Source organism: Haliotis cracherodii, unplaced genomic scaffold (genome assembly GCF_022045235.1).
Source record: "Haliotis cracherodii isolate W230 unplaced genomic scaffold, xgHalCrac1.p SCAF_7, whole genome shotgun sequence".
NCBI lineage: Eukaryota > Metazoa > Mollusca > Gastropoda > Lepetellida > Haliotidae > Haliotis > Haliotis cracherodii.
This window is the reverse complement of record NW_027266330.1, coordinates 2,454,189-2,702,719: the sequence shown is the minus strand read 5'-3', so window position 1 is coordinate 2,702,719 and position 248,531 is coordinate 2,454,189. Positions and strand designations below refer to the sequence as shown.

At 41.1% G+C, this 248,531-nt stretch overlaps 3 protein-coding genes across 3 annotated transcripts; all 3 read left to right on the top strand.

Annotated features, from left to right (window-relative positions):
• The first annotated feature begins 30,156 nt into the window (after positions 1-30,156).
• LOC139447276 (inversin-B-like) lies at positions 30,157-33,664 on the top strand. Its single transcript, XM_071228571.1, has 4 exons — positions 30,157-30,224; positions 30,311-30,389; positions 31,333-31,686; positions 32,724-33,664. The coding sequence occupies exons 2-4, from the start codon at positions 30,332-30,334 to the stop codon at positions 33,338-33,340; spliced, it is 1,029 nt and encodes a 342-aa protein (XP_071084672.1). The 5' UTR covers positions 30,157-30,224; positions 30,311-30,331; the 3' UTR covers positions 33,341-33,664.
• A 21,685-nt stretch (positions 33,665-55,349) lies between these two features.
• LOC139447274 (uncharacterized) lies at positions 55,350-84,083 on the top strand. The gene is made up of 7 exons (XM_071228567.1): positions 55,350-55,600; positions 56,545-56,937; positions 61,264-61,629; positions 81,497-81,568; positions 82,156-82,206; positions 82,496-82,555; positions 83,109-84,083. The coding sequence occupies exons 1-7, from the start codon at positions 55,549-55,551 to the stop codon at positions 83,906-83,908; spliced, it is 1,794 nt and encodes a 597-aa protein (XP_071084668.1). The 5' UTR covers positions 55,350-55,548; the 3' UTR covers positions 83,909-84,083.
• Positions 84,084-112,454: 28,371 nt separating this feature from the next.
• LOC139448555 (glypican-5-like) lies at positions 112,455-244,255 on the top strand. The gene is made up of 7 exons (XM_071230121.1): positions 112,455-112,763; positions 113,735-113,911; positions 178,828-179,525; positions 184,017-184,279; positions 225,487-225,613; positions 236,868-237,039; positions 240,315-244,255. Exons 1-7 carry the CDS (start codon positions 112,580-112,582, stop codon positions 240,443-240,445), a joined length of 1,752 nt encoding a protein of 583 aa, XP_071086222.1. The 5' UTR covers positions 112,455-112,579; the 3' UTR covers positions 240,446-244,255.
• The last annotated feature ends 4,276 nt before the right edge of the window (positions 244,256-248,531 follow it).

The window sequence follows — 248,531 nt, the reverse complement described above, 5'->3', positions numbered from 1 at the left end:
ACCACACCCTTTGCATCCCAGAATACAGTGGCTATACCTTTCTCCACTGATCTTGAAGACTTGAATTTCTTTGGTTCCAGATTAGTGGAATGGTGCCATTATATGAATATGAATCCTCGGGATCATAGTTGTATACCGTTGTTTCATCACTCGTAACTAATCTCTTTTTGAATTTGACGAAATCATCCTCAATTAGCCCTAGATTTTCTCTGGCAATGTCAGTTCTTTTTCCCTTAAGATCAGAATTTAGAACTTTTAAGCTCCCAACGAGCAGATATCTTACTCATCTGTAAATGTTCATGAATAATAGATTCAATGGATCCAAGGCTTATACCTGTGTTCAGCACTGTTAATAAGTCTATCTGACAGTATGGGTTTTTCTGTCTTTACGAATCTTCTTTCATGGAAGTCGAGGACTAAGGGTCATCATCAATGCTTGTTCTCCCAGCTATTGTGCTGCCTTCCTTGCTGATCTGTTTCCACGGGCATAAATCGGAAATTCTGTTTTTGCTTAATCTCATTAATTTTTCAAATAGTTCATTCCCTAACACTGATTTACCCTCCTGAACTAATAATAAAGGAGACCAGTGAAACCACCCTTTCAGACTCATAGTTTTAACTAAATATCTGGTTTTGCAGGTGTAACTGTGAAAAATGTCTAATCTCCAGACACACACACACACACACGAAAACCTGGTGGAATCATTCATAACCACATGCTTATGGTATAGTTGGAATCATACAATGGACCTTTAGTAGAGTTTTTTTAACTATTATGTAAACGCACATGTCACGTTTGACGGCCTCCGTGGTCTTGTGGTAGAGCGTTCGCCCCGACAGCGGAAGGTCCGGGGTTCGATCCCCGGGCGCGACATACCAAAATACGCTAAGAGATTATAATGCTCGGCATTAAGGTGCTGAAACAAGGACTGGTCAGTATACTGTGTCTGAGTGGGGTATTCATGTTAAACTGTGGCATGGTATCTCAGTGAGTTAGCACTATAAAATCGGCATCAGTCCGTTCGAAAATGATGTTTGCTTTTTGCATAATGGCAAGGACGTGTGGCTTACGAATCTCATCCGTGTAACGCTGTGCCGTTAAATTCTCCAGGACTTTCACCAAGTCTGTTCTACCAGTACAGGAGATCACTACCATCACCAAATCTGTCCACTTCAAGTATGCAGTTTCGTGTAAAACATTCCCGCGACGCCTGTAAACACGACGTCTACCTTCCGCACGGCGAAGCTTAAAAAGTGACTCATCACTTAACCAAACTTGTTTCCATCGCAATTGTGGCCATGCTCTGTCACCTTGACACCACTGACTTCGCAACAGACGATGCAGGTCCGCCCAAATGACACGTCGAGCTGGTCGTCAAGCGTGAATACCTTCAGTTCCTCACTGTCTGGGCTGATATCCTACACAATCCTGGTATTGCCGTACTTGTAGAGGTGGCCGTGGTGGTTATTTCACGAAAGTGACGTAGCTGTATAAATCTGTCCTGAAGTCTAGAAGTGATACGTGGTCGAACAGATCTGGGAAAGTCCCGTATTGTCCCGTGTGTCCGATAACGGTTCCACAGTTTGAAGTTTGCCGATGGCGTTGTTGCGATGGGCTTCCGTCACTCGTGGCATATTTTTGATGTTTGCTCACCGTACGATTGTGATGGCATGCAAGTGAAAACCCAATGTGGTTTCTGTCATAGCCCAACAAGTGATGTTGCACGTTTATGTCATGTTGGTGTGTTTCGGTCCCACGGTCCCACGGTCTCACGTGGTTGTGTTTTTGCGATTTTTCAATCTTTTTACCCAATTTCTGTAGTACCTCATTCTTTTGATACTAACCAATCCCACTCCAAGCAGAAATAACTAATTCATTTTGGGTATAAATATTATATGGATGTCGGCAATACTCTGATTGATATTTACGGTTTTTATTACCTTAGCGTTTATTTATTAACAGTATATAAGTAATATATACTGAACAACAAAAGTTCCTGTGACATTGAATAAGATTTAATGTTAAGTTATGTTTTTTACCAAATCTGAAACAATTTCGGTTTGCAACAGATAAGGGATCCTGTAAGTGTTTAAATGGTTTAATTTGTCATACTGACTATAGAGAATATGTGATTTCATTAAAAAAACATGAACATGCCAAAATGTCAATTAACAAATCAAAAGCGTGTGTTCACCTCTGGTTGCGATGCAAGCAACACATCTTCGTCTCATGGAATGGACCAGGGGTCGCACAAAGTCCTTTGGGATATCTGTCCATATCTGCTGGAGCATGTTTCGAAGTTCCTGGAGTGTCTGTGGAACACATGGTTGATGTCGAAGGCGCCGATCCATCTCATCCCACATGTTCTCGATTGGTGAGAGATCAGGTGAGCGAGCCGACCAGGGCATAACATTCACGTTGTTTTGTTGATGAGATTCCTGAACAAGTCGAGCAATATGAGGCCTGGCGTTGTCATTTTGAAAGGTAATGCCTTGGCCATGACGACGCAAAAACGGTAGAACAACAGGGCCGATACGGTAGAACAACAGGGCCGATGTTCTCGTCGCGGTAGCGCTGTCCATTGAGATTTCCCTCTACCACTATCAAACAGGTCCTCTGTCTTGCTGTAATCCCACCCAATACCATAATGCTGCCGCCCCCGAACCGATCTTCTTCCATGACACAATGATTGACATAACGTTCACCTCGACGTCGGTACACTCGAATCCGTCCATCGCTGTGGCTGAGGTGAAAACGAGACTCGTCAGTGAATAGTACTTGTCCCCACTGCATGGCAGTCCAGCGAAGATGCTGTCTGCACCACTGTAGACGTGCTTGCCGGTGGTTTCCTGTCAAAATGGGACGTCTGTCGGGTCTTCTGGCGACAATCCCTGCACATCTGAGGCGGCGACGTACGGTTTGTGAAGATATTCGTCGAAAGCCAGGGATGCTTTTTGCAGTCACTGTTGCTGGCTGGAATCGATTTCGTAGGTATGTTGTTCGAATCCAGTTGTCTTGTCGATTATTGGTTACGCGTGGCCTGCCACTCCGAGGATGGTCTCTGACTGCATTCGTCTATTGCCAACGTTGTCATAAACACCAAATAGTGCTTCTGTGGACGTTAAATCGTCTTGCAACATCACGTTGACTCGATCCTACCAAGCATACCAATGGCTCGCAGACGTTCATTTTCGGACAGGCGTGGCATTTCGTAATGTTGAATAATTGCGTAATTTTGTTATTTTTCTGAGTGGTTGTTGTCACACGATGCTAAATAATGCATATGTAATCAAGTTAACGCACATGTTTTATACCCATTCCTGTGTAATAAAATGCATGGGGCTTGCATTAAAGTAAACTTTTGCATGGAATGCATGCTTTTCTGTAGCAGTTGCGTTTTTGTGACTTGATTCCATACCTGTACTACAATATTGAAAACCAAACTTTACTCGTTTGAAAAATACACTAAAGTATTGGTGTCACGGGAAATTTTATTGTTGAGTATATATAAACTAAAATACTACCCTGAGAATTGACATTGGGTTTAATACATTTATTTTTAAGAAAATGTAAATCTTCTTTCCGATATCGAACATTTGCCGGTGTTAAATGTAAACTTCTTTCCTAAAAAGGAACAAGTTATCAATATTTCCGGAACGAGAACTATGAATATGAAACCAAAAATAATGATAATCGAATAAATTATACAAATGTGAGAATCTGATCAGTCAAATAGTTGTGGTTATGAAAACGTATTCAACGGTATTCTTGATTGAGCTCGGGAAATAAGTTAGTGCTCGGCGTGTGTAAAGCATTAAGAATAATTTGATGTTACGTCTTGATCATGATACTGTACTGTCGGTTTGTAAATGTTGATAAACGGGATACGTACATTCATATCTTCTCAAAGTTCAATAGATAGGAAAGGTTTAATCATTATTATTTGGTTTGGGAAGTATTCACTGTATATCTGAACACCTGGTGTCACTACTAACTTTCAGTGATCCATTCATATACATTCCATCACTATTTTGCCCTTTATTACCCATTGCATCTGTTTCTGCAGATACTCTAGAATAATTATTCTCTAGCATTGTTGCTTGAGAAACAAATTGAGTAGCAGTCGACAGCGGCGCGTAGATCTTTACAGAATTGTTTTGAAATAGAATTAGAGTGTTCTGTCCTTATGGTGTAGATGAACATGACATAATTGATAGTTCAAAGTAGTTTTTGGATGGGACAGTTACTTAACAGCTGTCAACACCTACATAATAGCGACAAGTGGACAACTTAATGTGTATAATCTACTTGCCAAGTGCCTCCAACACTATTCTGAATTCAAGAACGGACTGCACCTCTTACCTATTGCTGGACCACTTATTTTATCAACCATATTGCCCTTGTGATAACTGAATATTCATTTGGAACGAGAGACTTCATGGTGACTATGACAGTCATACAACAACCATCTGTATCGCGGTAAAAGATAGCTTCTCAAAAGGAGAGGTCACGTGAGCGTATGTATGCTGAAACTGCTGTACAGTATCATCTTTTTTAGTTTGGTTTCATCAACTTTATTATTATAGCATCATCATATGAGACAGGGCTGTCACGATTTACCTCAGTAAGTCTCAGAATACATTTGCATCAAGTTGTTAATGAACACGTGGTGATTACAAGTGTTATCATCTTTGATCAATTGGCCGATCATTGAAAGGTTGTAACAAAAATATATGCAATAGATACTTATTTTGAGTCATATATTGCTGTAGACTGTCACTGTCCGTCTACGAACGGATCGAAATTTGAGCACTGGGTTCACAGGGTCGAAGATGGTGTTATTTGTGCACGGGCATTCAGTCAATCCCTCGGCCAAAGGGCTGATTTGTCAATATACTATCTGCGTAAATGATAAAAAACAACGGTTCTGTATCTTTCCGTGGTAGGGAATTCCTAGGGTGACCCCAGTAATGTGGAAGTAGTATGTCAGTGGTTGCGTAATTTCAAGAATGCAGTTTTGTGAAAAACGAACGAGCATCAGTTTCGCAGACATGTAGCAGGCCTCTCGTCAGATGGAAAAGCCCTACATTGTGGAAACTTTACATCACAAAATTATGTTTGGACGAACAGAAGGTATATCAGTTACACCAGACTGCAATCTTAGCAGATGATATAACTCTGTTTCTCATCAAAGTAATGACAGGTTATTCTCCAAAGAGTTGTCAGGGTAATTTCAGGGCAGGGCAGTCGGGTCAGTCAGACATGCTTGAAAACTAAAAACTCGGATAGACATCAGATACCCCGGATGGTTGAAAGGAAGCTTTAAGGTTTATGGTTTGTCGTCAGGTGTTACATATCGTCAGATATCACAAGTCAGGTCATTTGATTTCTGTTTGTTGCGAACCCAAGGTCACAAACTTTATCCCTTGCTTTTGTGAATATCAACTCTATTTCTGTTTGTTTGTGCTGTGCAGATAATGTTTTCCGATAATATTATATCTGCGTAAACGAAACAACGGTTCTGAATCTTTCCGTGCAGAGTTGCATCCCTTGGGCACGCCAGGAACATATAATTGTGGGTTCGAATCCCGGTTCGCCCCGATTATGTTTCTGGGGTTTGTCAGCACCATACCCGTGCTCATGGGTTTTACCGAAGTAGTAAACGTCTGAGACCTGCATCACTTCGGGCTTTCCTCCCACATCAAGCTGACACTCCATGATATAACTGGAATACTGTTAAAAGCGGCGTTAAACCCACACCACTCACTCATATAAAATAACAACAATCATTGTGCAATGCAGACATCTGTTGGTATAAAGACAAAAAATAATAACATTAATTTGAATTTGAAACATCTGTTTAGAATAAGAAAATATAAAAAGCCATGTAATTAAGAATGAGCTTTATCTGTATTACTATCATCTGAAGAATATCAAAGAAAACTGGATGTAGGCACTGTAATATTAAAACAATCATCATTATAAAGACTGAAAATTAATTTGCACATATTCTTTGAATTTATAAGATGCAAAATTGCAGTCGGTATAAGTACCCTTAAATATGTATTTATATTGATCCATATTGATTGATGTTCTGTATTTGCAAATTATATTTTTCTAAAAGTCTATAATAATGCATATCTTTTATTTATCATCTAAAAAAAATGATCATGGTAGTATTTGGCAACAAACAGCCACCATTCATCCATAAAACTTTTTATACAACATGCACAAATTAACCCTTAAGTATCAAAATAGATTTCAGTGATTTCCATATATTTTATATTGAACATTTTATTATGATATCTATATAGTTGATGACATAATTTGTCAGTGAGTGTTACTTTTACAATTTCTGGAAAAAACATCTCACTTCTCTCAGTTATATACCTGAGTAAATACTTGCTTGTGTTGTCAACATTCACAACATTTCGGCTACTGGCAAATTTTCGTAGCACAAGACCTTCACATTTCGCGTACCGCATAGCCTAGCCGCTGTCCTGAAATGCATGCATATGATGTAGCCTGCTCGGCGATACTACAACATAGATAAAATAACGTATACAATGAAAATGTACTTAGTTGTTACAAGTGTGATATTCAAACATCAAGAGCTTCACTTTCAGTACCATTTGCAAAACGTCAGCAAAGCCACATGGAATGAACGATCAGCTGATCTCAGCGCCTCGCTTCGAACGTCTATGAAATGATTAACTATACAATATAATCATTCGTTGTCATCCTTAATGTATCATTGAATCACGTAACATCTATTTCGGGACATGACAATAGATAGATCATTGTTCAGGAGAACAGATATTCTTTCCATACACCAACGTGACCGTTGCCGGTAGAGGTGAAGGCTTTTCTGGTTTACTGTCTATAGGCGTCTATACTGTCTATACATGTACTGCTCGTATCGCGCATACCACATGCGCCGCCAGTTTTAGGTTGGACCGTCCGGGTCAGCGAACCGAAGGGTTAGTGAAGGGAAGATAAATTGAAAAATATCGCCAATAAACAGTCAGTTATTCTGTATGAATCAATTTAAATAGTGTCCCAACTGAGCAGGATTAATTAAGATTGAGTTAAATTGCGCAAACAACAAACAAAATAGCTCGACTGTGAGTTGCACGTATCCTTTCTGTGAATAACATTTATTTATCACCCAAAACTGGCTCCCACAGGAGATATCGCTTGGGTAAGATCAAGTGATATCTACATTGTATCTACATTGTAGATATCTACATTGTAGATATCACTGCAATGAAATGGCATCCCTAATGGCTCTCCAAATGAAGCTGTTTGCAGTACTTTCTACACTTAAGACACTGCTTTTTACCGTCTACAAACTGAAAAAGTTGAATGAATGATGTTGGATGATAAATAAAAACTCATCCTCATGTCTTTTAATATCAAATATGTCAACACTCGTTGATAAAAGTGAAAAGAGTCCTCGGCAAGCCTCGGAGTTTTTCCACTTTTATCAGCTAGTGTTGATATATTGGATATCAAAAGACACTCGGGTGAGATTCTCTATCTACATCCTTGGATCGCCTATTGAGCGCCACGTTACAACCCGTTTCATATCACCTCACTTCGATATGCTGTGCCCGACCTCGCCAAGTGTAAGGGGTGTGGAAAAAGTATCATATCAATAAAATATATAATTATGATCTGTCCTTATTTTTCACTTCTAGTGCATTATCATTGAATTGATGTCAGCAAAGTTAATGAACGAATTCGGACAAAGAATGTATACAGAGAGGAATTTGTATTTGGCACGTGTGACCTTACAGGGAGAGTAAGCTACACGTTCTCCATTTCACAACAAATACACATCAAATCGTCACAGGTTATGATGGCTGACAGTTAAGATACTAACAATCCAAAGAGAAAGCTTGTCTTGCTGTCGAAGGCGACATGGTCTCACAACAGTACATAGAATTATCATAATATTGACAGTACAATTTCAGGTCATTCTAATTTGCTGTTATTGTTCAGCAACGAACATTTAATATTTTGCCTTTAAGGTCAAAATATCTGCACACTATTCGACGAATTATTTTATTGTAAAAGTTCTGAAATCACTGGTGTTAAATTGACATTGACCCCCATTTAGATTACTTTATTGAAAATTAATGCGTACATGCAATTGTGATTTGACATTTGAATTTGAACTAAAAGCGTTAATTTCAAAGCAAACATATATGCATTTTCGACTTAAATTGTATGTTGTCATTGCAGGAAAGGAAAACGAATATTAAACAAGGAAATAATAAAAATCCTACAAATGTATTTTGCTTTATAATTTAAGCAAATTATGTGTCACCAACACTGAGTTTTGGGTGAAAAATCACAATTTGACTTCCTATTACATTTTAAAACTACTGTATCTGACGACAAAGGTACAATTGATAAGCTTCAATTCATATTTATTACAGAGACATATGGCAGCAAACATCAGGACTCCGACTTATGACTGTTTTTGTCATATGTGCAGATGTTAGATATAATGTCTGATTTATTGGAGGTAGTCATGTATGCTGAAATGCTTTGAAAAATTACATTACGAACTAACAAAAGAAAAATATGATATTTTTTACAGTCTGCACACATGACAATTAATATGAAAGTAAGTTGACGTCAAACGTCTTTCTTTATAAAGTCACACCACACAGTTTTATCCTGGCACCCATAAGGTCCCTCTTCTGTTGGGTCACATCTATAGATGTAGTAGAAAGGAACTTATTGCAAGCATAGAATGCTTACAGCAAGAACTTATTCGTTATCATGATAAAACCAAATGTACTTATTTGTCAACTGGTACAGAAGAAAAGTTTTTAACGTTTGGTCAACTACGCTCTTGCTATGTAGATATCGTCATGTTTTAATCGTGATTGTCCTCTCAGTTAAGACCTGCAAATGTGAAGCTATGAATTAAGCATCAAATAGCAATTAGGACAAAGTATGTAGAATAATGATTACATGTGTTGCTGTAGAAAGTAAATACTTATACACTGAAAGCATGTTGTTTTATATGTACTATGTTGTAACACAGAAACGTGCCTTATAAGGCATCACATAATACTCCTGTTTGTACAATGCCTATGTTCGAAAATATTGAGACAAAACAAAATAAAACATAATAATAAACCAACTCACTTCAAAAGTAATATGTATTTATAGTGTGTTTCACATTTGGATAATTGTGTCATATAGACACATAGAGTCGTCGCACATTGATATTGATCCCGGGTGTCAAAGTTCAATCAATCCCCAAACAGAAACCATATAACACTGGTGTGAAATTGTACGTTGAACCCCCTTTGTTTAATTAATGTCAAATGAAATACCAAAAGGCGATTTAGCACAGCGTTTGAAATACTTGCATATGAACTTGTGATCAAATAATCATATGTACTGATCTAGTCAACGTATAAATTTTATCGGTAGTTCAGAAAAGTGAAAGTGAAAATATAACCAAATTAATGACAAGGAATAAATTACACACTTGTTAGTTATCTATTAGCCAAGAGGTCAACAGACGTATTAACTGTTTTCTCCCTTCTTGTAATGAGGTTTGTACCCAGTTACAATTTATAAACTAACGGGCAAAAGAAACGTCACCAAAGAATGTTATGGCCAAAGACAAAGCAGACGGAAATTTCAGTAACAGTTGATGTTTCATTATAAAAAAAAAAATTATTCAAAAACGGTACTTCAAGTTCTGCAGACACGCTTATCATACTGGGTGCACTGTCACGTATTCAATCACACCCGCAGAATCGACGTCGATCTACGTCGGTCCCTCCATACATATGGCCCCAGTATCGGATGTGACTCCCTCCAGCAACGATGCAGGCCCTAACACGACGTTGGACTGAGTACATGAGTCTCCTGACATCCTGACTAGGAATACTACGCCTTTCTTCCTGCAGGGCAATTGCCAAGGCATCTCTCGTCAATGACGGCTGTTGACGTTTCCGAATCCTGCGTCCAAGTTGGTCCCAGAGGTGCTCAATGGGCGACAGGTCCGGTTATCTGGTTTGCCACTGTAAAACGGTCACGTTGTTGGCGTTCAGAAAGTCGCTAGTGACTGGAGCTGTATGAGGGCCGGTGTTGTCCTGCTGAAACAGCGTCCGAAGGTGTCGTTGCAGGAACGGCAGTACAACAGTCGGCAAAACCTCATCAATGTAACGAAATTTGCAGTGAAATTTCCGTCAATGGTGACCAGATCTGTCTTCTGGTCCCCGCAGATGCCAACCAAGACCATGACACTACAACTCCCATAAGGCTCCACTTATTGGGCGCAAAAACGTGCCGTCCGTTTACCACGTCGTCGGTAGATTCGAAACCGCCCATCAGACTTGAAGAGATGATACCTACATGTACTCTCGTCGCTGAAGAGCACTGTTTGCTAATTTCTCTGCTGCCACTGCTGTGTAGCCCTGGCCCATCTCACTCTGTGACGTCGGTGTAGGAACGTTAACGTCATACTCTTGAAAGGTCGATAGGCACGTCTAGCAACGGACCTTCTGCTGACTGGATGTCTAAGGCTGTTTGCGGATGATGACGTCACAGTTAGGAATCTGGACATTAGGTGAAGAACCCGTACATGTCTTCCTGGGGGGTCGTGACCTTAAGTCTTCAACCCCTCGGCCTGTCTGCAGTACTGCCAGTTTGCCTTTGACGGGTGACAAGTCTGGCGATGTTGCACTTGAAGCAGCCCCTGATCCTGGCAACGTGCTCCTCCATCGCTCCCATTTGCAAAATACCGATGGCTCTCTCCTTCTGCTCTGTGGTTAGCCGAGGCATATTCGTTGTTTTAAGTGGTTAAATATGATGAGAGTACAATCCTGCTCATGTTTTATACCAGAATTTCATACTGGTAACTTTGTGCACATTTTGCATTTTTAGTGATAAAATTCACTTTTCTCGCAAATCACGTGAAGCACGTGCACATGAACATGGAATAGGTATGTTGCATTCCAGCTGCTATGTGTTCCCAACTGTTTTCGTGCTATTTTGCAAACTGGATGGAAACTGACTACCATTATTTATTTGGTGGCGTTTCTTTTGCTCGCTAGTTTATCTTGGATACCCTTGCAGTATTAAACAAAAGATAACATAACATAACCTTACATAGAGTAACATTGTTCCTAAGAGCTGATATCATATTATATCTGTAACTGTAACAGACTCTGAAATATTAAATCATCAATATTAGGATACAGTCAATGCCATTACTCGTAACAGTAAAGACAATTTAAAAGCACTATCTAGAATCAAGCCAGCCTATGTATCGCCAGTTCAAGAGATATTTCCGGTCATAAATGGCAACTAACGATAAATGTAAGCTCGAGATGTGAACTCTATTAATCTTATCAAATATATTTAAAATCTGAGCATTACTTGCTTGCACTTACAACACTTCCTTGTACATTAGAAGATATAAAGCTCAATTGACAACTGGTGGGCCGGGGTAATAGATAGGGGTCGTTACCAAAATCTGAACATTAAATTACCAGTAAATAAAATAACACTCTTTGTACTGAATGTATCAGGTAATTTCATTTCTTTTCAGCAAGGTGATAATAACATAGGAACTTAAATTGAAAAGATCCTTTGTGCATGCATCTGTGAAATTGTTATCTCTTGTGATACAAAATCGCACACATTCAAGCATAAATGCTTTGGTGTCATTCTGTCATCACAAGGGGTACAGAGCGAGCAGAGGATCCTTATCTTTCAATCAATATTCAGATATATATTGCGAATGGCCAATACGACATCGTCGCATAATGACCTCTTCAAATCTGGATTGATAACCCAAGCAGGTGCAATGAATAGTTTGTTTCAATGCATGAATTAATTTTTACTTTCTTGGGTGGCCCTTTCTGTTGCATTAGATCTCTGACGTAACATCTAATCACAGGTTTCATATCACTGTGTGGGATCAGAAGTGTCACAGATTTGTTCAATGCTGCTTTAGCAGCAGCAGCCATTGTGTTACCAGCGATTGTAACATGGCTGAGTAACGTAAGAAACCGCGTGTGAATGTAGCGTTTGAGGAACAGTTTCATATATTATAGTGTGCGGAATAAATGGCAGCCATGTAAGTCACAGAATCAGACACATTGGGGAACTGGTATCAAAACATACTGAGAAACTTCGTCAGACTTTCATTGAGCAAGCAGATACTTTATAGGTGCATTAAGCTAAAAAATGGTTTCTGCCCGAAGACCTTAATTATCAGATCGATGACACTATCTATTATGTGACTATATCATACGCCAGATCTCTGGCAACGGTGATATGATGTGTGACACAACTGGCAGTACCTCCACGGTTTATTGTAGAATGAATGTCAATGATATTGCCTTAGGCATTACACAACCTTTTGCAGTATCATTTATGTGTCACACATTAGGTGCACTTTTCGACCTTGCCTATGGAAAGTTGAAATATTATTGAAACTGTATTTATGAACTGTGGCCTTTGTTTAATGTGAGAGCTTAATACTGCAACAAACATCAGAAAATGTCCCTTATTACAATCAATTCGCTCAGTGAAGAACACCCATCAACAACCCATTTCTGTTATTCATTTAACAGTGAATATTTTATCATGAAAATGATGATAATGTCTTTTTCATATTCATTTCAGAACAGTGATGGCCATTCAGGTGATACTAAATGTAGCTCTTATGCTTTTGTCAGCACAAGGTAACTTTTGAATTTGTAGTTACATTTTACTTAATTAAACTACAATATTGAACTTTGCTAGTATATACTGATGTATGGAATACTACAAAGGACATTGTCGCGTTGTCGCATTGTCGCCCTTCCAAAAACAACCAAAAAGTGTCAAAATTAGCCAAAGCGTGACATTGCAAAAATGCGACAACGCGACATTTTGCCCATTTGTCGCATTGTCGCGTCGTTCATCGTTGCTTTAGAAATTATTTCATATATCGTTATTGTCTGTCGGTTTTCATAAACCCAACGGGTTTTTTTCACAGCAAAAAAAACACTTGCATTTCTGTTTAATTTAATTCAGGTCTCTGACATTTTTCTTAAATGACACTGTCGTTGATTCTGTCGTTTAAGGCGGCGCAGTTCGCTGTGCGTCCCCTAGAGGTACCAGAGAACTATGATCGCGTGTTCGAATCCCAGCACCATACACATAAATCATTTCCTTCCACAATAAGCTGACAGGCTGTGAAATAACTGAATTTTTGTTTAAAGCAGCGTTAAACCACAGGTCAGGTTAGTCACCGGGAGGCCTTGGATGGATGAACCCGTTCGGCTGCTTGGCTCCTGAGAGTTTCAATGGCCTCGATCCTGCCCCACACTCAAGCACACGTAACGCATGTGGTGTCTGTTTGGGCAAGTGACTTTGTTGGAAAAATGCCACTGTTCAGCCAGCAGTGAAGATGATATGACAATGTCGCTGTTAACCTTCTTGCACATCAGAGTACTTACTTACTTAAATTAGGAATTTAACGTGCGCTTTCTGACATATGCGTATTTCGCGCACATCACATGCAGCTTAGGTCTTATATATACTCCCACTGGAGATAAGAATGACCGGGGTAATAATCTGCTGTGAGCCTGCTATTCAGCATGTAAAAAGTGCCATACATATGGATTATTATTATTATTATTATTATTATTATTATTATTGTTATTAATAATCACTCTCTCTCTCTCTCTCTCTCTCTCTCTCTCTCTCTCTCTCTCTCTCTCTCTCTCTCTCTCTCTATCTCTCTCGTTCATTGGGCGCATTCATCTATTACCATGGATCATGTTTTGTTAACATTTTCAAAATAAGCAGTAACTAGTGAAAGTGCGACAATGTGACAATGCGACATTTTGATGAAATCCTGTGTTATTTCAAACATTCAGTAAATTCACAGCGTCTGCTTGTTAAGGGATGTGTTAATGGTGCTGGGATTCGAACGCACAATCTTAGTTTTCTGGTTCATCTAGAACGACAGAGCCCAAATTTAATAGAAATGCAAAGTGTTTGTTTTTTGCTGTGAAAAAAAACGTTTGGTTGATGAAAACCGACAAAGACAATTACGATATATGACTTAATTTCTAAAGCAACAATGAACGATTTGTTTCCATTTTGAGAACACAAACCACATTGCCTTTCCTACTTTGGTTTTAGAACCATTGGAACTAACAACAACCAGTTGAGTTTGAAAAGGAATATAACCATTTCGGCGCATGCGTACATTAATTCACAAACTAGGCATGCGCAACATTAATCAAAAAGGGCGTCAATGCGACAAGGCAACATTATAAAATGTCGCGTTGTCGCACACTTTTAATGCCTTTTTTACACATTTTTGATGGGCCGACCATGCGACAACGTGCCAAATTTTGACATTGAAAAATGTCACGTTGTCGCATAGTCGCGTTTTGGTAAAATAAAAAAGATTACTCAACACACGACAATGCGACTACGCGGCAATGTGACAAATGGCCAAAATACCGCGTTGTCGCATTGTCGCACTTTGGCTAATTTTGACATTTTGGGGGGTTGTTTTTGGAAGGGCGACAATGCAACAATGCGACAATGCGACAACGTCCCTCGTTGTATTCCATACTGTGGCGACAACGTCCTTTGTAGTATTCCACACTGAGGACTTACTGTCTTCGCATGGCATTGTGTGTTTTCGTTGAACAATGTTACTTATTGCCACCAATGCGATAAACTATTCGTTTGTGACTGGTATAGAAGATATGGAAATGTTCACTGAGACCCATGTCCTGGTTTTCCGACGTTCGTTTCAATTTAGATCATTGATAATCCATGTGTGAGAAGAAAACTGTTGTCACGTTTCCTGACACCTGTCTTTACAACCGACGTCATATTTTGCACAACTCACTTGTTTTCAGTATATATGATATTATTATATGAATATCTTCTTATGTATTTTATGTGTCTACAGACATGTTTTTGTTTTCCGTGTTTACTGATTGGCGACCAATGTCCTGGTTCTATCGGGGCTAGTGTACTGAGCACTCTTCGCCCGTTGAAGTGTCCCTTCAACATCGGTCGATATATCAGCCGATATATCAGCATGTTGTAACCTGTTGCTGACATTACTATTTCGTTTCGACTTACTGTTTCACTATAAATTATCACTTACTCTTGTTCGTCCATTAAAATAATTTTTAAACATATAACATGTCATTTTATTAATATACTTTTTATATTTTACAGCAGAAAACTGCCTGGAGGAGCAACAATGTTCAAATTGTTCAAGCAGAACGGGATACTGCATCACTGATTGCGTTCCTGGGTATTTCGACCTCAAATGCAAGTCGCAGTGCAGCAAGAATTGCAAAAACAGTGAATGTTATCAGACAGACAAAGGCGTTCCTAAGTGTTCTGAGGGCTGTGTACCTGGTTTCCACGGTACTCAATGCAATCACGCGTGCACAAGTCCGAAGGGAAGCTGTACAAAATGTCCTCAAGAATGTGATGGGAAATTCTGCAATCTTACATCTTCTTGTGTTTCTGGATGCCATGACTCATACTATGGGTCCAACTGCAAGACGTGTTCAAGCAGATGTCGACATTGTAACAGGATAACAGGCACATGTGATGTTTGCCATGATCCATATTCCGGCCGTGAATGTCAGTTTTCATGTGAGAAATGTTCAGCAACTGATTGTGTACAAGCATGCGCACCTGGATTGTTTGGACGTACATGCTCCAAGAGATGCAGCAAGGACTGTTTCGCTGACCCTCCCGCTGATACCAATAACACCGTGACAAGTAACAGTTCCAACTCCTGCACATCTGAATGTCACAGATCTAGTGGAGAGTGTATCCATGGTCGTGTAGATGGTTGGTCTGGTTCCAAATTAATACGATATATTAAAATACAACATGTTTTTTAACACATTGAGCCAAGAATCATGACTGTGGGCTTGAAAATCTATTTTTTTCCAATTTTGTTATTCTATAAATGTAGTGACAATTTATTCCTCTCTCTCCGTGTCTCTCTACTGTGAATCAAATGTAAATAAAATTACAATTGGTTAGGTATTTGGGGACCATGTCTATAGATGTAAGTGTCATAGTTGGGGCATACAAACCCAAGGGAGACAGTATTTACCAACCTGCTATCACAATGATATTGTGATTCATGTTTTTCAGAGACCAAAGGTAGCAAAGTGTATGCTCTGGGCATAGGACTCTCGACGGCATGTGTACTTCTTATAGTTGGTATGGCTGGTATCTTCGTGTGCCGCAGCCGCAAAACGTCCTCCACAGAAAGGTTGGTATTTGATGTGTTTATGTTGATCAAACAATCTTAAGTTTACCAAACACTTTCTTGTCACATGACTACTTAGTTGCATACGCTTAATAATTGAGTTCTCAGAAGACATTAGCATGAGTCAAAAGGCTTCAAGCCCATGTTGAATTAAATCCAGTCTTTGGCATAATGTACTAACGCGTTAAACCACCGCATTACACCAAAGCAACTACATGTTGTTTTAATATTGTGCATAAATTTACTTAATGTGAGAAGAAAAATGTAACTTTTGAAATAATAATATAATTTTAAATTGATCATATCTATTTTCACACCCAATTTATATATATAATACTAAATATGCTTACACTGCCAACAAATTAGATATACACTATGTAAGCAAGTATTACACGATTGCAGTGCAGGTCACACGACAATTTTCAGCATGCATACGATTGTAGTAAGTAAGCACAAAGCACAAACTTGCAAGGTAGATTGAGAGGAGAAGCATCATGTGAAGAGTGCAGTCAACTGGGAAGGTCATTGTTTATCAATCACTAATAACATGAACACAAAAGTATCAGTGTAAATTGAGACATTTTTGAGTGAATGTTACATTACACGGTTACCTTTCTTTTCAAACAGATAATATTGTGTGAAATCTTAAATTAGTTGAGCTCTACCAAGTCCAGTCACGTATCGCTCCACGTCTGTCACCATCCATCGTGTATGTGGGGTAGTTTTAGGCTTTAAACGTTAGCCTCAAGACTGAGGCTACCCTGTTTCACTGTTTGCACATATTTTGGATTTATATTCTTTCATGGGGTGACGGGGTACGTTGGTTGGCATCGTTGGTGGTTGTGGGGTAACCCTGATCCTGACGAAAACAATATGTGAAACGCTGGACTGATAATAGCTCTGTAATAAGCTTGTCAACAAAATGGTTGTTGCATTGGGGGTAAGACATTTAGGCAAGAAGCGGGCATCACAATAGGCACCAGTCGTGCTCCGGTTCTTCCTGATCTATTTCTTTACGTATTTGAATGGGAATGTCTGCTCGGATTGGCAAAGTCAAAACAATGACATTTGGCCAAGCAGTTTAACTTAGACCCCCTGTTCTAACTCATAATGTACCAAACGATGAAAACATTCAATGTGGTGCTATTTTACTTGAATTGAATTTTCAGAGAGGAGTCGATACATACAGAGAGATCAAGGCAAGTGGAAACATTTGAGTACAACGAACTACATCGATACTGGGATATAGAGGATTACGATGAAGTATTTCAGCCAAAAGAGCAGCAACAAGGACCCGCTGAGGAAGACAGCAACAGTGATCCTGCACATCCTGTGTTGGCTGATTTCATTGGTGACGCACTGGACACTGAAGACAACATCAATGATCTTGTACTTCCTGTGTTGGCTGATTACTCATCTGAGTCACTGGAGACTGAGGACAACAACAGCAATCCTGCACTTCCTGTGTTGACTGAGTACTTAACTGGGACACCGGACACTGAAGACAACAACAGCAATCCTGCACTTCCTGTGTTGACTGAGTACTTAACTGGGACACCGGACACTGAAGACAACAACAGGAATCCTGCACTTCCGGTGTTGACTGACTACTTAACTGGGACACCGGACACTGAAGGCAATAGCGGGGAAACATCATGCAGTTCATCGAGTGGTTGAAGATCTGAGAACTGTTGTCACATATACATGTATCGCACCAACTGTGACGCTGTGCTAATTAGCGTCATTTCTCTTCAAATTTTCTAAGTCAATATTATATGTATTTGTACAGTTTGAAAGAGAATTGTCTTCTCCACCTTCATATGTATTTGCTTTTATTGTCACATTTCAACTCTTTATGTAATTCATGATTTTGTGTCACTGAACACATACTTTGCCCATGTGTATTCGCTGTTTATTGTCTCTACCAATTTCATTTGAATATTTATTGTTGTATATTTTATATCAGTGTATAGAACTTTTTTATGACCTATACGCTCATGGTTCATATGTGTATATACTCACAATATAATTTTAGTTATATTGCAAAAGACCGTGTTCTAGAAACACACTCTCATTAACAAGACAGGGTGTTTAGCTTTAGCCAACGTGAATAGGCTTATCTCCCATTGGTTAATTAATTAATTAATTAAATGGCCAATCAGTGATGGTCAATAAGGGGCTCTTTCCTTTAAATGCCGACTCAAATCTTGAGTAAAAATTCTATTCCAAATTTAAAAATTCCAAAACTTCAATATAAGCAACCCCTAAAAGCCCCCTCTTGGGTTGCACACACCACTTTCACCCTTTTCGGAATACACTAAATGGTCCGGACATGCCTGTGTGCGAAATAAGCTGCAGTCGGAAAGCGCACGTTAAATCTTCTATAACAGTCAGTTGAGTAAATCACACCATCTCGGCTTGGACACTCGCCCTGTGCAGACGTGTCCTCCCAAGCTCGCTACCCACGCTCTACCATGAGAGACATCTCAAAGTCGCTACCGAGGGAGCTAGTCGCCATCCTGGAGCCCCTGCTGGCTTACAGGGTTGGGGACTACTCCCTCAGGACTTCCTACAAGTCCAACTCCTCTACACTCTCCTTCTCCTTTGACCTAGGTCAAAGGAAGATGCCTCTGGTCAAAGCTCCGGCCAAGACCAAGTCTAAGGATAAACCCATCCCGGCCCCTACCCCTGCTACACCACGCCCGGTACAGAAGGCCAGGCCGCCCCAGGTGAAGAAAACTCCACCAGTCGCCGCCATGGAGATCGAGGAGAGTCTTCCCACCACCCCTCAGCCCCCAGCAGCAGCATCGGAACTCGCTCCGCTCGAATCCAGAGGGGAGGAGCCCTTTCGCTCGCCTGAGGGAACAGGACACGGGATGAAGAAGAAAAAGAGGAGAAGCATCTTCTCCCCGGACGCTTCCCCCCTCCCAGATCCAACAGCCAGGAAGTCCATCGAGTGTCAGACCGCCGACCCACAAGGCCCTACACTCAACGACAGCCACACCCAGACCGCCACTCCACCAGTCCCTCCTCTCCGGGACAGCCACATCCAGACCAACCTGGTCAAGGTGCCATAAGGGGAAGCCAGAGGACGCGCGTCTCCTGCACACCCGGACATCGGCGGGAATCATGGCCCGCTTCAAGGACTTGCCCTTGTCTAGCGTCCGGTGAGATTGGTTCGCACAGCCTATTTAGTTGTGAGTTTGTCAATTAGCTCCATACTCAGGTGTTTATCTACCAGGTCCTACATACCTGTTGTTGTAACCTCTACTTGAGTCAGCATCTTTGTTGTTATTGTTATCTCATGTTTAATTATACTACTCAAAATTTGATAAGGATCGTAGATATTTTTCTTAATAAAAAAACAAAATAACTGCATAACTGGCAATATTGTGTTCAAGTGAAATCAAAAACGTCTCCAACACACTTGCACGTGCATTTCATGCCATGGGAAATGCGTTTCACATCACAGTTCATGCTTTTGCTACCATTGCACGATTTCCAATCAGGCAACGGTGTCTGGTTCATTCTGAAACTGTAAACTCAATTGAGTGTTTACACTACGTTTATCTACGCAATGCCCCCTCAACGTGTAAGGCGTCGCCTGACGACAGAACAACTGGGCAGATGTATTGGAATGCTTGATGCTGGCTATTCACAACGTGACGTTGCCAATGCACTAAACGTCAGCCAGAGCGTTGTAAGCAGGGCCTGGTCCCGACAGCAAAATTTTGGTACAGCAGCACACCGACAAGGGGGTGGTCGTCAGAGGTCGACAACCCAACGCCAAGATCATTTCGTGGCTCTTCAGGCACGACGTCATCCCTTCTGGACAGCAACCAGCCTACGTAACGACCTCCTGAACGCCTCGGGGGTGAATGTGTCCACTCAGACGATACGGAATCGTCTTCACAATGCAGGTCTCTATTCGAGAAGGGCATGTGTCCGAATCCCCCTGACTGTTCGACACCGGCGGGAGCGATTGTTAATGGGCTGAAGATCATGTCACTTGGACACGGAACGATTGGGTTCCAGTTCTGTTCACCGATGAGTCCAGGTATTGTTTGGACTTTACAGACAGGAGGCAGCGGGTGTGGCGACGACAACGTGAACGTTTCCATGATGCCAACATCAGTGAACATGACCGTTATGGTGGTGGTTCCATCATGGTCTGGGGTGGAATCAACAGAGATGGAAGGACAGATCTTCATGTCCTGGAGAGAGGAACAATGACGGGGGTGAGGTACCGGGATGAGATCCTCGATGTGTACGTCAGACCCTACGCTGGTGCTGTTGGCCCTGAGTTCATCCTGATGGATGATAACGCCCGTCCTCATCGCGCCAGGGTGGTTGAGCAGTACCTTGAGCAGGAGACAATTGTCCGCATGGATTGGCCAGCGCGCTCGCCGGACTTGAACCCGATTGAGCATGTCTGGAACATGCTGCAGGTTGCCCTTTCACGCCGTAGAGGACAACCCACGACTTTGGCAGAGCTCGGACATGCCCTCGTGGAAGAGTGGAACAACCTTCCCATTGGGAACATCCGGGTGCTTATTGACAGCATATTTCGACGTTGTCAGGCCGTCATTGATGCAAGGGGAGGTCATACTCGATATTGACACTTCATCGACTAAGTGTAATGATGGACTATCCCTCATAACTGTGTAATTCTTTCTCTTGTTTGCTGTTAACATTTTTTAATGAAATGCCTTTTGGTGTTTGTAGATTTCAAACATTCCATATTGATACAAGTTCATGCCGTTCATGAATTTTCATTCATAACATGATTAAACACGTTTCTGAGTCAGAGTCATGTCTTTTGTTATGTTTGTGGTAACTTACACACATATCACCTAGTGATCCTTATCAAATTTTGAGTAGTATAGTTTGATTGCCTATGTAAATAAACTGTGAGTTTTAGATTACAAGCCACTTGTATGTATTATTTTTCTATCCTGACAACTGCTATTCACTGCCTGACATGCGGGTCTAAGTCGATTCCCCATTGCAGACTAGTGAGGCGATTTTGGTCACTGTGATACCACCTGAAGACAAAACATAAGCTTGGACGTTACAAACGGCCCTATTCGTGCTGAATGTCTTCACGAAAGGAACATATTGTCAGTTAAATAACTAGCTTGTTAACCAAATGTACGAAGGTACATATTCATTAATGATAATCTCTGCACTAGATGTATCTGTGGTCTGCTATCCGATCCTCCATAATGTGTTTGATATGTGACTTTTGTCTATTCCACGAGTCTCCTTTCTATGTATATCAGTAAGGCACTCATTCATGGGTTTCTGAAATGAATTTCAATCCTTCTCTATCAATCATGTCGAATAATGCCTCCAACAAAGGTAGATTTTTTTTAACTAAATGCGACAAGAACAATTTCAATAATTATTATATATTTCTACTAAAAGCAGTAGGATAAGGCAACTAGCATTGTTGATTTGGTTTCGCGAACTTCTGCTGTCTTCGCTGATTTTAAGTGATCAATTCCATGCAAATTATGTGATGTTCACCGCTATTTTACCTTTTACGCCTAATTAAATATGTTTCTGCGGATAATCAAAATTGATTATTTTCTTGTGTTGACATTTAATAGTCAATAGCAATGGATTTTTTAGTGAAGCGCTAGATAATTCTTTCTACAAAGTTTTATGTTGGATTCGGTGTGCTTCTGCTGTTTCATGTTTTACCTTGTTGTGTTCGTTCCCTAATGCTACCATAAGCTCATTCAAAGTTAAATCTTTACAGGAATAATTCCACCAAAATGCTTTTATTTTTTAAACCCGTTTGCGGTTTATGACTGTCATATGCATTTTGGCTATTGGTGGGTATGTAACGTTTATACCCTACATGTGTCGGTATTTTTTTGTTGATAACCTTAGTTCTGCTTATGTTTAAATGAATGCTCTACATGCTTTGTGTAATAGAACATTGCCTGAATTTGAATATGTACTTGTAAAATAAATACATACACATCGTACGAGAGTATGTATGTTAATAGCATGGGAGAATATTTGTTCAAAGAATAGTACACCCGTAAACTTCGTTTTCCATGAAACGCGAGACTAACATATGTCAATGTTCACATAGTTGTGATATTGTTACTTATTCTTGATAGAACAAGATGAAATTAGATTATCCCACAATAGCCTACTTTTCCCTTAAAATGCATACCTGAACATACTCTCTATTCAGTTACTCTCTGATAATAAAATTTGTCCCTTCACTTTATTAAATTTTGTTCCATGAGAAAGAAGAGTGACCATTCGCTTCTAACATCTACCTGTTGAAGCGTGTATGTTTGAAAATAATCATCAAAATCTACGTGGAAGTTTAAGTGAAGTGTGTTCAGGCTCATATACGTGTTTGACTTGGGGGAGGGGAGGGGCGGCATTGGGTGTGGTCCCGTTTGCTACGTGACAATGCCGTGACAGCTGTACAGACCAAAAAATAAACTAATATATAGTTTCTTGTACTCTCAACACTCAAGATACCTGGACGTCAGCTGACTTTGCAAAATGCTCAATGCCGCACTGTGATGACGTCTCGGTTTCGAATACGTCTCAAATACTCGGAGAGCCAAGCATTAGAAAACCCTGTCTTGTAACCCAGTTTAACTTCCCATTTGTATAGAACTGACCGACATGAAATACTCTACAGGCCGTATGCCTAATGTTCTTTTTCGCTATTTTCAATCAACAATGGTCTTACTACAGATTATGCTAAACTGCTATAGAAAAGGTATAGACTTCATATCCGAAAAAAATAAACTTTCAGTGGCTATAATTGACTCGGCACGGTATTTGGGAAACCTGCGGTTTTTTTTTAACAAAACGGTGCTGCCGTCAAGGTCAAAGGTTATGCAAAAGCATATCTTACATTGCAAGGAATACAGAAGATTAAACCAACAAACTGTCCGACATAGGCTTTGTTTCTTTTGTATCTGAACATGACATTGTTGCTTTATATGCAACATAGCCAATAGAAAATTACTCTGGTGACATTTTTCCAGAATATAAACTTTTTGGTTTACCAGCCACAAAAAGGTCCAAGTTCGGGAGGAATATTTTTGATAAAATATTCACTGGTAAGATATGTTATTGATGTTCGATACACATAATATGCTATTACTATTCTGTTAGATAAAAGTATGTTTGGTTTCAGTAAAGCTTTGTGTGTTTACATATATCCAGCCGGAGAGATCCACCTGGTATGATAACAAAGAAAAACAAAATGGGATAGATATTTTGCTGTTTTTACACTGGAAGAGTACCCAGCTGTTTTGACCATTGTACTTGGATTTGTTTGTTTGATTGTTTGTTGTTTAACGCCGCTCTCAGCAATATTAAAGCTATATGACGGCAGTCTGTACATAATCGAGTCCAGTGGTCGACATCATGAACATCGACCCACGCTTTTGAGATATGATGACATGCATCAACCAAGTCAGCAAGTCTGACCACCCGATCTCGTTAGTTGCCTCTCACGACAAGCACTGTCGCCTTTTATGGCAAGGATGGGTTGCTATTCTACCCCGGATCTGCACGGGTTCATCGTACATGAACAGTACAGAACACGAACAGTGTGACGCGGGACTATGTGGAGAATGATGTTATTCACCGTGATGATAGTAATAATTACTCAGTTGATTTTTTTACACAATTTGAGGTGGAAAGGTATTCACGGATAAATTACTAAACACGTTTGGAATAACTCTTTTGGAAATGTGTTCAATTCTGAACATACACATTGTGAATGGAAGATTTAGAACTGACTATCAAATCGGTGATTGCACATTTATTGGGCTTTCAGTGAGTGAGTAAGTGAGTGAGTTGGGTTTCACGGCGTCTAAGCTAAATGTGGGAGGAAAGCCCGCAGTGATGCAGGCCTCAGAAGTTTACCACATGGGTGAAACCAACGACCACGGGTATGGTGCTGACAAACCTAGAAACATAATCGTGGAGAACCGGGAGATCTAAGGCAAAGTTTCCAAATATTCTAAAGTTTAATACACTCTTATCATCGCAAGACCCTATTATCCAGTACTTGTTTTACGCCAATGCTGTAAGAACACAAATACTACAACTTTGATAATATGCACTTATGTAAAAACATGCAAAGGAATGTGTGGTATTTCATACTATTTCCGCTTAAATTGTTTTTCGTTTGTACTAAAAGGCCCGTGGCCTATAAGTACTGAATAAAGTGAGGACTAATTATTCGTAATAGAATATATTCTTCCTACAACTGTACGCGTTTTCTCAGGAACAAAAAACGTAGAGCCATGAAACTTGTGTAAGTGCACGGCACCATTCATATTCCTACAAACTCTCAACAACGACAACCTGGTCCTTATTTACAGGGTTTTTTGTATGAGTCATAACTTACGATTTTGTTTAATCTTGGTACAAAGGTGTATCTAGGGACACTATACAATATGACTTTATTTACGTTATAAGGGATATTTAGATATTTTATTACAGTATCCAACGGAATGGAGTCCTCTGGTTGGTCAAAATTGAGATAGTCAACCCTATTTAAGACTATTTTACCATACTAATAAGTGCTCTTTATGAAACTAGGTGTGGATGATAAGCACAACATACAGTAATATTTTTGGGGATATATGTTGTATTCATGTCTTATGTTTGCAATGGAGGTTTGGGGGTTTTTTTCAACAAAAGGTAAGTTTTTTCAATATGCTTCAACATGGGGAAAGGGTTAGACATTGCACGCTTGTGACAGTTGTCCTTGTGTCTGGGGGGTGGGGGTTAAAGTTTATGGCAGTATTGCCCCCAGACCTGGCGGGTAGCTAGGTGCGCGGAAGCTATGCTCGGTTTTTAAAAGTACTGATTTAACTTCGAAATTTTACTGCATCTGCCACCTTGTTTATTTGACTTATTGACTTTGGTGTGAATGTTGTCCAAACTGCACGAAATTGCTTAAAATGCAATCAGATGTTTAACAAATATAGGGGGGGGGGGACTTTTCCTCTTTTTTCGTGAAAACCTGCTCACATCCCTGATATTACCCTGTTGAAAAAATAACGAACGGACTCCCGTATCCCAGTTTACCTTTCCATTTCTATAGCAATATATTTAACATTTCATTACACGATTTTTGATAACGCCCTGAATTCATACATGCTTGAGTTCCCTGTTACAAAGACTCCTCTTAAACCACTATTTCTAAACTCCAAAACTAAGTCACTGATGAAGAGAGTAAAAGAACAGGACATAACATATGGCCTTGACGGACATGTTGACGGAGATGTTGTCAGTGTTTCTGTTTTACATTTATTCATATGCATAACTTTAACTTACTACTCTTCTGTTACAGAAGATTATTTATTTTTTCCAACTACCCCCTTATGGTACAATATATACAATGACGTCTGACTGTCGATGAAATCGAGGCTTTTCGGAAGTCTAAAAAAACCTTTAGTGTCTGTGATCTGCGGTGTGACCTTTCTTAAAAAGAGGTAGAATCATACAGATATTCCGCGAATCACGTGTCACAATAGCAAAGCTATCTGGGAAACGCACTCCTTGATCTAGTGGTGAAGCGTCCGCCCGGAAAGCGGAAGGTCCGGGTTTCAATCCCAGGACGCTTCATACCAAAGACGTTTAAAGATGGTACTTGTTATTACCCTGTCTGGGGCTCGGCATAAAGGAGGATAAAACAAGGACTGGTCGGCTCGGAGTCAGTATACTGTGTCTGAGTGGGGTATTCATGTTAAACTGCGGCATGGTATCTCAGTGAGCTAGCACTATAAATCGGCATCAGTCCGGACTAGTACAAGCAGCCACACACACACACACACACACACACACACACACACACACACACACACACGTGCATGCACGTCGCTATATTAAAGATATAATCTTGGATGTGACGTTAAACCCAGTTTCATCTCACCTATACCACATGTACCAGACGCCTTGCCTAATTTTAGAGAAATTATTGCTTATCCTATCTCTTCTTGAGTGATTGGATCTGATAAACTAGATGAATTATTACAATCAAAGCATTCAGTCTTGATTAGTGGTGAAATCAGAAACAGATTTAAATGTTACGATGTTACATCCCCCAATTCCTGATGTAACAAGTACATGTATTTAGAGTAGATATAACAAGTTTCAACAGCTTGAATACCATTGCTGCAGGAACATAATACAGATTTAACTTTTTTCTCTGGTGCACATTTAATTCCATGTACTATTTTATTGTCATGCAACTGTTGTGTTTTACATAAACTTTGTTAAAGCTTTTGGGCTTTTGTGTGTATTACTAATACATGTTAAAGCTTGCTTTCATTGGCAATTTGTATACCAACCAATTTACATAGTTCTATCAACAAAACAACAAAATGATTTGTCACTTGAGTCTTCTGAGATAACACAACTAAAATGTACGTACCTACAATGTTGCCGAATGCCTCTACTCCAACTGGGAACTTTATAAACCTTCCTGATCGATCGATATTTCCAACGAAACTGACCGTATGCATCTGCCGGCTGTAGATCGGGACATGTTTAGGCTGTCCCCTACCTGCAGCTGTAACAGTGGTGGAACCGCACAGTTACGAGCTGTCTCTCTGGATACATCGAGTTGACCAAGTAAATAAATAATAGTACTTGGCCTAAATCGATACCGTTCAAAAACTTCGTCAACATCTAAATCTTCCGGCGGGTTGGAATGATCGCGAAACGCTCTCGGAACACAGGTTTTCCGCCTCGCTTGTCGAGTCTGACTCAGGTTAGCTGCCATTGTTGATATCGAACTCTGCCAACATTATTTTTTTTCTACGTGCTGGTAAAGTATTTTCATTATTAATATATTTTGCCAAACTATCTTTGTCTCGCATCGCTAGCACTGCGTTTTGGTAATTTCGGGAGGTATTTCTGGGGCAGTTTATATATGCTAGTGTTATATAAAAATATGTTGAGAGGGTTTACTCTTATTTAGAATAATTGTGTGACGTCTCTTCATTCTCCTAATAGTACTGTTGCAAATGTACCATTAATGTTCTGTTCTGTTTATGTCCTTTTATTATTATTCCGATGACTATGATATTGACGATTTGAACTCAACAATAATCCGTATTTAATCTGGTTATGATTTGCGAACAGATGGTTTTAATGCCAGAGTTGGTATGAATAGTTACGTTTCTGTCGATCAATGTATGGTGTTTTATTCTATTTAACAGATGTGTATACGTTGGGTAACTTTTCAGCCACGTAAGTCACAGCGAGTTCATAAGACTGATTTACCTTTGCCAGAAGTGTGTAAAATCATACATTGTGAATGATCGTACATCACAGACACAGAAGTGTGTAAAATCATACATTGTGAATGATCGTACCTCACAGACACAGAAGTGTGTAAAATCATACATTGTGAATGATCGTACCTCACAGACACAGAAGTGTGTGAAATCCTACATTGTGAATGATCATACATCACAGACACAGATGGATGTAAAATCATACATTGTGAATGATCGTACCTCACAGACACAGAAGTGTGTAAAATCCTACATTGTGAATGATCGTACCTCACAGACACAGAAGTGTGTAAAATCATACATTGTGAATGATCGTACCTCACAGACACAGAAGTGTGTAAAATCCTACATTGTGAATGATCATACATCACAGACACAGATGGATGTAAAATCCTACATTGTGAATGATCGTACCTCACAGACACAGAAGTGTGTAAAATCATACATTGTGAATGATCGTACCTCACAGACACAGAAGTGTGTAAAATCATACATTGTGAATGATCGTACATCACAGACACAGAAGTGTGTAAAATCATACATTGTGAATGATCGTACCTCACAGACACAGAAGTGTGTAAAATCATACATTGTGAATGATCGTACATCACAGACACAGAAGTGTGTAAAATCATACATTGTGAATGATCGTACATCACAGACACAGAAGTGTGTAAAATCCTACATTGTGAATGATCATACATTACAGACACAGATGGATGTAAAGCCATTATCTGTTTTAAAACATCTGATGTCAGTGATATTATGCAGTTATTTCTCCTTTGTGCTGACGATGATATAAATCATGGTCAGTTCCTGGATATGTTATTATGCTGGATCCCATCACAAAACGTTTTTCTCAAATCGGTTTTGGAAATCGGCCAAGAAGCAGCCTAAATCATAAAGTTCAGTAATGACTGTATAAAATCCACGCACAAGAAATATCAGCTATTGAACTTATGAAAAAGAGCTGACCGAAAGACAATGTTGGTAATTATTTGAAGGCGAAAATGCATTTTTGACAAATATGTTGTGATTAAACTGAGTCTATATAAGAACGATGTGGTTCATTCTGTAAAGGGGAATATTCTTGATAGAGACTAAAAAGTTCTTGAAAAATCATTGCTTTATACTGGAAACTATAACTTTAACTGTTGGAACATGCTATGGGGGCAGTCGGGTAGCCTAGTGGTTACAGCGTTCGCTCGTTACGCCGAACACCCGGGTTCGATTCCCGACATGGGTACAAGGTGTGAGGTCCATTTCTGGTGTCCCCTGCCGTGATATTGCTGAAACATTGCTAAAAGCGGCGTAAAACCATACTCACTCACTTACTCACATGCTATGATAATTGAAACAAACTGAATTGATAAGTTATAAATTGTGCCTAAATGGCGGTTAAGTAACTGTTTACAAAACAAGCTGCAGTTGGAACTATATTACTTGTTGTCACTGGTTGACTGACTTATCTCTGAGCTTGTGATGTAATATATTGATGCGTACATTCTAGGAAAACGTCCAATGTTTAGGTACCTTTTGTGAGAGAGATGTTTTTGATGATAGAATTATTAATGGCAATTTATACATGATAAAATGGTTGTTGCGCTTGTATGTTTGAGGATTGTTAATATCATGTATCAGGAAATTAACATAGCATTGAGCGCAATGCTCGCTAAATACAATGTGTATATTTATCATTTAAAAACCCACACGTATAATAACCACTTTTTCTTGAGTTGGAAATCAAGGAAACAGCTGAGAAATCATATTCACTGTCCTATCTAGATCTGGGCAAAGAAATTCAAAATGATCACAACCTATGTACCAATGCAAGTTGAAATGCCGAAATTGGGAATCTGAAGTTTTGTGTAAAGATAATACATCAAACGTAAACGTAAGTAGCTACAGACAAACACTTTCTTCTATATTCAAATTGTGTTAATGACAGGTACATGCTAGGGCAGGACATACTTACACCTGGTGTCACGACTAATTTTCAGCGATCTTTTCATATAATCTTCACGTTCAATGGAATCTATTTCGGCAGATAATCGAGACTTGTCATTGTCTTGCGTTGACGTTTTGTACGAGCAGGATATGAATACATGAACTATGATATGACGCGTCTATGTACATATGATCCTGCGTGATGTTATATAATTATTATAACATAAAATCATCTACATTATGATCCCGAAGTAATAGATAATGTGTTTGTCAATGGCTACAAGATGGTCCCTCTAATAAGATCATCCTGCAAGACTTGCAGTCGTGCAATGAATGAAATACTTTACACATACTGCTTAATGAAGATTGAGGCATGTTTGCCATATGCCTGATGCCCCTACATAAGCTCCTGTTTAAATTAATGAAAGTATGACCACATATCAAATAATGTAAACGGTAAGCTATTATTGCGCTGATCAATACAAGACATACTTGCTTAAACTCGCAGGGCAATACGCAGGTCCCGTTGAGAGCACAAACACCAGACCGTACAAGGAGCTGTTGTCAACAAGACACAAACCTCAACCTAGGCTCAGTTACAATACAAGAGTCGCAGTTGTGTTGCAGAATTGCTTGGGAGTGGTTGTGCTTTGAATATATCGACACACAGGTATGTCAGTCAACCGTCTTCATAGTGCTTATTCTCACTCAAGGATATGCTTTAGCATTATAAAGACGTGATGTATTTAATTACAGAGGGAAGCAATAGACAAAAAGATGGTGGAAGAAGCAAGTTCCTCATATGAAGAATCTAAATCTAAATTCAAACTTAAGGGTAAGTTAGTTTGTTTTGTTTTTTATGCCCCCCTGACTTATATGATGTTACCTGTAGGTAAGCGAGTGTGTGTGAACAGATGTGTAGTCATCATGGTGGGAGAGGTAAAATTAAATATGACCTACACCAACATGAGCATATGAACCTGTTAACCAACGTGGTCCTGAAAAAACACAGCGATCACAATCACTTCGAATCTGGCAATACAACTCACCGAATCTTGGCACGCCATACACACACACCCTCAGACAGCAAATTACCGCAATAGGAAAGAGGAGGCCAGTTCCTAAGATACCATTTACAGGACATATTTATAAACATGACCTCATTTGAATGTACACGAACACACACAATCCTAGCTGATTTTGTGATTTTATAACTGCTTCGTTAGAGAGATCGTGAACACTGTCTCTGGTAATGAGATCGACTGGCAATGGTAACAGGTGTAAGTATTACATTTATATAAGATGAGTATACATCGTGATCCTTTGTGCACTGGCCCGTGTGTTTAATGTATCAACACGCATCGATAAAGGTGTATATATATCAGCCTATTGAGTTTTCTACTTTTTCACACATAAGTGCCTTGAACCAATAGACCCGTGAATATCCGGGGTAGAATAGGTCTTTAGCAACCCATGTTTGCAGTAATAGGCGACTATGCTAGTCGTATGAGGCGAAAAACGGGATCGTGTGGTCAGACTCGCTGACTTGGTTGTTGCATTTCATCGATCGAAATTGCGTGGATTGATGCTCATGATATTAATCACTGAACGGTCTGGTCCAGATTCGATTATTTACGGACCTTCGTCATATAGCTCGAATATTTCTGAGTGCGGCATTAAACAACAAGCCAACCAACCAACTTGAACCAATCCAATGTGATAATGATGATTTAACCAAACCGTGATTCATTCATACAATATTTACCCTTGTCCCACAGTTACCTTGGATACAGATGAGTTGGAATTCGAAATCAAATATAAAGACAACCCCACGTGGACTCACACCACAACATGGAACTGTGAGGTAGTACCTGCAACACTTGACCTCCCAATTCACAAAGAGCTGTACACGATTAAGAAGCTACAGAAGACATTTGATGACTCCCTTCATGTCACTCTCACCAGCATACGGACTAGGAAGAGGTGTATGACATTTGTCTTCGGACATAACACTCCAGACGATGCTGTTCAGATGTGCAATAAGTTCGCAGAGGTCAAACAACGAATTTTGAACTTCACTCAGGAGATTGACGCAAGAATGACAAGCATCAACTTGAGGTGTTCTAACACAGGTACTATAACTTATGTTGTCAGATAACTGCAGTGAGTGAGTGAGTGAGTATGGTTTTACGCCGCTTTAACCAATATTCCAGCAATATCACGGCGGGGGACACCAGAAATAGGCTTCACACATTGTACCCATGTCGGGAATCGAACCAGGGTCTTCGGCGTGACGAGCTAACGCTTTAACCACTAGGCTACCCGACCGCCCCCAGATAACTGCAGACATCTAGTGATGCCTATCATTGTTACAGAGATAATGAAATCCATTTTATCTACATGGTTACCAACTACTAGGACAATAATATGTTATAGGTGAAAGTATTCAACTTCTTCATGTTGTCCTTCGCACAAGGGTACATTTAAGCAAAGCACGCAGTTTCCCAAAATCACATAATAGAATATAGTTTTGAATGATATTGTACGGATGTAACCTATTTCAAAACAGATTTTACCCAGCAGTAGGAAGTTGAATGCTCTCATCCCTGGAAAAAAGACGACTATGATTTCTTGATTCTTCTAAAAAGTTTATTTAATTAGCGATGCTTTTAAAATATTTTTAGAATTGACCACCGTCGACACTGTTTTATTTTGTTTGTTTTGTTGTTTAACGCCGCACTCAGCAGTATTCCAGCTATAGGTTGGTGGTGTTTTTCACCAATAACTATTCTCGGACTACCCACCAAACGTTTAATGAATGCGAAATAAAAATGTAATGGCGCAGTTTCTGAAATAATTGTAAGTTTACCAGCACTAACAACTTACTCTTGGTTATGTCATTTCTTCAAAGAAAGTTATTTTCTTTCCATACGAAAGAATCAAAGTATTCTGATAGGAAAGGAGATTTAGCCCTTTAAGTTGTCAATCTTTCAGGTGATTTGCTATATATCTACAACATCACAATACCTTTAAAGAATCACATGTAATAGAAACAACATTTTCGTTTTCCAATTAACATTTGAATTCTGGGAGCCAAATTATTACAAAATAAATAGTCATTACTAATTAATGATAAGATGGCGTGTACCGACTTAGCTTTGTGTTACAGCGACACCGACTCCAGCACGTACTGATCCTCAGACAATCTTAAAACTCCGTGATGCCAGCCGGTGGGGGTACCTGGCGGATGTGAAACGAATCCTGGAAGCAGGTCAGGTTGACGTCAACTGTCTGGACAGGTGCGGGTGGACACCTGTGATGTGGGCAGCAAAGTGTGGACATAGAGAAGTGGTGGAGCTCCTGGTTAATGAAGGAGCTGATGTCTCACTGGTGAATGATGACGGTGACAACACCCTCCATTTCGCCTGTATGGGGGGAGATGTGGAGACGGTGAAGTTTGTTCTCTCACAGAATGTGAGGAACGTCAACAGTAGAGGACGGTGGAGCAGGACACCGGTGGTGGCGGCAGCAGAGAATGGGCGTAAAGAAGTGATAGAGGTCCTTGTTAGTGATGGAGCTGATGTGTCACTGGTGGACGATAACGGTAACAACATCCTTCACTGGGCCTGTGCGGGAGGAGATGTGGAGACGGTGAAGTTTGTCCTCTCACAGAATATAGTGGACATCAACGCCAGGAACGAAAAGGGACAGACAGCATCCGACACTGCGAGACTCGAGGGACGTCAGGAAGTGGAGACTCTCCTGGTGTCTCATGGCGCTCGCTGAAGTGAATGCAGTGATTGTGCAGACAATGAAGGAGGATATAGTGATACGTATGCACATACTCATGATATATTGTAATCGTACAACTGCCGTGCTTTTGGCAGAGATTACTTGAGAATATTGAATGGATTTTGTCACTTTTATTAAATATTCCAGACTTGTTTGAGACTTGTTTGAGACTTGTTTGAGACTTGTTTGAGTAGAAATACAACTTGTCGAAAACATTTTGATACATTTGGATTTTTGTAGCATTAGGAGCTTTTCATAATCAGGTAAAAAAAGAGTTAATTAAGAGTAAGTAGAGATGATGTATGACTGGCATATAAACATCGCATTTGAAATATCATGTTATGTTAATTGTCATAATACTTTTTATTGCTTATATCTGGGACCAAATTCAGAGTGTTGCAGTTCATCCAGTTGAAATGGCACCAAATATACAATGGTAGTCACAGTGCTAATGACGTCATTGGTGATCGTCATTGTGGTAATGGGCCTACAGCAAAGTTGTTAGCTGTCTTTTTTGTTTTGGTCGCTATATGACTGAAATATTGCCTATCCGACGTAAAAACCGAACTCGGACCGTCTCCGTAATACACAATGTTGGTTCAATAGTAAAAAACAAGTGCAACACAAATATTATGTCCCAGTCTCCTCGCAACATTGTAGTGTTGTTTATGGAAATTTGTTTGTCGCAGGACTTCAATTTTACCATTATATCGAGCAATATTCGAGCATCACCAACCTTTGACGTCAACATTTCACAACTGTTGACGTACAATCGGCCTTACTCTTTCTGTCAAGATTTCACAGAGCGTCATACCACTCTTAATTAGAAGTTATTAATCAAACTTACAACATTAAATGCCTCAGTAAAGCTTTTAAAACATTATGGCAGACATGAGGGGAGACATTTCCGAATTTGGCGTATCAGTGACAAGAATGATGTCCGATGCCATTCCTTCTTTTCACTTGTACAAAATGTTCCCGTTTTGTTTTGTTTTCAGGTGGACAATTAAGTTGCTTTTGCATGTGTTTGAAACGGGTGCCACCGATACAGCAGAATACGATCATCTTTTCGCGAACCCCTGGTATCGTCACTATATGTTTTTGATATAGTCAGAACCGCACCATTAACTCATATTGCGTTTTGTAACCTTTATTTACCATAGATGAAGCGTGGTGGGAGTAACAGGGATGATTGAAGCGCTGAATAAAACACATTATTGCTCTAATCAGCCACTTGAAGACTCAAGGAGTCTGAAAGAGAGAAGACTTGAGTGAATTACTGCTCTCCTCCTCACATCAATCCTCTAATAGTTCCTTGTACCATTCAAGCAGTGTGAATACGTCACGGTCACTAGCGAGGGGCCAGGCGTCGGCTAACTGTATATGCCTTGACTATCTTATTTCGTCACTGGCAATTGTATCCTACAGTCATGTGCCGGCACACTCACTGTCTGCCTCTGATTTAAAATTGTTCTAAGACCCTCGGACACAGTTAGTGAATGAGTGAGTGAGTATGGTTTTACGCCGCTTTTAGCAATATACCAGCAATATCACTGCGGGGGACACCAGAAATGGGCTTCACACATTGTATCCATGTCGGAAATCGAACCCAGGTTTTCGGCGTGACGTGCGAACACTCTAGACACTAGGCTACCCGACCGCCCATCCTCCCACACAGATAGCCCATGGAAGCATGAGGTCGTGTGAAAAAAACTTTATTCAAGATCATCACCACGTCTTTTTAATCTCCCTTGCCAGTTGCATTGAAGCAATAACCTCGAACGATAAAGATCATGAATGTCTGAGGGGAAAATCCTCTATTGAACTGAAAAGTGACGCAACATTTGTTCACAGTGAGCACTATTACACCTCCCACATTAGGACAGTGTTGATGTTACTGAATGTCCGTTATCTTAGACGAAATATTTGACGAGTCAACTTCGAATAGTTCTCTGACACTGCTATTTCTATACATTTATAATTACGAATGGGTTCCTTTACCACGCGACCAGTGAGCGTGGATAATATAGACTCAATATATAAAAAATAAACCCTTTGGCGCATTTGTTCCAATGAATCATTATTCCCTGTCTGGCTGCTTTCATACCAAGACCTTGATTAGGTCTCACAACATGTTACTATGCCTATTTAGGCGGATAACTTTGATAACTCATTTATTCATATCTACACGCCAGAATGGTAAACGGTAATCCGTAGTACGAGACGATTGATGCATTTTTTTATCTGTCACTGCAAATTTGAGAGTCGGTGTGTTTATTCTCGTTTGCGTCACATAAGCAACGGCCCCGTTTGATAATGACAAAGCATTGGAGGCAATGTGTCAAAGGTGATCGCCATACAATATCTGGTTAACGCCACCGAACACAAGTACACAAACTAACTAATCGATAATGTAAATGGATAATATTACAAACATAAACTCCTTATTCCATGCGTTATGACTTCTCTTAACTAATTTCCCACCTTGAGTTCAGGACATGTGAAGCATCAAAGATTTTTAATACAGAAATAGTTAAGGGAGTAAGACATATGGAAGAGGCATCCGCTGACTTATTCTTATAACAACCATCAGTTTACAGTCCTTCACCGGGTGAAAAGGTTTTGTTTGTGGTAAAGTATGTGAATGCATTTCCATTTACGTTCATGTCTGAGCCACAGATTTGCCACCTTTGCCACGTTTTCAGTGAAGTAGTGTGCCAGCTATTTCACTTTCCGGCCTGTAAACTGAGTGCATTAATAAGGTCACGGGAGGCTGGATTATGAACAAACCTTTCCCTTTGTGCACGATAAACATTGCTCTTTCTGTCAAGATTTCATACAAGAATTTTGACTTGTATATGTTCCAGTGTTTTGGGTTTTTTCTGGTGAACAATTAAATTTCCTTTGTTTGTGACATTTTGTTGTATAGTAGTATTGAGTCAGATGAAGGATTTCATGATTATAATAACATTCAGTTACAAATGGGCGTTAACTCACATCAGCCTAACGTTGGATGGCATGAGGTCATAGAGATGACAAATGAAAAACCAAGAGTCTGAAATATATTACAACATATCGTTAGTAATGTAAACATAAACATTATATAAAATAAGAAGTAAATAAACATATTTTGAAAAGCTCCTAATATTGTTGCACCCCTTTAGAATGGAACATTGGGGCACTTTATTATTTAATTCAATAGGTAATGCTCTTTTTATTTTGAAGTTTTGTTCAACTACATTCTATAAATATCTATGTATAGCTTCAGCATGATTCTGATTTTGGCAAGTGGGTTTTAAAAGAGGCCGTGGTGAATTAACCATAGCATTACATTGCAATTTTCTATCTTCATTAAAATATTGGGTGAAGAAGCAAACACATTTGGTGAACTGTGACTTGCACATATATTTCATAGTTGAAAGGTTTAAGATAGTTCAATGGAGAAAATTATTGCTATCTCACGAAGTCACCTCGTGTGAGTATTGTATTTTCATCCACCTGTGTTAAATCAATGAGTCTAAATTCTTTATTCTGAGAAATATAGAATAAATCTGTGTAGAATGACTAAAGCACGACTGATGTAATCATACCGTAAGCCAAGTGTCATTTTTTTTTCCTATACCACCATACAGAGGTTTAATGAACGTCATTATACTCTTGTCGGTCGAGCCACGTGCATGTGTTTCTCACGGCCTCGTAGTACTAATGTTTCCTCACCTTTAGCTTTATTGCCAATGGCTGCATAAATGATAATGAATAAAATGTCCTACACAGTGGAATGTTGGGTTTGCAAATCAATGGTTATCAATATTCCCGCATTTGTTACAAACACGACGTTAACAGAGACAGTAAGCTGTTGTATCAAATCTCGGTGTTTTCAAAAGCTCGCCTGTGACTTGTTTGTCTATTTTGTGTTACAAATGTACAGAATACATTATGTATATTAAAAACATTCTTTATAGCACAACATATACACTCCTAGCTAGCCATACCATATTGATATGTTGAGGGACATTGTATATCGGTCGAGCCACATTCAGGTGTTTGTCATGATTTAATGCCAATGTACCCACACCTTTAGCGGAATACCCAATGCCTGGATATACGAGAATGGAAAAACCGTTCCATATACGTGAGTTGTATATGTGTAACTTAGTTCGTACAGTTTGTTCTATCACAATAACTGACATATCGATATTAAGCAACAGTCAAGAATCGTGTATTGAATCAGTTTCAATAGAGTGAACTACACGAGTCTCTTTGTTGCATTTAATATTGGTGAAAATAACATAATAGCTCAACTGGGCCGTGCACATCTCCTTTATATTTGAATGTGGAATGTTTTTGAATAGCTGAACAACTGCCCCGTCATCAGCGTTTCAAGACTGTGGTGAAACGATCATATCGCAAAAGACTTGTGATCACCAAACGCCAGTTCGTCTTGTACACGTCCAGTAAATCATAATTAAATTCCTATCAGCAATGAATACATATATTGTAAAAGGATTATCCAGAGAGCAGTTTGTATGAGTCATGTTTGTCGCTGTAGGACATGACATGCAAAATACAAAAGCTATACCTAACAGGTGCCTGCCGGTTAAGATATAGAAGGGCGATTTCCCTTGCTACCACTAGCGATATGAGCTGACGACTGTACACTGCAGTATGTCTGCTGTGTGACATGTGATACTGTCAGTGCGTGCACATCACTATCGAGACTGTCCACAACATATTGCGGCTGAGTTCTGCCAACCAGCAATGGTGTCATATTCTGAATAGGGTCACAATTCAATCACATAATATTTTTTGCACACTAGTCACTGCTGCGTAATTTACATTTAATCCCTTTTTAGATTAATTAAAATAAAATCATAAATGTATAATTTAAAACTCGACAAAGTTATAAATTGTCACTACTCGAATGTCAAATATGTGCCATTATTCAAGGAAACAGAAAATGAATATGAAATTATTTAAAACCCACACATGTAAAACTGAAAAGTGTTCACGTGAAATGTACATGCTATTACTGAACTTGTTTAATATCTACACAAAAGCGCCCTTGGTTTGATTTGAGGGGTCGGGTGAAAAACATGTGGTGGAAGGTCGTAATCAGCATGCGTTAATCAAATGTGTTCATTCATCATTCTGATCATGATCATAACTACTCATAAAACGCACGAAACTGTGCACGAGTGTGCCGATGTCAGGTAAAAACCATACCATCAGAGATATGGAGGGGCATTGTTCAACACTTGGCAGTCGAGTTGCGTAAGTATTAGAAGTGTTACGTAACTACATGTAGTTGTAAATACAGGTTCATATATTGTGAGCCAGAGACAATCATGTGTATATTATATCAGTTCCCAAACACATCTTTGATGTTTTCACCCTTTAACGTCATGAGGCGATATCATGAAATGTTATCACACGACATGTTATATCCTCCGAAAACATGTACTCTTAACGCACTCATAACGCACGGGAATGGGAGGCGTGAGGAGTATATACTATTCAAAGTTTGCTAAGGATCACCACTTTAAAAGGTGATACTTGAACTTGTGTGCATTTGGTGAAATATCCAAGGACAATATTGCGTGAAGACATGTTTACAGAAACGAAAGACCGTTGTAACGGGCAACACAATACCAAAAAATAATATATGACTAATAATTAATCAGATCACCAATCAAATCTGAAACTCTACGTTGGAGTCGTTGTCTACGCCACACTTGGCAACGACGATCTGTCTGGACAGTTTCTCGATTCGTCAATAAAAAGTACTGGGGTCCACTCTTGGTCTGTACCACTGACATGATTTTCATCCCAATCCAAACGTGTCAGCTGCGATGTTGGGTCAGTGGGATGCTATTGCATATATCAAATTTGACCCTTAACAAAGTAGTGGTATATTTCTTGATATCGCTTTAGAGCTGTGACTTCTCTATCGTTGATGGATTACAACCTTCGTCAGTTAGTCAAATATGTACCAAAATATCTTAAGCAGCCTCCTACATATTGGGATCATAAATGTAAAATCATTACTGATGCTGTTGAGGCACATGTCAATATATAGTTCAAAAGAGAAGAGGAACCTGACGAATTTATTTCAGCGGTTAAGTCAGTGCGTGGTGTTGTCATTGGTAGAATGAACAAACCTTGGAGTGAGTGAGCAATATTTCAGCCATATCTTGACGAGACCAATTTCTATATCAAGAGTAAATACATTTAGAGCGTATTAAGAAACTGACGACAATGGACAATGGACAACTGGATTTTCACAGATTTGTATTTATAACAAGCTCTTATTTTATAACTATCTCTTATTCATAACAACACATAATAAAACATAAAATACATACTTTTATCCAAATTTATCAAATTTCTTTCTAAAAACATAATTAATGCGAACAGATAATTAAAAGATCATTGATGGCTGAAACCTTGAAAAACTGATCACTTGTGTCGACAAAATTAATGGCATTAATATGTCGTGATGTCCAAATTATACTATGTAGGTTGTTTGGTGCTTCCCAACACGTCTGACGGTAGTTGCATATTGGTATAACAACAGTGAGTTTGTGAGTATGAAAAAAAATAGTTGTGTACAAATATTGCCATTGAGTTCAACATACAAGATTGATTTTCTATGTTGCATCAATATTCGTTTTGAATAGCTATCATGACAACTTGACAAAGCCAAGTAAACATCTTTTATGATTATTGAATATGTCGGTAAACACCATTTTGTCCCATTTGATAACAAACAAACACTGAAGAGATCACCCGCATACGAGATTTGTCATAGGACTTGTTTACGATCGACCAATATGTCATCATTAAAACCACATTAGCTCTGAAAGAGCTTATCACTTCAACAAAGGGTAAATAAAAACATCAGTTTATACCTGCCATGTATTTTCTACTGAGCTGAATGTTCAACATGTCAGAACACGTATTCCCTGCCCTGGGGTGTTTCTCCCACGAAAGCGTATTTGTCACATGGAGGTACCCTTTACACAACTGTGAATGCCTCCTCGATGAGTAGCACACGTGTCAATTCCCTCAACAAGATTTAACACCATGTCAGATGTATAACAGTTCAGATATTAAGGAAGGTAACTGGGTTTATTCTAACTACTGCACATTGCTCTCCTACATTCCAACTGTGTAGGGACTGCCCTGGGACTGTCGCGCTGTTAAACCTGACAAGGTCATTACACATACCAGACACACTAAGTATTTATTGAAGCTCTACTGATCACAATGGTGTCATAGTTTAGCGTTAGGTTAAAATACCCAAAATAATGCTTAAACAAAGAAAACATCATTTATCACTGACTTGAACATGTATTTTGACCTGAACACCCAATCCTTGCGTTATCTGTCTTTTGTTTACATGTCCCCTTCCATCAAACAGTAAAAACAAATTACTCATTACAACATTAGCATTGAGTTTCCCAAATTAGTATCTCCTCTTTTAAATGATAACATTATTAAACTGTTCAATGATGTACCAGACAGAGGCCACTTTCCACACAGTTGACAATGACAATTTAATATTGCATTTAGTCAAACAGTCCCATATAACACATACATTTACTTATATACTATAATGTACACAAATGCGCTGGTTATAAATTATTGTTCTATATTTACATTGAACATAGTATACACAATTTAACAAGTATTAGTAATGTTTCGCTTTTTTTTGGATAAACAAATGAATCTTATAATATAACAATTAATACTATTTGAGGACAAATATGAAGAGTGTAGATAATTATATTGGGGACAGTGCAAGAGTGCATGTTCTTATTCTTCTAAGACAAAGCATTTAATACAAGGAATATCCTTATCGTGTACAGTACTTAAACCTCTCCTACATTTCTTATGCATTATCAGAGCAACTTCGAACAAGCAGCCTTCTTATAATTAATTACTTGTCATATGTCATATTTAAAGTCTTCTCTTTTTAAAGTAGTATATATTGTTACATATGGACTATTAATGAGCTTGTAGGCCAGTTTTGTTAACAACAATCAATCAATCTTTGTTTGAAGACAAGAAATAGTAATATGTAACCCAGATCTAGAGCAATCCATACCTCATCAAAATCATTCAAGAAAAGCGGATTTCGAATACGTGTAGCTCTTAATTATTCAATATGGCCCCACTTCATAAGAAAGGGGATAGACCAGACCAAAACAATCACAGAGGTATCTCACTCAGCAGCTGTGTTGGTTAGCTACTTTGCAAGGACATCGATGACAGATTAGTAGATCATAATCTACAGTCTACATAACACTGACCTCTGTCTCACCCTTGTGGCAGATTGAGTCTACATAACACTCACCTCTGTCTTACCCTTGTGGGAGATTGAGTCTGCATAACACTGATCTGTATCTCACCCTTGTGGGAGATTGAGTCTACATAACACTGACCTCAGTCTCCCCCTTGTGGGAGATTGAGTCTACATAACACTGACATCTGTCTCCCCCTTGTGGGAGATTGAGTCTACATAATATTGATCTCTGTCTTGCCCTTGTGGGAGACTGAGTCTACATAACACTGACCTCTGTCTCCCCCTCGTGGGAGACTGAGTCTACATAACACTGATCTCTGTCTAACCCTTGTGGGAGATTGAGTCTACATAACACTGATCTCTGTCTTGCCCTTGTGGGAGACTGAGTCTACATAACACTGACCTCTGTCTCCCCCTCGTGGGAGATTGAATCTACATAACACTGACCTCTGTCTCCCCCTTGTGGGAGATTGAGTCTACATAACACTGACCTCTGTCTCACCCCTGTGGGAGACTGAGTCTACATAACACTGACCTCTGTCTAACCCTTGTGGGAGATTGAGTCTATATAACACTGACCTCTGTCTCACCCTTGTGGAAGATTGAGTCTACATAACACTGACCTCTGTCTCACCCCTGTGGGAGACTGAGTCTACATAACACTGACCTCTGTCTAACCCTTGTGGGAGATTGAGTCTATATAACACTGACCTCTGTCTCACCCTTGTGGTAGATTGAGTCTACATAATACTGACCTCTGTCTTACCCTTGTGGGAGACTGAGTCTACATAACACTCATCTCTGTCTTACCCTTGTGGGAGATTGAGTTTACATAACACTGACCTCTGTCTAAACCGTTGCTAGCAGAGCTCTTGTATTTACGTTTGTGGTCTTTACTTATCTTCTCCAATATAGTTTACAAAGAAGTCCTATCCATTGGGACGAAATATCATTTCATCAGTTCAAAAAGATAAATGGAGGGAACATTATGTCGAACATTTTCGGGATATTAGGCTAAACAGGATCAAGGTTTAGGTTCAGACACTTATAAACATCATAAAACAAACATATGATTCATGATCAAACAGTGGTGACATAATACGTGAATCTATGATCTAGAAATAATTACATTTGATCGCCGATCAATCGGTGGGTGGTGTACTTGTAAATTTGCAGCACACCCTTGTCGTGAACACAAAGCTAACAGTAAGAAGGCAGACTGAAAGGAGACGCACGAATCAAGTGACGGGTATGAATGCAGTCAACCGGGAAAGTTCCTGAATACACAAAATAAGTTCTGTGAGGATTTTGAAATTTTCGAGGGAAACGTTGGTAAGCAAACATACACGGTTTCATTTGATAGACATTTTTAAAAGAGAAAATAATTTGCCTAATGTCAACTAAGCTGATCATCCTCTGGGGTGGTTGTAGGAAAGCCTAGGGCTTCAAACGTTCACTTTAACTACGCCCTGCATATAATGCTGGTGTCACCAACTTTGTGTGACATTGCGAGGATATTGCTGTCAGAATGCCTACTCTTTCTTTTACTACACTGTGATGCATGTGTGTGGACACTGTTTTTAACACATTTAGATTTTAGTTGTCATTAATCATGTGTTTCGTAACCATGGGGTGAAAGAATTTTTGGGGTAGAAAGGTATAAATGTGAGGTGTATTCAGTTTTCATGTCACACAAGAGGGCATTATCTGTTCAGAACCTGAAATCCCAGCAATATCAATCTATTGTGTCTTGATCAATGCTTTTCCAGTGTGACTCAAGCTTACTTATCAAGTCTTTTCATATGTTTTGAATGAGTATAAATACGACGTTCATGATCATTAATGTTATGTTATGCGGTGCTAAGATTTATTCAAATACATATGAATGTATGTATTTGATTGTGCATAGAAATAACCATTTGAAATTTATTCGATGTTGATACATTGGTCTGCAAAGCTGATAAGATAAGGCAGACGCACAAATTATTTGTATGCTGTAATTTGTATATTTATATGCGCACAGATAACTTGTTCCTGATTTTGAACACCATATGAAATTTGCTTAATTTAACTCGCATGTCGAACACAAGAGGTGATGCCGTTCACAATTGGAAAAGGGGTACATTACAATGATACAAATATTCATGAAAGTAAATATTTTCTATCGTTAACTGGTAATACATCTTTTAAAGATAAAACAATTATCCTTCAAGAGGCAAAAACCCACCGGCGTAACCTCTCAATGCGTTAGATACGCTACAGAAAGCTTATGATTCTGTACCCCACAAAATGATTCAACTTGGATGCACTTCGGGCCTAAGAAGTGAAATATTTCAGAGGGATTCTGTTAGTCCTTTGTTTTCTACTGTTTTCCACTCCACCCTTTTTTGGCTGAACAAAGAGGTAGGTTATAATCTTTGACCTCCTCAGCACAGATCTCCAGCGCCTCTCCCCCAATTGTTCTCGGTGCCTTAGTTTTGGTACCTCATCTGTTGACTGACATTGGTACTTTACCCGGGTTTGCTGCCAGGAACAAATCCCTTCCGAAAATGTGGGTAATGGAGAAGGGTGCAATGTTGGGAAGTACTCACATTCTCCGGAAAGTGAAGTCCCATTCGCTGTCCAGACTGCGTGTAGAAGGGACAGGGACCTGAGCTGATGATGACCCTTACCAGCTTGATCACTCTAACCTTTTTGCTGCATCTGTTTTAATTTTAGTCTGTAAAATAAACGCGGAAGGAGACGAAGTTGAAAAACTCACATCCAGGAATGAAAATGATTCATTTATTTGCAGGTTAACAGCAATAGCATATATCACTACTGAGACATGTGGATGATTGGTACAGTTGTGTTTGTGTACAGTAAGTACCCTTATGACACGTGTATTTGCATACAATAAGTTGCTTTGTGACAATTGTGTTTGTATACAGTAAGTACCTCTGTGACAGTTATGCTCTCACTGGAATACATATTTATGTTTCAACATATGCGACAACCCATAGCTGTTAGTGTAACCACAATGGAAATGAAAACGAAAAACCAAACCAAAACCATAACAAAGAAATACACAAATGAAATGTGTTGGTAAATAAATTTGATAGAGAGCAGTTAGCGTGTGTGCAACGTATCAAATCGTCAACTCATTGATAGCTATTCACAGGGTTGTGGTTAGATTACTTGTTGCATATGTTCCCGTTGTTTTCATGTGGATTTTACCTTTGCATGTGTTTGTGACGGGTGCCACCGGTAGGACAGGATGCGCTCGGCTTTTCGCGAACACCTGGTATCATCTTTGCTTGATTGTGATTCATAACACATGCTCATGATATAGTCTCTGCTTTTGGCAGAGATTTCTTATGAATATGGAAAGGGTTCTGTCGCTTATATAGGCCTCAGGCAGAACATTTCAAATACACGTTACTTATCAATATATTTCAGGCGTGACTGTACATGGTGAAGAGGGATGTGCTTCAGGAAAATATGGCGATGGGTGCAATTTAGATTGTCCTGAAAAATGTCTTGTTGATTCAAATAAGGTCTTTCACTGTAATCAAGATAACGGAAAATGCCTTGAAGGATGCAATGGTGGTTTCTATGGAGATCAGTGTAATCACCCCTGTAGCAAGACTTGCAAAGAGCACATCTGTAATCAGCACAACGGGCACTGCACTCTGGGGTGTAGTGGAAATAACATCGGAGACTTTTGTGAGATTACCGAAGGTGACACATCAAAGAATAAAGGTTTGGAACATCATCACATGATCAATAGTCTGTCATACATACCCTGAAACTAATACATTCAATACAGCCTATGCAACTCTGTAATAGTTGGCAAGTCTACATTATTTCTAGTTTCAAGGAAGAGAGTCCCTTGGTTCCTCTCCATTATGCTTTTAAGTACAATCATGCTATTCCAGAGCCTAAATGTTAGTTTAAATGATCAACTAAGGCTTAACATACAATGCAAAGGGTCTCAAGGGTATATATTTCATTTCAGTATCATCATTGTATTGAAATGTTGTTTCGTATTTTGACAGATACAACTACTAGTCCAACAGGTAATGGTAATTAGTTACAAAATAGATCGCACGTGTGTGTGTGTGTGTGTGTGTGTGTGTCTGTGTGTGTGTCTGTGTGTGTGTGTGTGTGTGTGTGTGTGCGTGTGTGTGTGCGTGTGTGTGTGTGAGAGAGAGAGAGAGAAAGAGAGAGAGTAAGAGAGAGTGCGTGTTTGTGCGTGTGTGTGCGTCTGTCTGTCTGTCTGTTGGGGGGACGGGAGGGCGGGGGTTATTACGGTTGGGTGGTGTTGATCCCTGTGCGCGTGTGAATACTTTTACTAATCCATATTAACGTCAGTTTTATAGTGCTAGCCCACTGAGCTACTATTACGCTGTTTTAACATGGACACCCCACACAGACACAGTATACTGACTACGAACCGACCAGTAATTGTGTGAGCCCCTTAATAACGAGCGCCAGACAGGGTAACAACAAGTACCATCTGTTAATGTATTTTTTTATGACGCGGCCAGGGATCGAACCCCGGATCTTCCGTTCTCTGGGCAGACGCCCTACCTGTAGACCACCAGGCGATCCCTTTGTGGTCAAGAAACAATGGATTACTAATTCAATTTAGTATGTGCAATACTAAATATTACAGCATGGCTTAAAAAAAACGCACATGCCTCTAAAATTAGGATGGTAGAATACATTTCACGTTTTGAAGACGCTTTAATACGAATGCCAGTTAGGCCTTGTAAAAGGTTCTAAACCTTTAGAATATATTCCATTTCAAATGACATGCATGGTGGTCAGTACAATACCATATTTGCTTACAATTTTATGTCTCGAACAATATGAAAACCTCAAATAATATCCTAAAATAAACACAGTATTGCTGTAGAGAGAAACCTTGACCAAATATGGGCAGTGATGTACCACTTTGACGAAGCTGATAGCGGAGGTTTAATGTTCATAATAATCCTTGCTTGCAAAACCTAAAGGGCACTCGATATTTTATGGAACAAATTATAATAAAACGCCAAGCCCGTAATTCACTTAGCTTCATACATATTTGTAATCGTAGGTTGATTTGCAGAATAACAGAACCATAAATGAAAAAAAGACATCACATATTTCAGGCGTGACTGTACATGGTGAAGAGGAATGTGGGCCAGGAAACTATGGCGATGGTTGCAAACTGGATTGTCCTGAAAACTGTCGTGTTCCTTCAAATACCTCATTGCACTGCAAAAAGGATAGTGGAGAATGCTTTGAAGGATGCAATGATGGATTCTTTGGAGATCAGTGTAATCACCTGTGTAGCAAGACTTGCAAACAACACATCTGTAATCAGCACAACGGGCATTGCAGCTCGGGCTGTATAGGAAATCACATCGGGGACCTCTGTGAGAGTATCCAAGGTATTATGATAGCATAACAAAGAATACATTACACATCCTTATTAAGCGACCATTTAAATTTTACCATATAATGCGAACGATGTCACAGGCATCTATGAAAAATTCATTTTCATCTTGTTCGATTGTATTGAAATGTTGCTGTTTTATATTTTAAGTTATCCAACTCAAGGCCCAACAGGGAACCACAATTGATTAAAAAGGAATGTACTCTGTTCTGGGTATCATATATACACTGTTAGTAACACATTTAAAGTAGGAGTCTAGATAACCTCTCTTGTGTACCCTCCTGAGAAGTTAAATTGGCACCGCTCCCCTTTACGTAACTAAGACAGTGCAGTCCCAAATATGCATATGCTAAGTTTGACAACTTTAAAGGGGCTTTATCGATTAATCGTAACACCAGTGACTGGATAACTGCCATTGTCTCTTTCTTTATCACAACCTTTATGTTTTTGTCATGTACATGTTCTCTCATTAATGCAGGTACGACCAATGATAGTCACACAACCGTAACCACAAGAGTAGCGCTGACAAACAGATCAAACCAAAAGAATGGTGATATACAAGTGATCATTCCAGTTGTTGTCGTCGCGGGACTTGTTCTTGTGGTGTCTGTCTCTACAGTGATTATCTGTATGAAGTAAGTTCTACCATCAATCAATTGTTGTCTGATGGAGACAAACTGAAATAGTAAAGCTCTAAGGATAATTGTTGTCACATGAAAGAAACAAAACACTTCCACTTTATGGAAACCCATACTCCAAAAGACCTTTAGATTTTAATGGCAGGTTTGTTGTGACCTGCCACTCGTGAGTGAAATATGATAAGGTTATCTTGATAGGTCTATCCTTTGATTGTGACAAGAAGTTACTGCTGTTGAGTTCAGGAGAAATGTCGAGAGCAGAAGTTTGTCATTTAACATGAAGGAAATTCAAAGGATTCCATGTTCTAATACATAGAAAGTCAAATGTGTGTTATTTATGATACAATATGTCATATACCAGGACGATATAACATTTGGCAGCCACAGGTTTGTGATTTCCTCTACCTGTATAACACTTGGAACTCACAGGCTTATATCTGTAGCTTCAATCATACACAAATACTATCTGAGAGTATTTTAAGCACAAGTAACCAATATTACTTATCATTTTTTATTTGGTTTAAGATTATAAGGCTTATCTAACTCAACTGTATTTAATATACATCTATTCATGAGTGCTAAATAAAGTTATCCAATTTGAACAGGGGGAACACGGACGGACCAGTCGTCTGAGGCGCCGCAATTCGCTTTGCAGAGTTGCGTACCTTGGGTACGCCAGAAACCTATGATTGTGGGTTCGAATACCGGTTCGCCCCGATTATGTTTCTAGGTTAACTTTGTCAGCACAATACCCGTGCTCGTGGGTTTCACTGAAGTGGTAAACGCCAGAGACCTGCATCACTTCGAGCTTTCCTCACATATTAAGCTTACACGCCGTGATATAACTAGAATAATGTTAAAAGTGGCGTTAAACCCAACTCACTCACTCACCCACTCACTCACTCTTTAGAAGTTAATAACCACTTGAACACTCATTTTTTCAATCAATTTGCTATTACCCCAGAGCAAACATATGCACTGGAAATCATTGATTGAACGTGAAGTTTCGTCTTTTCAGATGGAGATTGAAGCGTAAGTATTGTACTTACAGGCTGAAAAATGATGTATCAGATATCCACGAGAAGAGGCAGAGTGGAAATAAATCAGGTTCAATTTCTCAGACGCTGAGCTATAAATTATGTAGATTTCGTTTCACGTTTTCCCGCTCTTATTCTTAAATGGAGCGTGGGCTATACATCGAACATAGAAGTCATCAGTTATTTAGGATATAGACTGGAACAAGAATAAACATATTATTGAGATAATTGTATGACTTTACAAATAGGAACCACATACTTAAGAAATAAGGTATCTGAATCATTATCCGAATGTGTTTCCTTATTCTAATATAATATTTTAGGAATAAAAATTGTATAATGCGAGGCTTTGGCGAGCATCATACCTATAGCATATCTAGTAACCATAGCCCGCCAGTGAAAGGTAAAATGAAATGTTCACTCGTGTGACTCTGATTCTGATCTCTTGTATTTAATTACTTTTGTGTGCTGTGCAACTATTCGGGGACTACAAGAGATAATATCTAATTGCTACAGACAACCCCAACAGTGATGAAGTTGAAGGAGAAGACATAAATCTGATGGTTGACGTCTCTGGTAACAACATCCTCCACGGAGCCTGTTTTGGTGGAGACCTGAAGTCAGTAAAGTCAATTTTATCCAAAGGAACTGTTGGGATAAACAGTAGAGGTCATTGTGGGAGGACGCCAATAATGGCTGCAGCGCGGTCGGGACATACACATGTTTTGAAGACGCTTTGGAGAAGGGGATGTGATGGATCACTAGTAGATGATGATGGTAACAACATACTTCATTGTGCGTGTATTGGGGGACACCTGGCGGTAGTGCAGTGTATCCTGGACAAGAATATTATAGACATTAACAGTAAAGGGAAACATGGCATGACACCACTGATGATCACAGTTGAGGTTGGACACAAGCATGTGTTTGATTTTCTGTTGTACAGAGGAGCTGATCTGGCACACTCAGATGGTAAAGGGAACAATATTCTTCATCTAGCATGTCTCTTGGGGCGTGTGGTTATGGTAAAGTGTATCCTCTCTCGGAACAGTGTTGACATCGACAGCAAAGGACAATTCAGGAGGACACCGGTAATGATGGCAGCAGAGAATGGACATGACGAAGTGTTCAACAAGCTTGTAAATTCAGGGGCTAATCTGTCAAGCATTGATGCCAGTGGTAACAACATCCTCCACTTGGGGTGTTTAGGAGGAAGTGAAAGAATAGTGCAGTACATCCTGTCACACAAAGTTGTTGACATTAATGCCATGAACAATGATGGATCAAAAGCTGTCACCATAGCCAAAGGACAGGACCATAGTTCAATATGTGAACTCCTTCTGTCGCAGCCAACAAAGTGAAACAAATGTGTAAGAGAGATTTAGTTAAGATTTATAGTCACGTAATATGTAAGGATAGCAACAACTACATGTATATGCAAAGTATGTTCTAATTGTTAAAGTGAAGATATGTAAATAAAATACTGGACTGAACAACACAGAAAAATAAAAATTGTACATTTAATACTGCCTCGTCGTCCATATCCCTTGCACCTGTTAAGAACGCACGTAACACGCACATGACACAGGTTTTCAGCAGGGTGCAAACGGTTTGACCACATGTTGGACATGTGCTACACTTTGTGCACGGTTTGAGTTTAATTTCAGCAATCCACTAAATAAACAATGAGACATAAAAATGCAATAAGAGTGATGATTGGTCATGGGCTTGTGTTGAACAGACCATACACACAAGATAGTTTCATCTTAGATAGTGTACGATTTCTCGGGTATATGCATGGATGACTCCATTTGGCTCCAGCATAACCATTGTGACCAGGCGATTGCAGTGAATTTGGAAACTCTTGTTTATTCAGGCCACAACATATGATACAACTGTCAACAAAAAGTGCACACGCTGTAACTGACTGATACATATATATTTTGAGAACTTAATGTATATTGAAATCCACGATATCGTCGCCTGAATATATAGTATTGAAGACCGATAATATTCGTGCATGATATTCGTGCTCTAATTCGTTAACATAAAAAGGGCAAACCCTTCAATTCAACTTTTCAGTATTGGTCTGATCCATCTGCCATTTTCTATCATTCGAGTCAGAGAAAACGTGTTAATGCCACTGCATACTTAATAAAATGGTTTCCTTTCAAACATATCTCAAACTCAAAAGAGTCCTTGATTCTTAAATATAAACGTGTATAACTTTAAGATACTTGGTTCTTCTACATTTGTGAAACCATATCATTTATTATCTATCTCAATTAGCTAGGAAACAGTTTTTACATCATGTTGTCACATCCATATGTATCCAAAACAATATTCAAATATCTGATCTCGAACAAATAAACGGAAACATTTTTAGCAGTTACCATCAACTGCTTTGACACAGAGCTTGACATATCTGTACATGTTAAGAAATATAGTGAGAAACTTGGAACTAAAACCCAATAAATATAACTTGGGCCACAATATGCTTGTCTATTAACCAACTCAAACGCTTTACGGACAGTGAAGATCCGGGTTAGAATTGGTTTTCAGCAACCCACGCGACTATACTACACGGGAACATAAGTCAAAATAGGGAATTGCATCGGACATCATTTTTGTCACTGATACGTTAAATTTGGGAAATGTCCTCCACATGTCTACAGTACACCTTTTTGAAAGCTTTACTGAGGCCTTGAATGTTGTAACCTTGATCAAACAACTTCTGAGCAATAGTCGTAAGCCGCTCTTTGAAATCTTGGTAGAAAGAGCATGCTCGGTTGTATCTCAAAGGTTGTGAAATGTAAACACCGAAGGCGGAGCTGCTGAAATATTGCTCGCAACGGAGGGAAAACAAAACAAACACTTTACGAATATCTATAAACAGCAGAATATTATTGTAGCAGGATCACGATGGGTACATGGGGTTTTAGGTGTCCCGTGTTGGGTTTTATGACAAGGCAAGCATAAAATCCCATATTCCCCTCGTGATGCTGACACAACGAATTTATCTAACCGACACGTTTTAATGTGACATTGTAAAAGAATTTAAACAATTTCTTCAAACTTGATAGAAAACCGCTGTTTGTCTCAACTGTGGTTAACTAGTGCAATATCACATGACTTACACTGACATGCAGCTTTTTGCCTCCAAGCGGGGTAAAAGGGAATTATTGTCCTGCTGAGAAATACATGTGCAGCCTGTATTCTCCGGGATGGGGTATAAATGAGTTATTCTTACGCTGAGAAATGTGTTTCCCTCCAAGGCGGGATACATAGTATAGTATCAAGATCAAGTGAACTAATCAGATCTCATTATTCAGGCCTCTAGTGTATGATGCTATATTTATTTCTCTAAAGGATGCTTATATTTCTTACACCACTCTACAACAATATCATTAAGGATGCTACAAAATAATTTACGTCAATAAACGTGACGATTCCCAAATTGAAACAATATATTAACCCAGTAATCAGTAGCTAAAAGAATTTAGTGTCAAACAAACAAACAACCAACAAATGGTATACAATCAAAATATGTATTACAAAATTCACTAAGTTTACAAATCAATACAACTGCACCGCATTTACAATGGCAGTAAATAAAAGAGGGGTAGAACAATATTTAATCGCAATATATATTATGATGGCAGTGGTCAGTATCAGACTAAAAATACAGTGGTGATAATATATTCGCCTAGCAGCAATACAGGTCAAGCTTCCGGGATGGGCTAAGGCTAGGAATCCAGGTTGAAAAGGGATATTAACAGAAAAGCTGGCCTTGATGTTGTGAATTGTGAGAGATGGCCTCGTCACGACTATGTTCTCCTACATGGCCTAAAAACCTTCCAGAACTTTCAACACTGTGCCATCAAATCACAGAATAGTCCACACGTTTCTGTTCGTCCACACTGGTCCGGGAGTTTACACTTTACACCAACATCTACATATGGTCACTTCCTTGCTACTGCTTACAATAAACAGTACTACATTCGTGACAATTAATCATTTTCAAAATACAATGCACTGAGCTTCTACGGATACATATAGTTACAATCATTGCCTCATAATAAAATACACTGCTATATAACAACATTTACAATGCACATTTGACCGTTAATGCCGGTTATATTCTGGCTATTCAATGTGACATTGTAAACGCATATGGCAAACACATATAACTGTGTTATTTGTTAGCCATGTATCAATCCAATTTTAAGCGTGTTCTTCATTCATATTGTTCAGTTGAAAAAGAAATTCATGTTTCGTGTTAAAGTGTTGCTCTCTCATGCTCTTTGTGAGCATTGTTTAATGGGATGTTCATTCTTCCTATCACATTTCGTTCTATTTCGTTTTAAAGCCCGTGGCTTAAAGTTGTATAAAATGTTACTCAACTCAGATAGGCAAAATCCGTAGTAAAGCCCAGGGCAGTCATGGTACTCTGAGGTGTATGGTAGTAAGGCCTATGGGTCACCCTTATCATAAAAGTAGACTGAAAGCACACAACTCCGCGTTTTACATGTCCTGTACATACATTATCAAAATACGTTAAGGACGGTTCCCCACTATACGTTACACACACCGGGTTTGTCAGTTGGCACACAGAGGATATGGTGATTAATTAACAAAATACCTGTTGTAATTCGGTTTATTCGCAGGACAGTGACAAAATAATTTTTCATTGATCCCCAACTTGGACGTCCTGCGACTTTTTCAGCAAAATCGGTCATTTAGGTGTCTTGATTAATTGGATTAAAATGTGGTCGTATCCAAAGCAAAGAGTAAATAATTCGGGCTTCAAAAAATTTAGACGCGTTATTACATAGCAAACATGAATGTATGCGTTTATGAACATCACAGCTTAATTTCTTTATATCTTATTACAATATCCATATAAAAATACATGCTCAAACTGGCAAGATGTATATAAATAGCTAGTCCCCCATGGTTTTCATTACTTTTCGGCCTTCGGTCTCAAAGGGTAGTTTGTACAATGAAAATGCATGTATTTCGCAATACGTCCTGTGCTTGACAATACACGTGAGAAGAAAGGGACTTTTGAGTCGAATAACACTCTTTGAAATCGTCGTGAAAAGAGACCCAGACAGCTGAAGTTGTTGGGAAATTGCTCGACATAAAAGGAAAGTTGACTACATGAAAGTTGAAGTCGTGTGGAGAGTTTGTTTGGGCATGAAATAAAATTGACGGGCTATTTGAATATAACGATGCATTTCAAATGTATTTGAAAAGACATCATTGTCATATAGAAATCGTATTTCAATACTTAAATTGCTGCCTTTCGAAAGGCAGAAGTTATTCTGAGCGGATATGTTGTTCAGACAATGCGATGACACCAGCATTATTTGTGTTGACAAAGGATCTCATAAAACAGGTCTTTTGAATGTTCCCTCTTTGAAATGTAGCGTGTTTATGAATTTCCACATACTTATACCATTCAAAAGGTATGTAATAGCGGATAAAAGTAAAACCCTGACTACTTGTATTTGATTTCGCACGTTGATTTCTGTTGGTATATAATTGAAAATGACAGGAAACCTTCTGATTATAACGAATGCTGACTGTGTACGATATTGCATAAACCATTCTGCAGCAGTGGTATTGGTAGCTACAGTAGTTGAGGCAGGTGTAGTCGTTGTTCCAGATATTAAATAGTAACAGTTTTATGCTGTAGTGGTATTAGTAGTTGTTGTGGGTGCCATGGTTGTTGATTACTACTTTCTTTTGTAGTGCATGCCGTGGTTGTTGTTTGTAGTAATAGTAGTATGCTGTTTAAGCTGCAGTAGTAGTAGTAATAGTAGTAGTAGTAGTAGTAGTTTGTAGTTGGAGTGGTATGTTCTCTCACCAGATGGCCCCACTAAATTTAATCCGTACAACAAAAATAGTTAAGCGGATTTAGCATCAAAAGATACAGCATTGGGACGTTGACGTTTGGTCAACAGGCTGATGTCCTGCGAAAATACCCCGAATAATTGAACTTGAGTCACAGTCCATATTGATAGAGTCATTGCACACAATAACAGTGATCGGAGGCGGTTGATATCATGGCGTTGAGCCACGACGACGTGGTAGGTTACTCGTTGTTCTTCAGCTTCATTCTTTGTGTTATTCCTTAAAGTAGCGTTTGTGTTTGTAACCTACACCATGAACACATCTGGCAAGGTGCCTATAAACCTGAAAAAAACAGCATGCTCACTATGAATGTACCATTGTTTTGCTTTTGAACTGAAGATTGGATAGGTCTCATATCTCATAACATATCATAATCATATATTCATGATACAGTTTCTACTATTTTGATATATACTCTAATGTTTCGGGATCTTGCTTAAATTTTAAAAGTATGAGAACATATGAACTACGATAAGCTCTTATTTATCTCATTCTTATTTCAATACAAGAGACATTCATGAACAAGTTTGGCAATGTACCAGTCCCGTTGTTGCATACAAACTACAGACCACACCAGGCTATCTTTGCTGTCGGTACATAGCAGTAGTTGTCAACGACAAACACGCCACCACCTGGCCTCAGTTCCTACACAAAAGGACCAGTTGTGTTGCAGACTCACTTGGGTGCGGTTGCAATTTGACTATATCGACACAGTGATCACATGAAGTAATCTTGTGCTGGCTTCATTTGTACCCTATTTGAAGGGCGTTAAATTCCCCGTTCTTATTTGTGACAATTTCGGCGTGGACATCAGCGGCGTTTTGTGTAATTCTATGATCTGAGGTACTTGCGTCCAGAAGGAAGCAACAGAGAAAGGGATGGCTGAATCAGCAAGTTGCTCACAACCCAATTCCAAAATCATATTTGAGGGTAAGTTTGGTGATGTTTGAATTTGCCCTGGCGTGTAGTAGCAAGAAATGCATATAGATAGGTGAGTGTGTGAGACATACAACAGCTAAATGCTGCTTTGAACAACTATTCAATGATTTTAAAGTGACAGTGAACATAGTGAAATCAAAAGTGATGCAGGTCATCGACTTGTACCTCTAGAAGTTCGAACGAAACTAACGATCGGCGAATGTTTGCACGTCTAAAGGACACAGTATAGGATAAGAAAGAATATGCCAGTTTATCATGCGTCAGATTTCGTGTTTTCCTATCAATACCATGTACAGGAAATACTTATTTACATCGACTGGCGTGAATTCATGAACACACATAGTCCTACCTGTTTTGTGATTTTATGCTAATCACAGACTGTGAAACAGTGAACGTAATGACCACTGCATCCTGCCTTCTGCCAGTTTCAAGCATTCCAATAGCCTTGAATGCTCCGCGTGTTGCCGACGCAGCATCACGAGTTCATTGACATACAAACAAACAATGAATAAATCACAACTGTATGAAAAGCAGAATCATTAAGAAAGCTAACATAACGTAGCGCTTCGAATGGGCTTTGTTGTTCTGTTTACAGACATTAACGTTCATGCACAGGATGTCTGTCATCCACTCATATCTTTGTTCTATTTTTTGGTATTAACATTTATATTTCATGATCCCCTACTTTTAAGAGTTTATAAGATGAGTATACTTAGAGCTATTAAGTGAAAATGTATCTTTGTTATAACACGAATATGGAATGTATGAACTCACTTCGACAAAAATGTATACTTATATATAAGATCAGCATTTAGTTAGTTATGGTTAGTTATTCGTTCATGTTCTACTTATTCACACGTTACTACCATCAACCAAAACGACAGGCGTCATGTAGATTGTTATTCATTCATACAACATTTACTCTTGTCCCACAGTTACCCTGGATACAGATGAAGTGGAATTTGAAATAAAAAATGAAGACAACCCCACGTGGACTCACACCACAAAATGGTACTGTGACGTAGTACCTCCAACACTTGACCTCCAAATTCACAAAGAAATGTACAGGATAAGAAAGTTACATCAGTCATTTTATGACTGCCTTGATGTCACTCTTACAAGTACGCTAAACAGAAATCGGCGCCTGATGTTTGCATTTCGACATGACACCCTTGACCATGCGATTCAGATGGCCGCTAGGTTCACAGACGTTCAGGCAACATTTTTACAATTCACTCAAGACATTGATGCAAAGGTGGAAAACATTAAGTTGAGGGTCACGGGTGGAGATCAGAATGGATCAACAGAGCAGGACAACACGAGAACAGGTACTATATGTAACATTGCGATATAACAGGTGCAAAGATCAATTCTATCATTGTTTCAAAAATAATCAAATGTATTTTATCTACATGGCTACAAACTATTAAAACAATAACATGTAATAAGTGATAGTATAGAAACACCTAATCCACTTGTCTTCAATTGGTCCGCTAACGCATTATAACAAAGCACACAGCTTACACAGGAACACATCACAGAATACAATTCTAAATTAAATTGTAAGGATGAATACTTATTCAAAAACAGATTTTTATCCAGCAAGAGGAAGTTGAATACCCTCATCCAAACAGCAAACAACTATATGTTTTGATACTTCTTAAAAGTACTTTTGACACATGATCAAGTCATGTCAGAAGTAAAGTCAAGAAGTATTTACTGTATGTCAGTAAGACATGGTACATGTAATCTTTGAAGCAGGGTGGCGATTTGCTTAAATTATAATTTTATTTTTTTTGGTTTGGTTTGTTGCTTAACGCCGCACTCAGCAATATTCCAGCTATGTGACGGCCGTCCCTAAATAATCGAGTCAGCACCAGACAATCCAGTGATTGATATCCTTAGCATCGATCCACGCATTTGGGATCGATGACATGTATCAACCAAGTCAGCGAGCCTGACCACCCGATCCCTTTAGTCACCTTTTACGACCAGCATATTCACCTTTTATAGCAAGCATGGGTTGCTGAAGACCTATTCTACCCCGGAATCTTCACGGGTCAAATCATAATATTAAGCTTCATATTCCGTATATATAATAGCGATGCATATGGTTTTTTTACCGTTCTAACAATGATCCACTGAAGATTACGACGATTTTGACGTTGGACATTACTTATCCGGTTAGAATGTTCTGATTGGTCAATGAGAGTCGCGGTGTGGTTAACGTCGCTGTACAAATATTAATATTACGAGGCATGGTGCTATAATTGGGAAATTCTAATATTGTTCTGAACGGGACTATTGCTGCCCCTAAGATATAGTTGGGAGAATCCAGTTTTTGTTACATTACCATAATCTCTACTCCATAGACCTAAATATTTTCTAGATTACCAATGGCTGGAGGGGAGAAAGGTTCCTGTCAGTCATCTGTGTGAACAGTTGTGTCTGTTTATATTTGGCAAGTGATACTCGACGTGTGTTAATTTAGGTTTTCACAGACAAATAATAATCACAGGTATGCTATAGCGTAGTGGACCCTGAATAAAACATGTTTGATAAAGTGTTATCAGTACTGTTATGCTACCAGCATGCCAGCTGGCGGGTTGGAACACTGATTACTTAAATTGTAAACACCCTTTCCTGATCCTACAACACAATATCCCAGTGTCAAAAAGGAGTTACTTCACTCCAGGAAGTGGCTGCTTCACAAGATGGCACTTCGCGTCAAAAGCATTTCGGGTATAAGTTTTAGTGGAACAAAGACGAGGCTGCATGCTGAATTGCGCGTCGGGATGTGGATTTGGCAGACGTAACAAATATTGTTTTTGGACAAAGACTGTGTCAAGAACCTCCGTGCAGCTATCAATGTATTCACCATGAAGTATAACATGGAGTGGTTGTCAAGGTACTGATACTGATACTTGCCAAAACTGATACTGCCAAAGGCAGAACATTTGATAATGAGATCTTGAAATCACATTTATGAAGTAAGGGTATCACTTATCATGTGTCAAAGAATAAAACCAAAGCTTCTCATGCTGAGAGGGTGATTCGTACCCTGCAAACCAATATGGACAGATGGTTCACATACAAGCACATACATATCATTATCTAGTTGTGTTAAGATCTGGCATGGTGCCGTGATGGTCTAGCTGTCTATCAGCTGATCAAAATTTGTCTGCCCAACCTGTGCAAGACTAATTCAGTGGAAATCAAATGAGTAGAGCTTATAAAGACAAGGATATCATGTGGCTTGAATTGAAAATATTGAAGAGCAGACAAGCTGGCATTAATGAACTTTTGGCAAGTGGATGGGTTGTCCAGCAAAATTTGATAGTCGGATTCTAGAGTCAAATCTACAAAATGTAGTTCAGTTTATATTCAACCGATGTGTCAACATGTACATTTGATCCCAAATTTTCCGAGCAGTATGTCTTGCCTTACGACCTGGTACGACATGTTCATGCAGAACGTTCATCAGCAGCAATTAACAAATAGGTGTGTGTCACTAGCGCAGCACCACCATCACAAGTACTAGTACTGCCAGCACAAACGGATTCTGAGACAATTCAGTGTGCACTTCTGTTAAATGCTGTCTTCGTAGGATCAAGTGGATCTGGCAATCTTATAAGCATGACATTATATTAGTAATTTAAATATTTATAAGGAATTATTTTTATTATTTAACGTACTAATATGGTTTTCTGAGGGAACTGGTCTGGGAAACATAGCAAAATGTGAGTAAAAAGTAATGCTGCCAACATGAGTATCACCTTGCAAAGTGAGAGTACTATTAGTGGGGCGGTTAAGGCTGGATTTTAGTCATAATTGTGCACTTTGGGTTAAAAGCACCAAACTTGGCACACTTATACATTGAAACATTCCAAACATTTCTGGATATGGATCCACCTCAGCAGCGCCACCTGGTGGTAGAAAATCCAAGATGGCCGCCAAAATGGTTAAAATCTCTTATGACGTCAAGTTATATTCAATACATCATCATTATTTTGTCAATTTTAGTCATTAATATAAAATTAATTGAGTCAATGTTGTATATAATTCAAATCTAATATGCAGCGCCCACTGGTGGCGAAGAAAATCCAAGATGGCCGCCAAAATGACTTAATGTTCAAAAAATGTCAAATGTTTGTCCACAATATCAGTATCATTTGCTCATTGCAATCATTTCAATCAAATATGGCTTCAAAAAAAATTCCAAGTAATGCTTTACTGAATGTATAAGCTTTTGGTACTAAAATTCATTCATTTGAAGCAAGATCTGTTTTCCTTTAGGCAGATCTGGGGAATATATTGGACTGTATGAACTTGGTAAAATTCGGTAACTGAACTTGGAATGTGATAAAAGTATTGGACCAGAACTGAAACATGCCTTTTTATTCTGAATCATTAAGGCTAACTTAACGAGCAACACTTATCCACAGACGTGATTTAAGGTTGAAACAAGCTTTCAGAAGAACATTTCCTTCTGACTGCCATAAACAGTATGTACCTGCCTCTTTGAAAGCTCTAGTCAGCATGAAATTTGTAGGACCAGGTATGAAAAAAACTACGGTAAACTACAGTTATAACGAACTCAAAAGGACCACTAATACGTACGTTATAGTACGTTATAAGCGTGTTTATTTAAACATAGTTTACTGTATCTCAAAGTGTCTGTCTTCAAAGTGTGAAATCTTGGTGCTCCAGTTCATCAACACAAAGACACCACTTACTTGGTATTAAACAAGAACATTTGATCTTGTTGACACATTTCAAAATGTGGTGTATTTGAACAGATATAGCACAGTTTGTGGTGTTTATGAAGACGAAGGTGTGGTATACCAACCAACATTCTCAAAAGATAACATCTATCATAATCCCTGCTCTACAACAGCAACATATCCACTTCATGGTACCAACATTTCACTATTGCTGCTGCGTTCTAGAATAGCATCAAAACTATCAGAAGAAGGTAATTACCAGTCAGGTAATTGAGCTTCTGAACTTCTGAAATCACGGAATTCACCAAACGGAAGGCCAAATAAGAAATTGTAGTTGAGAGTAATTGGAGAAGTTTATTAGGAGGGGAGCGGTTTTGGTTATGTGATTGCAGGTCGTGACGCAACAACACGTGTTTTAATGAATTGCTGGTCAGTCTGGTGGGTGAGCCAGCTCTCGTCTTCGTTGCTATTATCATCCAAACCAGAAACTAATCTTAAGCACCAGTTTTAAGAAACCTAGCGGTCAAAGTCTTATATTAACTTGCAAATAGAGTGGGTTGGACCAAGGCCCTATTCTTCAAAGCAACCTTATGAAAATCGTAAGCCTATGTTAGAGTATGAGAATTACAATCATCTTAGCGCTTAGATCGTTTTGTGAAACGGAGCGCTGCAAAAAAAAGCTGTAAAACAAAGAATATTATCTTCAACAAACTATACTTCCCAAAATGATTCTGATGTGATATGTTTTGACGATTTACAAACAAAATATCATCATCGAAATGAAATATAATAATTAAGAGTAAATACCGGAAAAAAAACTCCTCAGCTTTGGGATAGAAAATGTCGATGTCGATGTCAATGTCAATGTCCTTTTAAGTTGCAGTGAATGCTTTAGGAACTGAATGATATTTTTTATGTTTCTCTTTGTAGATGAAGGGAGCATCAAAGCTGGGTCGGTACTGTATTCGGCGCCTGATAAATGTGACGGATACGTAGCAGAAACAGATTGGACTTGCACATTTGATCATGATGCAACTGACATCGACCTGACATCATCATTGTTTACCAGGTTAAAGATTTTGTTCCAAGATAAATACCGTTGTATACTGAAACGTGTGCGACGAGGAAGCCTCATATTTGAATATAGGCATGAGTCCCAGGAGGCTGCTCTGGAGATGATGAGGGATCACGTCAAGGTCAAGGACACCATCCTAAAATGTATTCAAGAAACGGATCCCCGTGTCCACGCCATCAAGGTCGCGTTCGGTTATAAAGAAATCAAAGAAAAGAAAAGAGGTAACTTCTAATTTTGCTTTTAACATATTTATAGCGAAAAAACAAATGGATTAGGTACAAGTGACACAGTGACAAGGCTTTCTCCTACATAAATGTCTTTACATTGTAATATGTAAATAACAGGACAAAATGTGATCTATCAAATACCCCCGACTTTGACTCAAACATACTTCTAAATTCAAAACTTGAAATGGGCAATATTTTCTCAGAAAATCCACTTATCGCATTCAAACTTTGCACTGCACCCCTCCGATCGGTATAGCAACTGCACAACCAATAAGAAAAGAATCCATGAAGAAGCTTAAATTATAGGATGCACAAATGTTGAAGTAAAACAAAAATAATAAATAATGCATTTCTCGTTATTGTATACATTTTGAATGTAAGTAAAGGGCGGAACAGTAGAATTTTACACAACTGTGATAATTCTATTGAATATTATTCTTTACATCAAAACAATAGTCATAACGAATACCATAACTTTTATCAAAACCCTATTACTGAGACGTTGACTTGGTTGATGCTTGTCATTGTATCCCAATTGCCTGGATCGATTCTCATGATGTCAATCACTGGACTGTCTGGTCCAGACTCGATAATTTACAGACCACCGTCATATAGCCGGAATATTGCTGAGTGCGGCGCTAAACAAACAAACAAACTAACTAACGCTACAGATCGCAATATGCATGTGAACCAATCAATCCCTAACTAGTTTACGGGGCACGGGTGGCCCAGTCGTCTAAGGCGTCGCGATTCGCTGTGCAGAGTTGCGTCCCTTGGGCACGCCAAAAACCTATGATTGTGGGTTCGAATCCCGGTTCGCCCCGATTATATTTCTAGGTTTGTCAGCCCCATACCCGTGCTCGTGGGTTTCACCGAAGTGTTAAACGTCTTAGACCTGCATCAGTTCGGGCTTTCCTCCGACATTAAGCTGACACGCCGTGATGTAACTGGAATATTGTTAAAAGTGGTGTTAATTCCAACTCACTCACTCACCTAACTAGTTAACATGCACAATATTTCCCGAAAGAAAGAAATGGAAAATGATGACCAATCAAATCACAGGGTGTACTCTCGAGGCTTAAAACAGAAAGCTAAATATTGTGGGGTTTCCAAGGGCTACAAATCAAAGTGGCGATCAGTAGGTGATGACAGTTGATGTCCTGACAGAATGTTATCAAAGTGTAGATGATTTTAAGACGTCTGGAAGGGGAGCAGTTCTTGAATGAACTCCTGATTATTATACGCACACGTCATCCTTGGGTTCAAGGTTCGTAAACAATGCTATTCCATGTATTGTGAGCAGTCAAACGCAACATCGTACCGCTTCAGGTGAACTAGCAGGAGATAACACACTTGGTCTATGAAAATATGGACGTTGCTATAACACATCACTAGACATGATGATTTACCTTTTCAATTGTATTTACTGTTATTCTATGCCAAGTTTTAGGTCTTACCCTATTTGTCAGATACTTTAATATCACAAATGACTCGGTGGTATTCTCCAACTATCCAATGCTTTTTACCCTAGCAGTAAAATTGATTAGCCCCGGTCCTACGCCATTTGTAAGAGTGAGTGAGTGAGTATGGTTTTACGCCGCTTTTAGCAATATTCCAGCAATATCACGGCGGGGGACACCAGAAATGGGCTTCACACATTGTACCCATGTCGGGATTTGAACCCGGGTCTTCGGCGTGACGAGCGAACGCTTTAACCACTAGGCTACCCCACCGCCCCCCATTTGTAAGACACTTCAAGAGAATTTTAAGATCTATAATACACGAAAAGGTTTGCATCGTGTTTAAAAGGCTTTAATAGCCAAATAAACATTCAACAAGCTATAATGTATTATTACAACAATCAATTTGCACTTTGGAACCTATTACCGGTCAAATCTGTTTCTGTGCATGTATTGATGAGGCATCTCCAGTGACCACATAATCTCACATTGGGGTCGTTCTACAGAAAATGGCAAAATGTTGCCACTGACGAAAACATGCTATTCTCTTGAGTTTTTTTATGAACTAAAAACATTTCACTTCACTTCAGTCTTCCAACACTACACCAACACCATTAGGGTATATTTTTTAACTCATTTCTTTCATGGTGATTCTGCTTCTCTTTATGAATGTTATTAGTTCATTGTTCATTGTTGTAAAACACATTCTTATTTTATTTTATAAGACAATGCACTTTCGAAAGGTGTACAGTATAAAATTTGTTAGGTATCAACCTTGGAGTGTCGTTGGTAGTGAGTATAAAATCAATCTATATTAGCAAACTTTAAAATAACAAGCCTACAGCAGAACACATTCTAAGACTATTTCTAACTGATTAAGATGACATTAGATGGGTTTTTTACACAATTTATTTATAAATTTATATCATGCAAACTTTGCCGCTGAGTATTTTTTTTATGCTGCTGAGTATTACTTGTGATAACAGCATGTGTCAATATTGCCACTTATGGTAGAATCACCTTACCCTGTTCTTGCTGTGGAGGTGATGTTGAATGTGTACCTTGGGCGCACATCTCTGCGATGTTAACTGCCATGTTTATGACAAATTCAGATATATCTGTCAATATATGCACAATTTAATGAAAACATGTACTTTGAGAAAAATATAAAATTTCGTAAAATAAAAAAGTAAAATTAAACAACATATGATCAGATCCTATTATAACCGAGTCGATCAATTATTTAACCCATTAACTTCAAACGTCTTTTTGTATTTGGTCTAAATTATGCAGGGTATTAAGTTTATTAGGACTAGTACATTACCACATCAGTGGAATCTCATTTGTTTTGACAAGCCTTTTCGAGTCCACTGTCTAACAGCTGGGGTATCTGGCAAATTAGGTATGATCTAGTTTTATATGCAGAGATTATCGTATGCAGTGTTCTTGTATACTTAGCAGGAAATAGCAATCAGCTGTACGCACATTTTCTCCCAGTAGTCTCACTGTCACTACTGATTAAAATCACGCATGCAGTTTAGTGCCTTTTAACTGTGGATGCACCCGATTGTGTAAAGCAATGGCTTTTTCCTAGTTCCTAATTTGAAACGAGTCTCTTATGCACTCTTTAGGTCGTAGTTTCTGATGGATGCATGTTTAAAGCAGTATAAGAGGTACAATATGCGCACAATAACGTAGATATCCATAACATTTGTTTGTTTGTTTGTTTGTTTAACGCCACACTCCGCAATATTCCAGCTATATGACGGCGGTCTGTAAATTATCAAGTCTGAACCAGACAATCCAGTGATTGACATCATTGGCATCGATCCACGCAAATCAATACAATGACATGCATCAACCAAGTCAGCGAGCCTGAACACCCGATCCCGTTAGTCGCCTCTTACGACAAGCATAGTCGCCCTTTACGGGAAGTAAGGGTTGTTAAAGACCTAGTCTTCCCCAGATCTTCACGGGTCAGATATCCATAACAGACGAATAAAGAGTATTACTGTTTAGGGTTGGAAACACATTTTCTATGTATAAATAGGTTACACATATCAAGCATATTATTTGTAGCATCTGAATCTCAACAATGTACGTAACCCATTGACAGTCTTTCACATAAAAGGCCAAGTCCTAGAGGAGCTCTATTCTCAATGCATTTTACCTGGAAATATCTTACTAATGTTATAGAAGGCATCAATTATTAAACAATTATGTTTTAAAGTGACCTAAAACTATTCTGTTTGTTAATACTTTGTATGTTTAAACCGTGTTGTAACCATATGCCCCATTTGGAAGTACTAAACATTCTGTCATTATTTCACAAATATATAAGTTTCAAATCTTTTATATTTTGCATAGCCTACTCCTCATGGACTATGCCCTAATGGGCCACTGACAGGACCGTTTGCTCAAATACATTGGTTAAAGGTTTACTGGCAAACTTGTTGATCTATCTTGATTAATTTTAATGAATATGCTCATCGTATGTGCATTTTTGGTTTAGTATACAACCATCAACAACCAGTTGAACTCCGTTGTTTTGAGAACGTTCTAAACTGATATCAGCAGAGAAATATATTTTGCAGAAGTTGTGTTTGGGGTTGGGGGTGCTTGGTGCACCCCTCCCACCCCCACCCCTTCCAAAATACTTGGATCCGTCCCTGAACAGGCTTATATAATAGGCTGCTAACAATTTGACATTATTATTTTGCTAAATAAGTCATTAACGACATTTTAAGAAACACCTTCACTAAAAATAGAAATGTCATAACCCGCCGAGATGATCGGGTAGGCTGGGCTGCTGTCATGTTGCTGATGATCGATTCGGCTACTATAGCAAATGATAGGATTGGCTGCTGTCATGTTGCTGATGATCGATTCGGCTACTATAGCAAATGATAGGATAGGCTGCTGTCATGTTGCTGATGATCGGGTAGGCTGGCCTGCTGTCATGTTGCTGATGATCGGGTAGGCTGCAGCCATGATGCAAATGAAAGGGAAGGCTGCCGTCATGTTGTTGATGATCGGGTCAGCCGCTGTCATGTTGCTGATGATCGATTCGGCTACAGTCATGTTGCTGATGATCGGGTCGGATGCTGTCATGTTGCTGATGATCGGGTCAGCTGCTGTCATGGTGCTGATGATCGGGTCAGCTCTTATCAGGTTACTGATGATCCGGTCCGATGCTGTCATGTTGCTGATGATCGGGTCAGCTGCTGTCATGTTGCTGATGATCGCATCGGCTACTGTATTGTTGCTGATGATCGGTTCAGCCGCTGACATGTTGCTGATTATCTGGTCGGCTACTGTCATGTTGCTGATCATTGGGTCAGCTGATGTCATGTTGCTGATTATCGTGTCGGCTATTTTCATGTTGCTGATAATTGGGTCAGCTGCTGTCATGTTGCTGATTATCGGGTCGGGTAATGTCATGTTGGTGATGATCGGGTCGGCTGTTGTCATGTTGCTGATGATAGGGTCAGCTGTTGTCAGGTTGATGATGATCGGGTCAGCTCTTACGAGGTTACTGATGATCCGGTCTGATGCTGTCATGTTGATGATGATCGGGTCAGCTGCTGTTATGTTGCTCATGATCGGATCGGCTACTGTCATATTGCTGATGATCGGGTAGGCTGCTATCAGATTACCGATGATCGGGTCAGCTGCTGTCATGTTGCTGATGATCGGGTCACCTGCTATCATGTTGCTCGTGATTGGGTCAGCTGCGTTTCATGTTGCTGATCATCGGGTCAGCTGCTGTCATGTTGCTGATGATCGGGTAGACTGCTCTCATGTTGCTAATGATCGGGTCAGCTGCTTTCAGTTGCTGAAGATCGATTCGGCTGCTCTCATGTTCCTGATGATCGGGAAGGCTGCTGTCATGTTGCTGATGATTGGGTCAGCTCTTATCAGGTTACTGATGATCCGGTCCGATGCTGTCATGTTGCTGATGATCGGGTCAGCTGCTGTCATGTTGCTGATGATCGGGCCAGCTGCTGTCATGTTCCTGATCATCGATTCGGCTGCTGTCATGTTGCTGAGGATCGGGTCGGAAGCTGTCATGTTGCTGATGATCGGGTAGGCTGCTGTCATGTTGCTGATGATCGGGTCAGCTGCTGCCATGTTCCTGATAATCAGGTAGGCTGCTGTCATGTTGCTAATAATCGGGTCAGCCTATCATGTTGCTGATGATCAATTCGGCAACTGTCATGTTGCTGATGATCGGGTCGGATGCTGGCATAATGCTGATGACCGGGTCAGCTGTTGTTATGTTGCTGATGATCTGGTCGGCTACTGTCATGTTACTGCTGATTGGGTCGGATGCTGTCATGTTGCTGATGATCGGGTCAGCCGCTGTCATGTTGCTGATGATCAATTCGACTACAGTCATGTTGCTGATGATCGGGTCGGATGCTGTCATGTTGCTGATGATCGGGTCAGCTACTGTCATGTTGCTGATGATCGGGTCAGCTACTGTCTTGTTGCTGATTATTTGATCAGCTGTTGTCATGTTGTTGATGATCCGGTCTGATGCTGTCATGTTGCTGATCATCGGGTCATCTGCTGTTATGTTGCTCATGATCGGATCGGCTGCTGTCATGTTGCTGATGATCGGGTAGGCTGCTATCAGGTTACTGATGATCCGGTCCGATGCTATCATGTGGCTGATGATTGGGTCAGCTTCTGCCATGTTGCTGATGATCGGGTCGGCTGCTGTCCTGCTGCTGATGATCGGGTCGACTGTTGTCATGTTCCTGATGATATTGTCAGCTGTTGTCCGGTTGCTGATGATCGGGTCAGCTGCTGTCATGTTGCTGATGATCGGGTCGGCTCTTATCAGGTTACTGATGATCCGGTCCGATGTTGTCATGTTGCTGATGATGGGGTCAGCCGCTGTCATGTTGCTTATGATCGGATCGGCTTCTGTCATGTTGCTGATGATTGGGTCAGCTGCTGTCATGTTGCTGATGATTGGGTAGGCTGCTGGCATAATGCTGATGATCGGGTCAGCTGTTGTTATGTTGCTCATGATCGGGTCGGCTACTGTCATGTTACTGCTGATTGGGTCGGATGCTGTCATGTTGCTCATGATCGGATCGGCTGCTGTCATGTTGCTGATGATCGGGTAGGCTGCTATCAGATAACCGATGATCGGGTCAGCCGCTGTCATGTTGCTGATGATCAATTCGACTACAGTCATGTTGCTGATGATCGGGTCGGATGCTGTCATGTTGCTGATGATTGGGTCAGCTACTGTCATGTTGCTGATGATCGGGTCAGCTACTGTCTTGTTGCTGATGATTTGATCAGCTGTTGTCATGTTGTTGATGATCCGGTCTGATGCTGTCATGTTGCTGATCATCGGGTCATCTGCTGTTATGTTGCTCATGATCGGATCGGCTGCTGTCATGTTGCTGATGATCGGGTAGGCTGCTATCAGATAACCGATGATCGGGTCAGCTGTTGTGATGTTGCTGATGATCGGGTCAGCTCTTATCAGGTTACTGATGATCCGGTCCGATGCTATCATGTGGCTGATGATTGGGTCAGCTTCTGTCATGTTGCTGATTATCGGGTCGGCTGCTGTCCTGCTGCTGATGATCGGGTCGACTGTTGTCACGTTCCTGATGATATTGTCAGCTGTTGTCCGGTTGCTGATGATCGGGTCAGCTGCTGTCATGTTGCTGATGATGGGGTCAGCCGCTGTCATGTTGCTTATGATCGGATCGGCTTCTGTCATGTTGCTGATGATTGGGTCAGCTGATGTCATGTTGCTGATGATTGGGTAGGCTGCAGTCAGGTTGCTAATGATCAGGTCAGCTGCTCTCAACCACGTGACCACGTCTCAGCGCTAATTTACGACCAAAATTGAGACAGGTCGGGACCCTTGGATGACAAACAGTCGATGTAAAACCCTGGGTGTCAATATCTATAGTTGTGTTGGAACAGTTTGGTAACACCTGAACAAAGAAATAATGGATTGTATTGCGTGATCTCTTTAAATATCAAGTGTCGTCATTCTATTATCATTAGAGGTTCTTGTTTTCTCAGGAGAACCTAGTCCCCAGGCTACGGAAGTAGATTGTACAGAATACGCCAGGTACTTTCCATCATTCGTCCCTCAATCCAGGAACATTATACAAAAGGCCGCTCTCTCCACGTGGTATTCAATGGAGAGCATATCTGTCCTAGATATGTAGTTTGCATTTTAATCCAATCCATATAGCAGACATTACAGTTGTGCGGTCACAGTCACAGGGATCGGACCTGCAACCTTCGTCTCTGTAACCAAGGGAGTGAACCACGCGGCGACAGAGTCGCTGATAATCCACAGAATCTCTTCCTCAAGTATGCCAGCAAGATATATTTTACGGTCGTTTCCTAAGGTTCATGGAATGTGTGTTGGATACATAAAATTGTTGACAAATGTTCTGGCAGATTTTCGTTTCGACATTTAAGACAGATGAACCACTGTCCCTCGCCTTTGGTTAGAAATGTAAACTCGGGGTCGGTGATGAAAGGGTGTTCAGTTGTCAACATGCTGCTCGTGTTCTTTTTTTCTCTCGCTGTCCTCGAATTCGTTTTTTACCGCTACGCTATTGTTTCCCTGTCAGGTCTCCCTACGTTTGTTTTTACTTCGTATTTCTTGTATTTAGACGGCTGATATGACGGTTAAAACACTCCCCGTCGGTTTTGGTTGAAAATAAAAAATCCGAAGCTCGGGTTTTTTCTCACTAGCACTTTTATATATTCAACTATAAATGTTAAGCTTGGCGGAGTTATGCCCCTTTTTCTGTGTGCATGTGTGTTGACCTCTTCGCCGTGGTTTGGGTGAGTGAGTGAGTGAGTTAATCGCCGCTTTTAACAGTATTCCATTTATATCACGGTGTGTCAGCTTAATGTGGGAGGAAAGTCCGAAGTATTGCAGGTCTCAGACGTTTACCACTTCGGTGAAACCCACGAGCACGAGTATGGTGCTGACAAACCTAGAAATATAATCGGGGCGAACCGGGATCCCAACCCACAATCATAGGTTTCTGGCGTGCCCAAGGGACGCAACTCTGCACAGCGAATCGCGGCGCCTTAGACGACTGGGCCACCCGTGCCCCCATCGCCGTGTTTTGACGTCATAGTGGAAAATATGTTACTGCTACATTCAACAGGTAAGTTTTGGTATTGAATGTGTCACGTTCTACGTAACCACACAGTTGTAATGTACGTGTTGTAATGTTGTTCAGATATAAGGCAGTATATTGTTCGCTCTCAGTGTGCATAAAGCAGTCCAATCAAACCTGTCGTTGCACGGTACTTTATCTATGTACGATAAAAATGGCTACATTTTAGAGTTTTCTTCGTTTGCAAAACAGACAACATTTACTGGTCATTTAGAACTTCCTGATTTTCAAAACAGTCTTCATTTTTACACCACCGGGTAGACAATTCAACACTGTACAACTCCGTTAAATTGCAAAGTCAACCAGAGTCTGAGACGTACACCATTCATTCATCAGTACTCATACAAATGAGGGTTCGATTCCCGACATGGGTACAATGTGTGAAGCCCATTTCTGGTGTCCCCCGCCGTGATATTGCTGGAATTTTGCTAAAAGCGGCGTAAAACCATACTCACTCACTCACTCACTCACTCATACAAATGTGTGTCTGACAATTAACTCGGTAACCAGGGTTCTAGCGGTAATGTAATGAATGACGCTTCCAAGCCTTGAGTCAGAGACCTCGAGGGATTCGAGCTCCGAGCTTATGCAACTCGCCCCATGTGAATGCCGAATAGTATACAACTTCAGTTCGTGTAACTAATCGCATACTCCCAGGTGTACCAACTAGTTGTGCCGTGTGAATGACCCTTTAGGGGTTTACGACAGGTAAGATGGCAGACAACCGACGGCATGTTGAAGAAAACGATTCGGCAGTATGGGTTCTGGCAACAAACCCGAGTCTCGAACCTTAAGGGATGTCTTCACGAGTATTTAAACTACTTCGTACATGAGTTGAGAAACTTAATACTTTTTACTTCAACGGGCTGTTTGTTTTCGAAAATTTGTGTTGTAATATATTTCCATATTTCAGTCTGTTTCCTTGAATAATAATATTCTGCTACTGTTTACCAGTGAGAGGCAACTAAGTGCATTGGTCAATAGCCTATCAACCTGTACCGGTCGTGAGAGGCGACTAAGTGCATTGGTCAACAGCCTATCTGTGCCGGTCGTGAGAGGCGACTTCATGCATTGGTCAACAGCCTATCAACCTGTGCCGGTCGCGAGAGGCGACTAAGTGCATTAGTCAACAGCCTATCATCCTGTAGCGGTCGTGAGAGGCGACTAAGTGCATTGGTCAACAGCCTATCAACCTGTACCGGTCGTGAGAGGCGACTAAGTGCACTGGTCAACAGCCTATCAACCTGTGCCGGTCGCGAGAGGCGACTAAGTGCACTGGTCAACAGCCTATCAACCTGTACCGGTCGTGAGAGGCGACTAAGCGCATTAGTCAATAGCCTATCAACCTGTACCGGTCGTGAGAGGCGACTAAGTGCATTGGTCAATAGCCTATCAACCTGTGCCGGTCGTGAGAGGCGACTAAGTGCATTGGTCAATAGCCTATCAACCTGTGCCGGTCGTGAGAGGCGACTAAGTGCATTGGTCAATAGCCTATCAACCTGTGCCGGTCGCGAGAGGCGACTAAGTGCATTGGTCAACAGCCTACCAACCTGTGCCGGTCGTGAGAGGCGACTAAGTGCATCGGTCAATAGCCTATCAACCTGTACCGGTCGTGAGAGGCGACTAAGTGCATCGGTCAATAGCCTATCAACCTGTACCGGTCGTGAGAGGCGACTAAGTGCATTGGTCAATAGCCTATCAACCTGTGCCGGTCGCGAGAGGCGACTAAGGCGAATTTTATTTTATTTCTTGGTTTACGGATTTCAAACTCATTTCAAAAGTGAGGTACGCCAATTTGGAAAAAAAGCCTCTCACATTTTTGTACTTGAATTTTGTACTAAAATGTTAGGTAGGTATGAAAAAAAATATCCTGGAGTAACGAAAGTAAAATAACTCAATTTTTCAAAAACATTTTATTATATGCCTGGCACTCAGCTTGTGCACAAATGGCAATATAACAAAATTCCTGTCATGGGTGGAAATGCATGAAAGACGCTGCTATTTTGGCAGCAGTGGGCGACGTTTAACTCTTTCAACACCAGCCAATCAGAAGATTACTGCTGTGACACCAAGTTCCCAGACAGTTTTGTGTGATAGATGAAGCCAACATTTATCAAGGAAATTATCTGCTTGTGAAACATCTTTGCTACTACATGTTTGACCATACACTATTTGAAAGGTCTAATTAATCATATTGTTCATAAATATGAACGTTATTTGTATTACATAATAAAGTTTGTTTTCAATAAAAATAATGTGAGCTAAAACATTCATAACGTCCAGATTAAGGACTAATGAAACGAAAATTTAACGATTTTCGGCAAATATAAGATTTACGTAGTCGGAAACATTATTTTAAAAAGAATTACAAATAATATCTGTCATCACCCATTTCCCGATGATAGTGGCTGTCCGCTCACTAACATGAGGAAACACCTCCGTTTTCAAAGCTTCGTATGAACAACACATACGTCGAAGGCTGCCAGTATACATAAAAAAAAAACTTATATTGTTTCACCGACACAATCTGCTACAAGGTTCGTGATTGGTCAAATTTGAGCACGTGACCTAAGGCAGCCAAGCAAATTACAGCAACGGTAATTTTCAGACTTTGGCGAAAGGTTTGGGTTAAATCTTGTTATTCTAAAAGTTTCAGCAAGAAACCGCGATCCATATTTAAATATGGAACTTTATGGATGCAAAGTTCTAGGTTACGAGCTGTGACAAAGATTTCATATGCATATATTTTGGCATTAAAGACTTCCTGTCCGAGCCGAGAATTCGAGGCGACGAAAGCCGAGATGTCATTTGACTTACGATTACATGCGATCGCACGAAAAGATGGAAATAATAACTTAGATGTCAATTTGGCAACTTTTAGATATATGTTTGTTGATTTTATTACTTCGTATAATATATTCAAAGATTTGCTTGAAACGTCTTTATTTTGCTGTTTGACATGTTCGATGAGGACCCGTTGTCGAATTGCGGGAAATATAGTGTCTAGTGAATATATTTTTAATCTGTAGATAAACAATGATAAAATCAAATGGAATGCGTATTTCAGACATTGTGAAATGCGACAGATTTAAAAATGAATGATATGACAAGTAGGTTAATAAAGTTATAAACTATTTTGACGTGACTTGGTCGGTCAACCCTGAGGTGTGTGAGTCGGGGCTTCTTGACTGGCCAACAGTGTTGAAAGAGTTAAACTGGTCACCACTGCGCCTTGCGTTGACAAGCTTTGATGGTATTAGAGAAGGATCCCAGTGAGAAATATCAGAGTGACTTCCCTTTGCTTTACGCTCGACGAGGAAATGAAATCTTTTTTTGTTTGAACTTTTTGACGAAAAGATCGGCGGACATAAAAAAAAGGGTAATTTCATTTATTTATTTTTAACATTTGGACTTTGAAAGAGCGGCGCATCCGTAAACCAAGAAACAAAAAACGTGTCGCCTTACGTTTAATACAAAACTGACGGTCTTAGGTATAAACAACCCTCTTCGACCATAACGCATTGTTTGTCACAGTCGTTACAGAATGACGATTGTAGTTCTTCTCGCTTCTTGCCTTGATTGACAGGTCCTATGAACATTGTTTTGTTCCTACTCCACGTTGATTGGCTACTGACCTTGTAGGCGTGTCAAGTTGTGTGCATAAATTAAACAATCCTGATTCATGTCACGCCACAGTATGTATTCCTACACATGGAATGTTTATTAATCTCGTCATTTTTGTCTGCTTCGATATATACAACTGTTCTTGTTGAACTATTGTAGACAAAACATGTCTTCGTTGTCGAATTTAATTATATGCATTGACTGTGTATTTCGTTCGGTTCATACAAAAGTTTGCACATTGGTTTTAAGATTCATACCTCAATGAAACATACTTAGTCAATCCTCAAGTACAGCATTGAATCTGCTTATGTTATCTTGTTCTGGTAGATCACCATTTCCTTTAACTATCAGATTGAGATCAGTTGGTGTATTTGCGAGTATAAGTTGGTGTATTTGCTGAGTGTAAGTTGGTGTATTTGCGAGTATAAGTTGGTGTATTTGCAAGTATAAGTTGGTGTATTTACAAGTATAAGTTGGTGTATTTGCGAGTATAAGTTGGTGTATTTACGAGTATAAGTTGGTGTATTTGCAAGTATAAGTTGGTGTATTTGCGAGTATAAGTTGGTGTATTTGCGAGTATAAGTTGGTGTATTTACGAGTATAAGTTGGTGTATTTGCAAGTATAAGTTGGTGTATTTGCGAGTATAAGTTGGTGTATTTGCGAGTATAAGTTGGTGTATTTACGAGTATAAGTTGGTGTATTTGCGAGTATAAGTTGGTGTATTTGCAAGTATAAGTTGGTGTATTTGCGAGTATAAGTTGGTGTATTTGCGAGTATAAGTTGGTGTATTTGCGAGTATAAGTTGGTGTATTTGCAAGTATAAGTTGGTGTATTTACGAGTATAAGTTGGTGTATTTACGAGTATAAGTTGGTGTATTTGCGAGTATAAGTTGGTGTATTTGCGAGTATAAGTTGGTGTATTGGCAAGTATAAGTTGGTGTATTTGCGAGTATAAGTTGGTGTATTTACGAGTATAAGTTGGTGTATTTGCGAGTATAAGTTGGTGTATTTGCGAGTATAAGTTGGTGTATTTGCAAGTATAAGTTGGTGTATTTACGAGTATAAGTTGGTGTATTTACGAGTATAAGTTGGTGTATTTGCGAGTATAAGTTGGTGTATTTACGAGTATAAGTTGGTGTATTTGCGAGTATAAGTTGATGTATTTACGAGTATAAGTTGGTGTATTTGCGAGTATAAGTTCGTGTATTTACGAGTATAAGTTAGTGTATTTGCGAGTATAAGTTGGTGTATTTGCGAGTATAAGTTGGTGTATTTGCGAGTACAAGTTGGTGTATTTACGAGTATAAGTTGGTGTATTTGCAACTATACTAATTATATTTCTTCATTTAATAAGCCATAATCAAAGAAAACATTGAACGCATTTTCACATTTACTACCACGCAGACATTCTGCTGTGTCTTTAATTCGTAGCCCACATCAATCCTAATTAAACTGACCAACGGTAAACATTATGGCTTGGCTTAGTACGTACAATATTATGTTTTGTGTCCAAAAGAGAAGTACGACTGGGCCTTGGGAAGATTATTCTGATTTATAAGTGTTTTATATGTTGTGTTGAATTACAAGTTCTTTCAGTAAAAGGTACATCGTTCCACAGCTCGATGACAGATGGTGAAAAGACTCATGTGAAGGTTTTAGTCTCGTGAGGAGAATTGGGGCATTTTCAGAATTTCTAAGTGTGTGTGTATTGCGCATGTTTTAAGCTCCTGAATTTTGTAAACTATTAAGTAAGATCAGGCTATGTTGTGAAATATTTTATATTCTACCATGACATTGATGAATGCTTGATTCTGATTGGTTAAAAAGGGGTTTCCTTTTTGCTACGGAAACCCCTTTCAAATATATTAAGCCTTTTCACAAAAAACGTGCGTATGAATACATAGATAGCCTACATATCGATTCACAGAAAATGGCTGCCGATCGATCACCCCCATATGAACTGTAAAACATATCTATATTTCCTCTAATACACGCTGGGTCTCTAATACCAGCCAGGTTTCTAATACTGGCCGAGTCAAGGGCTCTCGCGAAATTAATAGACGGCGTAGTGTCAACTAGAGGAAATACGGTAGTTTGATATCGGATGTTTGGGGCGTTCTAGGCCGCAACCCTGACTGCTGCGATGATGACATTAAAAGATTTAACGAAGGCATATCTTTTGCACACAAATGAAATGTTTATGAAACTGTTAGAGAAATGTTCTATGGTGACCAGAATCGGAACAATTTCAGCTATTTCCTCATTGAAACAACCGACAATGAAAGTAAAATATAACATTATAAAAATTGTTTGAAAAAACATCACACCAGCAGGGATAGTTAGTCAACATGTTAATGTTGAACAGCATCACACGCACAGTACTGGGTTGTCTTCTGGTTTCCTGCAATTCTTTAACAGCACTGTTACTGTTAACAATTTCTTTGGCAGCCATAACTGAGAGCGCAGTGCAGGTACAGTGACAACCGGGACACGTTAGGACGGTTCTCAATTCAGGGTGGGGAGGTATAATAAATTAAAGATTCACACATTCAAAATAAGTGAAAGAGTGATATCTAATAAATTTTGTTGAGAAAATAATAATTGTTCATTTTTTTGGTAACTTTTTCTGAAACCTACGAACAGATAATTTTATTATTATTGAAACAACCGACAATGAAAGTGACATATACATAATAAAATGTGTTTGAAGACATTTTATTCATGACAACATGATGTTTACAAACCTTTTTCTGATCGATATCCATTGCCATCTCCGTCAACCACCACCGTTAGAATTTGGCAGGAGGGGATTTGAAAGTGCATCGGAAAACACTCCCTTCGAAAGTCCACGAAAACAATGTCCCAACTGAAGTGACAGCCTATCAAACTTGAAGAAATTCATTTCAGAACACGCACAATTATGAAAATCATACACGACCTACTATTTCTGGACCAGAAATGTCTAAGTTCCGTCACTATTTGGCTTTGGATCCGTGAAATCTTGAAATTGACACGTCATACCATGCAGATTCCTCGTTTCAAAATATCCGGCTCGTCTGCAGCCTAAACAGCGGCTGTTCAGTCATACTCATGAGTGAGTGAGTGAGTTAAAGTTTAACGTCTCATCGGCAATAATTCAGCCATATCGTGACGAAACAAAATTTGATATGAACAATATATATTAAACTGTATCAAATTCTGCCGACAAAGAGCAGTATAATGACTAGAACATCACAGACTTTCGTAAAACTAGTTTGAGAATAAGTAAAATTGATAACTAACTAATATAATCATTTAACAACACATTATAAAAACAGGCTATAGATCGCCACCAACTGAAGGTTGATCACCGCGCTGGGGACCCTGGGGTCTTTCAGTACTTATGCTACCTGTATGGACCCCAGTCGGATTTACATCATCCCTTCAGTTGTTGGCGATGGCTGACAAATTTAGCCAAACATTAAAATAACACATATACTTCTATTAAAAACGTGGAAGAAATAGATATACTTTGAAAGACGTGGTCTTACTCAGTCATACTCAGTTCCATTAGTGATCATATGGATGTACCAGTAGGCTCGATCAATCCCAGTAAATCTACAGGTAAATGTTGATCCACATCATAGATCGGGGTTGTCATCTTGCTTCTTTTAACTAGATCTAGTTAATGTAAAACACATGATTGTCAGCCATTGACAGCTGTGAGGTGTGAGTGACCGTGATTTAGGTCAAGTTCTGCCACATCCAAGTTCGGGGTAGAGAGGCATTTACTTTGATGTTATTATTGTTTACTGGGGGTAATTGCTATCTAACTAATAACTCTTAGACATGTTAAATGTATATTAGAATGTTAATTCATAAAGTTTGCTGTAGAAATATATTCGTTTAGCATTTTAAAACCTTTTTCTATTAACCGTCACCCCTACAATAGAAATGATGGCATGTTCGATTTCCAAGAAATGACCTCTCGCACAAATTTCCGAGAAACGACGACCAGTCAACAGTGTTCAACAGTGTGCAACAGTTTGATAGAAATTAAAACATCTCTCTTTGGATTAAGTTAGGAGTTATATTTGTCAACTTCTTTTGAAAAACTAGATCTATGTGTTTTGAACACTTATTATGAACTACTCACAACTATGGTGTTTTTTAATCTTCAACTTTTGTAATAATTGCTACATATATAACTACCTGTGACCACTTTTCAGAATATTCTAAGATTGCGGATTGTGTTATCACGCGTTGCAAAAGAGCGCCGTTTTCAAGCGTTGTTGAACCTCTTTAAAGCGCTCACGCTAAAGCGCTCGATTCAAAATTATGATATCGAGGTATCTATTCTACAGTGGGACCACATCAAATTTCAAAACACAGTAGGTTTTCTCCGCCGTCATATAGCTAGAATATTGCTGAGTGCGGCGTTAAACAACAAACCAACAACAAACTTAATTAAAGACAAGAGCTTTCGTTTTCTTTTAAGTTGTTGTAAACCTTCCCAACCAGTTTTGAAATATAGTGATGCTCGCGATGCATGTGTATTTTGGTAGCCCAGTAATTAATGTTTCTAGCTGCTTCCAACTGAAGTCTTTCTAGTCAATCACTCTGATCTATTGTACACCCTAAAACTCACATGCGTATACAAATTGGGGCCAAATCAAAATCTTATAAATTGTATTGAGATTGTCTCGGTTTACTATAAAGTAAAGTAATCTTTATGAGTATATGATTTGTGAGTTTGTTGTAACAATCGTGTCTGCATGACAAGACAACTTGTTTGGTGATTCGAACGTATCGCCTACATGTCACCTGTATTAATTTCTCTCACATCAAACTGTAGTTTTATCATAATGTATATCTTCTTTTAGTAAGACTAAAAACAAACTTTAGTTCCTTTTCAGATTATTTTGGAATCATTGCATGACATCTCGTAGACATAAAATTATGTGTTTTCAGGCATCATCATCATCATCATAACGTTGACGTGGTCGTCATCATCATCATAAAAAACATCATACCCTGGCATTGTTATGTTAATAATGATTATTGTAAATCGTGTTGTACCACATTAATGAAGGAGGCGTGGCTGGGTGGATATTTAATACCTGGGGACTGATTCATTTGTCTAGCAGTTGTACTGTTGACCAGTAAGTCGAGCGCCAAACTCTGTCGTGCTCCTGACAAGACACGTCACAGTGACGTCATACATATAGCGCGCACCTTACCGGCTGTAGTGTCGCCAGTCAAGGCGTTTCATGGCTGGTAATGAGATGTGTCGCTTGTCTTAGGACGTAATTGTTGGGTAAGTGTTTTTACCACCGTATTTTGTACTTTTAGAATCGTTAGGAACATAGATAGTGTTGTAAACAAAACATGATTGATGGACTACGATATGAATATTGTAGGTGTCAGGCAGCAGGTGCTTGCTTCACACTGAACTGTGACTGATCTAGGCTATTTCTACAAGACAAACTCTTCATCAGTTTGAACTGACACCGGTGCTACACACATGTAAAGATGTCCACAAGCCACACACAACCCATTAGTTTGAACTGACACCGGGGCTACACACATGTAAAGATGTCCACAAGCCACACACAACCCATTAGTTTGAACTGACACCGGGGCTACACACACTTAAAGATTTCCACAAGCCACACACAACCCATTAGTTGGAACTGACACCGGGGCTACACACACGTAAAGATTTCCACAAGCCACACACAACCCATTAGTTTGAACTGACACCGGGGCTACACACACGTAAAGATTTCCACAAGCCATACACAACCCATTAGTTTTCAGGCGTATTATGTTTAATCTAGATCTAGTAATAATTGTTTTCGAAATTTCCATTCAACTGATTTTTTTACAACTAAGACCTAATGTTTTGTTGATTCTGTTTTCGTGAATCAAAGAGTTATTGAAATTCATATAGATCTATAGATACTGTACACAGATGTATTTGTACATGTCGCTACGCACTGCACAGCTATTTAATTCAGTTGTAAGTAGGACTAGAGCGCTCCGTGTTTACTTTATGAAGACATATAGATCTAGAGGATAATCTGTCCCGACACATGTATTATTAAATTCAGTTGTAAGTAGGCCTAGGGCGCTCCATGTTTACTAGATTCACCATTCAATCGGCCAATGTCATTTAATCATGAAAGCCCACATAGTAGGGCCTAACGTTCTTTTTTATCTTCGTATAGGAAATATAACAGTTACTGTATTATTGTACCAGAAGTAGACAGGTTTGGCAAGGAGAACCGGCACTGCTGGTCATGTTAGCCTGTCTATCCAGATTATATTCGTATCTCACTATGTCCAAGTTTTGACATCGTTATCTGCCTAGATGTATGTTTCCTCGCACAAGACAAGACAGTAATCAATAGAATTCATGGTTTAAGAAACTGTTGACACTAAACCAGGCCAGCCGTGGCCATTTCCTTCTATTTGGGATTTCCCATCGCTCACTTCATTAAACTTAACCATACATTCAGTCATGTATAGTAGGCGACATTTAGAATCTTTGATGTAAGGCTTAGATTATTTGTATATGCATGTTTTACAACGAACATGACGCACGGCCACTATGGTAGGCCTTGTAGCCTAGACGTGTATGAATTCCGTAAAAATACAAGTAACGATATTTGATTGACGAGGAAATAACAGCTTGTAGGCCTAAATGTATAGTATATCTTGTCTAGATATTATATCCAATGATGTTTTGAGATTTTCATTTTCCAAACTGGAATTCTTAAATGCCCCTGTCGAGGTTTACACTTTTACAACTCAATGGAGAAAACACTGACCCATATATGATGAAAGCAAATTGTCGACCAGGTCTGAATATCAACTAACATGGCAATAAATCATGACAATTCTATATGAACTATTGTGATTAATATTGAAACCAAATGCGTAAGTAAATCGTATTATAGTGAGACTTCACATAAAACATACTAGATGTGGCCCCGAGCAATATCACGGCATGTTATTATAGAATGTTTCCATGTTGATGTCCACATTTCATTGTACAAAAATTGCTTTGATATTCACTTTGGCTCTAGTCACGTTGAGCTTCATCCACCTATTTTGCAAATAGTTACGCTGTCGCCAACTAGGTCCAGTGCCTAGAAGCCAATCACACAAGCCGAGAGTTGTCCGGTAACATGCGTGTGTGCCATTCTCACATTTATTAATACGACATTAATGTGACAAGGGCGTTAACGCCAGACGACCGAGCAGTGATAGATTATACAAGGATATTGCAATTTCAGTTAGTAATAAATTCCAATAAAAATCCTAAAATGGTTTTTATCTCCACTTAATTATTCGTACTTGGGGAAAGGTGAGATCTAGTTTGGCTGAACTATATATTGAAAAACAACAATTAAACTTACCCTAACTGATTATTATAACCTTTCGTTGTCAGCAGATATAATTATAAGATTGCTGCAGTGGGATATAGGTTACTTGAAAGGCTATTGTAAACATCACTCCAAGATCTATGGGTGCAAAGAAACGCCAGGTAAAATAATCAACATATTACAGTTAACATGTTTAAGTGGATGTTTGTTTGGGTTTTTCAGCCCCTGGCCCAGATACAGGGAGGGAGCCTGGGAGCCGAGACACCCCCCAGGGATCAGACCAGCCCGGTGGAGGTAGCTACAACATGCATGTGTCTTGTTACAGAACATAGATATACTTATTTATATGATGTAATGTTAGACCACAGGGATCAGACCAGCCCGGTGGAGGTAGCTACAACATGCATGTGTCTTGTTACAGAACATAGATATAGATCTAATTATGTATATGATGTAATGTTAGACTACAGGGATCAGACCAGCCCGGTGGAGGTACCGCACAACATGCATATATCTTGTAACAAAACATATGATGTAATAGTGGGTGAATTTGTTTGATACAAATGGCATGGGGACATTTTCCTGATATTACCCACTTTTGATAGGATTTCTTTCTGAATACATAAGTGTCACTGATTCTGCTACATCAGCAGTGTAGCAGCCTTGGTAAACACAGAAAGAATAGGATATCTCTTGACCACCGAATAACATCACAGACAATAATAACACTCACTACTCCAACATATGTTTATGCTTCTAGTAACAGAGGTGGTGCTTCCATCACTACATGTACTTGTTGTTGTTTCCATGTCAAGTCATGTTCGTCTCTGACGATGACCACACAGTGCTGTAGTGTCTACGTTACATATTCTGTGTTCCAGCCTCCAGTCACCCGAGCAAGATGGAAGCACTGAGACCTGGGGCGACACACGGTAGGTGGGAGAATACTGTGGACCAGTGGTGATAGTGTCAGTGTGTACATAGGATATTGTGCCAAGTCATTAGATGTGTCTGAGAGCTCTGTCCTTATATGAAAATATCCCTTCATGTAAAACTTATTCTTTTCAATGAGCAAGTTGATATACATCTTTCTGTAAATACATCTTAAAGATACAATAATGCTTTATTTAATTACAACACCACTGACTAGTTGTATATATCTTTGTATACAGCAATGTGCCCTGTTTCAGTCTATTCTAACCACCCTGTTTGTCTCCACAGCCACCAGCAGGGAGGAGGAAACACGGAAGTCTGGGACCCCCCTAGGACCTGGCACACGAGGTGGGTGGAGACTGTGTCATATGTCTGGTAGTGGGCAAACCACCCTCTAGACATACACACAGCTGTGTTAGAACTGTAAGACCTGGCACACGAGGTGGGTGGAGACAATGTCAGATGTATGGTAGTGGACAAACCACCCCCCAGACATACACACAGCTGTGTTAGAACTGTAAGACCTGATATACCAGGTGTGTCTGACACATTGTAGTAGGCAAACAACTCCCCAGACATACACACAGCTGTGTTAGAACTGTAAGACCTGATATACCAGGTGTGTCTGACACATTGTAGTAGGCAAACAACTCCCCAGACATACACACAACTGTGTTAGAACTGTGAGATGTTACAGAAACATTCTAACCATGTAAATACCTAAAGCGTATAAACACAAACCAGCTGTTGCCACTCCCTCTACAGTCGCCATGATGTTGTCAGCCATGTTGCATGTCTAGATAATACATCAAGTGTTTTATATCCTCACTGTAAGATGTGAACACTGTAGCTGTGAGATAAAGATGTCGGACATGTGTACAGAGTTTACTTTGTGTTACAGCGACACCGACTCCCGCACGTAGAGACCGCCGGGCAGACCGCGACCTCCTTGAAGCCAGCAGGAAGGGGAACATGGCGGCCGTGAAGCAGATCCTGGCAGCAGGTCGTGCTGACGTCAACTGTAGAGACGAGGTCGGGTGGACACCGGTGATGAGGGCAGCATACAAGGGACACAGAGACGTGGTGGAGCTCCTGGTGAGTGAAGGGGCTGATGTGTCACTGGTGGACGAGGACGGTGACAACACCCTTCACTTCGCCTGTTGGAGAGGAGATGTGGAGACGGTGAAGTTTGTGCTGTCTCTGCACGTGGCGGACATCAACAGTAGAGGAGGGAGGAGCAGGACACCGGTGATGGAGGCAGCACTGGGGGGACACAGAGACGTGGTGGAGCTCCTGGTTAGTGAAGGGGCTGATGTGTCACTGGTGGACGAGGACGGTGACAACACCCTTCACTTCGCCTGTTGGAGAGGAGATGTGGAGACGGTGAAGTTTGTGCTGTCTCTGCACGTGGCGGACATCAACAGTAGAGGAGGGAGGAGCAGGACACCGGTGATGTGGGCAGCATGGAGGGGACACAGAGACGTGGTGGAGCTCCTGGTGAGTGAAGGGGCTGATGTGTCACTGGTGGACGAGTACGGTGACAACATCCTTCACTGGGCCTGTTGGGGAGGAGATGTAGAGACGGTGAAGTGTGTGCTGTCTCTGAACGTGGTGGACATCGACGCCAGGAACAACGACGGTCAGACAGCGGCCGACGTGGCGAGACGCAGGGGACATCAGGAAGTTGTGAAACTTTTGTAGCCGCCATGCTGTCACGTGATGTAAATAGGAGAAAATGTTGGATCGTGGCGTCACCTGACGTGAGTGTCGTGTTTGTGTGGACGGTGAAGGAGGACATGTTGTTACACACAGTGACGTGGTGTGCCGTTCACGTCGTCGTGTTTTATATTTCAGGATTAGGTGAGAATGTTTGTAGTGTTTGATGATTAATAAAACTTGCTGAAAACATTTTCAGACATTTTGTCATTTGTTGTGTTTGGAACTTCGCATGATCAGGTAAGAAAATTGTTAACAGAGTGTAAATATAGATGCTGTGTGATTAGTATGTAAACTCTTCATCTCGTGATATTAATCTGTGTTAATTGTGAGTAAATAGTTTGTAATTAATCATGAAACAAAGACAACAAACTGTTTGTTTACATCTCGCTGCAGGTTGTGACCTCAGACTTAGCCGATGTTCGCCCAGCTGACGTGGCGCCAAATGTACAATAACAGTGACGTCACACTGATGATGACGTCACGGCCTTGTGGCACTGCTTTCGCCTCACCTCGCCCGTTTCTAATATCTCTCTCCGGCGCAGTGGTGACTCAGCATAACACTATGCTGGTCGCGTGGAACTATGGATAGGAGAGTGTTCTAATATGTGTTAGAATGGGCGAATATGAACTGAATATGTTTAACTAGCACATTTTTTGTAGTGATTATTATTTTATAATAACATTTGTTGAGTCTTCTACTAAAAGACGAATTGTCACGATGGAAGATAGCGGGAAAAACGTCATGAAAAACAGTATATTGCCATGGTATTTTCTACGTCAGAAAACAGCGAGGCATTCTGTCAGTCTGGGCTAACATATTGCATCGATGAAATAATCCAAACTCATTGTATTTATCAGGCTTTGTGTTATTTTCCCACCACAATTCCGATTCAAATCTCAACAAATACTACCATGGACTTCAATGTAATAAAATTGGAGATACGCCTAAATGTGCAGCACACAGACATCTGTGACAGGCCTTTACCACTGATCTATATAGTTAGTATACATCCGTGCCTTTACAAATAGTTTAAGAAGAAATAACGTTCAAAATAATAAAACAACTTATTTTAAATCATGTTACTTTTTATATGAAAATTAAAGTTGCATCTGAATATCTAAATTTATATTCTGACATGACTTTTTAGAAATATGCCCAATGAATATCTACATGCATCTAACAAGCAATCAGTTACTCAGCGGCAATTATTAGACATACTTTGAAATAAGAGGTTTACCCATGTTATTCTGCCCCTTGTAACATGTGTCCCACCATTAAGTGATTTGAGTCATCACAGGGGTTCATTCATTTATCCATCATTTCTTACAGAATTCTGATCCTCATCAGGGTTAGAATCTAACAGTTTTTGTCCACTAGTCCTTATAATGATAACATATAGCAAAACCCTAAAAATGGGCCAATTTCTACTTGTCTTTAGGATACCTTTACTATTGGGCAGTTTGATAAGGACTATAGGACTAGTGCCAATTTCTAACGCTGCTCATACTCTTAAAATAGTAGTAAATTACAGAGATTTGTCCAAAAAAACATCCAATCATACTGACTACCCAACAAAAGGTGTATGATACATAAATTGATGGAAATCATAGTTTTATCTTATTTGGGAATCATAGTTTTATTTTAGTAACTTTATAGATCTATTTATTTATATGTTGACAAGTTATTTCCAATACATCCTACACACTAACCTGCTGCAGCTATGTATCCTGAGTTTCATTCAACAGTACTTCAAGACACATCTAGTATAAAGTCCATATATAAGATATTATTATCATATAGCAAATATGAATTTAGGAAGTTTATCATAAAATCTTCTGATGGTGACATAAATGCAAATTGAACCTCACAATCACCCCATGTAGATAAATGGATTTATTAACATTATTTGTATTTGCATATAACAGATTATACTTGCATATGTTACTGTCAGTGTATACTATAAGGCAATATATATATTGACTGATTCACTCAGGCAAGGTATTTTTTTTCTTTTCTTATACTTTCATTCATTATACATTTTGCCTGAAAAATAGGAATGGATTTTAGACGGACTGACTGAAATGAATTAGTAATGTGTAATCTAATACTAATACTAATGCACAGGTATGCCAAGATATCAAATAAAATAATAACAGATATCTGTTGGTGTGAAGAGAGAAAAAGACTAACATTAATAATTATTTTTGTGGGAATGTGAAACATCAGATTAGAATAAGGAAACATTAAAAGCAGGGCCTAGTGAAATTAAGAATGAGCTTTTTCTGACAATCATCTGATTATTGTCATTGCAAACTGGATGTAGACACTGCAATGTTAATACAATCAACATTCTAGAGAATGAAAAGTAGTATGAATATATTGTTTTAATTTATCAAAATTGTAGTTGGTATAAGTACTCTTGATTATGTATTTTAACCAATATAAACCGATAGGGTCCTCTGTGTCTGAAAGAAATATAATTTTCTACTTCGTAAAATTTTAAAAAGGCCAAAATGATATATGTCTTTCATTTATCATATTGAAATATAATCATACTAGTATTATGCAACAAACAGCCACCATTCATCCATAAAATCCTTTTATTCAACACGCACCAATATCCATTTCTTATATTTTGAACATTGTATTATGATATCTAGTTGATGACATAATTTTACAGTGCCTGTTTCTCTTACAATTTCTTGAAAACATTTCTCACAGCTCTCAGTTATATATCTGATAAATACTTACATGTGTTGCTGTCAATATTCAAAAAATGAGGCTACTAGCAACTTTACGTTGCAAAAGACCTTTACATTTTGCATACCACATCGCCTAACCGCTGTACATGCTGAAAATGTATGCATATGATGTAAACCTGCTCCGCGATACTACAACATAGATATAGGAACGTATACAAAATCTACTTCATTTTTAAAAGTGTGATATTCAAACATCAAGGGCAACACTTTCAGTACCGTTTGCAAAACGTCAACAAAGCGACATGGAATGAACTATCAGCTCATCTTACCGCCTGCTTCGACCGGCTATCTAGCGGTTAAGGCGACACTTTTTTTATTTCTTGGTTTACAGATTTCAAACTCATTTCAAAAGTGAGGCAGGCCAATTAAAAAAAAAAAAAAAAAAGCCTCTCACATTTTTTTTACCTGAATTTTGTCCTAAAAAGTTAGGTAGGTATGAAAAGAAATATCCTGGCGTAATAAAAGTAAAATAACTCAATTTTAATTTCAAGAACATTTTATTATATCCTTTGCACTCAGCTTGTGCAGGGATGACAACATAACAATATTCATGTCATGGGTGGAAATGCATGAAAGACGCTGCTATTTTGGCAGCATGGGCAACGTTTAACTCTTTCAACACCAGCCAACCAGAAGATTACTGCTGTGACACCAAGTTCCCAGAGACTGTTGTGTGATAAATGAAACCAACATTTATCAATGAATTATCTGCTGAAATTAACATCTTTGCTACTACATGTTTGGCCATACACTATTTGAAAGGTCTAATTAATCCTATTGTTTATAAATATGAAAGTTATGTGTATTTCATTATTTAAATAATTCATGAACAACTAAATAAAGTTCGTTTTAAATAAATAATAATGTAAGCTAAAACATTCCTAACGTCCAAATTTAGCGGAAATCCAACGATTTTTTCGGCAAATATAAGAATTCATAAAATTCACTTACCTATTTCTTTTTAATTTTCATTTGTTTACGTTGAACATTATTTTAAAAAGAATTACAAATAATATCTGTCATCACCCATTTCCCGATGATAGTGGCTGTCCGCTCACTAACATGAGGAAATACCTCGGTTTTCAAAGCTTCGTATGAATAACACATACGTCCTGCCATGTCAGTATACATTAAAAAAACTTATATTGTTTCACCGACAAAATCTGCTACAAGGTTCGTGATTAGTCAAATTTAAGCACGTGACCTAAGGCAGCTAATCAAATTACAGCAAAGATAATTTTCAGACTTTGGCGAAAGGTTTGTGTTAAATCTTGTTATTCTGAACGTTTTAGCATGAAATCGCGATCTATATTAAAAATATGGAACTTTATGGATGCATAGAGCTAGGTTACGAGCTGTGACAAAGATTTCTAATGCATATATTTTTGGCCGAGAAATCCAGGCGACGAAAGCCGAGATGTCATTTGACTTACGATATGCGATCGCACGAAAAGTTGGAAATAATAACTAAGATGTCAGTTTGGCAACTTTTATAGATATATTTTTGATGATTTTATTACTTTGTAAATAAAGACGTTTCAGCCCGTGAGGACCCGTTGTCGAAGTGTGTCCGAGAATTTTTTTTCAATAACATTGCGGGAAATAGTGTCAAGTGAATATATTTTTAATCTATAGATAAAAAAATGATAAAATCAAATGGAATAGGTATTTCAGACATTGTGAAATGTGATAGATTTAATAAATGAATGATATGACAAGTAGGTTAATATAATTATAAACTATTTTGATGTGGCTTGGACGGTTTACCGTGAGGTGTGACTTGTGGCTTTGAACGGCCAACAGTGTTGAAATAGTTAAACTGGTCACCACTGCGCTTTGCGTTGACAAGCTTTGATGGTATAAAGATGGATCCCAGCAAGAAATATCAGAGTGACTTCCCTTTGCTTTACGCTCGACGAGGAAAAGAAATCTTTTTTTTGTTTGAACTTTTTGTCGAAAAGATCGGCGGTAATATAAAAAAGGGTAATTTTCATTTTTATTTTTTTTTTAACATTTGGACTTTAAAAGAGCGGCGCATCCGTAAACCAACAAATAAGAAAAATGTCGCCTAACTATACAATGAAACCAGTCGTTGTCATCCCTGATGTATCATTGAATCACGGAACATCTATTTCCGGACATGACAATAGATAGATCATTCTTAAGCGAAAAGATATACTGTCCATACACCAGCGTGACCGTTGCCGACAGAGGTGAAGGCTCTACTGCTTGACTGTCTAGAGGTGTGATAGTAACATGTACGGCTCGTATCGCGCATACCACATGCGCCGTTAGTTTAAGGTAGGACCGCCCGGGTCAGCGCCACTAGCGGGTTAGTGAAGGGAAGATAAACAGAAAAAGATCGCCCATTATTACATAGCTAAATGACAGATAGAAAATCGATGGTCGGCCAAAACATAAATTTTCTCATTCCTTCAGACCGATTTGGTTGTCATGCGATTGTGTCATTTGTAGAAAATCACACAGGTAACTTGTGTATTAAAACAATGCCTAACAGGGGTAATAATTATGTTTCTAGTTCTTTCCCTTGATCAAAGTTAAGAAATTGCGATTTGTATCAGGATCACGTGATACATGCTGAGGGACACTGTTTTGGAAACTGCTTAAAACTTCTAGTCTCATGCACAACTATTTCAAAATCGTAGCCACTTCTTCATTTTAATAATAGAGACATCCATAAATTATGTAGTATTTCTCCCATAACATTACGTTTTATAACAAAATTCAAACTAATTGGGGATATATTTTTGATGAACGGATTGTCATAGTATATACCTTTCAAAATATAACTGATGCCGATATACTTGAATAATAAATATGTGCTATAATGTATCATAATTATACTCTCCAGGCACACTGCCAACTGACATCAAGGCGAGTGGTCTGTTAGTTAATGCTGGTACTTACAGCCGAGTAGGTACACCAATGTTAGCAACTACAGTCCTTCAAGCCATTCCGCCGATAAGGACTATTACTTACATTAATGACAAACATTGCAAAGTGCGCTTTTCAAGAAATATATATTTTCTTCAGTGATAAACATCCTGATTGAGTTTTGATCATGTTGTTACAATCCGGGTAAGAATCGCCAGAACGGTTATATTTAACAGTGGTCACTAGCGCATGAAATACCACCTCTGCAAGGTTTATTGTCTTCAGCTTGTACTGGTAGTGCACGTGCGCTTCATACGCTGCTAAATATAGCCTATATATAGTCACCTGACCAGTGTCTGTAGGTAAACTGTGAGTAAACTGAGAGCCGTAAGAGCCAGCACATTTCAAAAACCTGTAGGCCCAGTGGGAAAACTGTAGGCCATTCAGAAAACTGTAGGCCCGTTTGAACACCTGTAGGCCCAGTGGAACACATGTAGGCCCAGTGGGAAAGCTGCAGGCCCAGTGGAACACATGTAGGCCCAGTGGGAAAGCTGCAGGCCCAGTGGAACACCTGTAGGCCCAGTGGAACACATGTAGGCCCAGTGGAACACCTGTAGGCCCAGTGGAACACCTGTAGGCCCAGTGGAACACATGTAGGCCCAGTGGAACACATGTAGGCCCAGTGGAACACATGTAGGCCCAGTGGAACACATGTAGGCCCCGTGGAACACCTGTAGGCCCAGTGGAACACATGTAGGCCCAGTGGAACACCTGTAGGCCCAGTGGAACGCCTGTAGGCCCAGTGAAACGCCTGTAGGCCCAGTGGAACACATGTAGGCCCAGTGGAACACATGTAGGCCCAGTGGAACACCTGTAGGCCCCGTGGAACACATGTAGGCCCAGTGGAACACATGTAGGCCCAGTGTAACACATGTAGGCCCAGTGGAACACATGTAGGCCCAGTGGAACACATGTAGGCCCAGTGGAACACATGTAGGCCCAGTGGAACACCTGTAGGCCCCGTGGAACACATGTAGGCCCAGTGGAACACATGTAGGCCCAGTGGAACACCTGTAGGCCCAGTGGAACACATGTAGGCCCCGTGGAACACCTGTAGGCCCAGTGGAAAACTGTTGGCCCAAACATTTTAGCTGAAGCAGGGACACATACTCTTGCAATGTTATTTCCAAAACACAGCCAGTCAATCAGAAACTTTAACTGCTATCCCACCGAGATCCCAGAGACTTGGTGTTGATAGATGAAGCCTACATTTATCAAGGAAATTATAACCTTTTATAACATCTTTGCGACTACATGTCATACACCATTTGAAATGTCTAATTCCACTGTTAATGAATATGAAAGTTATATTTATCACATTTCTTAAATAATGTTAAAATACAATAGATTAAATGAACTGCAGGCCGTAAGGGTCTGGTGAAACTTCAAACTATCAGCCCGAGAGCAAATCTGTCGGCCTCGGACCTACGGGCCGATGTCAATTTCGAACACTGCACTGACTGCCGAAGCTCACCAGGATTGTGAAGGTCTTTTGCACTTATAGACTTCAACCTATAATCAAATATCAAAATAATTTAGGTGTTCGATTTTTTTTTATGAGGACACAGGATACATATTCAAAATAAAATTTAATCAAATAAAAACTCAAGAAACGAAAAATAATATTTTATTAATTATATAAAATCCACACATACTGCATGTACATTTGCTGACAATGCTCTCTGTGCTGACTGGCATGTCGGTTTTGCAGGGATTTCTAATGGTCCTGGAAAGGGTTTTGTGCCTTATATACTGAACCGCAAGAGAAACGTCACCATGGATAGATATATGAGAAACTTATTTGTCCAAACACTGTAAACATACTTTAAGACACATTAAAAAGGTGAAACTTGGCAAAACTGATCATTAAGGTTGAAATTATAGTGTCAAATGTTCTTAGAGTGAAACACAACAGTAGTCTCTGCGAAAATGGCATCACAAGTCAGTATCTCGTGTGTCCGCCATGAGCACTGATGACTGCCGTGCAGCGTCGATACATGGAATGGATGAGGCGATTGATTAAGGCTTTAGGCACTTGAGCCCACACTCTGAGGAACACCTGACGCAGTTCAGCTGCAGTTGTCGACCTTGTTTGGACGTCATTCAGCCGTCTTTGAATCTCGTCCCACATGTGCTCAATGAGATTTAAATCGGGACAGCGGACAGGCCACTGCATGGTTCTGATGCCATTCTGCTGGGGGAAATCTCTTGTTGCTCTCGCAGTGTGGGCACGGGCGTTATGCTGAAACTCATGGTTGCGACGACGTGCCAAATGAGGTATGGCGTGTGGTCTCAAGACTTGATCAATGTACCGAGCTGCTGTGACACCATTGCCTCTCCCTGGACCGATGTTCTGGAAGACCTCAGGGCCGACCCTCCTTGCAAGACCAATTCCACCCCACACCATGATGCTCGGACCACTTCACGGGTCTCTCTCAACAACACAAGCATCCGAATAACTTTCCCCACGGCGTCTCTTTGCCATCTGCTGTCGAGTTACAGTAACGGCTCTCGTCTGAAAAGAGGGCTCTTCTCCACTGCTGGTGGCGCCAATGCTGGTGCTGCGTCGCCCACTGAAGACGGTCCCGGCGATGACGTGGTGTCACAATGGGTCCTCGGTGTGGCCTGTGACAGTGGAGGTGTCTGTTCGTCAATCGTCGAAGCGATCTTGAAGATGCTGTCGCACAATCTGACGATCGTGACGTCGGGTGGTGAGCCTTGGTCTTCCACTACGTGGTCGGTCATCTGTACTGTTGGTGGTCTGGTACCGTTGCTGGAGCCTGTATGTGGTCCTTACGTGGACTTGAAATACATTGGCTACTTGCCGGGCGGTTTGTCCAGCTGGCAATTGTCCAAGGGCTTGGTGTCGCTGATTTTTTGTCAGTCTTGGCATGTGGTAGCAATTCAAAAACGAATGAATGTTATCCGATCTGGGTGGATTTTTATAGGGCAAGAAATGGGGGCACGCATGTGCATTTCAATTTGCACGGAACTCACGTGCATCGGGTTGCCATGGCCAGTGACGTGATGCGTTTGGGCGATCGGTTTTATTGTCATCTGCTTTGGGGTTTTTCATCAAATTTCATTTTTCCGGAAAGGTAGTGTTAATTTTAGAAACTTTGACAAAAATTACCCAGATATTTAAATGACCACTTTTCATGCAATGTTACTTGGGTTGACGTTTCTTTTGAAGTTCAGTATATTACAGTGAAAAGTCTGAAATAGACAATTTCGTTCCGCTCGAGGATCCTTGTTTTTATATACACAATCAAAAAGATGAAACCCAAAACGGAAATAATGTATCGTCAAACCATTTTCTTTGGCTTGAACATTACTTAGAGATTGGACATTTAAAGGGGGGAGGTGGTGGGTGGTGTCGCGATTTCTGTTTACAGGATTGTGTGTTGAAGTGGGAGGTGGGCGGTGTCGCGATTTCTGTTGACAGGATTGTGTGTTGAAGTGGGAGGTGGGCGGTGTCGCGAGTTCTGTTGACATGATTGTGTGTTGAAGTGGGAGGGGGGCAATATATGATACAGGCCCAAGACCAATCACTTTTTCATGCCAGGTGACAAGTCAACGGATGTAATTCGTACATGGATATCTGCTTCGGACTGACGAGGAGTCGTAAAGACTCAGTTGTGTTCTGCCAGACAATGGAATGCCAATGGCCTCGCCGGCCATGGTTCTGAACTCAAAGCTAAATTCAAAATAGATAAAGGTCCCCATGTAGCTTGTATTCAAGAAACCAAATTCTCACATAAAACTAAATTCAACCTACCAAATTATAACGCAGTGAGAACCGACAGGTCCAAAACCATGCCAGGCAGAACAGGAGGAGGTCTAATCATCTACGTTAGAGAGGATATTAACTACGAGGAAGTTAAAGTAAACACTCCTAATCTAGAAGCTAATGGAATCCAAGTCACCATCAATAACCAAAAAATAAAAATCATTAACATCTATCACTCAACACTAAAACCAATTAAAGATACAGACCTAGATGTCCTTTACCAATTAGGAAATAAATCAACCATCTTCCTAGGAGACTTCAATGCCCATCATCCTACCTGGGGCATTGCAGATAAACTAGACAACCATGGACAACTAATATCAGAGTGGATCGAAAAAAATGACCTAATACTATTAAACAATAACCAACCAACTAGATACGACAAAACCCACCACACCATGTCGGCTATCGACTTAACAATATGTACGCCAGACTTAGCACAAAGTCTGATGTGGGACGTCCACCCAGTACCTCTAGGCAGCGACCACTTTCCCATAAATATAACCCTAGGAAATATAAAAATACCAAATCAAACCCCTAAACAGGAACCTAAATTTCAGTACAAAAACGCCAACTGGGACCAATTCCAAGAATTATGCAACGAAGCTAATCTAAACGATTTAGAAACAACAGACCCCGAAACATTCTGTCAAAACCTAACTAACTTCATAATCAACGCAGCCAAATCCGCAATCCCCTTCAAATCATCCAACCCAGGAAAACCCACTGTCCCTTGGTGGAATGAGGAAATAGAGCTAACTAGACTAAAACGCAAATCAGCTTTCAACAGAGCTAAACGAGACCCCTCTCATCTCAAAACAGCTCATGAACTTAACCACCAAGTGCAAAACCTAGTTAAAACTGCTAAAACCAAAAACTGGAAAAAATTCTGTGAGGAGCCAAATTCACGCCATCCGAGGCATCAAACGGCACAAAAAAAGCCCCAATATAAACAACTCAACTAACCCCACCCAAAAGGCCAACAACCTAGCCAAACACTTCTCTAAAGTTAGCACCAACAGTAACTTCAGTAAGAAATTCCAAGATAAACTAAATAAAGAAACCAAATTCTCCAAAGAAAACAGACAAGACAACCTAGAAATAAATCAACCTTACACCATAGAAGAACTAAATCACGTACTAAACAATAGAAAAAAAGGAACAGCCCCTGGCCTAGACCTCACCTCTTACCAAATAATCAAACACTTACCTACCAAACTACTCCAAACTTTACTTAAACTATACAACCTAGTCTACCTAAACGGACAGGTCCCATCCTCATGGAAGGAAGCTCTAGTAATCCCAATACTTAAACCAAATAAACCAGCAGATCAGGCAAACTCCTATAGGCCCATCTCCTTAACCTCAAATCTCTGCAAAATAATGGAACTTATGACTAAAAATAGGCTACAGCACTACCTAGACCAAAACAACATCATAAATCCTGACCAAAGCGGCTTCACTCCTGGCCGATCAACTCTCGATAACCTTGCCCGACTAGAACAGGATATAAAAACAGGACAGCTAAACAAGCAATACACCATAGGCATATTCCTCGACTTCTCTAAAGCTTTCGATATGGTATGGCACCACGGGCTAATACAAAAACTAAAAAAAATAGGACTAAAAGGTCAAATAATAAACTTCATCCAAGATTTCCTAAACAATCGCAAAATTACCTTGGGTATAGACCATACACTATCGGACCAGTGTCCCCTAGAAAATGGCACTCCCCAGGGAAGCATCCTCAGCCCAACCCTCTTCAATATAATGATAAATGATCTATTCGAGGGATTATCCCCTAAACTAAACACTTCAAAATTCGCGGATGACGGAGCCCTATGGATCCGCACCAAAAGCATTAAAATGGCAGAAAACTTAATCCAAAAATCTCTAAATAAAATACAACAATGGGCAGACAAATGGGGCTTCTCCCTTAACTCAGATAAAACAACAGGAGTAGTATTCAAACATAAAAACATGAAACCTGCCTACCCAATCCTCCAGCTAAACAACCAAACAATCAAATTCCAAAAACAAACAAAATTCTTAGGACTTATTTTCGATCAACACCTCACCTGGGAGGCTCACGTCAAAAACCTAAAAACTAGATGCAGCAAAGACCTTAACACATTAAGATGTCTCACCGGCTCTAACTGGGGAGCCTCCAAAGATACCCTCCTCTCACTATATACAACACTAATTAGATCAAAACTAGACTACGGCTGTGCCATATACAATACCCTAAACAACTCTCTTTCTAAAAAACTTGACTCAATACAATATCAGGCTCTCAAACTAATTACACGCACCCAACATGGCACCTCCTACACCTCACTTCAGGCCCTTACAGGAGAAATGCCACTAAATCTACGCAGGGAACATCTAAGCCTTAATTTCTGGGCCGCGTCCCAAACAAACCCTCTCATCCAAAACCTAATTAACCAAAACATTAGCCCAAGAAACCAAGCTCTAGCTCGCAAACACCCCTTACTCACCCCAATATCCCAAAGAATAACTAACTACCTCAATGAACACCAAACTCAAAATCTTAAACAAAACTGCAAAAAATCAAATATCTTCACCCCTAAACTCAAAATACCCCAAATAGACACAACGCTAGCTAACCAAATAAATAAACAAACCGACCCAAACATAGCTAAAACCACCACACTTGCATACATACACGAAAATTGGCCAAATTGGTGTCACATATACACTGACGGATCTTCAGACCCGATCTCCAACCACACAGGCTTCGGAGTCCATACCACACAACCAGTTATATCCACACAATCTTACCGACTCCCTAACAACCAATCTATATTCACGGCCGAACTTATGGGCATGGCCTCAGCCCTGCATAACCAACAATCTAAAAACAACAAAAAAATCCTAATTCTCACTGACTCCCTTAGTGGACTACAAGCCCTCCAAAACAAAAATACCAAAAAACGACCTAAATTAATAAACCAAATACTTAAAAGCTCCAACGACCTAACAAAAGCAGGCAAACAAATAACCTTCTTGTGGATCCCCGCCCACGTAGGAATTTACGGCAATGAAAGCGCCGATAAAGCAGCTAAATTATCTCTCAAAATACCAGAAATAAGCCTAAACCTACCCATCTCAAAATCAGAAATTAAAAGTGTAAACAAACAAAAAATAACCAAAAAATGGCATAATCAATATCAAAACTCAAATAGCCAAATCAAAAAAGTGCTCAGAAAACCACTAGCCAAACCTAAAATCCTACACCCCTCTAAAAAAATTGACAGATTAATTACAAAACTCCAAACAGGACACACCAACCTAAATAACCACCTAAAACAACTTAAAAAACACACCACAGGCAACTGCCCCCACTGCAAACAACCCGAAACCACAGAACACGCACTCATTCACTGCACCCACTATCAAACACACAGAACCACACTACAAAGCGCCCTCAATCTAAATAAGGTTCCTACTCTAGATGAAATACTATACCCTCAAAATAAACTAGAAAACTTCAAGGCCCTAGGCGTATTCCTAATCAAAACAGACCTAATTAAGCGCATCTAAAAATTAATTAATCTACCAATCCAAAATCCAATAAACATACAAACACCCACCTCACCCGGCTCCCTTAGTTCCCTCCTCCACCCACCTCGGCATTTATTCCAAATTTAAAAATTTCAAAAAATCAATATAAGCAACCCCTAAAAGCCCCCTCTTGGGTTGCACACACCACTTTCACCCTTCTCGGAATACACTAAATGGTCCGACCAGGCCCGTGTGCGAAATACGCTGTAGTCGGAAAGCGCACGTTAAATCTTTTATATCAGTCAGTCTGCCAGACTGCGCCACATCAGGTCTTCAGTGTCAGTCACTCGGTCACAGTTACTTCTCCTCGCTTTGACCAGTAGTTCTGAAGGAAACTTAATTCATATTGACAATCACTGGCCCGACACACCGAACATCGTGCGACAGAAGACCGTACAATTTCAGAAAAAACAGGTGTTGAAAATACTAAAGTTATCATCAGAACACAGAAAGATGGATCTTGGAATGGCCACGGTCAGCGATATTCATGCTATATGACGACGGTCTGTAAATAATCGAGTCTTGACCAGACGACCCAGTCATTGACATCATGAGCATCGGTCACCGAGCCTGACCACCGGATCCCAAACGCAAAGTTTGTATCCCGAAAATAAAAGTTATTCTGTTCAACGCTTAGTCAGGCAGAAATAAAACCGTAGTCGCAAAGACTATTTGCTTGACAACGACTCAGATGTGTTTGCTACCACAGAGACATGCTGCCTGATAATGATGCATCGGTCATCGCAGAATTGGTACCAGCCAAGTACGACATCCTCCATATCAAAAGATCGAAGAGAAGAGGTGGCGCCGTTGCACTCATCTACAATCAGTCGAGTGTGGTCAAATACCAGCCAAGTACGACATCCTCCATATTAACAGATCTAGGAGAAGAGGTGGTGGCGTTGTACTCATCTACAAACAGTCGAGTGCTGTCAAATACCAGCCAAGTACGACATCCTCCATATTAATAGATCGAAGAGAGGAGGTGGTTGCGTTGCACTCATCTACAAACAGTCGAGTGTGGTCAAATACCAGCCAAGTACGACATCCTCCATATTAATAGATCTAGGGGAAAGGTGGTGGCGTTGCACTCATCTACAAACAGTCGAGTTTGGTCAAATACCAGCCAAGTACGACATCCTCCATATTAATAGATCTAGGGGAAAGGTGGTGGCGTTGCACTCATCTACAAACAGTCGAGTTTGGTCAAATACCAGCCAAGTACGACATCCTCCATATTAATAGATCTAGGGGAAAGGTGGTGGCGTTGCACTCATCTACAAACAGTCGAGTTTGGTCAAATACCAGCCAAGTACGACATCCTCCATATTAATAGATCGAAGAGAGAAGGTGGTGGCGTTGCACTCATCTACAAACAGCCGAGTGTAGTCAAATACCAGCCAAGTACGACATCCTCCATATTAATAGATCGAAGAGAGGAGGTGGTTGCGTTGCACTCATCTAGTGGTCACACTAGGCTAGCACTACGATACACAAAAACAGAACTACGATACACACTAGGATAGAACTACGATACACACAAGGATAGAGTTACGATACACAAAAGGATAGAACTCTGATACACACAAGGATAGCACTACGATACACACAAGGATAGCACTACGATACACAAAAGGATAGAACTACGATACACACTAGGATAGCACTACGATACACAAAAAGCTAGAACTACGATACACACAAGGGTAGCACTACGATACACAAAAGGCTAGAACTACAATACACATTAGGATAGCACTACGATACACACAAGGATACCTTTACGATACACACCAGGCTAGAACTACAATACTTACTAAGACAGAACTACAATGCACACTAGGATACAACTATGATTCACACTAGGCTGGCACTACGATACACAAAAGGGTAGAACTACGATACTTACTAAGATAGAACTACGATGCACACTAGGATACAACTATGATTCACACTAGGCTAGCACTACGATTAACACTAGGCTAGAACGTCGACACACACAAGAACAGCACTACGATACACACTAGGATAACTCTACACACACTAGGATAGAACTACGATCTTATAGATCTCACCCATATTTGACTTATTGCCCACACATATACCACCAACGAACATGGTACAATATAAACATAGAAATGTCCAAACGATCCAAGCCCTGTTAATGTGACCAGGACAATTGCCACTTGTGACGACAACAGTCTCCACGTCACGGGTGGCAGCGTAAAGGAACGACAGATCCAGATGGTGCAGCTTTGTTTAGGATATAAACACATGTGCAACGTGAAGGATAAAACACGTCACAGGTGGCAGCGTAAAGGACTACAGATCCAGATGTTGCAGGTTCGTTTAGGATATAAACACATTTTTAACGTGTAGGATAAAACACGTCAGAGGGTACGAGTTTTATCTAACTTATAAACCGAAACAAGAAACTTAACAGACCATTTATCAACACGTTTATGTTTTAAACCTACTTGCCATGAACCTTAAGAAACGGGCGTAAAATATATGTGGCTGGCGTACGGGTCCTTTCTCAAAAGCATTGTGATTTGTCAGCGCCTCTGTAGCTGCGGCTACAGGTACAAAGGTTGCATGTTCGATCTGCTGGAAAATAAATAAAACATTTGTCATTCAATTTTACATTTCATAACATTGTCGCAAAATAAATTTCCAGCGAGAAACATTCATATCTTACAATATCAACGGAAGTTCTATACATAAAATCCCAGGGATATTATAACATCCCAGTGTATGAGATGTGACCCCACTGGAGAACAATAGGATGACATCAGTGGAGGTTGATTAAGTGTAGGGGAGCACTACAATACACATTAGAATACACACACTAGGATAGACATTTTGATGCAAGATACGACACACTCCAGGTTAACACTACAATACACATTAGAATACACACACTAGGATAGACATTTTGATGCAAGATACGACACTCTCCAGGTTAACACTACAACACACATTAGAATACACACACTAGGATAGACATTTTGATGCAAGATACGACACACTCCAGGTTAACACTACAATACACATTAGAATACACACACTAGGATAGACATTTGGATGCAAGATACGACACACCCCAGGTTAACACTACAACACACATTAGAATACACACACTAGGATAGACATTTGGATGCAAGGTACGACACACTCTTGGTTAACACTACAGCACAGACAAAGAGCCACACTACGATACAGACTGTGCACGTGGTGACGCTTTTATAAAACATACACTTTAATAAAAGTAGGGGATTCTCGAAAAGAACTTCAAGTTTCCCAAATTGTAACAGATATTAGTTTATAGTAAGAGCTGTGTGATACCAATGAACGCACTGGGAACACGTCACAGCCAGTAGTGAAGTATGACAGTAGATGTTATGACCGACAACAATCTTGAAAGACGATAGGGGTAAGACAGGAAATTTCAAAGATGTCTTTTGGAATCCGCCATACGTTATACCGCCACGATTTGTCAAACATACATTTATTCGCCGAGGCATACTGCGCATGAATCTCCCAATGGAGGTTTCAGGGAGTCTGTTCCACTCCGCTTGCAGCGCCTAGCTGAGTTCAGCCAACGTGTTTGGCGTCCTATGACGTTGTTCTGCCCAGTGACCCTTCCCTGCGTAATATGGAGTCTGTTTCTCTCTGTCCATAACCGATCTGACTTTGGCATACAAATTCCTTTCAACCGAGTGATATTATGAAACATATTCCATACTGTATATAATTATACAGTATATTCCACACAAAGAAAGGTGCTGTTATGTGTTGTATGTATTTCTGTCAAACAGACAGTTTCATATAAATGGTCACCCATTGTCTTAACTTGTCAATGGCGCCACGACAGTACTATGTATGGACACCCATTCGGGACAAAATCGAGCCATTTGACGTCCGCGCCAGTGCGCGACGTGTGCTCAGTGCAACAAGGTGACAGTTTATATTGGATTTATTCCTGTACTCCAGCTAAACAATATAATTGCAACTTTGTCCTTTGTCCTCGTTAATTTACAATAAAATAAATGAAGACATAACGCCATTCTGGCCGACACATAACATACAATTGCATGCGAATACAGGCGCATTACGGGAATGTGTGACGTCACCTTTCCTCGGGAAATCCGAGCACATTATAGAAATCACGACCATCCTCCTCCTCTATTTATAAACTGGCAAGAATTGAATGACAACGATACATGTGGGAGCGACTTTAAAATTTCGGACGGGAGCTTACACACGTCTCCATACAGACACAGTACTCTCTGAAGAATGTGTGATGGCAGTTAAATTCAAATGTTTAAACATTAGATTGAAATGTGGATACAGGCCGCTGAAAGTTAATGTTTGACTCACTGGCATTTCTGTTTCAGATAAAAGGGTTGCACAGTTCATGTAGCAATTTCAGCGACACACTCATATCCGACCGCATGTACAGTTTTCCTATGAAAACGCCAACTGATTATGTGAGATGTGTCAACAATCTATGATTGGTTGGTTGCAATATTCCAGCTATATGACGCGGTCTGTAAATAATCGAGTCTGGACCAGACAATCTAGTGATTAATACCATGAGCATCGATCCACACAATTGGGATCTATGAAAAAGAATATTGTTCGTGCTGCAATGAACACCCTGTCGCGCATGCTGAATATCGGATATCTTTGCGTAGCGATACGTTTGTGATATGTAGCTGGGAAGCCATACAAAGATACAGCCCCATGTAGTGTTTGTTGGGTTGGTTTTTGTTGTTGGTTTTTTGTTTTGTTTTTTTTTGTTTTTTTTGTTTGTTTTTTTTTGGGGGGGGGCGTTTAACGCCGCACTCAGCAATACCTCAGCTGTATGACGTCGGTCTGTAAATAATCGAGTCTGGATCAGAAAATCCAGTGATTGACATCGCGAGCAAGGGATACGATGACCTGCATCAAGTCAGCGAGCCTGACCACCCGATCCCGTTAGTCGCCTCTTACCACAAGCGTAGTCGCCTTTTACGGCAAGCGTGGGTTGCTGAAGACCTTTTCTACGCTGGATCTTCACGTGTCGGAGCTATTAGTGATGGATTCCTTTGTTATTTATCGCTGTCGATCCGTCTTTAACTAATGCTGGAGAATTCAGCTGTCTTTGATACTCGATAAGTAAAGTACAATACGATAGATAGGTTGTTTTGATTTTCTTATATCAACTAAAAATAAGCAAATATTTTAATTGAAACGAGAAACGCTTCCAAGGGAAATTAATCACGACTGTTTGGGTAAACTTCAAATGTCCAGGCATAATTACTGCCTTGTGTGACACTGTCTGTATGTAATTACTGCCATGTAGGACACTGTCTGTTTGTAACTACTGACATGAATGAATCTGTCCGTATATGCAATTAGTGCCACGTGTGACACTGTCTGCATGTAATTACTGCCACGTGTGACACTGTCTGCATGTAATTACTGCCACGTATGACACTGTCTGTATGTAATTACTGTCATGTGAATCACTGCCTGTTTGTAACTACTGCCATTTGTGACTTTGTCTCTTTGTAAATACCCCCATGTGTGACACTGTCTGTTTGTTATTACTGCCATGTTAGACTCTGTCTGTTTGTAATTACTGCCATGTGTGACACTGTCTGTTTGTAATTACTGCCATGTGTGACACTGTCTGCATGTAATTACTGCCATGTGTGACACTACCTGTTTGTAATTACTGCCATTTGTGACATTGTCTCTTTGTAATTACTGCCATGTGTGACACTGTCTGTTTGTAATTACTGCCTTGTGTGACACTGTCTGTTTGTAATCACTGCCATGTGTGACATTGTCTGTTTGTAATTACTGCCATGTGTGACACTGTCTGTTTGTAATTACTGTCATATTTGACACTGCCTGTTTTTAATTACTGCCATTTGTGACACTGTCTGGTTGTAATTTCTGCCATGTATGACACTGCCTATTTGTAACTACTGCCATGTGGGACATTGTCTCTTAGTAATTACTGCCATGTATGACACTGCCTGATTGTAATTACTGCAATGTGTGACACTGTCTGTTTGTAATTACTGCCATGTATGACACTGTCTGTTTGTAATTACTGCAATGTGTGACACTGTCTGATTGTAATTACTGCCATGTATAACACTATCGGTTTGTAATTACTGCAATGTGTGACACTGTCTCTTTGTAATTACTGCCTTGTGTGACACTGTCTGTTTGTAATTACTGTCATGTGTGACACTGTTTGTGTGTAATTATTGCCATGTGTGACACTGTCTGTGTGTAATTACTGCCATGTATGACACTGTCTGTTTGTAATTACTGCCATGTATGACACTGCCTGATTGTAATAACTGCAATGTGTGACACTGTCTGATTGTAATTACTGCCATGTATGACGCTATCGGTTTGTAATTACTGCCTTGCGTGACACTGTCTGTTTGTAATTACTGCAATGTGTGACACTGTCTGATTGTAATTACTGCCATGTATGACACTATCGGTTTGTAATAACTGCCTTGTGTGACACTGTCTGTTTGTAATTACTGCCATGTGTGACACTGTTTGTGTGTAATTACTGCCATGTGTGACAATGCCTTTTTGTAATTACTGTCATGTGTGACAATGCCTGTTTGTAATTACTGCCATGTATGACACTGCATGTTTGTAATTACTGCCATGTGTGACACTGCCTGTTTGTAATTACTGCCATGTGTGACACTGTCTGTTTGTTATTACTGCCATGTATGACACTGCCTGATTGTAATTACTGCCATGTGTGACACTGTCTGTTTGTTATTACTGCCATGTATGACACTGCCTGTTTGTTATTATTGTCATGTATGACACTGCCTGTTTGTAATTACTGCCATGTATGACACTGCCTGATTGTAATTACTGCAATGTGTGACACTGTCTGTTTGTAATTACTGCCATGTGTGACACTGTTTGTGTGTAATTACTGCCATGTGTGACAATGCCTGTTTGTAGTTACTGCCATTTGTGACACTGTCTGATTGTAATTACTGCCATGTATGACACTATCTGTTTGTAATCACTATCATGTTTGACAATGCCTGTTTGTAATTACTGCCATGTATGACACTGCCTGATTGTAATTACTGCAATGTGTGACACTGTCTGTTAGTAATTACTGCCATGTGTGACACTGTTTGTGTGCAATTACTGCCATGTGTGACACTGTCTGTTTGTTATTACTGCCATGTGTGATACTGCCTGTTTGTAGTTACTGCCATGTGTGACACTGTCTGTTTGTAATTACTGCCATGTATGACACTGCCTGATTGTAATTACTGCAATGTGTGACACTGTCTGTTTGTAATTACTGCCATGTATGACACTGCCTGATTGTAATTACTGCCATGTGTGACACTGTCTGTTAGTAATTACTGCCATGTATGATACTGCCTGTTTGTAGTTACTGCCATGTATGACACTGCCTGATTGTAATTACTGCAATGTGTGACACTGTCTGTTTGTAATTACTGCCATGTATGACACTGTCTGATTGTATTTACTGCAATGTGTGACACTGTCTGATTGTAATTATTGCCATGTATGACACTATCGGTTTGTAATTACTGCCATGTGTGACACTGCCTGTCTGTAATTAGTGCCTTGTGTGACACTGTTTGTTTGTAATTACTGCCATGTGTGACACTGTCTGTGTGTAGTAACTGCCATGTGTGACACTGTCTGTTTGTAATTACTGCCATGTGTGACACTGTTTGTGTGCAATTACTGCCATGTGTGACACTGTCTGTTTGCAGTTACTGCCATGTTTGACACTATCTGTTTGTTATTACTGCCATGTGTGACACTGTCTGTTTGTAATCACTGTCATGTTTGACAATGCCTGTTTGTAATTACTTCCATGTATGACACTGCCTGTTTGTAATTACTGCCATGTAGGACACTGTCTGTTTGTTATTACTGCCATGTGTGACACTGCCTGTATGTAATTACTGCCATGTGTGACACTGTTTGTTTGTAGTTACTGACATGTGTGACACTGTCTGTTTGTTACTACTGCCATGTGTGACACTGCCTATTTGTAACTACTGCCATGTGTAACACTGCCTGTTTGTAACTACTGCCATGTGTGACATTGTCTCTTTTTAATTACTGCCATGTATGACACTGCCTGATTGTAATTACTGCAATGTGTGACACTGTCTGTTAGTAATTACTGCCATGTATGATACTGCCTGTTTGTAGTTACTGCCATGTATGACATTGCCTGATTGTAATTACTGCAATGTGTGACACTGTCTGTTTGTAATTACTGCCATGTATGACACTGTCTGATTGTATTTACTGCAATGTGTGACACTGTCTGATTGTAATTATTGCCATGTATGACACTATCGGTTTGTAATTACTGCCATGTGTGACACTGCCTGTCTGTAATTAGTGCCTTGTGTGACACTGTCTGTTTGTAATTACTGCCATGTGTGACACTGTTTGTGTGTAATTACTGCCATGTGTGACACTGTCTGTGTGTAGTAACTGCCATGTGTGACACTGTCTGTTTGTAATTACTGCCATGTGTGACACTGTTTGTGTGCAATTACTGCCATGTGTGACACTGTCTGTTTGCAGTTACTGCCATGTTTGACACTATCTGTTTGTAATTACTGCCATGTGTGACACTGTCTGATTGTAATTACTGCCATGTATGACACTATCGGTTTGTAATTACTGCCATGTGTGACACTGTCTGTTTGTAATTACTGCCTTGTGTGACACTGTCTGTTTGTAATCACTGCCATGTGTCACACTGTTTGTGTGTAATTACTGCCATGTGTGACATTGTCTGTTTGTAGTAACTGCCATGTGTGACACTGCCTGTTTGTAATTACTGCCATGTGTGACACTGTTTGTGTGCAATTACTGCCATGTGTGACACTGTCTGTTTGTTATTACTGCCATGTGTGATACTGCCTGTTTGTAGTTACTGCCATGTGTGACACTGTCTGTTTGTAATTACTGCCATGTATGACAATGCCTGTTTGTAATTACTGCCATGTATGACACTGCCTGATTGTAATTACTGCAATGTATGACACTGTCTGTTAGTAATTACTGCCATGTATGATACTGCCTGTTTGTAGTTACTGCCATGTATGACACTGCCTGATTGTAATTACTGCAATGTGTGACACTGTCTGTTTGTAATTACTGCCATGTATGACACTGTCTGATTGTATTTACTGCAATGTGTGACACTGTCTGATTGTAATTATTGCCATGTATGACACTATCGGTTTGTAATTACTGCCATGTGTGACACTGCCTGTTTGTAATTAGTGCCTTGTGTGACACTGTTTGTGTGCAATTACTGCCATGTGTGACACTGTCTGTTTGCAGTTACTGCCATGTTTGACACTATCTGTTTGTTATTACTGCCATGTGTGACACTGTCTGTTTGTAATCACTGTCATGTTTGACAATGCCTGTTTGTAATTACTTCCATGTATGACACTGCCTGTTTGTAATTACTGCCATGTAGGACACTGTCTGTTTGTTATTACTGCCATGTGTGACACTGCCTGTATGTAATTACTGCCATGTGTGACACTGTTTGTTTGTAGTTACTGACATGTGTGACACTGTCTGTTTGTTACTACTGCCATGTGTGACACTGTCTGTTTGTAGTTACTGCCATGTAGGACACTGTCTGTTTGTAGTTATTGCCATGTAGGACACTGCCTGTATGTAATTACTGCCATGTGTGACACTGTTTGTTTGTAGTTACTGACATGTGTGACACTGTTTGTTTGTAGTTACTGCAATGTGTGACACTGCCTGTTTGTAACTACTGCCATGTGTAACACTGCCTGTTTGTAACTACTGCCATGTGTGACATTGTCTCTTTTTAATTACTGCAATGTGTGACACTGTCTGTTTGTAATTACTGCCGTGTGTGCCACTGTCTGCTTGTAGTTACTGACATGTGTGACACTGTCTGTTTGTTATTACTGCCATGTGTGACACTGCCTGTTTGTAATTACTGCCATAAAATACTTTAATTTGTACTTTACTGAAAACGTTTTCTCCCAAATATAACAACTTGTGTTACTTTCACCACTTTGTGAAGAAAAAGGTGTAAGTCAGTTGGTTTAACACCGCCTCATCATCATTCCCAGCATATCACGGCGTGTCAGCTTACTGTGGGAGGAACCCACGAACTAGAGACATAATCGGGATGAACTAGGATTCGAACGCACAATCATAGGCTTCTGGCGTGACCAAGGGACGCAACTCTGCACAGCGAATTGCGGCGCATTAGACGAGTGCACCATCCGTGCCCCTGTACAGTAAGGACATGGTCGTACATAACACATTCCTACATCTGCCAATTCAAGTTTGAATCGGCCACATCCTAATCTAGATGACCAGAGCCCAATATGGGGTGATAGCAACACAAAGACAAGTTTCAACATGTGCAGGTGGTTAGTAAAGTAGATAATTGTGTGAGCTGATTAATGAAAAATAACAAGTTTGTTGATGATTATCTCACAATCTTTGCTTTAAAACACTGATACCGTGAAGTAAATATAGAAGTACTGTCATATCACATGTGTATTAAAATGCTAACATTAACGTGAGCAAAGTGCGACCTGAATTCGGGAGACGTTAGGAACAACACCTTCTATAAATGCCACGCGTCTCTACTTTACAAGGGAGGTAACTGTGTAACTATACCTTATCGTTTCATTAGTACGACTGTTACAAAGTGTGAAGTTTTTTGGTTCCAATTATAAATGATTATTTCGAGATTAACATATCACAGTCGATTAAGTGTCACGCTAGTGACTTCATTGCGACTATGTGTTTCTAAACATGGCGTGATATTTGTCCTGCCACGGTTCTAATTGTTGCCAATCAATTGTTGCTAATTGTTTACATACTCGCATTCCTCTGTAATACAACAATTACCCCAATTACCCCGGACAAGCAGCGCCTGTGGGTGTGGATAGGGAAATAGCACTGCGTGTGATGTGGTACTCCCTACAGCGACGGGAAGGTGGCGCTTTAACTGGTAACCTGCAGGGCTGGTTGTGTGGTACTCCCTACAGCGACGGGAAGGTGGCGCTTAAACTGGTAACCTGCAGGGCTGGAGATGTGGTACTCCCTACAGCGACAGGAAGGTGGCGCTTTAACTGGTAACCTGCAGGGCTGGAGATGTGGTACTCCCTACAGCGACGGGAAGGTGGTGCTTTAACTGGTAACCTGCAGGGCTGGTGATGTGGTACTCCCTACAGCGACGGGAAGGTGGCGCTTTAACTGGTAACATGCAGGGCTGGTTGTGTGATCAGCCGGGTGAAGGGATTGGCGTTGCCACTTCGGAATAATTTCTAACCGGAGAAAGTTACATTAAAACTTTATGGAATTTGTAAACAATAAAACACTTGTTATTATGGTTTATTTTTAGCAGATAAACAAACTTTTCACTATTACCTGTAGATTTAACCGTTTATATTGAATGTGGAAACAGACACAAATGAACTTAATCGCCCTTCATGACCAATATTCCAAGTATGTGTGACAATACATGGAAATCGACTGAGAATGTGTATTTAAAAGTATTGGGAACCCCAGAGCTTGAAATTTCGCGCTTTTCTACGGCCTGCTGTGACGTCATTTTATTTAGTTTTTAATATATATTTCTCATGATTGTGAACACGATTTTGAAGCTTCGAGTTAACCACAATGAGCTAACACCAAATAATACGCGTGTAATTTTATCATGGTAGAATGGAGATGAATCCTAACTACAAGGAAAATGATTTTGTTTATGGCTTTTCGCGGGTCTGTATGAAGAGTACACAATGCAACGTGTTCTCAAACAGTGTATTACTAAAACTAATGTGATATATCTAGTTGCTGTATTTCCACTCTAGATAGCGTGGTGTACACATATACATTCTACTCCGTGTGTGCATCGATGGTACCAGTATTGATACGTGTCTCTAAAATGTTTACATGCTGTTCCTGTTTTACACATACCTCTCTGATTATGAACATGACACATGGTTTTTTTTGGTTTAGTTTGTTGTTTAACGACGTACTCAGCAATATTCCAGGTATATGACGGCGGTCTGTAAATAATCGAGTCTGAACCAGATAATCCAGTGATTAATACCATGAACATCGGTCCAAGCAATTTGGATTGATGACATGCATCAACCAAGTCGGCGAGCCTGACCACCCGATATCGTTAGTCCACCTCTTACGTCAAGCATAGTCGCCTTTCACGGCAAGCATGGGTTGCTGAAGACCCATTCTATCCCGGTTCTTCACGGGCCGACTCAGGTGCAACAATTTTGAAATTATGTAGTAAGTATGTGCACAGGAGAGTAATGAAAATGTCCGCCCTATATATAATTACACGTGGTATACAGAGCCACCCCTCAAATGTGCACGCATGAAACCCCTTTATGAGCTTATATATGTGATATAGTTTGAATATTCAAATGGGTCTAATCCCGATTGTTTGAGTAAATGAGTGAGTGAGTTGGGTTTAACACCGCTTTTAACATTATTCCAGTTATATCACGGCGTGTCAGCTTAATGTAGGATGACAGCCCGAAGTGATGCAGGTCTCAGACGTTTACCACTTTGGTGAACCCACGAGCACGGGTATGGTGCTGACAAACCTAGAAACATAATAGGGGCGAACCGGGATTTGAACCCACAATCATAGGTTTCTGGCGTGCCCAAGGGACGCAACTCTGCACAGCGAATCGCGGCGCCTTATACGACAGGGCTACCCATGCCCCCTTCAATAAATGAGAAAGATTTATACAAGTATTGTGTAGAACATCAAGAAATTATCCTATACATAATATCTGTATCTTTTTATTATCGTTGTACAAGATACGAGAGAAGATGAAAAACAGAAGAGGTGTACTCTTTGGGAGCAGTGTGTGATATTCAATCGTCAAATATACGTCTGTGTGCACCATCTATGACTTGTTTAAGGCTGCTATTGTTTGCCCTGACGGGCCTAATGAACCTGAGGATTCAGAGTGTATATCAATGAGCTATGCACACTTGTCGCCTACTGCTTCAATCTTACACTTTACTGTTGTGCTATATCGGGAAATCATTCACCGTGTTAAAGGTTTTAGAACAAAGCATAACTGACAGTATTTATCTCGTTTGTTTTTAATATTTTAACTTCATTCCTTTATATGTATACAAAAGGGTCGTATTATCTCCAGGGACCCGTGAAGCTCCGGAGTAGAACAAATCTTCAGCAACCCGTGCTTGTCTCCACCCGTGAAGGTCCGGAGTAGAACAGCTCTTCAGCAACCCGTGCTTGTCTCCACCCGTGAAGCTCCGGAGTAGAACAGCTCTTCAGCAACCCGTGCTTGTCTCCACCCGTGAAGGTCCGGAGTAGAACAGCTCTTCAGCAACCCGTGCTTGTCTCCACCCGTGAAGGTCCGGAGTAGAACAGCTCTTCAGCAACCCGTGCTTGTCTCCACCCGTGAAGCTCCGGGGTAGAACAGATCTTCAGCAACCCATCTGCCGTAAAAAGCGACTATGCATGTCGTAAGAGGTGACGAACGGGACCGGGTGGTCAGACTCGCTGACTTTGTTGATACATGTCGATGTTCATGATGTCAATCACTCGATTGTCTGTTCCAGACTCGATTATTTACAGGCCGCCGTCATATAGCTGGAATATTGCTGAGTGCGGCGTTATACAAATAAAAAAGAAACAAACAAATAATATTATTAACTCTAGGATAGTGTGCCTCTTTCTCAAATAGGTACAAACATGCGTACTTTCGTGGAAGACGTCCATAAATTGTCATGATCCATTTGTGGCCAACTCATGTCATTCCGGGGTATGCTGAATAAGGTTACACAAGTTTCGAGTGGTGCCGAATGCCTTCTTGGAGGTTACGGAAGCGGATGTGGGCGGTGACAAATATCGCATGTAAGTACGGACAGAGGCGCGTCTTAACGAATGTAAGCGCAGACGAATGTACAAAATTATACATGAAATATTGCACCTTTGTGACGACACATTCAAGTGAGTGAGTTATCTGTCTGGTGTCAGCTTAATGTAGGAGTGAGTGAGATGTGAACAGCTAGTGTTCCAGTTATATCACGACGTGTCAGCTCAATGTGGGAGTGAGTGAGATGTGAACAGCTAGTGTTCCAGTTATATCACGACGTGTCAGCTCAATGTGGGAGTGAGTGAGATGTGAACAGCTAGTGTTCCAGTTATATCACGACGTGTCAGCTTAATGTGTGAGTGAGTGAGATGTGAACAGCTAGTGTTCCAGTTATATCACGACGTGTCAGCTTAATGTGGGAGTGAGTGAGATGTGAACAGGTAGTGTTCCAGTTATATCACGACGTGTCAGCTTAATGTGGGAGTGAGTGAGATGTGAACAGGTAGTGTTCCAGTTATATCACGGCGTGTCAGCTTAATGTGGGAGTGAGAGAGATGTGAACAGCTAGTGTTCCAGTTATATCATGACGTGTCAGCTTAATGTGGGAGGGAACCCCAGAATGAAGCAGACGTGGAAGTTTACCGCTTTGGTGCTGACAAACCGAGACACGTAGTCAGGGCGAATCTGGTATCCCCCTCCCCCCCTACGATTGTCGATGTCTGGTACGCTAAAAGGGGACGCAACTCTGACCAGCAAATAGCGTGCCGCAGACGACTGCAGTCAAATCACGGGACACCAGTCAAGTCAAATCACAGGTCACCAGTCAAGTCAAATCACGGCACACCAGTCAAGTCAAATCACAGGTCACCAGTCAAGTAAAATCACCAGTTGTTCAGTTAAAGCGACCAATAAGCTGATGTTGATGGCTGCTGATGCAGTTATATAACAGCGGTTAAATAATCCGGGAATGACAAACCGGTGGTTGATGGAATGACGAACGATACACGCCGTCGGAGTACGATGTCACAGATTGCTATAACCTAATCCTCAATTGTCGACTCCTACTAAAAGCATTATATACCAGCAGCGTTATGCCATGCAGTGGACGGTTAAGCCTTTGAAGACGTTTACAGGTCCGATCAGTCAGGCTTCGTTGGCAAATGTGTCTTATGGATCATAGGATTGATTAATCTTGTATAATGTCGGTAGGGCTGTCGTTTTCATATAATCCTGTAAATGTATTAATAAAGGTGCTTGAGTGTTCGTTTTCGGATGCAATATGATATGATGTTTATCTAGCAAAATGACGCGACTGGATAGCTAATCGGATTACATTTCTTTAAAATCTACGCGTTTTACTAAGAAAACGACTCAGGTGTCAGATTATGTCTGAAGCGGAGCTCCGTATGGCAGGTCCCGCTAACTGAATCTATCAGCCAATCAGATTGGAGAGGTGTTGACCCCGTGACCTCAAGTATTACTCATGCAAATGGCGACTTCATGTAGGCATTCATCTATGGACGGTTCGTGAAGACGACAGCGTGTTGTTTCTCTTAGTTCGCCTGGTCTATTTTCATACCACATTTTCTTGGATTGTACATTTGTGTGTCTCATGTGATGAACATGGTTTCTCTCTGCCGGATTATATCGTTGTTGTGTGTCAGCGTGTGTGTGATAGCCGTTGCGCTTGCTTCGGCACCTTCTCATAGACATCAGGGAAAAGAATGTGGACGGGTTCAACGCGAGTTTTCACACAAAAAGATAGGCTCACATAATCTAGTACCCGATAACAAAGTACATGGTAAGTATACTGACCCCACAACGAAATCCATGTTTTTCATTTTGAACCGCGAGACGTGCGTTCTGTTTGAGTTTCATTGCTTTTGTGAATGTTGCGATACCGAAGCCCCTTTTCTTTTTTGTGTCTCACACAACATGCCGCAATACAAACGTGGAAAGGCTTGTGTTTCCTACGCACTAGATGGCCTAGATATTGCGTGATTTCCGATCATGTACGGTATTTGACTCTATCCAGTAAGCTTTATTGTTAGAACATATTTTGGGTTTCAAAATATGAAAGAAATATCAGTCGAAATAGTAATTTTGACAGCTGAATTACCGACATATGCTCAGAGATATGACTATGTTACCTTTTTACTATGTGGATAATGATGTTATAACTAGACTTACCCAATTTTATTTGGTTACTTTCTAGTCTTTTGTGTAACACATCAAATAAAGAATTATCATTTGTGGTTAATGTGTTTCATAGAACATTGTTTAAAGTCATCGGCAGTTGAAAACAGTGTTATCCAAGCTTTGTGAAGGCATGGTGAAAATAAACAATGTCCAAATATGTGGAATAATACTAAACAATGTTCATTTTGATAAGATGGATAATAACTTATAAAATGGTTATTGAAATAAATGGTGATGTGTGACATTGTGAGCCTGGTGAATAAATATGTCCAGATACACCATGTTTACAACATACTTAATACAACATAATTTTACAATTAATATCTTGTAAGGACTTAGGTTATCCTCTGTCAGACAAACACTTCAACACACGGTTAGTCAGAGAAACATATGGCTAAGTTTACCCATAGAAAGTTCCTCATCACAAATACTGCCTTCTTGATTCTGAATTTTTTTTTGTCCAAATATTGTTCCAATATTTCTTCAATCTTCCTCGTACCTAGTTCTTTGAGGTTGGGAGTAGCTTCCCCAAACAGCCAAAGTCCTTAAATTTTAACCAAAATTTGATTTCAGATTCAGGTGTGTCAGTGTGTTTCAATGGTAAAGAACTTAAGCACCACAAATCGTGCTGCACGAAAGATACAGAGGAGAAATATGTGAAGGCTGCAGAGAGATATTTAAAAGACAGTCTACGATCAACCAATGCATATTTGAAGAAGCTTGTGATGGAGAGTTTGGCTCGGTTTCAAGGTAAGACGGTGTAAACACCTACTTTCACCTTTAGCACCCACATCTGGATTTTTTTTAATAGAATTTAGAAAATGACACCTGAATGTATTTAAAAAATTAGTCAGACTGGAAAGACATTTGAAAATAGTACCTACATCTGTTAGTGTTGTTAACCTCATCAGATTCGGCGCTTGCTGTCTCAGCATTTATCACAAGCTTCAGGCAGTGACATTTTATTATTTTTTTACATTCTGGAATCATTGCTTCTGTTCTTGTGAAGGATATGGACGTCATTAAAACCACACTGGCCAAAGTTTTTGTCATATTTCAAGATAATAAAATTTAAATGGAAACATAAAGATATTTTGGCCTATGTCATCTGCTTTTGACAATGATGTGGACTGGCTGTAGTAGAGCTCCTAAGCTAGAACTAGTCTTCGGTATCAAGATACAACAGGAGATGACCAAATATTGAATAGAGACAGATTTGCGTCTGTAAACAAGCAATGTTTGTGCTTAGAAGGCCTCATACACTTGGGGCTATCAATGGCCTTGTTGAAAGTTGCAACTGTGCTAACCAAATTACGCCCTGCCTTTTCCCACTCTTTGGTTTATATTTACCAATCCTGTTTTGATGAATGCTCACTGTTGATTTTAGTGATTTTTTTGTAAAATGATTTGTGTAGTCATTTTGTTTAAAGGGCACTGGATTGCTTTTGAAATGAATTTCAATTTGCTTTGTCAAAATGTACAAACACGGCCATCAATTTCAGGTCGTATCTATGGTGAGACTACACGACATCATGCGTTTACTTTGCCAGTTGCGGTGTCTATATGGTAGAAAGTGTTGTCAGCGCAATATTCTTTCAACCAATTTGGGGCAATTTAAAACAAATGTCAATAATTCTTAAAAGTATTGAATGGAAAGTGTTACGGGTTAAAAAGAGATTTACTGGATTCACATAAAGTAGTGTGACTTAAGTAATTAATCTGATTTTTGAATGTGACATTGACAATCCAACACACGTGCTCGATATGTACGACAGTCCATAAAGTGTTGATTTCAATTGTCCATCGTCAATAGCCTCTGCCACAGCTTTGTACCATTGTGGGATAAGTTATTGATTTCATGGCAGCTGTTGTCAAAAGTCTATATGAATGTTTATGCTGCATTTACACGGTAATTCTCCCTTGACACGGTGCTCTCGTACCACCATCTCGGATATGTGACATCAGGTTTTGTCTTTGTATCTCAAGTGTATGACATTTGAAACTAATTGACACTTAATGGTCCAATGACTTATTCAAAGATGTCTCCAAGAGAGCATGGTATATTTCTCTACTTACATTAATATTGTACACAGAGATTGAGGATGTGAGGGTTTATGTTTCAAACTCACATTGAGCATTAAGAGTGATGAATTATTTATCCAACCATCAAGTCTGACAAGGGTGTTGGTGTACACATGTAGTTAGCGTATTCTATTTTGATAAATGGACGCAGTAGATTTTGAGCTGCAGAATATACTCCAGGGATATTTTTGAGGAACAGCCTATGGATAGCAAGTTGAAAAGGTCATTGTGTAGAAATTGAAAGTAGAATGAAGTGCCCACATGTAAAGTGAAACTAGACTGCTAATATTTTTAAACACTGATTACTATTGACGGAGACAGGTGACAGGGTTTATCAATACTTGACAGCTCAGAATATGGTAGTGACATTTGTGAATTGTTGGTGCTCGTCATCACCCATCCAACCTGTTCACTCGTCACTCCGAAGACCCGGATTCGATTCCTGACATGGTGTCCCCCGCTGTGATATTGCTGGAATATTGCTAAAAGCGGCGTAAAATCATACTCACTCACTACACACACAGACAGACACACACACACCTCCCCGAGCCCCGACGACAGACTGATCTTCAGTGTATGACTATTGATTGTAAGGACAACACTGATGATGCAGGTTGCACCCAATGCATCCTCGGGACCAGCATCCTCCTCAGTTTGTACTGAGTCCACCCAGACACAACTCAGCCTCATCAATTCCTTTTCTGTTTCTTTTGAGTGACCTTCTCCGGAGAAGAGAGGGCGTGTATTTCACGTACATTTCATGTAGGTTTCATGTATTGATTGACGGGATGGGTCCAGGAAGATAGATTGGTGATGGAATGTTGTGTGTTGGTCGACATGTTCTTTATCCAGTACTTCTGTACATACTTAACAACTAGCACTGAGCTCGCGGGGAATGTTCCGTATGTAACAGAGCATGTGTTTTCCTATCATCCAACTGTTACGGTGGCACAAGTCCAACCAGGACGAGTCTAGCAGTGAGAGGACTGACTTGTATCTCTCTAACAGCATTTACAAAGGCAACCCTGCCTTTGTCGATTACATTCATGTGTGGTATTTTTAGATCTGTGAACTTCTGAAATTTACACTGATATGAATGCGTCACGTTTTTGCCGAGGTGTGTTTGCACAAGTGTACTTTGATGTGCTGCAACACTGACCAATTATGTCCAATTTGCCCCTGCTAACTTCTCATGAGGGTGTTTACTTACATGGCAGCTTCATGCCCATGGGTTGTTGGCCCTCTGTTGGCCGTGTGTGTAGAACAACGGCTACGTGCTCTATGCTTGTTTGCATCCATCTCTCACGCTCCCAGCACGGAAACACACAAGTGATAATACACACTCTGTGACCAGTGGTCAAGCTCTCAAGCCACAGTGGTCAGCACTGATACAGGTGTCCTTTCACAGACTGTAGTGGTCAGCACTATTACAGGTGACCATTCACAGACTGTAGTGGTCAGCACTGTTACAGGTGTCCATTGACAGACTGTGGTGGTCAGCACTGTTACAGGTGACCATTCACAGACTGTGGTTGGTCAGTACTGTTAGAGGTGTCCATTCACAGACTGTAGTGGTCAGCACTGTTACAGGTGTCCATTCACAGACTAGTGGTCAGTACTGTTAGAGGTGTCCATCCACAGACTGTAGTGGTCAGCACTGTTACAGGTGACCATTCACAGACTGTAGTGGTCAGTACTGTTACAGGTGACCATTCACAGACTGTAGTGGTCAGCACTGTTACAGGTGACCATTCACAGACTGTAGTGGTCAGCACTGTTACAGGTGTCCATTCACAGACTAGTGGTCAGTACTGTTAGAGGTGACCATTCACAGACTGTAGTGGTCAGTACTGTTAGAGGTGTCCATTCACAGACTGTAGTGGTCAGCACTGTTACAGTTGACCATCCACATACTAGTGGTCAGCACTGTTAGAGGTGACCATTCACATACTAGTGGTCAGCACTGTTAGAGGTGACCATTCACAGACTGCAGTGGTCAATGGTGTTAGAGGTGTCCATCCACAGACTGTAGTGGTCAGCACTGTTACAGGTGACCATCCACATACTAGTGGTCAGCACTGTTAGAGGTGACCATTCACATACTAGTGGTCAGCACTGTTAGAGGTGACCATTCACAGACTGCAGTGGTCAATGGTGTTAGAGGTGTCCATTCACAGACTGTAGTGGTCAGCACTGTTACAGGTGACCATTCACATACTAGTGGTCAGCACTGTTAGAGGTGACCATTCACAGACTGCAGTGGTCAATGGTGTTAGAAGAGTCCATCCACAGACTGTAGTGGTCAGTATTGTTAGAGGTGTCCATTCACAGACTGTAGTGGTCAGTACTGTTAGAGGTGTCCATTCACAGACTGTAGTGGTCAGCACTGTTAGAGGTGTCCATTTACAGACTGTAGTGGTCAGTACTGTTAGAGGTGACCATTCACAGACTGCAGTGGTCAGCACCGTTAGAGGTGTCCATTCACAGACTGTAGTGGTCAGCACTGTTACAGGTGACCATTCACAGACTGCAGTGGTCAATGGTGTTAGAGGTGTCCATCCACAGACTGTAGTGGTCAGTATTGTTAGAGGTGTCCATTCACAGACTGTGGTGGTCAGTACTGTTAGAGGTGCCCATTCACAGACTGTGGTAGTCAGTACTGTTACAGGTGTCCATTCACAGACTGTAATGGTCAGTAGTGTTACAGGTGTCCATTCACAGACTGTGGTGGTCAGTACTGTTAAAGGGGTCCATTCACAGACTGTAATGGTCAGTACTGTTACAGGTGACCATCCACAGACTGGTGGTCAGTACTGTTAGAGGTGTCCATTCACAGACTGTAGTGGTCAGTACTGTTACAGCCGACCATTGACAGACGAGTGGTCAGTACTGTTAGAGGTGTCCATTCACAGACTGTAGTGGTCAGTACTGTTAGAGGTGTCCATTCACAGACTGAAGTGGTCAGCACTGTTAGAGGTGTCCATTCACAGACTGTAGTGGTCAGCACTGTTAGAGGTGTCCATTCACAGACTGTAGTGGTCAGCACTGTTAGAGGTGTCCATTCACAGACTGTAGTGGTCAGTACTGTTAGAGGTGACCATTCACAGACTGTGGTGGTCAGTATTGTTAGAGGTGTCCATTCACAGACTGTAGTGGTCAGTACTGTTAGAGGTGTCCATTCACAGTCTGTGGTGGTCAGTACTGTTAGAGGTGACCATTCACAGACTGTGGTGGTCAGTACTGTTAGAGGTGTCCATCCACAGACTGTAGTGGACATCACTGTTAGAGGTACAAAAGTTTGCATTACCATGAAAACCATGTTGCATCATGAACATGTTTAGAGACATGAACCTTAAACTTGATGCTTTGATATCATGCAGCGTAATGTGGAGCACAACTGGTATCGAGATGCATTTGTTGGACATTGTTAATATTCTGAGCTCTGTAAGAAACAGTCGACACCAACGACTTTCTCTCTGGTTGAATGATGAGCATGAGATGGTGAATGGTTTAAAAAATAAACTCATTCATCAGCTGGAGTTTTTCCTTGAATTCCTTTATAGGTTTCTATTCTTGTGGTGCACAGGAACATTTCTCAAGTGTAATGAAATCAAGTGCAGTTTCTTTACCAAAGTTTGGCCAAGGATTTGGAAGACTCTCTGAGTTGTGTTGGCCTTAGTCCAACACCCTGCACACAGCCATTGATTGCCCAGGCAATTGGCTTTCAGATTGTATCAGGCATGCCACTTTTTCAGTCTTTTCACATACATTTCACAACACAGTGTCTCAGCAAATGTGAATTTTGAAAGTAGGGTTTAATCAGCTGATGGGATTACATTGGACATCTCTGCCAAGGAGGCAGTCCTGTTTTGTCCGATAGCGGGGGATCATTTGTCATCCAAGTTGGGCTAAGACAGACTCTGTTAAAATACTGGGGGCACCATACGCACCATTTACTTAACTCACCCTCATGGAAATAATTCCTGCAAGATTGCCAATTTGGCGCCAAGTTTGTAGAATTTGAAAAACTGACCAAGTGTTTCTACTTCGCAGGTTTTACATCTTTTACCCCCGAAGAAAATTAAAGTTGAGTTTGTACATTTTTTTTGTCATTGTGGTTATTGAAATTGACTGGATTGATTTAAGTCCTGATCTGCACCAACAACCTGCAATAAATTGGAAGTTTAATCTTTCAAATTTGGTTCACATTCTGCCATGTCAATCTGAAAGGGCCGAGTGTGATTGTGATTAATTACTGGCCGTGTTTGTGGAGACAGGTTTACTGCCTACAGAGTGCTGCCTGCCTTGTACCTCCACTAATCTCCCCCTGCTCCTGTTCAGGGATTACAACTGAAAACCCAAGAAATAAAACCCTTGTCTTTTGTGGGAAAGCTGTGAAAATGAAGGGTTTCAGATTTGGTGACAATAAGCAAGGGGGGAGATCCGAGTTCATTGCTGTCAGATTGGTGTGGTCATCTTAACCCTTGGGTGTTTTAGTACACCTTGGAGGGGTACCCTAATCCCTGCAGCCTTCAACAGTAATAAACTGTGAAGGGGGGAATTAGGCTGTGTGTCCCTGTGTGTGGCTGTGCAGACACAATGTCTAAACTTCCACTTCAGATCAGTTCTGTCTTTTCATATTTGGATATTGACATCATAATTGTAGGATGTCAAGAATATAGTCAATGATGAATATTTCAAAAACATTTATGGTAAATGTTTCTGTACAGATAAGAATCACGACCCCTGTTTTACCATTGGGTCTCCCTACAATATTTTTCGAACACTACTATGTTTCTATTTGACTTTTTGTTCATTTATAAATACATTATCAGACAGACAGACATCTTATTCATGTACGTCACATGGTCCATTGTACAGTTGACATTTTCATTTTCATGTGTTTACTCACGTGATGTACATATCTGACAGAGAATATGTTTCAACAATATGGCTAATGACATTATTTTGATGACTCGTTAACCCAATAAGATGTTTCTGTCTTGTGTCTGTTTGCTGTCTTCACACCTGTTAAGATGGGTATTTAACCTCATGATCAAATCTTGTAAATAGCTCATCAACATACAAGCAAACAACCCTGTTCACAGTTGTAAACTCACACCTGTAGAAATGAACAAAGCATATAGACTGTGCAAGTGGCCAGTTGAAAGTGACCATTGACCATCAGAGGTGAAGTAAGCCTCAAGTCGATGTAAAGAACGTCTCAGGGGGGCGTTGATTACAGTTTGCTGGGTGGGTGAAGGGTTTGCATTTCGCCTCTTCACTTAATCATTGTCGGTAGGTGTACATGAAATTCACACCAGCCTGTCAACAAGCTTTCACAGGGGTTGTTTAAAGACCTCTGATGTAGCCAGTCTGTGCTGGCCAGGTTAGACCCACAGCCAGCGACCTGCTGACACTCCAGTTTTAGGTATTGCATCAACGCTATAGTTAGAACATTTGTCAGGTGGGAATGGACGTCTCCGTGGCTTGACATGATCTGATTGACTGCTGTTATGGAAGATCAGTATGGTTCATTATGCTAATTGTCGAGGAATGCTTGCCAATATTGAGTTCACTTGCGTATTATATTATTAAATATGCTGCTGTTTAATCAGAGTCATGGATCTTTGACGTCACATGTGATTCGTTCATGAGCATCGGTTCACACATCATACCGGTATGTTCGTATGTGCATGTGTTCCTGGCGTGTGAGCTTAATCACATGTAATATGGGACATCTAGTTTAAGACGGCTACAGAGTGGACAGTTCTTCACATGTAATATGGGACATCTAGTTTAAGACGGCTACAGAGTGGATGGTTCTTCACATGTAATATGGGACATCTAGTTTAAGACGGCTACAGAGTGGACAGTTCTTCACATGTAATATGGGACATCTAGTTTAAGACGGCTACAAAGTGGACAGTTCTTCACATGTAATATGGGACATCTAGTTTAAGACGGCTACAGAGTGGACAGTTCTTCACATGTAATATGGGACATCTAGTTTAAGACGGCTACAAAGTGGACAGTTCTTCACATGTAATATGGGACATCTAGTTTAAGACGGCTACAGAGTGGACAGTTCTTCACATGTAATGTGGGACATCTAGTTTAAGACGGCTACAAAGTGGACAGTTCTTCACATGTAATGTGGGACATCTAGTTTAAGACGGCTACAAAGTGGACAGTTCTTCACATGTAATATGGGACATCTAGTTTAAGACGGCTACAAAGTGGACAGTTCTTCACATGTAATGTGGGACATCTAGTTTAAGACGGCTACAAAGTGGACAGTTCTTCACATGTAATATGGGACATCTAGTTTAAGACGGCTACAAAGTGGACAGTTCTTCACATGTAATATGGGACATCTAGTTTAAGACGGCTACAAAGTGGATGGTTCTTCACATGTAATATGGGACATCTAGTTTAAGATGGCTACAAAGTGGATGGTTCTTCACATGTAATATGGGACATCTAGTTTAAGATGGCTACAAAGTGGATGGTTCTTCACATGTAATATGGGACATCTAGTTTAAGACGGCTACAAAGTGGACAGTTCTTCACATGTAATATGGGGCATCTAGTTTAAGTGTTCAGGTCATGTGATGGCTACATGTGTGACAGGGACTTACAGTTGGTCTGGTCACCTGTACAGGTAGGAGGTCACCTGTACAGGTAGGACCACAGGATTAAGGGTTTAGTAGTCAGCTGATAATTGACCCATCCCTCCTCCTAATGCACTTGGAGAGCTTAATGTTAGATAACCTTAATCCCGGAGCATGGCGTACCAGGTAGAAGGTTAATGGTTTTATCCAAATTGTATGACAGAAAATAAATTGCTTTCTTTGAGGAAGGTAGATTTAATTGTGAAAGGGTCTGTTACATCTGAATCTTGAAAACCATTTTTGTGTAGTGCTAAATACCTCTTTAAGATCTTGTGAAGATCACAGGAATTATTTCTCCTGACTGGCTTCAACACAGTTGCTTTAATGTGACTAACTATGTTTTAATCAAAGGATTTGAGGGTTGTCATAGGGATTTGAGCACGGGTGTTAGTCGGACACAATGACTGAATGGTTGAAGATTGGGGACGTTTTCAGCAGTGATGAATAACCCTCTACACTTAATCACACTGACCATTGGCTTCCTCTTAAATCAGCGGTCAAGTGTGATAATGTCAAGCTTGCACAATACACACGAGTAGCTGGGGGGTGTGGGACATCGCCTGGTGGGAATCAGGAATTCGGGCCTTTCTCTCGTTGTTGTTCCGCCTTTGGGTTCAGATTGTACCTTTTTGCGTGTTTAAAGGATCGTTATCGCTAGGGGGTGGACGATAGGCTGATTTCCGGACACTCTTTTATTCAGAACATCGCTGTCTTTGTGTGAACGGGGTAACGTTGGTATGTCTGGCATCCATTGGCCATTCATGCTGGCCCACACCAATGTTGGTGAGTGGACCCCGAGCTTGTGTGTCTAGGCCCGGTGACAGTGTTCCACACTTACCTGCTAACTCTCCAGACCCATATCACGGGGTTAGGTCTGCCCTTGGTGGACAAGAGGCGTGTTTGGCTGCAGATTAAAGTGTTGAGTCATTGCTATGTGCTGATGAGACTCCCAACGTCAGCGTCGATCTCCTCCTCAAGGCCTTCCACCGTTTTTAGCTGCATTTTTCTTGAACTGCAAACTGCTGATTTCTTTTTACTTTTTAATTAAGTAAGGATTGTGTTTTAGTTTACAAGAAACTTGAGTTGAGTTTGTCATATTGTTCAGTTCATATTGTGTTGTTAGTTTCAGAAATATTTGATCATTATTAATATTATTGATTTTTCACAGAATTGTTGGTATTTTATGTCAGTGTTATCTTTTTGGAATATACAAATAAAGATCTTACTTCCTGACATTGAGTCAATTACTGGATTGTCTGGTCCAGGCTTGATTATTCAGAGACTTCTGTCATATAGCTGGAATATTGCTGAGTGCGCCGTTAAACAACAAACACAACAAAATCATGACATTGAATATGTATTGCACCTGCAGTCTATGAGTGGGACAACAATGTCACAGACACCACGCCACCACGCCACCACGCCACCACGCCACCACACCACTCCACGCCACGCCACGCCACGCCACACCACACCACACCACTACACGCCACCACACCACTACACTACACACCACGCCACGCCACGCCACGCCACGCCACGCCACACCACACCACACCACACCACACCACACCACACCACGCCACTACACACCACTACACACCACACCACGTCAGGAATGCACACTAGGGGCAATGGATATTATTATACCTTTGAAGTTGAAATTCTCCAGGTAATGTTAGTAAAGTCACACAATCCACCTCGTCCCCTCCACACTGTCCTAGACACAAATATTCAATGTAAATAATGAAAAAATCCCTGTCATTGAAGCAGCCATCATGGCCGATATAGGTTTCTAGTTTCCAGCCGCAACACAGTGCCGCAGTCATGTGCCGGTGTTGTAAACTTGTCTAATGGAAACCTTCAAGCGGGTCGAAAGGGGCACGGAGAATAAAGTCGACTATCGCTACCGACTCGTTTGGGTAAATAGATTACTGGTTGGCTAACACACTTGAATAGATTCCCCATACAGGGCTGTGTTTGGTGTGTGCTGGGTTTTAAACTTGCAAGCCGTGAACAATGCTCTTCACCTACACACAGAGTTCACCGTCTCACAGCGTAGTGTGGCTGGGGAATGTAGTGTCGTGATACTTACATCCTATGCGCCTGTATCTGATGTAAGCGTGTCATCAATGAATATAAACTATGCTAGTGCCTCTAGTGTTCACAAGAGCCCCTGTACAAGCGCTCACATTGTCAAATGTTGAATATATGTTTGAGGGTTTTGAAACGGAATTAATTTTATGTCATCGGGAAAAGTCCTTTCTGTTGAAATCAGCTTTTTATTTAACAGGGAAATAGGTTGTGTGTTGTTCAAGTATTAGTTGGGCTGATATTTGTCATTTGACAGGGAAATAGGTTGTGTGTTGTTCAAGTATTAGTTGGGCTGATATTTGTCATTTGACAGGGAAATAGGTTGTGTGTTGTTCAAGTATTAGTTGGGCTGATATTTGTCATTTGACAGGGAAATAGGTTGTGTGTTGTTCAAGTATTAGTTGGGCTGATATTTGTCATTTGACAGGGAAATAGGTTGTGTGTTGTTCAAGTATTAGTTGGGCTGATATTTGTCATTTGGAGATTCTCTTTTTGCTTCATCTGCTCCGAATATTGGGTCACAAAATGTGAAGATGTTCACTGGTGTGAGGTTGTTAACTGGTGTGTGTGAGGATGTTAACTGGTGTGAGGATGTTAACTGGTGTGAGGTTGTTAACTGGTGTGAGGATGTTAACTGGTGTGAGGTTGTTAACTGGTGTGAGGTTGTTAACTGGTGTGAGGATGTTAACTGGTGTGAGGTTGTTAACTGGTGTGTTGAACATCAAGTAGTGTTCCCATCTGTCTGTCCTCAAGGTGATGTTAGATGAGTAAGGCACGGCATGTCGTGGGGAGTGTCGCAGCCCAGATGTGTTAGAATCCTATGATGATGGGTTTGACTCCCACATGCGTCTGATTGTAGGTTTGTCTGCGCCATGCCTGTGGTACACACGACTCTTCTGCTTTCCTCCCTCATCAAGCTGACAGGCTGTGACAGAACGGAAACATTGCTCAAACCGGCGTTAATCTAAGTTCAGTAACTCACTCACTGAACATTACTTGTATGCACTATGCGAGTGTTGTATGAAGTCAATGTCACAGTGTCAAGTAGACGGATGTCACTCACACGTAGCCAGTCTTTGTTGTAGACTATGGACTAATCTAAGCAGTAAGCTCACTAAGATCATTAAGTCCACGGATATACCTCCCTTGCAGAGTGGCTTACATAAACAGTTTGATAACGGATTAACTAAAGTGGCTGCTTAATCCTTTGTTGGTTACACAACCCTCTAATTACAAAGTCTTTGATATTGACAAGAAAGGGCTGTCACGCTTGTTCAAACAGTTTTATCAATTAACCCACATTGCTGAAAACACGTCTGTGATATCCTGATGTTGCAGTGTGTTTATTTAAGGGTTTAATCAATTAAAATAAATCTCAGGAGTTGTTACAATCTAGCTCCTCTGTCCTTGTTGCCTTTTTTGGGCATCATTTTGGAAGATATGATTCTAAATGTGTGTATTGGGATTAGCATTTAGGGAAGTAGCACCCACTGGTGGCGAGACATATTAGTGCTTGTTTGAAGTTGATATTTGTCACTGTCAAACTTTAAGAGCTCTTACATACTAAATGTCTGAATTTTGTGAAATATTGTTCTAATTTGGGATACTGTTTGACATCATGAAAGAGTGCTTTTGTAAAAATTGCAGATTGAAGTTTCATCTCACAAAGTTTAATATTACACGTGTGGATATGACAAAGTGAATGTCTTGATCTTGATTTCTACCTTAACTCAAATGTAGTTTACAAATGTGGGTATTTATTTCATCTTAACCGATCCAGTTACCAATATTATTACTTTTATTTTGTCATAACCATTATTGACCACTGTTTCAGCTCAGACAAGTAGTTTTATCAGAGTAACTTGTACACAAAATCCATGAGATGGCGTCATTAGGGCGTCCATTTCAGGAGTAACAACGCCTATTTCAGCAGGCTACAGATCCATACATTGATCAGCTGATCAGCCAGTTTCTAATGGTGCTGATTAAGGATGCCTTGACCTGTGTGGAGTGAGCCCCTCATCAGCAGCACCTGCAGGAGGCTGGCCATGCAGTGAGCACCTTGTCAGCATTCCTGCACCATGTCTGTCGAATTTATATTTTTTAGGTATTTTTTTTTTTTTAAAAACTAGGCAAGTCTAGATAAAACTAACCAAGTCTAGTTTGCTTGATTCCACAGAAGAGGAAAGGTTCTTTTGAAGAAAGTTTTAAAATTATTTTAAAGACATGTTTTCATTGAAGTGTTGATCTAGAGCAACACCTGCAGGGGCTGGCCACGTAGACCTGTTGGCCCAGCGGTACAAACTGACGTGTTAAGTCCACTTCTCCTTATGGTGATAACATCGAACAAAACCCTTAAAAATAAATTCTATTTAGGCCAGGCTTAGGTGTTTATAGATAATAATAATCTAAAATCTGACGATGGCATTTCATTGTTATTTTTGTTGTCAAAGCCACCCTTATCGCTGGTAGTATTATAACACCTTGTTTTTCTTATTTTAGCCTTTTCTGAATTTCCTATTTTTGAGGCAGATCTATAGAACAAGCGAAAGATTGTTCAAGGACTTGATAGGATTGTGATGTATGATGCAGATTGATTTAAATCGTGAATTTATTCACTCAGATATTTGTGGTTGTCCTAAGTTCATCAAATTGTTGTGGAAAGGAGTAGTGCAGGTGAAAGGTATTAAGTTTCAATCCTTGTTATCTCCTCAAGAGAGGCAATTAAACAATGTTGCTACGGCATCCGATTTCTGTATTTGACCACCACTGAAGCAAACACCAGCAACGGCACTCAAGGGCAGGTAACTCTCATTCCCACACCTCAAACTGTGATAGTATCTCTCTATTTCAGCCCCTCCAGCATGCCATCTGTCAGGCATATCCACACAATACCAAGATGGAACATTTAGTCATGTTGGAGATTCCCAAACCATGGATGATAGAAGGGGGTTTGAGGGGGAGAGGGGGGTCACGTAGGTCTTTGTACTTGATTGCTGGAAGGAAACACTACCAAACTGTTACTAAAGCTGGGCAAACATTTGCTGATAGATTCCAAAGTTTGGGCTCCTTGATAAGTCAAGATGGCCCCAACTCAGGCTATGAATACAGTTGTATTTGATGGATTTGTGTGGGGAGAATTGATTGAAGAGCCTAGACATAGTGGTCTGCACTAACAAGGAAATTCTTTCAATTGTCTCTGAGAAGTATATTGTATGTGGACAGATTGTTGATTTAAGTGGTGTCTGAGAAATATAGAGTATCCAGCATTTAGCATTGGTCAGATTGTTGATTTAAGTGGTGTCTGAGAAATATAGCATATCTATCATTTAGAATCGCACAATTTGGTGATTTCAGCCATCTATGAAATTGAAAGAATCTGGCAAGAATCTAAAACTGCAGACCAACATTAGAGTTTAGAGTGTTAAATTAAATATTCATCAAACAGACTGTTTCAGGGTACATTTCTGCTTTTTCTGTGGTTTTCCGATAATCATGAATTATTTAGATAAAATTACAGGAAGTAAACAGTATACTTGTGAATGATGAGTATTTGTAACATGGAGTCAGGCATTGAGCAGAGTCACTGTATCCTGGAAGGTTATCAATCTTACTAATATCTCTTGTTCAAGCGGATTGTTGTGTGATCAGTGGCACTGACAGCGTATGATATACAACACTAGAAGAAATATTATACCTCTTGATATCTCAGTAATTTGTGGACAAAATCTTTGTGTCAAAATAATAAAATGATCAATGAAACTATTTTGTAAACTCCAGCAAGTATGTTTGGATGTTACGTTTGAACAAGCCCATAAAAGTGTATTGTTTCAGTCTGATCCCCAAGCTTTCAAAACTATGTCAACAAATATGAATCTGTAACGAATACCATGTGGCAGTGTTGCAGGAACGGTCTTTCAGTGTTCAAAATTAAGATGAGTCCATGAACCTTATCATTTGTGTTACAACAAACCCTTTGATTTTCTTTATGAATTAATCATATTCATGGCCACACAAGGGTTAACAGTGAAGTGTTTTCTCAAAACAAATTGTCAGGATAAACTACTGGATGGCAAATTTTCTGATGGCCATTGCTGATAGAGGTTTTCCATTGTTTTGTTGGGCTAGTGTTACCGCGGCAACTGATCCGGTTCCAGTCCAGGCTCGACAGGGCATGCTTGAACCTGGGACATGTTGTGGGGAGCCGGGCATTGCTGTGATAACATCGCCCTGCTCTACTGACATTTTCTGGGTATAAGTGTTGCTTGAAAATTGCAATGTGTATCTGATAGGAAGGTTGTTTATGTGGAGGTGGGAAAAGAATTCAACTCTTTTTCAGGCGTCAGATACCAAATTGTTGGGTTGTCAATTATACGAAGATAAGGATGTTAATGTGTCATATCCGATATTAGATATTCTGAAAATAAACATAATTGAGGTTGTTATGAAATAAAATTAGAGTGATGTGTGTTAGTGTAGAATACTTAATACAGTAAACTATGGTCATAACAAACACGCCTCTAACAAACTGACCAATATAGCCATCTTATTTTTTGTCCCGGCCATTTGTTGTATATATGCTGTATATATGCTTATAACGAACTATGGTTATTACGAACTAAAATTAGTGGTACCTTTGAGTTCGTTATAACCATAGTGTACTGTAGTTAGCTTGGATGATGATGGCAAAACAGGCCACCATACTTTCTGAAGTGGCTGCCCACTTGAACAGAAGTGAATTGCATATGAACTATTTCCTGCCCACTCCTGTGTCAGAAGAGACAGTGCTACCAAGCCTGTTATGAATGACAGTGAAGTCATAGTAGGTTGTCTATTTCACTGGTTATGAACCAGATTTCATTGTTGTTGCCCACACGTTCCAGCTTCATCTACAAGCCATGTGTCACCTGGCCTGGGGCGAGGAAGTGTGTGTGAAAGTCCTGTACATTTCATACGTGAACACAACCCCCCTCTGACACGAGCAGGAAACACTCACCACTCCAAACATACATTCCATCATACACTGTGTATTGTTTATCCTATTAAACAGGGGCACGGGTGGCCCAGTCGTCTAAGGTGCCGTGATTCGCTGTGCAGAGTTGCGTCCCTTGGGCATGCCAGAAACCTATTAATTGTGGGTTCAAATCCCGGCTCGCCCCAATTATGTTTCTAGGTTTGTCAGCACCATACTCGTGCTTGTTGGTTTCACCAAAGTGGTAAATGTCTGAGACCTGCATCACTTCGGGCTTTCCTCCCACATTAAGCTGACACGCCGTGATATAACTAGAATACTGTTAAAAGAAGCTCTAACCCCAACTCACTCACTCACTCACTTATCCTATTAAGCAATTTGGGGATTTGAACTGGGTCATTTTCGAAAAGAATATGTTTGTGGTTTTCTATGTGATATGACATTCATTTATCACACACTGCCATTTGACATGATAGTTCATATTGAAATGAATTTTCTGTGTCATAAAAGTGATCCTTGAGCGTGCAACATCAGACAGTTTCAGCTTATTTATGACTCACTTCAGTGTTAAGAAGGACCTGGAAGAGTTTAGTTGAACATGTGCCCAGATCAATTCTTTCATGTTGGGCTTTGAAGTGGCTTCAAAACACCAGCATTATTTTGTGTTGATGGTAATTGGTTATGAACAAGAGATATGTTGTTGGCTGCGGAGGCTGACATGATGCTGGCTGGAAGTTGACCTTTCCTCAACGCAAAAAAAGGATCTGCTGATTTCTGGATTTCAGTGTTTTTTGCGATAATGGTTAATAAAGTTACATATTTAGCTGTATTGTTCAGATGTGTCAGGTGGGGCTGTGTATTACATGGCTGGATGGGGCAGATTGTGTGTGGTGTGTGGTGCGGGCTGGGTTATATATACCATTCTACTGTATGAGAACCCTCTAACGAAACATTGCTCTGCTACCTGAGGCTTCTTTCTGTAGTGGGTGGGGCAGCCTGGTGGATAAAGCGTTCGCTCGTCACGCTGAAGACCCGGGTTTCAATTTCCCACATGGGTACAATGTATGATACCAATTTCTGGTGTCCCCCGTGATATTGCTGGAATATTGCTAAAAGCACGTAAAACCATACCCACTCATACACTCCTGTTGTGGATGACTGTGTTATCAGACATTACATCAAGAAGCATCCTAGTCTTTGAGCTGTGAAAATTGTGTGATAAAACACACAAGAAATGTTAAAGAGCGTTTTCCTTGCTGTCATTGTCAGACAGTAAGGGACCACAAACTCCATAACGTATGTAGATTATACACACTGTACACAAGTCTCTGGCTATAATAGATGTTGATTTCCGGATGTTATGACAGATATCAACCTGCCTGGTAGCTATATCTGGTGGCCTCCATCTGCACACTGCTACACATTTCATAACGCTGGTCCTGACTGTGAATGAGCTGTGCTCCAAGCCACGGGGTCAGGTGTTTAAGACAGGCTGATAGTGACAAACTGCATATGCTGTGCCTGGCTTGGCAGTACAGCTCAAATGTAGGTTTCACTGAAATAGACGGGATCCAAGTAGATGTATATTTCACTGAAATTTACGAGTGTCTTTTTCAAGACATTAGTGTCTTTGTTTTTGCTGCATTGGTTTTTTGTAGTCTGGAGGTGGATGCGGTCGTTCTGTAGACTCTGTCTTGTGTTTCAAACATTCCCATTACCTTGTGCTTGGTGTTAAAGTAGGCATGTAATATTCTAATTTAGGCAGAAAATTATGACTTTTTTCTTTTCTTATTCACATCATCTGTTTACAGTGCAAAATATAGTCAACGTGGCATATTATTAACAAAATCTGTTTACAGTGCAAAATATTGTCAATGTGGTGTCTTATTAATATCATGTGTGTCTCAAGTCGAAGCAAACCATTACAATACCGGTCCCAATTGACTTACATCTCATCTCTGAAATCTTACAGAAAAAAATCAGTTGTTAAATTATCTTAAGAAAAATATAATAAAAAAGAACCCACAGATTGTCTTCATTTTCAGATGATACTGCCGTTATCTAGACTTGCCAAACATTATAAACTTGCTTGGGCTGTATTGGATATATTTGTTTCAGGGTCTGTGTGACAGACCACAGTCTCAAGACCAAGGCGTTCTGTCATGATCCCTGCTCTAAACAAAGGGATTAATTTGTAGGAAATTGTTGTATTGAAACAGCGGTCAATAGAGGTAGTATCAGATTGTTGTCGATGGAGCAACCCAGGCCCAGCCCTCCATGGGAGAAACCCATAACTTGGCTAATTGCCAGCCACTCATTGTGTCTTTGGCCAACAGTGTTTACAGATGTGGGGATTTCCATGAGGTTTTTCAAAGCGCCCTACGTTCCAGCCATCTGGAGTGGGGGGTGACGGGGAAGGGGAATGGGGGGTGACGGGGAGGGGAACTGAGGGTGCTGCTGCAGATAAGACCTGTCATCTCCTGTTTATCGTTTGTTTACATTGGGAATCAGAGGTTCTTTGGTCCAGGAGGGGTACAGTGATTGAGCTAATTTTCCACACTGAAATCACAAATTTACAGGACCACTAGGTTTGTTTTCAGTTTGTCATGATTTGGGAAAGAAATAGATGAAAGGATTTTTAGAATATCCATTTTTGTGAGAAGAACCATGGTAGATGTGGAAGTAAGTGAATCTCTGTTTCTCTGTTTTTGTGAAAAATATTTCAAGAGCTTACTTATAAAAGCCATCCAGACTTCCCTATTTAATCTATCTAGACTTTTTGAGTGAACTTTGACAAACAAATGATAGTCTTGATACAGAAATATCTATTGGGTAGTGTCATGAAGTGTTATCACAAACTTTTCAGAGACCGGTATTGGAGTTGACAGGATTGTAGAGAGTGTAGATATGTTCCCTAATCATGTGATGTTTCACAGGAAGTTTGTCAAGTGGTGGCTGGATGTATTGACAAAGCATGACAGGCCATGAAACAGGCCTTTGAAAAGTCAATATTTTCATTGCACCCCACTTCCTTGTGGTCGTGTCCTAGTTTATGTTCAACTTGATATAGGTTGGTGATGGTGACTCTCAAGCCATCACTGCTGTCACACCTCATTCTCACGTAGACCAAGGTAAACCCTGTGTCCTAGTCAGGGAGGAAGACAGGGATGGATTGACTGAGACAAGGAAGATGGGGTGGATTGACTGATACAAGGAAGATGGGGGTGGATTGACTGAGACAAGGAAGATGGGGGTGGATTGACTGAGACAAGGAAGATGGGGGTGGATTGACTGAGACAAGGAAGATGGGGGTGGATTGACTGAGACAGGGAAGATGGGGGAGGATTGACTGAGACAAGGAAGATGGGGGTGGATTGACTGAGACAAGGAAGATGGGGGTGGATTGACTGAGACAGGGAAGATGAGGGAGGATTGACTGAGACAAGGAAGATGGGGGTGGATTGACTGAGACAAGGAAGATGGGGGTGGATTGACTGAGACAAGGAAGATGGGGGTGGATTGACTGAGACAGGGAAGATGGGGGTGGATTGACTGAGACAAGGAAGATGGGGGTGGATTGACCGAGACAGGGAAGATGGGGGTGGATTGACTGAGACAAGGAAGATGGGGGTGGATTGACTGAGACAAGGAAGATGGGGGTGGATTGACTGAGACGAGGAAGATGGGGGTGGATTGACTGAGACAAGGAAGATGGGGGTGGATTGACTGAGACAAGGAAGATGGGGGTGGATTGACTGAGACGAGGGAGATAGGGGTGGATTGACTGGATACTGACTGAGTTAGATGGGGGTGGATTGACTGAGTTAGATGGGGTAGATTGTAAAATAGTTAAGGTTGGTGTAGAGGGACTGCTACTGCCGAGGGGGAGGAAACAGAACTGGTGGGAGGCAGGTAAAAGGAGGCGGAAAGTGTCCCTCCCCAGACCATCTGGTCCCAAGTCACAGGTGCAGGAGGCAAATGGTGGAGAGAGGGATGTGTGGAGCTAGGGGGGATGGGTAATGTGGACAATAGAGGCTAGGTCGGGCTGATGTTTATTATATTATTAGAGTGAACGGTTGACTTAGTTTTATGAATTGTTGTCAGCTCATACGTTTCTGACATGTTTGTTGGAGTCTTTGCAATCACTTGAAATATTCAACACTTATTTTCATGAATGAGCTGGGCCCTGACTTAGATGATATATTAATGTAGTTAAGCTTTCTCTTTATGTCCCTGAGTTTAAGATTGAGATAAGTTATTTGGTAACACGGCCACTTTGCATATAAATATTTTGATACAGAATAGGTTGTTTGTTCAGGAGGTGATTTTTAACAAGAATATGGTAAAATGTGGTAAAATGTGATAAAATGTGACAGCCGGAAGCCTTTCAGGATAGGGACATAGTCGGGAAAGCAGGGGACTTTCCTTTGACATACACAAGTTCTGAAGTCATACATCACCCACACCAGCCCAGTGTACTCAAGCTAAGCAAGAGTCTCCTTGTGACTGACAGATATTAACATAAGAGTATGTTTACTGAAATAGACATGCTATTTATGTGGTAAGACAGCTGTAGACGGACAGCTGTATGCACTGTGCTGTTGTTTGACCATCGAATCCCGGCAACAATCTGTCTAAGGTCAATTCAATCCCTGCCCGCCTCACCCATAAAGTACATTGTCAGACATTGTGTGCTGAGTAAGTCGGCAGTGCTTCTCAATGAGCCCCATACAAAACATCACCGATTTATGAGGAGGGTATCGCTGGCATGTCCATGGCGCTATTGACGCCGCTATTGATGACAGGTCTGTAGCGAATGCTGGTGGGTAACTAATGGACAGTTTATGCTGGGTATGAATACTTGATAGCCTGACGGAGAAGATGTGGTGATGGTGCAGGTTTAGACACCTCAAGTGTGCCTCTTGTCAAGTGAGAAATTAAGAGCACATGGGACACTGGACAGGCTTTGGGATCTTGAGGGGTGAGGCATGGGGTGGGGGGCGATGCTAGGGGGTGAGGCATGGTGGTGATGCCAGGGTTGAGGCGTGGGGGTGAGGCGCGGGGGCGAGGCGCGGAGGCGATGCCAGGGGGTGAGGCGTGGGGATGATGCCAGGGTTGAGGCGTGGGGTGTGTGCCAGGGGGTGAGGCGTGGGGGTGAGGCGCGGGGGCGATGCCAGGGGGTGAGACATGGTGGCGATGCCAGGGGGTGAGACGTGGGGTTGAGCATGGGGGCGATGCCAGGGGGTGAGTCTTTGGGGCGATGCCAGGGGGTGAGGCGCGGGGCGATGCCAGGGGGTGAGACATGGGGGTGATGCCAGGGTTGAGGTGTGGGGGTGATGCCAGGGCGTGAGGGCACACGATGTTGGAAGGAGAGGGGCTCAGTGATGAGTAACAACTGATTCTATGGATCAAGGGGGGCTGGGGTGGGACACCAGTGATGTAGACGACTCAAGATTATGATCTTTATCAGTAGTGATCCAGAAATGTCCTGGGATGGGGCGGCAGCCGATGTGGGAAGGAGAGGAGACCGGTGATGGTGTATGGAGGACACAGGATCCGGTACTGTGACTTTACGGGTGTCTGATCCCGATCACAGCTGTCTCCCACGGCAGGGGGTGGGGTGGGTGCAGTTGTTGATGGGGCAGTCGCTCCTCTCACTGCCGCCAGGAGGTCCTGACCTCTAGCTCATGTCGTTTTGGTGGAGGTCATTAAGCATGTATACAGCGTCCACAGGAGCAATTAGATCCATTACCCAGTGGTGTTTGCAGGCAACTGAGCAGTAGGGCGGAATTCAGGTGTGGGTGGTAAACTCTCTGGACACAGTGACCTGGAACAATCTCAGTGGTCAAGGCTTGGTGACTCTGGTAGGGCAGCGATTAGGGATGAGTGGCCATAAAGATGGATCAGTGAACACAGTGACCCCTACCTGGAGTGGACACTGGTCAAGGCTTGGTCCCCCAGGGTCGGGAGTGATGAGGACAGGAATGTGAGATATTGTTCTTCCACATGGCAGACCATCTGTTGTTCTTGACTTGGCGGACATATTGGCTGTCACCTGCTTCCTGTCTCGACATGTCCAAATCAAACACCTCACTTCCCGCCAATTGATCTTATTTTCATCTTAATTCATGAGCTGTGAGGGCGGCTTTACGATCGTCATATTTGTTCTTGGACCGATGTGCTAATTCTGTAGTGTCACAGTTACTGTATTGGCAGACGTCAGCTGCTGGTACATCTCATTGTTAATGTGGTCGTTATTATTAATTACGCGTGTCTCCTGTTTCAGCCCATCAAAAAGTGAAATATTGGGCTTGTTTTGTCTATTTGAAAAGTTGTAGTTTACAGTTAGTCAGTAAAAGCCTACTTTCAATTGACAATTTTGAAGTTAATGACTGGTTTGTCAATAGTGACATGGAACTAATTGATTGTACATGAAGCATGATGAGTAGCTCCAGATGAGTCGGCTGGGAACGGGGGAACATCTTGTCCCTTATACATCAATGTTATACATACAAACTGTAAATCGTGAAATTAATGCGTCTCCAAAAGAATGCGAACGCTGGCCCCTTGCCTAAAATGCGACTCAATATGAATGTGACACCCCTCCTATCAAGCATCAGTGGATATGTTATCTAAAGAAAACGTCCTCTGTCAGGTTTACTGGAGAATCCTCAGCTTAATCCAACCTTACATTAATACAATCACACACCAAATAGAACTGCTTATTAGCGCTGAGTAGTGTACATCCGCTAAAACAATGCATGCACGCTGGCTCGTGTCGGCCTTTGGCGCAGTCGCAAAGAACAAAGACACTGTGTTGCGTGGGTGGCGTCTGTCTGGACTTGCAGGTGTGATCAGTGGTGACATAAGTGAGTAGAACTCTTGTCATGACGCCAGCAGTGACAATTCACAGGATGTAATTAGTGTTTGAATGACATTGTTTATATACTTGTTACAAGTGCTGCTCAATAAACAGTGATGTGGAAAACATAGTTGTTTGTTTTCAGCGTATGTCTAAGTTGGTATTTCTGCTAAACAAAATGTCTTATTGATGATATAAATGGGATGTTTAATAATGTGAGCCAAGACCACTCACATTTTTCGCATTTAATTCACACTCGCGTTAATTTCAAGATTTACAGTATATGTCGGCATAAAGGCAATTTGCAGTAATAATCGTGAATCTTGAATCAATACATTTTCTATGGGGATGTAGGTGGATGTAGGTTAGACATCAAACATGTACCACGAAATACACACATACAGCCTGGGTAGGTGGGCTGGGTAGATGGGCTGGTTTGATGGGCTGGGTAGATGGGCTGGGTAGGTGGGCTGGTTTGATGGGCTGGTTAGATGGGCTGGGTAGGTGGGCTGGGTAGGTGGGCTGGGTAGATGGGCTGGGTAGGTGGGCTGGTTTGATGGGCTGGGTAGATGGGCTGGGTAGGTGGGCTGGTTTGATGGGCTGGGTAGATGGGCTGGGTAGGTGGGCTGGGTAGATGGGCTGGGTAGATGGGCTGGTTTGATGGGCTGGTTTGATGGGCTGGGTAGGTGGGCTGGGTAGGTGGGCTGGGTAAATGGGCTGGTTTGATGGGCTGGTTTGATGGGCTGGGTAGATGGGCTGGGTAGATGGGCTGGGTAGGTGGGCTGGGTAGGTGGGCTGGGTAGATGGGCTGGTTTGATGGGCTGGGTAGATGGGCTGGGTAGGTGGGCTGGTTAGATGGGCTTTGTAGGTGGGCTTGGTATGTCGGCATGGTACATCAGCTTGGTAGATGGGCTGCAGATGTCTACTCCTGGGGAAGTGAACTCCTTTGTTTAAGATTCAGTACTTGACAATAAATCAGCAGAACTGAAGTCAAGGATCTCCTGGATAATGCACCTAGTTTGAGAATGTTTAAATCAGTCTTTCGTACATTATCCCACCAGTAAATTATGCACTGGAGCTTAGAATGTTATCACACTGAAATGTGAAGGTAATGTGAATGTAACGGGAATTCCATTTGGATTCAACGAGTTTAAGATGTGCACCAAATTGGGGTTGTTTGATAATGGGTGAGAGTCTGCCACCACCTGTTTAATGGGCTGTTGTCACACACTGAAATATACCACACTCATCAACACTGGCCCGCCCTCAACATTGTGGAAATATTGCAATTAACAACAGTGAAACCCAGACCTTGTACTTAGCATGTAACCCTTGAAATGAATGTGACAAGTAGATTGTAATGGTCTGCCTAATCTATTCACCGGCTCCCTAGGCATTCATTCGTCCTTTCTCCCATCACTCTCTCCAAGTCACAGGTGGTGTAATTACTGTGATAACAGCCGACAAATGACGGACATGAGGTCCAGGGTGGCGGCAGCAGCATCCGTCATCTTCCTCCTCACCTCCATCTGATGCTGACCACATGGCGTTCTGTCGCCAAGGTAACCTGTATCAGGAGGCGGTAATTGGCTGTTGTCAATGTCAATTATAGGTAATTCGGTGTCAATCATAAACATGTTGTTTCCTCAAACATAAGTACTTCTGTGACAAATGTATTGTGAGTGAAAAAAACTTGTCCTTTGTGTATAGATAGCATTTAGTGTCAGATCTCTTGTCTGTCACACAGACTCTGAAACAAATATATCCAATACAGCCCATGCTAGTCTATAATGTTTGGCGAGTCTAGATTACTGCAGTATCGACTCCTTTTTATAATATTTTACTATTATAAGGCTAAAAAAATTAATAATTGGTTCTCAGGCAATGGCTTTTGAAAATATAGTGTGCCTGAGAACCAAGACTTATTTTTTTTAGCCTAATATAACAACTTTTTTTTTTGTACGATATGTCCATTTCAGAGACTCGATGTTGATCAGATGTTGTCAACGGATGCCAACTGATAGCAATGAAAGTCCTCCATTACATAGACAATCTCACAAGGAATGGATTTAAAGTTAATAGTTTTCATTAGAAACATACATTTGTGCTGTGTCAGTATTTCTTGAATTTTTGTTTTCAGAATATTTTTGCCCTTTGTCCTTGATATAGAAATAACTGTGGATTATATGGTGTGAGATGTTTTTTAGACCTGTTACACAGGGAGTGTTTGTTTGACAGAGGTATTCCTCCCCGTGGTATCACTTCTAATTTAAGAATGTTAGACATTTTGTTAGTGTTGGTGTGAAATCCGGATGATATAATAATTGGCGTGAAATAAGCTCTTAGCCAACACAGACGGAATGACACAACTCTCTCTCGTTTCACACCCTCCCATGCCAAAACTGAGAGCAAAAAATCCCTTGTTTGCATACATTTGGCCTCAAAGGAAACGTTTACGATGTGATCCTTTAAAATCGGCAGTCAAACAAGTCTCATAGAGTAGGTGGCGAAAAGGCCCCTCACTCGCTGAACCGACTTGATGGATTTGTTGTTGGCTGAGCAGAGTTCAAATATTGACCAAGGACTTTAGAATATCGGCAAGGTTTCGCTCCCTGACGCTGTCCAAGTCTCTCCATGTTCAAGTCAGTTTAGTCTCCTTGTGATGGGGGAATCTTAAAGTGAATTTGTGAAATCAACAAAAAAAACTGTGTTGAGAATAGTTTGGCTGTCCAGGTGCTGTCTGGCCCATGACATGCACTAGGTCGGGGGAGGCAGGCAGCAACATTGACTCCTACATGTCTGGCCCATGACATGCACTAGGTCGGGGGAGGCAGGTAGCAACATTGACTCCTACATGTCTGGCCCATGACATGCACTAGGTTGGGGAGGCAGGCAGCAACATTGACTCCTACATATCTGGCCCATGACATGCACTAGGTCGGGGGAGGCAGGCAGCAACATTGACTCCTACATGTCTGGGCCATGACATGCGCTAGGTCGGGGGAGGCAGGGAGCAACATTGACTCCTACATGTCTGGGCCATGACATGCACTAGGTCGGGGGAGGCAGGCAGCAACATTGACTCCTACATGTCTGGGCCATGACATGCACTTGGTCGGGGGAGGCAGGCAGCAACATTGACTCCTACATGTCTGGCCCATGACATGCACTAGGTCGGGGGAGGCAGCAGCAACATTGACTCCTACATGTCTGGGCCATGACATGCACTAGGTCGGGGGAGGCAGGCAGCAACATTGACTCCTACATATCTGGCCCATGACATGCACTAGGTCGGGGGAGGCAGGCAGCAACATTGACTCCTACATGTCTGGCCCATGACATGCACTAGGTCGGGGGAGGCAGGCAGCAACATTGACTCCTACATGTCTGGCCCATGACATGCGCTAGGTCGGGGGAGGCAGGCAGCAACATTGACTCCTACATGTCTGGCCCATGACATGCGCTAGGTTGGGGGAGGCAGGCAGCAACATTGACTCCTACATGTCTGGCCCATGACATGCACTAGGTCGGGGGAGGCAGGCAGCAACATTGACTCCTACATGTCTGGCCCATGACATGCACTAGGTCGGGGGAGGCAGGTAGCAACATTGACTCCTACATATCTGGCCCATGACATGCACTAGGTCGGGGGAGGCAGGCAGCAACATGTATCCTGTCTTCAGAGCTGTGTCCACATAGATAGCAGTGTCCAGATGTCCCCAGCAAGCCTCCATACATTCTCCTCCTGTCGTCAGAGCCGTGTCCACATAGCAGTGTCCAGATGTCCCCCGCAGGCCTCCATACATTCTCCTCCTGTCGTCAGAGCCTAGATAGCAGTGTCCATGCAGCAGCACCACATACACGAACTCCGGACATGTTCCACTGGGCCTCCCACAAGGAGATATGTGGGCAGTGATATCTGATTAGCCCAAGCACCCTGTTTGCTAGTGTTCACATTGTACACAACCTCACGCTGTCATGGGTATTCACGGCCTTGCATTAGTTGATACCACACGCTGACATATGATCTCGTTGATTTCAGTTTTGTTTGATATAGACAAGTGGGCTGCCATGTAGATTTCATTGTGATAAATATTCACCATTGTCTGGGGCTAATATTCAGGTTTATGGTTTCAAATATTCGGGATGGATCTAACAGACTCCAATGTTGAAATATTGTAGATGGATCTCAAACAGACTCGGATGTTGAAATAATGTCCGCACCACAGAAGAGGCAGCCATGATTCTCCATTATGCCATTTCAGTCGCTACATCAAATTGACTGAAAACCAATTTAAAAAAATGGAATTATGTCTAGCTTTGAAGGGGATATTGTTTGATACATTATCCTGTATTTGCCTGAACATCATATCGGGTGTAGAAGAAAAAGTCCTGAAATCAAACTATTTCTTGCTTTCTGATTAGCAAAACAATATTTTGAAATTTGATTTACTGCTGATGTAGATCTTCTTTGAAACGATTTTTCCAATTGGCTTTGATTTTCAAGATCATCAGTTTTGTGATTTGAAAACTCTGGTATCCATGGTAACCATGCCTGCAGTTATTGTGGTTTTATGTCTGTTGTTCAGCGCCAACTTTTTCTGCAAGAGCCATCTGCTGTTCCAGTCTTGAGGAGGATGTTTTTTGCATTTTTTAGCCAGCAGTGTACACCGGTATCATTTGATATTTCCTCACATGAAGCCGTGCAACAGAATAAAGTAGGACCCATGTCAAACTCACGCCTCAAATCTGGGCTCATGAACAGAGACACATTCCAGTAGGTGTCTTGATCATTTAGAAAATGTTGTTCAATTAACTGACTTGATTGTTAGCTGTCCCGTGGAACGGAATGAGACAGTGAAGGACTCTGGGAATTTGTTCATTACCAGAGTTGCGAGATGGGTTGTAGATATAGTGTGTACGTTTGGGTAACAGAGTTGCTGACTCAGGGTCTACCAGTGCGAGCTAGTCTGTGGGAACGAAACAGTTGGATTAGCAAGATTATCTGTACCGAGGACTATAGATTACGTGTACCGACAACAATGGGTCGCTCAGTTGACAGAACATCACACCTTATCATGCATTGCTCAGCTGTTGAGATTGTGCCGGCCTGTGTGCTGCTCTACACATGCAGGCCAGGGACAGTCATACGCCTTGTAGGCTGTAGGCTGTGCTGTATGTGTGACCCATTTCTCCAGTCATGTAGGCTGTAGGCTGTGCTGTGTGTGTGACCCATTTCTCCAGTCATGTAGGCTGTAGGCTGTGCTGTATGTGTGACCCAATTCTCCAGTCATGTAGGCTGTAGGCTGTGCTGTATGTGTGACCCATTTTTCCAGTCATGTAGGCTGTAGGCTGTAGGCTGTGCTGTATGTGTGACCCAATTCTCCAGTCATGTAGGCTGTAGGCTGTGCTGTATGTGTGACCCATTTCTCCAGTCATGTAGGCTGTAGGCTGTGCTGTATGTGTGACCCATTTCTCCAGTCATGTAGGCTGTAGGCTGTGCTGTGTGTGTGACCCATTTCTCCAGTCATGTAGGCTGTAGGCTGTGCTGTATGTGCTGTATGTGTCACCTATTTCTCCAGTCATGTAGGCTGTAGGCTGTAGGCTGTGCTGTATGTGGAACCAGTTACTTCAGAGATGACGTCATTGTATTGCACATTTTGTTGAAGGAATCAAAACCTGGTAATTTTCAAACGTTTTTTTGTGCACCTCCATCTTTCACCCTCGTCACTTCCATCCTGTACCCTGTCATGCAACCTCATCATACACCTCGTCACTTGCTTCCATCCTGTACCCTGTCATGCAACCTCATCATACACCTCGTCACTTGCTTCCATCCTGTACCCTGTCATGCAACCTCATCATACACCTCGTCACTTGCTTCCATCCTGTACCCTGTCATGCAACCTCATCATACACCTCGTCACTTGCTTCCATCCTGTACCCTGTCATGCAACCTTATCATACACCTCGTCACTTGCTTCCATCCTGTACCCTGTCATGCAACCTCATCATACACCTCGTCACTTCCATCCTGTACCCTGTCATGCAACCTCATCATACACCTCGTCACTTGCTTCCATCCTGTACCCTGTCATGCAACCTCATCATACACCTCGTTTCTGCATCCCAGTCTTCCACTTCTCTACTCTCACTGAATAGCTGCAGCTCATGTAGAAATACGGCTAAAAACGTTGCCGTGTCTCTTGTTGATACTGACAGCGTAGATTGATGGTCGGAAGTCAGGATCACATACAAAGGGCAGCTACATGAAGATAGGGGAGGCCGGCGAGGTCATGGTGCACTGTTTGGGTTTTTACCACCATGTATCAGCATTGATTTTTATAGGACGGCTGACCAGGATTGTATTGCCGAGGATCATTAGGTTGAGGGAATTTGTTGATTTCTGATTGAAGTTGGATTTTTGCCAATGCTTCATATAAAATTTTATTGCATATCATTTGAAGGATGAGATATGAGTAAGTAAATGAGACGTCCTTTGATGTTGTGAAATGATGTAAATAAGATGCAGAGGTTTTAGAACATGGTTGAAAATGCTGATTGCCTTCGTGACTAATGGTATAATGCAGAATTGACGGAATCTGTTTTCTTAATGATGAAAATCAATTCAGAACCATGTTGGGAGGAAATTTGCTAATAAGATTTTTCGGGAGAAAAATGATTAAGAAATAAAAAGCAAAATTTGGATATTGAAAGGTGATTGGTCTGAGTGGTATCTCAGCCTGATGTGATTGTGGACGAGTGAGATGTCAGTTTCGCGCAGATCATCATCTGCCTGGCTTCATGTATATTCATGGTGTGGAGTGTTATATGGATGTCTAGAGTGTCGGGAGGGAGGGCATCCATCGTGTGACGTCCACTTCTGTCTGCTACAAGTGTAGGGTGTCAAGTCATGAATGTCTAACATGGCCAGGACACTGTGGTCAGTTGCTGGACACACACACGCTTCATCATGTCCCCGAGGTCAGATGACAAGGCTGGACCTGCATGTATATTTTATGCTAGACATTGTTGTTGTTTGAATGCTGACAGCTATTTGGCTGTATGAGGCAGATTATCTCCAGGAGATTGATCTGTCTGTCCCTGTTTTTCACAAGCCAGTCAGCACTGACAGAGCTCATCTGTTTCACTGCCTTGAGGTGTTGATGACATGTTCACAGTGAATAGCTCATGTATATTTCAGGGTACTGGCCAATCAACAGTCACATTACTGCTATATGAACAATGTGATTCTGTGACAGATGAAGTTGTCTGGGGAATGTCAGTGCAGTAGATGTCTTGTTTGTTTGATCTTGCCCCCCCCCCCCCCCCCCCCCCCCCCAACACACACGTACCACCAATACCAGGGCTGTTCAGTACCGACACACGTACCACCAATACCAGGGGTATTCAGTACCGACACACGTATCATCAAAGCCAGGGCTGTTCAGTAATATGAAAGAATGTGGGTGTTCTTTAGCTTCTTTGGTAATATTTGAAGATTGTGACATGTTTTTTTCCCATCACAACTGTGTTTTTGTCTGCCTGTGGTCCAGGGGCTGGGAATTGGCCCACTCTGGGCTCTGGTTTCAGTACCACATGGGCAGCTCATCTGGAGGCCCAGCCATGCTGATGACATTGTGGCTGTGTTGCTACAAGTAGTGTACCCTTGTACATCACCCAGGTGTCAGCACCAGCGCATATACAGTCAACAACATGGCAACTGTTGGCCAATATATCAGACAATACGAAAAGGTGGGATATAATTGGACAGTGTGCTGGGCGAGTGGATACCCAGCACATCGCTCTTACACTTGACCCGATCAAGGCAGAGTTGGTAAACAATGATCAAAGGTGTTGAGTGACTTGTCAACACTGACACTGCATGTATATTTCATGGACGTTAATATCAACCATCAATTTCTGGGCCCTGCGAGTCCTGTTGGAGTCTATTGACATGGATCTTGTTAATTGCTGGTACTTCTCACTGTGTGGGAGGAGGTGCGGTCGAGGAGCCTAGTGGTTAAAGCGTTCGCTCATCATGCAGAAGACCAGGTTCGATTCCTGACATGGGTACAATATGTGAAGCCCATTTCTAGGTAGTAACAGGAGCAGCAGCATCAGTAGTAGTTGCAGCAGTAGCAGCAGGAAGTAGCAGCAGTAGTAGTAATAGTAGCAGCAGGAAGCAGTAGTAGCAGCAGCAGTAGTAGTTGCAGCAGTAGCAGCAGGAAGTTGTAGTAGTTGTAGTAGTAGTAGTTGTAGCAGCAGCAGTTGTAGCAGTAGCAGCAGTAGTTGTAGCAGCAGAGTAGTTGTAGCAGTACTAGTTGTAGCAGCAGAGTAGTTGTAGCAGCAGTAGTTGTAGCAGCAGTAGTTGTAGCAGTACTAGTTGTAGCAGCAGAGTAGTTGTAGCAGCAGAGTAGTTGTAGCAGCAGTAGTTGTAGCAGCAGTAGTTGTAGCAGCAGTAGTTGTAGCAGTACTAGTTGTAGCAGCAGAGTAGTTGTAGCAGCAGTAGTTGTAGCAGCAGAGTAGTTGTAGCAGTAGTAGTTGTAGCAGTAGTAGTTGTAGCAGTAGTAGTTGTAGCAGCAGAGTAGTTGTAGCAGCAGTAGTTGTAGCAGCAGAGTAGTTGTAGCAGCAGTAGTTGTAGCAGCAGAGTAGTTGTAGCAGCAGTAGTTGTAGCAGCAGTAGTTGTAGCAGTACTAGTTGTAGCAGCAGAGTAGTTGTAGCAGTACTAGTTGTAGCAGCAGAGTAGTTGTAGCAGTAGTAGTTGTAGCAGCAGAGTAGTTGTAGCAGCAGAGTAGTTGTAGCAGCAGTAGTTGTAGCAGCAGAGTAGTTGTAGCAGTAGTAGTTGTAGCAGTAGTAGTTGTAGCAGTAGTAGTTGTAGCAGCAGTAGTTGTAGCAGCAGAGTAGTTGTAGCAGCAGAGTAGTTGTAGCAGTAGTAGTTGTAGCAGCAGTAGTTGTAGCAGTAGCAGCAGTAGTTTTAGCAGCAGAGTAGTTGTAGCAGTACTAGTTGTAGCAGTACTAGTTGTAGCAGCAGAGTAGTTGTAGCAGTACTAGTTGTAGCAGCAGTAGTTGTAGTAGCAGTAGTTGTAGCAGCAGTAGTTGTAGCAGCAGTACTAGTTGTAGCAGCAGTACTAGTTGTAGCAGCAGAGTAGTTGTAGCAGCAGTAGTTGTAGCAGCAGAGTAGTTGTAGCAGCAGAGTAGTTGTAGCAGTAGTAGTTGTAGCAGCAGTAGTTGTAGCAGCAGTAGTTGTAGCAGCAGCAGTTGTAGCAGTAGCAGCAGTAGTTTTAGCAGCAGAGTAGTTGTAGCAGTATTAGTTGTAGCAGTAGCAGTAGTTGTAGCAGTAGTAGTTGTAGCAGCAGTAGTTGTAGCAGCAGTAGTTGTAGCAGCAGTAGTAGTTGTAGCAGCAGAGTAGTTGTAGCAGTACTAGCTGTAGCAGTACTAGTTGTAGCAGTAGTAGTTGTAGCAGTAGTAGTTGTAGCAGCAGCAGCAGCTCTACTACAGGGTTGGAGTCCTGCATCAGGACTGTCTGTGACTGTAGAAGTGGAGGAGGAACACTGATTGTGATGTGTCGTGTGTTAGGTGGACATGTGCACCAATAAAACATCCGTAGCTTTATAATGCCCTGGGAGGGGACTTGGTGGTACGTTTGTGTTGAGCCCTGAAGGTCTGATCACCAAGGATGGCAGTCGCTCAATGAGGCTTCAATCTGTTTGTCCGGGCAGAGGTTATTGCTGTGTATGTAATGGTATTTATATTGTCCGACAGTGTAACGTCACTCAGCTGAACACGCACACACTCTATGTTCAGAGAGCATTGACAGTACGCTGGGGCTGCCTTAGTTGAATGTAGAAAGATAGCAATTGGATAGTTTGTGTCTTGATTTTATGGACACCCCTTTGGAGGCCCCTGAAGTTCTGCTTTGATAAGATATAGTTGAGGGACCTTATCTTTATGTTTCCTAGTTATGAGGAATGAGGACAACAGTATGTGGAAAGTGATGCAGTACAGTGGTAAATCTGTTCTTGTAAATTTGAACTTGACGTCATCTTGTCGTCCTCACCACATCTCCGAGAATCAAGAATCAAGAATCAAGAATCAAGAATTGTATTGCACAGAACCCCCTTGTAGAGCAGGGTACAAACCAGCTACATTTGGGAATAAATATAATTATAGACATGAGAGGTAGATATACATAATGTACATTGTATATACAGATATTTCATATTATTTTCATTCATGGTTAAGATTTATAGATATCATAAGGTGGCTGGCAGGCATGTGACCTGTGCAGGTGTGTTGTCCTGGCCAACTATGTCATATCAACACTGTTACACTCAACTGGACCGCCTCCGTGGTCTAGTAGTAAAGCGCCTGCCCGGAGAGCGGAAGGTCCGGAGTTCGATCCCAAGCCGCATCATACGGAGACTGAGTGAGGGTCTGGAGGGTGTCTGGGTCTGATGATGGAGACTGAGTGAGTGTCTGGTGGGTGTCTGGGTCTGATGGAGACTGAGTGAGTGTCTGGAGGGTGTCTGGGTCTGATGACGGAGACTGAGTGAGTGTCTGGAGTGTGTCAGTGCCTCACGGAGACAGAGTGAGTGTCTGGAGGGTGTCAGTGCCTGACGGAGACTGAGTGAGTGTCTGGAGGGTGTCAGTGCCTCACGGAGACAGAGTGAGTGTCTGGAGGGTGTCAGTGCCTGACGGAGACTGAGTGAGTGTCTGGAGGGTGTCTGGGTCTGATGGAGACTAAGTGAGTGTCTGGGTCTGACAGAGACTGAGTGAGTGTCTGGAGGGTGTCAGTGATTGACGGAGACTGAGTGAGTGTCTGGAGGGTGTCAGTGTCTGATGACGGAGACTGAGTGAGTGTCTGGAGGGTGTCTGGGTCTGACAGAGACTGAGTAAGTGTCTGGGTCTGACGGAGACTGAGTGAGTGTCTGGAGGGTGTCTGGGTCTGACGGAGACTGAGTGAGTGTCTGGAGGGTGTCAGTGTCTGATGACGGAGACTGAGTGAGTGTCTGGAGGGTGTCTGGGTCTGACGGAGACTGAGTGAGTGTCTGGAGGGTGTCAGTGTCTGAGTGTCTGGAGAGTGATGCAGGAGCCCGTACATGTGCAGACTAAGATATGCAGCATTCATGCAGTGATGAATATTTGATGTACGATTTGCATGGATATACACTGACTCATGGTGTGACAAGAACAGCCTCCCAGGCCATGAAACACTTGCTGTTCTGTGGATGTTTATGGTGCATTAATAATTCTCTGTGTTTGTTCTTGCGTGCCATGAGAAAAGAACGAAAATAAGCCAAGAGTTAAGACTAACAGCAGTTAACTGGATAATCACAGCTCTTAACATATATTACCAAACTGATATATTTCCTGGAACAGAACGTTTTTTTGTGGACAATACGTTGGAATTAGAGTGAGTGCTATTGGGAGACTGGAAAACCCTCCCCAGAAACCCTACATTAAAACATACAGCGGTTGGAGTGTCAATGGGCACTAATAAAACTGTTCACAGGGTGTCGTAAAATTCAAAGTTAATTGTCAAAATTTGCAGAGGAGAGGTTTGCCATTACAAATAGCAAGGATACCTTGAAGTGTTGTGTTTTTGTGTGTGCCATATTTGAATGTTGGAGTACAAGTTGTCAGAAACCCGGTTTCCTGGACTCAGTTTCCGAGGATAAATAGCACACACTCTATGTTCAGAGAGCATTGACAGTACGCTGGGGCTGCCTTAGTTGAATGTAGAAAGATAGCAATTGGATAGTTTGTGTCTTGATTTTATGGACACCCCTTTGGAGGCCCCTGAAGTTCTGCTTTGATAAGATATAGTTGAGGGACCTTATCTTTATGTTTCCTAGTTATGAGGAATGAGGACAACAGTATGTGGAAAGTGATGCAGTACAGTGGTAAATCTGTTCTTGTAAATTTGAACTTGACGTCATCTTGTCGTCCTCACCACATCTCTGAGAATCAAGAATCAAGAATCAAGAATCAAGAATTGTATTGCACAGAACCCCCTTGTAGAGCAGGGTACAAACCAGCTACATTTGGGAATAAATATAATTATAGACATGAGAGGTAGATATACATAATGTACATTGTATATACAGATATTTAGGGCTCCAAGCCGAAAGGCTGTAGAGCCCTATTGTAATCGTTCGATTTATTATTAGGGCTCCCTGCCTACAAGGCAAGAGCCCTCTTGTTATTGTTAGATTTATTATTATTATTTATTATTATTATTATTCCGGCGTATTTTGTACCAATCATAACTCCAAAACTACTGCTCAGAATCTCTTGAAACTTTGCAGCAAGATAGCTTAGCTACTGAAGTGATGCCCACAAAAATCTCAAGACTCTAGACTCAAGGACTAAGGGCAGATAACTCAAAACAACTTTAAAAATCGCAATTTCAACAGCTAATAACTCCACCACGAAAGCTCCAAAGACTTCCAAAATTCTTGAACAGGTGCGGAATCAGATGGCCAACAAATTCTCTACTCATCTAATGTAGCGAAATTGCTTCGTTTGGCCTCCAGATTGGATTAAGTGTTTTTGCACTGTTTTTTACCCAATTTCTCAGTACATGACTCCCAAAATCTCCTCAGCTCAAACTACCAGCTCAAAAGCTTCCAAACTCTCCATACTTTGGCTCCAAGTACCATACTAACAACTTCAAAGAAAAAATCCTCAGATATGTCTTCAATGACCGCCATATTGACTCCAACTTCCGGCTTAAAGTTATTTTGAAACTTTTGATAGGACATCTTTAGCAAGCTCTAGCATTGGAAACTTATCAGGTAAGGCACTTGAACAACTTCTGTTGAATCTTGCTTTGGTTGCTGAACAAGATCTCTTCTTGCTCTTATGTGAAAAGTCACGTGATGTGGCGGCCATATTGGATTTAGCTAGCCTCTAATATAATTACTTTGCAAACGACGTAGCTGCTAAAGTTCTTCATAGAAAGTGCTACAAATTACCACAATGCACCAGCATCAGATGCTGAACATTTCATGTTCTTAGCTGTTTGTCAAAAGTTGCGTCATTTAGCGTCCATATTGGATTAAAGACCGTGAAAATGCCAAAAGTGATAAAAACGGCACAAAACAGCATATATCTCCGCCAATATTGCTCCAGTAGCTACCATATTTTGCATGTGACACCGTCATAAGATACTGATCATTTTCGATCGGGCCGTCAAAATCGATATTTCCAGCCGTTTGGCCGCCATCTTGCATTTAAGTTTTTTTTCGTCAGGTTGCCATGGAAACCAGACGTGACAACGGAATGCATTGATATTCACAGCATTATTAGATACAGACCATTGGAAGATGTCTGCAAAGTTTCAGCTTTGTAAGTTAGATAGTTCATGAGCAAATGACAAAACAAGATTTTGGTGGACAGACGCGCGGACGGACGGCGGACATGCATATCATCAAAATTTATCTATACATATGCTAGAACTGGTCGGGGTAATGCATAATTACCAACCACTTCCACCATACATGCAAAAACAGTCGCGTGACAGCTCGCCAAAAAAAGTACATTTTCGTTTAACGGACCACCTAAATGACCTTGACCCCGTGACCTTGGTGACCTTGAATTTTTTAAAATGGTTTTAGTCCAGCTACCCGATCCCGGGGTCAAAAAAGCCAAAATCGCAAAAATAACGATTTCTTATTAGGGCTCCCTGCCTACAAGGCAAGAGCCCTCTTGTTATTGTTAGATTTATTATTATTATTTATTATTATTATTATTCCGGCGTATTTTGTACCAATCATAACTCCAAAACTACTGCTCAGAATCTCTTGAAACTTTGCAGCAAGATAGCTTAGCTACTGAAGTGATGCCCACAAAAATCTCAAGACTCTAGACTCAAGGACTAAGGGCAGATAACTCAAAACAACTTTAAAAATCGCAATTTCAACAGCTAATAACTCCACCACGAAAGCTCCAAAGACTTCCAAAATTCTTGAACAGGTGCGGAATCAGATGGCCAACAAATTCTCTACTCATCTAATGTAGCGAAATTGCTTCGTTTGGCCTCCAGATTGGATTAAGTGTTTTTGCACTGTTTTTTACCCAATTTCTCAGTACATGACTCCCAAAATCTCCTCAGCTCAAACTACCAGCTCAAAAGCTTCCAAACTCTCCATACTTTGGCTCCAAGTACCATACTAACAACTTCAAAGAAAAAATCCTCAGATATGTCTTCAATGACCGCCATATTGACTCCAACTTCCGGCTTAAAGTTATTTTGAAACTTTTGATAGGACATCTTTAGCAAGCTCTAGCATTGGAAACTTATCAGGTAAGGCACTTGAACAACTTCTGTTGAATCTTGCTTTGGTTGCTGAACAAGATCTCTTCTTGCTCTTATGTGAAAAGTCACGTGATGTGGCGGCCATATTGGATTTAGCTAGCCTCTAATATAATTACTTTGCAAACGACGTAGCTGCTAAAGTTCTTCATAGAAAGTGCTACAAATTACCACAATGCACCAGCATCAGATGCTGAACATTTCATGTTCTTAGCTGTTTGTCAAAAGTTGCGTCATTTAGCGTCCATATTGGATTAAAGACCGTGAAAATGCCAAAAGTGATAAAAACGGCACAAAACAGCATATATCTCCGCCAATATTGCTCCAGTAGCTACCATATTTTGCATGTGACACCGTCATAAGATACTGATCATTTTCGATCGGGCCGTCAAAATCGATATTTCCAGCCGTTTGGCCGCCATCTTGCATTTAAGTTTTTTTTCGTCAGGTTGCCATGGAAACCAGACGTGACAACGGAATGCATTGATATTCACAGCATTATTAGATACAGACCATTGGAAGATGTCTGCAAAGTTTCAGCTTTGTAAGTTAGATAGTTCATGAGCAAATGACAAAACAAGATTTTGGTGGACAGACGCGCGGACGGACGGCGGACATGCATATCATCAAAATTTATCTATACATATGCTAGAACTGGTCGGGGTAATGCATAATTACCAACCACTTCCACCATACATGCAAAAACAGTCGCGTGACAGCTCGCCAAAAAAAGTACATTTTCGTTTAACGGACCACCTAAATGACCTTGACCCCGTGACCTTGGTGACCTTGAATTTTTTAAAATGGTTTTAGTCCAGCTACCCGATCCCGGGGTCAAAAAAGCCAAAATCGCAAAAATAACGATTTCTTATTAGGGCTCCCTGCCTACAAGGCAAGAGCCCTCTTGTTATTGTTAGATTTATTATTATTATTAGGGCTCCCTGCCTACAAGGCAAGAGCCCTCTTGTTATTGTTCGATTTATTATTATTATTATTATTTATTATTATTATTATTCCGGCGTATTTTGTACCAATCATAACTCCAAAACTACTGCTCAGAATCTCTTGAAACTTTGCAGCAAGATAGCTTAGCTACTGAAGTGATGCCCACAAAAATCTCAAGACTCTAGACTCAAGGACTAAGGGCAGATAACTCAAAACAACTTTAAAAATCGCAATTTCAACAGCTAATAACTCCGCCACGAAAGCTCCAAAGACTTCCAAAATTCTTGAACAGGTGCGGAATCAGATGGCCAACAAATTCTCTACACATCTAATGTAGCGAAATTGCTTCGTTTGTCCTCCAGATCGGATTAAGTGTTTTTGCACTGTTTTTTACCCAATTTCTCAGTACATGACTCCCAAAATCTCCTCAGCTCAAACTACCAGCTCAAAAGCTTCCAAACTCTCCATACTTTGGCTCCAAGTACCATACTAACAACTTCAAAGAAAACATGCTGAGATATGTCTTCAATGGCCGCCATATTGACTCCAACTTCCGGCTCAAAGTTATTTTGAAACTTTTGAGAGGACATCTTTAGCAAGCTCTAGCATTGGAAAGTTATCAGGTAAGGCACTTGAACAACTTCTGTTGAGTCTTGCTTTGGTTGCTGAACAAGATCTCTTCTTGCTCTTATGTGAAAAGTCACGTGATGTGGCGGCCATATTGGATTTAGCTAGCCTCTAATATAATTACTTTGCAAACGACGTAGCTGCTAAAGTTCTTGATAGAAAGTGCTACAAATTACCACAATGCACCAGTATCACATGCTGAACATTTCATGTTCTTAGCTGTTTGTCAAAAGTTGCGTCATTTAGCGTCCATATTGGATTAAAGACCGTGAAAATGCCAAAAGTGATAAAAACGGCACAAAATAGCATATATCTCCGCCAATATTGCTCCAATAGCTACCATATTTTGCATGTGACACCGTCATAAGATACTGATCATTTTCGATCGGGCCGTCAAAATCGATATTTCCAGCCGTTTGGCCGCCATCTTGGATTTAAGTTTTTTTTCGTCAGGTTGACATGGAAACCAGACGTGACAACGGAATGCATGGATATTCACAGCATTATTAGATACAGACCATTGGAAGATGTCTGCAAAGTTTCAGCTTTGTAAGTTAGATAGTTCATGAGCAAATGACAAAACAAGATTTTGGTGGACAGACGCGCGGACGGACGGCGGACATGCATATCATCAAAATTTATCTATACATATGCTAGAACTGGTCGGGGTAATCCATAATTACCAACCACTTCCACCATACATGCAAAAACAGTCGCGTGACAGCTCGCCATAAAAAGTACATTTTCGTTTAACGGACCACCTAAATGACCTTGACCCCATGACCTTGGTGACCTTGAATTTTTTAAAATGGTTTTAGTCCAGCTACCCGATCCCGGGGTCAAAAGTGCCAAAATCGCAAAAATAACGATTTCTTATTAGGGCTCCCTGCCTACAAGGCAAGAGCCCTCTTGTTATTGTTCGATTTATTATTATTATTATTATTTATTATTATTATTATTCCGGCGTATTTTGTACCAATCATAACTCCAAAACTACTGCTCAGAATCTCTTGAAACTTTGCAGCAAGATAGCTTAGCTACTGAAGTGATGCCCACAAAAATCTCAAGACTCTAGACTCAAGGACTAAGGGCAGATAACTCAAAACAACTTTAAAAATCGCAATTTCAACAGCTAATAACTCCGCCACGAAAGCTCCAAAGACTTCCAAAATTCTTGAACAGGTGCGGAATCAGATGGCCAACAAATTCTCTACACATCTAATGTAGCGAAATTGCTTCGTTTGTCCTCCAGATCGGATTAAGTGTTTTTGCACTGTTTTTTACCCAATTTCTCAGTACATGACTCCCAAAATCTCCTCAGCTCAAACTACCAGCTCAAAAGCTTCCAAACTCTCCATACTTTGGCTCCAAGTACCATACTAACAACTTCAAAGAAAACATGCTGAGATATGTCTTCAATGGCCGCCATATTGACTCCAACTTCCGGCTCAAAGTTATTTTGAAACTTTTGAGAGGACATCTTTAGCAAGCTCTAGCATTGGAAAGTTATCAGGTAAGGCACTTGAACAACTTCTGTTGAGTCTTGCTTTGGTTGCTGAACAAGATCTCTTCTTGCTCTTATGTGAAAAGTCACGTGATGTGGCGGCCATATTGGATTTAGCTAGCCTCTAATATAATTACTTTGCAAACGACGTAGCTGCTAAAGTTCTTGATAGAAAGTGCTACAAATTACCACAATGCACCAGTATCACATGCTGAACATTTCATGTTCTTAGCTGTTTGTCAAAAGTTGCGTCATTTAGCGTCCATATTGGATTAAAGACCGTGAAAATGCCAAAAGTGATAAAAACGGCACAAAATAGCATATATCTCCGCCAATATTGCTCCAATAGCTACCATATTTTGCATGTGACACCGTCATAAGATACTGATCATTTTCGATCGGGCCGTCAAAATCGATATTTCCAGCCGTTTGGCCGCCATCTTGGATTTAAGTTTTTTTTCGTCAGGTTGACATGGAAACCAGACGTGACAACGGAATGCATGGATATTCACAGCATTATTAGATACAGACCATTGGAAGATGTCTGCAAAGTTTCAGCTTTGTAAGTTAGATAGTTCATGAGCAAATGACAAAACAAGATTTTGGTGGACAGACGCGCGGACGGACGGCGGACATGCATATCATCAAAATTTATCTATACATATGCTAGAACTGGTCGGGGTAATCCATAATTACCAACCACTTCCACCATACATGCAAAAACAGTCGCGTGACAGCTCGCCATAAAAAGTACATTTTCGTTTAACGGACCACCTAAATGACCTTGACCCCATGACCTTGGTGACCTTGAATTTTTTAAAATGGTTTTAGTCCAGCTACCCGATCCCGGGGTCAAAAGTGCCAAAATCGCAAAAATAATGATTTCTTATTAGGGCTCCCTGCCTACAAGGCAAGAGCCCTCTTGTTATTGTTCGATTTATTATTATTATTATTATTTATTATTATTATTATTCCGGCGTATTTTGTACCAATCATAACTCCAAAACTACTGCTCAGAATCTCTTGAAACTTTGCAGCAAGATAGCTTAGCTACTGAAGTGATGCCCACAAAAATCTCAAGACTCTAGACTCAAGGACTAAGGGCAGATAACTCAAAACAACTTTAAAAATCGCAATTTCAACAGCTAATAACTCCGCCACGAAAGCTCCAAAGACTTCCAAAATTCTTGAACAGGTGCGGAATCAGATGGCCAACAAATTCTCTACACATCTAATGTAGCGAAATTGCTTCGTTTGTCCTCCAGATCGGATTAAGTGTTTTTGCACTGTTTTTTACCCAATTTCTCAGTACATGACTCCCAAAATCTCCTCAGCTCAAACTACCAGCTCAAAAGCTTCCAAACTCTCCATACTTTGGCTCCAAGTACCATACTAACAACTTCAAAGAAAACATGCTGAGATATGTCTTCAATGGCCGCCATATTGACTCCAACTTCCGGCTCAAAGTTATTTTGAAACTTTTGAGAGGACATCTTTAGCAAGCTCTAGCATTGGAAAGTTATCAGGTAAGGCACTTGAACAACTTCTGTTGAGTCTTGCTTTGGTTGCTGAACAAGATCTCTTCTTGCTCTTATGTGAAAAGTCACGTGATGTGGCGGCCATATTGGATTTAGCTAGCCTCTAATATAATTACTTTGCAAACGACGTAGCTGCTAAAGTTCTTGATAGAAAGTGCTACAAATTACCACAATGCACCAGTATCACATGCTGAACATTTCATGTTCTTAGCTGTTTGTCAAAAGTTGCGTCATTTAGCGTCCATATTGGATTAAAGACCGTGAAAATGCCAAAAGTGATAAAAACGGCACAAAATAGCATATATCTCCGCCAATATTGCTCCAATAGCTACCATATTTTGCATGTGACACCGTCATAAGATACTGATCATTTTCGATCGGGCCGTCAAAATCGATATTTCCAGCCGTTTGGCCGCCATCTTGGATTTAAGTTTTTTTTCGTCAGGTTGACATGGAAACCAGACGTGACAACGGAATGCATGGATATTCACAGCATTATTAGATACAGACCATTGGAAGATGTCTGCAAAGTTTCAGCTTTGTAAGTTAGATAGTTCATGAGCAAATGACAAAACAAGATTTTGGTGGACAGACGCGCGGACGGACGGCGGACATGCATATCATCAAAATTTATCTATACATATGCTAGAACTGGTCGGGGTAATCCATAATTACCAACCACTTCCACCATACATGCAAAAACAGTCGCGTGACAGCTCGCCATAAAAAGTACATTTTCGTTTAACGGACCACCTAAATGACCTTGACCCCATGACCTTGGTGACCTTGAATTTTTTAAAATGGTTTTAGTCCAGCTACCCGATCCCGGGGTCAAAAGTGCCAAAATCGCAAAAATAACGATTTCTTATTAGGGCTCCCTGCCTACAAGGCAAGAGCCCTCTTGTTATTGTTCGATTTATTATTATTATTATTATTTATTATTATTATTATTCCGGCGTATTTTGTACCAATCATAACTCCAAAACTACTGCTCAGAATCTCTTGAAACTTTGCAGCAAGATAGCTTAGCTACTGAAGTGATGCCCACAAAAATCTCAAGACTCTAGACTCAAGGACTAAGGGCAGATAACTCAAAACAACTTTAAAAATCGCAATTTCAACAGCTAATAACTCCGCCACGAAAGCTCCAAAGACTTCCAAAATTCTTGAACAGGTGCGGAATCAGATGGCCAACAAATTCTCTACACATCTAATGTAGCGAAATTGCTTCGTTTGTCCTCCAGATCGGATTAAGTGTTTTTGCACTGTTTTTTACCCAATTTCTCAGTACATGACTCCCAAAATCTCCTCAGCTCAAACTACCAGCTCAAAAGCTTCCAAACTCTCCATACTTTGGCTCCAAGTACCATACTAACAACTTCAAAGAAAACATGTATTTATGTCAAATGTGATATATTTTCCTGATAGCACTTGACCTGGCGATTCCAGAACACCAAACCGTTTGTCTGTAGCTCAATGGACAACGGAGCTACAGCGTTTCAAAGATGGCACTCTTTGGCCCCAGTCCATCAACTTGCCAAATAGCACAACTCTAGACAACTGTTACTCGGGAACTACTGGTCCGATTTCGGCTAAATTTCGTGTGTATTGGTAGAGTATTGTAGTCACGCAGCATATAAGAGAGAAATGATACATAATTTATGTATAACAACATTTGTTGCCTATTGCTCCTAGCCAGATCATTGACAGCGCAGGTAGAAACGGACTATAATGTTAAAGCGTACTGCAGACTGCTAGTGGGTAAGATCTACCGAAACTGACTATAATAATGAGCCGTTGTCAACCAGTGGTACACACGGGGTTTTCTTTGCTGATTGGATGAGTTGTTTTAACAAGAAGATGACAAGAAGGGACTGATATGTGTTGTTACTGTTAGATAATGTCCCAAGCCATCTCATCCCTGAGCACGGATCAAATTACAAGATCCATTTCCTGCATATTACAATATCAAGTCACCAACACCTCTGCATGCTGGTATCTTCCAACCTGAACAGACCCAGAGCCAAAATGGGAATTTTTTTCTTGGTCAAAACGGACCGGTGAAATATCCTATTGATAATCCAGGTCATATTATAGTCGTACACAGTAGTGCACATATCCTTCCGCATATCGGAATGCACTTATATAACCACAGTAGATAATGCTAATAGATTAGGGTCATCAAGAACTCAGTTTCAATGGTTTTTAGTACTCTGTATAACCAAAGTGCAATTTTTCAAAATTACTTCTATGAATGGAGAACAGGATCCGCAGCTAAACAATTCCGATAGGGAGCCCGCCATCGCTGCTCGCAGCTATATTTTATTATTATTATTATTCCGGCGTATTTTGTACCAATCATAACTCCAAAACTACTGCTCAGAATCTCTTGAAACTTTGCAGCAAGATAGCTTAGCTACTGAAGTGATGCCCACAAAAATCTCAAGACTCTAGACTCAAGGACTAAGGGCAGATAACTCAAAACAACTTTAAAAATCGCAATTTCAACAGCTAATAACTCCACCACGAAAGCTCCAAAGACTTCCAAAATTCTTGAACAGGTGCGGAATCAGATGGCCAACAAATTCTCTACTCATCTAATGTAGCGAAATTGCTTCGTTTGGCCTCCAGATCGGATTAAGTGTTTTTGCACTGTTTTTTACCCAATTTCTCAGTACATGACTCCCAAAATCTCCTCAGCTCAAACTACCAGCTCAAAAGCTTCCAAACTCTCCATACTTTGGCTCCAAGTACCATACTAACAACTTCAAAGAAAACATGCTGAGATATGTCTTCAATGGCCGCCATATTGACTCCAACTTCCGGCTCAAAGTTATTTTGAAACTTTTGAGAGGACATCTTTAGCAAGCTCTAGCATTGGAAAGTTATCAGGTAAGGCACTTGAACAACTTCTGTTGAGTCTTGCTTTGGTTGCTGAACAAGATCTCTTCTTGCTCTTATGTGAAAAGTCACGTGATGTGGCGGCCATATTGGATTTAGCTAGCCTCTAATATAATTACTTTGCAAACGACGTAGCTGCTAAAGTTCTTGATAGAAAGTGCTACAAATTACCACAATGCACCAGTATCACATGCTGAACATTTCATGTTCTTAGCTGTTTGTCAAAAGTTGCGTCATTTAGCGTCCATATTGGATTAAAGACCGTGAAAATGCCAAAAGTGATAAAAACGGCACAAAATAGCATATATCTCCGCCAATATTGCTCCAATAGCTACCATATTTTGCATGTGACACCGTCATAAGATACTGATCATTTTCGATCGGGCCGTCAAAATCGATATTTCCAGCCGTTTGGCCGCCATCTTGGATTTAAGTTTTTTTTCGTCAGGTTGACATGGAAACCAGACGTGACAACGGAATGCATGGATATTCACAGCATTATTAGATACAGACCATTGGAAGATGTCTGCAAAGTTTCAGCTTTGTAAGTTAGATAGTTCATGAGCAAATGACAAAACAAGATTTTGGTGGACAGACGCGCGGACGGACGGCGGACATGCATATCATCAAAATTTATCTATACATATGCTAGAACTGGTCGGGGTAATCCATAATTACCAACCACTTCCACCATACATGCAAAAACAGTCGCGTGACAGCTCGCCATAAAAAGTACATTTTCGTTTAACGGACCACCTAAATGACCTTGACCCCATGACCTTGGTGACCTTGAATTTTTTAAAATGGTTTTAGTCCAGCTACCCGATCCCGGGGTCAAAAGTGCCAAAATCGCAAAAATAACGATTTCTTATTAGGGCTCCCTGCCTACAAGGCAAGAGCCCTCTTGTTATTGTTCGATTTATTATTATTATTATTATTTATTATTATTATTATTCCGGCGTATTTTGTACCAATCATAACTCCAAAACTACTGCTCAGAATCTCTTGAAACTTTGCAGCAAGATAGCTTAGCTACTGAAGTGATGCCCACAAAAATCTCAAGACTCTAGACTCAAGGACTAAGGGCAGATAACTCAAAACAACTTTAAAAATCGCAATTTCAACAGCTAATAACTCCGCCACGAAAGCTCCAAAGACTTCCAAAATTCTTGAACAGGTGCGGAATCAGATGGCCAACAAATTCTCTACACATCTAATGTAGCGAAATTGCTTCGTTTGTCCTCCAGATCGGATTAAGTGTTTTTGCACTGTTTTTTACCCAATTTCTCAGTACATGACTCCCAAAATCTCCTCAGCTCAAACTACCAGCTCAAAAGCTTCCAAACTCTCCATACTTTGGCTCCAAGTACCATACTAACAACTTCAAAGAAAACATGTATTTATGTCAAATGTGATATATTTTCCTGATAGCACTTGACCTGGCGATTCCAGAACACCAAACCGTTTGTCTGTAGCTCAATGGACAACGGAGCTACAGCGTTTCAAAGATGGCACTCTTTGGCCCCAGTCCATCAACTTGCCAAATAGCACAACTCTAGACAACTGTTACTCGGGAACTACTGGTCCGATTTCGGCTAAATTTCGTGTGTATTGGTAGAGTATTGTAGTCACGCAGCATATAAGAGAGAAATGATACATAATTTATGTATAACAACATTTGTTGCCTATTGCTCCTAGCCAGATCATTGACAGCGCAGGTAGAAACGGACTATAATGTTAAAGCGTACTGCAGACTGCTAGTGGGTAAGATCTACCGAAACTGACTATAATAATGAGCCGTTGTCAACCAGTGGTACACACGGGGTTTTCTTTGCTGATTGGATGAGTTGTTTTAACAAGAAGATGACAAGAAGGGACTGATATGTGTTGTTACTGTTAGATAATGTCCCAAGCCATCTCATCCCTGAGCACGGATCAAATTACAAGATCCATTTCCTGCATATTACAATATCAAGTCACCAACACCTCTGCATGCTGGTATCTTCCAACCTGAACAGACCCAGAGCCAAAATGGGAATTTTTTTCTTGGTCAAAACGGACCGGTGAAATATCCTATTGATAATCCAGGTCATATTATAGTCGTACACAGTAGTGCACATATCCTTCCGCATATCGGAATGCACTTATATAACCACAGTAGATAATGCTAATAGATTAGGGTCATCAAGAACTCAGTTTCAATGGTTTTTAGTACTCTGTATAACCAAAGTGCAATTTTTCAAAATTACTTCTATGAATGGAGAACAGGATCCGCAGCTAAACAATTCCGATAGGGAGCCCGCCATCGCTGCTCGCAGCTATATTTTATTATTATTATTATTCCGGCGTATTTTGTACCAATCATAACTCCAAAACTACTGCTCAGAATCTCTTGAAACTTTGCAGCAAGATAGCTTAGCTACTGAAGTGATGCCCACAAAAATCTCAAGACTCTAGACTCAAGGACTAAGGGCAGATAACTCAAAACAACTTTAAAAATCGCAATTTCAACAGCTAATAACTCCACCACGAAAGCTCCAAAGACTTCCAAAATTCTTGAACAGGTGCGGAATCAGATGGCCAACAAATTCTCTACTCATCTAATGTAGCGAAATTGCTTCGTTTGGCCTCCAGATTGGATTAAGTGTTTTTGCACTGTTTTTTACCCAATTTCTCAGTACATGACTCCCAAAATCTCCTCAGCTCAAACTACCAGCTCAAAAGCTTCCAAACTCTCCATACTTTGGCTCCAAGTACCATACTAACAACTTCAAAGAAAAAATCCTCAGATATGTCTTCAATGACCGCCATATTGACTCCAACTTCCGGCTTAAAGTTATTTTGAAACTTTTGATAGGACATCTTTAGCAAGCTCTAGCATTGGAAACTTATCAGGTAAGGCACTTGAACAACTTCTGTTGAATCTTGCTTTGGTTGCTGAACAAGATCTCTTCTTGCTCTTATGTGAAAAGTCACGTGATGTGGCGGCCATATTGGATTTAGCTAGCCTCTAATATAATTACTTTGCAAACGACGTAGCTGCTAAAGTTCTTCATAGAAAGTGCTACAAATTACCACAATGCACCAGCATCAGATGCTGAACATTTCATGTTCTTAGCTGTTTGTCAAAAGTTGCGTCATTTAGCGTCCATATTGGATTAAAGACCGTGAAAATGCCAAAAGTGATAAAAACGGCACAAAACAGCATATATCTCCGCCAATATTGCTCCAGTAGCTACCATATTTTGCATGTGACACCGTCATAAGATACTGATCATTTTCGATCGGGCCGTCAAAATCGATATTTCCAGCCGTTTGGCCGCCATCTTGCATTTAAGTTTTTTTTCGTCAGGTTGCCATGGAAACCAGACGTGACAACGGAATGCATTGATATTCACAGCATTATTAGATACAGACCATTGGAAGATGTCTGCAAAGTTTCAGCTTTGTAAGTTAGATAGTTCATGAGCAAATGACAAAACAAGATTTTGGTGGACAGACGCGCGGACGGACGGCGGACATGCATATCATCAAAATTTATCTATACATATGCTAGAACTGGTCGGGGTAATGCATAATTACCAACCACTTCCACCATACATGCAAAAACAGTCGCGTGACAGCTCGCCAAAAAAAGTACATTTTCGTTTAACGGACCACCTAAATGACCTTGACCCCGTGACCTTGGTGACCTTGAATTTTTTAAAATGGTTTTAGTCCAGCTACCCGATCCCGGGGTCAAAAAAGCCAAAATCGCAAAAATAACGATTTCTTATTAGGGCTCCCTGCCTACAAGGCAAGAGCCCTCTTGTTATTGTTAGATTTATTATTATTATTTATTATTATTATTATTCCGGCGTATTTTGTACCAATCATAACTCCAAAACTACTGCTCAGAATCTCTTGAAACTTTGCAGCAAGATAGCTTAGCTACTGAAGTGATGCCCACAAAAATCTCAAGACTCTAGACTCAAGGACTAAGGGCAGATAACTCAAAACAACTTTAAAAATCGCAATTTCAACAGCTAATAACTCCACCACGAAAGCTCCAAAGACTTCCAAAATTCTTGAACAGGTGCGGAATCAGATGGCCAACAAATTCTCTACTCATCTAATGTAGCGAAATTGCTTCGTTTGGCCTCCAGATTGGATTAAGTGTTTTTGCACTGTTTTTTACCCAATTTCTCAGTACATGACTCCCAAAATCTCCTCAGCTCAAACTACCAGCTCAAAAGCTTCCAAACTCTCCATACTTTGGCTCCAAGTACCATACTAACAACTTCAAAGAAAACATGTATTTATGTCAAATGTGATATATTTTCCTGATAGCAGTTGACCTGGCGATTCCAGAACACCAAACCGTTTGTCTGTAGCTCAATGGAGAACGGAGCTACAGCGTTTCAAAGATGGCACTCTTTGGCCCCAGTCCATCAACTTGCCAAATAGCACAACTCTAGACACCTGTTACTCGGGAACTACTGGTCCGATTTCGGCTAAATTTCCTGTGTATTGGTAGAGTATTGTAGTCACGCAGCATATAAGAGAGAAATGATACATAATTTATGTATAACAACATTTGTTGCCTATTGCTCCTAGCCAGATAGAAACGGACTATAATGTTAAAGCGTACTGCAGACTGCTAGTGGGTAAGATCTACCGAAACTGACTATAATAATGAGCCGTTGTCAACCAGTGGTACACACGGGGTTTTCTTTGCTGATTGGATGAGTTGTTTTGACAAGAAGATGACAAGAAGGGACTGATATGTGTTGTTACTGTTAGATAATGTCCCAAGCCATCTCATCCCTGAGCACAGATCAAATTACAAGATCCATTTCCTGCATATTACAATATCAAGTCACTAACACCTCTGCATGCTGGTATCTTCCAACCTGAACAGACCCAGAGCCAAAATGGGAATTATTTTCTTGGTCAAAACGGACCGGTGAAATATCCTATTGATAATCCAGGTCATATTATAGTCGTACACAGTAGTGCACATATCCTTCCGCATATCGGAATGCACTTATATAACCACAGTAGATAATGCTAATAGATTAGGGTCATTAAGAACTCAGTTTCAATGGTTTTTAGTACTCTGTATAACCAAAGTGCAATTTATCAAAATTACTTCTATGAATGGAGAACAGGATCCGCAGCTAAACAATTCCGATAGGGAGCCCGCCATCGCTGCTCGCAGCTATATTTATTATTATTATTATTATTATTTATTATTATTATTATTTATTATTCCGCCGATTTTTGTACCTGCCCTAGCAAAATAACCACTAGCTCGATTTTGTTCAAATTTTGTGTGTGTTTGTAGACCATTGGGTACTAGTGCCCGCCAGAAAGCCAAGGCCGTAGGCCCAAAGGCCAAGGGCAGATAACTGAAAAACAAGTATTTTTTGACGATATATTTTGCACTGTTGCTCCACAACCGTTTGTCCGTTTACTTTCAAACCTTGCATGTATCTACTGCTTCAGTTGCTTGATAATTTTTGTTCTTTGACTTTGGTCATTGATCACGTGGTTTGGCAGCCATATTGGATTCAAGGTTTTGCCAGGGTTTTTTGGGCACCTGTCTTCAAATACTATCTCCTCTGAATCCACTGCATGAAATGATTTCAAACTTTCTGAGAATTGTCTCCATACAGAACACAACAAATTAGCATAGCCATTTTTCGATATCTTTTGTAGTTGCGGCCATATTTGATTTTGATTTTGATCATTTTTTTCACCGAAATTTTACTTTTAAGATCATAGCTTGTAAGGTTCTTGACAGAAACTATTGAAAGTTTGCATGAAACTTTGAGACTATATGCAGCTCATTTGGTCCTGGGTTGCATACTGAAAGCACCACTGCTTGGTGTGGTATTATTCGATTTAAGTAAAAAAATCAGACTTGAGTACAAATACTGAAGGAAGCGCCTCATAAATCTACTATAAACCCCCATTCACTGGCTTTGCAGATACCCTCGCGTTCTCCACAGCCTTGTTCAATATTATGTGTACTACCCTTGACGACCAGAGTTAGAATTGGCCTTTTTCAACCTATGCTTGTCTCAAGAGGCAACTATGCTTGTCACAGGAGGCGACTAATCGAATCGGGTGGTCCGACTCGCTTCAGACTTGATTCTTCATTTCTCAATTGCCAATTGCTACGGTACCTTATTTTTGACAGCGTTGTTTAAAGCAAACCATTTGCGGATTAGGATATGGTCGAGGTCGGAAATTGGTTTAGTACACTCTGGGAAACTGTGGCACTCGTAAATTTGGTAGCGGCAATGTCCTGCAAACCGTGACTATCTTTTGACGGAGTTGGTACAAGCAAACTATATGCGGATTCGAACATGGTCGAAGTTAAACATGGGTTAAGAACACACTGGGACACATGTGGTGATGTCTCACAAGCGGTTCATTACATTTGATGGCGTTGGTACAACCAAACCATTTGGGGATTCGAACATGGTCGAGGTCAAACATGGGTTAAGAACACACTGGGACACGTGTGGTGATGTCTCACAAGCGGTTCATTACATTTGATGGCATTGGTACAACCAAACCATTTGGGGATTCGAACATGGTCGAGGTCAAACATGGGTTAAGAACACACTAGGACACGTGTGGTGATGTCTCACAAGCGGTTCATTACATTTGATGGCATTGGTACAACCAAACCATATGCGGATTCGAACATGGTCGAAGTCAAACATGGGTTAAGAACACACTGGGACACGTGTGGTGATGTCTCACAAGCGGTTTATTACATTTGATGGCGTTGGTACAACCAAACCATTTTGGGATTCGAACATGGTCGAAGTCAAACATGGGTTAAGAACACACTGGGACACATGTGGATGTCATGCAAGTGGTTCATTACATTTGATGGCATTGGTACAAACAAACCATTTGAGGATTCGAACATGGTCGAAGTTGGAAATTGGTTTAAACATCCTGGGACACCCAGGTCAATGTAGTAGTGGTGATGTCTCACAAGAGGTTCTTTACATTTGACGGCGCTGGTACAGGTAAACCCTTTGAGGATTCGAATATATGAACGAGGTGGGAAACAGGTTTTAGCACTTTATCTCAACAATGCGACAGGAACCCGGGGCCCTGAGGAACGCAGAACGATAATCCATTTGACTTGAGCCCAACTGACAAAGAAGTTACGGCCTGTTAAAGAGTCACCAAGCCGAAAGGCTGAAGAGTCCCAGTGTTAGCGTTTGATTTAATATTATTATTATTCCGCCGATTTTTGTACCAGAGCTAGAAAAATAACCACTGACTCGATTATGTTTACATTTTGTGTGTGTATGTGGACCGGTGGGTACTGGTGCCCGCCCAAATCCCCAGGCCGTAGGCCCAAAGGCCAAGGGCAGATAACTAAAAGAAGAGAATATTTTGAAGATGTATTTCGCCCTATTGCTCCACAACCGCTTATCCGATTACGTTGAAACCTAGCATGTATCTGCTGCTTAAGCTGCTTGACATTTTTTGTTCTTTGACTTTGGTCATTGGTCACATGGTTTGGCAGCCATATTGGATTCAAGGTTTTTACAGTGTTTTTAGGGTACCTGTCTTCAAATGCAAACAACTTTGAGTCCACTGCATGAAATGCTTTCAAACTTTCTGATAATTGTCTCCATACATAACGCATCAAACTTTAATAGCCGATTTTGGATATCTTTTTTAGTTACGGTCGTATCGAATTTTGATTTTGATCATATTTTTCAACGAAATTGTGCTTTGAAGATCATATCTTGTAAGGTTCTCCACAGAAACTATTGCAAGTTTACATGAAGTTAGTGTGCCATATGCATCTCATTTATTGTTATTGGTTGTATGCTAAAAGTAACACCGCTTGGTGGTAATATTTGATCAATACTTTGGACACCCCTGGAACACAGCAATTTCGTAGCGGCGATTTCCGGTGACATCTTTTGACAGAGTTGGTACATGCAAACCCTTTATGGATTCGAACATGTTCGAGATCGGGAATGGTTATAGAACAGACCTGGACGCTCTGGCACACACCAATTTCCTTGCGACAATACCCTGCAAGTGGTGCCTACATTTGACGGAGTTGGTTCAAGGAAACCCTTTGAGGATTCGAACATGGACGTTTGGGCACAGTGTTACTTGGAGCCCGCCATTGCTGCTTGCAGCTTTAATTCATATTATTTTCATTCATGGTTAAGATTTATAGATATCATAAGGTGGCTGGCAGGCATGTGACCTGTGCAGGTGTGTTGTCCTGGCCAACTATGTCATATCAACACTGTTACACTCAACTGGACCGCCTCCGTGGTCTAGTAGTAAAGCGCCTGCCCGGAGAGCGGAAGGTCCGGAGTTCGATCCCAAGCCGCATCATACGGAGACTGAGTGAGGGTCTGGAGGGTGTCTGGGTCTGATGATGGAGACTGAGTGAGTGTCTGGTGGGTGTCTGGGTCTGATGGAGACTGAGTGAGTGTCTGGAGGGTGTCTGGGTCTGATGACGGAGACTGAGTGAGTGTCTGGAGTGTGTCAGTGCCTCACGGAGACAGAGTGAGTGTCTGGAGGGTGTCAGTGCCTGACGGAGACTGAGTGAGTGTCTGGAGGGTGTCAGTGCCTCACGGAGACAGAGTGAGTGTCTGGAGGGTGTCAGTGCCTGACGGAGACTGAGTGAGTGTCTGGAGGGTGTCTGGGTCTGATGGAGACTAAGTGAGTGTCTGGGTCTGACAGAGACTGAGTGAGTGTCTGGAGGGTGTCAGTGATTGACGGAGACTGAGTGAGTGTCTGGAGGGTGTCAGTGTCTGATGACGGAGACTGAGTGAGTGTCTGGAGGGTGTCTGGGTCTGACAGAGACTGAGTAAGTGTCTGGGTCTGACGGAGACTGAGTGAGTGTCTGGAGGGTGTCTGGGTCTGACGGAGACTGAGTGAGTGTCTGGAGGGTGTCAGTGTCTGATGACGGAGACTGAGTGAGTGTCTGGAGGGTGTCTGGGTCTGACGGAGACTGAGTGAGTGTCTGGAGGGTGTCAGTGTCTGAGTGTCTGGAGAGTGATGCAGGAGCCCGTACATGTGCAGACTAAGATATGCAGCATTCATGCAGTGATGAATATTTGATGTACGATTTGCATGGATATACACTGACTCATGGTGTGACAAGAACAGCCTCCCAGGCCATGAAACACTTGCTGTTCTGTGGATGTTTATGGTGCATTAATAATTCTCTGTGTTTGTTCTTGCGTGCCATGAGAAAAGAACGAAAATAAGCCAAGAGTTAAGACTAACAGCAGTTAACTGGATAATCACAGCTCTTAACATATATTACCAAACTGATATATTTCCTGGAACAGAACGTTTTTTTGTGGACAATACGTTGGAATTAGAGTGAGTGCTATTGGGAGACTGGAAAACCCTCCCCAGAAACCCTACATTAAAACATACAGCGGTTGGAGTGTCAATGGGCACTAATAAAACTGTTCACAGGGTGTCGTAAAATTCAAAGTTAATTGTCAAAATTTGCAGAGGAGAGGTTTGCCATTACAAATAGCAAGGATACCTTGAAGTGTTGTGTTTTTGTGTGTGCCATATTTGAATGTTGGAGTACAAGTTGTCAGAAACCCGGTTTCCTGGACTCAGTTTCCGAGGATAAATAGTTTTAGGTCATAAAAATGACTCGGTTGTGGGCAGAAAAGAATTGTAAAGAATCCACAACGCTCCCCACAGGTTCTTGAATAATTCATGTCTGTTCTCTGTGAAGACAGCCAGCCTACGTGGACTGGCCTGAATGAAAACGGCCCTTAATTGAAGGCAAGCCAACATAAAAGACTGGCGCATAAAAATCTGAATATTTTATTTATTGAATTGGAATTTGGTTTATGACAAAGTGTCTATTGTAGAAGACTTCTCTGCTGTTGAACACAAGTCATTGGAAATGAGTCTCAGGTACTCCGCTGTCTCCCGTATGATAAAGTCGGCCACATCCATCACGGTTCATGTTTCCCTGGTCGTACACAAGGGGGGCATTTGAGCCGAGGCTTTGTGTCTTGAAAACAGACAGCAGTGATGGATATTGTGCAAATGTTGTTAAGTAGAGTCAATACGGAAAAGTGGATGTAGACTCTGGCGAATGATATATCTTTTAGGTAGCTGAAGACTGATTAGTCAGATGGTGTCCTGTATAAGATGTTTCCTGATAACTGAGTGTCCACAATGTTCAGGTTATGACTGTTGGTTATCCAAGAGTATGTTATAATGAGTATGTTATAATGGACAATAAGTTGTAGGCATTAAAACTATTTCATGTCAAAACTGAACAATGTTTTTTTGCCCTCACAGAATGTACATCCATAAATTCAGAATATATCAAAAAGATCCTAAAGTGTATTTTAAAAGCTTTTGCTTGTTGTGAATACTTGACTGCTGTGAATTTCTTGTCTGCCGGTTGTGGTGCTGTGGGGCTGGAGGTATCCGTTGAGTGGCGCTGGGTCCGTGGCCAGGTGTGTACACACATGTACATATACAAGCTTGTGGCTTGTCACCAGCGAAATAGGAGATGCTTGATTTCAAAAGAATGTTGCTGCTGCTTGTAAATATTCTTACGCTAAACTTGTTTTAAATGACTTTAGAATATGACTGCTTTCTCCGACATATGGGTTTGTGAAATGTCCACGCAGTGTCAGACTTTTGAAGGAGGTTGTCTTGAGACAAATATTTAAATATTAAAAATGTCCTTCCATTCATGTGAATGATGAAACCAATTCAATTGCAATCATTAGAATTTGAACTATTCTTAGGCCTCCTTAGTGAGTGTTTTGGTGATTCGGCAAATTTCTACAAATACAAATTTAATTTTCATAGCTGTTTCCTGGCTAAATTGCAAAATAAATTCACAGACCTTCTTGATGTGCTTCAGTTGTTGAAAGTTGCTCCTTGGGGATAGCTGGAATCAGTTAAACTTTTTTTCCATATGGATGCTATGGCAAGTATATTTCTTACCATTAACCCATTGTGTTGTAAGACTTCATGTTGACGTGTGCTGGCAGCAAGTTGCCTGGCTCACTCCTATGTACCCTGCTTGTGCACTCCACACACCATGGCTGGAGGTTGTTGGTGGGTCTCTATGCTGGAGGTTGTTGGTGGGTCTATAGGCTGGAGGTTGTCGAAGTGAGGGGTTGTAGAAGTTGTGGAAGAAGGGGACTGTGGAAGTTAGGGGTCGTGGAAGGTAAGGGGTTAAAACCGGCAAAGGGTCCTGGTGTATCAGCTGGGAAATGCAGTGTATGCGAGTAAATCATGAGCGGCCGTCTCCACAAGCTGGTTGAACTATTATGAGGGTTTAGTGGGAAGCCTGGTAGTTTGGGGATATGGTAGAAGCATTCCTAGCTTGTACAGTACGTATCACATGCCAGTCCCCCTCACAGCGTTGTCAGTCCCTTGTACAGTACGTATCACATGCCAGTCCCCCTCACAGCTTTGTCAGTCCCTTGTACAGTACGTATCACATGCCAGTCCCTGTCACACCGTTGTCAGCCCCTTGTACAATACGTATCACATGCCAGTCCCTAGTACAGTACGTATCACATGCCAGTCCCCGTCAGCCCCTCGTACAGTACCTCTCACGTGGACCTCCTTGGTAACGCATTTCTCTATCTGCTCAGTTACAGGTATCCATTGGGAAAATATTATGCTCCTACTTTGAGTAGTTGTCTTGCGAGATTTCAACAACAAAAAAGTGTGATGTAGAAAGGGAAGTAACTTTTGATGTAGACTGTATTTCCTGATGCACTGTAAGCTGTCCTACATGCAATCTGTGTTAATGAGAGGAATTGTTTGTTTGTCTACACTTACAGTACGTTACAGCTTATTCCAAGAATAGGATGTTATTTCTGCTGCGTACTGTACTTGACACTACTCGGCGTCAACCCCAGAATACAGTGTGCTCAGACAGAGATGTTTTATGTCCTTCTTCCTGCAAGGGCTGTGTTGTGACTGGTGGGAAGAGCAGCCCCCTGGTAGAAGCATTAGCCCGTCCCCTGTCGCACAAGGCTCGCGTTGGGTTTGATATGTGCCGCGGAATATATTTATTTTGTTTCTTTTTGTTCATTTGCCCTCAAAGCTGTATTTCTTAGACTGGGGGAATGTTTTGTAAAAAAATAACACAATTTATAGTTGTGAACATCGCTTGAAATATGCAATAACCATATGTTGGATTTGAAATGTTTGAGATAGCACAGTAGGTATGTTGCTTCAGTGTATTCTGATATGTGTTTCAAGGAAACTCTATCGTTACAAATTGGTTATGTGTGTAAGTGCTGGTCTATGAAGGCAATCCTACCTTATAAATGGGATAATTAAGAACTAAAATCAGTTTGTTATTCAAATTTAGTTTTTGTAGCATTTTAGTTGGTGACCTTTCTGGTGTTCACATAGTCTTTAATACAGGCCCTGAAAATTCTTTTATCCAATACAGCCAGTGCAAGTCTATACTATTTAGCAAGTCTAGATCACTGCAGTATCCAAAAATGAAGTCTCTGGGATCCTTTCTATTTTATTTTTCTAACCATAATTTAACAAAGGTTTTATACGTAAAATATGTTCATGTCAGAGACTAGATGTTGGTGTTCATACTCCAGACAAGATGTCAAAGGAGGTATAGGGAATGACTTCCAACCTGGCTTGTTGTACCAGCTCCTGATGCAGCTTAGCTTGCAACCAAATTGCTAAATTGACCTATTACAGCAAAGATCTCAATCATAGAAAGTGTTGTTGCAAAGGGCAGCTGTATGGTGGGTCTAGACGCTGTAATGGTTGGGTACAGCTGCTGGTGTTGGCTGGGGTCACCTACCTGGTGATGGAGCTCCCCCCAGGGATGCAGGGCTGATCACGCTGCTTCTTACACCGACACTAATCATGTAACAACATTTATGTGCGTTTGTCTGTCCTGCCCTCCCCTCACTGCTGGTACTGGGGTTTAAATGTGAAGCTGTTTTATACTGATGCTAATGTACCTCGGGGAATGAAGGAGCACTGTTAGAGGGAGGATAAGTCTTGTGTTCGGTGTTTGCAGCAGCATGCTGGAGACAGGGATTCTGATTGACGTGGTGTGGTGTGGTGTGGTGTGGTGTGGTGTGGTGTGTGGTGTGGTGTGGTGTGTGGTGTGGTGTGGTGTGGTGTGGTGTGGTGTGGTGTGGTGTGGTGTGGTGTGGTGTGGTGTGGTGTGGTGTGGTGTGGTGTGGGTGTCAGATGAGAAAAATATGTATTCCATCACTTCAGAGAAGATATACACTGTCTCACCTCAGAGGAGATATAAGATACTCACTCACTTCAGTGTTTAACAGAACTGATCGCTGCTTTTTATTTTCCATGTCTACTTCACATCAGGGCTGGGGCGAGTAACTCGGGTACCCAGGTCGGGTGGGTACTGAGTAGGACCCGGGTACCCACAGGACTACCCAGACCCGTGATCATGTGATATATTGTTTATTGACAAACATTATCTAGAACTCTATGGTTACACTACAAGTAACTAATGTTCATATTTCTTTCTGACTATGCACCCATTCCTTCTGATTTATCATATGGTTGAATAAGATATAACTTAATTCAACTTCAGTGTATGAATGACCAGGTTGTTTAATACGTGTATCTAAATACGTGTTGCCAGGGCTATTCTAAAAATGTTCCCAATCAGATATTTTGGGACATCTCCTGAGATCTACAGTGGGTACCCGGGTAGGGTAGGGTTATAGGGGGTGGGTACCCGGGTAGTAAATTTGGACTCATCCCAGCCCTACTGTTTTACATGTCTACTTCACAACTGTTTGATATTGTCTGTGCACTGTTTTTTAAACTGGCCTACTCCAAGAGACACACCAGCATGGTGGAACGTGTAGTTTGGCCTGACAGTGGTATATATACACACAGTATTGTCCTATAGGATGAGGTGGAACATGTAGTTTGGCCTGACAGTGGTACATATACACACAGTATTGTCCTAAAGGATGAGGTGGAACGTGTAGTTTGGCCTGACAGTGGTACCTATACACACAGTATTGTCCTATAGGATGAGGTGGAACGTGTAGTTTGGCCTGACAGTGGTACATATACACACAGTATTGTCCTATAGGATGAGGTGGAACGTGTAGTTTGGCCTGACAGTGGTACATGTATACACAGTATTGTCCTATAGGATGAGGTGGAACGTGTAGTTTGGCCTGACAATGGTACATATACACAGTATTGTCCTATAGGATGAGGTGGAACGTGTAGTTTGGCCTGACAGTGGTACATATATACACAGTATTGTCCTATAGGATGAGGTGGAACGTGTAGTTTGGCCTGACAGTGGTACATATATACACAGTATTGTCCTATAGGATGAGGTGGAACGTGTAGTTTGGCCTGACAGTGGTACATATACACACAGTATTGTCCGATAGGATGAGGTGGAACGTGTAGTTTGGCCTGACAGTGGTACATATATACACAGTATTGTCCTATAGGATGAGGTGGAACGTGTAGTTTGGCCTGACAGTGGTACATATACACACAGTATTGTCCGATAGGATGAGGTGGAACGTGTAGTTTGGCCTGACAGTGGTACATATAAACACAGTATTGTCCTATAGGATGAGGTGGAACGTGTAGTTTGGCCTGACAGTGGTACATATACACACAGTATTGTCCGATAGGATGAGGTGGAACGTGTAGTTTGGCCTGACAGTGGTACATATATACACAGTATTGTCCTATAGGATGGGGGTAATATAATGTGTACCTCCGTACTGTCCGCTCGGATGAGTGGAGGGATGTGGGCCATGCAGCGGACATCACTTGTTGCTCCCGGCTGGAGTGCTCGTCTGTAGTACGGTACCTGTAAATTATTCATACACATGAAGTGAGTTACTACATAGCCAACTGAAGCTAAATACAAGACTGACAAGTCTCTTGGTCTGAGATGTAAATCCCCCATTGTCAAGCCCGGATGCCATTGATTGCAGTCCGTCACCAGACATCTAACAAGGCTCAAGTCCTCTTTGATTGTAATGAAATCTACAACTTGAACTGGCGATATTCATATTTCATCACTAGTAGATCGCTCCCGGAGGACCGGTCTCCTAAGCAAGGAGTGGCAAGTGATTGCCATTGTTAATTCATTACTGCTGTTTTTTCAGGTACACTTTTGTTCTGTGTCTGTGTGCGTTTCACACTTGCAAGCATGTGCATGTTTGCGTCTGCGTGCCGCATGTCATCAGTGTACATTGCAAGACGGTGCGTTACGTGTTGTATGTTTCGTGCAAGCAACACATCATTTTCAAAGGGATGTGGCTCACATTTCCCCTGGTTCCTATGTTTGTGGGTGTGGGGCGGTGTAGGATGTTGTGCATGGCTGGACCGTGACTTGCTGAACTTGAAATAGGAGCACATCTCGCTGCAATATTGTGCTGGACAGTTTACAGAAATAGCCATGCTTGATGCATGTGGCCTTGGATGCTGGAAATATAACCTCATAAACATACTTTAATTGCATAAATGATTGATAATTTGATAGTATTTCATCCCCGTGAATGATGTTGATCATTTGTCCTTGTCTGGGTCAGTTACATATTTCTGCATTATGTAACATAGGACTTATAGTTTGTTTATCTTATATTATTTTATCTCAGTGTTTTATGTGGATCTGACCCAGGAAGACCTGGGTTAAAATAAGTTTTCAAATATGCTTGTCTAAAGGGGCAACTCATGGGATCAGGTGGTCAGGCTTGCTGACTTGGTCGATGCATGTCATTGTATCCCAAATGTGTGGATCGATGCTCATGATGTCAATCACTGGATTGTTTGGTCTGACTCGATTATTTACAGACCGCCGTCATATAGCTGTAATATTGCTCTGTGTGACGTTCAACAACAAACAAAGAATCAAACACTTTGTGGATCTTTTGTCGTGCTGCTAGGTCAGCATTAATTTCCTTGAAAGAATAATGGAGGTTAAATATTCATTAAGTTTTCTTGACTTACTTGTGAAGCCAGGGCTTTACTAATACACTGAAAATTGTCTACTTATTGTAGTCCGTTAACGTGTCATGTGGATTCTGGGTTCAATCCAATATTGCATCATGGAATAATCGGTAACTGGTAACTCACGATCTACCAATTCTCTAATCCCCTTTTTGTTCTCCATAGGTAAGTAGCTGGGATAGGTCCATGTGATGCTTAACGAGTGACTTCATTGTCAGTCACAGGGGGATTGTTCCTGTCCTGTGTCTTCATCAGTCCTCTTTGCACGGTGAAATCAGTGCCATACAGTACATTAACTGTTTGTCTGAATGCTTGGGATCTCGGTGCTCGTGTGCGATGCCGATGATCGTTTTCGCCAGTCAGGCGTAAATAGCCAAAGTCCCCCCATCAATGATTCATGCCCAGTGCTGTAAGTATCCCAGATGAAACTGACAATGATCTATAGACGGAAATCAATTTTGCAATTGACGATCCTCATGCCCCCAGTGGCTAATTGGATTGTGGGTGACTTCATCGGTGACCTCTCCAGGCAAAAGCTATGTACAGGATTTGACAAGGAGTAGATCATGTGACATCATACGGGGGTCAGACAGACACATTTCTGTCTGATTCCCCATCGGCAATTAGTGTAATTTGGTGCAGATTGGCGAGATGGTGTAATACACCACATAGTTGTGTTAGTGACCCAGACAGGTCAGTGCAGTCACAGCATCATGGGAGCTATGACGATCGAGGTTAGAATAGGTCTTCAGCAACCCATGCTTGTCTCCTCCCATGAAGATCGAGGTTAGAATAGGTCTTCAGCAACCCATGCTTGTCTCCTCCCATGAAGATCTGGGTTAGAGTAGGTCTTCAGCAACCCATGCTTGTCTCTTTCCATGAAGATCTGGGTTAGAATTGGTCTTAAGCAACCCATGCTTGTCTACTCCCATGAAGATCTGGGTTAGAATAGGTCTTCAGCAACCCATGCTTGTCTCCTCCCATGAAGATCGAGGTTAGAATAGGTCTTCAGCAACCCATGCTTGTCTCTTTCCATGAAGATCTGGGTTAGAATTGGTCTTCAGCAACCCATGCTTGTCTCCTCCCTTGAAGATCTGGGTTAGAATTGGTCTTCAGCAACCCATGCTTGTCTCCTCCCTTGAAGATCTGGGTTAGAATAGGTCTTCAGCAACCCATGCTTGTCTCCTCAGGTGAAGTTTGAGGTTAGAATAGGTCTTCAGCAACCTATGATTGTTGGAAGACGTGACTATGCTTGTCGTAAGATGCGACTATGCTTGTAGTAAGAAGCGACTATGCTTGTCGTAAGACGCGACTATGCTTGTCGTAAGACGTGACTATGCTTGTCGTAAGACGTGACTATGCTTGTCGTAAGACGTGACTATGCTTGTCGTAAGACGCGAATAAAAGGATCTGGTGCTGATACTCAGTGACCTGGTTGATGTGTGTCATCATAGCCCAGTTGCATAGATCAATGCTCATGATGTCAATCACTGGATTGTCTGGCCCAGACAGACTGCTGTGTATCTGCAATATTGCTGAGTGTGGCTTTAAAACAACAAACAAACAATCAAATAAACAACATCATTGGACATTTATGCGTGGTCTGACAACACGCTGTAGCACAGGCCATCACACAATGGTGTTCTCCTGAAGCTCAAGTGGCTGCATTGTTGAAGTTCAGAACTTGCCAGAGTTTCATGTTGAGAGGGAGGATATCAATATTATATTTAAGATTCCAATTTTGTCATTGATGAAGTGATTGAAAGTTGGAATTATTTTTGAACATATGAATTGATAATGACTACTGTGATATTAACATTTCTGAAGTGATCGTACTGGTCCTCAAAGCTTTCAACTCCAGTTCTAATGCCATTATGGTTAATATTATATTTAATGCCTTTTGTCATATTCTCATTTCATGATTTGGTCCATGGCACTGGGTCTTTTGATTGGATACATTGTGTAGCATACATATCCCGTTGTGTTCTTTGGACACCAGGGTGACGTTGTACAAAACAACCTTAGTGCTATGACTTAGCGTAAGTCTATGTTAAGGTATGGGAGTTACGATCACCTTAGTGCTAAGATCGCTTTGTACAACAGCACCCAGGTGAACATGTATATGAAATGGTGCTATTAAAGGCATAGCAAGGCCTCCAATATATATATGTCAAACTTAGCATAATAATGTGCATATTAATAATGCACCAAATCCACACCCAAAAGCATGTTCAAAGCATTACATTATTACCTGGCTCAATGGATCCGGGCACTTGAGTTTAGTGTAGGGCAGGACTACTGACCTGGACACTTTCAGGATAGCATCTCCCACTCCTTGCCATGACCAGTGGTCCTTGCTTGTCTTTGTATGTCTGCACTGTACACAGGACCACATGCCACCATCATAAACTCTACCATATCCATTCCGGCCATGCTGCACTGTACACAGGACCACGTGCCACCATCACGAACTCTACCACATCCATTCCGGCCATGCTGTTTCTCTGGTCTCAATCTCTTTGTTGTTTAAAGCAGCATTCAGCAATATTCCAGCTATATGACGGCAGTCTGTAAATAATCAAGCCTGGACCAGGCAATCCTGTGATTGACATCATGACCATTGGTCCACGCATTTAGGATACCATGACCTGCATCAACCATGTCAGCGAGCCTGACCCCCGATCCTGTTAGTCGCCTCTTACGACAAGCACAGTCGCTTTTTACGACAAGCATGGTTTGCTGGAGACCTATTCTCGCTGGATCTTCATGGGTCTATTTCTCTGGTATTGTAGTTAGCTGACAATAAGTTGGTGATTAGAGATAAGACTCAGTCTTGGTCTCCAGTATGGATGTATTTGGGCGACTTCTTTTGTTATTTGTTAAATATTCATTTGAAGGATTCGGGTTGCACTGATAACCTTTCTGTGTTTGTCAGAGGCAGCAGTTACTAGCTTCTGATATCTCAGCCATTAGTGATAGGATGAACAGGGAAGCACTTGTTAGAAATAGCATAGCATATTTAATATGGGGAGTGGAGGAATATTTCTAGATAAGGATGGTACGAAAATACTAGAGAATTCCTAAAATTTAATTTAGATAATTGAGTTTTTAAATGAGTTTGTAGCTATCTATATTTATGACCATGATAGATATGGATGTGATTAAGTACAACTACATACATTTAATGTCAGGTTTGTGTTATCTGAAATTACCTTTTTAACGATACATTAAAGGCAGGTCTGGTAGCATTGAGTACGGGTTGATCGCCATGCACCACCCGGGAAGGTTGGCTGAGTGCTGTCTGGGAGAGATCTCAGTGTTGACTGGGTGCTGTCTAGGAGAGGTCTCAGTGTTGAGGTTGTAGTGTTGACTGGGCGCTGACCGGGGGAGGTCTCAGTGTTGAGGTTGTAGTGTTGATTGGGTGCTGTCTGAGAGAGGTCTCAGTGTTGAGGTTGTAGTGTTGACTGGGCGCTGACCGGGGGAGGTCTCAGTGTTGACTGGGGGAGGTCTCCATGTTGAGGTTGTAGTGTTGATTGGGTGATGTCTGGGGGAGGTCTCCATGTTGAGGTTGTAGTGTTGACTGGGTGCTGTCTGGGGGAGGTCTCTGTGTTGAGGTTGTAGTGTTGAGGTCTCCATGTTGAGGTTGTAGTGTTGACTGGCCGCTGACTGGGGGAGGTCTCAGTGTTGACTTGGGGAGGTCTCCATGTTGAGGTTGTAGTGTTGACTGGGTGCTGTCTGGGGGAGGTTTCAGTGTTGAGGTTGTAGTGTTGACTGGGTGCTGTCTGGGGGAGGTTTCAGTGTTGACTGGGTGCTGTCTGGGGGAGGTCTCAGTGTTGACTGGGTGCTGTCTGGGGGAGGTCTCAGTGTTGACTGGGTGCTGTCTGGGGGAGGTCTCAGTGTTGACTGGGTGCTGTTTGGGGGAGGTCTCTATGTTGAGGTTGTAGTGTTGACATGGTGCTGTCTGAGGGAGGTTGTAGTGTTGAGGTTGTAGTGTTGAGGTTGTAGTGTTGACATTGTGCATGTAGACCCCTGTTGGGCTGTTACAGATCATGTAACACATTGTTTGGAGTCTTGATGCTCATGTACAGGTTTCAGGTGGACTGTGTCAGTCTGTGAATGAGGAGGATGTTTTATTCCTGATGCTGAGTGCAACTGATCAGTGTGTGTTAACAACCAAGATAACAGATACGTACCTGGAACATCCACTGGTTATTGACAGTGATAGCCCTGGTAGAGAAGTAGCACTGTTCCCCCACCCTGGTGTCATGTGCTCGCGCCATCCTTCACTACAACACTTTGTAGAGAGGCAGCACATATTTCCCCACCCACAGGATCTTGCCCTCTCCCCTGCACCCAGTATTTCCCGATCCCCGCCCCCTTCGCCAGAAGGTCAACAGTGCGGACTGTTTGGACAGACATTTAGGGCAAAGGAAGAGGCTGTCAAACTGTCATTTTAAACTTCCACTTTTTCAGCCACTTAGTCCCCCTGTGGAGTTCCAACAGAACAATTGTCTCTAACCACAATGCCCGTTATGTGATGTATGTCAAAACATGATGTGTGTGCAGTGAATGACTTTTAATCCCTGGTAATATTTCACATTTTGAATTTGGGAGGCAGGGTCATGTGGAGTACATGGGAAGCCTTGGGGGCAGGAACTCTGATGCATCTGCACGCAGTGACGTGCACCCTAAAACAACAATCCGTTTCAGATTCCTGTTTCAAATAAATGTCAGGCTACTTAACTTTGCATGAGGATGTACTTAACCATTTTTTGAAATTATTTATTTCATTTTTCACTCGCGCTCTTAAAGGCCCTCTGCAGGCTGGGGAAAAAAGTGGTATTGAAACACTACTCTGAGAATTGCAGCAGTTGCCATGGTTACGTCATGGTACATGTAGTTGTTGATAGATATGGTGTATTTTGTACTTGGGACTTTTTCTGTAACATTGTCGATAGAGTACTCTTGATAGATAAGAAATGGCAGTTATGGTGGGAACATTGCCTTCCCTTGGGTCTACTGGACACTGTCTTGGATGGTCCAATACTGGAGAGAGTAACATCAGTCACTATGTCCCACTGTTTCTGTCATGTCAACTGTGTTTCTGTTTCTGTCATGTAAACTGTGTTTCCCTTTTTGCAGAGAGGGTGTTGGATTTACTAGAGGAGGCCCAGAACCGGACAGCTGTGATGCTGACCCGCGTCCACAACATCCCCTGGGACGAGCACCATGGTACGGTCAGCGACTACTTCCTGGACATGGAACAGTACGCCCGCCGCCAGCACGTCAACCTCCAGGACTCGGTCCAGACCTTCTTCACCGAACTCTTCCCATCCGTATTCTACTTCATCCTGAGCGACCCCACCGTCATCCGCTACGACGACCACTACCGCAGCTGTCTGCTGCAAGCTGAGGAGGACATCCAGCCTTTCGGCAACGTCCCCAAACATCTTGCCCACAAAATTGTCCAAGCTTTCCAAAGAGCACGGGCATTTGTGAATGCCTTGTCTGTGATCACAGAAGCCATTAATTCCACGGATCATATCAAGTTTGATACCAATTGTCTTGAAGCTGCAACAAAGTTGCAATACTGCTCTCATTGTCAAGGATATGTTGATGCCAAGCCTTGCCACGGCTTCTGCTTGAATGTTATTGGGGGCTGTCTGGCAACTGAGTCGGAAATAAGCCCGGCCTGGGATGATCTTATTTCTGCAGTCAGAACTCTCACCAACGGCATGAAGGAAAAATTCAGTTTGGAAGTAGTTTTAAGTGGTATTCATGAACAGATTTCAGAAGGAATACTTCAAGCAATGGACGATGGACCAAGGATTTACAATAAGGTAATAAGCTATTGCTTTTATTTTGTAGAAATATAATGTATTTGATCTAGCTCAGGTTGAATTGGTCTGTAAGAGCCTTATTTCCCTGTGGATTCAAGGAAGCCATCACAATGTATACCTGGCTGGATGTATGTCAAAGTCCAATGATTGCAAGATTGTTGCTCATGCTATCACCCACTGGTTTGTCTGGACAACATTTGTTATTTTCAGGCCATCATGATGTAGCTGGGATATTGCTGACTGGTGTAAAATAATGATCATGCATTACAGCTACTTCTGTGGTATCTCATATGCTTTAAGTCAGACTTGCGACACGAGAGTTAAGATCGCTTAGTGGAAAGAAGCCAGGGCTGCTAACTGGCTATAGCTGATCTCTCCACGGAATGTAGGAAGTCTTCTATTACCTAAACATTGTCGTCCAATTTAATCTTGACATTCTCCTTACTTGAATCAATAATGGCCCGATTGCATTCTCAACACCAGGATGATATGCTAGACCCTGACGGTTCAGCCTCGTCTGGTGCAACACTTGACAAGAATAAATTTATATCTTATGAAAAGATAGTCACTATATCATAGCCAAAGATTGCTAGCAACAAGAAGTGTTGACGTGTTACCCAGCTGTTGGAGAATGTGAAGTGAAGAGAGCTGTGTCCAATATATGCCGGGGCAGCGCTCCAGTGCGGGAGCATGGTGCCAGGGTGAACAATAACTTTGTAAAGGCAAATAGTTTGAACCATGTTTTCAGTTTGACTTGTGTATTAGATCTCAAACAAGAAAGAAAAATATGTCTTTGGAGGAAGCACTACTAAAAAAATCTAAATACTGGTCTGTGTGGTGAGTGATTAGCTTGATGTTAGATCCGGATGTTCTAGTCTTGTTCTTTTGTTGTTATTGTAAGATCCGTTTGTAACAATCATCATATTTCTTGCCATCAAAGGCTGGTGGTTAATTGAATCGTGTTTCATGTAAAGTCCCATGGAACAAAAACCTCCATCTTTAACATTGGAAAAGAAACTTGAAGACCCGTTTGAACCTTACATCTGTGAAGTATCTAGTCCTGCATCTCTCTATGTTAAAGAACAGCCGATCTGGAGTACAATTCTTTGTCAAGGGAGTAATAGGCTATTTAGAGGACCACCACAACAAAATAACGGACCTCCATTAATTATTATTGTCTGGATAAAAAAGTAAATTTCCCGAATTGATCAATCTTCAAAGGCCACAGTTCAATTGAGCCACTGTTTGGGAAATGTATTCCGCCTACCTTTGAATTATTGATCAGTGATGGGGGTAATCAGTGATCATGTCAAGTCTACCGTCGCCGCGGTGCTGCCGACATCCCCGCGCCTGGGCTCGGCTCACGGGACCGATTCCGTCAGAGTTAACTTCACGTTTGTAATTGCATGTCGGGTCTCTCTCATCACACTGTTAGCAATACATGGTTATGGGAGTAACTGAGTTGGGGCATCAATGATTGCAAAATATATCCGTAGATAAGGGTGAAATTGGCTCTGAAAATTTTGACGTATTTGATGAGTGTAAGTGCTTGTTGAGTCAACAATTGTATGGGTGTTTTGATGGATGCTAGTTGCACCTATGTCATTTGGGAGAAAATGAAGATGTCTTCATTGTGAAAAAGTATGATCACTATTTATGGTACAAAATTAGTTTTGAAAACTATGTCTATCAGAATCTATCAAATTTGAATGTTGGAAATATTTCACTTTTAAAGAGTCTTGACTATCTCTGCCTTCATAATGTCAAGAATAACTACACCTACACAATAGATAGATAGTGCTGCACATGGAAAGACTTCTATGGATGTTGCAGTCATCAGCCCACCCAAGATGTACAATACAGTATGTCCCTGCTTCAGAGCAGCATTCACAAGCATTGTCCCCCAGTAATTAACCCGAAGGCATTGATTGACTTCAGTTGCGACATTCACCATCTTGTTGATCATGTTCTCAGTGCAGATGTAGTAGTTCCCGCCTACCTGTGCCTTCGTCACCTGGCTGCACCGACAGACAGAAATAGACATCATCAATATCCCTGCTATCAGAAAGTCCATGCTAGCAACAGGAGGCTGTACCTGGTCGTCCAGCTTATAAATAACACATGTTATTGGTGATTTGGCCATCGACTGTAACATGAGACATTCATCGGGTTTCCATGAAAACTACGAGTGCCTGACTTGGCCTGGGATATGATTGCCTGACTTGTCATGATCACAATGACTGGAAGTCACAGAGGATGGTTGTCTTGTCATCTCATTGAGTGACCTGTGAAGTTGTGTCAGCTCTGTCTGAAACATGTGACAGTGTTTGAAACATGTGTCTGTGTCTGCAGTGTTTGAAACATGTGGCTGTGTCAGCTCTGTCTGAAACATGTGACAGTGTTTGAAACATGTCTGTGTCTGCTCTGTCTGAAACATGTGACAGTGTTTGAAACATGTGTCTGTGTCTGCAGTGTTTGAAACATGTTGCTGTGTCTGCTCTGTCTGAAACGTGTGACAGTGTTTGAAACATGTGGCTGTGTCTGCTCTGTCTGAAACATGTGACAGTGTTTGAAACATGTGTCTGTGTCTGCAGTGTTTGAAACATGTGGCTGTGTCTACCACACTCTCACATCATCTCTAACAGTCTACCATCTGAGTTGTCACCAGTTGGGCCAGAGAGTAGATTTTAAGACATGTCCTTACTTACAAGGTCAGTGTCTGAAACATGTGTCTGTGTCTGAAACGTGTCTGTGTCAGTAGTGTCTTAAAAATGTGTCTGTGTTTGAAACATATTGCTGTGTCAGCAGTGTCTGAAATATGTGGCTGTGTCTGCTGTGTCTGAATAACGTGGCTGTGTCAGCAGTATCTGGAACATGTGGCCGTGAAACTAACATTCATAACGTATGAACAACAAAATTTGATGCTGATACATTTTCCCCAAGACCGTTTTCTTGAACTGACGTAAACACTGACAGACTACTGCCACATTCCTGGGGAAACCCCTGGGAATTACAAAACATGAATACATACAAAAATCATTGTTTCTGATCATTTGGACCGTTTAATCTTGAACTCAGCATTTGTATTCTACTTTGGCGACAGGATAGAATTCTCGTGGCAATAATCAAGCACAAATTGCTATCTAAATCCCAGCTGGAATAAAACATTTAAAAAAAACCTCGTAATTATTTCATATTTTTGCATAACTTCCAACAGATATAAGATGATGTGGAGCCAGGGGAAAACAAGATAGAATGGCATCTGCCCACACACCCCATCATACACGCCATTGATGAAAGGACTTAAATAGCAATTACAGTTCCATTTAACAGTTTTCTCGTCATTAGTGCCAAAAATACAACATTTCTCATAAGACAGACTCCGTTGGCACTGGGCCTTGTCTATCATACATACTGTTGGATGGATGGACCTGGTCTGTACATATTTATGGAAATAGTTTTGCAGAAACTCAATTATGGAACTATCTCTTAAACTTGCTGACAGCCAGTGCTGTGTTGTGTGCGGTGTTGTGTGCGGTGTTGTGTGCCAGCAGTTACTTCAGTGGAACGGAGCCACTGGGAAGGCCACGGAGCCACTGGGAAGGCCACGTGTTAGGTTGGGGTACGCCAGGGTTATCACTCACTGCAGTAAATATTTTCATTAAGTACACACTTACATAAAACATGTGACTTTTTTTACCGAGTTCCTATGTAAATAGTATCTGATAGAAATAGAGGGCACGACCCTGTCGTATGTCTATTGCTTGTCGTCCTGATTGAAACCTTCTACGCGGCCACGCGGCCAGCATGGTGCTCCATGTTCATACACATCTCGATGTTAATTGAAAGTGACTCAATTCTTGCCGTTCTGAACTGTCTCAATCAGGGAACAAATTGTTGGGCTTTCCTGTAAATTACGAATTAAATAAATCATGGATTTGAATATACTACTCTGTCCTGTCTGAATCTAATAAAGTGTGTGGTATCTAAATTGTAATTTGAAAGTTGGTAGGAATGTGGGGGAACTTATGGTCGATATCCCAGATGTCTGTAATGTACGTGCATGGAAGATGTCAGCAGTTGGTGGATTGCAGTCACAGGACTTCCTGTAGTATGTGCAATAAAACACATGACGACAGTCACACCACTTATAGTATATATGCTCTGTGTTCTAAAGTAAAGATGATGATGGTGATGATGATGATGGTGATGTTGATGTTGATGATGATGGTGGTAATGATGATGGTGATGTTGATGATGATGATGATGGTGGTAATGATGATGTTGATGATGATGATGATGGTGATGTTGATGATGATGATGATGGTGATGATGATGATGACTTGTGTTATGATACAAGCTTTCAGTGATGATCCTGCCCAGTTTTATTCTGATGACAGCAAAGGTTGTCATGATGATGAAGCGGCCATCACGAGATGCTGATGTTGACAAAGTGCTGCTGCTGAATAACTGCCTGTTGTCATGTTTCAGGTGATGGTAAGCTGTCAGAACCTGACCACAAGATCAGTTCCAAAGGATAATGTAAAGAGGAGCTACGTCATGTCGAAGCCCAAGTCCCGCCGGAGACCCGCCCCCACATCCAGCCTCATGGAGCAGCTGGAGGCTGTCCTCAAGAAACTCATGGACTCCCGCGGAATCTACAACCGTCTGTCCAACGAAATCTGTGGTCAGGGAATCATCTATGAACAGGATATGTCTAGCAGCAAGTGCTGGAATGGATCCCACATTGCACAGTAAGTGTGGCCTTCCTCATTACTGTCCCCCTGGCTTCATGTCATTCTGGCTCCCTACAGAGAGCAGTCAGGACCTAGTAGCCGTCATTGTTCGGTCAATATCAAGGCTTCTTATGTTTGGCAGGACATTCCTAAAGGTTCATCATAATCTGATATGTCACAACTGCTTCTCAAGTGAGAAACTGTTGCCCCCAAAATGAGGAAATGTCTGCTGGCATCCATGTTTATTGCTTTGGGACTGACATCAGGTGGAGGAGACCAGGAAGTGACCTACTTTACCATGGACACAAAGATATACAGCTTATTGGCCCAACATGCCTGAACACATCGACTACTGACATCGGTGATTACTTGACTGAAAGACGTTTCACTAGACTTTGATGTTGACCTATCCCTTGGTAATTTATGTAAACAGATCCTACATATCGACCTTGTCACATGTTAACATATACTACATATCAACCTAGTCCCATGTAAACATATACTACATATCGACCTAGTCCCATGTTAACATGTCCTACATATAGACCTAGTCCCATGTTAACATATCCTACATATCAACCTAGTCCCATGTTAATGTATACTACATATCAACCTAGTCCCATGTAAACATATACTACATATCGACCTAGTCCCATGTTAACATATACTACATATCAACCTAGTCCCATGTTAACATATCCTACATATCAACCTAGTCCCATGTAAACATATACTACATATCAACCTAGTCCCATGTTAACATATCCTACATATCAACCTAGTCCCATGTTAACATATCCTACATATCAACCTAGTCCCATGTTAACATATCCTACATATCAACCTAGTCCCATGTTAACATGTCCTACATATAGACCTAGTCCCATGTTAACATATCCTACATATCAACCTAGTCCCATGTTAACATATCCTACATATCAACCTAGTCCCATGTAAACATATACTACATATCGACCTAGTCCCATGTTAACATATCCTACATATCAACCTAGTCCCATGTAAACATATACTACATATCGACCTAGTCCCATGTTAACATGTCCTACATATCAACCTAGTCCCATGTTAACATGTCCTACATATCAACCTAGTCCCATGTTAACATATACTACATATCAACCTAGTCCCATGTTAACATATACTACATATCAACCTAGTCCCATGTTAATGTATACTACATATCAACCTAGTCCCATGTTAACATATCCTACATATCAACCTAGTCCCATGTTAACATATCCTACATATCAACCTAGTCCCATGTTAACATATACTACATATCAACCTAGTCCCATGTTAACATATACTACATATCAACCTAGTCCCATGTTAACATATACTACATATCAACCTAGTCCCATGTTAACATATACTACATATCAACCTAGTCCCATGTTAACATATACTACATATCAACCTAGTCCCATGTTAACGAATGCTACATATCGACCTAATCCCTTGTTAACGTATCCTACATATCGACCTAGTCCCATGTTAACGTATACTACATATTGACCTAGTCCCATGTTAACGTATCCTACATATTGACCTAGTCCCATGTTAACATATGCTACATATCGACCTAGTCCCATGTTAACGTATCCTACATATCGACCTAGTCCCATGTTAACATGTCCTACATATAGACCTAGTCCCATGTTATCATGTCCTACATATCAACCTAGTCCCATGTAAACGTATCCTACATATTGACCTAGTCCCATGCTAACATATCCTAAATGTCCACCTAGTCCCATGTAAACATATCCTACATATCAACCTAGTCCCATGTTAACGTATACTACATATCAAACTAGTCCCATGTTAACATGTCCTACATTTCAACCTAGTCCCATGTTAACGTATCCTACATATCAATCTAGTCCCATGTAAACATATACTACATATCAACCTAGTCCCATGTAAACATATACTACATATCAACCTAGTCCCATGTTAACATGTCCTACATTTCAACCTAGTCCCATGTTAACGTATCCTACATATCAAACTAGTCCCATGTTAACGTATCCTACATATCAAACTAGTCCCATGTTAACATGTCCTACATATCGACCTAGTCCCATGTTAACGTATCCTACATATCGACCTAGTCACATGTTAACGTATCCTACATATTGACCTAGTCCCATGTTAACGTATCCTACATATTGACCTAGTCCCATGTTAATGTATACTACATATCAAACTAGTCCCATGTTAATGTATCCTATATATCGACCTAGTCCCATGTTAACGTATACTACATATTGACCTAGTCCCATGTTAACGTATACTACATATTGACCTAGTCCCATGTTAATGTATACTACATATAGACCTAGTCCCATGTTAACATGTCTTACATATCGACCTAGTCCCATGTTAACGTATGCTACATATTGACCTAGTCCCATGTTAACGTATGCTACATATTGACCTAGTCCCATGTTAATGTATACTACATGTCCACCTAATCCCATGTTAATGTATGCTACATATCGACCTAGTCCCATGTTAATGTATGCTACATATCGACCTAGTCCCATGTTAACATGTCTTACATATCGACCTAGTCCCATGTTAATGTATGCTACATATCGACCTAGTCCCATGTTAACATGTCCTACATATCAACCTAGTCCCATGTTAATGTATGCTACATATCGATCTAGTCCCATGTTAACATGTCCTACATATCGACCTAGTCCCATGTTAATGTATGCTACATATCGACCTAGTCCCATGTTAATGTATACTACATATCGACCTAGTCCCATGTTAATGTATACTACATATAGACCTAGTCCCATGTTAACATGTCTTACATATCGACCTAGTCCCATGTTAACGTATGCTACATATTGACCTAGTCCCATGTTAACGTATGCTACATATTGACCTAGTCCCATGTTAATGTATACTACATGTCCACCTAGTCCCATGTTAACGTATACTACATATAGACCTAGTCCCATGTTAATGTATACTACATATCGACCTAGTCCCATGTTAACGTATGCTACATATAAACCTAGTCCCATGTTAATGTATACTACATATCGACCTAGTCCCATGTTAACGTATGCTACATATAGACCTAGTCCCATGTTAACATGTCTTACATATCGACTTAGTCCCATGTTAACGTATGCTACATATCGACCTAGTCCCATGTTAACGTATGCTACATATCGACCTAGTCCCATGTTAACATATACTACATATCAACCTAGTCCCATGTTAACATGTCCTACATATCGACCTAGTCCCATGTTAATGTATACTACATATCGACCTAGTCCCATGTTAATGTATACTACATATCGACCTAGTCCCATGTTAACGTATGCTACATATTGACCTAGTCCCATGTTAATGTATACTACATGTCCACCTAGTCCCATGTTAACGTGTCCTTATTTTGATGTCAGCTGATGTCCGAGAATATGAAAAACTGGAGGTAAAAGCCAAACAGATATGGTCCTGTGCAAATCTGTGAACATGGCGGAGATCAACTTGTCTGCCAGATATATTGTATAGTGACGGGAGGGGGTTAGTCTGAAGGTGAATCACTGCACGTGAATGGAGAGTTGGACTAGATGACTACCTGTAGTGGGTCTGTGAAGGTGACATACAGCACATAGTGACAATGTAGACCTCACAAACTTGCCCTGCAGCAGGTTTGGGCAGCCATCTTGTTTCCAGGGCAACAGGTCATTGAGTGGAGACGGTTGTGTCAGAAGGCAACGGAATGTGTGCTGTGGTGAATATGATTAATGCTGACACGTCATCTTTTGTGATTTGTGTATCGGATTAAAGTTTGGATATTTGGCACATAAGTGTTTGAACGTGATACATTGAGGTCCCATTTGTCAGAGGTGAAAACAGAAACTATTTTCATTATGTGTGGATTATGGGTCTCAGCGATATACAGTGGAGGCTGTCTTTTGACTGTCATTCTGTAGGTGATGTATGTAATTGAGAGTGTCACATCGTCAGTTGATGGGAGATCCTGGAATTAGGCTCCAGAGTGGAAGCTGACAGGACTGTCACCAGCCTCACAGTCACTGCTGATCGTGTTGGACTCACGGTCCCTGTCAGAGATCTAGTTTCTTGCAACATGGCTGGAGCTGTTGTCAACTCAATACAATCTTAATCCTACCATTAGCCCGCAATAGAAGCATCTTTGTCATAGTGGTCGCTTATATGGAAGGGGTGTGTACATTGCGCCAGTGTTTGTGGGCAGTGACCCTCGTCAGTGTTCATCCTTCATGTCTGCCTCATCCGTCTACACCGTCTCACAGTCACGTGATGACCTGCAGTGGTCTACCACACTCTCACATCATCTCTAACAGTCTACCTACCATCTGAGTTGTCACCAGTTGGCTTACCACTACCACACTCTCACATCATCTCTAACAGTCTACCATCGGAGTTGTCACCAGTTGGCTTACCACTACCACACTCTCACATCATCTCTAACAGTCTACCTACCATCTGAGTTGTCACCAGTTGGCTTACCACTACCACACTCACACATCATCTCTAACAGTCTACCATCGGAGTTGTCACCAGTTGGCTTACCACTACCACACTCTCACATCATCTCTAACAGTCTACCTACCATCTGAGTTGTCACCAGTTGGCTTACCACTACCACACTCTCTCATCATCTCTAACAGTCTACCATCTGAGTTGTCACCAGTTGGCTTACCACTACCACACTCACACATCATCTCTAACAGTCTACCATCGGAGTTGTCACCAGTTGGCTTACCACTACCACACTCTCACATCATCTCTAACAGTCTACCATCTGAGTTGTCACCAGTTGGGCCAGAGAGTAGATTTTAAGACATGTCCTTACTTACAAGGTCAACACTGAGCTTCACTTTAGCCCGTACACCCCATGAAAGTGCTGTTGTTTTATGACGTTTGCTTTTTATGGTCTTCAGTGTTTTGTGAAAAACAAGTCCAGGTCCTGCTCTTGTTGGCTCTGATGACAATCTGCTGCATCTGCTATGCTCTGACGTTTGAGTTCAGTTCAACACTAGATCTGTACTAAGGCTTGTCTAGACTCTCCCATCTCGCCTTTGATTAAGGATGTAAGGTTATATTTTGTGCTCTGTGCGCTGGAGTTTAATGAAGGAGTTGCTGCTTGTGTTGTGGTCTCCTGATACCTGGTGCGGCAGCCAGCATCCTCCTCACGCATGGCTCGGTCACCTCGCTCCGTACCTCACGATTTATTCATTTAGATTTCACCGTGAACCCAGTGTAGAAACTCATCGGGGAATCCTGGCTTGTCATGCATCACCTGTGCTTCAGGTAGAATAATCTTTTGACATCTTTGCAGTACAATATTACATGTCCCTTAGGGATAGCATAGATTTCTTCATGGTACACTTTGCTTAACTTCTCCGTGTTTCACCTTGGCTGACCATAAATGGTATTATTAGCCGTGACAGTGACGGTAACATGGTCGGTAACATTCATGCTAAGATACTTGGTAGCAGACAGTCACTAGTTCTAATATTGATGAAATCTCTTTCGTCCGGCAGATAGAGCATCATCTTAGAGAGGTAAAGGTCATTAGTTTGATCCCCAGACGCATCATGCCAAAAAGTGCTCGACATTCAGGGGCTAAACAAGAACTGGTTCGCTTGGAGTCGGTATGCTGTGTCTGAGTGGGCTATCCATGTTAAAACTGTGGCATGGTATGTCAGTGGGATTGCACTATATAACCGAACTGAGAATAGTCCATACTAGTACAAGCAGACATGCGTGAGCACAATACAAACACACACACACACACAATCATGCCACTATATGAATCTTAATGCTATGTCATGATAAATGTAATGTTAAAACCCATTTCACCTCACCTCACCTCACCTCACCTCAAATACTGACCTCTAATAATGAAAACATTCAGAATTGCGTTGTTAGCTCTGGCCCTATGGCTACAGTGTAACTACTGTCTATTGGTGTTGTTCAAGCTTCAGCGGCTGCCATACTTGGTTCATGATGTCTCCGTAATACACCCCGTGACAATGCCCTTCCATATAAGGATCTGTCTCATGAGAGATGTTTTGGACAGTGGGACAGTGGTCTTCGTTTACTTTAACACCATGCAAACTGTTCCGTTCATACATGGATTACGTGGGAAATATTGCCGATCTCGTCCGTTTCTCAGGTCGCATCTGGATTCATCTGTTCTCCCGCCTATTTCATCTTTTAAGACCACCCCCCCCCCCCCTCCTGTCTTACTCCTTCCCCTCCCCCCCCTCCCCCCCCTCCTCTCGACATACGGACACTCCCTCCTGTCCCTCTTCTCTCTCTCTCTCTTTCCCCCAACCCCACGTCTCCCCCCTCCCTGGTGACTAACCTACACTTGAGGCTAAGGGCTCCTCGCAGTGGTGATTTGCTTCAATAGTTTTGCGTGCTCGGATTGTTTTATGGTGGCTGTGAATACTGCTGCTGGGTGCAGCAGGGTTGGTTTATGCTGCTGCTGTGAGGGCCGCATGACACATTGTGAACCGCTGCATAATGGAGTCGAGTTCTAAAATACCGGCCTTCCATTGGCGAGAACATTTTCTGTCACTGACTTACAATTAAGTGTCAGATTACAAAGCGAAGAAGATAATTGAAGTTTTGCTGTTCTTTGTTAAACTTAAATTCATGAACTAAAAATTGGGAAAAATGTTTTGAATAGTAAAACTGCTTTTGGAGGATGTGCTTAACCTATAAAAATTTGAAGTTTTCAAATAAGATGCAAATTCAAAAACGCTTCTGGTCGGGCTGTTTGGATGTGGTCTACTTTCCCCGATAATTTCTAAAACTTGCACTGAGTTTCGTAGCCTTGATGTTTTGTGGACAGATTCTCTCTGTAGCCGGTCTCATCACCTTGGCCCAGTACGAACAGAGAACATTGTTTCCTAAAGGGGGCAGGGTAAACACCCAACCATTTATCTACTCTCACAATTATTGTGCAAAAATATTGCCATTTCTCGAAGGAATCTCTGTCAGAATGAGAGGTAGATATGCTCAATGGGCACGACTATTCCTAGCGGATATCAAGGCAGTGCTCCATTTCTTGAAGGGGTCCGGGGCTTGCCTTCACAGGGGCGGAGGATGGTTTCCGTGCTAGATCAATGTTACTTGGCTTCGCTAGCATTTATGTCAATTCTTTAGCTTTCCAAAGAAAATAAGCCACTTGGTAAGAGTTTGTTGTGATTAGCATAATAAAACATGGCTGTGTGCGGAGGTATGTTGATCTTGTTTCTTCATGTTAAATGGATAAACGACTTTTCACGTAGAAATGACCGCAGATATTGTTTTCATATTTTGAGATTTACTGTGATATTAGGAGACAGTGTTGATCTTGCTTCAGGCAAAGTTACTCCAGAAATTATAATCCTTACAACTTCCACACCACACCTGCTTTGCTGTTGGCAATTTCACAAGTCAGGAAGAAACTAGGGTATATCACTAGGAAGGAAGATCAAGCCTACTTGATCCACACACCAGCCTCAGTCTCAGCATGATGAGTAGTCTGCAGGTATACACAACTTGGCCTTTGAAGCAAAAATTTGTTGAATAGCTAACATTCTGCTCGATCTTTTGTTTACAAGTTATATTCTGTTCTGATCAAGTCAGATATTTTTTCGTTCAACTTCTCTTGTAAAAACAAGATGTCATGTTATGTACGTTATTTGTTTTCAACAATCAGTTTCCTTTTCATGTACGCCATATACAATATCTCATGAAAATGTACATTTAAATGTCAACTTGTAATGTTCTCATTTTTTTAATGAATTTGAAGTATTGATGAGCTTGCACATTTGTGTATAAATTCTGAAAAAATGTGCAACCATCAAACGTTTGACTTAAGTGACCACTTATGGTGGCATTTCATCCTGACCACAGAATGTGTGAGATAGTTATGGATTTCTGAAGCACGTATGAGTGAATATTTATTGTTGGGAAAAGCCTGGCCATTGCGTGGTGGTAGTAGCCAAGGTTTGCAAATCTGTCGCTAAATCTCAGTGTCTCTTGGATCAGTCGGCCTTGGGGAAAATTGTGTTGATTGTTGAAATGCCTGTCTTGTAGCGGGGATCTGCAGATCTCGGGGTAGGGGGCCTGCATGTCCCACTGTTCTACTCTGCTACATGCCGGGCCATTGGGTGCCCCTTGTGTCTGTCCGGTGATTAGTCCCAGCTCTCCTCTCCCAATACGGAAGTTTAGACAGGATTTACACCGGCATCGTTCAAACACATCATCTTTGCCTGTCACACCTCCCAACACCTCTCACAAATTGTTGCTCATTTTATTTTGGTACCGATCTTGAGAAAAACAAAATTGCAGGTTGGCTCATGGTCTGGTGCCAAGTTTGTGAATGGATTTTGACCAGTTATTGTCAGAAATGTTAACATTTTTGGTGAGAAACATGAGATAAATGCTTGAAAAATGTTGTGAATGTCGTTCTATGGGTTGCTGTTTTTAGGAGTAGGATGTATGCAAGGATGAATATTTTTCGTACCTGGCAATTTCACTGGAATGTTTTCTAACTTGAACCTTTTGAATTGTGCATAATGACTCTCTTTACCTTCTTCAAAGAGGCGGAGGAGGAGAGATAACTGCTTCACTGTGGGAAGGGAAATTAGAAGGGGTGGATTGTGTAACTTCAGGGCCCACAATGAGGGGTCAAAGGTTATCTGCCTGCTGATGACCCAAGTTGGGGGGGGGGGGGGGGGGGGATTGGTTGTCAGGGGAAATAGATACAGGTCATAAAGGTGCAGTTGTTGAACTTTCAAAATTTATACTGTTACAAAATCTTTCCATTAATCTATATGCAAGGATTATGGGTTTTAGGGAAGAGAGCCCAAACTGTAGTGTCTTTAGTCAAAAATAAGTTTTGAAAGATTTCATTTTATCCTGTTTTCGTTTTCATGGGCATTATGGAATTTGTCACTCATAATGCCAGGCATTGTCGTGTGTCATCACTGTATTAGTGATGCAAATGAAATATTCCGCATTTTCAGACAGAGGAAGACAACTTTTCAGAAATGTTTCCAAAGGTTAATTGTAAAATGAATATTTTAAACAGATCAAACAAATCTGCCTGTGAAACAATTCCATTAAGAAGGATACAATCTACACTGAGGTTAACTATGTCTGAGGAGAATAAGACTACTTGTCTTCGGTCCTTACGCTTCCTAACAGAACAATTATTATGCCCCCTTTGTTGCTCTACCCTATGAAAGCTGGCGACACATCTTGTCAACTGGGGGCGAGAGACCTGATACCACCATCCCCAGAAGATGAACCCTATCTTAGTTTGAGGTGTAAGTGAAGCCCTCCGGAGTGGGATTTGACTACAGTCTACACAGGAGCCCTAATTCAGTCTCACATGGGAGGTAATTAGCCTCGTGATGAGGCCAGCTGGCCACTAGTGAATTTGATAGGATTACAAACACAGCCATCTGGTGGGCTATTGTGGATCTGAAGGTGCTATGATTTCATTTGTGATGTTTTAGGAGGATTTGTGGAAGGGATTCCTGATGACCATTTGAACTGCAAATCTGAAACCAGAGAGGCTGTAGCTGAAAGTCACATTTTGTCATTGGGATTGCTCTTTTGTGTATTGTTTTGTGGTGGATAATGCAATAAATTATCACAGGACAATGTACTGGTTGTATGAGCTTCAGCTGCTTTCAATTGGTTGTAGAATTCATCTCATTACCATGCTTAATTTTAGCTTGGTAGGTGAGAGTTGATTCAGATTTAAAGATAATTTGTTTTAAATATTTTGATTGGAAGTATTTTCATTTTTCTTCATTGCCTAATGTGATCAGTTTGTACTGTAGACTGGTTTGTTTCCGTGGCTGTAAACTTACTCTGTGTGCTACTTTCTTAATCATTACAAATGTTCAAATTTCAACCATGTATCATTGAAAAGATTAAAGAGAGTAATTGGATTCAAAAAAGAAATATTTGATTTTGCAATATAAATTTGCAGTTAAAACTATTAAATGTGATGTATTGCATTTTAAAAATAGTCAAACTTGATCAGACCTGATCTAGCAGGAACAGCTGATTTTCTGAAGTATATTTTAGAGAGTAAATTCATGAAAACATCCTACTTTCCCTTCCCTACTTAGTCAGTCCTGGCGGAGTTGGCCATCAGCCCACGTACAATAATACACTTGTACTACGACTAACCTTCACTGTTTAATACAGTGCAGTAAATGTAGTGGAATTGATTGTCAGACAATGGTTGTCCGTGGAGAACTGGATACAACACTGGAGTGACCAGATTATGTTGACATTCAGCCCCACAGGCAGGAGAAACATTGTTTACTGTGTCACATGTGTATGCTGTGAACCAGAACTGAGAGGAGCGCCGGCACATGGAACACTGACTGTACCTGCCCCCCACATTGAACACTGACTGTACCTGCCCCGCCCCCCACATGGAACACTGACTGTATCTGCCCCGCCCCCCACATTGAACACTGACTGTATCTGCCCCGCCCCCCCCACATTGAACACTGACTGTACCTGCCCCCCACATTGAACACTGACTGTACCTGCCCCGCCCCCCACATTGAACACTGACTGTACCTGCCCTGCCCCCCACATTGAACACTGACTGTACCTGCCCCGCCCCCCACATTGAACACTGACTGTACCTGCCCCCCACATTGAACACTGACTGTATCTGCCCCCCACATTGAACATTGACTGTACCTGCCCCGCCCCCCACATTGAACACTGACTGTACCTGCCCCCCACATTGAACACTGACTGTACCTGCCCCGCCCCCCACATTGAACACTGACTGTACCTGCCCTGCCCCCCACATTGAACACTGACTGTACCTGCCCTGGCCCCCATATTGAACACTGACTGTATCTGCCCCCCACCAACCCCACCAACACATTGAACACTGACTGTACCTGCCCCACCTCCCACATTGTACACTGACTGTACATGCCACGCCACGCCCCGCTCATCAAAGTGGAAGATCTCTCAGTAGAAGGTGATTCATGGCACAGGTACTCCCTCCCTCCACAACAATAGGTACATGCACGTTTCTACACACTGATTACTTGGCACGCTGTGCACATAGTGTGGTGAAGGGTCATCAGACCATGGATAACAAGACTGTGGCCCTGTTATTCCCTCTCATTGCAAAGGTTAGGTAACCAACACTGGGATTTACAAGCCTTTAGATCGGACACAAGCAGAGAGAAACTATTAACACATTATTGATAGGACGATGTCAATTTCAGCCACTGGTGTCCATTTCAGAACGTGATCAGCTGATCAGGTGGGAACTTGACAGACTGTTTAAGTGAGGGGGTGGCAGAGGTTCCAAGGTGCTTTCCTTGAATGAATTTTCTATTTCCATTGCTCCTTATAGATTTTATACACTCCCTGACAACTATTTGGTGTTGTATATTGTTTCACATTGTGCTGCTTGAAATGTTGATTCCTGGGGTTGATATAGTCGATTAAACACATGATAATGCGTTGTATTGTTCAATAACACACTGCTGTCATGTTTGGTTCAAGCGGTACACATTTATTTTGAACTTAGCAATTGAAGTTCATACATGCATGTGAACGTTTTAGAAGCTTAGTCATCAGATATGAGTTGATAAATACCGAGCCCTTGAGGTCTTAAGAACTTCTTTTTTAAACTTTGAAATGTTTGAATCAAGGGAATGAGGAACAGTGTGTTGGGTTGAGGATGAAAGGTCACCGTCCTGACCTCAACCATGTATATAATCATTGCACAAATGGGAAACATTTTACCCCCTGTTAAACTGTGTTGGTCTTCGCCCAGCCTGTGATGTGGCAACAGTTAGCCCCAACTTGTCAGGGAGGTGTGATGACTAGCTTACACAGCAGAATTAACTGCACGGGATGTAGTATCGCTCTGTTTGTATCCTCCACACCAGTGTTTGAAATAATTGTAAAACCAAACAAGACAGTCGGTGACCAATAAGTGTTGCCAAGCCATCTTCTAAGTTACAGGCGGCCCAGTCGTCTAAGGCGCCGCGATTCGTTGTGCAGAGTTGCGTCCCTTGCGCATGCCAGAAACCTATAATTTTGGGTTCGAATCCCAGTTCGCCCCGATTATGTTTCTAGGTTTATCAGCACCATAACCGTGCTTGTGGGTTTCACCGAAGTGGTAAACGTCTCAGACCTGCATCACTACGGCTTTCCTCCCACATTCAGCTGACACGCCGCGATATAACTGGCATGCTGTTAAAACCGACGTTAAACTCAACTCACTCACTCACTGTTATGATACCTACATGGCGATTCATATCAGACGCAATCCATTTCCACGGCCTGCATGGCAAGCCAGCTTGGTATTGTATTGATACAAGGCTTTGTGATATTATGCAAGTAACGTAGTAGTATGGTGCAGCATTGATCCATCACTGAACCGGCACAGGCCGAGATGTGATTCATGCACATCAACCATGGCTTCTCTCCTCACAATGATGTGGCCAGAGCTGCAGATAAGCAGCGTATTTGCGTAAAATAACCCCCCCCCCCCCCAAAAAAAAAAATATTCAAAACCCAATTACTTTCAATTAACATGCATACATAAACGCATGCATTAAATGAAAAACTCAAATGTATAAAAACAGCATGCCTAAATACCCAATGAAGCTTTTTCAGCATGCGTACAAAGGAGCTTATTTCCGAAACACAATTACGAGATAATTTACTTTCCGAGTCAAGCCTAGGTATTTAGAACAGTTATATACATCTAAAACATTATTTCATTTTCTTAAAATCTTAAAATGTTCACTCTTTTTGGAAAATAACCAATAGAGGGATGAAAAGATGAGCGTAAAATATTGGTTACCCAATGAAAAACGTAACAACCCAATTAAAATAGAAACCCTAAAGTAAAAACTCACTTGCTCAAAAAGTTATCTTGAGCTCTGTGTGGTGTAACGTTGTATAGTCTTCATTGGTGTAACGTTGTATAGTCTTCATCATCACATCCATGGACGGCCTCAGTGGTCTAGTGGATAGAGATCTGACCAGGCAGCAGAAGGTCAGTGGTTTCATCCATGGACGGCCTCCGTGGTCTAGTGGATAGAGATCTCACCAGGCAGCAGAAGGTCAGTGGTTTCATCCCTGGATGCATCATAACAAACGCTAAAAGATGGTACTTGTTGTTACCCTGCCTGGTATCTGGCATCATGGGGATAAAACAAGGACAAACGTCTTTGGAGTTGGTATTCAGTGTCTGAAAGTGCGTGCGTGCGTATGTGTGTGCGTGTGTGTGTGCGTGTGTGTGTGTGTGCGTGTGTGTGTGCGTGTGTGTGTGTGCGTGTGTGTGTGTGTGCGTGTGTGTGTGTGTGTGTGTGTGTGTGTGTGTGGTTGTGTCTGTTTGTGTCTGTGTGTTTGTGTCTGTGCGTGTTTGTGTGTGTGTCTCTGTGTGTGTGTGTGTGTGTGTGTGTGTGTGTGTGTGTGTGTGCAGTAAGGAGCTGTGACACCTCGGGGTGTTGTGCTGATTAATGTGCTTTGGATCTGAGCTAACTAGCCATCTAGGACACTGCCCTTGAGAGACTGACATAATTACATACGTTTCACAGCAGAAGAAATGTAGGATTATCACGAACCCAAAACACTCGCTGTAAGAACCTTCTTTTCAGTTTCTCAAATATGTTCATTTTTTCCGACTGGTGTTATCGGAGAGGCCTGTTTCCGTTTATGCATGCTCATTTTGCTTCCTACTTTTTGTAATCCTGATAGGATTCCAGTGCTCATTGACCAGAGCGATTCAAGTTTCGTGTGCTTTCTTCAATCAGCCATGTTTCGAGTGAGTGTGGCAGGAGATTCTTGAAGGGAAGAAGTGAACAGGATCTGAACTGTGGAAGGATTTGTATTTGTTTATGATGTTTGAGAAAATTGATCTCGGAGCTTTCCCACTTTTTTATCCTTCATTCATGCTTGAAGCTTCCATGTGTGAAATAACTTGACACAAACATCCTGAACTAGCTGTGAATAATTTGCTGGGAGTCCCCCCGCTGCCCCCGGATACACAGAATCCCTGTAGATGAGGGATATTCAAGCTTTAGTCTATAAAAATGATTTCAAATGGTAGTTGTGGTTAATAGACAATATCACAATGTGCAGATAAATTCTAACTTAAATACCCTGGTTGTTCAATTTAGAATATGGGCTAAGGTTTTGTGAAAGGATTTTGTGTTTTGTATGGAATGCTATTACAGAATTCCTGGGAAATATTTACAGTGATATTTGGTGCGTCTTTTGTCATGTCTAAATGGCTATTAGTCACGGCCCTCCTAGCCCCGGCTTAGTCTATACATTTAGGTAAATGTAATGCATGGTGCTCGGGTAAGCCGCCGAGTTTATATCCTCCTTCACAGAGGCTGGTCTTTGAAGCCGCATTTTTAGCTTCATAAAGCCCAGTCAAGCCTCGACTTGGTGCAACGAATTTCATTTTGGCTTGCAGATGCATGAAAACGTTAGATTCCTTTTATCCTGATCCTTTAAGTCTCTCGCGAGCAATAAAATCCAATGTGGTGAAAGTGTACGATTCACGGCACATGCGCATGACAGTCGTTGGAGGCCATTCCCGTCCGATCGGCCATGAAGACTGGAGCAGGATTGGTCAATGAGAAGAACATGTGGGCTTTGATTGGTTGAACAGTCTTGGGAGAGTTGTAACTCTCTGAGTTAATTTCGGTAGGCTTTATTCGTGATGGGATATCGTGTTGGTGTTTAGCAGGCCTTGAGTGTATATCCCACTATCCTTCAGCTCTGTCTGCCAGCACTGTCACAGTGCCCCCTAGGGGTAGAATCTAATGCCATTGATTTATTGTGTTACTGAGCTAACACCATTGCCGCCATGGAGGGTTGTTTCTGCCAGGAATATAATGTGCTAACTTGAGTTACATACGTCCCAGTTGTTTTGCTGATTCAATTTTCATTAATATATGGCAATCATTTAATTGGTAACACTGCGGCTTTCATCACAATATTATGAATGATTTATCAAGCTAACATTTGACGTGGATTGATAATCAGGATATCTTTCTTTTTTTTGTTTAACTTTTTGGTTCAGTTAATAAACTTGCATGACGAGAATAGGACTTCAATCTTATAAAGCAATGAACACATGCTATAGCCAAAGAGATTGTACTGCTGTAGTGGACTTGCATCCTAGGATTGTACTGCTGTAGTGGATTTGCATCCTAGGATTGTACTGCCGGGGTGGTCTTGCATCCTAGGATTGTACTGCCGGGGTGGTCTTGCATCCTAGGATTGTAATGTTGTAGTGTGGACTTACATCCTAGGATTGTAATGTTGAAGTGGACTTGCATCTTAGGATTTTACTGCTGTAGTGGACTTGCATCCTAGGATTGTACTGCTGTAGTGGATTTGCATCCTAGGATTGTACTGCCGGGGTGGTCTTGCATCCTAGGATTGTACTGCCGGGGTGGTCTTGCATCCTAGGATTGTAATGTTGTAGTGTGGACTTACATCCTAGGATTGTAATGTTGTAGTGGACTTGCATCTTAGGATTGTACTGCTGTAGTGGTCTTGCATCCTAGGATTGTACTGCTGTAGTGGTCCTACATCCTATGATTGTACTGCTGTAGTGGTCCTACATCCTATGATTGTACTGAGGTAGTGGTCTTCCATCCTATGATTGTACTGCTGTAGTGGTCCTACATCCTAGGATTGTACTGCTGTAGTGGTCTTGCATCCTAGGATTGTACTGAGGTAGTGGTCTTACATCTTAGGATTGTACTGCTGTAGTGGTCTTGCATCCTAGGATTGAACTGAGGTAGTGGTCTTACATCTTAGGATTGTACTGCTGTAGTGGTCTTACATCTTAGGATTGTACTGCTGTAGTGGTCTTGCATCCGAGGATTGAACTGAGGTAGTGGTCTTACATCTTAGGATTGTACTGCTGTAGTGGTCTTACATCCTAGGGATTGTACTGAGGTAGTGGTCTTACATCCTAGGATGGTACTGCTGTAGTGGTCTTACATCTTAGGATTGTACTGCTGTAGTGGTCTTACATCCTAGGATGGTACTGCTGTAGTGGTCTTACATCCTAGGATTGTACTGAGGTAGTGGTCTTACATCCTAGGATTGTACTGAGGTAGTGGTCTTACATCTTAGGATTGTACTGAGGTAGTGGTCTTACATCCTAGGGATTGTACTGCTGTAGTGGTCTTACATCTTAGGATTGTACTGCTGTAGTGGTCTTGCATCTTAGGATTGAACTGAGGTAGTGGTCTTACATCCTAGGATTGTACTGCTGTAGTGGTCTTACATCCTAGGGATTGTACTGAGGTAGTGGTCTTACATCCTAGGATGGTACTGCTGTAGTGGTCTTACATCTTAGGATTGTACTGCTGTAGTGGTCTTGCATCTTAGGATTGTACTGCTGTAGTGGTCTTACATCCTAGGGATTGTACTGAGGTAGTGGTCTTACATCCTAGGATGGTACTGCTGTAGTGGTCTTACATCCTAGGATGGTACTGCTGTAGTGGTCTTGCATCTTAGGATTGTACTGAGGTAGTGGTCTTACATCCTAGGATTGTACTGCTGTAGTGGTCTTACATCCTAGGGATTGTACTGAGGTAGTGGTCTTACATCCTAGGATGGTACTGCTGTAGTGGTCTTACATCTTAGGATTGTACTGCTGTAGTGGTCTTGCATCTTAGGATTGTACTGCTGTAGTGGTCTTACATCCTAGGGATTGTACTGAGGTAGTGGTCTTACATCCTAGGATGGTACTGCTGTAGTGGTCTTACATCCTAGGATGGTACTGCTGTAGTGGTCTTGCATCTTAGGATTGTACTGAGGTAGTGGTCTTACATCCTAGGATTGTACTGCTGTAGTGGTCTTACATCCTAGGGATTGTACTGAGGTAGTGGTCTTACATCCTAGGATGGTACTGCTGTAGTGGTCTTGCATCCGAGGATTGAACTGAGGTAGTGGTCTTACATCTTAGGATTGTACTGAGGTAGTGGTCTTACATCCTAGGATTGTACTGCTGTAGTGGTCTTACATCTTAGGATTGTACTGCTGTAGTGGTCTTGCATCTTAGGATTGAACCGAGGTAGTGGTCTTACATCTTAGGATTGTACTGAGGTAGTGGTCTTACATCCTAGGGATTGTACTGAGGTAGTGGTCTTACATCCTAGGATGGTACTGCTGTAGTGGTCTTACATCTTAGGATTGTACTGCTGTAGTGGTCTTGCATCTTAGGATTGAACTGAGGTAGTGGTCTTACATCCTAGGATTGTACTGCTGTAGTGGTCTTACATCCTAGGGATTGTACTGAGGTAGTGGTCTTACATCCTAGGATGGTACTGCTGTAGTGGTCTTACATCTTAGGATTGTACTGCTGTAGTGGTCTTACATCCTAGGATGGTACTGCTGTAGTGGTCTTACATCCTAGGATTGTACTGAGGTAGTGGTCTTACATCCTAGGATTGTACTGAGGTAGTGGTCTTACATCTTAGGATTGTACTGAGGTAGTGGTCTTACATCCTAGGGATTGTACTGAGGTAGTGGTCTTACATCCTAGGATGGTACTGCTGTAGTGGTCTTACATCTTAGGATTGTACTGCTGTAGTGGTCTTGCATCTTAGGATTGAACTGAGGTAGTGGTCTTACATCCTAGGATTGTACTGCTGTAGTGGTCTTACATCCTAGGGATTGTACTGAGGTAGTGGTCTTACATCCTAGGATGGTACTGCTGTAGTGGTCTTACATCTTAGGATTGTACTGCTGTAGTGGTCTTGCATCTTAGGATTGTACTGCTGTAGTGGTCTTATATCCTAGGGATTGTACTGAGGTAGTGGTCTTACATCCTAGGATGGTACTGCTGTAGTGGTCTTACATCCTAGGATGGTACTGCTGTAGTGGTCTTGCATCTTAGGATTGTACTGAGGTAGTGGTCTTACATCCTAGGATTGTACTGCTGTAGTGGTCTTACATCCTAGGGATTGTACTGAGGTAGTGGTCTTACATCCTAGGATGGTACTGCTGTAGTGGTCTTACATCTTAGGATTGTACTGCTGTAGTGGTCTTACATCTTAGGATTATACTGAGGTAGTGGTCTTACATGTTATGATTGTACTGAGGTAGGGGTCTTACATCTTAGGATTTTCCTGAGGTTGTGGTCTTGCATCTTAGGATTGTACTGAGGTATTGGTCTTGCATCTTAGGATTGTACTGCTGTAGTGGTCTTGCATCCTAGGATTGTACTGAGGTAGTGGTCTTACATCATATAGCAGATGCATGTCAATATTCAAGTATTTGCCAATTTTCAACAATTTTCAATTGACTAATGTCTTTAAGTGAACTGAAATGGATCTCGCAAGCACTTGACAAAGCAAGCATCTTACCAAGTCCCAGATCAAAGGGCTTTTGAAAAAAAAAAATGGGGGAGGGATTTTGACACCAAGAAACTAACTCTCCGAGATGAAATTTTCATGAACTTCAAAATCCTTTCCGGAGGGGTGTTGTTGTTTATGATGGGAAAACAGTCTGCAATGAGAAAACGTCAAAGGGGTATGGAAGGGGGAGGGTTGGCGGGATGTACCATTATCTCACCTGCTGTCGGCATCAGGCAGGAGAAGTCTTGTGTAACACATCTCAGTCCCTGAGGACGTTGGCAGCAGATCTAGGAGCCAAGCAATTTCTCTGACTTTCCTAGAGTCTTGGCTTGACTTGTCTCCGATAATATTTGCTCAAGATCTTGTCTTGCCAGTTAACAGGTGCCGATGTCACGCTACCACGTTTTCTTACGGTGGTTTTGGATATCTTTTATCGGTATTGTGTCATATTTTCTTCTATTATGTAACTGAGGATGTTTACAGATTTTGTAGAATCAGTTTGTGGAATTTGTTTCGGAATAAACATCTAGAAAATGACATTTGAGGTCGTTGTTCTGTCTCTTCAACTCTACCGTTTTTTCACCTGTAAATGTTTAAGAACAATAACTGTTTGCGAGCCCTTTTGTGTGAGGCATTGGTTTACGTCTGTTTAATGTTAAACACGTCAGCTTTAAATGAACAGATCGGCACATCAGCTACACGTCCCCATGATTATTTACCCAGGTAACACAATCACACAGAAACAGATCACCTGAGAACTGATACCGACATGTTTTGAAATATGTTTCACAGCAATAATTCATCACCTAGCAACGCTAACGATTATGCATCCATCAAGTTAGTCGGACATTTGGCTGGCTGAGCTTAGTTACACACTTCTATCACGAGGTCCTTACCCTATCCACAGTACGAGACGTTGTTGTTACATTTAAGGAGATTAGGACAAAAACACCTTCTTGTGTCTTAATGTTGGTTTGGAATTTGCAATTAATGGAAGCAATTCTGTAGGAGAGAGTAATGTTTTCAAAATCAAAACTTAATTATCTGTTATGATTCAAAGTTCAGCTAATGGGTTTGAAAAGTTTATCTTTAAGAGTTGAATTATTAATGGCAGTACCTCAGTGCTAACACATAAAGAGGTCGTTAGATCGTTCCTACACTGAAATGCTGCTTTCATTTCTAATATGATAATGGTAGAAGTATATTTCTGTGCCTCCACTCATTGAGATAAGATGCACGACAGGAACATGCCGTAGCACAGAGGCAGAAAGCTTTACCTCATTCTAACATCATGTTTGTGTTGTACATGGGGCCCCTTGTTGGAGATAGCACTGGCCTGCACTGTGCTGTAAATGATGTAGTGTTCCTGAAGGGTGAGGGTGGTCAGTTCTCCTGAATTACAGATGGAGTGTTATGTTTGATCAAGATTTAGGCAATTTAATTTCTCTTCATGTCAGGATGCCCTTTAAAGTATATTAAGTTGAACATTGAATCATTTCTTGGATTTGAGATGCTTCACTGAAGTGGTATTTGCAGTTTTTTTGCAGTGTTCTTCCCAGATTGTTGGCATGACACTGTCAGTGCTGGATGTAATGAGATTATGTCGATCAGGTGGTCACACTTGGTGACCTGTGTGGATAGTTGCTCATAATATCAGTCACTGGATTGTCTGGTCCACACTTAATTACTTACAGACCCCTGTCATACAGCTGAAATAATGCTGAGTGTGGAGATAAACAAACAAAACTGTAGCCTGTATCCAGTGTAGATATTGTTTGGATTAGTCAGGTGCCAGTGTAGAGAGTGGATTAGTAAGGTGCCAGTGTGGAAATAAGATGTGAACACTCATAGGGCGTTGACTTTTATTCACTTACTGTCCGTATCACGTTTGCAACAAGTATATGCATGGCAATCTTTCTCTAAGAAATCAGCCTCTTTTGAATCAGTGAGATGTTGGTGTATATTCACCAAGTATCAAGTGTTTCCATTTTGACAGAAGTTTATCTTAGTTTTGGATAAAAATGGATGAATTTCTGCAAAGGTTTAACAGGTCAGCTCGCTATGTTTCCCGATACGTCTGATTTAATGGAAAAACGTGCTTAGTTCTGTTATAAATTAATTTCATTGAGGATTTTATTTCATGAATTCAATGGAAATTTTTTATTTATTTGATAAAAGCAAGCAATGGAAGTTTTTATCATGTTTCTTATTTGATGAAGAATTAGCTGATTTTGCAAAATTCATCCTACAAAGTGGACTGGAGACTTTAATATGAATTATGTTGAGATTACTGACAAAAAGACATGGAGGAGTCAGAACTGTTTCGTTCTCATTGAACTTGGTTTTGTGATGAGATGACAAAGTCACGCCTTGCATCAGGTATGCTGCGTTCGCTGGTCTGCCAACACCTACCACCATTGCCTGCCACCTTGAAAGTTTGTCACCTGAATAAGAAAATTATCATCTCAATTGTAGCGCTAGGCGTCTGACCTTGTATCCTCTGACAGGAACGTGTTAATGTCCCACTAATCCAAGCCACAATATCTCCCCTCATGCCAGTCAGATTATCATTCTCCCTCATGTCTACGACAGACCTCAGCTCAATAGAATCGGGTCCAGTTTACAAGCTCCAGACCATCAGGGATATGTGCCTAATCCGGCCCATCCCTAATTTGCTGATTCAGAGCTGTGATGTTTGACATCATACTGAGTCGGGGTCTTTATTCATATTTTAAGACGATCGACGTACAATTGATTGGTCTCCTCTACCTGGAGGGAGGCTATCTTGTAATGAAGGGTAGTAAAAAGTCTTGTCTGGGTGATCACTTAGTTGAGTTTAGGTGAGGGGGAAGGCATTGAAATGGGGTAAAAATACCAGTGTTTTTGTTGGCGAGTCGCCTACATCCTTAGCCTTGTCAGAGTTAATGACATCTGGCCAGGCTATTGTGATACTCTGAGATTCCATTTTAAGTCTGTCCATGGCTCCCGATATGTGGCCTGTGACTTACAAGTCAATATTGGGTTGAGATGGTTTTGAATTATGGCCCCATGTTGACTTGAGTAGGCCGACTGTGTTGTCACGGATCAGCCCACAGTAAAGCAGTTCACTTAGCTAAGTATAAAGTCAGTGTTGTTGTCACGGATCAACCCACAGTAAAGCAGTTCACTTAGCTAAGTATAAAGTCAGTGTTGTTGTCACGGATCAGCCCACAGTAAAGCAGTTCACTTAGCTAAGTATAAAGTCAGTGTTGTTGTCACGGATCAGCCCACAGTAAAGCAGTTCACTTAGCTAAGTATGAAGTCAGTGTTGTTGTCACGGATCAACCCACAGTAAAGTAGTTCACTTAGCTATGTATAAAGTCAGTGTTGTTGTCACGGATCATGCCACAGTAAAGCAGTTCACTTAGCTAAGTATAAAGTCAGTGTTGTTGTCATGGATCAACCCACAGTAAAGTAGTTCACTTAGCTATGTATAAAGTCAGTGTTGTTGTCACGGATCATGCCACAGTAAAGCAGTTCACTTAGCTAAGTATAAAGTCAGTGTTGTTGTCACGGATCAACCCACAGTAAAGCAGTTCACTTAGCTAAGTATAAAGTCAGTGTTGTTGTCACGGATCATGCCACAGTAAAGCAGTTCACTTAGCTAAGTATAAAGTCAGTGTTGTTGTCACGGATCAACCCACAGTAAAGCAGTTCACTTAGCTAAGTATAAAGTCAGTGTTGTTGTCACGGATCATGCCACAGTAAAGCAGTTCACTTAGCTAAGTATAAAGTCAGTGTTGTTGTCACGGATCAACCCACAGTAAAGCAGTTCACTTAGCTAAGTATAAAGTCAGTGGAGAGGGGTTCAATTATGTCTGCCAGATAGGGCTAGATACAGATCTTGATAAAAATGTGACCTTTCTTGTAGACATGACCCTGTAAAGAATTCAACTCAGTCCAGTAAAGCATTAAGCGGTGGAACATGTGAGCATCCGTCAATAGATAAGTAGTCAAGTAGGTGTAGGTTATCTGTTGGACGTGTCTCCGTCCACAGACAAGGATGTTTTGCATCAAACAGAGCCGCTTTTCTTGATACTGTAGAGAATTTCGCCCCCAACCTCCGCCTGATACCTAGCGGGGAACACATGACGGGATCAGCACCACAATGAGTTGTTTTAAAGGACTAAATATTTACAGGGACAACGTAATGTTGTGCTAAGCTACGGTACAGTGCCTGAATTTCTTGGCCAGGATATTTTCTGGCAAGTGTTGACTTGACCTGTTGACCTCTTTGGGTGCACAGCATGCGTTCAATTGTGTGCGTCTTTTATGTTGGGGTCAGTATTGCACATGGTTGCTGCAGGGATTCCCGTCTAAAGGTAGCGCAGCTATGCAACCATCTTATCAGACAGCTAAAAAACCCACCTCATACACATCAGAAAAATTCTTGGTTTGGATGGTACCAAGTTCAAGGTCATCTGGTACATTTGAACCAGAAAAATCTGGTTTGTGTTGTGAAACTGTTAAGGACACAGGCTGGAGATTGTGTTGTGGATTACTAAATAGTGCTAGCTGTCTGATTCCAAATTGACATGGGAATCGGTTGTTTGAATGAAGAGAATGAATACTATTGTTCAAGGATGTTTTGAAGGGTATTGATCATTTCAGCTATTACTTGAGATGCTGCTGTTTAGTTACATGATACACATTGCACAAACTTACAAACTCCAATAGAACAATTAACACCAAACAGAAGTTGAAAAATGATGTGTTTTAACTCAATATCTTAATGGAAAATGAACTGACAATGGTTTTGCCACCACAAATCCTTCAATGACCACTAATGCCCTCATCCGGTGTCCGTACCAAGTCAATACACTCTCCCAACATGGCTGGTGTTTGATGTGCATATTGAGGTGGATTCCACGGGATGCAGTTATCGAGGTAAATGTAGCACAGGTGATGTGGAGGGTCTCACTCCCAGTGTTGGGCTTTCAGAGTGTTGCTAGGTGCGATGTTTGTTTGAAATTGCTTGCCGAAATTGCCATTCTTGCCGCATGTGGGCTCCAGCTGAACCCGCCGACCCATTCTACTCCAGCACTTTCCCCACACATCTCTTGTTTTTCAAATATCCTTGTCAGCCGGCTTTTTCTATCCGCCCACAAAAACAATGAAATGTAGACACAGAATGTGTGTGGTTTATACAATGGAGCTTGTTATCACCCAGCTACTTCACTTGCTGCAAGATTACATCCAGGGTAACTAAGCTGTTTATGTTAATATCAAAACTTAACCTACAAGATCTCGTTTCACTATTTGACCTTTTTGGTTATATATTACTTTATACATCTGTGTTTTTGTCCTCGTGTCAATGGTGGGACTGGTTGACATTGATTTGTTCAGGAAATTAACGAGACATGTTGTGATGATTTATGTATAATGATTTATGAATCACAGGTATGTTCAATGGAACAGTAGATTTAAGAATGATTTATTAATGAATTGTAGTTTTTGGTATCTCCTTCTTGTTAAATCTGTCTCTTCGAATGCTTCTCTAAAAGGCTTTTAATCCGTAAAGGATTTGAAGGAGAAATCAGAGTACAAACATCTGATGGTGAGGATTTTGTATATCTGTAGCCAAAGATAACAGACTTCTTGGGAATGTTTCTCATTTAAATGATGCCTCGAATGTCTGTGTATTTATTTTATATTCTAAATATTTTGGAGGAAATGATTTGATAATTGAATCGGGTTCTGTTTCTGATGTGTTCATTTTGATTTTAGATTCTGAAAAAGACATGCTTTTTGAAAACTGACCTGATTCTGATGTGCAGGTGCTTGGTGATACCTCGCTGCGAATAGCTGCAAAATTGCTGATGCGGCGTTAAACAATATTCACTCACTCGCTTGGTGATACTCCAGCTATTTCTTTGAAAATAATCCTACACCTTTAAGATTTTTCTTTAAAAAGATAATGTACCTGGTTTGGGATTTTAAAAACTAGGAACATCAATTATTGTCTGTAGTGTTGGGTGATATTCCCTGTTTGGCCACTTGTCTTGTTCCTGGAGGTAGTTTTCTGCTGTCTATCACCGATGAAATAGGCTCCATATGCTGTGAGCAGGCATTGCCCCCTGGAGCTTGCCACTGCACTTAACGTGCGCTGATTTCGCTGCAATGCAGTCAACATACAGTTTTGCATCTGCAAACTTTTTCCCCTCTTAAACAGACGAAGAAAGCGCTATTCCTTCTGGCTGTGTTTGTGGAGGCAGATGCAGTCTTGCTTTCTCTGTTAGGCAACGCTCCGAAAGAAGAATGTGGATAAAGTATATATGGAAAACTTTTTCAACGCATTTGACCTCATTAAAAGTCTTTTATGCTGTGTTGTGAAACTGATTACTCGTATGTCATGTAGGTTTAGGAATGTTGAACACTGGAGGTGACTGGAGGTGCATCCCGGCCGCCAGCCCTACTCGGCACCTCACTACCTGCAGTGTTTGGGCTGCCTGAGTTGTCAGTATTTCTGTATGATAGGTACATCTTGCCTTGAAAGTACAACACTCACAACTGTGTACATATGTTTTTTGAGAGGTGTTAAAGTAATTATGACAAAGGTTGGACACATTATGAAGTCATTGGGGTGAGGAATCGTGTATTGGGAAATGTTGCGTTCAGGCGGCCTACATCTCCCTATGCTAGAGCTAATGGCTGGTGTACTATCCCATATCAGTAAAGAGTGAAATATTGAATACAAAGTTTTCTGCACTTTGAAAATAATTTTTGAGAGAATATATAGAAATTTCATATGATATTGTGCCTGAAATTTCCCTTCAGAAATGTGCAAAGAGCATTGCAAAGTCTTGTGTACGTCATTAGCTTGATGAAAACAGAACAATGCTAATCTAAAGGGAAAAACGCTGAAAAGTGGAAGAATGTCAATGAAACCTGAAAAGTACGTTTGAAGCTCATGTTCTCGTGAGGTGGAATTATTTCGAGAAAAAAGGACTCAAATGAGAAACTGTAATATATCTGTAGAAAAGTCTGTGCTTGAATTCAACGTCTAAGACACGCAAGAAAAACATTAACGGGGATAAGTGCTACATTGAAGTCCATCCTGACGAATAGGCGCATTCTGTGGGAGTAAGGGGGTTTGAGGGCAGCGGTGACACATCGTTTGTCTCTGTCCATCTCACCTGTCTCTTGTAGACGAGATTTCTCCTGATTTGCTGGTGTCGTCAAGGGAGATTGCAAACTGCCACGCCACAGAAAGAGGAGACCAAACTTTGGCAAATCCTGGAAATTAGCCGTGAAATCTTGAAAAAAATACAACATTAACAGGTTTTCTCTGACAATACTTGGCTCTAATGTGGTGGATGGGTGTGCGTGTTTCAGAATTTACTGTGTGGTTGCAGAATCAGGTTGGCATGGCAATTTCGCTTCATAATTGTCCAATTTGAAAAAGGTTTGGATAAGCTGGTAAGAAGGATGATGGTTAATCCTGGAGTTGCAGCAGAAACACTGAACATGATGAAATCGGTTTTTAATGGAGATAAATATTTTTGAAAACTTGTATTTGGAAAAAAATGTTTATTTCCAGTTTTTCAACCGTCAGTGACTGAAGTGCTCTAGGTCTTTCATGTGTGTCTGTGGCCAGGAAATTGGCAATTATGGAAGTCAGCGCGGTATGAGGCGAACGGGGATAAATGCATTTGTGATCAGTGGTTATTTGTAACGTGAAACTTTGGGTTTATCATAATTCAAGTTGTTCGTCATCTGAGCTTCGCTGGAGTTGTTGTTGTTGAAATCAATAAGTTGCTGAGAAAATAAATACATGAACTACAAACAAGGAATTGAGAAATTACTAAAATTGTTTTGTCTCATAACGGGTTATGTGCAGTGGTTTTTTAGCATCAAACGAAGGAAATGGGTTCAGTGCTAGCTTGGTGTCTTTTGGAGTTAGACTAAGTGGTTTAACAGAAACTTGTGAAATCTTGTTTTTAGACGGAAAAGGTTGAAATGTGTGACTCATTGTTCCCCGTCAATTTCACGCTGTGTGAAACTGACTTTTTTGTTCCAACATGAATAGCCTTGTGAAGCTAAAGAGGTTGTCGGGTCTCCTGATAAATATCCCAATATTGTACATCCGGGGCAGGATTGTTATAGCAGACACAGTATATTGATGTGAGCATAAATTAAGGATTTGATATAACTACCAACAGATAATAATCAGTTTCATTGTATTGATTGTGAAATATAAATACCTTTGTTAATTTTATGCATATTCCAAAATTTAGATAAAATCATTTCTGAAACTTTTCCTATCTCACTTTAGCATCGTGTGAGATAGGATAAGTGTTATTAATGTACAATTTATTGTAAAATTTACAATTTTTCTCGAATACTTTTTTAGTGCTAATCACGAGGTAGATACTTATAAAGCCAAACATCCAAACTTATTGGGATACATCTGCCTACAGTGACAATTGAATCAATTCTCTGATAGACGGAGAAGTTTACAAATACATTTACAGAGAGCATCGACACTTTGCCCCAGTTCAGTATTGGTCTTATTGTTCAAGTAAAGGCAGCTGGTCATGTGACCTATTACCCAGAATGCCCTGCATACCTGATCGTCTGCTACTGTGGCAGATTTCGCGAGGACACTGTGGACCACTGAAGCCAGTGCCCTCTGGTGATCAATGCTGCATACAAATTCAAGGGGAGTTAAGCTTGGCAAGGAACGGTTCCCATTTGCCCCAGTAGGCCCGCCAACCAGGTGTTGGTTACACGGCAGGAGCTACTGCTGCTGCTGCTGCAGGCTGTTTCAGCGCTCTGATTGACGAGGCATTGACATATTGGGGAGAGAGACACACTGTGGGACAAGTGAAATGTGGGATGTTTACAAGAAATATACATCCCAATCAATCATAATTTGTCATGTCAAGTGTTTGTTAAACATGATACAAAAACTACGAGTGTGTGTTTATGCAAAGAATGAAATGTACCTTTCTAGAGATGTTGAATTGCATCTGAATGTTTTGCCAGGTATTGGAGTCCATCAACTCCATCAAACAGAGTACCTTTCATGTGGTTATGGCCTGTCAATGCCAGCACACAGAAAAGACTATTTTTATTATTTTGTTAGAAAAAAGCCCAGTTATAAATACATATATGTGTTGTGATAGCTAACATTCGTTTCCTTTCAGGAATATATAATTTGAATGTTTTTTTTAAATAATATGAAAATCTTAAGATATATTTCTTTGCTTTGAAAAAGTTAATAAAATTCATCATTATTTTTATTCAACAGTTTATTTACTTCAGACATTTAGCTGTCATATAGCTGGAATATAGCTGAGTACGGCATTACCAACAAACAAACAAACAAACAAACAAACAAACTTCTGTCATTTGAGCCAAACTTGAAACATGTCGACCTGTTTGTTGATGTAGAATGAATCTGCTTGAAGAGAAGAATGTCTAGTAGCCAGAGTTGCAATCACAGCAAGTTCAGGTTACCCAGCAAGAATGGCAGTGTGGTATTTGATGGCCATTTAATCACCAACAATACAATCTTAAATGACACATCCTGAGATAAAATTGTCAACTGTCTCAGCTTAAAGAGCTCTTACAGTTGTGTTGCAAAAAGTCTAACCTTGACCTTATGAAGGTCATGTTAAGTTCAGAGGTTATATCTCTTTCTTTTTTTCTTGTGAAATGAAACTGGCAGTTGTGCTGCATGCTGAAACATTTCGTTTTATTATCAAAGTTTATGATTCTATAACTGAGCAGTTTTTTAGAGTGTTGTAATTGCTAAACCAATATGTTTTTTTCATTTTGCATGTAAATGTGGTTATTGGGACCTTTTCATGCTGCATTAATGGTGATAGAAAGCATGACAAAGTGTACAGACAAGTTGTATTTCACTGCCAAGCCTTCCGTTCTTGTACAGTTAAATGGCATGATAATAAAGTCTAAATGTCGGGTTATTAGCGCTGACTTGCAGTCAGGCGTGTGTTTTTGTGCCCTGCAATTAGCCATGAAACAATGCCCGTTTCACCTTTCACAAATACCATGTGCAGGTATTATGCAATAAACATGTAATGTACAACCTTTGAGATGTCAAATGGCCACAACTATGTTTGATGAAATCCCACGTAATTACAGTGTGAGACGGCAGTTAATGAGTACATGAAGGGTGTGAAGCAATCACAGTACCAGTGCTCCACATAGACGCAGTATTGTTTTACAGATGAAAACTAGTCAAATACGGACAGATTGTTTGTTTGTTTGTTTGTTTGTTTGTTTGTTTGTTTTTAACACCGCACTTGGCAATATTCTGACTATATGACGGCGGTCTGGTAATAATTGAGTCTGGACCAGACAAACTAGTGATTGACATCCTGAGCATTGATCCACGCAATTGTGATACATTGACATGCATCAACAAGTCAGTGAGCCTCCACAACCTGCTAACTGTTGTGTAGAGCGACCTCCACAACCTGCTAACTGTTGTGTAGAGCGACCTCCACAACCTGCTAACTGTTGTGTAGAGCGACCTCCACAACCTGCTAACTGTTGTGTAGAGCTACCTCCACAACCTGCTAACTGTTGTGTAGAGCCGACCTCCACAACCTGTTAACTGTTGTGTAGAGCCAACCTCGACAACCTGCAAACTATTGTGTAGAGCCGACCTCCACAAATAGGTCGCTGCTTATAAATTGATGAAATTTGTTTATGCAAGAGAACCTCCAATAAGTTCTTGTGGTGATAAATCTATGCAATCTGTCAAACTTCCTCATAAAAATAATGAGAAAATATTGATCCTTAATTTTCCCTTCTTGGCTGAGCTTATTTTTACCATGTACTTAGTGCAAAGAAACATTCTATTGCTCAGACTAGTCATGCCTTGTACTGGGTATTGAATTCTACACTATGGATTTTACAGGAGAAATAGTGAAACTGTACATAAACTTGTTATGAGGGAATTATGCTGCATGTAGCATTCAAGCATTACAGAGTGTGCTGGGTGATCAGCTTGCATCTCCTAAAGTAGATACTGATGTATGTATATTTCAATGGACATGACATGAGCTGCATTAGTTCATAGCAACACAACCCGTGAGGATCTGGAGAATTGGTCTTCAGCAACCCATGCTTGCCATAACAGACGACTTTGCTTGTCGTAAGAGGCAACTTAAGGGTCGGGTGGTCAGGCTGGCTGACTTGGTTGATGCATGTCATCATATCCCAAATGCATGGATGGATGCTCATGATGTCAATCGCTTGATTGTCTGATCCAGACTCCATTATTTACAGGCTGCCATCATATTGCTGTAATATTGCTGAGTGCAGCGTTAAACAACAAACAAACAAATCATAGCAACATGTTAGTCTGATCATGAAGCAAATTAATCTAGTTTGGAATTGGAGATAGACACCTATCTAGAGTGACTGATACATTCTGCAGTGAATTTGGATCAGTGAATACTCCTGCTGAGTTTGGTATAGATACCAAGCCGTACGTATTTCCTTGTTTATGGCAAGGTGGAGGTTCCGTCTGGAAGGATGTGCGTGTTGTTAGTTTAAACCAGTTTTAGATTCTTGTTACAGTCGGTCGTGAGTTGTCCGCATAGTTTCGTACAATCATTTTCTGAGTTTGAAGTATGATTGACTTTTATGAGTACCAAAATAGGTCTTGACTGCTTTGGATACCACTCTATATTGCATGGTGTTATATTGCTCAGATCTAATTGTTGTTGAACAATAGCATTTCCTGAAGAGTAACATGATGTTCTAAGGTACACAGGAGTATGGGCGTTGTATGTACAGCAGATGGCTGCTTTTAAAGATTCAGGATTTTATTTATTGCAATGTTTTGTGTCCTATACTCATTAAAATATAAAATGGGTATAAATAAGGTCCACTGTGTCTCACTGTATGCAAGTGTGTGATCACATTGAAGCATGTATGGTAGATTTATGTGATATTTTCTGTTCTGAGAATATGCAACCAATGTTTGAACAGTCCATTGCAGATTTTCTTCACTGTCACTAAGCATTGACCCCAACAAGGAACCCCCCCATCTATAACAAGCACTAGGCATCACACTGTATGTTTGATCTGCTTTGGTGTACAGGTCTCCCTGGAATCCCCATGTTACTGCCTTGGCATGTATTGCCAACCTCCCCACATTTGACATAACTCACAAAGGTAATTCTCTGTACTTCCACTCTATATGACATGCACATACTGGCGTTTTCTTCTATGCATGTGTTTTTCCTGGCTTGGGCATATGGACTCAACAGAAATGAAGGTTTAATAAGTGTTGGCAGGACGGAGAAATCTAGTTACCACCTCAGACGGAAGTACAACAGATGAAGCTACTAAAACAAGTAGCTCCCACACTGGATCCCTTGCTACAGCTATCGCCTACTATCTTATCTGTCGAGCGCAGTGTTAGGGGGCGCTTTAATAGGCTAATAATGAGAGCCATCAAGGCTAGTTTGTCATCAGAGGTTACTAATTGGCCATGTTGGACCTGGGAGTCGCCCCACGTAAACAAGCCTTGTGCCAGCCAGCCTGCCAGCAGACTACAGCAGTGACCCGACTTTACTTATCAGAAATATAGGTAATCCTGGAGACACACACAGCACCGATAACACCGGGATAATGCTGCACTGGAACAAAGCAAGGCTTACCGCTGGCCGGACTGGAACACTCACGCACAAAGACTTCTTGCAGCAGTGTAAATCCCTATAGCAAATTGACAACGTGTTTGGCCTCCTTGCCCAATCATTATGTCAGGGTAAATTATCTTTTTCTGATTGGAAGATAGAGGACAGGTGATTGGGTAGAACTGAAAAATCTGTTGTTGGAGAGTGTGGAAAGATGGTTTTGGTAGGGGATTGACTCCCATGGGTATTAGATTGAATGATTGGGTTACTGGATAGGGGATTGATTGGGTATAAGATTGGATAGTTGGAGTAGGGTAAAGGTGATTATGTTGGTGGAAAGATGTTTGGGTTGATTGGTCGGTGATTTGGATGGATTGTTTGTTGCTTATCGCACACTCAGCAATATGACGGTGGTCTATAAATAATCGGGTCTGGACCAGACAATCCAGTGATTGACATTATGAGCATCGATCCATTGTCTCTGTACGGCGACACGCTTCATTCAAGTCATCGAGTCTGACCACCCAATCCAGTGATTGACATTATGAGCATCGATCCATTGTCTCTGTACGGCGACACACTTCATTCAAGTCATCGAGTCTGACCACCCAATCCACTGAGCAGCTTCTAGCATCAACCATCAACCATAGGTGACTGGGGACCTGTTGTAACCTGGACGACACAGGAGCTGTGGGGGTAGGGGTAGATTAGGGTGGAGAGTATTGGGCACTGGTTTGTTGAGGTGACTGGGGACCTGTTGTAACCTGGACGACACAGGAGCTGTGGGGGTAGGGGTAGATTAGGGTGGAGAGTATTGGGCACTGGTTTGTTGAGGTGACTGGGGACCTGTTGTAACCTGGACGACACAGGAGCTGTGGGGGTAGGGGTAGATTAGGGTGGAGAGTATTGGGCACTGGTTTGTTGAGGTGACTGGGGACCTGTTGTAACCTGGACGACACAGGAGCTGTGGGGGTAGGGGTAGATTAGGGTGGAGAGTATTGGGCACTGGTTTGTTGAGGTGACTGGCTGGATGGGCGGAAGTGATTCAGTAGACAAGTGAGCATTTGGGTGTAATCAAAGTCAGTAAATGAATTGGAGAGCAACAGACATCTTGAAATCATAGTTAATGATTTCATATCCAGACAGAAGCTATGGGTTATTAGGAGAACATGTCTCAACGTTTAACTGATGTTATCCTCCTCATCCTGTGGTGTAGCTCCTGCCGATGTCTGCTGGGATCCTGGACAGGTGATGCATCATACCTGCTCCATGCACAAGCAGCCAGATGAAGTTGATTGAAGTCTGGCTGCCTGGAATAGAACTGATCCATTTTGTTGACAGAGATGAAGTGGATATGTGTACACTAGAAGTATATAATTTTTATGAAATCAATAAAATGGAAAGTTTGGAATTTATGGGTGATCATTCATGGTGTAAGCAAATTACACCTGACATTGATATTTTAGTAGAGATATGTATCACGATGAAAATAGTAGATAAAAACTGTGTAGTGATGCAAGCATGAAAGCTAATAGAATCCGATCAGGCTATGAATATATGTAGTGGAATGAGAAAGGTATTAGTGTGGGCTAGAGTTCACTGGTTGCAAAGTACAAACACCGATATCAGTTGACCCAGATCAAGCAATGGGCTTCTGTAGCATATAATAAATTGGCAATTTCAGCTTGATGTATAATACGTACTCGTACTCATGGCAAAATACCTTCGAACCGAGGCAACTTACAATCCACAAGAAACTCTCGAAACGGAATATTGATATCTCATTTGTGATTGATTGATATTTAGATCTGATCGGATATTGACGTCCTTTGTGAGTGAGCAGGACGGGACATGTTTGGCTGTCTGTTCTGTTGGGTGACAAAACCTGCTATATACCAGTGTAGGATACTTGGCAACAACAACACAAGTGGTTCTTTAATACAATGCCAGTTGTCACACATTTTAAATTATGGAAAACATATTCATATGAGGTGGGACATTTGATTTTTTTCAAAACTGGCAATAAAAATGAATAACATGCAGCATTTAAAGCCACATGCCAATGCCCAAAAAATATTTCCTTTGTTTTCTGAGCCATATGAGATTAATGTTACTGTTACATGATGTAGAAACTGTGTTGTTAGTGTGATAGTGCTAGGATATTGTTATGCCAGTGTAGGAGCCAGCTCGCTGTGAGGCTGAGTCTGTTGAAGATGCTATTTCTAACTGATGTAGATTTAATTGTGGTGAGACATAATGGTGATTAGACATTGAGAGAGTCGGGTCAGGGGATGCTTGGAAATGAAGCAGGTAATACAGCCTCGTCATTCAGCATCTGTTTCCGTCCGATCATCCCGTGTGCTCCTCCGTGTAGAGACGTGACGTGTCTGGATAACTCCCTCTTCATCTCAGGGACCGACTGTTGGATATTCTGGGGGTGGGCTGGGATTTGGTATTGATATTAGATATTATTTCAGCTACAGCTTCAAAACCAGTTATTATTTTTTGTTTAAAACTGTGAACCTGATTTTTTTAATGAAAACCTTGCAATAATGTATTCATTGTGGCAGGCATTTTCTTTTTTTCCAAGTCTGAAGCATAATTCGTTTTTTTGAGAGTTTTCGAGTACAATTTATTTTTTAATAAAATCCCAGCACCAAGCCCAAAAATATGAAATGGTCAGCACCTTACAGTGGTCAGCACGATGTTTTGTAAACAGTTACAGTTTTTGTGCTTTTCGAAAACTAAATTGTAATTTTCAGACATTTCACTCAAGGATTTGGTGTTTTTGCCAATAATTCAGTGTGTTTTTTCAATCATGAAGTACCTGTCTGCCAGTCCGTCAACACATTTGAGCCAATATTGAAAATATATTGAGACCTTGCCTTGTTGAATCTTTAAAGCCTGTTTTTTTTTAATATATAGTTTGTTCTACTTTTTGAAAGTAATGGAGAGAGTGGGTTTTAAAGTTTGATTGTGTGTAGCCTGATTTAATGGAAACATTGAGAAGTTTGCCATGAGACTAAATTATCATTTGGCATCATAATATATAAACTGTTAATTTACATACTTTGGATTAACGCTCAATAAAAGAAGAAGTGCCAAAACATATATTCCAGTAAAGCTTCTGCCATCTCATCCAATAGACAATACGATGAAACAAACTGTATTTGTATTGACGTCCACCAAACATACATAAACCTACCAACCCCCAATAAACAATCTAGACAAATTGTTGTAAGATACTATCTGATGATAGACAAATACCACAAACAGAAGTGTTGCCCTATCTCACCTTCTCATAATTAGATTTGGTTCAGAGGCGACCCCCAACAATTGAGATTTACGGCCTTGTCTGAGGCCTTCAAGCCAGACAGATTCTTAGGCTGAATGACTGGTGCTCCCTTTTCTTTGCCTCAAGAACAGGATTTAATTGATGTGTTAACTCTAACAGATAAAGGAACGTTGCTATGCTATGCCAGTTGAAAGTCACTGTATGTATAATTGTGACAAACCGTGAGATAAGGACCTTGTGGGTGAAAAATCAAATTTTGACTTTTCATTATTTTTTAGAACTACAGACAAAATACAATTCACAAACTTCAATTCATATTTATCACAGAGATACATGACATCACATGTATCTTCACTGAAGTAAATTGACGTTGAATGTCTTTGACGTCACAGCACAAATGTATCCTCACCCAACGGGTCCCTATTCTCCGGGTGGGTCACAGTTATTGTCCTAGATTTATGCTGCTGAGAAGATTCTCCTTGTTACGGTCACTGCCGTGTGCAGGGGTAGTGTAGAAAGTCAGGCCAACACATCCAACGCCGGCTATCCACACACGATCTGCCAAGAACACGACAGGAATGCCACCAATGAATTAATGTACCTTCTCCCTGAAGAGAGCCATACAGGAGTTCTTCACTGAAGGAGGTTTTTTCACCGAGCAGATCCTATCGCTAGCTTTGAAAAACCATCAGGGGAAAATTTCATCTCCAAAAATGCGATAAATATGACTCAGTCGACTATAAAAAGTTGCCTGAATTGTGATTGCTACCATTCTAGCCTCGATGGTTATAGCCGCGTCTTCGGACTGGGTGTTGCAAGGAATGTTGATTTCTGATCGAGAGGTTGATATGGATGTGGTGGTATTATCGCGATACATTTTAATATGTGTAGTTTAATAAACTGATGGAAGGTTCATGTTGATGGGATGGGATGAGATGGGCTGTCACATAAATTTTGTAAGTTGCGTCACATCGGCATGACTTGTATACTGATGGGGTGGCGGGGTTAGTTGCTTTGTATAATGAGCAAGGAGTTGATGGAAAAATGTGTGTTTTCATTGCATTTGTTAAAAATATGAATTCTTTGGTTGATTTGATATTAAAAAGTTTCTGAACTGGAAAATTGAAGTGTACTTGATGTTATATTTAACTGATGGATTGAAACAAATCAACATGCAAAATTGAAGAGAAATTGACGCTCGTGTTATCTTTTGATTAAATCTACAGCTCAGATATCTTCTGACTTGTGTCAATGTGGAACTTGTGTCCCAGGCTGGGATGGGAGTCTATGCTATGAAATATACATGGAGGATGTTTGCAGAAAACAGACCTGTCAATCAAACAGGGCAATCAATGTGGGAAGCACCTGTTTCTTCAGTACATGATTACCACAACAGGAAATACATGCTGCTCTTTATAGAAATACACAATGGAAATGGGAAACTTTGAGTAGAAACATCTTTGATTACACGCGATATTAACTAGAAACTCTACATGGGTGTTTAACATCACAGCTAATTTAAGGCTGACTGAAGTATTATGAGCATTTGATACATAACTGGAGATTACGTGATGAAGGTGGGAGAAGTAACATCGCACACAATTCATTAACCCCAAGCTCATTTGAGACTACCACGCAAATAGAGGGAGAGAACCGTTAGTCCACACTGCACTAGTCACGGTAGACTTGCACAAGTCTCTAAGGCAATAGTTATAAGTTCTAGATTATGTAAATAATAAGAACAAGTTAAGGAAGAGGATATATGGATGTCAACTTCTTTATTACACCTCAAGTGTTCCTCATAATAAAGAATTTGACATCCATGTATTCTCTTCCTTATGGGTATCACTTCTAAATGCCTTTCACGCCGTGATATAACTGGAATAATGTTAAAAGCGGCGTTAAACCCAACTCAATTACTCATTTACTCTAAATGCCTTTTAAAGACCTGATAAGAACAAGTTGTCCCTAAAAAGACTGTAGACCTTAGAAATAATGCAAACAATTACTTGAGGATCTGTGAGGAGTTATCATAGAACTGAATACATAAGTAGTCTTAAAATTATCTACCAGGGCCCCGTTGCACAAAGCAATGTTAGCGCTAAGACGATCGTAACTCCCATACTTTATCATAGGCTTACAATAATTGTAGCGCCAAGATTGCTTTGTGCAATGGGGCCCAGTTGTCAGGCAGTTTGAGGAAAATTTCATGCAGCGCAACAGAAAAGTTGCCAGCCACAGGCAGGTGGGCAGGCAGTTATTTGGGACACTGTCAGTACCTGGGAATGTGTCCCGGGACACTGTCAGTACCTGGGAATGTGTCCCGGGACACTGTCAGTACCTGGGAATGTGTCCCGGGACACTGTCAGTACCTGTGAATGTGTCCCTTCACATGGTGACAGAAGCAGCAGTAACAGATCAACTGGCACATCGAACAATTCCGGCCTCTGGAGTAGTCTCGCCTCTTCCTGGACAGGACTTTCGCCACAGATAGGTCATACCATTGCTCAGATTACATACTTTTAAAAAATGTGGTGTCTACTCTCTCGCTGAGGTAGGGTACATGATTATTTGAAAGATGCAGGAGATGTGTGTCGGCATGGTCGTAAGCTTGCCCAATATTGCCCTGCATGGCCAGATGGCTGTCAGGTTGAACTAACCCGGGACATTTAAAGGAGCAGCATGGGTGAAAACTGTTTACCCACTGAGTGGGCTAGTGTTACAAGCTGACTTAGCCCGGTGCTGCCTCTTGACTGGAGAAGTGATTACGTTAGAAAACTGATACACCAAGATCCATTGAAGCGCTCTCAGAACCCTACCTCCCTTCCTCACCCCTCGTGCCCCTCGGAGTGTACCCCCACTAGGAGTTTAAATATCGGCACCCTCAGAAATTGCATTGGTAAATGTTTGGCTTAGGTTTTTAATGTATTTAAAGCTTTGTGGTGTCTTTTTAAATGTAATGAACATTTTAGAAGGTGTGTGATGAGTTCGAAGTATCATATATAATCTTTCAGTTCATTAATTAACAAAATGCATTTGATGAGGTTTTTGGTGGTGTTGATGTGCTTTATGTTGAAATCATACAAGTCTGAAATTGATCTGTGGTTAGGTCAGATTTACCTTGTGATAATGTATTGTCACTGGGAGATCGATGGCCAGATTTTCTAGATCACTTGAAATCAATTTCAGAGTCAGGTTTTCTTTGGATTCATGACTTGATCCATCATTACACATCTAAATTGTTTGTCGTAAATTTGAAAACAATATGTTTCCATTAAAGTCTTAGTAAACACAACTCCCTTGTAGATTCACCTGATTGAACAAGCGTGGATCAAACCACAGGGACTGCTGTCCATGAGCTTTACTATTACGCTTTACAGCAGAGTTTTATTGCTGGCGAGAGGTCGGTAAAATGGAATCCAAATGGATGAAAAATGGTCCCGGGCAGATCAAAGAGCTGCAGTAATTTTAGGGCAAAATTTCATTTAATCGCACGGATGATTTGAGTTTTTTATTGTTCGCCCAACAGATTTATCATGATTTGGGAACTGTCTACGACTGCCAGCTGGCAGCTGCTTTAGAATGGCACCATTCTGCACTAGGCATGAACTGTTGGTAACCAATAGCAACCAAGTGGAATCACAGCTAGACATCACATGCAGTGGGTTGCACTTGGAGTGTGCCCACATTTCAAGTATTCAACTGTGTTTAATTAAACTTAAACCTTTCTGTCTGTCAGTCAGGAAATTTTACCAATAAAAAATGCAAATGACAATGATTGATTCTTTCTCTCTCTCTCTCTCCCCCCCTCCTCCTTCAGTAGTTCAGATTTTAGATGAAATTGGAAGAAATGCTTTGTTTTAGAATAGTGATGACATCATCAATTTGTATTCTGAAATGAATAGTTGATTTCAACCAGGTATAGGTGTCTGACTTGCACACAGGACAGATAGATCGTAGTTGAGTCATGTTGTGTCTGGTACAAGCTGTGTAGGGAATATAGTGGCATTCTTAGATCTTGCTCATGATGTGTTCTGTTGCTGAAAACAAAGCACATTTGTAAGTAATGAAGTTTAAAGTTTGTTCATGTATCAGTCACAGTTTAATAACACTTCCATCTATGATTCAGGCAGGTCTATGTAACAGTGTGACTGATGTAGATGTTATGTAACAGTGTGACTGATGTAGATGTTATGTAACAGTGTGACTGATGTAGATGTTATGTAACAGTGTGACTGATGTAGATGTTATCATGATCATCGAATCTGGACTGAACAGTGTTGGAAACAAGTTAGGTAGTAACAACAATATGAATCCCATATTTACAGCGATCAGTCAGTCCTTGGTCACTCATGTCATTTCATCTCTTTATTGCTTGTATTTAAAACATTTAAACAGGAGGAGAAGGATGTTTTTTGTTCGTTAGATGAAAACTATTTTCTAGAATGTATTACCATGAATCAGTCAACTAAACCTTTAAGCTGTCTCCATTGAGGCTAATTTGCATAAATTTGAATATCTAACTCATAAATCAGTTGCAGATTATCTCTGATCTTGTCATTTGACACTGATTATTCACACCAAATGCTGCTTTCTGTAGAGAATCATTGTCGATTTCACCTTTGAAGATGTCACTCACAAGTTTAGCACTCTCTACTGACGAAGACAAAGAAATCCTTCTAATTAGAAGCTGATGTTTGGGTGACAACGTGTGTCGTATCCGTCCTGCTTCAGTTTCGCTATGATCATGAACGGTGGAAATTGACATGGATTAACGTTTTGACGCTGTCAGAGTTTTAATGAAACTGATTTGTGTTTAGTGGGTTCTTAGTGACTTAGTAAGGGGTTGGGAAAATTTGATAAGAGATAGAAGGGAAACCTATTTTGAACAGACACAACAAAGAAAGCCGCTATCTGCAGTGAACTGTAAACATATCATTGACAACAAATGAGGCATGCTTGGTGCAAAGAAAATATTTTGGAGCTGAATGTATTTCAATTAAAGAATTCAAATCCATAGCAGATAAACTGTGACAACATAAATGTTAGCCCAAGTAGCTCACTGAAACAGGTGATGAAAATATCCCTTGGACAGCTTCATCAATCTCTGGGACATGTTTAACCCAGACAAATTAATATTAGCAGAAAAATGCAATGAACGCTTTGCAGCAATCCATTTTTGCCAACCCTTTGAGACCAAGTGGCGCCTGTCATTTCTGAACAGTCAAGAAAGTTTCATGTCAATTACCAGAGGGCTGAATTGGAATCTGTGGGTATAAAATCTTCGCTAAGCCTGTCTCCACCTCGGAGGAATTAACATGAGACTAATTGACTTGCTGTATGTCTTGTAGGTATCAGTGTAAATTGTCCAACAAGTCATGTATTCTCCGTGGATGTCTGGTAGACACAAGGGCTGGTGTCCCTCACCTTCGCAAACCCAATCGGATCACCATTTGCGATCATCTGCCCTGGGCAGACTCCTCTGCTGCTGTTCGGGACCATCACTCAGTGTGCTGTAGCTGTAGTGATTAAAGTGTCATGTATACTGCACCACTTGCAATCGTATCACCATTAATCATGGCCGAATTTGCAAATCCTGAGGTCTGGAATCTTAGCATTAGTTTATGTAAGGATAAAAAGATCAATCATGTTTGAAAAATATTTGCAAATGTTTACTCAGGAACAAAGCTGTGAGAATTTTTCTTTAAAGTCTTGCATTTAGCTTGACCTTTGACATTTCCAACTTAACTGTTATATTTTAGAATTTTGTCCAGCATGAATTGACCTTTGATCAATGACTTTGACCTAAAGCACAAAACATTTGACATTTTCAAGTTTACTGTTTTAAAAAAAATAAAAATTGGTTTGACGTCAAGAAGAATGACCTTTGATCTATAAATTTGACCTTAAGGACAAAACATTTGACATCTTCGACTTTACCGTTATATTATAAAATTGGTCCTTTGTCAGCATTAATTGACCTTTGATCAATGCCTTTGACCTTAAGCACAAAACATTGACATCTGCAGCATGTCCATGACTGAACTACTGTGTTGTGGAGGAGGAGGAGGCTAGCCTCGTCCCCCGCCCTGATACTCACTATGTAATAGATCTCCTCCTTCACACATCGTAATGAAGCATAGACATGGCATCCGCATCAAAGCAAATCTTTTTTCTCGCCAAAGAAATTCCTGTGAGATTTGGATCAGGCAAGATGATTCTGCCTGAAATTCTAGAATGGAAAAAAGTAAATGGATAAATTCTTCCAGGAGAACTTGGATAGGCTTCCCAAGCAGAGAATACAGATGGTGTGACCCGGAGTATGTTTGGTATAGATGTAAAATGATTGAGTAATACAATACATATGATTTGTGGGTTTCACGCAAGGCACAAATGTGCGTCCAGTTCGCACAAATGTAGAGAATGGACACAGAAATAATATATACTGCATCCCAAAGGATGCATAATAATATTCATTGTACCTAAAGCGCATCAACAACAGTTATGGGTGTCTGTTATTTCATACCTCTTGATCCTTGATCTCTCCGGGCTCTACAGTAATTATCTAAACGTACAGTACACTACACCATTACACCACTTTACAGGACCCTCATACTGCCTGCCTGCAAAGACCCTTGAAAGTAATGATTTGGCCCCCCCCCCCCCCCGACCCCTTGTAAGTCAAGGTAAAACCCTGCATAGGTTCCTGTTGTGCCCAAGGGATGCAACTCTGCACAGTGAATTGTGGTGTCGTTAGACTGGGCCCATGCCCTGACCCAGAAGGAAATTGTGACATGTATTTAATGTCTTGTCTTCATCTTTCAGGTATACCCGTATTGTTCCCGAATCAAGTTTCATCGCACAGGCCAAGGCCAATCCAGAGGTGAAGGTTGATGTGAGGCCCAACTATGAGCTGCTGAATGTGAAGGAAAAACTAATCCACATGAGAAGGGTAAGAGTGTCCTGCTTGAAGACTTCTCTTGTTTTGTTCTTGTTTTGATGTCATCAGGTGTCCATGCATCTAGGTAAATCATCATCAGTATCAAAGTATGTTATACGCTTTGAGATAGGATGTTGTGAGTGTTGTGGTATGATGTGGTAAACAGCGAGCATGACCACCCAATCCCGTTAGTCGCCTCTTACAACAAGCATAGTGGTTTTTTAAGGCAAGAATGGATTGATGAAGACCTATTCTACCCTGGATCTTCACGGGTCTGTCATGAGTTTTGTGGTGTGATATCATGAACATTGAGGTATGATGTCATGAGTGATGTGTGGGATTGACAAGCTCTGTTGACATTACATTTGGTGGTGATTGACTCCACAACTAGCCTTGTGTGTCATCATATTGAATGTCACTGTGTATTATTGTATTGAATGTCACAGTGTGTTTTTGTATTGAATGGCAACATATGAACCCAAATCTTTCCAAATTGTTTGATGTGTTGAAACATTATGTTAATGTCAGAATACAAAACCACTAACGGGATCGGGTGGTCAGGCTTGCTGACTTGGTTGATGCATGTCATCGATCCCAAGTGCGTGGATTGATGCTCATGATGTCAATCACTGGATTGTCTGGTCCAGACTCGATTATTTACAGACTGACGTCATATAGCTGGAATATTGCTGAGTGCGGCGTTAAACAACAAACTGAATACAAGACCCTTTTGAAAGTCAGAGAAGCATCCTGACAGGAACCCCAACAGTGGGCACACATCAGTTGCTTTACACACAATGTCTCCATCAATAGACAAGTTACATAGAGAATATTTTTAAATGAATTCTGTTACTGAAAAATTAATTATTTAATATTCAATTTTCATGGTTTATTGTTCGAATGTTACGAAGCACAGAAAACATACATGTTTGATGGGAGTGAATGAGGTGATATGGCCTGTGACAAAAGTGTTGTAATTGACTGGATCAAGGTGATGATGGCTTCGCTGACAGGTCAGGTATCGATTAGGTACAGAGTCTGTCAGGGGCATGGACGGCAAGATAGGTAACACTTGCAATAATCCACTACGGGATATGTAGGTCAAGACAAATACATGGTAATTTGCACTGCTACTCCTATTTGTGGAATATGTTCTTAATGGAAATAAAGAGACAAGTATGTCTTTTTTAGAAAAATGTTGTGTGAACATTAAAATTGAATTCTGGCCCTCATTTCTCAGGCCACGTTTAGGGCTATGAACCTTCAGGGGTCCGTACCCTAATGTTAAAACATATTAGAGGTTCCTAGATTTAAATGCCATAGGAAAAGTACCAAGTGGGTACATGGACAACACACAGGTGGAATACACAGTGGGTACATGGACAACACACAGGTGGAATACACAGTGGATACATGGACAACACTCAGGTGGAACACACAGTGGGTACATGGACAACACACAGGTGGAACACACAGTGGGTACATGGACAACACTCAGGTGGAACACACAGTGGGTACATGGACAACACACAGGTGGAATACACAGTGGGTACATGGACAACACTCAGGTGGAACACACAGTGGGTACATGGACAACACACAGGTGGAATACACAGTGGGTACATGGACAACACACAGGTGGAATACACAGTGGGTACATGGACAACACACAGGTGGAACACACAGTGGGTACATGGACAACACTCAGGTGGAACACACAGTGGGTACATGGACAACACACAGGTGGAATACACAGTGGGTACATGGACAACACTCAGGTGGAACACACAGTGGGTACATGGACAACACACAGGTGGAATACACAGTGGGTACATGGACAACACACAGGTGGAACACACAGTGGGTACATGGACAACACACAGGTGGAACACACAGTGGGTACATGGACAACACTCAGGTGGAACACACAGTGGGTACATGGACAACACTCAGGTGGAATACACAGTGGGTACATGGACAACACACAGGTGGAATACACAGTGGGTACATGGACAACACACAGGTGGAATACACAGTGGGTACATGGACAACACACAGTGGGTACATGGACAACACACAGGTGGAATACACAGTGGGTACATGGACAACACTCAGGTGGAACACACAGTGGGTACATGGACAACACTCAGGTGGAACACACAGTGGGTACATGGACAACACACAGGTGGAATACACAGTGGGTACATGGACAACACACAGGTGGAATACACAGTGGGTACATGGACAACACACAGTGGGTACATGGACAACACACAGGTGGAACACACAGTGGGTACATGGACAACACACAGGTGGAACACACAGTGGGTACATGGACAACACACAGGTGGAATACACAGTGGGTACATGGACACAAAGGTGGAATACACAGTGGGTACATGGACAATACACAGTGGGTACATGGACAACACACAGGTGGAATACACAGTGGGTACATGGACAACACACAGGTGGAATACACAGTGGGTACATGGACACAAAGGTGGAATACACAGTGGGTACATGGACAACACACAGTGGGTACATGGACAACACACAGGTGGAATACACAGTGGGTACATGGACAACACACAGTGGGTACATGGACAACACACAGTGGGTACATGGACAACACACAGGTGGAACACACAGTGGGTACATGGACAACACACAGGTGGAATACACAGTGGGTACATGGACACAAAGGTGGAATACACAGTGGGTACATGGACAATACACAGTGGGTACATGGACAACACACAGGTGGAATACACAGTGGGTACATGGACAACACACAGTGGGAACATGGACAACACACAGGTGGAATACACAGTGGGTACATGGACAACACTCAGGTGGAATACACAGTGGGTACATGGACAACACACAGGTGAAATACACAGTGGGTACATGGACAATACACAGTGGGTACATGGACAACAAAGGTGGAATACACAGTGGGTACATGGACAACACACAGGTGGAATACACAGTGGGTACATGGACAACACACAGGTGAAATACACAGTGGGTAAATGGACAACACACAGGTGGAATACACGGTGGGTACATGGACAACAAAGGTGGAATACACAGTGGGTACATGGACAACACACAGGTGAAATACACAGTGGGTACATGGACAACACACAGGTGGAATACACAGTGGGTACATGGACAACACACAGGTGGAATACACAGTGGGTACATGGACAACACACAGTGGGTACATGGACAACACACAGGTTGAATACACAGTGGGTACATGGACAACACACAGGTTGAATACACAGTGGGTACATGGACAACACACAGGTGAAATACACAGTGGGTACATGGACAACACACAGGTGAAATACACAGTGGGTACATGGACAACACACAGTGGGAACATGGACAACACACAGGTGGAATACACAGTGGGTACATGGACAACACACAGGTGAAATACACAGTGGGTACATGGACAACACACAGGTGAAATACACAGTGGGTACATGGACAACACACAAGTGGAATACACAGTGGGTACATGGACAACACACAGGTGGAATACACAGTGGGTACATGGACAATACACAGGTGGAATACACAGTGGGTACATAGACAACAAAGGTGGAATACACAGTGGGTACATGGACAACACACAGGTGGAATACACAGTGGGTACATGGACAACAAAGGTGGAATACACAGTGGGTACATGGACAACACACAGGTGGAATACACAGTGGGTACATGGACAACACACAGGTGGAATACACAGTGGGTACATGGACAACAAAGGTGGAATACACAGTGGGTACATGGACAACACACAGGTGGAATACACAGTGGGTACATGGACAACACACAGGTGAAATACACAGTGGGTACATGGACAACACACTGTGGCTACATGGACAACACACAGGTGAAATACACAGTGGGTACATGGACAACACACAGGTGGAATACACAGTGGGTACATGGACAACACACTGTGGCTACATGGACAACACACAGGTGAAATACACAGTGGGTACATGGACAACACACAGGTGGAATACACAGTGGGTACATGGACAACACACAGGTGGAATACACAGTGGGTACATGGACAACACACAGGTGAAATACACAGTGGGTACATGGACAACACACAGGTGGAATACACAGTGGGTACATGGACAACAAAGGTTGAATACACAGTGGGTACATGGACAACACACAGGTTGAATACACAGTGGGTACATGGACAACACACAGGTTGAATACACAGTGGGTACATGGACAACACACAGGTGAAATACACAGTGGGTACATGGACAACACACAGGTGGAATACACAGTGGGTACATGGACAATACACAGTGGGTACATGGACAACACACAGGTGGAATACACAGTGGGTACATGGACAACAAAGGTTGAATACACAGTGGGTACATGGACAACAAAGGTGGAATACACAGTGGGAACATGGACAACACACAGGTGGAATACACAGTGGGTACATGGACAACAAAGGTGGAATACACAGTGGGTACATGGACAACACACAGGTTGAATACACAGTGGGTACATGGACAACAAAGGTGGAATACACAGTGGGAACATGGACAACACACAGGTGGAATACACAGTGGGTACATGGACAACACACAGGTGGAATACACAGTGGGTACATGGACAACAAAGGTGGAATACACAGTGGGTACATGGACAACACACAGGTGAAATACACAGTGGGTACATGGACAACACACAGTGGGTACATGGACAACACACAGGTGGAATACACAGTGGGTACATGGACAACACACAGGTGGAATACACAGTGGGTACATGGACAACACACAGGTGGAATACACAATGGGTACATGGACAACACACAGTGGGTACATGGACAACACACAGGTGAAATACACAGTGGGTACATGGACAACACACAGGTGGAATACACAGTGGGTACATGGACAATACACAGTGGGTACATGGACAACAAAGGTGGAATACACAGTGGGTACATGGACAACAAAGGTGGAATACACAGTGGGTACATGGACAACAAAGGTGGAATACACAGTGGGAACATGGACAACACACAGGTGGAATACACAGTGGGTACATGGACAATACACAGTGGGTACATTGACAACAAAGGTGGAATACACAGTGGGTACATGGACAATACACAGTGGGAACATGGACAACACACAGGTGGAATACACAGTGGGTACATGGACAACAAAGGTGGAATACACAGTGGGTACATGGACAACACACAGGTGGAATACACAGTGGGAACATGGACAACACACAGGTGGAATACACAGTGGGTACATGGACAACACACAGGTGGAATACACAGTGGGTACGTGGACAACACACAGGTGGAATACACAGTGGGTACATGGACAACACACAGGTGGAATACACAGTGGGTACATGGACAACAAAGGTGGAATACACAGTGGGAACATGGACAACACACAGGTGGAATACACAGTGGGTACATGGACAACACACAGGTGGAATACACAGTAGGTACATGGACAACACACAGTGGGTACATGGACAACACACAGGTGGAATACACAGTGGGTACATGGACAACACACAGGTGGAATACACAGTAGGTACATGGACAACAAAGGTGGAATACACAGTGGGAACATGGACAACACACAGGTTGAATACACAGTGGGTACATGGACAACAAAGGTGGAATACACAGTGGGTACATGGACAACACACAGGTGGAATACACAGTGGGTACATGGACAACACACAGTGGGTACATGGACAACACACAGGTGGAATACACAGTGGGTACATGGACAACACACAGGTGGAATACACAGTGGGTACATGGACAACACACAGGTGGAATACACAGTGGGTACATGGACAACACACAGTGGGTACATGGACAACACACAGGTGGAATACACAGTGGGTACATGGACAACACACAGGTGGAATACACAGTGGGTACATGGACAACACACAGGTGGAATACACAGTGGGTACATGGACAACAAAGGTGGAATACACAGTGGGTACATGGACAACACACAGGTGGAATACACAGTGGGTACATGGACAACACTCAGGTGGAATACACAGTGGGTACATGGACAACACACAGGTGGAATACACAGTGGGTACATGGACAACACACAGGTGGAATACACAGTGGGAACATGGACAACACACAGTGGGTACATGGACAACACACAGGTGGAATACACAGTGGGTACATGGACAACACACAGTGGGAACATGGACAACACACAGGTGGAATACACAGTGGGTACATGGACAACACACAGGTGGAATACACAGTGGGTACATGGACAACACACAGTGGGTACATGGACAACACACAGGTGGAATACACAGTGGGTACATGGACAACACACAGGTGGAATACACAGTGGGAACATGGACAACACACAGGTGGAATACACAGTGGGTACATGGACAACAAAGGTGGAATACACAGTGGGTACATGGACAACACACAGGTTGAATACACAGTGGGTACATGGACAACAAAGGTGGAATACACAGTGGGTACATGGACAACACACAGGTTGAATACACAGTGGGTACATGGACAACAAAGGTGGAATACACAGTGGGTACATGGACAACACACAGGTGGAATACACAGCGGTTGCAGTACTGAGTGACAAGGTATCAAACAATGCAGAAAACAAATAGTTTGTTGTAGAAATTGATTGGGATTGGTGGCAGAACAATGATATAGACACTCCCAAGCAGATGGGGATAAGAAAACAGTGGGAATCTGAGGACATGCATACCTGTGCTGACTCAAATACTAAAACACAGGTGGATATTGATTGTTATTGATTGGTGTCAATAAAACACATCTCCCAATTAATGGAGCTTTGTATGTGCCGTGTGTCCTTATAATGTCGCTTTGTAATGTCGGCATGACGGTGGTGAAACTCACTAATCAGAGGGGACAGTGAATCATCTGCATGCTTCCGCTGGGTTAGTCAGTGCTGTGACGAAGCCACGAGTCATAGGATGGAATGGGATGGGGATGGGGATGGGTTGGCTTTGAGGGTACAGGAGACCGAGCTGATACATGGCCAGGGGTTCAGATTGGTTCAGAACCCAGAATACCCACAGCAAGGGGCACTAGAGACATACTTTGGGGATGGGGTTGGTCTATGCCTCTGGTTCTTTTGAGGAAGGGGTACGAGAGGCATAGGTTGGATATGTTGGTCGACACCTCTGCTTCTCGTGAGTCGGGTGTGAGACATAGGTTTGACATAGAGTTGGTCGACACCTCAGGTTCTCATGCGTCGGGTATGAGGCATTGACACCTCAGGTTCTCATGCGTCGGGTATGAGGCGTCGACACCTCTGGTTCTCATGCGTCGGGTATGAGGCGTCGACACCTCAGGTTCTCATGCGTCGGGTATGAGGCATTGACACCTCAGGTTCTCATGCGTCGGGTATGAGGCGTCGACACCTCAGGTTCTCATGCGTCGGGTATGAGGCGTCGACACCTCTGGTTCTTGGTGAGAAAGGGGTAGGATATACATAAGGAAGACTAGATTGGGAGTTTGAACATCACGCTGGGATCTAGTGGTTGATTCATTATCTTAATGAATTGAAACACAGCAAGTCACTGATGCATTAACCCTTACATGACACAACATAGATGCAACAGATAAGAGAGATTCAACACAGATACACTCAGATACACGATGTCACTGATTGTCAGATATGCAACCACACAACCAACAAGGGGTTTGCTGTGTTGACCTATTCGAGTGTTGTAACCTGGCACCTATCAGATTACAAGGCAGACCACCCCCAGCACATGTGTAGCTGACAAGTAATAATAAAACACTAATGGAACAATGCCACTTGTAAACTGCAGTCTTGTCACAGAAGAGGAATTTTACCCCCTGATAGTGGTCACAATCACAGCAGTAATCCATGCTGTTTTGTCATTGTGCGCTGACAAGTTCCTATGTACCCTACCAGTCTCCTAAATAACTGCCTGCCTGCCTGCCTGCCTGCCTGCCCATGGCTGATAACATTTCTGTCGGGCTGCATGTAATTTTCCTCCACCTGCCCGATTGTCTGGCAGATAATTTTGAGACTTAACTTAAGTATTCAGTTTTATCATAACTCCTTGTAGATTCTCAAGCGATTGTTTGCATTATTTCAACTGAATCAGGACGCGATTTGTCTTTTTTTGCAATCTTTTAATATTTATGTCTGAAGGCAGGCAGGTAACACTTATGGGGCACCTGCCCGACTGTCTTGTTGGTTTGTTTTCATTTTATCGAACACTGTACCTACTGGTGACAGTGTGCAAGGTGAAATGCTTGTACCTTTGTCGGCAGCAAGGTCAAATGCTTGTACCTTTGTCAGCAGCAAGGTCAAATGTTTGGAATCGTTGTCAGCATCAAGGCCGAATGCTTGCACTGACAGCATAAAGCTTGAATGCTTGCACCGATAGCAGAAGGCACGAATGCTTGCACCCACAGAAAAAGGCTTGAATGCTTGCACCGACAGCAGAAGGCTTGAATGCTTGCACAGACAGCAGAAAGCTTGAATGTTTGTCAACAGCATGATCCAATGCTTGCACAGGTCATTAATGGAGTCAGACATTGTGCATGGGCCAGTAGTCTGGTTTAATATGTGCATACTGCTTATATACACTATGGCGTTTACACCATGATGTATATATTGCCTGTGTTCCTATGATCTATATTTCACTGCTGCTGTGAGGATCCACGTCAATGACCTGTCAGTCTCTCTGTCTGCGCCCTGCCATGTGAGACAATAAATCACTGCGCTTCATTACTCCACAGACAAAGACAAGGAAGAGGGGGCAGTGTCCGACAGGGGAGGCAACTCATCCATGTAGAAGAGTCATTGCCAGGAGGTTCTCTTTTGGGCGTGTTTGTGCAGAATAAATGTTCAAATACCTTTGGTGAATATTTTCCCAGAAACAGGAGCTGTTATAGTATAACTAAGCTTCACTGAACATTTGTCCAATCTGTCTTCCAATCTGACTGGCTTTGCAAGTCACTGACCCACAACCTTAATAGCCCTATTTCACTTGTCTCCCAAAGCCGTTAGTCAGTTTTCCAAATACTCCAAATAGCTGGCCGAAATATTTATTGTCCTTATCTTTGGATCTGGGTGGAAATGAGAGTAATAGGAAGTAATGGTAAGTGCGTTTGTGCTCGGGTGTTACTGCCAGGTGGTCGCAGTGAAAGGAAAGCTGTATGTTGGTAATTAATTTGAAACATATATTGTGTTGATTCACGTCTCTGGAGGAAGTCTTGTGTTTCACTGTTTTCTGCAGTGGTCAAAGGACAAGAGCTATGGAAGTTATGTTTGTAGATCATTACAGCATCAACAGAGAGAGGCTTTTACTGACGAAAGTTAACTTACTTTGAGAAATCAAACAGTGATAAAGTGAGTTTAGTGGTTTGTGAAATATCAGTGTCGGCAGCGAAGCTGGTAACATTTGCTGTGAGAAATGAAAGTGGCAAATGTGAAAGTTGTAACAAAACACTTAAGCTCTTTGCACAGGCAATTGTTGCCATATAGTGGAACTGGGAAACATTTTTAGAGCTTTTATTAGGTTTGATAAAAGTAGTTACTGCAGGCTGGTCTGACATCCATGTTAGAGCCCCTGTTGGTGTACATGCAGGGTTCAACCGTGTAAGCAGGTTGGTCGTCCATGTTAGAGCCCCTGTTGGTGTACATGCTGGGTTCAACTGTGTAAGCAGGTTGGTCGTCCATGTTAGAGCCCCTGTTCGTGTACATGCAGGGTTCAACTGTAAGCAGGTTGGTTGTCCATGTTAGAGCCCCTGTTCGTGTACATGCAGGGTTCAACTGTGTAAGCAGGTTGGTTGTCCATGTTAGAGCCCCTGTTCGTGTACATGCAGGGTTCAACTGTGTAAGCAGGTTGGTTGTCCATGTTAGAGCCCCTGTTGGTGTACATGCAGGGTTCAACTGTGTAAGCAGGCTGGTCATCCATGTTAGAGCCCCTGTTCGTGTACATGCAGGGTTCAACTGTAAGCAGGTTGGTTGTCCATGTTAGAGCCCCTGTTCGTGTACATGCAGGGTTCAACTGTGTAAGCAGGCTGGTCATCCATGTTAGAGCCCCTGTTCGTGTACATGCAGGGTTCAACTGTAAGCAGGTTGGTCGTCCATGTTAGAGCCCCTGTTGGTGTACGCAGGTATGCACTGCTGATGGGAGGGTGTGTGTTCAGTGGTTGTGATTGGTGACGGACATATTGTGTCAACCACACACCCTCTATGTGCATTTCAACATCACTATAAATAATTAATTCCTTGCCTAGTAAAGGGTAGCCTAGTGGTTAAAATGTTCGCACGTCATGCTGAACACCTGTGTTCGATTCCCCACATGAGTACAATGTGTGAAGCCCATTTTCAGGTGTATCCTGCTAGGATATAGCTGGAGTATTGCTAAAAGCGACCGAAGAAACCATCCTCACTCAATCATCCTTGCCAAGTAAACCTGTCACGATGTGAAAGTATGGAGTGGAAGATTGAAATAACTATGTTGAACATATTTGAACATAAGGAACAGTCTCTTCATGGGACACCCAGATTGAGGTATCCGGTGAGGTATCCGGTGCCGGATACCCGGTGGCATACTTTCAGGTGAGGTGTCCATGCTGGATACCATGGATCTGGTATCCGGCAAGGTATGTGCCACCGGATACACGGACACGTTTTGGGTAAGTGTCCATAGGTATCCGGATCCCGGAAACTGCATTTTTTTTGCTGTGTCAGGATGACATTCCAAATCATTTGTATCTGAAGTAATGAACAATGCTGTTGTGTGACACTGAAGGTTAAGTGTGTGTATGTTTATGGTTCTCCCCGAGGTGGTAGCTACAAGCAGTAGATGGGGGAAGGGAACTTGACGATGAGTTGGGATGATGATGGTTACAACAGAAATACATTTAAATGATTCTGTGTCCCCAAACGGAGTTCCAGCATAGAACAGACCCCCAGAGCACAGACTTGTCAGACTGATGAAAAGAATAGTGATCAGGTGACAAGTGGGATCGTGGTTCTATCCTGATTATAAACAACATGCCAACGTGTAAAAGGCAAAATAGTGTTGAAAATGATATGAGTGGATCACTGAAAATCAGTGATGACACCAGGTGTTCGTGAAAAGGGTAAGCAAGTTCTGCTTACTTTCAGAGAGGGGTGGTATTAAGTGGTATTGTATGTTTCAGAACCTGAGCACGTTGTTGACGGATGAGCAGATGCAGGGGGACAGCCCCGAGGAACTGGTCTCCAGTGGGGAAAGGAGGATCAAGAACGAGAACATTCACATCAATGACGACGAGGACCTGTATGACCCCTCCGGCAGTGGTAGCGGAGACGACAGTGATGATAAAGATCCAGGTGTGTATTTAGTGCTTCATTTCCCCCCACCCCCACCCCCAACTGTTGATTAGGAGTATCGTTGATGGTCATGGAAGTGTGAGCAGTGCTTGTGGAGAGTTATACTAACACGTAGTCTCTGAAAATATATGATTTTGATAGAAACAAATAACTCTATTTAAATTCAAAAGGAGCCCCAGTGAGACAGAAAATTCAGAAGCTGGGGAAAATCTAGACTTGCTTTATTTAGGGCTGTGGCATTACAGTAAGGGCTGGGCTAAAGGGAAAATAATACCGTTTAGGGACTGTGAGGCAGACTAGTGGACTGCTTCCTCCTCCCCGCCTTGACCAGTGTACTGCTGGAGGATACTAACTAACCTCCTCCTATAATACTTCCTCCTCCACTGAGTGTTGCATGAATAATTTATTATACAGTTCAATAAAGTAACCATTTGTAATTAATTCATACAAGTGATAGTGATTCAGCTTTCAAGTGATAGATGGAATTGGCTGTTGCGGTTTCCTTGTGTCAGTTCTGATAAATCGGGATAAGTATCCTCTGAATTATTTCTTTCAAATGAAACATTAACTTGAATGGACAGCCCAAAATCTTACTCAACAAATCTGAAAAACTAGCTTGAAAAATGGAGTTTTGAACATTGTGCAGACTGTATTAATCATGTTTATGGAATGTTTAAAAACTAAAGTATTTGTTACAAAGCTAACGTGTTTCATGTGATTGATATGTAAAATATCAGGGAGACTGGGTTCCATCAATTCTATCCCGGTGGGTATTAAGCCCCAATTTGTGTTTTCTTGCCATCGCGAAGGGCACAGAATCGATGTACAAATTAAATTTTGTCGCGTGGAGTCCAATTTGGTTGACATACGCAGGTAGGGGAGTCTCGTACCTGACTCGAATCTAAAACATTAGAAAGTGACAGAAATCTTTTTATTTTGTGTGTGGCAAGTTGTTTTTTAACAGCTGGAGAGCATTTGTGTGCGTTCTGCCTCTCATGAGCTTTAGAAAGAGACAGTTATTTGAAAGTTAAGAAATTATACGAGGATAGTATATAGTTCTGTGGTTCCCATAGACCATAATTACCTAACTTGGCATGGTAGTAACTGTACTGGAGGAAGTGGTCTATGCATTGTTATTCACTTAACTTATCAATAACTTATTCATTTTAGGGTTCTAAAACACAAGCTAAAAAAAACATAGCTTAGACATGTAATTTCAAATGTTAGGGTAGCCGTGTTGCCTGGCCACTCTACGGGAACACTACTTTGCCTGGATGAGTGAATATGGATGTTACACGATACTAACGAACTCTTTCAGAGTGAAAGTAAACCTAAAAACATCACTGGCCCTGTAAAGATAAAATGTCTTTGTAATGTTAAAACAATGGGATATTTGGGAATTTGTACTAGCCCCAGGCTAGTGGACTCATGTTAAGTTCTAACCCTGCCCTTCAATCCAAACAGTTTATATTCTCATTAAACCTTTTCAGAATGAAGTCCTTGGTTGAAGGCCTTCTGCATTGTCAGGTTGTCAGTGTTCCAGCATGTCAAGCGTCTTCGTCGAGGTGTCCTTGCTAATAAGGATCCCTTGTGTCCAATTATTTTTATTCTAAGTTGACATTGTGATCAAAGCTGATGAATTCTACTTGCATTACATGCATTAAGAACATTCTGTTCCAAAGCTATGCCCAGAATAATTTTGCTAAGAAGAAAAATATGCCTTTTCGTCACAACAGAATTATTTTTGTCCTCTTGTTAGGGGATACATACATCTTGACCTCAAACTTGCATGTCTTCAATTTTCAGGCCTTTGAAAATTGCCATGGATATAGGCTGTATTTTGCCTTTTAGAACTGTTTTTGTTCTCTTCTCATCAGTGGGTTCTGAACAAGGAAAATGACTTTCCTATTGATTTTTGTAGTATCAAAAGCAAGGAGCCCGTGGGAGCTAGGTTTTATTGCTTTGGGGGATCCTTCTCCATGCTGCCTAGTGAGCTCGTTCATAGCGACGAGTGCACCTATAGAGTCATTAGACGTGATGGGACCTGCCGAAATGAAACCTAGTCTATTTCAGTTTAAGCGAGGCTTACGTTATTTGTCGATTTGGCTGGTTTTATACAACATTAATCACAATCTTGAGTAGGGATAGAAATATTAATGATAGGAATCTGCATTTTGTGGGAAGCAATTAATCATTTGGTCTTCGATTGATCATCTGATGAATATTGATGAAGTTGAATTTCATTATCCTAGATAGGTCTAAGACTTCAATCTCTTAAGAATGGACCTATGTCTTGTAGCCACAAAGCTCCAGGGATGTTGCATGGTTGTGAGATAGGGCAACATTGTGGGGGTCTGGGATCTGGCTTATTGGCAAGTTTAGGATTAGATTACTTCTGTGACCTCCATTTCCATTGCTCCTGGTTGGTGGTGAGAGTATCGCTCATCACATCAACCTTCACGTTGCCTTTGACAAAAAAGTATGGAATTAATAAATATTTGTGAATTCAAGAAATGGGTGAGGTATCCAAGAACTACGAGGTTACTTTTGTACTTTTTCCTTTAGTTGTCAGCTACAAACATGTAAGTGTATGTGGTGGCACAGCTGTCAGGGCTTACAGTCCCAGCTTGAGTGGCCTGTAGTTCTGTGGACCAAATGCTGGCTCTGTCAGCTTGGCATGGGTGGTTCAGAGGAAGTAGGCCGCACCCTGGTTTTGGTCATCAGTAAAGGTGAAAAGATTTCATGTGACAATACGATACATTTTTTCTGTATCAATGCAAGACAATACATTTGCTATGATAAATAACTTACTTGTTTAGTCACTCCACTCCCAGCCCTTTTTTTTTTGGCAGTCAAATAACACAATATCTGTTGTATTTACCATTTCACTTCTGCAAACAAACTGCTACAGATATGTGTCACAGCTAGCATTTTCTTTGGAATCTGCTCTGAAATATTTTCATAGTCAAGACATGATTATATGTAAATATGTGTATTGCAATATGTATCTTATCGTGATATGTGCCGTTTCCCCCTATTCGTCAGTAGGCAGATTCTGAGAGTTAATTGAATCCATGAGTTGGTTCCCCGAATGCAAATTATCAGATTATTAGATTGATGACTTCAAGGTTTTTCTCCCACACAAATCATTGACCTCTATAACATGACTAAATCTGAGCTGAATACCAACAACTTTCATCACGTCACTCGCACAAACTTACTCCAAATAGTGTATAATCCGATCACCATTTCTTCATTTTCCCTGTCTGTTTCAGTTGCACCAAGACCAACACCTCCATACTCCCACAAGCCGAAGCAACCCAAAGATTCCGGAGCTGGACTAGTGCCCGTAACGTGGTCAGTGATTGCCCTGTGTTATTGCCTGGCGCAGGTGCTTTATGTGTGAGAGTGGGAGCTACCAGGCCGCTGTCTGGATGGTTGACACATCTGTCGTATTTCAAGCTGCATTTGAGAGACAATTGATAGACCCGAGGACAAACATATATGCAATTCCAGGAGGAACACGAGGAACAGGCTGCTCCGACTCCTTCCGAGGCCTGTCTGTGATAATTTCTGAACTTAAGAAGATGATATTATATCCATTAGTAACCTCAGTCTGGTACCATCTCAGGAAAGCTAAATTATTACCTAGAATGCCTTCAAACACAAAATTGAGTTTAGCCAGGGAAGTAGAAATGCTGGGCATTTATTAGGAAGGAAACGTTGTTCCGTAGATTGTGAATCTGCCTCCAAGGGTTTGTCATGTCATGTGACTCTGTACAGCTGCAGCTGAACTATGTGTTTATTATTGTCACTTGGGAAATATTGGTGCTCGTTATATCCATGGTGTGAAAAGTTGATTCAACTATGAGGAAAATTGTGCGAACTATGTGACGGGGGGAAAAACCCAAGACCTTGTGACGTGTTTAACATACAGATGTTATCAAACGATTCCTTCTCCGAAAAAAGTTCGAGCCACACACTGGGGGCAAACATTGACCAGGGTGAAGGTCAGTGTAAAGGTGAAGGTCATGTGGAACTGGAGATGGATTACATGACATTAAACATTCATTATATTAAAGATTTCAAGACGACCTTCGCCAAGAGGAATGAGGATGGACAGACTGGATACTGTCAAATCACTAGCTGTTTGAAGAACGGAATTTAACCTTGCTGGGACGGCTAGTTCGAAGATGTATGTCTTGGCAAAACCCTGGACATTACAATTATGGAGTGTGACATTTGCTGGATTAGAACATCCTTTGCAGCAATATAGAAGAAGTGTCCAAAGATGATTTTAATATATGCTACCTTGAAGCATGGAATCCATTGGTTGTCCAGAGAATTGGAGTAACTGGTTGTCTCTGGGCTGCTCGGTGAATGCTGAGATTGTGAAATTGATGTCATTTTGAAATGATTACATGAAGTATGTTTTACTAGTGATGATTAGCTGTATTTATGTTTCAATCCTTATAGTTATACTTGCAACTGCTTCTAAAATGAGTATGTCCACTTACACCAAATATCTAAAAAATGTATGTAAAAAAATAACCAGTATCCTATTCATTTCAGTGCTATTTTATATTGGATTATGTAGGTAGACTATACATGTAAGTTTCAGATTATTATGATAAGCAACTATATAGAACAGTTATACTGATGATTGTAAATTTTCTACACCCAAGAGGTTTTTTGTTTTTTCTCTCTGTTTCTGGATTGACTGTTGGCGTATGAATGAAGAATTTTTAAATGAGGAATTTTACAGTGTCAGAATATTGTGCTGTCTGCTGTTGAAGCATGTGTATCTTTTAAATCTTATTTTTCTATCAAATAGACCTTTCTACTGTATGGTATACACATAAAAAACAAGCATCACATTTGTTTAGGATGTTTTCTAATATGTTGAAAGATTTTATCAAACTTTTACCACAGAGTACTACTGTCTCAGAAGTTTTGAAATATCCATTTGATGAAAATTTGAAACAATTAATTCAAAATGTCTCCAAATGTTAAGCAATTTGTCTCAGTTGATGAAAGGGAAGTAACTCAGACTACAGCATCAAGCCCTAGTTTTGTGGCTGGATATTTTATAATGTGAATGTTTGTAGTTAATAGATTCATATGAATGCTTATTTATTGTGGGCTAATTTGTCAAGTTATTTCTGAGAGGATAGAAAAAAATCTATTTTACTTTAGAATGTCCACGTGTGAGATGCTAGGTCTCCATCTCTGCTTGTGAAGCTGAGAGGGAGATTGTTTTGTACAATGTATGATGTGTTGTCTATACTGTAATTTAAGCCTTGTTACATGATGCCAATATCACAACTTTTTTTGTTTATTTTTCTGTTGATGAGTGTGTCATGCTTGATGAGCTGTACAAACTTTTTAAGCTTTTAAATGTGATTATTAGGGTTTAAGAGAGAAAAATAAGACTGTCTTTATGCGCAAGTGGTGTGTTCTTTTCCTGTTTGCATGCTTGTCTCACACTAGTGGTCAAATTGTGATGTTGTAAAGGAATCTGTCTTTGTAAATATTTCAAACTTCTCTCATAGGAATCAGATATTTTTTCACATTAGTCCATACAGATGATGACCTGTGTACCTGTGCTGTTGCAGGAAACTATGGCGTCTGTTCAGCATGTCAGTGTTGCAAACATGGATGATTATTGCTATTAAGAAATTATGGACTTGTAGAATTTCTTTCAATGATTTATGGCCATTTTTTGGAGGTTATTTTGAGTTGAAGTTTCTTGATGCACCGATGAGGCGACAACCTTGCTTTTGTAACTGTCCTCCTCAACTGTTTTGTCAAATCACCAAGTGCCATTGTCTGTAGTCTCATTTCATAATGTCATCGTGCATAGCGCTTGGAGCTTCTAGTTTGTCCTACAGAGAATCATGCATCTTAGGGCTAGTCCATCTCCGTTAAATGTCTACATGAGAAGATGCAGAAAAATATCAAAACTGTTCCTGGGTGAAATCTATGTTAATTGCTAACTGCTTCCACTCTGAATGTCCCTCCTGTGTTTGTGTATCATGTCAATCGGACCATGCTGCAATGGAATAAACATGTTCTATATATTTTTCTTCGTGTATGAAATGTCAAACAGAAGTTTGGAAGTCAAGGCTTTGATCTCTTTGCAAGTTTTTGTGTGAAATTTTAATCAAATCTTTTTAGAAGTAAACTTGTTTAACAATGAAACAGGAAGTGGGTTGTTTTGTATTTTTTGTAAGAAGTCTTTCAAGGAAGTTTTGTTGCATCATGTCTTATATTTTTTAATCACTCAACTTTTGCAATTAGTCCTAGTTATATATATCTCTGCTTTGATCCCTGTTTAAACTTTGTGCAAATAAAAGCTTTGTGATATGCGTTCAGCAATTGCTGCATTTGTAAGTATTTGGTTACAATATATGTGTTCTTTATTTGACGAAGGTGTATTTCATATAGATATCACTGGCCAGATTAGCTTATCTAGGTGGCTAAGTTTCCTTTATTCCCACAAATTTACAAGTAAATCATTCTGATTTGATATTACGTAAATGAAGTGCTGCTGAATGTGTGATTTCTGAAAGCTGAATCTTGAAACAAATTGACACAGTCACTGATACCAGACAGTGTGATTGGCTTGTTGGGTCTTGTATTCATATTTGTCTCACTCTCATATCTTTGTATGATTGATAAACTGAGATATACATGTATAATGATTTTTGATTATCTGAGATATATTACAATGATTGGCTATATTACAATCTTTAATTTGTGGGAATGAAGAAACCTAAAGCTTTTGACTGCCTTGTATAACAGATTAGTTTTAACATGCTGTAGTTATTGAACATTCCTCATCAAACAAAAAATCAGTTAAAAGCTGTCAATTTGTTATACGGGTTCGACATTATTAATTTGGGAAGTGAAAAGATTACAATATTTAATATTTATAACTTTAAAGATCAGTCAAAATATTAATATTTGATATTCATAATGTCTCAAAAAGTATAATGAAATTATTTGTTGATTTAAAAATCATGTGTTGCAAAATACTCAACCACAATCAACGAACCTGTTCACACATTGTTGGCTTGCCCTCTCAATTAAAGGGAGGTAACTGCAATCTGGCCTCAGCTAAGGGGATTCCCCTACCATGCTTTATGCATAATTGTACATACTGTTGTTCGGCAGACAGGAGTGTTTCACATAGAATATGAAATAAAGGCAGTCTCACCACATGAAGCTATTCTTCTTATTTATTTTTTAGAAACAGAACATGAGCAGATCAGCATTAGATTTCCTTGTGCACTGCCGTTTGAAGACATCCACAGAAGATTACCAACACTTGACTGAATTAAGAAAGAAATCTTTCTTATGAGAAGCATGTTCAAAGTAGTCAAACCATAAATAGCAACACTTCACCAAATAGACGGAATGGAGAAGTGAGTGCTGAAGACATCAGTGTGCTGCTGGACAATCAATAATCAGTCCATGTTCCAGCTGCTGGTTTCCATCCACTGTGTCGCTGCTCAAAGTGCACACAGTCAGCACAGTTAGAAAACACTGAATAAGAAGATGAGTCTCGACTTTGGCTTTGAAAACAGAAAGGGATGGAGAATAATTTAGTTCCATTGAAGGCATGGACCATGATATGGGCTGTAGGCAAATGTCAGTATCTTCAATTCAATCCTTGCTGCAACAGGGAGCCGATGTCGTGACCTCAGATTGGGAGTTATGTCTTCTCGCTTTCTGCAAGGACATGTTAGTGGTGCAGCAGCATTTTGTACTTGCTGTAGTTTGTTGCAGAGTTCTAGTCAGACGTTAGTAACCAGTCGGACGTTAGTCAGTACTATAGTCCGTCAACCATCATTTTGGCCCCTTTTTTGATACAAATATTTTCCATTGAACACACGATCAGGCAACAAAGGTTGGTTATTATCGAATAATCATTGATTTAGCTGAAAATACCATTTTTGTAATATTTCATGTCCGAATCCAAATAATTTCTTCATTGTCATCATGTAACTTTGTGACCATGGACATGAGCCTGTCGTGGGGTAAGAACAGATGTCTCACAACAATGACATAATGGGTGTCAAACAGTTGCTCCATGCATGACCCGAGGTCACTTTAATATCTAGCCCGACGACGACGGAATGTCTCAAAGACATGAAAATACATTAAAATGTGTTTTGAATTGAAGTATGTGCAGATGTGCAGGCGTAGGAAAGTCTGTGTTTAATGTCTGTGTTATCGCAGTATTTTAATCAATAACGACAGGTGAAATGACATTTCTCAAATACCCGTTTGTCAAAACTGTCTAGCTTTTCTAAGTTCTTAACGCTTATCAGGGGAGATAATTCGGGGGGAAAGTATTTCGAGACGTGCCAGTTTCATGCAATATGCTCTTTGTGAAACAAGAAATATCGAGGGTGTTGCCCTTTGACAACACATCAACCAGAAGTCACGTGTTGCGTGACCTCGAGTCATGCATGCAGCAGGGATGTTTCACAGGCACTATATTGTTGTGAGACATTTAGTCGTCTCTTCTTATCCCTCACTGCAAGGCCATGTCAGGGGTCACAAATTTAAATGGTAACAATGAAGAAAATATTTTGATTCGGACATGAATTATTACAAAACTAATAGTTTTAGTTAGATCAATGATCATTATTTAATAACAAATTTTCGTTGGGTGGTTCTGTGTTTGATGAAAAATAATTGTGAAAAACGGGGTGCCAATTGATAGTTGCGGACTAAAGACTATTACCATAGTCAACACAGGGAACCAGTGATCTCACAAAATGGCATAGCTTCAGATGTTAATACGAGCCTTATGTGCCCAATACTTTTGATTAAAAAATAACCAACTCTACACAGATGGGCAGTAGGATAGGTAGCCCCCCTGGAACCCGGAGACCGGTACACCCACGATGGGGCCAGATTTATACCCCAATACTACTACTACAGGAGGTAATGTTTTTCTCTCGGTTTCAAACAAGAGGGGCTATTATAAGAATGGCAGGCTCGTCATTGAGGACATGAAAGTTTCTACTCTGGAAGGTGATGAGCATCAGTTGTCGCGATCGGCTCCATTCGCATATCGCGACTCATGTGGAACATCGTCAACTGTGGATCAGCAGCTGGTTCTGCCGTCAAGGTCTTACATTGCAAGGAATATAGAAGATTAAACCAACAAACTGTCCGACATTGGCTTTGTTTCTTTTGTATCTGAAAATTGTTGCTTTATATGAAACATAATCAATAGAAAATATTAACTTTTTTGTTTACCAACCACAAAGGTCCAAGTTCGGAAGGTATTCGGGAGGAATACTTTTGATAAAATATTCACTGGTAAGATATGTTATTGATGTTGGATACAGAGAACATGTTATTACTATTATGTTGGATAAAAGTACGTTTGGTTTCAGTAGAGCTACATTATGTGTGTTTACATATATCCAGCCGGAGAGATCGACCTGGTATGATAACACAGATAGACAAAATGGGGTAGAGATTATGCTGTATTTTTTATTGAGTACACTGGAAGAGTACCCAGCTGCTTTTATCATTGTACTTAGATTTGTTTGTTGTCTGTTGCACTCACCAATATTCCAGCTACATGACGGCGGTCTGTATAATAGAGTCTGGACCAGACAACCCAGTGGTCGACACCATGAGCATAGATCCACGCATTTGGGATATGATGACATGCATCAACCAAGTCAGCGAGTCTGACCACCCGATCCCGTTAGTTGCTTCTTACGACAAGCATAATCGCCCTTTATGGAAAGAATAGGTTGCTGAAGTCCTATTCTACCCCGGATCTTCAAGGGTCGATTGTACATAAACAGTAGAACCGGTGTGACGCGGGACTATGTGGAGAACGATGTTATTCACCATGTTGAAAGTAATAATTACTAAGTATATTTTTTTACATTTACACAATTTGAGATGGAAAGATATGCATGTGATAAATTACTAAATAACTTTGGAAAAACTCTTTTGGAAATGTGTTCAATTCTGAACATACATATTGTAAATGGAAGATTTGGAACTGACTATCAAATCGGTGACTACATTTATTGGGCTTTCAGTGAGTGAGTAAGTGAGTGAGTTGGGTTTAACGCCGCTTTTAACAGTATTCGGTAACACCCACGAGTACGGGTATGGTGCTGACAAACCTAGCTACATAATCGGGGCGAACCGGGATTCGAACCCACAATCATAGGTTTGCTGGCGTGCCCAAGGGACGCAACTCTGCACAGCGAATCGCGGCGCCTTAGACGACTGGGCCACCCTTGCCGCTTATTGGCCATTTAGGGTGTAGTGTGATAGATTATGGTTTAGCATTGAGTGACATGTTCCCTGATGATGATGAATGTCTCTTTAAAAACATGAACGGTGCCATTATTTAAATGCGTTCAGAAGAAACTGAATGAATTACAATACAGAAAACTGTGTGGAATCAAGAAAGCCCAGTTTGCACAATGTAAAAGGAGTGACCTAGAAAATACAGAAGCGGTACTCTAAACGTTTCTGGGACATCATAAAGCGTGTGTCTGGACGACCGCAACGACCCAACCCTATTGATATACAAGACTGGGGGACTATTTCTCGTCGCTGAATTCTGAACAAATGGGTATTCAGGATAATCTTAGTGAGGTGGAGGACATAGTGACATGTCAAGGTTATGTAAAAGAACTGACAATTGACACATTAGAATCCCCAATCACCAGATCCAAACTTTTTGAAAGCATCAGTGCCAAGAAACATAATAAATCAGCTGGCCTTGACATCTGTGGAAGCCATTGTACAAACATGGTTTGAGTGCTAAAATGGATAAAATGTTACAATCCTTGTACAGTAATGTAAAGGCTTGTGTTCGTTCAAACAACAGAGTATCTGGCATATTTATTGCTTCATGGGTGTGAGGCAAGGGTGTATGCTTTGTCCCTTTTTGTCTTCATTTTTTTTTCATAAACGAATTGGTTACTGAAATGGAACAAATTGTCGCTTTGGTGTTAAGTTACATCCGGAATTTATTTATATTTTTCTACTTCTATTTGCGGAAAACCTCATTGTGTTTGGCAATACTGTCAACAACATACCAATGAAGTTGAATATCTTGCATGGTGACTGTTGTAAATGGGAAATGACAGTCAATCTATCGAAAACAAAAATAGGGGAGGTTTATCACGTTATGAAAAAATTGTATTATGATGGAAATGCGTATGAAGTAGTTACTGGACACAGTTATCTTGGATTGTAGCAACAGATTACCCACAAGTGCTGAATAAAGTGGAGACTAATTATTCGTAATAGAATATATTCTTCCTTTAACTGTGCGCGTTTTCACAGGAACAACAAAAAGTAGAGCCATGGAACTTTCATATTCCAACAACCTCTCAACAACGACAACCTGGTCGTTATTTACAGGTTCTCTTTATGGGTCATAACTGACGATTTTGATAAATCTTGGTACAAAGGTGTATCTAGGGACACTA

What these genes read in the sequence shown, in the direction of transcription:
- LOC139448555 (XM_071230121.1), top strand. Translation starts at nt 112,580, where the DNA reads ATGAACATGGTTTCTCTCTGCCGGATTATATCGTTGTTGTGTGTCAGC. An exon ending in GAGTTTGGCTCGGTTTCAAG is followed by an intron (nt 113,912 to 178,827) that starts GTAAGACGGTGT and finishes CCCTTTTTGCAG; the next exon opens with AGAGGGTGTTGGATTTACTA. An exon ending in CAGTGATGATAAAGATCCAG is followed by an intron (nt 237,040 to 240,314) that starts GTGTGTATTTAG and finishes TGTCTGTTTCAG; the next exon opens with TTGCACCAAGACCAACACCT.
- LOC139447274 (XM_071228567.1), top strand. Translation starts at nt 55,549, where the DNA reads ATGGCTGAATCAGCAAGTTGCTCACAACCCAATTCCAAAATCATATTT. An exon ending in TTCCAAAATCATATTTGAGG is followed by an intron (nt 55,601 to 56,544) that starts GTAAGTTTGGTG and finishes CTTGTCCCACAG; the next exon opens with TTACCCTGGATACAGATGAA. An exon ending in ATCAGACCAGCCCGGTGGAG is followed by an intron (nt 81,569 to 82,155) that starts GTAGCTACAACA and finishes TCTGTGTTCCAG; the next exon opens with CCTCCAGTCACCCGAGCAAG.
- LOC139447276 (XM_071228571.1), top strand. Translation starts at nt 30,332, where the DNA reads ATGGTGGAAGAAGCAAGTTCCTCATATGAAGAATCTAAATCTAAATTC. An exon ending in ATCTAAATTCAAACTTAAGG is followed by an intron (nt 30,390 to 31,332) that starts GTAAGTTAGTTT and finishes CTTGTCCCACAG; the next exon opens with TTACCTTGGATACAGATGAG. An exon ending in CTTGAGGTGTTCTAACACAG is followed by an intron (nt 31,687 to 32,723) that starts GTACTATAACTT and finishes TTTGTGTTACAG; the next exon opens with CGACACCGACTCCAGCACGT.